The 288,358-nt window shown below is 35.1% G+C and overlaps 9 protein-coding genes and 1 long non-coding RNA gene across 25 annotated transcripts; 6 read left to right on the top strand and 4 right to left on the bottom strand.

Annotated features, from left to right (window-relative positions):
- The first annotated feature begins 6,449 nt into the window (after positions 1 to 6,449).
- On the top strand, positions 6,450 to 19,802 carry LOC124355291 (methionine aminopeptidase 1-like). Of its 2 annotated transcripts, none has more exons than XM_046806361.1 (8): positions 6,450 to 6,602; positions 8,807 to 8,858; positions 9,936 to 10,182; positions 11,613 to 11,835; positions 12,049 to 12,180; positions 14,717 to 14,860; positions 16,806 to 16,871; positions 19,572 to 19,802. In XM_046806361.1, exons 2-8 carry the CDS (start codon positions 8,809 to 8,811, stop codon positions 19,736 to 19,738), a joined length of 1,029 nt encoding a protein of 342 aa, XP_046662317.1. In that variant the 5' UTR covers positions 6,450 to 6,602; positions 8,807 to 8,808; the 3' UTR covers positions 19,739 to 19,802. The 2 variants fall into 2 exon arrangements, with proteins under 2 accessions (XP_046662317.1, XP_046662318.1); XM_046806362.1 differs by having other exon boundaries at positions 6,474 to 6,602; positions 8,807 to 8,862; positions 9,945 to 10,182.
- A 2,569-nt stretch (positions 19,803 to 22,371) lies between these two features.
- Positions 22,372 to 28,327, bottom strand: LOC124355290. Its single transcript, XR_006921750.1, has 2 exons — positions 28,148 to 28,327; positions 22,372 to 22,511 (listed from the first exon to the last, which is right to left on the bottom strand). It is a non-coding gene; the product is annotated as an uncharacterized LOC124355290 (long non-coding RNA).
- Positions 28,328 to 69,881: 41,554 nt separating this feature from the next.
- LOC124355289 lies at positions 69,882 to 92,302 on the top strand. 3 transcript variants are annotated; one of them, XM_046806358.1, is made up of 9 exons: positions 69,882 to 69,992; positions 73,781 to 73,948; positions 74,030 to 74,274; positions 76,298 to 76,451; positions 79,016 to 79,225; positions 81,140 to 81,242; positions 82,405 to 82,476; positions 90,232 to 90,364; positions 92,078 to 92,302. In XM_046806358.1, exons 1-9 carry the CDS (start codon positions 69,897 to 69,899, stop codon positions 92,232 to 92,234), a joined length of 1,338 nt encoding a protein of 445 aa, XP_046662314.1. In that variant the 5' UTR covers positions 69,882 to 69,896; the 3' UTR covers positions 92,235 to 92,302. The 3 variants fall into 3 exon arrangements, with proteins under 3 accessions (XP_046662314.1, XP_046662315.1, XP_046662316.1); XM_046806360.1 differs by lacking the exon at positions 69,882 to 69,992 and adding an exon at positions 72,006 to 72,065; XM_046806359.1 differs by lacking the exon at positions 73,781 to 73,948.
- A 9,062-nt stretch (positions 92,303 to 101,364) lies between these two features.
- Positions 101,365 to 152,911, bottom strand: LOC124355288 (myosin-11-like). 8 transcript variants are annotated; one of them, XM_046806351.1, is made up of 15 exons: positions 152,737 to 152,911; positions 151,893 to 151,967; positions 148,514 to 148,593; positions 148,114 to 148,243; positions 146,743 to 146,872; positions 146,118 to 146,242; positions 137,466 to 137,568; positions 131,934 to 132,201; positions 130,852 to 130,976; positions 129,112 to 129,216; positions 125,020 to 125,133; positions 115,274 to 115,318; positions 112,534 to 112,638; positions 111,906 to 111,932; positions 101,365 to 101,478 (listed from the first exon to the last, which is right to left on the bottom strand). In XM_046806351.1, exons 3-15 carry the CDS (start codon positions 148,590 to 148,592, stop codon positions 101,380 to 101,382), a joined length of 1,455 nt encoding a protein of 484 aa, XP_046662307.1. In that variant the 5' UTR covers position 148,593; positions 151,893 to 151,967; positions 152,737 to 152,911; the 3' UTR covers positions 101,365 to 101,379. The 8 variants fall into 8 exon arrangements, with proteins under 8 accessions (XP_046662307.1, XP_046662308.1, XP_046662306.1 ...); XM_046806352.1 differs by lacking the exons at positions 137,466 to 137,568; positions 151,893 to 151,967 and adding exons at positions 137,626 to 137,690; positions 145,733 to 145,770; XM_046806350.1 differs by lacking the exon at positions 151,893 to 151,967.
- LOC124355287 (peroxisomal N(1)-acetyl-spermine/spermidine oxidase-like) lies at positions 120,401 to 123,772 on the top strand. Its single transcript, XM_046806349.1, has 3 exons — positions 120,401 to 120,554; positions 121,660 to 121,929; positions 122,386 to 123,772. The coding sequence occupies exons 1-3, from the start codon at positions 120,466 to 120,468 to the stop codon at positions 123,713 to 123,715; spliced, it is 1,689 nt and encodes a 562-aa protein (XP_046662305.1). The 5' UTR covers positions 120,401 to 120,465; the 3' UTR covers positions 123,716 to 123,772.
- Positions 152,912 to 156,030: 3,119 nt separating the features above from the next.
- On the top strand, positions 156,031 to 187,040 carry LOC124355285 (queuosine salvage protein). Of its 2 annotated transcripts, XM_046806346.1 has the most exons (8): positions 156,031 to 156,275; positions 158,911 to 159,006; positions 161,373 to 161,594; positions 162,147 to 162,306; positions 164,236 to 164,349; positions 182,076 to 182,190; positions 183,000 to 183,070; positions 184,183 to 187,040. In XM_046806346.1, exons 2-8 carry the CDS (start codon positions 158,911 to 158,913, stop codon positions 184,407 to 184,409), a joined length of 1,005 nt encoding a protein of 334 aa, XP_046662302.1. In that variant the 5' UTR covers positions 156,031 to 156,275; the 3' UTR covers positions 184,410 to 187,040. The 2 variants fall into 2 exon arrangements, with proteins under 2 accessions (XP_046662302.1, XP_046662303.1); XM_046806347.1 differs by lacking the exon at positions 158,911 to 159,006.
- LOC124355286 lies at positions 165,771 to 168,866 on the top strand. Its single transcript, XM_046806348.1, has 2 exons — positions 165,771 to 166,928; positions 168,040 to 168,866. The coding sequence occupies exons 1-2, from the start codon at positions 166,781 to 166,783 to the stop codon at positions 168,789 to 168,791; spliced, it is 900 nt and encodes a 299-aa protein (XP_046662304.1). The 5' UTR covers positions 165,771 to 166,780; the 3' UTR covers positions 168,792 to 168,866.
- On the bottom strand, positions 166,954 to 169,452 carry LOC124355284 (protein ANTAGONIST OF LIKE HETEROCHROMATIN PROTEIN 1-like). Its single transcript, XM_046806345.1, has 2 exons — positions 168,868 to 169,452; positions 166,954 to 167,942 (listed from the first exon to the last, which is right to left on the bottom strand). Exons 1-2 carry the CDS (start codon positions 169,155 to 169,157, stop codon positions 167,063 to 167,065), a joined length of 1,170 nt encoding a protein of 389 aa, XP_046662301.1. The 5' UTR covers positions 169,158 to 169,452; the 3' UTR covers positions 166,954 to 167,062.
- Positions 187,041 to 213,127: 26,087 nt separating the features above from the next.
- LOC124355282 lies at positions 213,128 to 243,659 on the top strand. 5 transcript variants are annotated; one of them, XM_046806339.1, is made up of 7 exons: positions 213,128 to 213,422; positions 222,450 to 222,603; positions 225,897 to 226,097; positions 226,559 to 226,664; positions 230,888 to 230,971; positions 236,080 to 236,212; positions 243,221 to 243,659. In XM_046806339.1, exons 1-7 carry the CDS (start codon positions 213,310 to 213,312, stop codon positions 243,387 to 243,389), a joined length of 960 nt encoding a protein of 319 aa, XP_046662295.1. In that variant the 5' UTR covers positions 213,128 to 213,309; the 3' UTR covers positions 243,390 to 243,659. The 5 variants fall into 5 exon arrangements, with proteins under 5 accessions (XP_046662295.1, XP_046662297.1, XP_046662296.1 ...); XM_046806341.1 differs by having other exon boundaries at positions 222,438 to 222,603; XM_046806340.1 differs by having other exon boundaries at positions 230,900 to 230,971; positions 243,221 to 243,499.
- A 392-nt stretch (positions 243,660 to 244,051) lies between these two features.
- On the bottom strand, positions 244,052 to 287,209 carry LOC124355283. Its single transcript, XM_046806344.1, is given in 7 exon segments — positions 244,052 to 245,184; positions 246,023 to 246,460; positions 246,462 to 251,525; positions 251,527 to 252,268; positions 269,961 to 270,020; positions 278,137 to 278,183; positions 287,113 to 287,209. Coding segments are annotated over 4 exon segments (7,008 nt in total). The 5' UTR covers positions 252,256 to 252,268; positions 269,961 to 270,020; positions 278,137 to 278,183; positions 287,113 to 287,209; the 3' UTR covers positions 244,052 to 244,407.
- Between the last annotated feature and the right edge of the window lie 1,149 nt (positions 287,210 to 288,358).

Here is a 288,358-nt window from a genome sequence, read left to right as displayed (position 1 = left end):
AAGGGTAATAAATTGAATGACTACTTGATGCGTACAACTATTAATATATCTGCTCCTGTAGAACCAACATTTTAATCCGTGGCAGAGAAACCAGCAACCTGACATATTAGATATTGTTTTGTTTAATAATTTCAATGAACCGATAGTACAGCAAACCTTATGCGAGTTAACGTCTGACCACTTACCAGTAATTGTAACTTTTTCAATTAAACCCGATTTTACCAATCCTCCATTGAAACTAATAAATGGTAAAGTTGACTGGGCTGTATTTCATAACGAATTAGAAACTAATATTATCTTGCCGAATTGTTTACAGTCTTTCGAAGATATTGACAACTGTGTACTACAATTCACTGAGCTGATTAAAAATTCGGTTAAAAAAGCAGTCGCAAAACAATCACAAACCATGTTTTGTCCTAATCGCCCTCCGCAAAGAATTCTTAATTTAATTAAAGAAAAACATGTTTTTAGGAGACGGTGGCAGAGACACAGGCATCCAGAAGATCGCATGCAGCTTAACAGGCTCATCAGGAAAATAAAATCAGAATTAGATATTTTCAAAATTAATGACTATCAGAAATATTTGAGTGAAATAAACCCAGGCGATAGTTCAATGTGGCTGGCAACCAAAAGAATTCTCAGAACGCCTTCTACGATCCCTCCCCTTCAACAAGGCCAGGAGACGTACCAGAGTGACTCTGAAAAATGTGAGGTTTTTGCGAATTATTTTGAAAATGCTTTTTTCCCCCTAACCCTACTGTTAATTTGCAAACTGAAGATGAAGTCAACAGGTTTTTAAATAGCACAATCTTATCTGCTGAGCTTCCCACTCAGTATATCTCAACATCTGAAATTAGAAATGTTATCCAATACCTACCGTTGAGGAAAGCTCCTGGGTATGACTTGATAACAAACTTAATATTAAAGGAACTCCCCGCCAACAGCCCATCAGCTATTAAAAACTTTATTTAATGCATGCCTACACGTTGGTTACTTTCCTAAATCCTGGAAACATGCTGAAGTTATTGTTATCCACAAGCCCCGGTAAGCCTGTTAGAAATCCCTCTAGTTACAGACCCATCAGCCTACTACCCACTCTGGCAAAAGTATTTGAAAAGCTAATACAGAAGAGACTATGCAGATTCATTGAAGATGCTCAATGTATTCCTCCCCACCAATTCGGTTTTAGGGCAAAACATTCTACTACGCAGCAACTTGCGAGGTTAACACAAACAATAGTGCAAGGGTTTGAAAATAAAAGACACTCTGCTGCTTTGTTTCTGGATGTTGCTCAGGCCTTTGACAAAGTATGGCACAAAGGCCTTCTGTATAAGCTATTTCAAACTGGACTTCCAAATTACTTGCAAAACATCATCGAATCATTTTTAGAAAACCGGACTTTTTCAGTAAAAATAAATTCTACTCATTCCACTGTTCGACAGATCCGGGCTGGTGTGCCACAAGGCTCAATTTTAGGACCTATCCTGTTTAATATGTTCATGCATGACCTACCCATTCCAGCTCATTCTACGCTTGCTCTTTTCGCTGATGACACTGCCTTGATTTCCCAACATCAAGACATTGACACAGCAGTTGACATGCTTCAGACTGATACAGACCTACTGTTGGATTGGTTCGTTAATTGGAAAATCGCACTTAACCCTCTAAAATGTGAAGCGAAAATATTTTCGCTAAGAAAATTCAATCCCTTAAGGAATATAGAAATTCAAGATAACATCATACCATGGAATGAAAATGACAGAACTGTTAAATATTTGGGTGTCTTATTAGACTCTAAACTTACTTATAAACAGCACATAAATTCAAAATTAAATCAAGCAAACACAAGATTGGCACAAATGTACCCAATTATCAATAGAAGATCATCTCTTAAACTTAAATGCGCTCTTTTAATCTACCAAGGAATATTCAGACCCCTCTTAACTTATGCTTGTCCAGTTTGGGGTCCTTGCCTCCATAAATCAAAAATGAACAAACTTCAAGTATTCCAAAACAAGTTTTTGAGAATAGCAACAAATTCTCCATGGTTTGTTAGAAACCGACAGATTCATAATGAATTAGAAATTCCGACCATCTGTGACTTACATCCGAAAACTAAGTGCTACATTTCTAGAAACTCTGGACCAATCAACAGGTGCTGTCCATTTTAACATTGGCCAAAGAACTGTCAACAGAAGACTGAAAGCACGTCTTGTTCAAGACATTTTATTATAATTTGAAACTTACATTGTTTTGTCAAAGTACTAATTTTATTGTTTATTTTCTGTTAACTGTATTATGTTATAGGGTGTCTCCATTGGAGCAAACCCACTAATGTTAATATTTCTATGTTCTTCTGTTCTCTATGATTCAAACTTCTGTGTATAATTATTTACTTGTAGTAATTGAACCAGAAATAAAGCTTTTGAAAAAAAAAAAAAAAGATTAGCTTTCAATGAGATCTTCATAAAAGGAAAGGGGTTATTTTTGACATATGTTTAACTGGTATTAATGCTTCTGTTTAATTCCTAGCTACATTTCTTTGAAATTTCTGATGAAACATCAGCCGTGAATAAATTTTGTACTGTTTATTTTAGAATGAAAGTAAACCTTCCTTGTCAATTTAGTATTTTTATGCATGTACATATGTATAGACTTTTGTTTGAGAAAAGTATACTTAGATATACGAAAATTCATAAAAACACTAAGCAAACGTTCATTTATACACATAAGCGCGCGCGCGCGGCATTTCACCACCAGGCTAACACTGTAATATTGTTATTAGAAATCATAAATTCTTTATTGTCAGACAGTATATCACTGCAAAATAGCGTCAACAATAATATGTAATAGTTAATTACATTAAGTGATTTTCAGAATAGCCTAATTAAATTAAATATAAAAAACGTCATATTAATTCAAATAGAATTAAAGTATTTGTCAATAAAAATAAAATAAACTAAAGCTTACATAGGTGGTTAGTCTTAACATAAAGCTCAATATAAGCTAGTCTGACCAGAGAACTCGACAAAGTCCCTGACACTGTAATAAGCCCGCTGTACCAAATGCCGCTTGACCTCCCTCTCAAAAGAAGGACTTGTTTTTGTTTTCATAGAGTCTGTGAGTGCGTTATATAGTTTAATGCCGCTGATTAATAAATGTCTTTTAAAAAAACTTGTTCTATGGGCAGGAATGGTAATTATACTGGAGTGGCGTAGATTGTGACGATGTTGGGGATTGTGAGAGTTGAAAAGGTGGAGGTTTTTTGTGAACAAATGTCACACAGTATAAGATATATATCGATGAGAATGTTAGAACTTTTGCCTCCCTAAAAAGCGACCTACAAGAAGTTCTACACGGTTTCCCAAAAACCGCCCTTAACGCCCCTTTTCTGGAGTTTAAAAACGAATTTTGTAAGTACACTTTCACATCACCAAATGACTACCGCATACGTGAGAAATGGGTAGATAAGCCCATAGTAAGCAGCCAAGGTCACTCTGGTATTAGAAAACTTTGATAGGTTTTATTTTACGGACGGATTTATTTTAAGTGGAAAAGAAGAAGACAAATTAATGTCAAATAACCTAAAAAAAGGCTATGACCTTAAGCTTAGGTCACTGAGACGTGAAGCTACTGCCAGCTACATTTCCAAGTCCTTGATAAAATCCAAGGCGATCTGGAATGTGATCAATAGCGAAAAGGAAGTCCAAACAACAAGAACCTGAGGACGTAACATACCTGATGGTAAGAGACATACTCAGAGTTGAAGATCCTATGGAGCTTGCTAATTGTTTCAATGTCCACTTCTCATCTGTAGCTGAGGAGATTCTTAAGATCATTCAAGACCGGAAACCCCGTAGTGAACAGCATACAGAACTTGATGTGGCAACCCCAATGACAGCGTTGATTCCTACCTTTCAGCAAGAATTGCTCAACACTATTAGCAGTCTAAATAGCAAGACTTCATCGGACCTAGATGATTTCTCTCCTCTATTATGGTCAAGCACTGCCAAGAAGAATTGTTGACACCTCTGCTGTATATAGTCAATTTAAGTTTGTCTCAGGGCATCTTTCCGAGCAAGATGAAAACGTCAAAAGTGATTCCATTACATAAGAAAGGTAGTAGACATGAGTTGGGGAATTACAGACCTACCTCCTTAGTGTCTACCTTTTCTAAACTTATCGAGAAGATTGTCCTGATTAGAATCGCAAATCACCTGGAAAGCAACAGGATCAGTCTAAATAGCCAACATGGCTTGCAAAAGTATAAGTCCACTGTCACAGCTCTAGTCGAGATGGTTGAATAGGTTGTGGATAAGCTCGAAGATGGGAGAGAACATTACCAGTATATACCTTGATCTAAGTAAGGCTTTCGATTGCCTTAGCCACAGTCTTGTCTTGACAAAGCGTGAAGAACTTGGCTTTCAGAGTGTCGCCTTAGAATGGTTCCAGAGCTATTTGACAGGCCGAACCCAACTTGTTGAACTGAAGAAGAAAGTGAATGGGAGAATTACTACATGCAGGTCACAACTGCTACCTGTTACAAGGGGCGTACCCCAGGGGTCTGTTTTGGGGCCAGTAATATTCACTCTGTTTACATATGACCTTCCATCATACACTGTTCCATTCATCAAATCAATCATGTACGCCGATGATACTGTGCTCGTTGCCTCAAGCAAACCCATAGAAGATATAGAAGTGAAATCCTACGTTTGCACTTAAACTTGGCCATTGAATATTGCTCCATGAATGACCTCGTCTTCAATGAAGGAAAAACCAAGCAAATGAATATGGGCAACAAGAGAGACGAGATCAGAGGGTGTCAAGGTCTTCAGGTCGTCGAAGCTACAAAACATCTTGGCTTAATTATAGACAACAGACTGTCATGGGTTGATCACGTGGACGAGCTGTGCAGAAGACTAAGCAGTGCTATATTCGCTCTGAGACGCATTAAATCTATTAGTACAGTAGAAGCCCTTAAAATCCCTTACCACTCCCTCTTCGAAAGTCACCTCAGGTATGGGATCCAGCTTTGAGGAAGCACCTCTCTCCATAACATCCAACGTGTGCTAGTCCTGCAAAAGAGAGCACTAAGAGTAATGGCTGGCCTGAACTGGAAGGAGAGCTGTCGAGAGCCTTTCAGAAAGTGGCGCATACTTACTGTGGTGAACATTTACCTATTGGAGGTGATCTCGCTAAATAAGACTGTTTTACTGAATGTATTAATTTTTGACACAATTTCAATCTTTAAGATTGTAAATAAAGAATCTCTCTCTCTCTCTCTCTCTCTCTCTCTCTCTCTCTCTCTCTCTCTCTCTCGCCTAGAAACATCCCCCAAACGGAATGTAATTTCCTCCAAATCCTGAGAACTTCTGATGCAAAAATTAATCATTTGAGTTTTCACGTTATTTACTACGAGTTGGTTATGCTGAAACCACAGAGATATTTTTTGTGTTTCTTCAGAAGCCAGAGTCATGAGGTCCAAGTGGTTTGGGGCTTTCACTGCGAGGGATGTATCGTCTGCAAAAAGACAAATTTTGGCATTGGGACCAGAGATGCAGTTTGGAAGGTCATTCACAAACAAGAGGAACAGGATTGGTTCTAGTACTGAACCCTGCGGGATTCCTCTTAATAGGCTGTTCTTTTGACAGCTATAGCTGTCCAAAAAAGGAAGCTGAACTGATTGCGTCCTCCCACGTAGGTAAGATGAAATCCAACAGTATGATACACCTCTAATGCCAAGTAGGTGGAGTCTTTCTAGCAAAATGTTGTGATTAACCATATCAAAGGCCTTGGTCAAGTCGAAAAACAATCCCATAGCTGAATTGCCCGAGTCTAGAGCTTGTGTCAAAAATTAAATAACAGAGTCAACTGCGTCAGAGGTTGATTTTCCTTTAATGAAACAAAACTGACTTGCAGAAAGAACTCCATTCCTCGCCAGAAAAGACAACAATATATCCAGAAACATTCTCTCAAATATCTTAGAAAAGGTTGTGACGAGCGAAATAGGTCTGAAATTACTACAAACGTTCCTCGCTCTTCTCTTGTACAGAGGGTGGACTACAGTGTGTTTTTGTGAATTAGGAAATTCACGCACTGAAAATACAATTAACTTTAAAGATATTTAAACAATACATATAGATATACGTGTCTGTGTGTGCGTTCGGTTAAATATATATATATATATATATATGTATGTATATATATATATATATGTATGTATATATATATATATATATATATATATATATATATATATATATATATATATATATATATATATATATATATATATATATATATACATAAAACCTAACGAAACATTAAAGTCTAAGATGTCGAGCTGCATTTTCGTTGAGTGGGTATTTGTGTTTATATCTTCTATGTTCCATAGAAGTATTAAAGACGTTACAATATGTTAAAAAAAGAATCAGAGAATTTACTTTTAACTTTTAGAAGTGAAGAGGTAGAGCCGTAGAGGTACTAAAATGGCTTCGGCTGCATCTAGAGTATGTGAATCACCCGGGTGCAATGAAATTGCGAAATTACAGTGTCCAACTTGTGTTAAACTAGGAATTCAAGGTTCATATTTTTGTTCACAGGTAATTTTTTAGTTTTCATAACATACACTTTCTTTATAACACTAGGTATTTTGCCTTAACCTGCTTTATTTACAGAACCTAGGCTTAGTTCTATTTTTAGTACACCTAAGCAAGGATTATGAACTTTCTGAGATAAGCCTATGTTCTATAAACAGATCAATGTAATATTTACTGAACAGATTTTAGAATAAAAATAAACCCATTTTTGACAATACCATAAGGTTTTGTTAATGATAGCATTGCAAAAAGGTTGCCTCTATTCAGTAGCCATAATATATTGATAAAATATTAAAAAATGTTTTAATAATATAAAGGTTAAGCATTTCTTAACTTAAGTATTTGTGAAGTTAACTGTCAGTGTCTGTAACTATTATTTTGATGTTTTACCTTATGCTATTCATCCTCCCGAATATTAATAGTAGTCTACAGATATGACTTGAGAGTGATTTCAAACAGGCTTTGGTAATGGGTACTCCAAAATAATGAAGTAGCTTAGACTGAGGACACTAACAAACATTTTGTTTTGTCTAAAAAAAAGATTAAGGCCATTAGTCTTAACCCTCTGGCTCTGGTAGTTAGCCCATTTCCCATGTCTCCTTTATTATTGAGGCCTATATGTATGTTTCTTCTAGGCCCTACGGTTAGTATATGACATGCATTTTTACTCCCTTTTCAACTCCTTAGGAGGATTAAACAATCCAATTTTGTAAACTTTTTCACAATGCAGTTAATAGGTACTTGTGGAGGAATCAGTATTTTTGTAACTAGCCTATTTCCATGTAAAATCATCGCTGAACATGAATCAGAAAAGTTCTTGTCTTATCGGAAAAGTCTTTAAATCTCTTTAATGCTAATGCTCTATAAAGTACAGTGTTCATGTCTCTAACCTGTTGTAATGGATCAGTCCATTATCTGCAGGTCCTTTGTGCCTGGAGGGGTGTTCTTTGAATTTTCCAAATCCAACAACGACAGCTGTTAATAGCAGAGCCATAGAGAGTTAAATTTGAGGTTTCATAATCAGCCTTGCAGTGGCATAATTAGTTATACAAATGTTGAGTTGGCAGCATTTTAACCTTCCACTATTGCAGTGTCTGAAATCTGATGCTGTCATTCCTGAAACGTGGAATCAATGTCCATCTAAGCAAATTTCAGACTGCATTAAATGGAAGGTGAAATTAAGCTGAACTCAAAATCTGTATTAAATCAACCCTTCCCATCATAGCTACATTATAGTTATAAATAAATATGTTTAACTATTACAGTGGTGAGCAATACATTATTTTTAATAGAAAAACATTATTGCATTATTATGTTACATTATTTATCTATAGAAAATTTTAAGAAACAAATTAATGTATTTTCTTATACCATAGGCCTAGTCTTTATTGTTTTTCATCATTAAAATACAGTAAAGCATTATCGTCGTAGTTCCAGAATATTAATTTCCAAATAAGCTAAGGAAAAATACTTTTTTACAAGTATTGTATCAACTTCAGGTTTTTTTCAATTTGAATTTATTACAATTACTAAACTGTTTTTATTAACATTTATGATAATCATGTGTTGAAACGACCTAATAAACTAAAAATGTTAAATTCAGGTGTCGAATGAAGCTAACATAGTAATCCTCTATGGAGGTTTAGCATGGTTACCGCAGCCTGCACTGATTGTTGCGGAAATTTTATTTTACCCTTCTACAGATCTTTGCAAAAAACATTTTTATTATTATACAACAAATTTTAAGATTTTAATTTCTATTTAGCACGAAATATGCTTGATTATAATAGTTGTGGGAAATATTTATGCAATAAAATATTCACAATACCTAAAGGGTCAGTTCATATGAACTGATCCAATAATGGTTGCTTGACCATTTTAAAATATTTGGATTTTTTATATGTTTTTACTATAGTCATAAGAGGTTCAAAAATTATTATTAAATAATTTGATCTTACACTGTTTTATGCGTGGCGGCCTCATTTTATTTTCATGAGAATCTAGCGATTTTATGCTTCGCTGACATTAGGGTTAAATTGAGTCTTCACACAAACACCATTCTTTTCAAAAAGATATCTTCTACAATATTTGTTATTATCTTTATAATTATAAGTACAAAATTCTATTCCCAAATAGCCTTGATTGGTGATTAAATTTTAAAAATCAATAAATTGTTGGACTAATACCATTATTATGACTTTTTACAGGAATGCTTCAAAGGAAATTGGAAAGATCACAAAGTGTTACACAAAATTGCAAGTAAGTTTATTTTATGAATAGAGCCAAAACTTCTGTTCATTTCAGTTAAAGTTCTTTATTACCAGCTAGTTAATTAGAGTTTATTATATATTTTAAAATGTTGTAGCATTAACAGTAGTAAGAGATTAATCCTCTATTTAAAAAAATGCTTACCACCAAAGGAAAGTTTATTAAAGTTGTAAATACAACTGTTTTGATTTTTTTTTAGGGGTTAAGCATGCATCTAACATAATAAATCCAGTATCATAATCCTGAACATGCCGTAACAACAGAAAAGTTGTATGTGAACATGTTACCTGAATACATAGTTATGGTCAGTGTCTGTAATTCTGCTATTCCTTGAATCATCTCAATAAAACACTTAACAAAATGTGATTATATTTTAATTAATTTTAAGTAGATTTTGTGTACCAGAGCCCAAACTACCCTCTTTCTAAAGTTTGTAGATATAAGCACTATATTAAGTGGTTTGTAGATTGATATCTGTCCCCCAAAAACCCAAAAATACTTCTTCTTTCAACTGAGTTGGAAGAACTATTTCAGATTTTAATTACTTGCTCAAGTTATTTAATGTCAAATTTAATATATCTGTCAAATATTCCACTAGTTGCTATATATAATATACTAGGGGAGCTACACAGTTTTGGGTTATTTGGCACACCTTTTAAGCAATGATACATGTATCCACTTTATCCCTCTATCAAATCAAAATTACACCACTTTTTTTAAATTTATTTAAAATGCAAATTTTTAAAATATGAATGTTAGTTGAGTATTTACAAAACTTTGTAATGCTTTATGCTTGCAACAGAGAACTCATTGTTGAACAAAAAAAATAAACTTTGTTCTAAAATGACTTCTGACATTCAATCAGGTCCTGTTCTAAAATGACTTCTGACATTCAATCAGGTCCCTTCTTAGAACACCACAAGTATGGCCGTTTACTTTTATCTGGGTTTGCAATTAATGAATAAATACGATTATAAACTTACTTTAATTTTCATTACTAATCTAATTTGTCACCATCCCACTTTTTCTTTTCCTATGGAAGGAAGTCAGTACTCGCCCGTGTTACAGAAGGTGGAGGGGTGTAGAAGGTCCAGGATATCCGGACCAGTACGACCCATGGCCACATCAAAAATTTACGGGAAAACTGCGGCCATTCCCCCAGACGCCTGCACGGTGTGTGCCATCCCACATCCCCCGCCCTGACTACGCCACTCATCCCACAGGGCTACCCGTATCGGAACAGCAGGTCAAACAAGTTGCTCAAATAAAAACACTGTCAGATGAAGAGATTGAGGGCATGAGAGTCGCTTGTAAGGTAAGAGATATTAGGTTGTTATAATACAGTTATAAACTTCAGATCTCAAAATGTTTCAAGTGCTTGTAGGTTTATTAAATATTGAAATGAATGTAATTTGTTATATTGTATTTTGTAACTGAATAAACTCATTGTTTTTATTTCAATTTAGATACAGTATACTCTTCATTATTCAGAGAGAGTTTGTATGTTGTGGGGATTAACCATGGCATCTGTGGTAATAGAAATTACATATGAAGCCTAAGTAAATTTAAACTTTGAATTAAGTCAATTTAGTAAGTTTTCTAATTACTGCAACTTATTAAAAGTAATTAGATATGTTATGCAACAATGTACTGCAATACTGAACAGTACAGTTATATAGGCATTGGACTGTTTTTTTATTGTTAACACGCTAGAGTCGCACCTGCAGCAGTTTTGTAGCAATTTTCAAAATTCTGTAGTATTATTGTGATTAACAATATCAGTGTTTAGGAACTCGTCTGATCTCTTTTCATATATTTCTTCACAACATCTTCATATCTGTTCTGTAACTATCTTTTCAAAGTTATTAACATTTTGTTGTCCCCTTCACACAATTCCATTATACAAACATTTATATTTATAAATACAATCACTCACTTATAAACTGAATTTACATTTTGCTAGTTGTTCTTTGATTAGACATATTTTTCTTTGAAGTACAAACAAATCTTTTTATTTCCATGCTTAAAAAAGCACCTGCAATTAGCTATCACTTGACCTCCTGCGTTGCCTAAATTTTACAGCAAATTTCACGATACTTGCAATCTATGTTTTATTGACACAGTTTTGTTTGCAGTTAAATTAAAGTACTATATTTTGAGACACGGTTAGTCAAACTAATCACAAGATATTTTGAGATTTCCTACTGAAGTAAAACCAAAAAATATGATGAAAAGTGAGCATGATAAAATTACCCTCTTGCAACCTTTTACGTGTTAACCTCAATATAGGTTTTCTATTGATCTTTCAAATGTACTAATAAATTGACTATAAAGTAAATGTTTTTATTTTCAGTAAGTAAGTAATTAAAGTTTTTTTGGATTTCTTAATATGTATGACAAATTAAATCTACACAATTAAAATACATTGTTGTGTTCTATGTTTATTTTTGTAATATATTATCTTATTTGTGTAGGATATTTTCTGTATGGTTGTATGTATTTGTTAACAATCCTGCAAGTTTATTTAATTTGAACTACAATTTTATAAATTTCTTTTATTTAACTTTGAAATATAAATTATAAAATCAACTCAACACAGTATTATTTAAGAAATAAACAAATATAATATGAAATAACTTGCAATCAGTCTGTTGTATCTACAATATTAAAATAGGTTTAAGTCTGAGGCAAGACAACCTCTCCCTTTCACAGAAATCTATAAGCCATCCAGCAATTTATTTTTAGTTGGGCAGAGAGGTGCTAGACGAAGCGGCCAAGGTGGTCGATGTCGGTGTGACAACAGATGAGATAGACAGAGTCGTCCATGAAGCTTGTATCGAACGGGACTGTTATCCGTCACCACTCAACTACTATCAGTTCCCCAGATCGTGTTGTACCTCTGTTAACGAAGTAATTTGCCACGGCATTCCGGACCTGAGGCCTCTTGCCAACGGTGATATCTGTAATGGTTAGTCAATAATAATATTATATTTTGCTAGTGGAAAATTGTTGTATTTGCCAAATTTTCTCTTTATCAATAAAACATGTAGTTAACGTCTAGTTTATATAATGTCAAATTATGTGTAGTAAAAAAACTTACAGAAGTATTAAGAAAATATTGTGTTACTATATATTTTCAAGTATAGAGGAGAGTCAGTAATTTGAGTATTTTATATTGCAGTGGACGTGACAGTGTATCATCGTAACTTCCATGGAGACCTCAACGAGACGTTCTTGGTGGGAGATGTGAGTCCAGCAGCCAAGAAACTGGTCCAGGTCACGTGGGAGTGTCTGGACAAAGCGATTAACATTGGTAACTTTGTGTACATGCTTCCCCAGTTTTAGAGGATCTATACACAAAATTGTAATGTAGTAATGGTAATAAGTTTTTTTAACTTCAAACGTCTTTAAGTATAATGAGAAAGGTATGTAGGCTTCACAATTTTGTATAAAAACAATTATTTTATTATGTTTTTTAAAATTTTTCCCTATGTACTCAAAGGGTTACAATTAATTTACCTTAAAATTAAGCTATCGTGCACCCAACGGGGTACACAATAGTCTGAGGTATTTATTAAGTGTGGGATCAAATTTAATAAACCCACCAAGATAGGCAAACAATAAAAACGCAATAATGAAATGCATAGCAACGCGTACCCCATTGGGTGCACAACGCACTTTACAGATGCCGAACGGGTACACTACGGCAGTTGTGAAAGTTCGCATGTACCCGATGAGGTACACGTCGTCGTGAATATGTTAAGAAAACTTATTCCAGTAGTTAATGATACTGAGAACATAATAGAATTTTTAATACAAAAATAGGAAAGGATGTACATGTGTAGAGATTGGAAAAACCCACAAAATCTCGACATAATTTTGTTATTAGTCTCAGCGCTTATGATTCCAGTTTAAAATTATGTATTAGTTATGGGTATATATAGTCAGGATTACTTTTAGAATAATTTCTCTAATTACTTAAAAATTTGTTTATTAAAAAGCAGTTAATTAAAACTTCATGATTAAAATTGGCATTTAATAAAATAATCTTTATATGAGATGTTAAATATTTAATTTCCAATTGCTTAAATAAAGCGAAGCTATGTAAGCAATTGGAAACTGAACTAAAAAAAGGATTAAAAGTTACTGAAGACTTCCTCGTGTCACTTTCTGTTACTATTGGCACAGACTAAAAGTGAAAACTGTAAGTAAACTATTTTCTGTTAAATATTAAATTTCTATTGAAAGTAGTCTTTAACTAATATTAAAGTAACTTGTACTCTCTTGCAATGTTGCATTATTAACCTGTTGACGAGTGCCGCAAAACATACCCAAATGAGTGTGCACAGCATTTGCCGTTTGGTCCCATATGAGGGAGCACGGCATTTTCCGTTCAGACTAATGACTGTCAGTTCGTTTTCACTGACTTCCTGTGACGTCTAGCAGATTTTTGGAACTTTTAAGTTGTTCCTAATAGTGTCTCTGTACAGTGTTGCTAGTCCTGTATTGTGATGCCACCTGGTGATAACTTTTAAAAACTATTTTACGGTGACGGGACACAAGACCCGCTACGCCTCCAAGGTCGCCATTTTATAAGGCCACTCCCCCAGAATGACACAAAGAGGCGTAAACTACTCAGGCAGTGCTGTGTGCAAACACACCACTCGAACTGGACAAAGAAGAATAGAAACCAGCTATGAATGTTCAACATGTGATGTCGCCCTTTGTATATATCCTTGTTTTGAGCAGTATCACACACTAGTAAAGTTTTTAAAACGAGATTACTGCTTTTAACAATCTACAATGTATTTTTATATGCATTTAAACTATAATAAACAAGTTTATTAACATTTAAAAGATTTTGTTTATTTTACTCCATAAAAGTCTGTCACTGGTCAGTGAGGTACTCAGTATGGACCGTCATAGCAGCACGGCAAATGCCGTGCGCACTCGTCAACAGGTTAATTCAGTACATTCCGATTTCGTCTGAGTTTTTTGTATCAATATAGTACAATAATCCCTGTAAAAGAGAGCTAACATTAGTGGACAACAAATTTCCCTTATAAAAATTGTAATTCGACTATAAAATTTCTACTTACTTACGAAATCCCTTGTAGAATGGATTTCGAAAAAAGAAAGACCGGGTACACCACTAAAATAATCCGCTGAACACTGAAAAAAGACTAAAAACCTAAATCGCCTAATCTGACCTATTCTAACCATTAGTAGTTGTTGTGTAACTGCTCACCCCAAAGTTGCTAAATCCCGTTTATTATCGGTGGCCTCTGTTTAATCGTAAAGTACCTTCAATTCTTTACTTGTATAAACATCTTTTTGATACAAAAATGTAATGCCATGTTTAAAATTGTCAAAACCGTAACCATATATTATTAGGTGGGGAAAGAGTGGAGTGATTAAAGAAATTACATTATTTTTACACCCTAATATGTAAGAACAATTATAATAACACAATATGTAATAATAAGAAAGAAACTCATATTGTTGTATTATCTATGGAGTCTGTTATAATACTTACTATTATTTAAATAATCTTACCACATAGGTCCTCCCTACATAACATCACTCCCACACTCCATTAGACCTTTAAACTACCTCTGTGTCTTGTACTCTCTTCATTCTATTTGTAACCTTATCTTAATTTTTTCTATCTTGCATGGTTTTTTTATTTTCTATTCACTCCTCTTTGCCTTATTACCTTTAACAATCTTATACATTTTTTGTTATTTGTATTCTTTATGTATTATAGGTGTTTATATACATATGTTCACAAATTCTAGCCTAAGCTGAACTGCTTTGTGAAGTAGGCATTAATGAAATTTTGGTTTCAGTGAGGCCGGGAGAGAAGTACCGTGAGATTGGCAACGTGATTCAGAAACACGCTCAAGCTCATGGGTTCTCTGTGGTGAGGAGTTACTGCGGCCATGGCATCCATCAGTTGTTTCATACAGCGCCTAGTATACCGCACTACGCCAGTCAGTATCATATACCATCACTTTTTTTATACTATATATTGTTTATAATATAATTTTAATCTGTTTATTGTTCAACAGTCTATTTCAGAATTATTAAAATAGGTTTAACCCTTTGAGTCCGTTAGCATATCATGGCATAAGCAATCTGTAAAAACCATTATTTGTTATCATAAATAATATGGCATTTTTGGTTTTGTATACACTTTTTTACATATTGATGTTAAAAACACAATACCAAAATATATTCAATTTTTATTCCTTATATTGTAATTTACCACTAGTTACACACAACTTTGTACACAATTTCCTGTTAAATAACAGGGATGCCACAGGTGTATCCTTTTTGAATGACATCAAACACACCTGAGATAAGTTATGATTACTAGAAGATATTCCAATCTCCTGATCCATTTGAGATTAAATAGACATTAGGTTTTATAGAGCAGTTTTTTGGGTTACTGAAGTTGGAAAATGAAACCGTTTTTAAATTACCAATGAAATAACTTGAATTGATTTCTAAATATGAATGCTACTAAAGTTGAAGTCTGCAGTTTTTTAATTATGTATATAATAAGATAATTTTGAAACAGTAGTTACATACATATTATTCTTTCAGTATGCATGGTTTAAGAGCTTCAGAGGCCTTTTTAAAACCTGGCTCTTATTTCAGGTTTTGCACTTATAGGGGCACTATTAGTTCTGAATTATATTGAATATAATGAATTACATTTCCAACACCATAATTGAGTTTGTTTTGTTGCTCTGGTAAAGAAAATATACAATACGTAAGTCTAAAAAGCCTATTTCAGCACAAAAGTGTCTATTACTTCCTGTTTAAGGTATTTCTGGTGCCATAGTTTATTTTTGCCTTGTTGTCCAAATTAAGAATACTTATTACATATGTAGAATTTGGTCAAAAAGTGTCTTCTAGCTATTGTAATCTACTTCCAGTCCTAAGATATCCTGTTGGCATGGTTGATTTGACATAGGCTTGAGGAGCCTCTTTCAGTCAAAGAATTACCTCCAGTGCTTATAATCTACTTCTAGTATAAGGGGAAAAGAACTAAATCCTCATTAAGTTCATGCAACATACAAAATAGTTGTTTATAACAGTTTTTGTGTGTGTTAGAAGTCATGTTGTTTTTGGACTGTTATGTCGGAAAGAATGGCTCGTTAAGGAATATTAGTGTCTATTACTCTGTTTTTCCTTAGGCTACTGTAAAAATGATAACAATATCAAAGAGGTCAACCAGTTTGGAGTACGTTATGTGCAAACATTCACAGTTTTGTTTATAAAAGCAGGTTTTATAATAGTGTTTAAGAGTATTTTCAATGTAATAAATTGTTTGTTTGTTACTGGCGCAATCTGGAGTAAAAGTGATGTAGTAACTTTGTCTTTGCTATCCGCATTACTACTACTGATTAAGTGTTACATCAAAGTATACTTAATATTTTCTAAAACTTACAGTTAGAAGAATGTCTTCACTGAAATTTTTTTCTATATTGATAAACTCTGTGTTCAACAGTGATTATAGAAAAGGTTTAAAATAGAAGTGTTGTTACATTTTCAAGATTATATATTGTAAACATGTTTCAGTCTCTTTCACAAACTTCAGCGGACAGTGTCAGCAGGTGTTAAGTTTCTGTTGAATTAGAATTATGTTTGAGGAAGTTGGTCCAGCGATTCTCGAGTTTTGCTCTTTACTAATACATTTACCAATAATTTTTATTTATGAAAGATAATTTTCACCAAAAATTAAATTAGAATAAAACTGATAGTTATAATATCATAATAGTAAAAATAACTATTTTGTGGCTTAGCACTCAGACCAGGAGAGTATCACTGCGAAATAAACTTGGGATTCAAAACATTCATCATGACTAAAGAAAAATACTTGTTCTTCTGTTCTCATTCCAGTGTTTGAAGTGTTTATTTATTTTTCAGAAAATAAAGCAGTGGGTGTCATGAAAGCAGGTCATTGTTTCACCATCGAGCCAATGATATCACAGGGTATGTCAGAAGTATGAGTTATTTTATCTATTATAAGGTGTTAATTATTTTATTTATTATTTTACTTTATATTTTATTCAAGCATTTGTTCAGACGAAATTCAAAAATAATATTAAATCTGTCTTTGTTATAAAACATTGTAAATTCAAACATACAATTTAAACATTTTTTGTAAGTTGTATATTACTCATTTTTTTTATACAAACACCTCATAAAAGTGGTGTTCGTATAACAATTTTTGAACACTGGTTATTGGTTGAGCATATTTTACTCATAATTTTGCTCAACCTAATTGTGTTCTCTTTCTTTAATTCCACCTCCAACAGTCCTGTGCTTATTTCAGGACCCTTAGTGTTCATAGGCATATCTTGATTGGCAAATGTCCATGTCCTTTACTAACTTTACTACTTTTGTTATAAGTGATTTTAGGATAGAACAACAATAGAATAGGCTTGACATGATTTTGGTTATTTACAAATATTTAAAGGATAACAGAAATATAAGTTAAAAAGTTGTCATCCTCCTACAACTCTACTATTCCTCCTGGTACTATTCCTTCACTATTCTTGTAAGAGTATTTGCACTCAGTGGGGACCTCGAACGATTTATAATATTTCATTACACGCCTAAATTACACACACACACAATTTGGTTCTAACAGAGCACTCGCCAAAACAGAAGACTAACAACTATGAAAACAAAGCGTCTTAGCTAAGACGTCATTGACAACCTGATCGTAAACTTTCATTATCGTTTCTAATTGGATCAGCTGTATCTGTGCACTATATAATACTTAACAGAAAGTATTTTTATTTTTTAATACGGATTGATATGAAATACACATAAAAATATTATGTATTATATATTTTCTTAAAAACGTCTGTTAAACAGGATGTTGGCAATTTATTTTATTGCATATTTCTAAAACATCTGGTTACCTGGACGTTAACACTGAAAGGGTAAAATAACAGGATACAAGGTCTGAACATAAATCTCCGATCTGACACTGGTTGTAGTGTCGTTAATAAGGGTCTACTATTTATACAAATTTCGTATTTATTGGACATTTTGAGTGTGGATCACCGCACTTCTGAAGAATGTGGGTTAACATAATTTTATTGAATCGATGATTTCTATTTCAACTGTATTAGGTAGAACATTATTTTCCACTAGAATGCTTATGCTGTACTATATCAGCTTATTAATAAATCAATGGCTAGTGACTTGCATTGTGTATATATTTTGTACTGTGTTCTTAATGAATTACAATACACATTCATTTAAATTTGGATCAATTGTAAGTTTAATTGCTGGATATCGAATCAAGTCACTTTAACTTTGCATTTATTATCGTTCATGACCTTTTTTTTCCAAAAATACAGGTTTTTTACAGTATATCTTGTTTTGAATATAAAATTCACTCACACACAAAAAACTAAATAAAAAACCTGGCTATCTTCCAAAATAAAAATTTCTTGTAATAAAAATTCTTCACAAAATCAATCTCAATCTTCTTTACAAATATTGATCAATGACTAATTACTATTTAACATTACTTTAAAAAGATTGAAAATTAAAATTTTTTAACATTAAATACTTGTTAAAATTGTAATAAATATTTAAATATATCAAAGCTATACAATATTAAAAGTTCAAAACTCCAAAAGGTTATAAATCCAAAAGTTTAAAATTACTCTGAAAGTCTCCTGAAGCTAAACAGTTGTGTTACACATTGATCAACATTAAACAGGAAACTTGTCATTTTAATATCTAACATTTTCAAGATTATCAAGTTACCAGGAAAATTATTATTTTTTTACAATTTAAATATTAAAATAAAATTTTGGAATCAGGCAGCGACTTGCAATTGATGACTATTGGAGATTTGCACAGGCACGCTAATTACTTTAATCTGGATGCTTCAGAGATCTTCGTAAACTGAACAAATTAATCAGCTTGAGCCTGAAGCTAGCAGAGGGTGGTGTAGGTAGGGATAGGTGAGATGGTCAGGCCCCAATGATTAAACATAAAACGAAAGTATCAACCCGGTCCGCTAACTGCATTTGGCCATGGTTCTGATCCAGCTGACGGTCCACTGACAAATACTAGAGACAAGTACTTGTCTGATTCCAACAAAGGGGCTTAGTCATGGACCAATTGTCGCTAAAAACTGTACTGTATGGTACAGATTTCATCCTCCAAGACTGACGTCCATGGATGCACCAACAAATTTTCAACTTTAATAAAATTCTACTTATGTTACTATACTGTTTGTGTGCAAATAAATCATTGTAAAAAGAAATTATTTTCTTTCTGTGCATAAAAATTACCTGCAATTTTACCTTAACTGAAAGTCGCTTATATTTCTATTTCCCAGTGTGTTACATCATAACTTTTTTATGTTAAAACCTACTTAAACAAACACGTAGTTTGTTCAAAATAAAATGGTATATCATATGTATTAATTTTCCATTGTAAAATTATTTTTTCCATCCTAAAAAACTTGTTTATATAACAATTGTGTGAATATATGTATTTCGATGTATGCCTACTAATATTTTTCGTTTTTTAAACGCGCTAAATACAATGTGATGAAACTAATGATAAAGATAATATCCTCTTTAAGAGATATAAAAATATATAAATGTTGTATTTTATTATATGATTACTCCCATACCTTACACCCGGATGATGATTTAGGGACTTGGCGCGATGAGCTGTGGCCCGACAAGTGGACAGCAGTGACAGCTGATGGAATGTTGTCAGCCCAATTCGAACATACACTGCTCGTGACTGACACTGGTGTGGAGATACTCACTGCGCGAGCCCAGCGCAATGGCCAGCCGTACTTCCTGGATAAGTTATAGTGCCTCTTATCTGTCTGCCAGCAGACTGCCAATGTGTATTTAATAAAATTCTTTGCATTGTTTTCATCCTGGTTTCATTTTCCTAATTTATTTAACAATTACTGTATTCAATGTGTTACATACTTAAGTATCCGCATCATCCCACCTTTGACGTAATTTTAACAATAGTTTCAATTTCTTTATTTATCATTGTGTTTTGAATAGTCACTTAATTAAGTTTAAAAAAACTTTGTCCTATCACTTAATCCATTTCTTCAATATTAGTTTAATATTTTATTTGTGCCACCTTATGATTTATACAATTCCATTTAATTAATGCACAGTAAACCTAACACAGTTAGTACTTGATGCATGCTGAATTATCAAATATGCTGGATTATTGGATATATATATATATATATATATATATATATATATATATATATATGAAATTAAAACATTTATTTTCTCTTCACAATCAATGAATTTTAACAAAACAATAATATTATTTTCCTATACCTAGTTTTTGGCCAAATAAAGTGTTAATTGCAATATATGTTTATATTCTTAAAAAAAAAATGATACAATAGAATTCATAAAATGAACCAGAAATATAAGCTGTTGCAGAACTGTTGAGAGAATAAATTGCACATGCAAGAGAAGATAAGTTCTTCTGTTTTTGTGCGGGAGTCATCAATATTTTATATTTTCAATTTTGATTTTTACTGGTGTCTCCTGTTAGCGTAGCCACAGAAATACACACACATACAACACACACCCGCGCACAGTTACTATTACAGACACCCATGAAGCCTCAACCACACATACGATATGAAAACATGCTATCACATATAAAGCATGTGTATACTATTATCACACGTAATATTATTGCATGTAACATCTCTGATCACCTCCGTCTCCCTCACACTATCCTTTTTTTAGCCATAACTATTTGGTTGTGTCTCTCTAACTACTTTTGAGGCAAAAATAATTTACGCAAAAGTAAATTTACTTATACAAATTTGTTTTACAATAGATTTTCTTTAGAGGAACATATTATTTTACTTGTTATTATTATTATTTTTTTCATAAAATGTAGGTAGTAACTAGAGTAACACAGTAAACAATTGTTCTAATTGATTAATATCATGATTCAAGAGCCAAACCTTGACATGGTTTTTTAAGGTTCTCATTGTATGTGAACTTTTAATGTAAACGAGTGAACTATTGAAAAACTTGGGTCCAAGGGATATAAAAGACTTCTGCAACACAAAGCTATTCACTTTAGTTGGTCTGATGGTATCCATTTGTCTGATAATATATTCTCCACGTCTTGTTTACAGAGCAACAGTGACTCTTGGATTACCACTAATTTGGAAAAATGAACATAACACTTTAAAGACAAAAATGCCGCAGTGGAAATATTTTTAGCTTAAATATTTTTCAGAAAAATAATTCTGATAAATGATTTCTGAATAGTTGTCATTTTGTTTAAATGTGATAAAATGCACTGCCCCAGCATGACAGTCCATAGTTTAATTTAGAGTGAACAAATGCATGATACATTTTTATTAATACATCGTCATGACAAAGTTGTCTAATAAAATAAAATTTTCTAAGAACTGCCAGTAGATATGTTCTAATTATTTTTAACTGTACTTTCCACATAATTGAAAGTTTGAGTTAATGAAAAATGTATATATGATTTCTGAGCATTTAATGCAAGTCCATTGTTACTTAACCATAATCGAAGATCGTATAGATCTTGTATGTATAAGTCGTTTAGTTGGGGCGCTATAAGATAAAGCTGTATTATCAGCAAACCCAGTTACTTTACCATATAAGAGAAATAATGTTGACTTTATAAATAAACAAATAATCAGAGTAAAGTATGTTTTTATTATTCAGATATAACCTTCAGGTAGTCATTAATATGGATCTATAAGAACTATTTTTAACGGTCTATATTTACGATGCATAGTCTATTATCACAATTGGGTGGAACAAGGTCAAGGGTATGTTCATCTCGTATAATATGTACCGTACTGCCATGCCACTACCATCTTTTGCTTGTCTACCACCAAGATAGATGAAGGCGAGTCAAAATCCAGTCTGTGGAGTTTGCCCTAAAAGAGTGACAAATAGCTCTCGGGGATTTAAGTAAGAGGGAAACTGTGCGAAATGGTATTATTTTGAATGTGGTGGAAAGTCAAAAAGTGAATACTCCTTTTCAAAAGGCGAAAAGCCAAATTTTTTGTGTAATAATAGTTATGAACTACAGGAGCAACTTAACAGTACAGTGAGTAACCTTCGTTTCAGAAACTGTTTCTGAAAATTTTCACGTAAATTGTGAATGTTTTGATAGATCAGATATTTGATCTAAGAATCAACGTGAACTTCAGTTGGGTGTAATGAGGGCTGAAAATGCTAAACTTGTTTCTATCTTGAACAGTCATATGGCCATTGGTGACATTTTAACAAATTATTCTAACCATTTGACTTATGCTAGTGTTTTAAGGTCTAGCTCTGATAATTTAAGTTCTTTGACTGTGATAGACAAGTTTAATGAGGACAGTAATGTTAAAATTGATGGTACAGTTCGTAAACAAAACTTTACTATGGCAGGGAATAAACCTGATTTCTTTTTTTTTTTCTTTTTCTTTTGCCACCTTTTTGTGGCGGCCTGGATTAAAAATCCATGAGGCCCCGATGTTCACTTTTGTGGTTGTCCGTCGTTTGTAGGTAGTTCTTACAAGAACTTTAAAAATTTTACATCAGTCTTCGGTTTGGTAATCTGAAAAAAAAAAAACATTTAGATTCGTTAGTTACAACAATAATGTACAGTGGTAATATGTTTTGTAGTATTTATGTTAGTTACAATAAAGCTAGGATATTCTAAGGATTTTGTAAGTAGATGGGTATCAGGAAGGGAAGGTGTAGGAATCTCTTCTCTGCCAGGGGCCGATCAGGCAATGTCCTATCCCGAAAAAAGGTAGGCCAAGGAAAGAAGAGCCCAGGATTGGAATGACATCTATGTATTGTGTCTGTGTATAGATGGACTTTGTTTTTATATTTAAAGTTTTCGTTTGATTGCTTTTAAAAAATTGTTGATTTCATTATACATTTCATACTTTTCTGTGCTGATTACATAGTTTAGATTCTTGGAAAATGTCTCACTAATGATTTTTGTTTTTTGGAGATAGTTATTTCTTTCATGCGTATATTTTGGACACTGAAAGATTAGATGCTCCAATGTTTCATCCACTCCCATTGTGCAATTTAGACATAATGGTGTAAAATAACATTTAATTCTGTGAAGACATGCGTTAACATTAGCGTGACCAAGCCTAATCCTACAGATATTAACTATTTCACCTCTCGACATTTTAGAGGCTGTGAACCAAGGTGTCTTTGTGAAACATTGCTTGATATTTTTTGTACCAATTTGCCTTTAAGGATGATGTTAATATACCAGTCATTTCAGTCCCAATCTTTTTGTTTTGGTGCGATTTGAAATCAGCATTTGTTACATAGAATTCGTAGCTGGTGAAAGTTAGACCTGTTGATTCTTTTGCCAATTTATCTACGGCTTCGTTTTCTTTAATCCCACTATGGCCAGGTATCCATTGTAAAGTGTAATTATTTGTGTTGTTTCTCATCATTTCCGCTATTATGTTCAAAGTCAGGTCCTTACTGTTATTATTCCCCAATAATGCCTGATCAACTGCTTCGATGACAGATTTACAGTCAGAGCAGATAACTATTTCACTATTTGTGATCTTTCTAGTATACTCAACGGCTTTCAGTATTGCATACATTTCGGCTGTATAGCTCGAAACGATATGGTTGAGTTTGAAAATATGTCTTTCGTCATAGCACGGAATATAGAAGGCTGCGCCAGAGCCCGAGTCAATTTTTGATCCGTCAGTGTAGATCATAATATTATCCTTATAGGTTATGTTTACCATATTATACCATTCTTGTTGCAATATTTGATTGCTGACTTTTTGTCAAGCAATCTACCATTAATTAGTGTATTGCAGCTTACATTTACGTCAGTAATTTCAATAGGTTTGGTTAAATCGTGGGGTACAGCAAATAATTTTAAGTTGTTTTCTATGGGGTTAATTGTTTGTACTAGGCTTAATGCTTGTATATATACAGGAGTTTTCTTTTTGTTCCAGAAAGGGTTATTATTAGTTAGCATGTATAGATACATGACACTGTGATAGGCTGGGTGAGTTGTATCTGTTATTATTTTATAAATTAGTCGCTCAGTAAGAGATAATCTTCTCAGGGATAGTGTAGGTATAGCACATTCAAATTGCATGCCAATGATAGGGGTAGTTTTAAAGGCCCCAATCGCTAATCGGAGTGCTTGGTTTTGTACTTTTTCAAGTCTGTCAAGTATATAGTTAGGAGCATGACCATAAATAAAAGAGCATTAATCAATCTTGGATCTAATTAGACTTTTGTATATACTCAGCACAAAATCGGGGTTGGCACCGTTTCTGCCACATGATACCATTTTTAAAATATTTAAGTCCTTCTGACATTGCAATATAAGTTGTTCTAAGTATGGTTTAAATTTTAATTTATTATCTATAGTAATACCTAGGAGTTTTAATTTATCTTCAACTCTTATTGTTTGACCATCAATATAAAATTGTGTATTGAGGTTTGTAATTGACCTTTTCCTAGTAAAAATGGTTATGACACTCTTATTAGGATTTAGGCTTAGATTTAAATCCTCTAATACTTTATTCATATTGTCTAATGCAAATTGTATATTATATTGTACGTTGTCATAACTTTTACCAGATGAATATAAGGTGACATCGTCAGCATACTGTAATGATTTTACCTGAGTAGGTAGACATTTATTTATGTCTGATATATATATCTCAAATAATAAAGGACTCAGGACACTACCTTGCGGGATCCCTCGACAAGTGGTCCTTGTAATCTGATAGTCGGGGAAGGTGATTGTCAGCTGCCTATCAACCAGCCATTTGTGACAGTGCACAATAAATTTCCTAGGTATACCTTTAATGAACATTTTTGTCCATAAAGTAGGCAAATGTACATTGTCATACGCACAGGAAATATCTAAAGCCGCCAAAATAGTGGATTCGTTGTGTGTAAAAGCAGTTTGTATATTTGAAATTAATTGCACCAAATAATCAGCACATCCGAGGTGTTTTCTAAAAGCGTGTTGTGCATCAGGGATTATCTTTAAATAGTCTACAAGCCATACAAGCCTATTTTTGATCATTGTGTTCATGATTTTAATAAAACATGGTATTAAGGAAATTGGTCGATACGATGTTTCATTATCCTTATCTTTACCAGGTTTAAGGAGTGCAACAACCTTGAATTTTTTCCAGCTGTCAGGGAAATCCATTATACCATTCCAAATATTATTATATAAGTTTAGTAATATATCTAGTGCCTCAGGTGGTAGTTTTTTAATCAGGGAGTAGGTAATACCATCTGCTCCAGGTGAGGTGTCTTTTGTCTTAGATTTAAGGGCCTTGTATAATTCTTTGATGTTAAAATTAGTTTCAAGTATATGTGATTTTTCAGAAAATAATGGGGGTTGAATTTCAGTTTTGTGTGGTACATATTGTGGCAAAATGTGTTGCATAAATTTTTGTCCAAGTTCAAAATTATCTATCATTTCAGATTTTGATTTCATATCATGTGGATTTTTTTAGTTTTTTAACAATATTCCAAGCATATTTTGATGAGGGTTTATTGCCTATTTTTTGGCACAAGTTTTCCCAACCTACTTTCTTTGCTGCATTAATTACATCTTTTGTTTTTAATTGAGTTACTTGATAAATATGATATGTTGTTGGGGTCATATTAATTCTAAAATTTTTAAAGGCCAATCTCCTTTGTGCAACAAATTGTGAACATTTCTCCGTCCACCAATGTTTTTGTATAAAAATTTGGCTTATTTATCGGAGCTTTAATATTTGGAATGGCCTTTTCCGTGGCAAAATGTATTAATTCAAGCAGCTTATTAAACTGTATTTCAGAAGGTAAGTTTTCAATTAATTGTATTTGGTTTTGTATAGTTCTTGTATAAAGATCCCAATTAGCTAATTTAAAATTTTTTTCTTATACAGTTGTTTACAGGTGTTTCATTTGTAGGCCTACTATAGAATTCAATTTGCATAGAGATAGGGAAGTGATTGCTTCCCATCGGATCATTTAAGACATTCCAGTTTGTGATATGAGCATGTAGGTTTGGGGTAGCAAAAGTTAAATCAATAGTAGATTGTCTATTATACAAATTGGGGATGGTGGTAAATGCATTTTTATTAATCATAATATAGCGGGATTGAGAGTATTCCCGGAAAATGTCCTTACCTCGGGGGTTTGCCTTAAAGCAGAACCAATAGGGGTGGTGGGCATTCATGTCACCACCGCATATTAATGAATATTTATTGCCATTTATAAATAGTTTGTTACTCCAAAAGGTGGGGTCAATTTTACTATCAGCACAATAGATGTTGTATATATGGATACATTTATTATATAGTTTTATTTTAATTTCCAGAAGTTGAACTTTATTATCATTGTATTCGGACATTTTTTCAAATGATATAGATTTATGTATAAGGAAGGCAGTACCGCCGCCATATCCATCGAGCCTATTTACACTAATTATGTTGTAATTGCTATCAGATAGTTTTTCATTATCAGTTAACCATGTTTCTTGAAATGCTCCAATATGAAATTGATTTTTAGTCAAAAATTGAGTGATCTCAGGCCACTTGGGTTTAAGTGACCTGCAATTCCATTGGAGTATGTTTAGCTTTTCTGTTGTCATACTTTATCAGGGGGGGAGAGTGCTATTATTTTTATTAGTACTTGAATAAGTTTTTTTTGGAGTAGTATTAGCAGAGTTTTTAGTGTCAGTGTTTGAAATTATAAATGTTGCTAGTAGCTCATCTATTTGTTTTTTTGTTGTAATATTAGAAGTTTTAACCTTATTTCTGTAATTTTAGTGTTCAAAAGAGCCTGTAAGTGTTCTCTGTCAACTGTCTTTGTTTCTGTTAGGTTAGGTTTAGGTTTAGGGTTAGCATATATAGGTTTGGTTGAGTTAGGTTTATAGTTAGTAGTGAAAGTTTTGTTTGAGGTGTGGTTTGTGTTTGAGGTAGGTTTTCGATAAACTGTGTTTGAAGGTAACCCGGAAGTGGTGGGCGTATCTAGTACAGTGCTAAGGGATGAGTATCTATTAGAGATGGAAATTAGGCTATTACTTGGAGATATTTGTGGAAGATTCGGATAATGATTAGTGTCTGAAGAGTCAAGGGACTTGGTTGCCTCGGCAAAAGTTTGAGGTCTTTTGGGTCCCCTAATATTCTTATAAGTGACAGGGTAGAATTGACTAGATGTAAAGTAGTCTTCTTTTCTTAGGCTCATCCTTTCTTTGATCTGTTTTTGTCTGATGAATTCAGGGCAGTATTTAGAGTTGCTGCTGTGGGGGCCTAGACAGTGAATACATTTAAGAGGGAGTTGGAATGGTGAAGAATGAAATTTATCGCCACAGTCTCTGCAAATTCTCTCGTTTTTGCATGGGGAATTTGCCACGTGCCCGTATGCAAAGCAGCGGTAGCACTGTTTCACAGGGATTATATAGGGGGTTACTTGAACCCTGACATAGTTTAAATGAATGTAATTAGGGAGAGTATCGGAATCAAAAGTTAACTTGACATAATGTGTGTCACAAAGTTCGCTATTGATTCTACGCTTAATACGTCTGGCCTCAATAATGGTACAGTCTGATTCAGTTTCTTTAATTATTTCATCCTCACTGATACTAGGGTCTATATTCACTACACCATTGGAGTGTATTCTAATTGAGGGTACAAAAACATTGTATTGGGATAAATGACGGGAATCGACAATATTGTTTGCTGTTTGCGCATTTTTGCAAAAAATTGTTACATTGCGGCCGGATGGTTTAACATACTCAATGTCTGTGTGGTGTAGCTTTATAATCTTTCCTATATGAAAAGCATTGAGTTTAGTTTTATTTTTGTCCTGAACAATAATCTCAAAGGGGCCTTTATTTTCAGGTTTATAGTATCTGATTGTGAAAGGTTTTTTTTTTTGGTTTAGGGGGAGCAATTTCACTTTTTTGATTATGTTCTAAGTCAGAAATGTCATCGTTTTCATGTTTTCGTTTTATTGTGGAATTTTCATTAGTTAAAATAGACTCTATTGCCTTAGAGGTTTCATCGTCCATCACGTTGCCGGCCAGACCTGACGACATGTCAGGACCAGCCGAAAGGAATATTACTTAAAATTTAAATTGGTTATACCAACAAAGAACAGTAAAATAGAATGAAGGAAATTAAATAAACAAATATGAGGAAAAGGAAAATTATAGGTTAAATTACATGTTATAGTTACCCAATCTCCAAGGTTGGATGATATAGGATTACAACACAGAACACACAGGAATCTACTTGCGGACAACCACTTAAACAACAGTGCCGTAGTTACGTCTGTTTCACAGCGATGCCGAAGTCGAACTGAAAAGTGAAAACCTGATTTCTTGTCTGCTAGGAAAGTCACACAATAAAATGCATTGCTACCACCTGCTTCGGTAAGAAAGAAAATAACTTCTGAAAATGTAAAACACAAGTTTATCAAGTCGGCAGTGGTTGGCACTGGCTGTGAATCTGGAAAAGGGCAGGCTGAGCTACATGGAAATAACTCTATGCCCCAGGATCGATTAATTCTTTAGCTTTGAGTTCGGTTTCGACGGTCCGTGGTGGTGAGGAACCGTCTGATTATGATGCAAGGGAGCCCGAGTCTTCTGAAACAAGAAAGGAGAATGCAAATAACCTGTTTGTTGAGGTTAATTACAAAATGTCGGGTCAGAGTAGGCCCCAGGATAGGTAAAATATGTCTGTTTTACACTGGTAGTGCTACTGTTAACAGTAAGAAATTAAAAATTGTTGAAAAAAACAGACGTTTTCGTTTCAAGATTTTATGAAGATATGGAGTGTGAAGATCTAAGGCAATACCTGAAAGACAGTTCTGATGGTGGTAATTTTGTCATAACAAAATTAAAAACCAGGTACCCTGGCCGCAGTTCCCTTTCAAATCGGGGTTCCTCTCTTTGGGACAAGGTTTATGACCCGGACTTTTGGCAAATGGGAACCTATTTGAGTCGATTTATGTACCCACATAAAAGTGATTCAGTACCTTCTTTTTTGGATCCCAGTCAAGGGACAAATAGAGGGAAATAGATCTTTCACTTTTAGGTGATGTTCTGGAGCAAAAGTCTAGTAGCTAACAATTTAATAGTAACTGAACTTTGTGTTCATAGGCCTAACCTGAAAGTTACCTCCTGTGATGCAGATACAATAATTGGGTGTAATTTTAATTTTAAATGGACTTTTTGGAATGTTTGTAGTTTAACGAATAAACTTAGTAGCATTGAACTATTGAACAACCAACTTAATTCTGATGTCTTGTGCATTGCGGAGAATTGGCTAGCTTCCTCTGAAGTCCAGCATTTGGTAATTCCAGAGTATAGTGTTGCAAGCTATTTTGAAAGGGAACATCACTTGCACGGTGGAGTGCTTATTTGTGTCAAGCAAGGTATTGAGTTCTCCATTTTGGACCAAGTTCTTGGCTACTCGGAGGAGATGACTTGTGAGTTGGCAGCTGTTGTGCTACCAGTGTTAAGACGGTTGTTGTTGCGATTTATAGATCTTCTGCAGGTAGTCTAGCCTCTTTTTATGAAAATTAGCATGATGTTTTTTGCTTTTTTATATGACATCAAAATGAACATTATTGTAGTTGGGGACTTCAATATAAACTTTATGGCAGACAATGAAGAGACCCATGAACTATTAAACTTAATTGACAGTTTTGGATTGAATGTGACTGTGTCGGATATCACGCGGCCAAATACCAACTCTTGTTGAACTGTGGGTAGCTGCATTGACAACCTACTAACTTTCTCACGTCCTGATAGAGGACAATCGTCAGTGCTCCATAATCCCGATTCTGGTCACAACATCTTCTTTGTTGCAGATATCGAGACTGATGGATCTACGGGAAGTGGTCTCATCTTAAAACACTTAACTAGATCTTTGAGCTTGTCTGGGGTATCCTTTTGTGCATTATCTTAGCCAAATTAACTGGTTAGATGTATATAGGCTAAATTTAAGTATCAATATCAAGTTTAAAATGTTTCTTGACCTTCTTTTATGAGCCTTAAATTGTGATGCTCTAATTAAAAAAATTGAAATTAAAAGCTAAAAGTTCATGTACTAAATGGTATCATGATGGTCTTGTTAAAATTAAGTCTGAGCTGGATAGGTTACATTTTATTACTCAAAATACCAATGATAATAAGGATGTGAAGGCAAAATATAGAAGTCTCAAAGCAGTTTACAAGAGTGAGATTAATAGAGCTAAACTTAGTCATAACAATAATATAATAGACAGATCCCAAAATAAAAGCAAAGCTGCTTGGGGCATAGTAAAAAAGTCAGCCAAAGTCAACAGCAGGCCAGTTCCTAAGTCTTATTTCCTTCAACCTGACACTTTTAATGATTTTTTGTCTCTTCTGTGGAAGAAACATTGGTAATAGTACCTATGATTATTTGTATTATCTTGAGAAGTCCTGTAACTCAGGGACTATAAATTTTAACTTTAATTTTAAGGAAATTAAGATGAAGGAAACCTATGGAGCTATTCTTAGTCTAAGCAATAGCACATGTTTTGATGATTTTGGTATCAATCCACAAATGTATTAAAAGCTGCTGCCGAACATATTTGTGAGGTCTTGATTTACTTGTATAATGAATGTATTAATAGTGGAACTTTTCCTGATATATTTAAGATTAGTAAGGTTATTCCTGTTCATAAGAAAGGTCCTATGAGCAAGCATTGCTTCTATAGACCTATTTCTATTATTCCGGCAGTGTCGAAGGTCTTTGAACGGTTGGTACACATAAACAAACTGAAGATTATTTAGAGTCAAATAAGTTGTTTAGTGACTCAGTTTGGTTTCCGTTCTAATTGCAGTACCATAAAAGCGGTACAGGCTCTTGTAGGTGCTTGTTTTGATGGCCTTGAACAAAAAAGATTTTGTTAACTTTAGAAGTTACGACCTTTCAAAGGCTTTTGATACTGTTGAACATAGTATTCTAGTCAATAAACTGAAATTTTATGGTTTTAATTAATCAATTAGCTTTAGATCTTTTGAACTCTTATCTGACAAATAGGTCACGGCTCATATTCTGTAACTAAACTTTGGAGTGCCGCAAGGCTCAATACTGGGGCCAACATTATTTATTCTTTATATAAATTACTTCCCAGGAAATCTAAATAACAGCTGTGTAAATATACTTATCTCTTTGCAGATGACTTGGGGCTATTTGTTAGTGCTAAATCAGCCTTGGACAGTGAAATAAACTTAGCGATAAGAATTCTACTGTCTTGGACTGGTGTCTTGGACAAATACACTTTGTATAAACATTGAAAAAGTTTCTTACACTTATTATAATATTATAAGTAGTGATGTCACCATTCATTTCAGCCTTAAAGCTAATATATTTTTTATCTCGAATTTAAAATCATAATTATAAAAAAAAATTGGTCTTAATCGGATCACAGGCTTCTGAGTAAACGTTCAGTTTGGCTTAAAAGCGCCAAAAAACTGTTAACTTTATCTGTTGTTATAAAAATAAAAGTAGAAGTTATTGTTGCTTTATATGTCTAAACTTTTTGATCTGAGAGTATTGGACTTCGGAATCCCTCTATAATAATATCACATACAAATATGTGTATGTTACAGTGCGTTGCACCCATTCAGACTTCCTTATAATCGTAGGACTCATGAGAAATATAAGAAAGACATAACTACTCTTATACTTTGCAAATAATATGAAAAATCTAATTTTTAATTTTGCCGGGCCTCCTTATATATTGCTACTCTGTGCATGAGCACAGCACAGCACGTGTCTGACCTCAGCATCTGGATTACAACAGCGTGTAAGAGGGCATATAAATGCATAATGTTGTATAAAAGAGTATTTTTGTACTCGACATAAAAATCCCAGATGACAATGTTTTTGTAACTTTTTAATAAGAGAAGAAAACATTCAAATTTTCGTTAAGATTTTACCATATCTACCTTGTTGCGATATTCAGCAACATCAACATTTAATAGGAAAGAAATACTATTGTTTGATCTAAAGCACATGAATAAATGTATCTAATTCTCTCTCTCGCTCTCGCTATGCCTTCCTTGGTTGAAAGTGCCATGTATTGCTAAAAAAACAGTGTGCTTGTGTAAAACGAAAATATGGACAAGAAGAACCGGCTTGTGGCAACAAACTCAAGGATGGCGCAATTCTCGCCATATAGACATGAAATGGCCCTGACACCATGTGTCCCTTTGTGTGTGTCCGTGGTGCGTATTTCGGCTAACCTATTTGCCACGAGTTATATCATGTGCATATGAAAATACAACAGCTAACATCTAGGGCGCGCTAGCCTCGGTAATGTGTATAAAAATAACTACTAACAGTAATATTTGTGTCAAGTGCTGTCTATATGACACAAATTGTCTAGAAGACTTTAGAGGGATTGATCCAAAGCTACTTGCAAACCGTCGCTAGAATACTTATTGTCCGACACTAACGACACCTAGGTTCTTCGAGACGAACTTAATCATATAGAGCTGAAACAGTAGTTTTAATTCAGGCTGTTAAAATAATGTCTTCTCTATGCAGGCGTGTTTATATATTCTCTAAGACGCTACTGACTACTGAGTAAAGAGCACAACGGACGGTATCGTCTATCGACCCACTTTGTCCATGACGTTGTTATGATCGTGTGCATCCTACACTATAATTTGAAAATGCATATGGCAACTATCTCAGCAAAAGCAATTTACATTGGTAAAAATACCCAAAATGAGATAATCAACTGCTGTGGTCAATATATTATCAAAACAATCATTAAAAAGATTCATCAAGCAGGATATTATTCAATTTTATTCAACAAGAACACTGTTATTTCCAATGTTGAACAACTATCCTTCAGCGTTCGGTATATTTTTTATGGAGTTATACGAGAAAACTTTTGTTTGTAGATGTGTATGCGGACCCATATATGACTAAACCTGATGGTGACCCACTAAACGAGCGCAAGCTCTCTGGGAAAGCACTGGGAACGATCGTTTTGAATATGATGAAGAAACTAAATCTTGACCTCAATTTATGTGTCGGCATAGGGACAGACAAAAAATTATAGCGTAATGTCCTGTGAAGCTGTAGGGGCTGTAAAGAAATAAATGGTCAAGCAACTAATTCATATTGGGTACCGTGTTATAACCAAGGCCTGAACAATTCTCCGTAAAAATCTAGTACAGTAGTGAATGTCAGAAACGCAGTTCACATTATGAAATCCGTTACTTCATTTTTTTATGTGTCTGCAAATTGAAACTTTGTTATCAAGAATATACTAGAACAACAGTTATCTGGACTTTGTCAGACAAGGTGGTTAGAGAGACATGATGGTGTTTTGCAAATCAAAACGTACTTCACAGAAATCTTAGTAGCTCTTACCCATATTTCAACTTGGAAAGACACACAGACATCCTTCAAACCTACAACACTACTCCATTATATGTGTTCACAAGAATTTATCATATCAACTTTGAGTTTAGTGGATACATTCCAAGTGACTCTTCCTATTAGCAGATTGCTACAGTTACCTGATTTAGACCTCAATAGGACATCCAGTGCAATTCACAGCACTCTTTCTACATTGGGAGATAAGAGGAGTGATTGCGATGAAGTGTTCGCAGATGCTAGTGGTGTAGCTGATATAGTTCAAGTAAAAAATAAAATTATTCCTAATTGTTGGAAGGCAAACTAATAGGGAAAACTATGCATGCAAAGTAATTGGCATGACTGCAAATAATTTTACATAAATTCGTCATAATATTTATTTGTACTAAATTATTATAAAACCGATATATACGTAAAATAAGTCCCAGTATATGTGTTTTTTTTATATTAGAAATATATGTTTATATAAAATTTGCTATCACTTTGGGAGCTACGAGGCTTCGGAAGTGTTTTGAGGTTAAACATTTAGTAATGTAAAACAGCTGACCTATATTAATAGTAGACTAAATATCGCTAAAAGCCTATATCTGAAGGTCTACAACCACCTCTATCATTTAAACATATAATAGCACAGATAAAATAAAATAGATATGTATTGACATTTTTACATGGTTACAACTTCATATAGTAATTGTTTATTTATTGATATATTAATCTGAAATATATTTACTAAAGGTTGGATTATCTCTTTTGACAAAATTTCGGTAAAAAATTAATAACTAGTCAAATTAAAAAATTTTTCTGGGAGAGACTCTTGGATCCCACTTGGGTTGGTCAAAACAGTGCCCTCCCCATCGAAAGGAGATCCTGGCGCCGCCCTTGATTGAGAATTGTTTGAGGGATGCGGTCGCGTGATAGCTGTAAACAGCGTTTTCGGACGAATTGTGTCCTGACCCTACATTCACTATTAATATACCATGCAGTAATTTTTATATTTAAGTACTCTAATTATTTTATAAATCTCATAAATTTAACACGAGATACAAACATAATTATTTCCTGGCTATTTTAAACGTTCTTTTTCTATAAACTTATTTTTTTATCTAGAAAGTTGTACGATATTATTCCACATGAAATAAAAAATAATTAATATATTAATTAAAAAAGGTTACTGCCTGTACGAAAGAGCTTTCTTATATATTATTATTAAGTTTATTGCCAGTTATTGCACTAAGCGGTATTGTCTATGCTATATCATGGACTATACGAGTTGTAAGAGTTTTGTACGAATATTATGCATCAATATATGTTTATTTATGATACTGCACTAGTCAAAATCAAAATATTTCTTACACAGTTGAATATGTGTTTGGCTAACGCTAAAACAATGGTAAGTATCATCAATAAACATATATTAATGTATAATATTCGTACAAAAACTCGTACAATTCACATTCTCAAATTTAAGACGGAAGATTATTTATATAAAGGATGAAAAGGAAGCGCCCTCTTCACTTAGTCGGGAACCTTATGGCACACTGATCGTAACTACACTTTCGTCAGAATTGATGAACTTCAAAATATAGCGATCTTGGCAGACACCTTTCACTACCTCTTGACTTTCTATAAAATAAGAGACAACTCTTCGGACACCCAAAGTATCAGTGGCATATTTAGAAAACTATTTAGGATGAGGCTGATACACTATAAAATACCCTCAAAAAATGGGGCGCGGAGATCTTCCATGAAATTGTTGAAATTCAAGATCGCATAGAAGTGTTGTAGCTTAAAACAAATTACTGGATGCAATTTTAATTGTGTCTTTTCAAAATGTTGAGCCCCTCTATATACGCATGTTCAACATATTCATGAGAAGTAACTCGTAACTGATCATATTGAAAGCCTTCTTCGGATAAACTCATTGATAAAGTTGATAATGGTTTTGGTAAAGTTCTTTTAAAAATTTTGAACATAGCGTCAACAATTCCTATGTTTTTAACAAAACCGAACTTACGAGAGAATTAAAATCCAGTTTTGTTCATACATGGAAAAAGAAAATTGAAAACACGGCATTTTCAAAACTTGTCAAATGTGTGTGTAATGGCTATTACGGTCTATAGTTGTTCAGCTGATTAGCTCTTCCTTTTTATATAGAGTAGAGTAGTCCTTACACGTAGAGTAGACAATATGCGATTTAAGAGACACCAATGAACGCATAGCACGGTCTCAAGGTCAGGACTTGGTTAACGGTTATATGATTTGGTAATAAATTGACTGAATGGCTACATCAGCAATAAATTAAAACAGTACTTCTTCTGTATTCTATTAACGCCCTAGTGAATAGATTTTAACTTAATTCACATGAGATTTATTTATATCACCGCTGTCCCTCCCTTAAAATCTATCTAAAACTCTTACGTCCGTCGGTTAGCAATATCCACTCTGCCCATTTATAAAAAGGATTATGGTTTTTTTTTGTATTATTCTTCTTGACGCAGGCTCATCCTGCTCTAGACAGGTCGAAGTTTCTAATCTGGAACTTTATAATTTGTTTATTTAATTTTGTTAGTTATGGAGGTGTAATGTTTTTTTCTTATAATCTAGGTGATTGAATGTTTCCAATTTATCTCACGGTTGATATTTATATTATAAAATTCTAACCTAACTGTAGAACATTCCTCCTCCGTAGACTAATGGTTATAGTCTCGGCTCTCTAACTGAGAGATCACGGGTTCAAATCCCGGGAGCTCCAATTATGTATAGACACGAAACAGTGTGTGTACTTTGAAAATAAACCTGTGTACATCGAAGCCTACATAGCTGAAGCTGAGGCAAAGAGGAAAAAGGACTGTAGAAAACGTTTTTAAATTGAATTTTATAAATGCTTTAAACAGCTGAGACACACGTGTTTTTGTTTTCGGCTGAAACGTTTTTTAACTTTAATTATCTGCATAAAGGAGTAATGATTTCTCAAACATTAGAAGAATAAACGTCCTAATAGGGAAAGAAAAATCTATTTCAATATTTATATTTTAAATTAAAATTCTTAATGTCAATAATTTTTAATCATTTTTTGAACTTTGATATATTACCTGATACCAATACCGTACAGTTGAAGCTGATCACGGGGATCCTTTTCGTTCATGGCCATCAGTGCGGGCTGTTGATATCCAGAATTTTTGTTACGTTATCTTATAGGTACTGGTATTACCGCAATATAGCAGAGCAGGGCAGCACGCAAGGTGTGTTTGCACCGCACTGATGGCTAAAGGCAACCACTAGAGACCCTCTAAACGTTTGGTATTTCACCGTTCGCTGTTAGCAGTGTGGACCGTAGCAGGGGTAGAGCTGGCATAATCAAACCAAACATAATCGAATGCTAACACTCAGGATTGTAGTTTAAGAGGTGAAGATTAAAGTCATTCTTCACGAGTTTGGACGTTCATTCTTCCCATATTAAGGTGACAAAAAGTGTGAATTGGTTTGCATAAAATATATAGAAATAATTTGTTTTTAATTATTGACAATAGAATCCATTCCTCTTATTATTTCGGCTGATCGGCGATAAAACATTAGGACGCGCATTATTAATGTAATGAAAGGTAATAATTGTAACGTTCTTGTTTAATCAATATTATGCTTGAGCCGTTATCTAATTATCATTCTACATAACAAATAGGTCAAACAAGATTTACATTTTGTGTTTGAAGAATTGCTGCTTCTCTTGGAAAATTCTGTTATTAACGTTGATATAATCAACAAATCAGTCATTCATTCCATTCCTCTCGTTCTTTTATCGTTCACTATGTTTTAGGTTTTAGTTTGACGGCCGTCGTATTTGTATGGTAAACAAACTCATGAGCCAAATTTAAAATTACAAGTCTCTATTAAAATGTCGTTACGTTTTAATCAGTGCATCGATTAATAACGGTGAATTTCTACGAAAAGGGGACTTTACTTATATTTGGGTAAATTTATTTATGTAAGTTACTAACTCTAATTCAGACTGTGGTTGTATTGGACCTGAAATTATTTAGGGTTTATATTTCATGTTAATTTCTTCAATTATGTTTTATTAAATCTTACTGATTTGCTATATCCCAAATTTTAAATATTTTTCAACAATTCTGGATATCATACAATGTTGTCATAATATCTTGTGTTAGATCCAAAGATCTTATAATTTTTGGTATTTCTTGCCTCAGTATTGTGAAAAGTAAATAATCTAATTTTAGTAAGTATTAGATAATATATTCTTTGCATAAATAAAAAGTGTGAAAAAACTGGTTTAACAATTATAATTAGGCTAACTTGATCTAAATGTATAACGAATTGGGGTGCTTAACAAAATGACATTTAAATCTTGTTCAAAAGTTATAGCCTTAATTTTAATTTTGGTTTTACCTAAAGTGCAATTAAAAGTATTTAAGCCTAGATCGTCCTAAATGACACCCTAGGCTCTGGGGGTTAGCATATTTGGGCAGAGTACGATATAAGCGGACCTGGGTTTTTATATGGATTAGTATAATCATCGGTGCATAGTAATATTTGTACATTAAATACTAGACTGTTAATCGATATCAAAATATCTGTAGTCATAATAACAATTATTTTGAAATTAAAATAATTAGTTTAATACTTACAAAGAGGCAATCTCATAAATTATAAAGAAATGATAACATCTAAATAGAAAATGAAATAGGAAACACTCATAAATAATAATGAAATTATAACAATATAACTAACATTTAGAAAAAAATAAGAAAATTGCAGAACTATTTACATGTTTTCTTCTGAATAGCAATTATAAACCGTTTTTAAGAATTGGTTGAAAACATCATATAGATAGACCTCTCTTCTATACAACTATTCACGGAGATGGAACTGCAAGCAGGTGGGTTGGTATGCCACTTGACTTAGTTTCAAGACCCTTCACAAGCTTTCAGCAGTCTGAATATTAGCACTAGTTGTTGAGTCAAAAAGTTGTCACTACGGTTGATGATAAAATATAAAAATCCATATTTATCCTGGAATCTAAAATATTTCTTCCACAAGTCTGTGACTACGGTTATGCACATGATGGGGTTTTCGGCACCACACAAACATCTTAAAAGCCAAGAAAAAAATGTTTTACTATGTTTTCAATACATACAATTTTCATTAAGTATTTTAAAATTGAATATCATTTTGAATTCTTTGGTCACTTTTTAAAAAGTAAAATATTATTTTTGTTTTACCTAAAAAAGTTGTATTTTTTAACAGTTTTTTGTTACAGAGAGCCTACCAAAACTACATCATTAGAAAGAACAGACTTTATTTTAAATATTTATTGAGAAAATTGCATGTTATTATGACAATCGGTTCTCGTTTTCTGCCTCTGAAAGGAATCAATGTTGGCGAGAAGTAGGCCACTATGTCCCTATCTACATCTTGTTATTACACAATACAAGCAGGTTTAGATTAGGTTATCATAATGTTACTAGTAGTACGCAAGTTAAGATAACCTTTACGAGCATTCACATGATCTGAGCTTGAATTTCAGTACTATCTTGAGGGATGTTTTTCTTTTTCCGTTATAATTGTGGGAAGCCCGTACTAATGGCCAGGGTCATTTACGATCAGTACTTTCCCCTACTTCAGATCACTTCGCAGATCGTCCAACTTTTTCAAAGATTGATCATGTTGAGCGATCTGGCATGTGATCTTAGGTTGGGTAAGTAACGATCGGAAATGTCCCTATGTATATATGTACAGCCCCTGATTATGAATCCTTCTGAAGATCAAGGTTATACCATTGAATATGAATTCAGAAGAATTTATAGTCAAGGGTATAGCCTACAGTATAACAAATAGTAAGTAGGGACAGAGTGGTTATCATCTTGCTGATATCACTTCCTTTCAGTAGGCAGAAAACAAGAACCGCTTGTTATAATGACATGCAATTTTCTCACTAAATAAAATAGTCTGTTCTTTATAATAATTTAGTTTATGTAGGTCCATCGTAACAAAAACTGTTAATAAAATAGTGGCCTCCGGATAATACCAAAAAGTGTTTACAGTTGATACAGATGATATATACGCTACCCTTATGTTCATATAAACATAAGACATCGGACTTACACACACTCTCTACAGCCATAGTACAATTAAGATCTTGGAAATAAATAATATGAAAGTGTCATTGATTACTATAAAATTATATTAAGAAATAACAGCGAACCTTCTTGGGAGCTATTTTGATCGCTACGCAGTGTAATAAGAATTGTGTCCAGGAGAGTCAAAGATGTACTGACCCAAGCACCTAGAACACATTTTGAAAACTTATAGATATTCATATATATATATATATATGTTAAAAACATTCAAAATAGTTAGTGCCTTGTTCAATTTTTATAACCTATATTAAACAGGTGATGCCTATCAAAAAGCAAAATGTATGTTATGCTCACTTATTCATTGATGAATTTTGTTGAAACAAGTACCGTTGGAATTTTAATGAAATTGTTCAAATAGTTGGTGTTTAGGAAAGTTTTTATAACTATACTGGTTTTTTTTGTTATTTGACTTTGAAGTTTCAACAGACACCATTTTGTTTATATTAAAGTTATAAGTTATATATTGTATTTTTCATTTTCCTCTTATATTATATTCCAATGTTTGTGCCAAATTTGGTTTCTTTAGTTTAACTTGTTTTAGATATAATAATTTTTTTATAAAATATACAAATGGCGGCTAGCGGCTAAATGAGGCATTTCTTGACTTATGTTAATGTTTATATGAAATTTTTTGTTTGAAATGTTTGAGCCAGAGAAATTCGTGACACCCTTTGTAAACATCCTTATATATATATAATATATATATATATATATATATATATATATACTATAACAACTAAAGAAATATGTTTATTAATGACCTTTGGGACTTTGTCCCTTTTTCCAAAATAGGGAGTTTAACCCCAAAATTTAATATGGCACACCCCATTACACGATACCTCATTAGAAAGGTCTTGTTAATAGAAGACAATTGGTGAAAACTAGAGGTGTCTTTCTTGTCTCATAACAAAAAGACGCTTATTTGAATATAAAAAAAACAAATCATATTTGTATCAGTACAAAACAAGGATAAGGTAATAAAGCATCTAGGGATTACCTGATAATTAAAGTAGATGCTCAAACTGCTCTCCTTGGACTGTCTGGCAGTGTCCTAGCCTTACGTAGAAATGTGAAACAGCGAGTGCAATAGATTCCTGGGAAACACTTTAAACCACTTGTACAATTTTTTTCTCTCATTTCCTCAATATTCCTGAGGTTTGGTTTTGTAGACATTTTCTTTAATGTGACCCCAAGCGAAAAAATCAAGAGGTGACAAGTCAGGGAATCTTGCGGGCCACTCGATTTCACCCCTTCTACCAATCTATCGATTTGGAAATATTTCATTCAAATAAACACGGACATTTAATCCATAATGTAGAGGTGTCCCATCTTGCTGAAACCAAACTTGATTGAGATTGTCAAAAACTTGTTGAATCGCTGGAACAATCTGTTCTTCAAGCCTCCTTTGATAAACATCAGCATTAAAATTTCCATTAATGAAAAATGGTCCTAAGAACTGATCTTCTACAATCTCAAGCCATACTTTTCTGGATGTTGTGTATGTTGTTCCCTCATCCGGTGAGGATTGATATTACACCAATAACGACAATTGTGCCGGTTGAAGTTATCGTTTAACATAAAGTGGTTTCATCAGAGATAAACAATATGCTAAACTCTAAGGACCGATCTTTTAGATATAACAACAGTTTGAGAGATCGAAGTTGTTGAAACATGAGGATCTTCCACTACAGATTGTTAAACATCCAATGAAAGATCCTCGTTTAAAGCTGATCTTGGCCTTCCAGGTATGGGACGGTTATTAACACTGCCAGTTTCTTCAAAATATTGAACGGTTTTATAAACAACAGATTTTAATACAGGGTTGCGATCTGAGAAGATGTTAAACAAATTTTTTTAAGTTGTTATAGTGTGCTGAATTTAGTATCTTTAGAGAATGCCGTTCCAGGGATTTTGTGGGACAGCCGTTTCCACAATTTTGCCCAACCCTGTATGTATATAAAGTTAAAATCAAACTAGACATACTTTAAAATTATTTTTTAAGAAGTGACAACAAAAATTTAGGCTACCATGTTAATCCTGTAATAATTGTTGTTTACGTACTTAAACCCTAAATAAATTCATTTTCATTGTTTTAGTGGTTACTTAAAAGAAGAATAACTATATAACCACTCTTTATTTATATTTTGCATATGATCCTTAAATGGTCTTGTGTTTTAAACACAGATTAAAACACATATACTTTTGATATATGATGAAAACTAACTGATGGAATTAGTAATAAAATTAATGTTAATTATCTTTTTATAGCCTGAAGATTGAAAGATAAGATAATACCAAATGACAGGTGACGAAGAAGGTATTCCGGAAGAACCGGATGTCTCAATTTTGGAACAGCAACAGGATTTGACTTTGGTATCCACTTTTCAAGTCAAACCAACGCTAGAAGATAAGTAAGTTGTCTCTGCTCAGGCAGTTATTTTCAATCCATTAATCAAGTTAATATTGTTTGGTTGTAAACATTACTAGTATTACATTATTACCAATTAATTTTAATCTTAATGTTTTATTGTTCATTATAAAACATTTCATAAAAAATGTATTTTTAAAAATTACTCCATTTTCAAAATTAGAGAAAACTAAAAAACGCTACTACAAAGTATGCTCAAATACAACACGGAGTGAGCATTAAAAAAAGAAACTGCTTATGAGTGCACTAAATGTGAAATAGCACTTTGCATATACCTGTGTTTAAAAAATTATCATACTTTGTCAAAATTCTAAAAAAAAAAAACAAATGTACAGTTTTAATGCCTATAAGGTGCAAGTAATGCATTATTTTGATCTTTTATAATGTTCTAATACATTTTGAATAAATAGAACTAAAAAAATGTTCTATACTCCCTGGAGTCCATTTATGATAATTTTGCTTACTCAACTATACCCAAGGTAGGTTGATGATTGTAATCATCAGTACTCTCAACAGGTAAAACAGTTTGTTAATGAAGACTCAACCACATTAAGTATAATTATTTTAGAAGTTTAAAGATATTTGAAAATTTTATGTCATAAGCAATTTGTTTCAAATTTTAACTACATGTATCGATGTTTTACTAGTAATCATTCTGATTTTTGAAGATTAAAGTATAATATTTTTCAGATTTAAACCTCAGGCAGCGAGAGAGTTGATATACTCTGTTCTTCAAGAGACATTGAGTGATAAGACATACCCTGCAGAACCCAGTGAGGTCAAGGAGCTTGTAAAATCCCTTGCCATAAAAATAAAGCAGAGATGTAGAGGTTAGTGTTTTTAAATATATATTTATGATTAAGTTTATTTTTAAGTGGTCTTAGACTGTGATGAGAGATTTGAAATATGTATATTGTATGGTGTATTACTTGTTAGGCACCATACGTTTATCACCACCATGCATGCTACAGTACAAAGTACTTGCATAAAAAAGAGCAAACTAACAAAGAAATTAATTAATTTTCCTGACACAGATAAAATTCAAACCACAAAACCAATCCTTCTAAGGTCCCTCTACGCTGTGAAAACCAGCTTAATCTCCCCAAAAATAACGCAAGGAGCAATCATTCTCAGTTTGCTCTATTGTATGAAAATCCACTCCACAATCACATAACAAATTGAGAGTGGAGTTCTCTATCTGGATTTCCATGCATTGCATCTGCCCACTCAAGTTCGAAATCTATTCAAAAGGATCTACTCCTTACGAGGTAGGTTCATATCACCCAATCTGGTCATTATATCGGAAATCAGAAACTTGTTCCAACCATGAAACAAATTAAAGGAGAGAACCCAGTTAACTTTGATGAAAATCTTCTGAGATTAACTGGAAAGCTGCAAGAGTCACACTCAAACCCCCTCTCCCACGATAGCGGCTTGTCAGCTAAAATTTCTCTTTTTCCAACATTACCATATGGCAACTTGTGCTGGACAGATTGTGCCTGATTATATATTAAGTATATTATATTATATTTTATTTGTATATAATATATGTATTTTATTTATATGTGTATATATATATATATATATATATATATATATATATATATATATATATATATTTATGGAAACAAGGCACTTGATGGTCCTGTGTTATACAGCGACCCATGCAGGTCCATCAAGCCCCCTATTTAAACCTTCATATAACCGTGTTATGAATTTGTTCTCAGCATACATTTATGTTTTATAACTTGCTTGATAAATGTATGCTAATATTTTTTAATATATAAAAACTTTTGTCCACATGCTGGTCCGCGTGTAATGAGCGGTCAATGTTGGTCCTTTTATACACCGTACAATTAAGCGGTACATGTTGATCCACGGGCCGTGTGGTTGGTGGTGGGAGAAAGAGGGGAAGGGACCTGCATCTGCCTTTTGATTGTAATATATTGAAAAGACCTGTACTTGCCTTTCGTTTGTAAAACTCCAAGTTGTAAAGCATTCATTTCACATATTTTACTTCATTTTAAGGTAATCAATAATATTACCTTAGGTGAAAGTAACAGAATATCTTGGATAATCATTAATATTAAAACATAAATTGCTGTTGCATCTGATCTGTGGCCTCCTTATTACCCACAGACATTTATTGTATTTCAAAATATTAAACATATATTTCAATAGAATGACATTTTCTAAATCATACGCATTAAAAATATTTTCAGTTTAAACTATTTCTATATTTACAATTATAAATAGATATGGTAATGCGCATGTTTTAATGTAAGTAATATTTATCTATGCTGTGCATTTTTGTCATAATACTGTTTTTTAATTTGTTAATGGGTCGTGTTTCTGTAGTGAATTTAACATAAAAGTTAATTGACAGTGGCTGGTTTACACACGGAGAATATTATGCCTCAAGCGTCTCAATTATTGCTGGGTAGTTGTGTGGCCAGCAAATCAGCGAAAGGATTGCATTGAAATAGATAAAATAACAGCTTTATTTTGCCAGAACATTATAAACTTTAAAGCACTCTTCAAAGTATTTTTTATTTAAAAATTTTTAACATCTACATCACATATATCACCCTAACACACTAAAAGAATGTAAAAATTCTACATTAATATCATTTTAAAAATAATACACCAATCATCAATGATGAACTTAAATCTAAGAATTGTTTTTTAATTAAACTAATTTTCGAATATGATCAGGGACCAGGAATGTATACACGTATAGGCCTACTAATTCCATACTAACTGCTGAATTACATCTACCCATTTATACTATAAGATAACCAGCAAAATATTTTTATCCTAAAATTATAAATACGGAATGAAATGAAAAATAAAAGTTGTTACATTTTATAATAAATCTGCCATGAAAAATTTAATTATAACTATGTGATATTGAAGGGAGTTGAATTCACTAAAAGCTAAAAAATAAACATTATACCAAGTTTATACAAATAATGTCTTAACATGTCAATTTATTGTGGACAAAATCTTGAGCTCATCTTGTAAAATATTATTAGTTCTCAGGTACTGCAAATTGTAAAGTTTTAAAATTTATTCCTTTTTCCTAAATGTTTTATAAATATAAGTGGGCACCTTTAACAATTTTAAGAATACAGAGGGCCAATGCGCAATACTGTTTCTTATGTTACCCCTTTTTATTGGCCCTTTAATTTGTAAAATATCGAATGTAACATGTGATGTTAGTCTTTCACTACTTTAGCCTATATTGGTTATGGTTGTATTTTATTTAACAATCATACAAGAATTTACTTCCTCAAATTACATATTAAATGTTTCTTTGCAAGAAACCACTGAGCACTAATTTGCACTAATTTAAAGTTACTGAATTTGGGAAGAAATATTTTGGTATTACACAATGAGATATTACACAAGCATATCTCCATATAGCATAATATAAAACCATAAAATATAGCTAAGGTCTGTTCACACTCTACATTCACAGATGGTAAAACCAACTCTTCGTTATACTCTGCTTTAAAAGATGGTACATAAAAGCAACATAGATCTTTTCACATTCTAATTCTGTATTAAAACATATCGGAGTTAGTTAATAGTTTACGAGGGTGGTCTGAAAAGTTTGCTTTCTGAACGTGAAGATGGAAGGTTCGTTAACAAAAGCTACTGATTTTCGTCTGTTGACAGTTACTAAAAAAAGTTTTAGCTATTTCGACGTGCCGTTTTTATGTAACAGTCGAGTCACTTGATGGGAGTGTGTTTTGTGATATGGACACGATTATCGTGCTGCCATTAACTATTTGTGTTTGAAATTCAATACGCCTTATTAAATCAAAAATGAGTTGGATTCTGTGTATGGAAACTCTGCACAATCATTCAACTCAGTGAAATTTTGGGCTGCTTCATTTAAAAATAGCCATAAGATCTTGAGAGACGATGAACGTTCGGGACGTCCAAAAAACTGCAACTACCCATGAAATCATCGACAGAGTTAACCAAATGGTGCTAGACGACCACCGAATTAAAGTGAAAAATATATCAACATTTAGGCATGAGAAAGGTGTCCGCGCGTTTAATGTCGCGTTTTGCTCACGTTAGACCATAAAGGTTCGAGGATGAACATTTCCAACGCTCTTCTGGCGCAGTTTAGGTAAAATAATCCAAATGCGCTGATTAATTACTGTATATAAAAACTTGACTACACCATTATACACCCGAAAAAAAATTACAAAAGGGAAAACAGAGTCAAAAAAAGAAAAAATGCTGCTTCTTTGGTTAGGAAAGACATGACGACTGTTTATGCGATATTAATAGAATGAATTTAATAGATTAGCTTCAAAAAGGAAAACCATTACAGGAGCATACTATCCACCATTACTTGACAAGGTAAAGGTAGACATTTTTTAAAGAAACGCCCACATTTGTAGAAAAAGAATATAATGTTTCGCTAAGGCTACGAACCTTCTCGTCCCTTAGCGGTTATGATGGCGAAAAATCCATGAATTACGGGTTTAACTGCTTAACCATCCGTCTTACCAGATCCAGTCCCAAGCGAATTCTTTTCGTTCCTTCTCTCAAAATTGCGCTCAGAGGACAATGTAATCGTCAAATGAAGAGGCAATCACCTTCGTGAACAATTATTTTTCAGAGAAATATTCCGAGTACAATTTTTTACGGGTTACAGAGATGGTATCACTGATAGAAGTGTGTAGAGTGACAAGGAGACTATGTTGATTTTTTTATTTCACAAATTATGTCATGTTTGTTAGGTCGGAAACTTTTCAGACCACTCTCGTAGATATAAAGCATTATTATTGGCTTTTAAGACCTACATACATTGAAATGTAGAAAATATTTGTCAAGTTCATAAATTAGGACCAAAAAAACGGATGGATATCAAAATTTTATTTTTTGTACGTAATTTAGAACTTTAGGAAAGCAAAAATATATTTTCATAAATAATTATTTATTTAAAGTTTACACATATCTTAAAAAATGTCTATATTTAAATCAAATATAATTCAAGAATTTTATTATGAATAAAATAAAAATATTCCCACAAGCCACTTTTTTAGCACGTACGGTAAAATGTATTATCCTTATTATCAATGATTTTTAGGCCTAGATATAACATGAAGGTATTAATAATATTATAAATGGAAAATTGCTTATGTTTGTTTGTTTTGCTTTCACGCTTTAACTTTAACTACCCATTGTACTGCAATTTTACGTAGACATTCTTAGGGTTCCTTGGATGAATATATGCATATTCGTATTTCGGAAATCTCTTCGGGCTACGCCCTACTGGTCTATAAAATAGCTAAAAATTCCATTTTCCGTCTCTACAGTTACAAAAATTAGTTAATTAAAAGAGCCTCTTAAATGTCAACTGTGGTAAAAATATTATAGGTGCGAATTTTGCACATTGATTATTTTATGATTATCATTATAAATTTCTTTGTGTTAGGGAACCGCCCCAAATAGAGAATGGCGTGAAAGTACCTAAAAAAGGTTTAAAAATATTTTTTTTTTTTTAATACATATCAACGTTTTTTACACACCTAATGCTTAAGCCGAATAAGGCTGCTTTACTCATATGTGCATTGCACTTGATTAGGGGGTCTAGCCTAATAAGCCCTTCCCCCCAATTCTTTCACATTCATGAAAACGAATTCAAGATATTTTTATCGATTTAAAACACTACACGACAAAGTAATAACAGCTAAATATACTCTTATGAGATAAATATAGAAGAGGTTTCCAATGTTGCTTGATTTTGAAACTTCAACGCCACGCCTTAGTTTTCCGTATATAGTTGTTTCAATTAAATCAAAATTTTCCTGAAAAACAATAACACTTACAAAGTAATATATTTTTTGTTATGGTTAATGTTAGCAAAACAATACGAATATTGTCCTATTTGTGTTATTTTTACTTAATAAGTAAGGTTAATAACATGATGTTAACAAAAATTAAAAAAAATTTTAACGTATTTAAAATGAGAAATGAAAATAATAAAATCGTTTCAGCTTTAAAGAATTTCCTTAAGATGTGAACCTGGCAATCAGCGATAAGATAGATGGTCGCTTAACATTGCTTTGCGGATACCAATCCAAGAATAAATGGCAGATTTTCCAAATAAACCTATATAGAGCACATATAGTAAATATTGTAACAGTTATGAACGAATGAAGATTACTCCATATAAGAAAAATATCATACGGGAAATCCACCGCTCCTTCCCAGGAAAGGAAGCATCGCTATCAAATGCTCCTAATCTCTGTTATGTATATACGATGGATAAACACTCAGTGAATCGCGTTAAAGTACTGATTCCGTCCTAGAGTTTAAAATATTTGTTTGCACTAATTCTGGTGCATAAATCTTAAAGCAAGGCGTTCTTAAAAGTGTGTCACAACGTTCTGTGTCTGATAGTACTTATGATCCCTAACGAAATATGTCCTATAAGGAACTGAGACCTATTTGATTGGATTTAAACTCTGTCAACATTTAAACGCTACGGGACCCCAATGCACAATACTGTTTCTTATTTACCATTAAATGTTAAATACATACTGTAACTTTTGATGTTAACCTTTCACTGAACCCATTTCGTTTATAAATTAACTGCATGTTATCCAACGATCATACTTGAATTCCTTTCTCCAAATAACATATACATGTTTCCGTCTTATTGCAAGAAACCACTATATACTAATTTAAAGTTACTAAACACGGGAGGAAGTATTTCCTCAATAAATAATGAGTTACGTCAAATCATAGATACGAGCTTTTCACATATTACCTCAATATAAGTCGTAAGGGAATAAGTTAATAATATAGGAATACAGCAATATTACAGGATTTTTACGATTAATATATGTGTAAATGAGAAAATGTTTGTGATGAAGTCCACATTAAACGGCCGATGCCGATGATAAAAAAGTGAATTTTGTACTGTACGTAGATAAATAGTAACTTCAGGACGTGAAATTTCTTAATTTTAATGATTTGAGAAAATTAAATTTGTTAAGATTAAATATAGCTTTAAAAATGTTTTTACAAAATATACAGGGTGAGGCAGACCACCCGTACAGTACGTATAGCGGCCAAACCAAACGAGGTAGATTATTCGTAACAACTTAAACCCCCCTATTTCCACCCCAAAGAATTTGGAGAAATTATTTTGAAATCTCTAAAAATCCCCAAAAGGGTAGTTTTTGGGGGGTAGGGGTGGTTTTTTGGAAAGTTTTCAAATGTAAAGGTATGTTGAGTTATACCTCATTTTAAAGGTATTTCTTCACTGATTATTTTGATGCAAAAATTTTGAACCTATCTTGCCGCTTATGTACAGGGTACATCAAAACGTTAAAAAATCAGGGGTTTGTGGGTAAATTTATTGCAACTACCTGCACAAATGTAGAGAGACGATATTTTTATTTAAAACTAATGATGAGACGGCTTATCGAAAAATATCATCAAATGCCACCCTACCCCAAAATTTACACATTTTAAAAATACATAGAATTTTGAAATACTTAACAGCCCCAATCTAAAAAAACTCAAATAGTAACCTAGGTTGTGTTGTACATCGTTAGAAAGGTCTTTAAAAAATAAACATTTTCTACATTTAAAGTTTGTCTCTATCTCGAATGGTTTCAAAACTGTAGTACAAAAATAGATTTTTTCATAATTTTACTCAATGTATTTATTATTAAAGTCAGTGCAATGTGCAAGTAAAAAAAAGTTCCAACAGTAAACTGGTCTCTTATGTTTATGATTGAAATAAATACTGTACCCAAGTTTTAAAAGTCTTTTAAAATTTAAAAAAGGTATTGGAACACTGTAAACTACGATGTCTTACGATAAGTGCTGAGTTCTCTCATGAAACAGGAAAATTACCCAGTTATTAAATTAGTACATTTTGAAATATAAAAAGTTTTACACTTAAATTACACAAAATGTGTAGGAGAAAACCTGTTGTTATTTAATCATTGATGTGAGTGCCATGGGAGGAAGGAGTATCCTGTCATTATTAAAAAAGATAAACACTTCAAACTGGTTTTGAAAACAATTCTACAATGTTACAGCAGCATCATGGTAAATTATCAATATAACTCAACGTACCTTTACATTTGAAAATTTTCCAAAAACCACCCCTACCCCCCAAAAACTACCCTTTTGGGGACTTTAGAGATTTAAAAATAATTTTCTCCAAATTCTTTGGGGTGGAAATAGGGGGGTTTAAGTTGTTACGAATAATCTACCTCGTTTGGTCTGGCCGCTATACGTACTGTACGGGTGGTCTGCCTCACCCTGTATAAATAGTTAAAAAATGTTTTATAAATAAATTCCTGACATTTTCTTCAGCCAGACTACTTGCACCTACTTTAAAAAATTCATATCTTTATCATTAACAGTTTTTAGTTCTGGTTATGAGATGAATCTAAATAATTTTTTTAATACCCAAAATTGCAGTCATTAGGAATAATCAAAAAGTGAACCTTAAAGATCGGCTGCCAACACAGAGTTAAGTGGGCGCGAGCGTTAGTTATTGAAGTGTTTTAGAAAAACTCATGAATGAATCCCTGACCAAGTGCAGGAGGTGGTGACCACGGTCACGGCACGCAGGACAAGAGTACTATTGTCGCGTCGTAGTGGTAGTAAGAGTACTATATTGGTCAGCGGGGCGGATGTTCATTCTTTGTCATTCGACTGCTCGCTCTCTCTCGCCCACTCGCCCCGTTCTTGACAGAAGACTGGAAGCGAGTTTCCTCGGTGTCCTGCACCTGCACTGAATGCACTGTTTGCTCTGATCGCAGAGCTGAAAACTGTGCACTGAGCACCGAAGTATAGAACCTGATCTGTCATGCAGTGATGAATATACCGAGCCAGCACCGCAGTGGTCATCTATGCATTAGGTTCAAGATGCAACCTAACCTATACTTCAGATTGAGAGCAAGCAAAGTAATTTCCTTCCTCTTTTCAATCAGCTTTCATTGCGCCCTCTCATGAATGACGTGGTAGGTAAAGTCAATCAATACATTAGAACAGCGTTACATAAAATTATCGCATGAGTATTGAATTTTTTTACGATGTAAATGACACTGTAGACAGGAAAAAGTGCGTTAGCTGAATGATGAAGTAGTTTAATATCTACGCATTTCTATATTTTAACTGTAACTAGGATTTTAGTCCAATGTAAATTTTCATGATAGGCAGGAGTTTGGAAAATGATTGCTTTATGACAGATTTTTGATTATATTGCTATCTAATTAGCCAATTGGAATGGAACATCATGTAAGTTGATATTATGTTAGGCCAACGGTTTCAATGGTTGAGTGTTCTGAGTGGCACGTTTATTATCTAGAAAGCGATAGCCTGGAGTTATAAATGTCAGGGAACCGCTCCAGAGAGAACAGCTAAATAAGACAATACTCTTGAATTTAAGTCGATAACGCAATTATAATATCTTAACAGTGCATATTATTAAAAAGAGTATTATAAAATGTTTTATAACTGTGTGGTATTTGTTAAAACCTTTCGAGCAAAATAAAGAGTTTTACAAATAAATGCTAATTTTCCACAATATAAAATTCCTTTGATACATAAAAAAATCATTGTAGTGTGTAGATGATTTAAAGTAAATTTAGACATACTAGTATGCACATGGGGGCAATTTGTCAGGCCAAAATATTATTTTTGAAAACGTTGAATTTATTGTTAATTAAATAAATTTACCCCTTTCCTAAAAATATCACAGCTAACAGCTAAGCATTCACGAAACCAATATTTACTTTGTGTATGTTGATAACTTCTTCTTTAGTTATTATTTATTTTATGAATATCCTGCACAAAATTACTCAATAGAAAAAATGAGGTATTATTAATCTATAGTGTACAATTTTGTATACAAGTTTTGTGCGCAATACGAAACAAAGATATTAGTGTTATTACCACTCTCTGGCTAGTGCCTAACCAAACTCTATAGAGTACACATACCATCATGAAACTCGGTGATCCTCAAATAGATATGAAGCTTCATGCACAATTTCAAGTCAATAGCACATTTAGTTATCGGAATGTCGTTCGGAAAGACAGACAGAGAATCATAAATTAAGTTTTTTTTTCAGCCCCTCGAGTTACAGGCTTCACTAATTTTTGAACCAATAGCACCAACACTATTCATTAATTTAATAAATTTCTAAGGTATTAAATTTGTTTGAACTAAATTTTTGAATTGTACATAAACAATGTTACATTAAATAAAATCTATCACTAAATCTAAAGCAGAAATGTGTGTCTTTCCGTTTGTATCTCGGGGAGATTTATAGAACGGTAAATTAAAAATGTGGGAGGTTTATACAATCATATTTAGTATTATTGCCAGATTTAGGAACTACATTGGCTTTTTGTATCAATAAAAAAGGTCATGGATGTATTTAAATATAAAACTATAGACTTTAATAGATGATTCTACGAGTTTTTCACTCCGGAAGCAAACCGATATGAACCTCTGGAAATTCGTCTGAGTCGTCCCGAATCTGCTTTGCCGGCCGAGTCTCGGTAAACAATATAATAATATTTCATATTACTCTATATTTAATTCTTATAAAACATTTATCAAAGGTTTTAACTTCAATCCCATCCTTCCCCATCAAAAACAATACCATACTTTGCTGCTTTTTTATTAAGGACATTTTAATAAATCATTATTACCAGTTTTCCTTAAACAAATTTCTCAATAAATATTATACATCTCGTCACTTTACAGGAAAAGTTAAATTTTTCCTTTGGCGCCCAGTGCAGGACACTGTCAATATTAGCACTATCAACAAAAAAATTTACTGTATTCTAGATTTAATGGAACTTTACAGTATAAAACATGTAAAAAATTAAAACTCAAACCACGAAATTCCTTTAGGCCTATATGTAGCTAGATCGGGGTTTGACTTGGGATAATCACATCGACCACGCTTGTGCAGAAATTGCATCAGAAATTTTTGCTCTTCGCAACTTGGCACAGTATTTGCTCCATCGGAGTCTTGAAAACGGCATATTTTTGCATAATCTATCCTCATCTATGGTATGGAATTAAACTCTGGGTAGCTGTACAAAACACAAGTTGGAACGGGTCTTCATTCTCCAAAAAAGAACTGTGAGAATGATTTTTGGTTTGAGAGCCAGAGAGTCATGCAGAGAGATGCTTTTAGGGAATTTGGGTTACTGACTCTGTCCTGTTTCTATTCTCAATGTGATCCTTTACTCCAGATCAAAGTGCGCTTTGTTGGAAAGGGGGGTTTCAACCATCATGGCAGTAGAGGTAACTTGATAACACAGAAGAAATGCTTTCAGAAATTTGCCTTCTAAAGTTGGTGTCGGACTAATAACAGTCTCCCTGAAGGTATTAAACAACTAAATTTAAAGATCAGTTCAAAACTATTTTGGTGCCAGAGGCATTTTACTCTGTTGACGAGTTTATGATGAATCGCTGAGACAATTAAGAGCACAAAAATTCACAAAATCGTTTTGTCACACCTGTAAACGTTAATAAAAATAATAATAATAATCTTTTTATTGCATTATTTTAACAATTTTTTACATCGTATCGCAATAGCCAATAGTTAAAGTAAATTTACACGATTTTATCTACACATTAACGCAACCTCATATTCACAATTCACACAATCATTCAAGACACAATCGCATTGACCTCAGATCCAGCACTCTCAAATATCCCAGTGGCTTATCATGAATTTATCAACAGAGCAGAAAGCCTTGGACACCAAAAGGAGATTGAGACGCGTTTTAAATCTATATTGATTATTGGAAATTTTGATTTCTTCAGAGAGCCTGTTGATTAATCTGACACCAACTTCTTGCGGTAGATGTCAATCTGCGTTGATGAGTTCGAAAGTTATCCCTGCCTCTAGTGTCATATTGATGACCGTTCCTGCCACGAATCAAGATGCACCTTGATCTGCAGTACATGATCACCTCAAAAATATAGAGACAGGGCAAAGCCAGCAATCTCAACTCTCTGAAATATTCCCTACAACGACTCGCTGTAATTCAAATTTTCAATGATTCTGACAGCTTTTTTTTGAAGTCTAAAGACGCGCTCCATTTTGTTTTTTGCACAACTTCCTCAAAGTCTTATTCCATACGCAAAATGAAGATGGTTTAGGCCATAGTAGACCATTCTTAAAACTTCTGGGGGGAAAAATTTGGCTAGATTGCGCCGAGCATAAATAGTTGCCCCTCGGTTCGGGCCGGCATAGGACGATTCAGAAGCCTGGTTCCTGGAAGGACTGCAATTGGTTTAAGTTTATCTTCTGTGTGAACAGAGCCCTTTCATAGTCCCGGGAGTTTAATATGGAAGTGAGGTCATTAGATACCGTCAGTATCTTTGTAGTTATAACAAGAGAATAGCTACTGAGTGGTTGGTAGGTGTTCACATTATGTTCGATTGATTTCGGTTTATTGAAAAAACTTATCTGACAATTCTTTCACCGTTCTTTATTTTAGAGGAATTAGTGATTTTAGTTCATCCTGCACAGTTTGTGTGAATTGCCAAACTAGGAAGGATGCGTTAGATTTAAAAAAAAGATTGCATTTACGTGTTAAGAAAATAATTCTGTTTTATCAAGATCCATTTTTGCACATATTTAATGTAATCGAGATTTGTAGTAGTATTTGGATAATATATAACTAAAAATGTAGTTATCTCAAATAAATATTTTTCCCCGTGAAAACGATTGCTTTTAACACTAAATATTAAACTTTGAATAAATCACTATTTACAAATAGTTTAAAAGATTTTACCAATGTGTGAATTCCTATATTTTAAAAATTATTAGAATAAAAGTACCAACTATGCCTACCCTCGAATAGCAATGAATTTTCTACAATTTGCGAGCGGATGTGACAAGTCTATCATTAAAAAATGTGACATTTGAGTCAAACAGCAAGAAGAAGTAAATCAATTCTTAATTTGCTCATCATTTTTAATTCTTTATGCTCAGTTCATGATTCTTAAACCTTTTATCGCCGGGTAAAAAATATACATGATTATTAAGCATACATTCAGTATAACTACGTACCTGACTGAGCAAGTACAAAAAAACGAGGGGATCACCATACGTAATTACTGCAGCTGCCGTCTTATTGTCGTCTGGTAGATCCAAAGATCCCAGTCGGCAAGACAAATTTTAAATTGCTCAGTTATCTATCTAGTAGTTGTATACATAAATGATCGGAAGATGCGGCTTTGCTATCATCTGTTCAGTAAAGAATGACCATCAGTGCACTTTGCTATATCAGTTTGGTCGGCCATAAACTTACCGTCATTAAAATTCAGACTACCGCCGCAAATTATATAAACACCATGGTTTCGATATGAAAAGGGGTTTTTTGGTTATAGTTTAAGGGGAATTTATTTTTCATAAGGTTTCAATGTGATATCAATGCAGCAGAGTACGGTAGCCCGACCTAGTTGTAGTGTTAGCGCATTCGTTGCCGGACCTAAAACTTTGAAGTAATAATAGCGCAAAATCAATTCTCCTCTGTGACCGCTACATCGTTTACTAATACAATCGTTCTTCTCTGTACCAAATTTCCTCCTTATTCTGTTTCATAAGATCCTTGTATTGATTGGTCACCTATGTGGACGGACAGGATACGACTAGTAAGGGTCTCGAAATACAATTGGTATGCAAGGCAAAATCTGCAAGGCCCCATGGCAAAATCTGACTCAGATGCGTGGCCGGAAGCCAACTAGCATTACTTCTTAAAGCAATGAAGTTATCTAGATGCAAATATAAATTAATGACAAAACTGAAGGCTCTTTAATATATTTTTTCTAAAAGAGGGATTGGTACCCGATGAAAGCGACCTTTAAAGAAAGTAGCCGCGTTAAGTTTGCCAGCTATTTTATTTCAATAAGACAGTAGATATGTTAAAATTAGCCTCCATATGAGATGCATTACAGTCTATTGAACATATTAACGAAAAGAGGAAGGCTTTTTCCAGTTTGGAATGCCTATTCTATTAAATTTGCGTTCTTGAAATACTGATCTGGAACAACCATCATACGATAAACAAACTATAAAGCTAAACGTGGCAGCAGTAGTTTCAAACTGAGGCAATCGCCGGGTTGATCTCATTTCGTGGAAATGTAGACTAACAACGTGGCTGATTGTGCATTTACTTTTTATATCAATGGTTTGAATTTTAATGAGAGTGCGTTTGTGGTTATATCAACCAAAATGCCAAAGCGCTGATGGTCAGTTACAACAGGCCGACGACGAAACCGGCCCTTCTGAACCGGGCGGTGTGGCTCGCCTGGGTTGACCATTGTGAGTCCTATTTTAAATCGATACTCCGAGCGCCGAGGGGAATACCTGCCCGGACTAACGTGAGTTGCAAAGAGTCCCAAGTATCAGGAAGTCCTTATAGAGAGAAAGACACAACTAAGGTAACTATTTTTGAATTAAGGGCAAATCTGCAATTTCAAATATCACAGCAGGACAGGTTATAAAGTATAATTAAATTACATTCTAACTAATATAGGTTAAAATTTCTCCGATATACTGTTAATACGAAGGCATTATAAAGGATATATTTACTGTAAATACAACTGCACAAATTTTTAGACAAATAATCACTAATTGTATGTGTTTCCGCCGCCTTGTATGTGAGTGGTTGACCTCCATTGTCTAAATTTAGGGTCCACACACTAAGTGTGACACAAAAATATTATAGCGATAGGGAAATAACCACCATAAAAGTTAATGCTGGTATACCAATATAAATGGACAAAAAAATCTATTTAGTTTGTTGACAATTTTAATTTCAATATTCTAATTATGCCACAGACTCTAATGTCATATTAGATACTCTTTGTATTTACAGTTTTAGACAAACTATTAGTCTTCAAACTGAGATCTGACAATAAGATAGATCTGAGATGATAGTGTATTTCCTCCCCAGGCACGGAATATACAACATTTTCGTAAATCTGTTTCGTAGCAAATTAGGCATTTTATTTTTTCAGTTTCTTAGAACGTTTGATACGCCGAAAAAGTAAAGGTGATAGTTTTTAGTAAGAAAACTAACGGAAAATAATGCATAATAAAAATTGGAGTAGAGTGTTCTCGATATATTGCTGTTAGATCGTTAGAGAAATTGTTAATATGTCTTCGAAACTATTAAAGACTATTTAAACAAAGCTCACTTATCACTTTGTAAGAAGCTAATTTTGTTTAATAATTGTTTTTAATATTAATAGACAAAAAAAACTTCAAGATACTTTATATCTTACAATTCAATGGCCCAATAGAACTAATAGTTATTCACAGTTAAAGAAGTTTTAACTAACATAGAGTAGATTTTGACAGGTGGGAACCCTTTTGAATGCAACTTGGAAAATTGTTACTAATCTTCGTGATATAAAACGTGAGATGTAAGAATTTAAAACTCAACAATTTTATCTCGCACGATCTAAAAGAAATTTCTACAGTAAAACTATAATACTAACTTTATGGACTGCTCGGCTACATATAATTCGAATTACCTTTATTCCAGTAAACATTTCATTTTATTTCATTTATTTGTTTCGAAACAATACATACATACATTTGACTTACAGAAATTGCAAAAAAGATAAATGTACTGGAATAATTCCTGCAGAGGACTCCACGTCGTTGTTCTTAACTCCAGTAATTCCAGTTTTCTAATGAGATTTCTTCTATTAACGGAATCAAAAAACCTTATCTTGGTCTAGGAATGTCACTATAACGCGTTTTTTTTATGTATGTGAAATTAACTTAGTAACATCAATTAAAGCATCGGATGTACTTTTTCTTCTCTAAAACCATAATTTTCGTTAGCTACAATGTGAAATAGCTTTAGGTAACTCGGTAACTGAATTCTTACACATTTGTCGAGAATCTTATGTATTTATGTCAAAAGTGACATTAGTTTTAAAGTTACTGTGTTGTGATTTTAGACCAGACTTATAGATAAACTGGTCAGTCTTATAGGATTCAATCTAGATCTGTTAACTGTTATATTATAATACGAGTATATTTAGTTAATTTTATTTCTACAAAATCGAATTGTTTGAATCCAGCTTTCTTCTTGTCTTCTTCTAGTCAAAACAACATGTATTTGTTTAATCCTTAACTCGACTTTTTTTTACTATCCTCAAACATGTAAGGTGTTTTCTCAACTGATTTTAAAATTAGCAAGGCCTTTTCAAATCCTAAAAAAATTAAATTTTAACCTTGATATCTCGATAACATAGGATCTTTTTAATATTGAGAACATAGTACATTTCTGAATAACGTAAAATCTACTGTACGTTACTGGACTAGAATACATTACTCAAAATCCATTACCATAAAACACTATTTTATTAAAAGCAATAATACATTTTGTTCATCCAAATCCTAATCCTCATAATGCCTCGACAATTTTTGCTTTTCTTTATTTGTTCGAAAAGCAGTTACCGCCGTTGAGTGAAATGAGCATAATATTTCTCTCTGTTCTGTTTAATTACGGTTTTGACGTTACCGACCATGATACTCTCAGGGGGACTTACGGTAGTATATTTCAGTCTATAGGCTGATATATGTTTTTATAAAAATTAAATACTTAAATATTTTTCGTGATATAGCATCTCAATTCTCTGTTATTAATTAATTTATTATTGCAGTTATATTGTTTTCCACAACTAACACATGTTTGAAAGTCCAGAACAAAGCTTCTTAAATAGAAACTAGAATTATATAAAAATTAAAAAATTGAACTTACAAATTTATAAACATTTAATTGTTTACTTAAGTCCTACATTATTTATGCCTCAAAACTCAAAAGTTATCTGATCGGAAAGACTTTTTACTGTTTGCATAAAGTTCTCGAGTTCATTTTGATATCATTAAGAGTTTCACATTTACTTTATGATAATATTTTGTTAATATTATTCTATTATTTATATATTGTTTGTGGAATTTGATGTAAATAAAATATGTTCTTTTATTTAAGTAAAAACTTAAGTAAATAAAAATATACGAACTTTAAGTCAGATATTATGATAACAATAATATTATGATTAACATGATATTTCTTTACGTTGTTTGTGGAATAATGGTTTTTGTAAATATTTGATTAAAAGATGGTATAAAATAAATTACATGGGTTTATTACGTAACTTTTTGTGTGTTTTAAGTCACTACCAAAGGGTTGAAGTTCATTATTTGATTTTTAAATGTTGGTCAACTATAAAACACCTTTTGATAAGCGACAGTGTCTTATTATATCTGTCAACCCCTAGAGGTAGCAGACGGACTTATCATTCCGAGAAAAATTATAAAGCACAAGTCCTGTGTTTTTACTATATGTCAGCTGTTATAGTTAAAATATAGAAACAAATAAAAAACAAAAACTGAACTACGAGTTTGATTCATTGTTTGACAAACGAGTATAAATTCTGTTTAACGTAAGTTAAAATATAAGCCTAGTTTGAATGTTTGTATCAATAAGGGGAGGGGGGTTACCCCAAAAGCCTCCTGGATACTCCTTTGGATACGAATGGTCATATAGTCATATAGGAAAGTTTGTACGTTTCGCTTAACATATATTTTATCTAAAACAAATTATGTTGACTGAGAAATGCAATACATCACTTTCGTTAACATAAGTAAGTATTAAATAAAAACATAATGGCGTTCTATGTGCTGTGCATGTAGTGAGGATGTTTTTATATCTTAAATAGATATATTTATTGTAACGCCCATGTGTTGTTTGTTTTCTACAGTCTACTCATTCAACACTCCGTAAATTATTTATACAAAACATTGTTTGCATGAATGTAAAGATCAAATGAGTATATGGCCATTTCACAAACCTTCCATGAACACAAATCTCCCCGTAAGGGAATCGTTCATAGGAAATAACTGCGACTTTGGGTTTATTTAATATGGTTACTGCACCGTAATGCCTCTCACCCATAACAAAAACACATCCGCTGGTCTAGTGAAAAATATAGCGGACATACATTGGAATGACCATTTTGGAAATCCCCATTGCTTCATTATTATCAACTTCTGTAAACTGCGGTTCATTGATGTATAACTGCTAATTTGCTCAAGTCACCCTACAGCCGTCTTTCTAAGAAAGTAATTATAAAAGTTCTTTGAACAAATTTTGACCGTGAACGTGTTACCCCTATGATACCCTTAAATCTTTTACGGATATTGGTTTTATTAAGTACTTGATTCTTGAGTGCTATTATCGTGTTTGTTTCGTCCTTTAACTATATAAATGCGTTTGAACAAAACAATCTAAAATTAAAATATATTGAAATATTTGTATAGAAATCGGATAAACTTAACTTTGATTTCATATAACTTGATTTCCCTTAATTTATTGAATGCACAAAAATACACATTATACTTATAAGGAGCATAACGCTAAATTATATCGAAATATAGTTCATCTCCAAGTTTTGTATTGTTTGGTAATAAATCCACCTGTCATTAAAATATATTTAGGGGTTAAAATAAAAAAGTTTAACATACAAATATATTATTGTCTGAAAAATGCTTGGTTTAGGAAAATGTGTTTTTCTAAATTATCTTGTTCTCCTAAATATTAATAATATCCTACTATGGCCATTATAGTGATTTATCCTCATTTAAACTAGGAAATTCAGATATGAAGGAAATATTTTCATTCTCAAGGTACTATAAAGCAATACGGATATTTTTTCACGAAATATTATAGGTCTTCTTGCAAACCACTGTTTAGATAAAGCAGTATTTGTAACTAAATCCTATGATTTGTTTTATTAGCCCATAGGAACCTTAGTTTTTTTATAGTTGTGGCAGCGAACATTTCCTTTTGCCCAATGGCACAGTGTAACGGTTCGGGATCAAGCAACGCCGAGCGTGGCAGCTGCTTGGATGGGTAACCGCCGTTTTTAAAATTGGTCATAGCAAAAATTTAAAAATATGATTGTGCTCTTATACCATAATTCAATAGTTAAAAACCGTAAAAAAACAAGCAATATAATTATTTGGGTAAATTTTGGATTGCCGCTGAAAGAAATGTAAACAGTCAATACGTTACAACTTAGTAGTTTCAGAGGCGTTAAAGAATAAACATATATACAAAAACGGCCAATAAGAAGATATATTTTATATGTTATCATTCAATCACATTCATTAAATCTAGATAAATTTAATGAATATTTACTGTTAATAATGAACGTACTTGGAAAGTCCGCCCAAAATCATGATCATTACTTTTATCCTTTATAAAACGGGATTACTTTTCCAAGTTTGAAAGTGATTGGGAAAATGCCCTCATTCTGATTTATTATATGAAGCAAGGGAAAAATTAAATAGGCCAAATAAATTTGAAAGGAATTAAGATAGAATGTTATCACTGCCGGGAGCCGAGCCGCCCTTCATATCCGTGAATACGTGCTGGAGTTCGGGGCCCGTTATAGATTCTACCCGGAAGTAAGCGTCCACCAGGTACTCAGTATCTTTCGTGACGACCCAGGTTACAGGAAAAACTGGACTAGGCGGTCCCCGACGTTCGCGTAATATTTCTGGAATAAATCTGCTTCATCTTTTACATCGTAGAGTTTTAACCTTTCGTTGACCCTTGATTTGAAATGATCAATTAATTGGAATCCTTTCTTTATCTTTGTTTATATCCATGGTTTTTGAAATATTTTCCCCACATATTTTCAATTTTTCGAGTAATTGATTTTTATTACAGTTAATTAACTAAATTTTTGAGGAACTAATTTTTTTTTTTTTAAACGTCAGGACCATTTGATATTGGGTTTTTCAACGCAGTGTCGAAAGGTTGTCTTTACAAACGGTTAGCTCATCTAATTTCTGGTCTAGATTGATCTGAGAAACCGGTAATTATCTAAGGTATTTCATATGGTTAATAAACTGCCTATTTATCATCAGAAATAAAAATTTTTAACATGTACATATTTATGATAAAAGGTTGTAACATATATTAAGAAATACATATATGAACATAACAATAGGTGTATAGAATAAGGAAACTGAAATAAAATAAGTTTTCAGGTATATATTTAGTAATTCCGCACTCAAAATTGATGCGAATAGAGTGAATGTTAGAAATTAAAATCAGGACGATCAGCATACCTGATTTAATGTACCTGAACTCGTTTTATATACATGAAGAATGAAAAGTGAAATAACAAACTTTGAAAAATAATTTTTTGAAAGCAAAACTAACTTTTAGGGCTCTATAAAATGAAAACATTAGTGTCTTCGAATCTGTACGTATTAATATCCTACTGGATAATCAAACTATACTGTCAAGAAAGTACACACGAGCGCGGCACTGGCATAGACGAAATTTTGCAAGGTTTTACGTCACACGTTTTGTTAGAATTAGTCACTGAAGAACACTTTTAAGTTACCGATAAATAAACGCCTTACAGTGAGCCCTAAGGCGTTTTTAGCCCTAAACCTAGTCGCAAAAATAGCAAGGTTAGACTTGCAATAAAACTGTGCAACTCCATTTTTGACACAACCACAGAGCGACGAGCCGTATGAACAAGAAGTAACTACCACATCTTGTCTACCTGCGTGGCAGCATCAGTAGGGGTCACGGCACAGCATCTCAGTACACATTGGTTCGATTCCCACGACAGAAGCACCTTTTTGCTGTAGAGAAACTGTTTTTATTGTTAATCTAATAAGTTTTATTTCTTATAAATTTATTACTTAGTTTCTTTTAATAATCGTGACTTTTCATTTTATCTATTTATTTATTTATTCATTAATTTATTATTGACAAAAATATGCAATTTACAATAGAAAAAACAAAAACCGGGGTAACCCTGTATTCTGGCGATGTCTAGGAAAAAATTTGCAGTGCATCGTTAAAAACTGATCCAAATATAAACGGCACTGACTGTTTGCAATAAAAAAAAACACAGCGGCGAACACCCAGGTCACCATGCGTTCGCTTTTGTCACCGATGTCCAGGACTCGGTTCTGCGACCGACGCTGCTTCACCTACTCCGCCTGCATCTGACTCGCCGCCTGCCTGCTCCACGCCTGGCCCCGGACCCCTTGCGCTGAGCGCCACTCCATCCAGATCCTCCACATCGATCAGTTCACCGGCGGGCGAGGACTACTGCGTTCCACGCATCTACGGGAGAGAAACCGACCCCTGTCGCTGCAAACAAAACCTGACCTGCTCGCTACTACAAAACTCACTCGAAGTGCCTACGCCTGTCGCCTCGTCGGGAGCCCTCTGATGCTGACGAACTTGCGTCAAAAAAAACTGCAGATTAAAGGAGCAGATAAGGGCAGCTCAATGTCGATCTGATGAGGGTTGTCAATCATTCCATTGAATCGCACACAAGGCTTCTTCGGCATACAAATGACATTTTTGTTGCGAGATCTTCGCTGTCCGGAGTATCAGCGGGAGCTTCTGTAAGAGACTGCGCTGTGCAGTGCGAGCCACCGGTGACCACCTGCTGTCAGGTCTCACAGTGCTCCGAGACTCGTGACCTCGTCACCAATCTGAGGACAACTATTCAGGTACTCGAGGCAGAGATTGAATGTCTACGGGCCGAGAGGGAGGTCCAGGGTGTGTTCCTGTGGCTACTCTCAGGCGACGGGTGATTGGAATTGTCTGTTAAAATAAAAAATATGTTCCTATTACGACCAGCAATAGATTTGAACCTCTAGAAAATACAAACGAAAAAACCACCCATTCTCAAAACCATCGCAACCACTAATGCAGCTCAAACAAAAATATCCCCGTACAATAACCTGCAACAATAGTAAACCATCCGGCCAACACCCTCCTCCAAAGTCTTCTCCTGATAGAAGGCCAAAATTGAAAGGCAAAATTAAAAGAGAGTTGCTTTCCTTCAGGAATGTTGTGATCGAGGGTGACAGTAATACCCGTTTCCTGGCCTGCATTGTGCAGCGCCGCGTCTCATCGGCTGCCAAAGTGACTGGCATATGTAAGCCTGGGGCCAAACTCCTGAATGTAACGTCCAGCAGCCCCCTCGCCTCCCTCTAGCTGCTTCATCCTGCTCGCCAGAACCAAACGACATCGCTGCCGGTGAGTCCACACCAACATCTATAATCGCCTGGAAGAAAGAGTCACCGTTCGACTGAGTTCGGCCGATGTCATCTTGGCAATGATCCCTTATCTTCACGATCTGCTCGTTAGCTATCCTGTGAACCCAACGGACCATTCTCGCCAACTACTACATAGAGGAGCTATGCGTGAGACACTCAAACCTCAATGCTCCTCGATATCAAATGATATCGGAAGAAACTGTTCACACGGATCTGCAATTGCGGGGTAAAGAGCTGCTGGTCGAAATGATAGTGGAGGGCTTGGTTTCTGCTGTCCGGACCGCCTGCTGCACCTGAGTTGTCTCTAACACTGCCTAGTGCCCGCTGCCTCACCTGCTGCTGCCTGACAACCTGTGAGTCGCTCGCCAGTCCTGCCCAGAACCGTCTCATGCAGCATAACACTTCATCAAAGCTACTTCGCCCATAAAACCTGACGAAAACAATATTACGCTTTCCTGTCAAAAAAAACGAAGAGGCCTATAACGAATGTAAAACGAGAGAGGGGTATCAGATCCCGTTATTTATTCAGAAACACGTTTTCAGAAACCACTCAAAATTTTCATAAAATTTCGAAATTCAAAATTATTCACCTAAATGCTCAATCCGCTACCAATAAGTTAGAAGAGTTGGACCTCAATGTGCGATGAGCGAAAAACCTGATATTATTGTAATATCGGAACACTGTTTTACAACCAATCAGCATTTAAAAAAATGCAAAATCATGAATTGGCACATATTTTCCTTCGTTCCAATTTTAAGGGAGGTGGTGTGGCAATCTTTGTAAAAATCCCCTTGAAATTTGAAAAAAATTAAGTAATTCATACTCTAGAATTTGATTTTTGAGGTCAATAATATAATATCTGCTGGTAATAATATAAATTTAAATTCATCCGAAAAAGTTAATATTGTTGAAATATACCGTCCAAACAACAACCGAAGTTTTATTTCATCCTTTTTTGGAAAACCAGAGAGCCTGCTAACCAATTTTTGTTTTCTCTTAATCCAATCCAATCAACTATTTCTCTTAATTGGCGATTTAAATATAAACGCACTGGACCACCCCGACCCCCACACTCGGCGGCTGGCTGCGTGATATTCTTCAAGCTTTTGGTCTAAATTGGTCAGTGAACTCTCCTACACGAGTATGTGCCACGACGAGTTACAACCATCGACAACGTTATCACCAACATCCCGAAAGTTGACGTTGTCGTGTTCAATCCTGCCATCTCTGATCACTTCGCTCAGGAGATTGATTAATGGACTTGATCCGGTGACTAGGCTTGCAGAATATACGGTCCAAAGAGCTCTAAACCCTCAAAATATTAACTTGTTAATTTATTCACCTTAAGCGAGAAAGTTGGAAATTTTTTAAATAACATTCAGTGTCCAAATAAAGTTTACACTGCTTTTAATGAACGCTTTCTCTATTATTTAAAATATTTCATGTCCTTACAGAAAATTTGGAAGTACGCAGTAAGTGACATAAGAATACTTGGGTTACACAAGGTATTCTCACATCTCGTGAAAAACTCAAATTTTACCACTCAATTTTTATTAATACAAACAAATAAAAATTTTCAAAGATTTTTCAAAAATTATAGAAGAATATATAAGAAAGTTATAAAAGCTGCTAAAGCCTATGAATTAAAACAAACTATTAAAGAATACCGAGAACTTTTCAAAAACAGCATGGAAAATTAATTCGTAAAACGAGAACATCCAATACAAAAAATCAAAACAATGTTTACTGCTCGTTGAAAACCAACTTATAGATGATCCTCAAAAAATTGCTGACAAATTTAACTAGTATTTTGCCTCAGTTGGTTTCGTGTGATGAGTGCTTCACTGAAACCCTCTCCCGCAACCTTGGTAGAGAAACCGGTATCGTCTATGATCTTGACCCCTGTCGATAAGGCTGAGATGGCTGGTATTGTGCAAAAAATAAATTAAAAGAAATCTTGTAAACAACAGTGGTATGTCCATGTGGCTAGTCAAAAAAAATGCTCCCAAGCGTATCTTGACTCCACTAAAAAAGTGGTAAACTCCTCATTTCTATCTGGAGTTTTGACATACATAGGAGAAAGATTTGATATACTGTGTCCTGAAAAAATTCGGCTTCCATAAAAACAAATCAACAATTGATGCGGTTTCAAGTCTTGTGGATATTGTTGTCGATGGTTTTGAGAGACGGGATAAGGTGCTCAGCATATTTCTCGATCTTTCTAAGGCTTTTGACACTGATGCATCAGTTAGCGACATGAAGAATACGGGGTCTACCACACAGGTGGATCTCGTCCTACTACATAAGGATAGAGACCAGTGCGTGCAGATCTCAAATGCCATGTCAGGAAAATTGAAAAATGGCAAATGGTCCCTCATGGATCGATCCATGGGCCAGTGCTTTTTACTATTTACGTTAACAATTTAAACTCATCGGTTCAGAATGGAAAGGTGATTCAATATGCTGACGATACGACTCTCTGCGTTACTGCAAATTCTTTGCAGAAGCTTGAAATTAATTTATTTGTCACAGTGAATTCATGCATCCAATTTTTTCGGAAATCAATTTAAAAACAAACAGCTCAAAATCAAACACAATTGATTTTTGTCTGAGACAGCGTGAAGGTAGTGCACGACCTGCTGTCCTGGTAGATGACAAACTCTTAGAGGAATCTGACTCCATCAAATTCCACCCTAGATCGAGGTCTGAACCTGGGGACAATTCATGTTGAAAGTGTTTGTTCCAGAGTAACTTCAGGTTTGTATGCCTTTGCGGAATCTGGCAAAACACTGTTCTCACGACATTCTGAGAATGGCTTATTTTGCCCTTGTTTTATCCGCACCTTGCATATGGAGTAAGACTCTGGGGTAAACTGTGCAAACAACAAAACTGTGTACGAATCATTTCAAAATTAAAGAGAAGAGAGTCGTGCAGGGATGCCTTCAGGGAGCTTGGTTTACTGACCTTGCCCTGCCTCTACATCTTCGAGGTGGCTGTGTTCTGTAAATCAAAGAGCACATTGGCTCAGGGAAGGAACATTCACCAGTATGAGACAAGAGGCAGGGACAACTATCGCAGTCAACCACATCGAACGGTGGCGTCTCATAAATTTGCCATCGCAGGCTGGTGTTAGGTTGATTAATAGGCTCTCTGAGGATTTTAAAACATTGGCAGTAACCAAAGAATTTGAATCTCGTCTTTCAATGCCTATTGGTGTCAGGTGCTTTTGACACGGTATGTGAGTTCATGGAAAGAAAGCCGCCCGTAAATAGACAATTAAAATGGAAACACGTTTTAACAGGATCCGATTAGCCATTGCATGTTTGTCTGGATGAGGGACTTTTTGTATGTTATAATTGTGTGTGAATGAGTAGATAGGCTAATACATTTGGCTAATACAGACTGCTTCTATACAATATTGTATGCGCTGTTAAAAGGCAATAAAGACTGATTTGATTTGATTTGAAAAAGCACTTTATTCAATGTTCGACAGTATGCCCTGTACAGAAACCCGGCAAATCTTGGTCCGAGAATGGTGGGGGATTTCCCCTCATTCGAGTATTTAGTTCGTTATACTCACGCTAGGCGAGCTACTGTACAATCAAATGAACTTTACAGGCAAGGTAGCACTTCTTGGTCCAGGATGTTACACGCTCTATACAGAGCCTCGTAACTTGCGGGTCCGGACCAACACGTTCAAGGCCCGGACCAGCATGAGGCGCGATGACCAACAAGGTACGCACGATTTACGCTCCTGGACCAGCAAGTGCTGAGGTTCCAAACATATATATATATATATATATATATATAGGCTACAATGTAATGGTTACTTAAGAATGGCACCACCGATAAATATAAATTCAAATGTGTCCTCATATATTTTTATGTTGCCAATAAATAAGGCTTAATATATGCATGAAATATTAAATTCAAAATCATGATTTTTTTTAAATTTAAGGGTAATATTGTAGATTTTGTTACAAAATAAAAATTTGTCTCAAAGAATACTTTAAGGAGAAAAATTACTGAGGACCACAATGACAGAGAATTATTTCAGAGAACTATGATTGTTTTGTCGTTATATGAACTAAACAGTCTGTCCTCTGTAACAGCACAATGCAAGCAGGCCTGCTGTTTATAGAACTACTGGTATTCATGAGAGAAGAGGAACGTGCTCCAGAGTTTAATGACGTAAATAAGTGACGGTTGTTTAAATATGCGGTGTTTAGTGGTTGATGCTTGCTCGGGTAACACTGGACCCTCAGATGTAAATTTGAGGCTCTTGACTTACGAGTATTTAAGTTGGTAACCACGACTTCTGTGAGTGCATCGCCACATGCGTAATAGATGTAATACAGTTTTGGTGTAAGCTTAATCTTATACATTGAGGCTTTTTGACGTATGATGGAGAGGATAGAGTCCAATCCTCGAAATACAGAGGTCTATATTTGTAACATATAACAATGGCAAATGTCCATAATACTATTATCCTTTCCAGCCATTATGAAACATTATGACTAAAATAACTCCAAAGAAGTAAGATAAACCTATATCCTCGCTAAAACAAAATGATATCATACTACGCAAGACAAACTGAATCCAAGACGCCATTTCAAGGTTAAGGATAACCAGATGCTACAAGTGGCGGCGATCCCATTTACTACTATCAACTGACTTGTTTTATCAGTGAAAACCACAACAGTCTGGACAAGTAGTCTTTCTACCAATAAATCCGTGTTATCTAAACGTGTTACATAATATTCTTCTACTTACACTTTAAATGCAATAAAATTTTAAAACGAAACGAGAGTTTAATATTTGTGACAAATGGAAGAGCTGAACGCTGTCAAGTCCTTCTCCACAATAACAATTCATCGCACTGAATACTCGTTACTCAACTGACTGGTTTTATCGGTGAAAACCACAACAGTCTGGACAAGTAGTCTTTCTACCAATAAATCCGTGTTATCTAAACGTGTTACATAATATTCTTCTACTTACACTTTAAATGCAATAAAATTTTAAAACGAAACGAGAGTTTAATATGGGGGGGGGGGGGGGTGGGGGGGGAATCTTCAAAAATTATTCTGCTAGGTCACATAGAATGACACTAATCCTTTCTGATGGCATTATAATCTAAGGACATGTTCTTTAGGGTGACAATCCACAGACAATATTATTTTGTAGAAAATGTGACTAATAATATTTGCTAGTTGGTGGAGTACTTTCTGACTAAACATAGGCCACCAGTTCAGAGCACACTGGAATTGTTATCAGTTTTAAAAGGCTTTAAAAATTAAAAAGAAAACTTCATAAAAGGAACTAGTAGTTGAATGAACTGACAGTAATGCCTTGTGCTGATAGTGGCAAATGGAATACATCCCTCAATTTGTTCAACTATAACAGCCTCAGCATGCTCTGAATGGTGGCCTTCGTTTAATCATAAAGTAGCATCGGTTGTATAGAGTTGAGTTTACAATTTTAAGGAGGGCCTAATTGGATATCTTCTTCATTTGTTTTGTAAAACCCCTGGATGCTAGAGAGACCTTTGAAGCCTAAGTGCTGAGGCAATGTGCCTCCACACAGGAGCAGAAGAACTATGGTTGTCCTTTTTCTTGTCTATTGCTCTAATTCAGAAAATATAAACTTAGTTGTCAAAGTGGAATTTTTCAAAAATAAAAAGCAGTAAATTTAGAACCATAACATAGTATTTTTTACTTGTACTTGATGTAAGTTTTTGTAATTATGGTTTTTACTAGATTATGAATTAATATAGTATTAAAAGTTACAATTTATTAATATTTATTACTCTTTTTAGGATGCCAATGAAAATTCATTCACCATTTGATAAGGAAAAAGCTATCACTTCTAGTTCACCTGCTTCAGAAATAACAAAGCAAAATGTAGAAGAGGAGGTTTGTAAGACTATCAGAGCCCCTTTCTTACTGGTGACTTGAGGTCTGTGATATTAAACTGTATCCACCCAGTTATACAAATGATCTTAAATCAACAAGAATACAAAAATACGAAAACTATGTGTTTTCTGCTTTAGGCAGAGAAAATATATAAATCATTTAAACAAAATTTGTGATCTTGAAGTTGGAGCTTGTATTGGTTATTCAATTTGTCAATAAAAACCCAATAATTATACTTTTATTTTTTGACGTGTTTCAACAGCAAGTCTATTTTCATCATAACAGACAAAAAAAAATTAGGATGTAAAATCTATACAAACGGTCTAAATTAATTCAATTAAATGAATGTTTTGCTCTTTTTTTACTTATTATGACATTTTTAATATTACATACGCATACTAATTTGAATTTTAGACTCTCTAAAAGAGTGTTCTTGTGTGAAATATTTTTGTTCTTTTATAAGGAGAGTGTTGTACTTCTCTACAGTGACTAAACAAATACAAAATACAGACGAACTTTATGAATCTCTGTGGAATAAGTATAATATTACTAGCTGTACGTATTTCTATATCAGAATGGTTACTAGGTGCTCATATAATATATAATATAATTCAACAAATAGGCATACTATAAATAGTGGAAATTAGATTTAATAAACCACAATAAGGATTTACAGTTTAAAATACAGTAAATGAGATAAAAATTTTACGTTGGCCAATCTGGTTGAAATTTGAAATCAATATTTAGCACAAAATTATTTATTAACTGTGAATTTGTGATGAATATTAAATAGTAATTTTTTATTTAAAGCTGATTACACAGACCTTTAGCCAGACCTTTTGTCACCAGTCCAAGATTATTTGTTTAATAAGTTCTTACAGCAAATAACTTATCTTTGTGTAAAATTTGTTATTGATGACAGTTAATTTAAAACTTGGTAACAACATATCTGACATTTGCCATTGCTAAATTGATAGAACAGTTTGTTTTGAGGATTGAAATCCACCCCCTTCTTCAAGTGTTTAAAGGTTTTAATGCATAGGGTTAAGAAACAGCAAGTCAATATATCACAACAAAGTCAAGAAATATTACAACAGAACAAGTTTTATGTCAAAAACATCCATGCATGTACCTATGTATTAAGTTCTTTAATTCCTGAAGAAGAGGATCCAATCCCGGAACTTGGTGTTCTATTCTTGTAACATGTAACGATGGCAAATATCCAAAATCCTGTTATCCTTTGTCCTTTTTGTTTTACATCAGTCCTGTTCAAATATTTATGTTATCGTGGCAAGACATTGTTTAGTTCTTATTGATAAATACAAAAGATTTCTAATAATTATTGTATAAATATTTTGAAATAAAGTAAATTTAAGAAGATTGATGATGTTAATTTTTCTTGAACATTCTAGATTAATTTTATCTTTATTAAAACTGTTCCTACTTATAAAGGTTACGTATTATCCTTTAATTTAGCTATTACTGTCATATTATTTTGTCTTTAGATGTACAAGATTTAATGTTTTTACATCTCAAATAAAATCAAAACTACCATATAGATAATGTACACTTTCGTAATGTATTTTAAAATCACACAGATCTGAGGATTAGACTTGTCAGTGTCCAGGTCCAGGACTAGTGGTGTAATGCTTGTTCTGGCTTGCAGCTCACCTCACAGACCATTGGGTAGTGGTGTGACAGTTTTTTTTAAGCTATTGGTCTCGAAATAGCCATACTATAGTAGATGTATTGGTCTTCCTAGCTATAAATTTATGCAGTAAAATAAATACTGGAATACATTAATATACTGCTTTGTTGATCATTTCACGTATTGCTGTAGAATTATAATAACATTTTTTAACAAAAATACTTATAGAGCTATAAACCATTATGTGAAATGTTACCATTTTTATTACACTTAGATTAATTGTTAAAAGTAATTTTTTGTGTTCAAATGTTTTGGGCAATTCATCTAATAATGTGGAAATTTACAGGAGGAATTTTAAAAACAAGACAAGCAGAAATGTAGATTAATCATTGCTTCACATTCTAACTTAGTACACAGTAAAACAGGTAAACAATGTACATCCTGCATGATAGCAATTGCATGCCTCTAAATTATAGAAGACTAGGAGGATTGTAGAAAACTAAGACATACTTCTATCCTGCATGATAGCAATTGCATGCCTGTAAATGGAACAAGACTAGCAGAAATGTAGATTAATCATTGCTTCACTTTCTAACTGTACATAGTAAAACAGGTAAATTAGGTACATCCTGCATGATAGCAATTGCATGCCTCTAAATTATAGAAGACTAGGAGGATTGTAGAAAATTAAGACATACTTCCATCCTGCATGATAGCAATTGCACAGTTGTAAAATTTAATTTTGCAAGTTCATTGTCCGTACATTGATTAGTTTTCACTGTTTGTCCATACTTAAGTTTTTTATTACATCTGAAGAAGACAATGTATTACAGTCATTCATTCCTTCATTATATCAGGAGGAGAGTCACAGGATTATCCTGTTTTTATTATTAAATTCAGGGCTTAGCGACCTGTCAGGTTTTACTACTTTGTCAAGGACTGGTTATTATATGACTATAATAAATAATGAAATCGATCTTAAGACAAATTAGCTGTTCAAAGAGATGATCGATAGGTGTAAATTACCATCACTCACTGTCTCTCTCACTAGAAGTGTGGAAAGCAACAGTGGCTGGCCGTGTTGTATCATCAACCCCTGCAGGTTGCAAATGGACTTGTCGTCCTGTATCTTTTGTTGTAATGTTTTTCAGCTGTTGTAGTTTAAAAATTTAAACATACTATAAGAACAAAGATGAAGTATTAGACATGGTTCTAATTTTAGTTTAACACAAGTTAAAATATTGAATATTTGCATCAATTGGAGTGGGGGTAACAACCCCCACAGTAACCACCCCAGCAGCAACACTGAAGGGATATGATTTTCGATTTCTCAAATGGCCAACCATAGAATTACTAATGCAAACGTCTCTTCTTAATAAATATACAGAAATTTTAGTTTGTGAAACTAGAAAAATTATAAAATGTTTAAAGGTCCATAGGCCCATTTCATGCTAATTACAATTATAATAATTATAATCCCCTTGTCAAAGGAATGTATTATTTTTCAAACAATTTCAGACAAAAGCCTTTTAAAAATTGTAAAGTGCAACCCATGTTCATAGTGATATATTTTAATGTTTCTTTCAACACCCTTCCCTTAACGGTGGGTGCCCCATGCATTGGCACAGATTGCTTGAGCCTAGAGCCGCTCCTGTGTTTACACTCTACAGGCTCTTAGAAGCCAGTTGGTTCAGTGCTCATGAGTTTCAAAGTCAAGTATTGTGAACTCAATCACAATTACCTGTATTTTTTGGTTAGTTTGTCAAAAGATCTACATTTTTATTTAGTTTATAATATTGTAGATTACATTTAGCACTCAATGCATATTTGAATTCTGAGGAATAGATCTTTCAAAGATATGATTATAGATTGATTCGTGAATAAGTCAGAGGTTGAGGTGATGTCTGTAATTTACATTAAATAAATACTGTTACAAGTTAAATAATGTCAGAATGTACTAGTATAATTTTTCCAACCGAATGAAAATTTCCATGATACTAACTAATTGTGTTCTATATAAAAAATTATGTAATAAACAGACACCATTTGTACTGATAACATAGATCGACTATTTGTTTGTTTTTATTTAAATTTTACAGTTTCACAGAAGCAGCAATTCTGATTATTTGAATCTGTTCAGTCGTACGGTCACCAGTTATCAGCACGCAAGGAAGAACTGAACCTGGCGAAACACGTTACACCGTGCGGCTTCCTGCACACGAGGATCTCGGACAGGGGAGTGAACAAGTGTTCGTTGGAAGTCCAGGCTATAGACTACACTGAGCTCACCAAGGACATGACCACTGAGGTCCGAATCTCTAATTTGGACAGGAAGGTTGTTGCTGTGTACCGGCGAAAGGAAGATGTTCTAATTTGTTTGTTTCTCCAGGAGACTCGGCTGCCGCCTGCGCCTTCAGAGCACGAAGTTGAACAGATCCCGGCTGAGCCTCCTACCAAGCCTGTGCTCGTCATCGTTTCAAAACACGAGTTTGATGCTGTTCTCCTGCAGAAGAAGAAGATCTACTCCCAGACAGAAGTGATGGTCCCGACTCGTGGCCAGCGGGCGTACAATTGCAAAATGGAGATTTGCGTCTATGACCTGGAAGTGGACAACAGAATGGTGGATCACATTTTGTGAGTGTTAAAATGTTTTAGGGGTGTGCAATCCAATACAATATGATAATTATATGAGGTATAGCAGCTGCAGGTAATTATATTGTACCATTCTCCAAAATTACATCATCACAGTTTTTGACTTAGCCAAAAGTTTTGATTTAGCCCAGTTACAGAATCTTCATGTCAAAGTATGATACACTGTCATAGTAAGTGTGATAAAAATTTCAGTTTGATTCTGTCATTTCTAAAAAATCTAACTCCTAAGTTAAAAAAACAAAGTTTTTGGACCATTGCAATTAAAGTCAGCCCTACCTAAGATATAGGAAATTAACTATAACAGTAATGCTCACATATTCTTTTTAAACATCCAGGTCCATCGGATAGTTGGTTTACGTCCTCTTCTAATTTCTCCAACCTGCTCTTTGCTTACTCTTTTCATCTATCTGGTTTTCCTTTAGTTCTGCAACAGCAAGTAAAGAGTTCTGTAGAGCCTTTGTAGTTTTAATGGTATTGTTGCCTTCAGTTATAGCTAGACGTTTCAGAACCTTGCAACTGGAGATTGGACATATGCTAAATGAGAGCACAGTCTCACTTAAACTGCAGTGTTTTGGTTCCCAAAAATTCAGATTTTTGCAGCCGAGCTCAATTGAAATTGATTTGACTTTGATTTAGATTTTAAGTTTGTTTATGTAAACTTTTAAACCTCACTATCAGACGAACATTTGAAGACTGTCTTTATAAAACTCCACAACAACAACAGGAATACAGTTTGGATATTGGTAGACTCCACATGTAGTTACTGTTCTTTAATACTTGCTCCAGTTTTCGTTACCTTTTGGACAAAGTAGATGACTCTGGTGTCCACCTAAAATATCTACTCTCATTGATATGTGGTAGTTTAGAATAGATTAAGGCCTACATAACCTGTTGCTACACATGCACATATAATGTATTTTTAACTTTGGAGAGCCCTAGCTCTGGGAAGTGTGTTTTTAGAAAAATAAAAAATGCCAAGAAAAGTTGTCACGTCAGATTCAGACACAACTGCATAAAATGTAGGCCCAAAAAAATCCTAAAGGCTTTGATATCAATCCCTTGACGTTTACACACTGTAGGCTTGACTTGAGATGGGATTGCAAGAGGAATGTGTGTACAACCAACTCTATAGATTAGTCCACTAACTCAAGGATTAATGTTGCAGTGAAATAAAGCATAAAGCTGAGGTTGTGTTGTCATGAAAGCTGAACAGAAGAGGCAGACATGGAATCCAGTTCCAGTCTGTGACATTGTCGGATTTCAGCAATAGGTGAAATAGAGTTAAACTGAACATTTACATTGAATCAACCCTTCCTACCTTAGCTGTGTTATGTGTACAAACTTGGTTGCTTTGCCGTGCTTTGGGGATCGTGTCTGAAATATCATAGTTCAATGAAATGTGCACCTGTTGAGACAATGAGAACACCTCATCATGTAGCAGCTAGGTCAATCAGACAGAGCTCTTTTGTGTAGCCTTTGTGTCTCTAATGTTGAAACGATGCATCACAAAAACAACTTAAGAATTCATCGTTGCCGAGAGTAAGTTGAACGTCTCAGTTATCGACTGGCAAGGATGGTTGTCAACCAAGTAGGAGGTGATTGTGGTGCATTCTAGGGTACTGAAATCATGGTATGTACTGAGTACTGAGTAGTATTGCCAGGTACTCTACTGTTTTAGTCTTGCTGGATCCCTTCAGACAGATGTAGAAGTCAAGTCTGTGACAGTGTCGGATATCAGTGCTGTACTAAACACGACATTCACGTTTATCAAGAAATCATAACATTTTTGACTAAAACTGAAAACTGTCCAAAGGGACTGATATTTTAGAAGTATAATGTGGGTATGCAAGCAGGAAGGTGACTTTTGGCATAGTAACTAAATAGGTTTGAGAAACATACTGAATCATTGTACATTTATTAATATTGTCTAACATTAATATAATGTTTTATAATTTCAGAAGGAAACGATAAGTACTTACCTGAAATAAGTGATTTAATGTTCCAGGAAGTCGGAGAAGAATCCTCAGGTGTTTGTGACGTGGAACTTCCTCGGCCTCGAGCAGTCGACTCTGACCATGCCCCTGACCCAAGCCCACTTCCACACCAACGTTGTCTACTCCGGTCCACTATCTGAGGAGATGTCTCGCCACGTTAATCAAGTCTGTTTGACAAAGTGATGTTTAAGTTTAATCAGTATTAAGAACTGTTGCCTTTTAGCAAATGTCAAAAATTTATAATAAAATTGGAAAATGTTAAAAAGCCATTTATACACACTAAACTACCATGCCCAATTGTGAATGTTCAACTTTTCATTTGTTACATTTTTATACTTAAAAAATTAGATTTTTTGTTTCAGTTTTCTGTGTTACAAACTATAATTAAATAAAAACTTCAAATCACTTATAGATTGTTGAGTTAAACCAGGAGATTGGGAAATAGTTTTTTAGATACTAGATGTAGGTATAATATTAAAGTTTTTGCTTCACATTTTTGTATACTCAAATTTAAATGTGATACTCTAATTAGCATCTCATAAATTTCAAGGTAGAAAACAGATTTTGGCACTATTAGCCAAATAGACAGTTTGAAGTAGCTGACCGATTGATGGATTGGTTTCCTAACCTTTTGAGTTCAGCACATTTTATTAAGAAATGTTCTGTCACGTTAGGTAGCCAGCACTACTGGTCATTTCAGTTTCATTATTACATTTATCTAACAACAACTTAAAGTATTCAAAAACTGCTTTTTAGTGGCCAACTGTTGTAGACATATGGGAAAAAGAAAAAACAATTAGTGGGCAGTTGTGCTGGACATTCATCCAATTTCAGGAGACAAAGCAAATGACCAAATATTAGCTGACCCGGCCACGCTTTGCTATAAATAAGTAATATCAAAATTCTTTACTGCTTATTATGTATGAATTAAATGTTATCAATCAGGTTTGAAAAGGTGATCCTTACTCTAAACAACTATGTTATTCTAAATTTTAACTATTAATTAAAATTAAATTAAGCTCTATTTGGTGCACAATATTTTTTGTTAATCTGTTTTTTGCTAGAATAAATAAATTATTGGTTTAACAACATGTGAGCATGCAACATATCTTTTAAATCAACAGATCTTTTAAGTTAAAAGGTTCAATGTTAAAACTCTGTACGTCTAACAATAGTCATAAAACTGAAAAGTTTGACACTTTCCCTCTGATCTTTTTACTTATAAACTGAAATAAAGAATCAACAGAATTAGTAGTTTTATTATATAACTGATAGTAGTGTAATGTATAACAAATTAAATCTGTCCTTGCTGTCTAGTTATTTTAACAAAACTAATTTTCTTAACTTGGAACCCATTAAAAATATGAGTTGTACTTTCATAAACTGTGTTTACATAGAACAATAGATTGCATTTATCAGACTCTAGAAGTGAATTCAACCAAGTTCGCAATAAAAAAATGTATTAATCGTGATAAAACAATCCTATCATTTACGTTGGACCAAACAGTACACATTTATAAAATTGTATTGAAATCGGTTCATTGATTTTGGAGATTAACGTAAATGAACATTGTAACACAAGATTTTTATATATAAAGATGACCGAGATGGTAAAGGAATAGTAGCAACTAGTAGTGCTGGCCATATGAACATAAAGGTTTAAATGTATTGTTTTCTTAATGATATGAAACACTAGACTGAATCTGTACATCAGACTCAGTTAAGATGGCTGTATGTAAACAGTATTTTTGATTTTGTTCATTTAAAATGACAAGAGATTATTTGAAGTAAATGTTGAAGCACTGTTACAGAGTGAGATGCCAATATACATGATGCTGGTGAAGTCCGATGGTAGTGTGGAGAGGGTGGGGGAGGGCAGTCTGAACCTGACTCGTGCAATAACACTGTTACAGAGTGAGATGCCAATTTACATGATGCTGGTGAAGTCTGATGGTAGTGCGGAGAGGGTGGGGGAGGGCAGTCTGAACCTGACTCGTGCAATAACACTGTTACAGAGTGAGATGCCAATTTACATGATGCTGGTGAAGTCTGATGGTAGTGCGGAGAGGGTGGGGGAGGGCAGTCTGAACCTGACTCGTGCAATAACACTGTTACAGAGTGAGATGCCAATTTACATGATGCTGGTGAAGTCCGGTGGTAGTGTGGAGAGGGTGGGGGAGGGCAGTCTGAACCTGACTTGTGCAATAACACTGTTACAGAGTGAGATGCCAATTTACATGATGCTGGTGAAGTCTGATGGTAGTGTGGAGAGGGTGGGGGAGGGCAGTCTGAACCTGACTCGTGCAATAACACTGTTACAGAGTGAGATGCCAATTTACATGATGCTGGTGAAGTCCGGTGGTAGTGTGGAGAGGGTGGGGGAGGGCAGTCTGAACCTGACTTGTGCAATAACACTGTTACAGAGTGAGATGCCAATTTACATGATGCTGGTGAAGTCTGATGGTAGTGCGGAGAGGGTGGGGGAGGGCAGTCTGAACCTGACTCGTGCAATAACACTGTTACAGAGTGAGATGCCAATTTACATGATGCTGGTGAAGTCTGATGGTAGTGTGGAGAGGGTGGGGGAGGGCAGTCTGAACCTGACTCGTGCAATAACACTGTTACAGAGTGAGATGCCAATTTACATGATGCTGGTGAAGTCCGGTGGTAGTGTGGAGAGGGTGGGGGAGGGCAGTCTGAACCTGACTTGTGCAATAACACTGTTACAGAGTGAGATGCCAATTTACATGATGCTGGTGAAGTCTGATGGTAGTGCGGAGAGGGTGGGGGAGGGCAGTCTGAACCTGACTCCTGCAATAGACCAGCCCGACCGAGGGTTCCTGCGCTGTGTCAATCTGTCTGGTAGTCACGGCTCTGCAAGTGTCTACTGCTCCTTCAAACTGCACGAGTGTTGTCCAGGAGCTGAAGCTGCTACTCCGGTGAGTCACCTGGTTACTGTACAACTGTGTACTCAGTTTATAAACATTAACTTGTTGCAAACTGACCAATTTCTTTAAAAACTTTTCAGGGATTTGATTTGCACATTCTTTGGAGGTTACTCTACGAGCTGGTATCAGAAAGTTCCCGGACTGTCTGGTAATTTTTTTTTTTTTCTGGGCTATTATTGGCTGATATCCCCTTCAAAATAAGCTCCATTTGAGTTGATACAACACACCCATTGTTTTTCCATGACTGGAAAGTGTCAAGCTTTTCCTGAAAGCTGTCGAGAACTTCCTGCATTTTTCGTACATCTTCAACATTGTCAAAACGGTGACCTTTCGTGTGCTTTTTCATTTTTGAGAAGTAATAAGGGGCTAAGTATGGTGAATATGCAAGATTTGGAATGGTAGCTATATTGTTTTTGGCCAATAACTGTGCTGTTTCATGGAAGCGTGAGCTGGAGCGTTGTTGTTATACAACAGCCAGTTTTTGTCTTTCCATAAATCAGGCCTTTTCGGCACACTTTTCCCTCAAACACCTCAAACCGCTACTATAAATGTGTTAAATACTATTAATCCTCAGGTCCAGGATAGCCTGGGAATTGTGACTGCGTTTAGTTTTAAGATTTAGAATAAGATAACTTGGCAATGTCACTAGTTTGTTATTTTTGCAATAAATGTAACACAGAAATGTGATAATGAAGTATTCAATGTTTTGTCCTGCTGTAGGCAAGAGATGCATCACTTTTGTTGTTTTGTCTTGAAATTGTTGTAAATGACTAATAGATAGGAAAACCCAGGTGAAACACATCCAACACTATGGACTGCTAAAAAAGATAAAAACGGGTATAAAACGAACCGTTATCCACTATAATGAGAGGCATGAATATGTTTTTATAATGATCTGTATATGAAGGAAATTTATTTGAGTATTGTATTTGGTGCCTTTTATTGACCAAGCATTAGCGAAGCATGTCACATGAGGGCTGTACAAATTTCATTTCTGTCTATCCAAAAGACACCTTGAGAACCAAGTGACATATGCACTTGAAGTTTTGCATTTAGCTTCATTTTTACATCGGAAACATAGAGTTCAGTGATGGAACATACCACCATGGGATTTGATTAAGCGTCAACGAACATTTTTACATTGAACTTACGAGTAACGATAATTGCTCTGAAAAATGTATAATAAATAAATTTGTAAAAAAACTGAGTAAAATTACATGGCATTTTAATATGTGACTTAGTGACACACGTAGCATAACTATCTGTAAGATACCGTGAGAAAGGTTTAATCTGTAGACCTTAAATTCTGTATGAAACTTTATTTCAAAATAGACCAGAATGAATTCCATGATGTTGCATGTCTGTCCGTGGGATTTGGGTGAGCATCATTTAACACATTTACTGTGGCAGACTCACATCACCACTACTCCCACTGTCCTAGAGTCTGGGCGCAATGAAGGTGTTATGTCTGTCACTCAATTTGAAGGCTGTAAAAATTACACTTTTATCTGCTGGAGAGATGTAAAAATATATTTAATGCATATAATTGTCTGTCTGTGTATCATTCTGTCCACAGGACATCTCAAGAATGAAATGAACTATAGAACTATAGACTTGAAATTCCACATGCAACTCAGCAAAGCCTGTTGGGTGGCGTCTGCCAAACACATACCTTATGGACAGAGTAAACAAAAGTTCAGCCCCTTATAACTTCACTAAAGTAATAAAATAATGTCATGTAATTGCTTGTATATGAAATCTAATGGCCACAGTTACACTAAGCGATTATTTAATTGTAATCCAAAAGAACATAATAAACAATACTATTAAAGTGGAATTTGCTTGCAGCCTTCTTAAAATGAAACTTGTCAGTAATAAAATTAGAGGTTATTAAATGTTGTGTAGCCAGCGGAGACTCTGGAAGTTGGCATTGGACACCTGAAACTGAACGACCACGAGCACACAAGTCCAGATGCAAACCACCTTTATGTTGAGTACTCTCTCTTAGGTGATTCATATTTTTATTGTTCTGCAGTAGATAAATGAACTTGTTAGTAATAAGAATATTTTTATAGGCGCTGCTTTCTCTACCCTTGTATAACTAGAGTTTGTTTGATAAAAACACAAATTATTGTAGTTTGTTAAAGTAAAACATTAGATTTCATTTTCTTTTCATCATTTACTCCATTGTTGTGTAGTAGTATAATTTTAAACCGTCCCCTGAAATATTGTATTACCAGAAAACACAATTTCTGTGTCTTCTTGCGTCACTTAATTAAAAGGAACAAAAATTGTTCCAAACTGTGTTTGAAAATGAGGGAGGGAAGCAAAATGTTATCTCACATAAAATTGTACTCTGGGATGAATCGCTGCAGTGCATATTAAAAATCAGGTGGCACTCTGTATCTGATTGTCACCCAACCAGTCACTCTTTCTTGCTTCCTAGATACAGTGAAAAGTGATAGTGTTGTTTTAAAGTTAATAGTGGAAGTGTTCCTGGTTTACTGTTACGGACTTGGAACAGCTCCTTTAACACTTTTATCAGAGTTTAATTTTTCGAACGTACTTTTATTGTTTCCTGGATGTGTAGAAGTATATTGCGATGTCGAGAATTTTCCTGCAATAAAGTAGTTAGTTGGTTGTGTATTTAACCTTTTATTACCACACTGATGTTAAGACTCAAACAATATAATCGAACCCTGGATCATCACTGATATATTACAAACTATTTTTGTAATAACAGTGCTGAAATATAGCACTGTCTTCATGTTGTACTTTCTAATCTGTTCCGTGGTTCATTTTAACTAAATATCTGTTACTGCTGCTCCAGTATTACAGGGAGCCTATATAAAACAACTCAACATTACATGCTATATTTAATATATACCATGTAAGTTCATTGTCCTTTAGAGTTCATTGGAAAGGTCATACCTGTTATTTTTGTATTATAGTAACATTGACTGATTCAATAATTACACAACCTTTAAAAACAAAACATAGTCCTAAGGCCCTTACTTACTTTTGATGAATTTAGAAGAACTTTATTTGCCTTTACTTTCTTAAAATCTCTTGTTTTAATTCATATTGTTAATATTGAATAGAGTAATGAGATTACAACTGCAGGAATGTTTAGCACACGTTTGTTACACAATTGGAATGTTTGTTGTTAGGATATTGTGGACCAGAACTGGAGACAGATAGTGTGCCCAAGTCAGATGTGATGCGATTCAACCATACAAAGCGTGAGTAAATATAGAGTATTATTAGTTATTCTGTACAGTTGTGGTCGTGTTATACTTAATGATTTATGTAAGTGACAGAAAAATATTTTGAATTGTCTTAAAATATGGGTTGTACTGACAAGGTCTTAGGTTCAAATATAAAAGTATTTCATGTAAATTTGGACCTTGTTATACATTATTATAACTCTAGGTTACATACTACAACTTTAGCTACCAATTTTTAGTTAAGAGTGTGTCCTTATTTGTATAAGTATGTACGCAAAATTTTCAATCAGATAATTAATTATTTTAAGATCGTTTCTTTGCCAAAATGTTGTATTTTATTAAAAAGTTATTTTAATCTTTTTTCACTGCTGAAATATTGACCGCTGCTGAAGTCCGACTCAAGATATGAATCAGTGCTCGTTACCAGTGTGTGTCCCGCTATTGTGTATCGCGTGCATGAGTTTGGCCTAAGTAAGTTTCAGCCAGCCTATTGAGTCAACGATATTACCATTATATTGTTGATTGATTTATTTTTATTTTGAAATGTCTAGTTTTGGTGTGTGTTTGGAGTCTATTGCAGGTAATAAGCCTAAAGTAATGTGCAACGACTGCAAAGCTGATGTTCTGATGCATGTGCTTGAAGTTCAGTAAAGCGGGCGAAGACTGCATTACCCAGGATGGTATGGTGTGGAGATGTAAGAACTGAGCAACAGAGAGGCAGAAAAGTATGTGGCTTGAGTCAGAGGTGGGCGAGGGCGGGTTATCTCTTGAAGATGTTATGAACGTCGTCACAGAAATAAGGGACAGTCAAAAAGAGTATGAAAAAGTTTTAATACTGCCATCAAAGCTGTGAATTTACAACTTGCAGAAAATACAGATGCAGTGAATGCTCAGAACAACGAGTGTGTAGTAAAATGAGTAAACTCATAGAGGCCCTCCTCGCAACTGAAAATGGCGAATTAAAAAAAATATTTAGGAGTTGGAAACTCATCTAGAAGACATTGAGCAATACTGAAAAGAAGCAACTGCACTGAGATTCAAGAAATTGCTCTGGAGCCTGCAGAAGATGTGTTGGGCATTGTTAAAGGCGTCAGAAGGGCCTTGGACTTTGATATTTCTGACACCACTTCTGTGTTGGGTGTACAGAAAACTGGAGACAAGCCACCAGGGATAATAGTGAAGTTTGTGTGTCACATGAACAAAGGTGTGTTCATTCAGTGAATACTTACTTGAATACTTGAATACTTGTGATCTACGTCGCTGACCGACACTTGTCAGATAGACTGCGTCATTAATACACACAGTGTAACAATAAATAGATAATTAAAACATGTAAAAATACATTACAAAATATTTACAAGATGGCGTACGACGTGAAAGTTAAAAAAGTGGCTCATGATTTAGTTCTTCCAGGGAGTACAGAGGCCTCTCAAGCAAACGATCCTTTAACACCCCTTTAAAATCTCTCATTTCCAGTACTCGCACATTCTGCGGCAAAGTGTTAAAATCTTGATTGCAGACTGTGGGTAGGCCTTTTGAGTGCCACTGAGACGACAGCGGGGCATGTCGAGGTCCTGAGCTCGGCGGGTGTTATATTTATGCACGTTGTCTCTGGTCACAAAATCAGCCAAGTTCTCCCTAAGAAGCACCAGGGTGTTGAGGATGTACTGGCTGTATACGGTTGAGAACGCCGAGTTCCATAAAAAGGGGCCGGCAGTGTTCGCGCAGGGGGCCGATGATGTTAAGATTCTTAAGGCCTTTTTCTGCAGCAGCAATACATCCCGAACAGCCGGGGAATGTCCCCACAGCACAATGCCATACATCAGGTGACTATGAAAAAGGGCATGATACACAGTCAAAAGATAAGGTCTGGTTATCAAAGCCCTTAGCTTCCTCAGGAGGTAAATGACTCGAGAGAGTTTTGGTACATACCTTTGATAAGTGGTCGTTCCAACTTAACTTAGAGTCCAGCCAGAAACCCCAACAGCTTTACCGCCTCCTGGAAGGGGAAACCCCAGTCTTCAGAGTGCAAAGGCAGCGTCTGGGTTTTTTCTTCATTTATCTTAAGTCTATTACAGTTGAACCAATCTTTAGCCTCCTCTAGTAGGTAACTGGCTTCCAAACGTAGTTGGGTGATGTCGCTCCCTCTGCTCATCAGGGTCGTGTCGTCTGCAAATAAACAAAGTTTGGTCGTTTCATATGCAGGTCATTGATCATGATGGTGAACAAAAACGGCCCGAGAACGAGAACAGATCCCTGTGGAACACCATGCAGGATACTTTTAGTGTTTGAAGAAGCCCCCATAAGTGACACTAGCTGTTTACGATTGGACAAGTAATTGCAGACGCTGCTTAGCACTGTGCCCCCTATCCCGTATTTTCGTAACTTTGCTGACAAAAATTTCGTGGGAAACTACGTCAAACGCTTTACTTAGATCACATAGACCAAGTAAAACGGAATCTCTGTCCTCAAAAGCTTCAGTAATCCTATCAACTAGGCTAAGCATGGCTGTTGTTGTTGAGCGTCCCCTTCTAAACCCATGTTGAGCGTCAAGTAGCAATTTGTTCTGCTCAAAGTACTCCATAAGTTGGGTTTTCATTATGGTTTCAAACACCTTGGAAAAGATAGGCACCAAGGAGATCGGACGAAAGTTAGATGGCAGCATGGGATCGCCCTTTTTAAAAGACTGGTACTGTTCGAGAGGTTTTCAGAATCTCTGGAAATATCCCATTTCTGAGGCATGCATTAACAGTTAAAGTAAGAGGCCCTACAATCTCATTTATTACAGATTTCAAAATAAATGTAGACAACCCCATGAACATCCTGGCTCCTTGAGTCCTTAAATCCCTAACCATGCTTAGTACTTCAATGGTACTCACCTCCTTTCCACTTAATAAGCCTCAGTCCTGGTATAGGGTCCATCATTGTTGCAACAGGGTCTGTCCTGCACATCAGGCAAGCTTGAAATGATGTTATCAGCTACATTGGCAAAATAATTATTGAACTCATCAGGAGTCGCCATAGTCATGGGGACAGGACCAGATTTTCCTGTGACTGTTTTACTATTTCCCAAGCAGACTTGCATGGATTGGAAGATTGTAAGATGTGGTTAGTATTACTGTTCTTTTTAGCCTCCTTGACCATCCAACTGTACTCCCCTTTTCCTTTCACAGTACATTTTGTAATAAACATCCTTAAGAGCCAGGTTACCAGCACTCTTATGATAGTCATGAAGAAGCAAAACAGATGCACGCATTTTAGCAAGTTCAGGGGTGTACCATTGTTAACCTTGGGTCCTCTGTTGGAGTAAGATGGTTTTAGGCTCATTATGCTTATGCTTGAAAAACTTTACAGGAAACAAAGAGTCGAATTTGTCCTTAAATGTCAGAAAAAAAAAGATTCAAAATTAGCAGCAGGGTCAATAGGTGTTTTGCTTAATTTCCACTGGGCATTCATTAATTCCCTACGTAGCAAGGACAGGTTATTTGAATTTATAACTCTCTTTTCAATCCTGTAATTAGCAAGCCAAGAATTGGTGCAGGGTCTTACCATGTCTGTTGAAATCGTCAGCAACACAGCTCCATGGTCAGCTACGAGGGGATTGACCACTTCAGTTTCTGTGTTCCACGAGTCAGCGTTAGTGGCCGCAGCGTCCAAACAAAGCAGCCCCACGGGTGGGCACACGAGATGTTATATAGAGACCGTTAGCTACGCAGAAGGTTTGAGAATGCGGCCTCTTCTCTAGAGGGTATCTCCAAGTGTATATTGAAGTCGCCACAGAGAACTATATTCTTAACTTTAAGTTTGGACAAGTAGTTTAAGCACAAATCAAGCAGGTCCAATAAAATGCTCAAAGTCCCCAGATGGAGATCTGTACACTGATACAAGAATGGTGGACACATTAGACATCTCTACAGCTGTCAATTCCAAACCATTTTCAACACAATAAGCATCAAGATTAATTTGTTTGCAGTTTAATTTACTAGAGGAAAAAATGGCTACACCTCCGTTTTTATGATTACTACGGCAGTAGATGTTGGTAAGGCCTAGGTTACCCAAGGTCTGGTAACAACAACTTTCCTCATAAGTTAACCAATGTTCGGATAAACATAGTACTTCACAATTTACTTCTTGAATAAACAGAGTTATTAGATCACACTTATTTTTAATACACTGAACATTTAGGCTGGCAATTTTTTAGTTTACTAGTAGGCCTACATTGTCTATTTACATCAGAAACTAGGCCTAGGCCCTAAAAGTTTGTTAACATGTCTTGGGTCGTTAATTGTAAGATTTAAGTCCTTAAGCGGCTCCTCTGCCATGGGCCTAATCCTAAAAAATTTTCACCAGAGGCTGGGAGTGTACTATCAAGCCTATTTCGAGTTGGCCTACCTCTACGAAAAACTGTAGTTACAAACCAAAAGACCCTCGGGCCAGATGTCAGGTTTCAACAGTTTGTCCTTGTCTTCAAATGGGATACTTATTTTGTATGACCTGTATCCCGGGAACTTCGTTTTCACCTCTTCACAATCAACTTCACCAGTACAATATTGTTTGACGTGTTCAGTAATTTCACTCGATGTAACTTTTCATTCCTAGACGGGACACAAACAAAACGGCTTTCTTGCCGGCCGGTGTGTAATGGTGGCGGAGTGATTTTTGGACGTACCAACAATGACCTCACTTGATGATTTTATTCTTTCAGGTTTCATTTTATTTTCATTCCTGACTACAGTTCGAGTTATATTTCGTTGGTTGCGCCTTGTCTGTACAGTTTTCCATTTATTTACATTTTCGGACGACATGTTAGATTTGGAACTACTTTCCATGACCGTTTCGTCCTCAATAGGTTTGACATAGCCACCGGTTTGATCCATGATTTCATGTTCGTCCATTACATCAATGACGTCACTGCTACTACAATTCGGTGATAACGCAGAAGACAATGTCCCTAGGCCTATTTGAAACATTTTCAATTTTAGAAACTCTGGCATTTAATTTTAACAAATTTTCACTTATAGTTGTCAATTCATCGAGTACAATAGATAGACTTGCCTTCCCATCCTCTTCGCTATTTGCAACAGGTTGATCAGACTTGTTCTCTATCATCTTCTTAACCTCAATACGGCATGGTTCGCAGTACCACGATATTTTTTTATGGATACTTCTAAGATTTGCAAAATCCTTTGCTGATAATCCGACACACGCTGTATGATACCACTTTTTGCAAAAAGCATAGCACCCCACTGAGTTTTTGCCGGTCCGTAACGGTTTATCACACACAGTACAAATTTGAGCCACTTTTGTCGTCGGCGCCATCTTGATCCACTTGTGAGGATCCACTTGATCCAGTGGAGGCATGTGAAGACGACCCTGTCGACCCGTCACATTGGCAGGAAGGACGATCGCCCGATCTATGTCAATGAGTCACTGTCACCAGCTCGGAAGAGGTTACATGCATTGACAAGGAAGTTTCATCTTGAAAACTACAAATTTTTCTGGAACAGCAAAATCTCCATGGGAAAAGAAGTACCAGTCAAGGTCATCAAAAACGAGGAGGACTTACAACAGTATATGTAATTATGTACATATTTTCATTTAATATTCATTTTTACACAATTGTAAACGTTTCTGGTATTTTTATTTTTGTTACATTTCTACAAAATAATATTATTTTATAATTTCTCTTTAAACCAATGACGTACCTGCTAAGCACTGTAATGTCAGTGAATATAAGTTAGAATATTATAACTATTAACAAGTTGATCCTTTAGAGTTCATTGGAAAGGTCATACCTGTTATTTTTGTATTATAGTAACATTGACTGATTCAATAATTACACAACCTTTAAAAACAAAACATAGTCCTAAGGCCCTTAATACTTCCTTTATATCAATGCAAAGTTCCCAAATAAAATACCTCCCTTTAACTTGACTCCACTGCATGCTGATGATCACGTGAGCTGATAACCTCGAAATGTCGACCCCAAAATGTTTTCTGTCACAAAATGCTGACCACGAATTAAGCTAAGAATTTAAGCTTTTTATTTTAATTAATAAAATAAAAACCGCTTCACCAGAAGGGTTCCTTTTGCGCTTCACCAGTAAGCACATGCAACTTCGTTACTGGATTCAATTATAAAACAAATTAAGACTTAATAACTTGTGTATTATTCACTAAGATTAATTAACACAAAAGTAATAATTACAGACTCAGCTCACTGGATTTAGCATTGTGACTGATACAGGCATTGTTTAATCCAGGAAATCTATATACCGAAAGTGGGTTTTTAACATAAAAAAAGAAAGAAGTGCTTCTTATGATGATTGTTTTACTGTATTATCAAATATATAACATATGGTATACATTAATTATACAGTATTTTGTGCAAATACTGAAAAAAAATATTTTTACTGACTTTTAAAATATTTTTATAGTCACAAAGGCATATAATTTGCAAATTAAGGTCTATTCACACACATCAGTTGAGTCACAGTTCCGTCACAGTTCAGTCTCAGTTCAGTCACAGTTCCGTCCGGAATTTGTCAGTCAACTGTCCGTCAGTTGGCTTCAGTCAGTCGTCAGTCACTTTATACAGTGATTTTACAGTTAAGCTTATTTTGTCATGAGTGAATTAAATTGGATAATATATAATTACCTCAATGGCTGATTTTACTACAGTAGAGTTAGCTGCAATAGCGATAGCCTTAGATAACGAAGAGATTGAAAATAAGAGAAAAAAGCGAAGGATATGGGTTCATGATTTATGGAAGAAGAGGAAAAGTCAGGGAGAGTTCATCACGTTATTTAAGGGACTAATGGACGATGAAACTAAGTTCTTTAAATATTTTAGGATGACCATTTGATGATCGTTATGATCATAACAAACAGTCTTTAAAATATAAACTCAACACAGAAATACAACTTTTATATAAAAACGCAATCCTAATAGCAAACACATCCGTCATGCGACCGTCAGGCGTCCGAACAATCCAAAAATATCGGTGGGAAGAAATCTGAAAATGACTGACGGACGCCGGCAGAGCAACTGACGTACCTGCGCCGGAACTGAGCCGGATGAGTGTAGATAGCGCAACAGAAAATCCATTAAAGAACAAATTTCTTGACTGTGACGTGACTGACCTGTGACGCGCCGGAACTGATGTGTGTGAATAGACTCTTTATCATGTTAAAAGAGATTTATAGATTGTGTTTTAAGAAAGAAAGGAAGGAAAACTCTCATACAAGTTTCCTTTCAATTCCTTAAAAATTCTTATGAGTGTTTAAGGCACTGCTCATAATTTACACTTTCCTATTATAATTTGAAGGATTAATAGGTTTTTATTAACTGGTGGCTATCTTGATTTTAGCCTCATAAGAACAATGTTAAACTTTAAACACTTTTACAGCGTTATATGTAGTTATAGAATTATGGAATTTAAAAGATAAAATAAATTGCATCAAAACAATGTTAGTATTTTTAAATTTATTTATTGGTTTTTAAAAATCTTAAGTTTTTTTATACTTCATTAATTGAATACTCAAAAGTATACACTTCACAACATAAACTAAAAAGTGTTTAGATTCCTATTAATCATATCTTTAAAATAAAATTCCTCTCATAATTAATTGTACAACCAATAATAAGGATTAAGGTGTTTGAAGTTTTATAGGATAAAATTAAAGGCTGATCTTGTTTGGTGAGCAATGTTATGAAAGTAATTTCGACAGTCCGACAATCTAACTGAGCCCTTTGAAACTGTTGTGCAGGACTGAAAGTGAGCAAGTCCAACGCCAAACACCTGGAGCCTATGTTGAAGACTAAACATGCAAAAACACTGAGGTTTATTATACTGGCAGAACCCTGCAGCCTTACCCAGGAAACTGAAATTGAGGAAATCGGGTATGTTCACTTTACATTAAACATTGGTATTAATACCATGAAATTTGAATCCATAGGTGTTAAATTTGGTTTTATAAAAATCTAAGGCACACCTTGTGGTTTTAATTACTCGTTACTTGTAATTAAATGTGTGCAAATTTTAATTATTGTGTGACAAAAGTTTTATACTCATAAATGTTGTAATATTTTCATTAAACATCCATCAAACCTTTAGGCTCTTTTAAACTTTTTATTTATAAAAAAAACAGAATATTTATTTGATTATTTGTTTGAAGTTTATTTTTGACAATGGAAGGATTGTGAAGGAAACAGGATTTTTCCGGACATTTGCCATCGCTCAGTGTAACAAAAAAATCAGCAACACAAGGTTTCGAGATCTGCAATCTGATCTCTTTTTCAGTAAATAACCAACCGAACACATAATTACAAACTAACTCTAAAACATGCACATAATAAATTCCAGGGATTTTGACTTCTATACAAAATCCCTGAAGTTGACTGAAACTGACAAACTAGTAAGTTTTGACGTTGAAAGTCTATTCACAAATGTACCAGTTCCAGAAACTCTCGGAATCATTGAATCACGTCTCAAAGAAGACCAAACATTAAAGGATAGAACTAAACTTCCTGTGTCAGTAGTTATGGAACTGTTAGAATTATGCACTCAATGCAATTATTTTGAGTTTGACAATGGAAGGATTGTGAAGGAAGCAGGATTTTTCTGGACATTTGCCATCGTTCAGTGAAACAATAAATCAGTAACACTTGGAAGAGTAGGTAGAAAGTACACAACATTAGAACACAAATACTCTTAGACAAAATCTCGTAAAAACAAAACCAAAAAATGGCACCCAGGATTCCAAAAACTGTGTTTACAGTATAAAATGTGAATGCAATAGGGAATACATAGGCGAGACAAAAAGATCATTAAACGTAAGGATAAAAGAACACAAAGAAAACACATGAAAGGGTTTCACAGAAAAGTAAAAAATTACACACCATTGTTGGTCCGAAGACCATCATATGAATTGGGATGAAGCCAACATAATACATCAGGAACCACACTTCTTTAAAAAGAAATTAATAGTGGCAGACCAACCAATCAGTCAACCGTCCAGATTAGGCCGCTTTGGTTGCTAATTCTAAAAAATGAACTAAAAAGAAAACCAAAAGTATCAAACAGATTAGATATTTGTTACAAACCAATGTGGAACCACAGTAGGGTTTTAAATAGTTCATCTAGTATGAACCAATAATAAAAAAGGGCCCATTCCTATCCCCCTTCCTTTTTATTACAGCCATCTTGTTTTTTCCGTGATGATTGGCCAGTTATAGGTAGTTGGTCGGAGAATGTAGACCTATTGTGACCTGTACTCTGTAGTTCAGTTTGAATAATTAGTACTGTGTTTAGATTTTTATTACGTGCATGTTTTAGAGTTAGTGTAATTGACACACAAGATAATGGTTGTGATTCCTGACTTAGGCATTTCACAACACTATGGTTTGATTTGTTTATTTTAACCTAGTTTGTAATTATGTATTAGGTTAGTTATTTACCTGAAAAAGAGATCAGATTGCTGATCTCAAAGCGTAGTGTTACTGATTTTTTGTTTCACTGGACGATGGCAAATGTCTGGAAAAAAACCTGTTTATTTGAGCTATTTGAAGAAATAGGATCATAACAGCCTGTGCTATATTTATGTATTTGTGCAGACATGCTGACCTGAACCTGATGGAGGAGATAGTGCTGAAAGATCAAGATCTGATCAGCACGGAGATACCAGTGTATGACAATCGGGGCCAGTTGTTGGGTAGTCTCAGTGTCACAGTCATCGGCAACTCCACTCTACAGAACTATGTGAAGAAATAGGATCATAACAGCCTGTGATACACTATGTAATACATTATTAAGATGCTAATAAATGTAAATAACTAGGATTCAAGTTTTTAACTGTTTTTGAAATATCCCAGTTTTTACATAAAAATAAATTTTTGTTCACCTACAGTGTTATACGGCTTCACTTTTATGTAATAAAATTGCTTTGTAACTGAATTCAGGATGTATATAGACACATATTTTAGTGGGTTTAAAACTGTAAAATGTATTATAAAGGTATGCTTGTATAATAAATAGAATGTATAGACTTGACTCTTAACTAAAGACATAAACATGAATGGGTATTGTCTCCCCAGGGCTCACCCCTGCTTTGGCAGAAAGAGCTTGAAACGTAAACATTGCTACCCTTCCGTTCTTCCAAAGTGAGATGTTAGTCCTAACCTTACCCATCCTGAATATCCTGCCACTCCAGAAGTAGCAAAAAGGTCCTTTTAGGACTAAGGGCAATGAGGAATTTCCTCAAATTTTTGTTCTAAATGTACAACAAAAGAAACATTCAAAAGATATAACATAAATGTTGGTATCAGAAACACACAACACAGACACCAGTGGTGTCATATATTTGTCAACACCAGAGTGGTCTCGTCTAGTTGTAGAACTTGAGCCCCTATTATATGTGTATATTATTGTATATAAATTATATATACAGAGTGTCCCACAAAGAGGTTTAATTAAACGTTTGATTTTATATTACTTGCCCATGTATGCACCGAACATTTTTAAACTCTATACAATTCGTTAAATTGGTTTTTAAAATATTCTGTAAAAATTTCACGTCTCTAGCAATTGTTAAAACAAAATGGTGGCATTTTGAAAAATTATACTTTAAAAAACAGTATTTTTGGTTTTGTAAAATTGTTTATTGTCATATTCTAGAGAAATAAAGCATTTCAATCAGAAAATTAAAACATAGCCTATTAAAAAATCTACAATTACAGTCCACTATTATTCAAACTGTAATCCACAGCAGCACATTGATAACAGCAATTAACAAATGAATCTTGAGTTCCTACAAAGAAATTCTACGGTATCCGGAGAAGTTGATCCTCAATTGATTGTTTAATTTCCTCATCATTATTGAAGCTATGAGTATTAACTTATTCTTTTAAGTAACCCCATAGGAAGAAATCACACACAGTTAAATCTGGGGATCTTGGTGGCCAATCTAAAAAATCACTTCCACAACCAATCCAACGGCCATGAAGGTTGTGATTTAGTAATCGCTTGAGAGAGTTTAAAAAATGAGGAGGAGCACCATCTTGTTGGAAGATTGCTTGATCCATTTCTGGAACCGTAAAATGAGGCAAGACTTGTCCAACAATGTGCATTATTGAGCAGCTGTTCTCTAAAACTGCAATGCAGTAATCAAATTAGGTAATTCAAGAAATTAATTTTTATAAGAAGTAAAATGGTAACATTTTCTACATGTTACCATTTTGTTGAAGATGGAACTTGTATTGAGTAATTGTTAACTTATTTACATTTAAACACATAAACCAATATTTAAAACTTTTATTTTTGTGAGGCCTTACGATAGCAAGGCTATCTTCGTCAGACACATCACAAAAGTAAATAAAAAAACTTGTATTTATATATATATATATATATATATAGTTGGAAGAAAAGAAGTAAGTACATTTTGTGACAACTGAAAACTGAAACATTGTTTTTATTATCATTGGATCTATATGTACTCAATAACTTGAAAACTGTTTGAGATAAAAAATGTTCTATAAAATGAAGTTTTAAATTATTATTAAGAGTTATCACACATGCAATCAGACAGACTGTCCTTTTCACTCCAAAACCAATATGGTTCTTTCTTGGACCACAAGGACCCCATGGCGACTTTGTCATAATTAAAAATGCAAATTAATAATAATTGCATTGTTCTGATGGAATTGCAATAAATATCTATAAAGATTAAATCATTATTCTATTCACTTGTGAAATTAAAAACATTTAATACCTTACCCTTACAGGTGCAGGACTGGTGTTCCGGGCCATGATATTACCTCTTCTAATGAAGGACATACTGTTATGATACAATAGTGTTAATTGTGTAAACAGCCAAACATGGTTTGTATCCAAAGACCATGGTATGATTCAGTGGTGTAATTATGGGTGGAGGGGATGTGGGGTATAATACTAAAAGTAAATATTCACATAGCTTCTATCCAACTTGTCTGGAATTGCAGCAGTTAACAGTTTTACCTTGAATTATACCTCTGTAATTAATACTAATTTATAAGTATTCAGATTTATTCTTTACTACCCGATGTGATGATCCCTACACAAAACCAAGCAAGTTATACCACTCATATGACATTAAATTGGTCTTAATTCAAGGCACTGGCCAACATGCCAATGGCATAGTGCAGCGGGTACGACGGTTATCGCAAGATAACCGCATCAAGCTATGTTGAGCGTGGCTGCTGCTTGGATGGGTGACGGCTGAACGATCCTGTCCATGCAAGCTGTCCGCTTGTCCAACCATTGGTTCGTAAGTCACCTTTAAGATGTTGGTCCTCAGGTTAAGTGTTAGAGAAAGCTTCTTGGCCCCAATTTTGCCTGGTAAAATAAGACACCTTTACTTTACTTTACTATATTATAACTCAGTAAAATAAGGCAAAATAAGGATGCAACCTCGGAATGAAAGATAATAAGCTAAAAATTTGGCATACGTCTTTATTTTGATGGTATAAAACTTACCTCAAAAGTCTCATATAATCACGTTGTACGCGTCTTTAGATATTTAAGGTCAAAGTTCACGAAAATCAGTTTTTTGCAAATATCTCGTTTCCCTTACGCTAAATGACTTTGAAGATGGTTAGAGAAATTGTAGAACGGCAAATTCTCTTCAACTTTTATCTGAACTAATTTTATGTACGTTCAACCCTTTTTGAGATACAGCGCAAAGAGTAGGGGACCGCTTACGTGTATATGTGATAATGCGAGGTCAGCCAGTAGAATACAATAAATAAATGAGTTATATTGTTAATTATTATTCACTTACTATTATTATTATTACTTAATACTATTATTATTGTTATTATTATTATCATTATTATTACATTTTATTATTTATTATTTAAATATACCATATTTATAGATATTAATTATAAATTATATATTCTCTAAAATAATACTTATTTTATATTTACCAAACATACAATATTAAAAGAAATACCTTCCGTCCATATTACTTATATTACTGTGAATATTATATTTCGAAATACAAATCCCTTGTACGACGTTTGGCTGTTTCTGCGAAGCTGTAGCAGATGCCCCATTGTTATATATTGACAGGATTTTTTACTTTCTACACACCGTAACGTATGAGTTTGGAATTTATATGTATAAAGTCAGTAGTGGTGGTGAGATATTTTACTTGATGATGGTAATGGTAGGGTATTTCTCTGTGTTAGTATTTCTATACCGATAAAAAATTTATGTCATCCGTTAGTTGAAAACTACATCTTAGCATTAAAAGACGTACGATTTTTGAGTGTATCTTTTAATTGCAATGGCTGATTGTTGTTTTATTTTGTAATAAATTAATATCAGAAAGTGCTTCTGTGAGTGTTGTGCGTGGCTTAAAACATTAAAAACTGCACCATAACAAGAAAAGTATAAACGCACCATCAGTAAAAGTAAAATACTCTTGATTTTAAAAATAACGTTTTGACGAAAGCTGAAGAAAGAGGCGACTTGTTAGGAAAATTAGTCAAAAATCGTTATACTTTTTGAACATGACTTGGTAGCTGCTAAGGCTAAATATCATGCTATTTGCTACACTCATTTTTTTAAATCGAATACCTATTGATAAAAAGCATCACAAAGATGATAACATCACACAGGTCATGAAAGAGATTTTGTTATATAGAAAATAATAATGATTTCACAATTTACATTTAAAAGAGTTGAAAGATATTCCTACCGAGTACGTACCGGATGATAAGACTATCATTTCAAAATTGAGGGATAAGTATTCTCAATTCTCAATTCTCAATTCTCAATTCTTTATTCAGTTTGTACATACATACAAGAATAGTGTCATATATGTAGAATAGTACATAAATTATGTATTTAAACCTAAACTACAATTTAGTTAGCCTATTTTAAATCAAAATAAATAAAAAATGACATTTCTGAGTTAAGATTATTACTAAGTCCTATTATTTTACCAAAAAGCATCTCAAATATAAATATTTTATTGGGATTTAGGAAAAAAACTCTTCCAATGAGTAGCAGGGGCGTTGCAGCAAATATTTCTTTAAAAAACACCGGAAGCCCTTTTCATAGATTTTGCTCTTTATATTTGTCGGCAGGTGATTTAAAAATTTAATGCCCATATAAGTGGCTTTCTTTTTGTAGAAACTAAGTTTGTGTTGGGGTAAATCTAGGTTGTTTCGGTGTCTAGTGTGATAAGAATGAAATATTTACTACGCGTATCTAGTTTGTCAAGATTACTTCCTACACACATTAATGCACTCTAAAATGTATTGATCATATATTGTTGGGATTTCTAAAGTGGAAAATTTTTCTTTTACCGAGATTCTCTCTTCTAAATTTTAGAATTGTTCTTAGTGCTTTTTTTTGAAGTATCAAAATTGTGTCTAGATTTTTTTTAGATGTTCCACCATAAATGGCCAACCCGTAAGCTAAATGAGAAATGCACGTGTGCATAGTAGATTGACTTTAATGTCTCAGTGCTACACAGTAAAGACATGCGCCTCAAGATGTAGAGCCCTGATGAAATTTTGCTCGCTAAATATTTTATGTGACCATCCCAGCTAAGATTATTGTCCACATTAAGTCCTAAGAATTTGATACTATTAATTTTTTCGATTTTAGTTTTGTTTAACTGAACAATTGGTATTTCTAAAATATCTTTACTTTGTACAGTGGAAAATATCATTTGATTAGTCTTGCAGCCATTTAAAAATAGACTATTTTCTTTGAAAATAAGTTTGAATGGTTTTTAATTGTTCTTTACAGGCTATTTCCAGATTTTCATAAGTTTTAGCAGTCACAATTAAGTTAGAATCATCAGCATATAAGATCAAATTACTTTTTGTACCATTAATGTTGTTTAAGATTGAGGGCATTCCTTGGATGTAGCATAAAAACAGCAATGGTCCCAAAATAGAACCCTGAGGTACTCCATGCTTGATTTTTAGTGTGCTAGATTTATGTTTTACTACTAGAGTATTTTGTTTTGACGTAATCTCAACATACTGGGATCTGTCCGAGAGGTATGATCTAAACCAGTTTAGAGAAAGGTTTGATAAACCCATGACTTTAAGTTTGTCAAGAAGGACTTGGTGAGAAATACTGTCAAATGCTTTTGACAGGTCCATGAAAACCCCTATGGACTTGTCCCCCTTGTCTATAGAATCTATTATAGTTTCCGTAAATTCTAGCAGAGCTGAAGTAATGGATTTACCTTTACGGAATCCATGCTGCTGCCTATCAAATATAAATCATTGTTTTTTAGATGATCTACTAATCGACTGTACATAACTCGCTCATAAATTTTTGACAAAGAAGGTAAAAAAACCGATACCGGACGATAATTATTCATTTTAAATTTTTCTCCCTTCTTAAAAATTGGTATTACTCTAGACACTTTTAAAACTTCAGGGAAATTTCCAGTTATAAGCGACGAGTTAATTAAATGAACTAAAGGCTTCAACAAGGACTTACCAACATACTTAATTAGTTTCAGCGGAACTTCGTCATGGCCCGACGATGATTTATTTTTTAATGATGAAAATAATTTTATCTAATTCCTTTTCATTCTACCGGATTACACCGAAAAGGGTTTTGTATAAGATTTTGATCTAGAACATTTGCACCTTGAAATGACTTGCGGACTGTGGTTCCTTAGCTGTATTTTGGATTAAATCTCCTATTTACATCTATGAAATAGTTATTGAAAACAATTTGAGATGCTTAAAGGGTCTGATATTATTACATCATTATCATTTTTTATACAATTTATAGAACCCTTTAGGACATTAGAACTTTTTCCAATCTCTTTATTTATAATTTGCCATGTTTTCTTACTGATATTATCTGAGTTTCTAATTTGTCTGTCATAAAAGGTTTTTTTTTGCATTAACTAGCTTAGTTTTGTAATCTTTGGTTTTCAATTTACAATATTTCATGAAATCTTCACTACCACTACGTTTTAGCTTGTTTTGTAAGCTCAACAATATCCTTCTGTTCCATAATCAATTTGTCACTAATCCAGCTGCATTTACTTTTACCAAGATATTTTTTTACTTTTTTTTTAGGAAAAATTAAGTTAAAGTTGTATTGAAAAATACTGTTTGGGGGGGGGTGGGGGGGGGGGGGGGTGGGGGGGGGGGGGGGTGGGGGGGGGGGGGGGTGGGGGGGGGGGGGGGTGGGGGGGGGGGGGGGTGGGGGGGGGAATTTTTGAAGATTCCATTTTGCAGGTTCTTAGGCCTGACAACGATCTTCGTTTTCTTGTATTCTCAAATTGCATCAAATTTAAGATGTCTTTGGAAACTACAACCATCGAAATTTCTAAGAGTTGAAAATGTACATTATTTTATGATAGAATGTTTACACAACTGGTATTGTGCCTAATTTTCAAGTTCACATCAAATCTAAACATTTCTAGCACAAAAAACAATCTTGATATATTTCAATACAAGGGTTGCTATTTATATTTCTAGACTAACAATAAAAAAACAATTATTTATAATTGAGTCTATTTATTTTATTTATTGTTTAAAAAAAACTCCATTAAGATTAATACACTTTTCCATACCTTAGAATGAATTTTCGAAGCACTTTTTCCATCTGGACAGAGGTCAAAATATATGTTTTTAAACACAAAAACACCTTCTTCTTGTGTTGAAAATCGTTGACTATGCAGTTTGTTTTTTATGTATAGGACCAAATGAAGTAATTGGGTGACAAATAGTGGACAGCCCATCCTGGCACTTTAAAAATTCAATTGGTTGAGAAGCAGTGTGAGAGCTTGCATTGTCACAATGAAGAATGATTCACCTCTTCTTTGAAATTTTCTCAATTTCTCCAATGACTTCTGGCAAACAAATAGCTGAGTACCATTCAGAGTTTGACCATCTTATGTTGCTCTAATGCCACTATTGCCACATGACAAATAATTCCAAAGAAACAGACAATCATTTACTTTGATGTGCTTCTTCTGGAAACAACTTTTGCTGGATTTTACTTGTCTAGAAAGACCCATACAGTTATCGATTTTTGTTTTGGGGTCATATACGAAAATCCATGATTCTTTACCTATGCAGATATTATACACAGCCTTTAATGCACCTTTGGTAAATTGTTTCAACATTCACGGACTTTGTCCTGGTGTGAACATCGGCCACATTTGAACTCATTATACCAGTTTTTTAGAGCACTGTAAGATGGGGCTTCATCGCTATATAAAATAGTAAGTTTGAAATTATGAAAAATAATTACATGAAAGTGCTCATGGGTCAGTTCAAATTTTTACTAGGGACTGCACATTATTAAATGAAAATGACAAATTGTTGTGGTTGAGGTTACGTTCTGCAATGTATAGTTTTACACCGAAAATGTTAGCTGATAGCTAGAAACAATCAGTGTTGCAAGGGCTAAAAATATAAATAGCAAACCTTGTATTTAACATCTCTAAGATGAAAAAGGCTCTCCACAGTCACTGGAAATATGGCTGGAAAATCTCCATATTGTCAATTTGTTTTGTTATGGTGTGAACAGGTGGGCTTACAATTAATACATTAAATTTGACACAGATACCAAGTTTATCTATGTTTTTCTCTCCCGTATTCCATCATGCCCTTTGTTTTTTTATGAACTTCATAAAATATATACCTCTCACAACCAAAACTAAAAAGGACAAACTTTATTAGACATATACAGTGAGTATGTCTATTAGTGAATCATAATATAGAGCTGTATATATTAACTCATCAAATAAATTTCTAATGATTTTAATAGTCAAACGAAAACTTTTCCGTTCTATATATTTATATTAAGACCAAAAATACACCCACATATGGAGAGTTTTTCAAAGTTTAAAAATAACAGAGCTATTTGTTATAACAGCAGCAGATACGCAAATTTTACAAATCTTCACAATCACTTTTGGTCATAACATTTGGTTACAGACATAAAAAGACATTTTGGGGGAAATCTTTTCTTAAAATAAGACAGTTTTTTAATGTTTCTTGATCTATTATATTGAATTTATAATGGAGCAAGTTAGATACCTTACATTTTGGCAGTTAGAAGTACAGAGCAAGAAATTTGAGTTCAAGGCAAGGTTAGGGTCTCCCCAAGGAATGGAGATATGTAACAAATATAACATTTTTCAGCCTTTGGAGAACTAAAATAGTGCACTAAATATATAAAGCACAGAATGTTTATTTTAGTCTCTCAAATATTGTTCCATTTGTTCTATAACCAACTCACAGGACAACTGAACTTTGCACACCAGTTACATAAAAAATAATATATTGAAACTTGAATTTTGATTTATTTAAAGCTTCAATATAAAACTCCATTTTTCTTATGAAATGTCTGAGAAATCCACAATGATGACATTTGTCTTGGAATCAGCTTCTGATCTTTATGTCAGGAATACTACTAACATTTCTGGGAAATAAAGTTTTTGACATTTCCTTACAAAAAATAAATAATGTTGAAATATTGAACAATAATAAATAGTAGAACTTGCATACAATGGAACCACTTTTGAGATAAGCCACCAAGATTTCTGAGAATTTATTGTTTGGGACTCCATGTGATGATTTCTAAAAAGAAATTAATCTCCAAAGTAACTTTCTACTAGTCAATGTTTGTAAAAGAACAGAAAAATATGATAAAAAATCCGGAATTACCTTTTTCCTACGTGACCTCATTAATCTTCTAATTGTCTATTTAAAATTATTTAATAGCACCTTCTACTCACTAAAAAGTTATTTGAGCAAACAAATACAGCCATAACTTTATATTATATATGTAATTAGTAATATGATTCGTACGTTGCTCAGTTATTGCGTACTGAAATTAGGTAACAACTTATTTGCTATATAAGAGAAGACATGAGTACTTACATCCTAGAGGATTCCTTTGAGGGAATATCTTTATTTCCAAACGTAACCACTAATTTCGGATCCGGCCATTCCCTTTTTGGTCTTTGCTGCACAACCTCTCAGAAAAAACAACCAAATTACTGCAAATGCGAAACTAGTTTCCAATAAAAGACTGTTCCAAGGGAAGCAAATCAATGTGCATAATAAGAACCATATTCCTAAGTTATCACTGTGTGGTTGAGCGTTATATTGACAATAATATAACAATACTGAAATAAGAACAATTAAAATACATTAATATTAATAACGTTAAATGTTTAAAATTTTGTTCTAAATTTATAAATAACACATTGATTAGACAAACATATTTTTTGCTCAACATAATGCATTTATTGTCTGCTTAATAAAGAAGGGATCATTCAAGACGTCGCCACATATGAGGCTGAGAGAAATATAAAACTCAATTTAATTTCTACATGTATTGTACAAGGTTTAAGTGCATAGTTAAAAGTATTAGATAAGGACAAAATGCTCTCTTGTCCCCTTCACATTAATCTGTTTGACAGTATAGCCTTGGTACTCTCAAGCTACACAGATTGCGCTATCCTGTCTCCTTGAAATTAATTTGTTTGACAATATAGCCTTGGTACTTTCAAGCTACACAGATTGCGCTATCCTGTCTCCTTGACATTAATCTGTTTGACAGTATAGCCTTGGTACTCTCAAGCTACAGGGATTGCGCTATCCTGTCTCCTTGAAATTAATCTGTTTGACAGTATAGCCTTGGTACTCTCAAGCTACAGGGATTGCACTATCCTGTCTCCTTGAAATTAATTTGTTTGACAGTATAGCCTTGGTACTTTCAAGTTACACAGATTGCGCTATCCTGTCTCCTTGAAATTAATCTGTTTGACAGTATAGCCTTGGTACTCTCAAGCTACAGGGATTGCGCTATCCTGTCTCCTTGAAATTAATCTGTTTGACAGTATAGCCTTGGTACTCTCAAGCTACAGGGATTGCGCTATCCTGCCTCCTTGAAATTAATCTGTTTGACAGTATAGCCTTGGTACTCTCAAGCTACAGAGACTTCAGCTAAGGGACATCTGTAAAACAAAATTTGTGGAACTTCTAAATTCTTAGTGTGATATCCATTTACATGTATGAAGCTCCAACACAAGTAAATAAGAAAAAGATTTAACCCTTCCAGGGTCAACTTACTGTAGCCTTAGATTGCCTATTATTGTGTTGGGGTAAAAAAAGTTTTTTGACCAAAACTGCTCAATTTGATTTTAAATTGCTTACCTGTCATGGAAAAATTGAAATTTATCCATAAATAATTTTTTCCCACCTTTTTTTGTGTGATAGACCAGTATGCGTATATAAGCGTCATTAACCCTTCCACGAATTGACATGCGTATATAAATATAATTGATGTTTAGGTTTAGCGTAATAAAAACATTTTATGATTAAAAATAAGTATGTATTACATGATTAGGGTTAACATACAAAACAAATAAAGTAAAAACTAATCATATAACTAAGAAGATTGATCACTGTTCATTCACATAGTCCTCCATGTTATGATAAGCTTCGAAACAGCTATCTGGGTGAAGGAACGGTTTGTTGACACACGTTTTACAAAAATAGATCGTTCCTTTTCTCAGATATTTTTTGTAGCAGACATGGCATCGATGACCCTTTGTGTCTCTTCCCATGAGATGAAGTTTTCCGTCTAGTCGTGGTACGCGGGGTGCAGAGCGACTGAGAAAGAAAGAGGCAGGCAGCTGACAATGACCTTGACTTGCCGCTAAAACCCCTCCCCCCACCAAGCAGCCAGAGCCATTCCGGCACAACCCTTCCCCCACCTTACTGCCACCAAACTACTTCACTCAATAACTACAGAACTGATTGCAAATTTACTTTTTAGAGTACAACTGGGTGGGATGTATGAATAAAATATTCATTACTTATTCTAAGGCAACGTACATTATAAATTTCATCTACATCAATTCAATAGGTATGATCGAGTATGAAACAACCTAACAACTTCAGTTCAGTACGCCAAGTGGAGAGCGACTCAGTAAACAAAGAGGCAACCGACAATTACCTTCATTCAGTTGCCGCTAAAGCCCCTCCCACCCCCCAAGCAGCTCAAGCCACTCCGGCACCCCCCCAACCATACTGCCGCCAAATTACTTATATTATGTTCCCGATTAGCTGGAATAGCTGACAACTGCAAACAATAAGGATATTCATAAACATGATTATGCATATATACACACATTTGACGCTTGGCCAAAATAAGTGTATGCGTAAGTATACGCATATGACCTCCGGGAAATGTTAAGTTAGGCGTATATAACCGTCATTGACCCGGGAAGGGTTAACAATAGATGACCTATACCAATACAATGTCTAGTCAATGTCTGATACGAGGTGTGATCAAAAAGTTCCAGAACTGAATTTTTATACATTTATTCATACAACATACAGGTTATTCGAATTTGTCTAGTCGAAATCCAATCCAACATGGCGGACACCCATCATTCTACATGAAAGTGGTCCAGTTTTAAAGTGTGATTTAAGTGGGAAATTCAACAAAATGCCTACTTTTCTTCACATCAAACACAACCTTTAAACTGTAAGTCCATTTATTTACAAAAAAATTACACTTACAAGAACTTGAGAATACTTTATTCAAGGAACAAAAATTTCAAGCTACTTAAATTAATCAATCTTAAGCATAAACGTTCACTACAAAACAATTATTTATCATTATTAATGATATCTGCAAAATATTTAATTTATACCATGAATGCACAAGTCTATAAAAATTAGACATACCATATGGAACAGTACACGCATCATACGGTGACCTACTTTGAAACTGTGTGGTAAATTCAAATTTAAATTCAAAACATCCTTTATTCATTAATAATGTACATTATGATACATTGAATAGTGTCAGAAGTTTTATAATTAAAATACAATTATTAAATGGTCAAAAAACAAATTACAATATGGACCATCATTGGTAGTAAAAAAGACTATTATTGCTTAAAATGCTCAGATTGATGTGTTAATTACAAAAAATGTCTTTAAAGTTAAAAATAAAATCTAAATTAGTTGTCCCTGTTACAACATGCTAACAATATATCAATATATATCAATGTATGAACTACACAGACAAGTAGTCGCGAGGTGCTAACAACAACATCGCTGACTGTACAAACATCAGCAAACTCCTCACTTGACCTACCATACTGTAATATAATATATCAATGTATGAAACTACACATAGTCGCGAGGTGCTAACAACAACATCGCTGACTGTGCAAACATCAGCAAACTCCTCACTTGACCTACCATACTGTAATATAATATATCAATGTATGAACTACACAGACAAGTAGTTAACAACAACATCGCTGACTGTGCAAACATCAGCATCCTCACTTGACACCATACTGTACAATGTATGAACTACACAGACAAGTAGTCGCGAGGTGCTAACAACAACATCGCTGACTGTACAAACATCAGCAAACTCCTCACTTGACCTACCATACTGTAATATAATATATCAATGTATGAACTACACAGACAAGTAGTCGCGAGGTGCTAACAACAACATCGCTGACTGTGCAAACATCAGCAAACTCCTCACTTGACCTACCATACTGCTGCTGACTGTGCAACTGACAACGGCACCAACACTCGGCTGTTATTTATCTACATCTGACTTCCATCACCTATCTAGTTTAGGCTGTCTGGATCTTTCTACTTGACAAGGAACTAGATTACTCCTCAAAATCAAACAAAATTGTACACTTCTTTTTATTAATTAAGTATTAATACAATATTTTATTCATCATGACAACAGCAATCAGTCAAAGCTAGAATAAAAATCTGTACACCATTTTATTCATAAGGACAACAGCAATCAGCCAAAGCTAGAATAAAAAACTGTTTATCATTTTATTCATCAGGACAACAGCAATCAGCCAAAGCTAGAATAAAAAACTGTTTTATCCTCATTTTCAATATTTACTTTAAAATCTGTTATACTACTACACATCTGCCAACATAAATATAAATATACAGACCAATCTTAGAATTTTAATACATTCCATTTTCTCTAACATGGCAGTAAAATTCAATAAAGGCGACAAGGTGTTTGCTAAGGTAAGAGGCTTTCCTTACTGGCCTGCCATAATTGACAATGTATCTTTCACAGAAAAACAACAAGCAAAATACGAAGTAATTTTCTTTGGGACCCAAGAGACAGCCACTGTAAATGATAAAGATGCTTGTTTGTATTCTGAATACAAACACATACATGGAAGACCAAAGCTTGACAATTTTAGAAATAAAAAACTCAATCAAGCCCTGAAGGAAGCAGAGACAAATGAATCAGCTGAAGCAAATGACATGAAAGAACAAGATGAAGATATTGTCTTAAATAAAATTGATGCACTAAACACATCTGTAAAACGTCTTGAAGAAAGCTTAACAGAAGAAAATCTATTAAAAGGCTCAGAAAATGATGAAGAAAAACTAAAATTGGCTGCCAAAATTGGAACAGCATTATTGGAGGAAAACAATTTACTGAAGAGACAAAAATTTGAACTAGAAACGAAACTAACGTTTGCTGAGGAAAAGGCAGAGGGACTTGAAAGAGAAAAAGAAATATGTGCTCTAAAAATTGAAGAACTTTTATACCAGCTACAAGAAATACATAATAATTCGGAGAAGGAAAAACAGATACGTACAGAAATGCAACAGATATTTGAGGAAAATGACAGAAAACAAAATTAAATAATCAATGAATATATACATGAAATTGACACCTTGGAGAAAAGCATCAATGTTTTGCAAAGAAACCTAAAAGAACATATAACAACAGACAACAAATCTACAAGCTATACAAACTCGGGAACTCAAACTGACCAAAACATGAGTACTCCTACTCATATGCCTGAAAACACAACAGTTTTTATTGAGCTAGCGGAAGTGAAGTCAAAACAACATCTTCTGGAGGAAGACATTAAAACCTTAAAAGCTGAAGTAGTAAAAGGTAAGTTATTCTGTGAAGAAGCTCCAATGACCCCATTGGCAAAAAAACAAACTGCCTCAAAAAAACCATCCTCACAAACCCATGCTCAGACCCAACTACAGACACATAATACACCCTTATCCCAAAAAGTAAATATATCCCCAATCAGAACACACAGGAAAAACAAATTTACTGTTTCTCTACAAGTGGCTAAAAGTAAATACAAACAAAATTTAAAGAAAAGCCTAAATACTCCTCTTGTAGAAATCAGTGAAACAATTAAAGAGTTTGGCACTTTCCGAGTTCAAAACAGCCCACCATTTACAGCAAAATTACTCAAAAAGAATCAAACATATGAAGATCTTTTAAATAAACACTTGGAAGAAGTTACTGGAAGAGGATCTAGTGGTTTTTCTCCTGAAAATGACCACTCTTTTTTAGGAGTAAAACTAAAGAAAATAAAACACCTATAGTAAGAGCTACAAGGATCTTCCACCAGAATGTAGATCGGATAGGTAAGAAAGTGGACCGACTTAATCATCTTTTAAACATGACTCACCCTGATATTCTAGTCTTAACTGAGCATGGGCTTGATCCAACAACAATAAAAAGTACTAAACTACAACCTTGTAACGGCATATGGGAGGGATTACCACCAAAAGGGCGGAGTTGCAATTTACAAGAGTGAGAAACTTGATAACCATGTAGAAAGTCTTGACATAGAAGGACACAGTGAAGAACTTATGTGTGAGATGGCTGGGATAAAACTTCTTTCCGATAAAGATTTACCTCTTCTTATTCTTGGAATTTATCGTCCGCCCAGCACTCCTATACTTGATGCTCTGGCACTGATCGGGAATGCACTTGACACAATTCTTTGTGGTGATAATAGTGTTGTAGTTATTGTTGGTGACCTAAATGCTAACAGCTTGTTGGGTCCAAGCTAACAGCTTGGACCCAACAAATAACGATACAATAAGGTTGCAAGAATTTTTAACATCATTTGACATCCATAGGGTTAAACTGCCACCCACAAGAGTGACCCCAACCTCAATTTCTTCCATTGATGTAGTCTGCATCAATACTAATATGGACAGAGTCAAAGTTGATGTGGTGAATACCTGCATATCTGACCATACTGGGCAGCTAACTACCATTTCAATTCCTTCCAAAATTAAAAAGCCGTCAACTTCAATTCGCAGACACTTAAATACAAGAAATCTGACAAACCTCAAACAAATACTGGATGCTCAAACTTGGGAAATTGTATTTCAAGCTGTTCATGCCCAAACTGCATATAAATACTTTAGCGAAATATTAGCAGATGCTTTAAATATAGCCTGTCCTCCTGTATCATCACGCAACAGACCTTTAAGAACTCCTAAACCAGAGAGGCACAATCTTGAAGCTGAAGAATTAAGAAAACAGTTTATTGAAGCTCAAGAACTGTATGTTTTAAATGGGAATGAGGCTGATCGGCTTGAGATGATACAACGAAAGAAGACCTATGACTTGAAACTTCACAGCTTAAGAAGGCAAGCTAATGAGTATTTTGTAGCACAATCAACGAACAAAACCAAAGCTATATGGAAAGTTGTGAACAGTGAGAGAGTGTCAAGAAAAGATATTGGTGAAATGAAGTGGAAGATAAATACTGAAGGAGGGACAACTGAATAGCCTAGAAAAGTGGCTGAGCTCTTTAATGAATATTTTACAAGTATAGCTGAAGAGACCTTAAAAGTGAATTGTCTTCATCAGTCTTCCTCTTATGCTCTACATCTAGCTCAACCTGACCACCCTCTTTCAACGTTTCAGCCTACTACTGGGGAAGAAATTCTCAAGATAATCAACTCAATGAAGACCTCATCTGCAGCTGGAATTGATGACATCACTTCACAACTTTTCAAATTCTGTGCTTCTGAATTAACTCATCCTCTAACAGACGTTGTAAATAAATCTCTATCTCAAGGAATTTTCCCAGACGAGCTCAAAATTTCCAAAACATATCCACTACACAAACAAGGAAAGAAACATGAAATGAAAAACTTCAGGCCAATTTCCTTATTACCTACAGCCTCAAAAGTTATTGAGAAAGTTGTATTAATACGACTTTTTCATCACCTACAACTGAATAATCTTTTACCTGCTGGACAGCATGGCTTTTTACCAGAAAAATCAACATTGACTGCTCTTACAGAACTTGTAGAAAAAATTATTGACTGCATCGAAGCTGGAAACACGGTTAATAGCACATTTTTGGATCTTAGCAAAGCATTTGATTGCCTTGACCACAGTTTAATTTTAACAAAACTTGACAGGCTAGGAATCAAAGACACTGCACTTCAATGGTTTCATAGCTATCTAAGTGAACGAAGACAAATAGCAGAACTGAAACAGACTATTAATGGAAGAACAGTAAATATAAAATCTGCTTCACGAGAAGTAAAAAGAGGAGTCCCCCAAGGGTCTGTGTTGGGACCAGTCTTGTTCGTTCTGTTCACTTGCGACCTCTCCACATTCATGGAACCTTACAGTCAGACAATCATGTATGCTGATGACACTGTGCTGCTGTCCAACAACAAATCAGCTGAGGCTTTAGAAATAGCCTCATACATATCTGTCAGCATGGCTCATGATTACTGTATAGCAAACGACTTGGTCTTCAACGAAGAGAAGACAACACAGATGATTTTGGGTAAGCACAAGAACAAAGTCTCTGGAACACCCAAGATCGCAACTGTTGAACAAACAAAGCACCTTGGAATGATTCTTGATGACAAACTTTCATGGGACAGCCACATTGATTCTCTTTGCTTAAAACTCAACACCGCTTTGTATGTACTGAGAAGAACCACGGCAGTGAGTACAGAATTGACTACAAAGACAGTCTATCACTCGCTCTTTGAGTCTCATGTTAGATATGGAGTGATTCTATGGGGCAGCTCGTCCTCAAAGAACCTTCAGCGGATCCTACTCATTCAAAAGCGAGCAGTAAGAATCATGGCTTCCCTCCAACATCAAGATAGTTGTAGAGAGGTATTTAAAACACTAAGAATATTGACAGTTGTGGCTATTTATATAATTGAAGTCATTGTACATGCCTCCAAACAAGGACTTACTAGAAATGGTGATCTTCATGGCCTGCAAACAAGACATGCTCAAGACTTCAGCCTGGCAATACACAGGACATCTCTATTTTCCAAAAAACCATCATATGCAGGAGCGAAACTCTATAATCTACTCCCACCTAAGCTGAAAGAAGACAATCCTGAAATTCTAAAACGAAGCCTGAAGACCTGGTTGCTGAGAGAATCAATCTAAAGCCTGGAAGAATTTGTGACATGCTGTAGAACATCCCAAGGAGAGACATGACCTTATGTATTATTTAGATTTAATTTTTTTATTTGTTTTATCGATTGTTGACCCTTATTCTGTACTTGATGTTCACGAATAAAGCCTACTGATTGATTGATTGATTGATTGTCTCCTTCAAAGTACTCCCCTTGGGAAGCTACACACTTTTCCCACTGATCAAAGGCCCCAGAAAAATCTTCTTTTGTAAAGGTGTTTAGCAGCTCCGTCGTTTTTTCTTTAATTTCGTCAACTGTTTGAAATCTTCGTCCTTTCAGGGGTCTCTTGAGCTTTGGGAAGAGAAAAAAGTCTGCTGGAGCCAGGTCAGGTGAGTAGGGGGGCTGAGGAATGACAGTCATTGCGTTTTTTACACAAAAGTCATGGATAACTAATGCAGAGTGAACAGGAGCATTGTCATGGTGAAGAACCCAATCACCACTTTGCCACAGCTCAGGTCTCTTTCTTCTCACAGCATTACGCAATTTTCGGAGGGTTTCAAGATAAACAAAACGATTAATTGTTTGACCTTGTGGAAGGAATTCATAGTAGACGACACTGTTACAGTCAAAGAAAACCGTAAACATGACCTTCACATTTGATTTGACTTTACGTGCTTTCTTGGGTCTTGGATAGCCTTTTGATGTCCATTGTGATGATTGGGCTTTTGTTTCCACATCGTAACCAAAAACCCATGTCTCGTCTCCCGTAATGACATGATCCAAGAAGCTTTCGTCGTCATTTGCATTTTGAAGTTCCTCAGAAACATGAATTCGGTGTTGTTTTTGGTCTTCAGTCAACAGTTTTGGCACAAACTTTGCTGCAACACGACGCATTTGAAATGTTTCAGTTAAAATTTCCTGACATGACCCAAATGAAATGTTACAATCTTCTGCCATTTCACGGATTGTTAGTCGACGGTCTGATCGTACGAGAGCGTTCACTTTAGCAACATTGTCATCATTGATTGACGTTGAAGGGCGTCTGGAACAAGCATCGTCGTCTGTGGATGTTCGGCCATCTTTAAACCTCTTGAACCACTGATGGCAGCATGATCGGCTTAGACATTCTTCACCAAAAGCCTCTTGTAACATCAAAAAGGTTTCAGAAAACGTTTTGTTCAGTTTCACACAAACACGTTGCTATTCTTTCACATTCATTTCCATTAAACAAAAAATAGCCAAACTCTATATAACTAATCTCAAACAAACTGTGCTAATGTTACTTTCAGTGATGTTATGATTGATCTGCAAACACAGCTGTGTTACTGTTTAGTCAGGGAATACAATGCTGCCAACCGCATCGCTGTGAGACATTGTATTCCCATAGTATATCAAAAGTCCTGGAAGTACATCATACAGCCCAGTAAAAAAAAAAAAAAAAAAAAACAATCCTACATGGGAAATTACTAAAATTTCTGCCTACTACATTATGACATATGCAAACCTGAAAATAAGCCTAATGAGAGGGTTACAACATCCGTTCCATTCAATTCTTGAATTTCTGAACTGCTAAATCATAACCTAATTTGAACTAACTACACAAGTTGCTGTAACATTTGTGGAAATTGTATATTTCTCTAAGAAATCAGTAAATACAGTTTATTTTCTATTGTGATTGAATACTATAACCACAAGTATTTTTGCAATTACTAGAGGAAAAATACAAATACATAATAAATTGTCTGCTCTTAGAAAGAGAAAACTATAACTCTTAGAAAACAAAATACTGTAAAAATATTACAGTAATTTGTAAATAATTGTATTGTTACATTTTCAAGGAGTAAAGTTTGAATCTGTATCAAAAAAATGTGTATCAAGAAGGTAGGTCACTATCACTACTAGTGGTTCAAATTCACCTCAATGACAACAAATGTATCTCCCAAAATGCGAATAGATAAAAACCAAAACTTTGTACAAAATTTACAGCTTGACTTTTGCAAGCAGGAAAGTAAGTCTTAGTGCCTGCTACTCAAAATGTTCATAAATTAGAAAACTATCAAAAAAGTTATAGTAACAAACATTGTACTAAACATTACAGCATTACAGTAAAATAGCTGCATAAAAACCTACGCTAATCCAACTAATGTTGAAAGCAAAAATTACTGTTACTGCTAAAAATTATAAATATTAGACTTACAATCTCAGGAGTTTGAATCTTTAAGCACTGAAAAAATAAAATTGTTCATTAGATTTCAAAAAGATTTGGCTAAATAACTTTTTCTAATTATTTTTTAGTTTATCACTGAGCAGTCGTTGTGTAATGATAATACACCTACTTCATAAGGTAGGTAGTTCAGGGATTAGAAGACACTGTGTTCGACCAGCCGTTCTGATGTGTTTCTAATCAACACAAAGAAGACCAGATCCAAGTCACAGTCGTTCACTTGCAGAACTTCATTCATTCGTGAACAAGTATGAGGTCTAATATCAGCACAAATGGTTAGTCAAAACACTCGGACCAACATTTAGTCCAGATTAAACTGCAGACTCCTCAGTCTCTTATTATTAGTCCTTTCCAAGGATTAGTCTCCTCTGACAGGAACAAACTGCACAGGACACTATGACCATACAACAGAATACGCTAGTGTTGTGATAGGTAATAATGGTACTACTTAGCTGCTGAATTATGCTGTAAGGATTGTTCATGTAGTGTCTGCCCTAATGTGACTTCCAGGTATTACACATAAATATTTTATTAAATACCAAAATACTTTTAAAACAACAAACTTACTATAGCTGAAACTATGTAAGACGAGAATCCTTACATTCTTTCTATGGTCATCTGCAATTGCCCTAAGCTCTTCCAGCTCATCTTGAACCTCGGCCAGTAATTTCTTCAGCTGTTCAACTTTTTCTCCATCATCTCGATTCTGTGGGCAAACGCCTAGCATTTGATTTTCTGGAATATTCAAACTGTGAATTACATTTTTTGGAATATTCAAACTATGAATGAAATTATTTTTTTTAAGTGCACTGTTTGGATATATTTGTTGGAGAAACCATGTATTCCCAATCCTACCATGCATTTGTCATGATAGGGTTGTTGGTAAAGTTGTGTATTTTAAATTTTACCATAATTGATGCAAGAGAGAGTGCGCTGCTCAATACAATGTTACAATGAAAGTAGTGCGAATTGGCTGCTGGTAAAACTATCAAATTTCCAAAGCAACAGCAAGAATGGTGAGATAGACCTGCTGGTGAAGATGATGTATTTCAAATGCTACCACGGGAGTAGTAGAGAAACACAGCTTATGAAGCTACATGTATTTAAAATGCTAGATGAGAGTGGTGAAGTTAGGGATGTTGGTGAAGCTGATGTTGCTAATGCCATCATGAGAGTGGTAAGATAATGCTGCTGGTAACGTTGATGTTTTCCAATGTTAACATGAGAATGTCAAAACAAGTCTTGTGGTGAATTTGATATATTTCTAATGCTACTGGCAATGTGTAGAAAATTACAAAGTCAAGTTTGGGCAATTGTTCTGATTCACTTCTCAACATTGTCTTAGTTTTACCTTGACAGATCTTCTACTTTACAAAATGAACTAATAACATATCTTCCTAAGCAAATACAGAGGACACTTTTTTGTCAAATAATCTTTACTCATGTCATCTCACATTCAGTTGGGTGGAGGGCATCCATCGCTTGTCTTCACACCAAGTATTCAAGGTGTCAATGAGTGCGTAACCAGGCTCTTCAGGTGTGACACCGACTTCAGTCTACCTATGTGTCTAATATAGTGCGTGTTTTAACCATTCAAATTTGTCGGGTTTCAAACATTGCACCATCATGTGGTAAAACCTGGCAGCAGTTTGTAAAATTATTTCTCATATGATATATGTTCTCAATCAGATGGTTTACCATTGAAATGTGTGCATCGAGACAGACATAATGTTTAAAAAAGTGAGCATTTTTGACCTTGACTCAATTCATTCATAATTCACTACTGTGTTGTTACGCTATACATTATGCTATTGTTTTATAATATTATTGTACTTTTGATAGCATGTTTTTGTGTACAAATCTACTTAATTATGATGTATTTTTAAGAATGTTTCAATACAATGAAACATGTTAAATCATGTATAAATACTTTTCAGAGTCAAGTTCATAACTGTATTGTCTAGTTTGAGTTTGTATTTGCATAGTAAAGAATACATTATAACCTACCTTATAATGTATGTTTGAGGTCAGTACGTTGAGAATTGTTGATACAACAATACGTTTCATGAAAAATTTCAATCCCTCCAAGTGCAAAATATGCGGTTTCATCTGTTATTTTGTTTGGAAGGAAAAAAGTCTGAGTGAGGTTTATAGTGAGGTAATAAGTGCATCATTCCAAACGATGGAGTGGATAAATTTATCTTTATGGAGTTTGTAGCGTCTCAAAAACTCTTGTCCAGCCTGCACTCGATGTCAACTGTTTTGGAACCCACCTCGTGGATATTTTCCAATATCTGAGGGCTTTTGTCATGGTTTCGTGTAGCAGAGATTTGAAGATTTGCGGAAATATTGCAGAAAGTTCATCCACAGTCAATCTGAGATCTTCAAAGAGAATTTCAGTCACATTTGAAAGACTTTCGTTCCTCTGATCAATGAAATTACAATGATGTACACATGTATGACCGTTTTTAAACTCGTGACACCACTTGAATATATTCGTAAGATTCTTAACTTTATTATCATATGCAGTTTTTACCTCATTATAAACTTCAACTGATGTTTTTCCTTTTCAAACGACATAACAAATGAAACTACGTATTTCGCACTTGGAGGGAGATTGGATTGATATTTTTCACGAAATGCTGCATTGACAGTTCTCGATATATTGACCTCGAACCAGTCTCATTGCAGATGGGAGGTATCAGGCTGCACAGCAATGTAGCCAACATGTTGGAAGAAAATCCTCCCAGCCGTTTGAGTCTCAGTACACTTACTTTCTGGATATTCTTCATTCATCACTGTGATTGTAAAATTTGCAAGCTGTTGAATGTTTTATGCAGTGTAGTTATTTCTGAACAAAAGAATTATGTTGATGGTGTAGCTAGAACTAGAGAAAGAGAAGTTTTTGTATCTGCTACTCTATGCAGTCATACGAGGGCTATTCAGTCAGTGCCCAGATGGGAAGGTTTTCCTCATCCCCCCTACAGTCCTGACCTTGCTCCAAGTGATTTTCACTTTGCTGGTGAAAATAAGACTTGGCTAGCAACATAGCATTTTGACAATGATGAGGAGCCCCAGGTACGTGTCACTGAGTGGCTGAGACTACAGGTGGCAGAACTTTATGGCACAAGAACTTAAAAGCTTGTCTAGTGCTATCATAAGTGCCTGAATTTGTATGGTGATTATATAGAAAATTATTATTTTAGTCCCTCTTTTATATGTATATAATAAAATGTTTTTCTTGAACTAGATTTTTTCAAAATTCCTAAACATCCCTTACTTTTTGAATAGCCCTCGTAGTAGGCGTATTAACTAAGATTTTTGTTTTAATGTTCTCTTACCTTATCTGACTCTTTCTGTGCAGGAGATGTTGCTTTAGAGGCCACCTGTTATTCATAACAACATTAAATTCTTTCTAGCAAGCACATTATACTTGAGACACGAGTTATAATAACTGGAATTAAATATAACTTACACTGAACAAGTTTTGATACATTTACATATTGTGTTTGTTATCGATGGTTGCACTGTGAAACATGTAGTTTAAGGTATGAGATACAACTTGATAGTCAGACATGACACAAGGATGTACACAGAAGTAAAACTAATACACTTCTTTTAGAACAAAATTCAATAAAAATACCTATAGTTTTCTTAAAGTGCTTGATAGGCCGACTAGTAACAGGAACTGTTTTATATTGTTCTTATCTTCTTTTAAATACCATCATCACAGAAGTTTGCCGCTGATTTAACAACGACCACAACACAACACTTGTTCTTGAACCAAAATGTGTTACAATTGCTTCTACCCGTTTGTCATCCATTTGAGGGACATAAATTGAGAATTGGTTGGAACATCATAAACCAGACACAACATTCCACCTCAAATAATCTTCAGCAGCTGTGAGTGTGTGCACTGATCTGAAGCTTGCACTTAGTGATTGAACCAAAATGTGTTACAATTGCTTCTACCAATTTGTCATCAACTTGAGGGATATAAATTGAGAATTGGTTGGAACATCATAAACCAGACACAACATTCCACCTCAAATAATCTTCAGCAGCTGTGAGTGTGTGCACTGATCTGAAGCTTGCACTTTTAGTGATTGAACTAAAATGTGTTACAATTGCTTCTACCAGTTTTTCATCCACTTGAGGGATATAAATTGAGAATTGGTTGGAACATCATAAACCAGACACAACATTCCACCTCAAATAATCTTCAGCAGCTGTGAGTGTGTGCACTGATCTGAAGCTTGCACTTTTAGTGATTGAACCAAAATGTGTTACAATTGCTTCTAACAGTTTTTCATCAACTTGAGGGATATAAATTGAGAATTGGTTGGAAAATCATAAACCAGACACAACATTCCACCTCAAATAATCTTCAGCAGCTGTGAGTGTGTGCACTGATCTGAAGCTTGCACTTAGTGATTGAACCAAAATGTGTTACAATTGCTTCTACCAATTTGTCATCAACTTGAGGGATATAAATTGAGAATTGGTTGGAACATCATAAACCAGACACAACATTCCACCTCAAATAATCTTCAGCAGCTGTGAGTGTGTGCACTGATCTGAAGCTTGCACTTTTAGTGATTGAACCAAAATGTGTTACAATTGCTTCTACCAGTTTTTCATCCACTTGAGGGATATAAATTGAGAATTGGTTGGAACATCATAAACCAGACACAACATTCCACCTCAAATAATCTTCAGCAGCTGTGAGTGTGTGCACTGATCTGAAGCTTGCACTTTTAGTGATTGAACTAAAATGTGTTACAATTGCTTCTACCAGTTTTTCATCCACTTGAGGGATATAAATTGAGAATTGGTTGGAAAATCATAAACCAGACACAACATTCCACCTCAAATAATCTTCAGCAGCTGTGAGTGTGTGCACTGATCTGAAGCTTGCACTTAGTGATTGAACCAAAATGTGTTACAATTGCTTCTACCAATTTGTCATCAACTTGAGGGATATAAATTGAGAATTGGTTGGAACATCATAAACCAGACACAACATTCCACCTCAAATAATCTTCAGCAGCTGTGAGTGTGTGCACTGATCTGAAGCTTGCACTTTTAGTGATTGAACCAAAATGTGTTACAATTGCTTCTACCAGTTTGTCATCAACTTGAGGGATATAAATTGAGAATTGGTTGGAACATCATAAACCAGACACAATATATCATATTTGTATAAAATTCATTAACACTGGGTTTTGACTGACAGTACACAACAAGTTCTACTTTGTGTAACAAATTATCATCATTTTATATATATTCACAAAAGTTAAGGTTGCCAGTGAGCACAGATCTTAATGAATTTGTATTGTTGGACATTTATAACATCATAAAAACAATATTGTATTCTCTGGCTATTTTATACATTTAAATGGATCGTTCTCATACAAGTGTATGTAGATTTGTTTAAACAAAAACTGTAGGTACTAAAGAAGTTATTTTATCCTATTTAAATACTTCTTTAGTTGTAACTATTAATTGCAGTATTTTGATTAACTACTTATATCAGGGCTGCCCAACCTACGGCCCGCGGGCCCAATCGTGCCCGCGAGTCACTTTTATGTGGCCCGCCTTGTTGCCAAAACAACCAAATTTGTTTACAAGCATTTGAAATATTAAATAAATAAAATTTTGAGAACCAAGCAGTCCAGCCGATTTCACGTAGAACGAGCCTTATTCATTTGGTGGAGTAGAGTGTTGAAAGAAGTAAAGTAGTTGCAGACAGATTTCACTGACTACGGTGGTGGCTGCCGGCTGGCGAATAGAGCGCGCGTAAAGCACGGCACAGGGGCGCGGTGCGGCGACGTAACCGTACCCAATTCAAGGTCATCACTCGCCACGTGACTTGTTTATTTCCACTACCTCCCCACCCCACCCCTGCAATCCTAGTGCTAGTGCTACTGCCCGTGTGTCTCTATGCAGACAAGAGTGTTTGTGGTGTCAGTCTTTACGTGTTGAATACTGCAGCAGTTGAATTTTAATAATAGTGCGAATTATTTAAAAACAGTATATCGCAATGTGTAGTACCAAAAAGAGGAAGATTGACAATGAGTGTCGTATTTTTAATGAGAAGTGGAGTGAGCAATATTTTGTTGTGAATAACAGAAACAGTGCCTTGTGCCTTATTTGTAACGAATCAATAGCGGTGTTAAAGGAGTACAACATCAGAAGGCATTTTGACACGAAACACGGGCAAAGTAAATATGCTCAGCTTTCAGGTAAACTTAGAATAGAAAAAGTAGATGCTATGAAAAGCATCTTTGTCATCACAGAGAAATATATTTACTAAATGTAATGATGAAAATGAGTCTGTTGTAAGAGCAAGCTACAAAATTGCTCACATTTTTAGCTAAGGAAGGTAAACCTTTTAGTGATGGTGAAATAGTCAAAAGTTGTCTTTTTAAAGCTGTTGAAGAGCTTTGTCCTGACAAACTTTCTTTGGTAGGCTCTATTAGCCTGTCTCGTAACACCATGACTCGCCGAACCGAAGATATCGGCAAAGACGTCTACAATCAATTAATGTTAGCCTGTGAAAAGTTTGAATGTTTTTCAATTGCTTTGGATGAGTCCCACGGATAAACTCTGATGCAGCTCAGATTCTACTGTTTGTAAGAGGTGTAGATAGTGAATTTCAAATTACCGAAGAACTGGCTGGAGTTCATTCAATGAAAAACTACTGTAAACTGGTGTGGAAATATTTTCTAAAATTAAGGAAACTATTTTAGGTCTCGGACTTGATTTTACAAAATTAATGGAGTGACTACAGATGGAGGTAAAAAAACATGAGTGGTACCAAAACAGGTGTAGTTGGAAACGTATACAAAGCAGTGGAATGCACTAGTGGAGAGAAACCCATCATACTACATTGTATCATCCATCAGCAGGCTTTGTGTGGAAAAAAATTTGGAAATATCAGAAGTGATGGAAAATTGTTGTGAAAACAGTAAACTACATAGGGTCGCCCTCCCAAAAAACACCGCCAGTTCAAGGCATTTTTGTCAGAAATAGACAGTAACTACCCAGACGTGCCCTACCATTGTGAGGTCCGATGGCTTATTAGGGGTAAAAGTTTTACAACGTTTTTTTGAACTTCATGAAGCAATAGATATTTTTATGATTAGAACAAGGTCGTCAAGAGCCAGTACTTTCTAATCCGGTGCGGTTGTGGAAGTTAGCATTTTTAGTTGACATCACAGTGCATATCATCGGTTTAAAACTTAAAAACTACAGGGACCTAATTCTCTTGTTACCGATGCATACCATCACGTAAATGCTTTTAGAAAAAAAACTGGCCCTCTTTGAGAAGCAGCTAAGTAATAAGAATTTAGACCACTTTGAAACATGTCAAAAATTTGTATCTGAAGCTAGTGTGCCGTTCCCTTCTGAGTTCGCTGCTAAGGTCGTCAGCCAATTGAGTCAGCAGTTTAACAAAAGATTTGAAGATTTTTGACAAATAGTGTGGTAGAATCAACATGTTTCAAAATCCATTCAAGTGTGATATTGATACTGTGCCTCCATCCCTTCAACTTGAAATTATTGACCTAACAACAAATGAAAACGCACAAGGAAAATTATCAAGAATGCCTTAAAAGAAGCGATGTGTTGTCTTTCTATAGTGCTTTGCCGGAAGAAGATTTTCAAGAACATAAAGAAGTTTGCTCGAACCATGGTTCGTTGTTCGGTTTCGGACTTATGTATGTGAGCAGGCATTTTCCAAGATGAACTTTATCAAATCAAAATTTCGGTCATCCCTTACAGATGAACATTTAAAATCTTTATTAATGATTGGGACCACTAAGTTTTGAGCCTAAGTGGAAAGATTATTCCTCAGCACTAAGCAATTCAAAGGATCTCATTGAACTTTTCTCAATACTGGTATTTTGATTTTAAAATATGTAAAACAAAACAACCTCACTTTTTGTCATTTATGGGTGGTAATTTGTATGTCCTAGTATCCTAGTAGGATTAATTAAAATCAATGTATTCAATTTATAGGTGTATTTTTTATTGTTCCATCAGAATTAGAGCAAACATCCAAAAGTTTGGGTTTATATTTATTTCTACTAAAAGAACCTAAAGACATAATATATTATAAACCTTTACCTAACAACTAATAAATAATAAGAAATTACAATAATCAGGAAACAAGGACCAAATAACCTTAAAACACATATTTTGCACAAGATTTCTGGAACAAACCCCGGGCAATACGTTTTGTTTGGGGTTCCAAATCCCCTGGGATGTTGGCCCGCCTGGCCATAAAGGCTTTACAATGTGGCCCTTGGGTAAAAAAGGTTGGGCACCCCTGACTTATATTATCTGTCAACCAAATGCATTTTATAAATGTTCATTTTCATATACAGTACCCTCAATTTATTTACATTAACTACAAAAATAGTGCACTTTAAATTTATTGGTAAAAGATTAGTGCAACAATAAGTTTGATATATTTCCATGACAGTTACAAGTCAAAATTCACACATGTACAAGAAATTTTTGTTGAAATATGTTTTCAAAGGGGATAATTCTTAAACCAAACTACCTAAATCCTAATGCCCATCAAATTGCAGTGCTAAATGTTTGGAGTCCTACCAGGTAAAACAAATATTACAGTTAAGCGCTAGGAGTTATGAAATTCTTAAAAACCAATTACTATCATTTAATCAAAAATCTTGCTACACTAATGACTAAATGGGCACTTCAACTTTGAGACGCATCACTGTATAAATCACCCTAATTAATTCAGTAAACAAAAATTTTACAAATCCACTAGAGTTAAATTCTTTTTCCTTCCAAACTAAATATATTAAATTATAAATAAAATTAAAGTAGCACTCAGTCTGGCATAACACTTACAAAGACTGTTTTCAAATCACTTCTCACTTGAAAACTCATTTGTTACACATTTTTTGGACGTTGCCTTTTGCATATGAATATTTAATGCACTTCTTCACACTTTACTATTTATCAGTACAATTAAAATCTCTATCAATTAGGTTTAAAGTTGAGCTATACATAAACTTAATTTACATGTTCATATACTTTTCCAAATCCCATCTTGCAGAAAATACTTAAAAGATATTCTGAATAATGTTATGCAAACCACAATAATTTTGTTAATCGTGTAACTAAATAATTTACTCCAGTTACAGAAATCATTCATTTAAAAATGTTACAAGTTGCATTTACAATATCACACTCGAATATTAAACACGAGTTGTCCTGTCTTCTGCCAGCCTTGATCTATTATGTTTAATATTCGTGTGTGATAGGCCTATCAAATGTTGTTGTGGTCCTTGTACTATTTATTTATTTATTTGTTGTGTTTGTTCTGTGTCCACGAATTTTAAAGTATGACAACTCCAGACAGATAATCCTCGCTTATTGTAAGTCAGAACTACATTAGTGTATGACTACAGTTTGAACTGTTTAACGATTTTTTTTATATTAGTGGAGTATCTACCAAGACACCCATGAAACAGCTTCCATAGTGGGGGAGAAGGGGGGGGTAGTTATAGTGGGTACTCTTTGCCTTAATGAGACCACCATGTAGTTCCCCACTAACAGACTATGATGATTCACCCCTACCATCATTGATCCAACGATAACTATCCTTGATGCCTTATCTACACTGAATATTTAGCAATAAGTAACGTTTGAACTTGAATGGACATACATTGAACATTTTCTACTTGTGCAGAAATATAAATTTGCTTCAAAAGTGCAAGGACTGCTTGAACGCTCTGCTGAGGAGTCCGCACCAGAAGGAGAAAGTGTGTAATGTGAGCGAAAGCTGCTGTACGGCGCGAGCCAGTGAGGAGCCGAGCCCCCACCTCGGCGTTACAGAGGTCACTACTCAGTACAGTGCCAATGTTGTCATCATCGGAGCTGGCCTGGCGGGACTTTCAGCTGCTAATCACCTCCAGGAAAATGGGGTTGACAACATCACAGTCATAGAAGCTTGCCCACGGTGAGTCCAATATTCAGATCGTTAGCCCGACTATGACTTCAAAAAATTCAAAATAACATTTTATCACCAACCTTTCCCAGTTTTACCTGTAAATAAAAAACATTCTTTTCAACCTCACCACATTACTTCATTCAACTTATTAAACTTTACAGTCAACTTCTTTTCATGAATAACAACACCCACTCTACCTTGCATTTCTTTTATAGAAACCCAATATGGTTCTTTTTAGTTTCAACTTATTTTAAGCGAACTAAAACCTTTAACACACATAATTTGAAATGTTAATGTTTAACAATAGATAATCAAAATAGTTGTATATTCAATTATAACTTACGAGATCAAGTACATTTTAAAGTAGACATAAACCAACATGTCTAGCATTTGAAATGAATGTGTTCATGATGTTCTCTTATTTTTGTCACATTTATTCTAATGAATAAATATAATTGTTTTTAGCCCTGGAGGTCGAATACTTTCCTCTTGGTTTGGAGATTCTGTGATTGAACTGGGTTCAACAATATGCAGACCTCATACTACCAATCCCATTGTAAATGACATATTCCACGATAGACTTACAAAACCTCTCGTCAACAACGCCGATCGAAGTAGGGGTCTGCTGCTACGGAGTGATGGTAGTGTTATTCCTTACCCACTTACATTTGAAGTGTACCAGATATTCAAACAAATTTGGGCGCTTGCCCATGAAGTAGAGGCAGAGGAAAGTGGCCGATCCAAGCACAGTGTGGTGAAATTTCTGGGCGGCAGAATTGAGCAAGAAGTGAGGAATTTCCCCTCAAGCCATCAAGTAGACGCCGAGAGAGTGTTCCACGGATTGGCCAGCATGATAACTGCCAAGAGCAACCACGACAGTAGTCTTATTACTTCTACCAACTTTGGGGATTTTATCCAGTTGCCTGGCAGTCGAATAAAGGTTCCTCTCGGGCATTTTGGTGAAATCAACACACTGTACGAAGCTCTCCCACCAAATAAAGTTCACTTTTGCAAATCAGTAGTTAAAATTAGATGGGGAGGTGTATCAGACGTCTTTCCACGTGGGGTGGTAATCTGTGAGAATGGAGAAAGTTTCCCGGCAGACTACATAATAATCACTATTCCACTCGGGGTACTAAAAGCTCTCTCTGACACTCTGTTCTGCCCCGGACTTCCGGCATCGAAACTCGATGCGATCCTGAAGATTCCTGTGGGCTTCAACAGTAAGATATTCCTGGAATACTCGCAGCCCTTCTGGACGTGGAACAAAGACTTTGAGAAGGCGACTTTCGACGCCAAGTCCATGGTGTGTAAAAAGGGCTGGCTGAAGGGGGTCGATAGCGTTCAACTGGTGAAGGGTAGCAACCACATCGTCCGCGTGACTGTAGCAGGACCACAAGCGCAGTGTATGGAATGTCTCAGCGACAAAGAGATCATCTGCGACCTCTCAGACTTCCTGAAGGAAGTCTTCTGCAAAAAGGACATTCCAGAACCGGTGAAGATAAAGAGGTCTGGCTGGTCGTGTGATCCTTGCTTCTACGGCTCCTACACGTACCTGGGCTGCGGTGTATCTTCCAAAGATTTCTACAATCTAGCGTCTCCACTTCCGGAGCAGACTGAGCTCTGTGACCCTGTCCTACTATTTGCTGGGGAGGCCACCTGTCCCGTCAACTTCGGGACTATCAGAGGAGCCAAGGCCAGTGGTATCCGAGAGGCTGAGAGACTGCTGCAGCTCATCAGGCTTCAGCAGGAGAAAGAGCCACCGTGCCCTCAACTTATGGAATGTAGTATTTAAAATTTTTGTCAAGACAAAAACTGTCAAAAGTTATTGTATTAAACATATCTATCTACATATGTCTGTCACTTGTTATTAGAGTCTAATAATTTCAAGCAATTACAACTCCAATCCTTGTGGATCTCAATCAAAGGTTTAAAAATGACATGCTGCTTTTGTAATTTTTAACATTTACAGTGCCAGAAATACTAGCTAAAAGTGCCAAGGATACTTTTACAGATGTTATCTAACATATTATGCCGTTTTTAGCAATTTGCATATAGTTATATGAATATATCATATAACTTTGTTCTTCATTGATCAATTTTTATAAATTGTGTTTTTTTTATGGAAAAATGTGTTTAAAAATTCAAAAATAAAATTTGACCTTGTTCTTTGAATTCTTAGGTTTGAAAGTCAAAGAAGTACTCAAATTTATTCCACGCTCAATGAAACCACACTAAAAGAATACTTTATTATCAACATATCCACTTTTTTATAAAATTATCATCTAAAATAAAAATATTTTTTTTACTTTTTAAATGACCAGCCATTTTGCACATTACACAGCTATGGTGGGTAGGGTTGATTCAATGTGAATGATATAAAGTATAGGTGTGTAACACAACAATTTTCTCTTCTGTTATATTTCTGGCATAAATTAAGCATTTTCAAAATATTGTCTCCATTTTACACATATCGACTTCTTAGAACTATATAAGATGTTGACATTATATTCGTAAATAACTACACATACAAAAGTTAATGATATCTATGTAAATGATGTTGAAATGACGGTAAAATGTATGTAGATTTTGCATAAATTCTTCTATTCAATCAATAATAAATTTATTAATTTCTTTACTAAACAATACTTTCTTAAAATTACAGTACAACCTATTTTACTGAAAGACAAATATATAATTATAATTTACAATATAAATAATAATTAAATATAATAATAAATAATTATAATAATATAAATAATTAATAATTAAAAAAATAATTATATAATTAACATTTTATGTTAATTATTACATTGAGTTTTGACAGTGCAACCATTTATTTCAAAACTTAGAATTGTACTATTTCAGTAGTATTCAGTTTTTGAGTTTTTTATTTATAATTTCCAACAATACTTTTTGTAAAATCTAATATTAATAGTGATACATTATAAAGTATATTTAAATATATTTCATTTAGCACTAGTAAAAAGAAAAAAAAATAATCCAAATTTACATTGAAAAAATATGAATAACATAGATAATCTTACAGCTGTTTTTTATGTTTAAGAGAAGAAACAGAAAAACCAAATTAGTATTTACCGACTTTGGAGTGTTGTCTGAACCTTTTACAAGTGCTTCCAGCCGAGCTACCTCCCGTTTCATATCCTCCAGTTCTTTGGATTTTTCTCTCAATTTCAGCTCCAGTGTAGATACCTAAAGAAGTTATAAATGAATTCTGACATTTGTTTCATTAACAGAATTGAAATTTTGGAAACAAAAAAAAACTATGTGTGTTATGGATATAAACGATGTAAATTAAGTTTGGAATATGAGTAATAATTAACAGTTCAACTATAAATATACAGTCCTGTACATTAATTAAGGCTTCAATCTTTACTTTTAAAGCTAGTATTAACTTATTCATTCCCTGAAAGTGCATGAAAAAATGATTAATATCGGCACAGGTCTATGTGGTGGTACATCACTTTAAGACCTTGAAAACATCAATGATACAGGAAAAATAAAATTGAAAGCAACCTCTCCTAAAAACAAAATCTTTTAACACTTTGCCTGTGGTTCTACACTGAACACTAATATAACACACTAATGCGTTTGTCACATTCGACAGGTTAAATTTGTGAAATGCCTGATAATAAATAAGCCACCCTGATTCAGTACATTACAACTTACTCTATAAGGTTGACTGACGACCGACCACTGGAGTGACAGGATATTCAGAGTGAAGGACTTAGCTCTACTCTTACCGATATTCCACGGTACAGTCACCACGTCACTATTTCATAGCCACCTTGGAAGGAAGGTAACCTCTATCGTTTCTGCCTCTACCAAAGAGAGCAGGGTATGGTTTTTCCATCATGTTTAAGCTTGCAAACATCTTCAACACTAAAGGAGCCCCATTCACTTCAACAACCATTCTCCTTACACATAATCTAATTGTTCTTTTGCTCTAACAACACAACTTGCGGATAGTGATGTGCCACTTTCGATATCCATTAGATTGCCCAGACTTAAATAACAATATCGGTTTAAACAACAAACCCATGACAGGTATAAACCAACCAGTATTGAACATTGGGCTAAAATATTTATTGGTTACAACAAAAACTTTAATTTACAAAACTATTATGAGACCTATATGGGTTAGTGCTCCTATATGGATCTGAAAATTGGATCTTAAATAACAAAATAGAAAAAATATAATAGTTCTTGATAACAAAACATTGAGAAAAATGTTTGGACCGACCTTTGGCGATAGAGAATGGCAGATCAAACACAATCAGGACTTGAGAGAACTAACTGTATATAGAACAAGATATTGTAGCTGAAGTACAAAGTAGAAAGATCATGTGGGCAGGGCACATCTTGAGGAAAGTGGACAGCACCATGACAAAAACAATTCTTGAGTACAACCAGGAAGGTAGGAGGTAATGCCTTGGACAACAAAAGCTATGGCAATGACAGATGCAGAGACATCTGAAGTGTGTAGTGGCATTAGCTTTCTGCTGCCCTTGTTTGTTTCATAGCCAAAGTTGTATTAAAAACGTATTAAGTATAAACAACATTATAAGTTTAAACCAATTGAACCTTGTTATCTTTTATCAATGATATTAACGAATTTTAGTTTCCCAACACTGTAATGTGATTAGCTTGGAAGAAATAAGAACATTTTACAATAATAAACAAACTAATATATTCAGTCGTAAGTATGCAAGCTGGCATGTAAAATGTACATGTTTATTCAGGATTAAATAAAACAGAATTTTGTATAATTCACATCTCTATGATGATTAAATCAACTTTATTATTAATTTAGAGTCTGAGAATGAATTAATAACATCATCGAAATTTAATGTGTTGGTCATCTCAGACTTGATGGTTAAAACAGCCACATCCCCCAAATGGGCTACACTCATCGTCGATCTCATGTAGGTTTTTATCTGAAAATCATCTCTCTGCTGAGCAGTTTGATACAAGGATTATCAATGCTATGTCAACATAGGGTATATACATCTTGAACTCCGTAGACACGTAACATTTTATAAAGATTAAAAATACTATTTGGACATTCTATTTAAGTTACTTTGAGAAACAAAGTAAATGTAAACATTCTATAGCAAAATCTTCAGGTGAATGGATATCTTTGTTATTAAAACTTCACAATTTTGTACAGTAGACACTTAGTGTCTCTTTGTCCGTTCTTCTTTTTTGTTAAAGATGAGAAATCCAAAAATTGAGCTCAGATTATCGTAAACAGCTTTTCCCTTCTTCATTTTATTAGATAGGGTGTCTAATATTACATAAAATGTGTTTATTTTAAAGTTCTATATGCCTAGAAGTTTTATTTCACATTCTCCAGTCTCATCAGGTTGGAGCTTTCATGGCCTTTCTTGACTTCATCTTAATATATACATATTTCTGACTAATATACTCTGCTAATGATCCATACATTAGTGCTGCTGTTGACAAGTCTATTTCAGACGATGACAGCTTTTTACTAGTAATATTAAAGTAGATCTCCTACAGAACTGACAAAAATACAGTTTCCAATCTTTAAAGCTTGCAAAGGTAGCTACCGGCTTCATTTCGTTTGGTTGCCTTTTGTTTCACCATTGAAAATCATTTTGAGTGCTTCTATTACTTCTTTCCAATCTTCATTCAATGCCTTACAATCATCATCTCTCGCTGACCAATGTGTGTTTGACAGACTTTTTAGGTTTAAGTTTGTTTTTCGTAATCACGTATCAACAGAAACTATACTACTTCTGCCGCCCTATACAGTACAAGCTACAGTTGACAGTCTAACTTCTTAATATTTTGTATAGAACAGTGCATGCTTATAACCTTGACATACACACCCTTAATTTTCAAACATTCTAAATTAAATTGTTTTTATATATTTATTAAAATCTTTGCTGCCCCTATAATAGCCCCCCTCTAAATACGCCACTGTGTGTTGGTGAGGTAAAGTAGCACCTGGGGTACAATGGCTACAGCAGTGATTAAGCATTGGCTAATTAGTTTAGTAAATGAGAAATAAATTCAGCAGCTGCATCTGTTTGTTCAGCTCTCTGACATTAGTATCTTGCCTGTATGCTTATACACATCTCTGAGACAGCAATTTTGTTTAATCTTAATAAATAACTAGATATAAGATAAGATACTACATAGATAACACATACATGTATACAAAGGTATGATGCTTTGATGAGAGCATAATGCAGCTCCATAAAAAGTACTGTGGAAAATATATAACAAGAATCCATTCTCTACACTGCAATGTGTATGGAGAGTTAACATGCAGAATGATTTTGCTTTCCTAGAAGATTTAGTTTAGAGTAATACTATTATAGGAGTCTAACTCTAAGAAGCATTCACATATTTTGCCATCTGTACAGAGAGAAATACAATTTATAATCATGTATCTCTATTATCATGAAAGACTAGAATATTAGTAGTGCAATTTGAGAAATAAAATTAAAATAAAAAAGTTGATTAGGATATATCATAATTTTCGAAATATTAGAATTTCTAAAAATAGAAGATAGTATCACTTTTTGGATTAAATAATTAATTACTAAATGAATCACAGTGTAGAGTTTACAATCAGTGTGACACCCACCTTTCTGACCTTATGATTTGACCCCTATAATTATTATGTTTTCTAATGCATGAGAAGTTATTGTAGCATATTATCAACAATAACTTTTATTCATGTTAAACCGATTTTCTCTATTAATTACAGTCAAAAATCAATCTTAATTTCAACACTATAAATAATACGACCATTACAAAAATAAGCTAATGCAAAGAGCATGTTTTATTCTTTAACCAAATAACTCTTTCAATCCCTTTCCTTCCCTTCAAATTGTAATGGCTCAGTCTGCAAGGACCTTCCTCTGTTTTAGATTTTATATTTATAATGAATTTTTGAAATATGTCATTAGTTCATTTTGTATATTAAATATACAGCTATGTGTATGAATAGTTCAATACAACTTTTTCTGGTATCATTTTTAATTTATTCTTGGTTTGGCTAATTATAAAATATAATTAATTGTCTGTATAGTTGACCATACATATACTTTGATTACAAATGTACTTTTTCAGAAATGTTATGAAACTACAGTGAAGCTCATAAATAGACTATTATAGTCAGTGTTACATTTTTACCTGTTGTTTCAATTTGGACTCTGACCCGCTCCTATCACTCTTGGGTGGAGTGGTTGTTAAAAGAAGCAGTTGTTCATTTGCTTCTTTCAGCTCTTTCCTTTCATTCTATGACAAACACAACATTTATATGATAAACTTTATGTTTTGACCTGAGTTCCAAACATAATTGACATAAATATTTTGTATGGGAATAGGCACTATTTACCTAATAAACAAGATCACAATCAGAAATCTTTAACTCTTAAAAACTTACAAGTTTGTAATATGTGGAACAAGAATGCACTACGTATGCATCCCTGATTGAACCATGCAATTTCCCGTTAAAGTTTTTCACTTATAGTGAGAAAATATAACATATTACTCGAACAGCACTAGCTGCACAACTCTATCCAAGTTCCGTGCAGACAATCGTATTGCATAACAAGGTTGTTTTGCTAGCAATAAATGTTTGTATGACAGCAGTTTTTTTTTTTCTCCTCGTTTGTTTTGGTAAGGGAATACCGAAGATTTGGATGAATAACAAATAAAGTAAAGATGTCTTATTTTACCAGGCAAAGTTAGGGCTAAGAAGCCCTCTGGGGACCTGGCTTAAAGTTGACTTCAGAACCACCACCAAAGGCAGGGCAGGCGGGCTGCTTGCAAGGACAGAATCGCTCAGTGGTCACCCATCCAAGCAGCAGCCATGCTCGACGTTGCTTGATCATTGATTATCTTGCGATAAACGTTGTACCCGCTACACTACATCATTGGCATATGATGAAGGGAGATAAAACAAAGCTATTCAAAGAAGGAAATCAAATGTAATGGCTTTAATATTACCAAAAGATAAATTATACTTTTTATAGAAAAGTTAACTCTACATGAACCTCTCCAAAAACATCTTAGGAGCCGAGGAATGAAGGACTCAAAAAGGTTTTTTTGTGAAGAAAGTAGAAAGGTTAGCGAAACAAGTATTGATGCGAATGTTGAGTTTAGTTACATTGCATCTTCCTCTCACATGCAGCATCTGATGCTGTTGCAGACTTGACTCCTGAAATCTGAAGTAAGGTTCGTCTGAAGGGATCCAAAAATAGTTGGTGACAAAGAACAAAGAAGTTTAAAACAAACACATCCCCCCATAACTCCAGATTTCAGAGTCAAGGAGTCAGGAGTAAAGTCTGCAACAGCATTAGATTTCAGATGCTGCATATAAGAGGATTGTGAACTGGAGCTAAACTCAATATTCGCATAAATCAGCCCTTCCCACCATAGCTGCTTTATATGTAGAAACAACTATTGTTGGATAGTTCTGCCATCTCAAAGTAATGTATAGGAAAACCTTCCTTTTGAACTTCAGAGAGACATCTCTTAAATTTGCAGTATTTCATTAGTCTGCAACCTATTAAAAACAAACAAATAAGGATCCTTAGGTAATAGTGCCAAGGGCTACATGTTGTTTGTTTTCTGGCAATACAAGAGAGTCACCTAGTTTTTGGTTAAAAACAAGTCCAACAAGATGGCACATTAACAAATGCATTGTCATGTTGCGAATTCACATAAATTTCTCAGTTGCATGTCAACTCCACATTAACTAATAGCATTCGCCAAATCTACTTGAAAGTCAATTTAGAAATAAACTTAAATGGCTCTCATTGATAATAAAGCTAAATTTCATAAATACAGTAATATTCTAGGAATTTAGCTCTCCACCCCAACTTCTAAAAACTAAAGACAGTTATAGTATAAGTGATGACAGGCTACCTTAAGGTCTCTAATCTCTTCTTGAAGTGCTCTTATTGTTTCTGTGTTAGACATACTCTTTGATAAGTTACTCTCAGCATCTCTTGCTTTCTCTCTCTCTCTTTCTAGTATTCTTTCCAGCTCCGCTGTAAACATATTTGTTAACTTTATAGCATTGAAGCACTAATAAGGTGAACTCCTTCAGGTTTTAATTTGTGAAAGAAATTCAATTCCATTAGTGGATTCTCTTCTTCTAAATCTATTATGCTTCTGTCACTTAGATACCTGACTTTAAAAAATTCTTTAAAGAGATTGTTAGTGAATGTTTTCCCCAATATAATTAAGTTTACAACGCATATAACCAACTTATCCAACTAAGAATATTCCTTTTAATGGCATTCTAAACATTCCTAAACTAAGTGACAGTCACTGAAAGTTAACCAATCTCCTGATACATTCTAGATATAAGTTTAAAGAGCAGTGTTTAAGGCTGTGAAGTCGGAGAGTGAAAAAGTTTTTGTAAGTACTTTTAAAACAATTAGAATTTCTCTCTAATACCCATGATTATTGATTTAATAGCTACAGCGATTTCAATAACAATTGAGCTATTTTAGGCCACTGTAGAGGAATCTTACAGTGGCCAGCAAGCTACAGCGAACGAAAGATTTCATCTAATTTTCTAGGAAAGGACGGAAAGAAAGCGAAACTGATGTTTTTATGGCGTAAACATAATTTTTAAATTTATTGGATTTTATGTAAAATGAATTGAAAAATTGAATAAAATATGCCCCAGACCTATAAGACCACCCATTTTTGAGATATCAGACAAAGCATGCAAAATTTGGTCTCGAAAAATATGCTTTCTTTAGATTCAAAGTACATTAACTTCATTAAATGTGTAATAAACAGGCAAACTTTTTAACCATAACTTTTAGAGAATTTAATTCTGAATAGAAGAGGTAAATAGTCTAAAAATAAACAAACAAAAATTTGTTAAAATTAATGTTAAATAAACAAAATAAATAACATATATAAAAAAAATTATTAAAAAATGTAGTGAAAACTAGATAACTTTAAATGAAAATATTAAGAGGTGAACTTACCAACACTTTCATTAGCCTTTTTCAATGCTACTTTCAGTTCCTCCAATTCCTTTCGAAGTGCATCATTCTGATCGTTTAAAATATCAATATCTTTTGACAGTTTCTTGCCATCTCTTCGCAGCTTGATTATTTCCACATTATCGCTCACCTTACGCGAATGCTCATTCAGTTCCTCATTCAAGTTATTACCACTCTTGCCCATAGCAGCCACCTCCTTTTCTAACTGAGCGATGCGGGTCTTGTACTTATCCTTTTGTGTCTCTAGCATCTGCAATTGGAAGATATAATCTTCGTAACACAAAACAAAGCTACTTCCTAATGTTATTCTTTTTAACAGAATACAATTCATAAGATTTTCATAAAGGTAATTATCTCAAATACAAGTTTTCCATGCATCCTGATAAGCACTCATTTAATTTCATTCATTAATCCTTACAGAACAGACATTAAATAAATATTCAATATGCAAACATTTGTTTTTGAGTTTTTTATATGGCAATATACTCTGAGAAACTACAATGTATTATAAAAGGTTACTAATTACTGTAAAATCTATTCCCACATTCTCTTCCAAGTCTTTTCAATACATCATTTTAACATCATATTCAGAATAAAGTTTTAGTATAATGCAGTAATAAATACTACACAAGCTTATGTTATTTATTGAAGAATGGCAGATATACCTCACCCTTTCCTCCCATTCAACACTTTACAACCTTTAAATATCACCAAATGCCAGTAAAATTATCATAGTAGTGTCTCAATAACTTTGCAACAAATGCCAATTTAATTTTAATAGTTACATCTCTGTAATCAAAACCTATGGCACTGCAAGATTTTATACAGATACAAAATAAAGTATATGTCTTCGTAATAGATGTACAAAGGTTTTTAATAGGTTTATTACTCTATGAATATTGGTTAGTAGTGACATAGTCATATTCAGATGGCACTGTAACAACTGTGTTTACTTGTCCTTGTAGTCTTGGGAGTGAAAGGTTTGGCTATGAAGTGGTTTGAGAGCTACCTTGTAGGGTGATCACAGATTGTTGAGCTGCAGCGATCTGTGGCAAGCCAGTTGTCCACATACCGATCAACACCTCAACCTATGACAAGAGGAGTACCTCAAGGCTCGGTCCTGGGCTCAGTTCTATTTACTTTGATGACAAACGACTTCCCCAATCATATGCAGAGTCAAGACGTAAAAACAGTAATGTTCGCTGATGACACTACTCTCGTAGTCAGTGACCAAACAGTTCGTCTGTATAAAGCTAGCCTTGAATACAGCCATACAATATTGTAAAAATAACGATGGCAATTAACCCAAACAAGACCACCCAAATACATTTCACGACAAGAAAAGAAGAAGTACCAAATGCAGTAGACATTAATGAAGCAAGCCAAACCAAATTTCTTGGCATAACCCTTGATGATAAATTCTCCTGGACCGAACACATCAATCAATCATGCAAAAAAATCAGCACTGGTATATATGTTGTTCAACGAGTTAATTGGACTGCAGGTCTTGCTGCAGCTACGATGGCATACTTCTCTTTGGTGGAGTCTTACATACGTTATGGTCTTCTGGTATGGGGAGGAACCAGCTCTCAAAATTTAAACCAAATTCTCCTCCAACAGAAGAAGGCTGTCAGAGCTCTGGCTAACCTCGAGCCACGCCAAACCTGCAGACAGGCTTTCCAAGATCTGGAGATAATGACAGTTGTATTGCTGTATATACAGGATAGCATCATGTACGTTGACAAACTCCAACCACCAAGAAGCAGAGACTTCCACACATACAGCACTTGTCATGGCTCAAGGTTTAACTTACCCATCCACCGCACCACTCTAGCGGAGAAAAAACCATCATACGCCGGTTGCAAGCTGTGGAACCATCTGCCTGCATCTATGAAGGAGCTCACATGAAACCAACTGAGAAAGGAGCTGAAGACATGATTATTGAGAAGACCCTTCTACACGCTGAGTGAATTCCTCAACAGTGAAGAACTCAATTAATCAGAAAATGTAATTTGACGTAATTACAATTCGAATGTACAGTAAAGAGATTTTGAATTTTGAATAGTTTATTATTGATAATGAATGGTTTTAACACGTTCACAATGTCAGTGTTTTTCTGAACCTTCTTATTTGCTGTAGAATTTTTAAATAATAATGGAAAAAAACTGTTTTTTATGTTAAACGTCTAAGTATAACGAGAAAGGTATGTAGACTTTGCAATTGTGCACAAAAACAATGATTTCATTATGTTTTTCAATTTTTCACCATGTACCCCAAGGGATATCTAAACAAATTAATTAGCCTTAAAAATTAAGCAATTGTGCATCTGATGGGGTACACAATAGTCTGAGGTATTTATTTAAGCGTGGGATCAAATTTAACTGTCCACCAAGACAACGAACAATAAAACGCAATAATAAAATGCATAGCAACGTGTAACCCCATCGGCGCGCAAGCACTCTATAAAAGCCTGGTGTGTGCATGATTGGATACATGACGGCAGTTGTGAAATATCGCGTGTATCTGATGGAGGACAGGTCGTCTTGAGTGTTAAAAGACAACAACATTGTAGACATTTTGCAATCATTATATGTTACAAAAAAACGTAAAGAGAACATTTCGAGCATCAACGATAACATAAAGTTAAAAATACACAAAAGTTTACAGATCAAGAAATATGGTGATGAATATATCAAACCAAATATTCACATTCAATCAACGCTTCCTACCATAGCTGTGAATATTTTAAGTATATTATTATTAAGAATATTTAAAAAACTTTACTTAAAACTCATTAGAAGAAAACTATAAAACCATGATACGGAAAAGAAAAATCTGTGTGTAACTAGGTTTACACGGATAATAGCTGTATAAAAAAGTTCTAGTCTAATTTTTTAACAACACATTTCTGTTAATAAGTCTGACTTTGACTTACACAGCACTATTTTGTTAGCTTACAGTAGACGGCCGCTTAACCAGCACGTACAGGACCGAAGCATGATCGGATGAGGGAAAAGTCGATCAAAATGAAATCCAGCATCATAACATGTCAAAACTATAAAGTATCATACTAATACTAATGTTATTTATAGCCATTATGGTATATTTTATAGTTAGTTTAGTTTAATACTAGCTTATTAACGTTTCATTCCGCTCATTGTGTGAATTAACAAACTATACAAACTACACTTAAGTTCACAACAAACTAAAATTAATACTGCACAAGAGATAAATCGGAATTATTAGAGTAGAAACATCAAACACTTTTACTGACTTGTTAATTGTTTTTGCACTGAGTATGGCTCAAAATAAATGTAACTCTCTTCTTGGAACAGAGACAGTTAAGCCAATGGGTGGTTAAGAGAGAACCTACTGTATTAACTATTTTGCATGACTAGCTTTATGTTTTACTTTTAAATGGCACAATCTTGTGTTTACTAGTTAATTTTAGCTTTTTTTAATTTTTTTGTAACAAAACTATTACAATTTTTAATTCAATTGTGAATTACAGTCTTGTATATTAAGATATTTGGAAATAGACAGAGTACTGTGATAACATTTATAAACATTTTTTATTTTCGTTAATTTCTCTTAATAAAAAATTAAAAAAGAATGATACATAATAGCTAGGTTATATTGTTTAAACATAATACAAATAAATACATCAGCACATAATACCATATGTATGAACCTGTTATATTATAACCCTAAGGTTCCTCCAAAAAAATTTGTTGGAAATAACTATAAACCCATTGTGTGTATTTAATTATCTATACGTTTTCATCTAAATTTCAAGATGTACTAGCAATTAAAAACAAATTATACATTATGGTAATTATCACAATACCAGTAAACATTTTTTAGTTATAAAATGTATATGAATCAAAATAGTATGAAAAACAAATATTTTCTTTCTACAGCATCTTGGCAAATGTTTTTGATGAGATTCATTTAATCAAACTGAAAGTTAATTTTATTATAAATAGAAGGAGGTCAAGCCAAATCTAATAAAGTGCTATACTAAAGCTATCACTTTTATTTTCTTAGAAAAAGTATAAACAGCGGTTTTGTTAGTGTCGGTACCAAATGACAAAATCCTGGTGCTTACACAACAAATTAGTAGTATCTTGTGTCGCTTCACTGAAGTTGAATGCAAAATTTCAAGTGGATAGCTTAAATCATTCTCGAGATATTGTACCGTAGTTGTAATTATTTATGCTGAATCGCGGTAGGAAGTAGGCTCTTTTGTTAACTAGACGCGGTGCGTGGACATTGTTTGTTGGTTAGACCGGTACATCAGCTGATCGAGATATCTACGGTGATACGTTCCCGAGCCGGTTCCCGGAGAGAGGGGGACCAGTCTTGAAGTGACAACGACAGCGTAGAGACGTCCAGCTGAGAAGCAGTAGTTCTTCCTCTAATCCTATAGTTTGGGATCTACAGTAATTCTTTTAATCAGGTGTAAATTCAAATCAAGTTATTATTTTCTTTAGTGCGTTTTTAGTTTCCTATCAGCCTCCATAGTCTTCAAAGTAGTAAGTCCCGTACCAGCGTTTAGTTAATATCTTTTATTTTTATACTGTTGTGATTAAATTTGTAAAATTTCCCATATTACAGAGTCTGAGAATTAATTCAATTTTTGAAGTATTGTGAATTAAATTTTGGTCCTAAAGTTAATATCAAGTTTTGTGTTATATTGATTTTTGAATATTTTGAGAAGAGAAACTTTTATTTTATTTTGTTAATTTAAACCATTTTGGAGAAATATACATTTTTAGTTTCATTTAAATTTTAATTCTTTTGATCAGACTCTTAATTAGATTTGATCGATTGTGAGAAGTTTCGGAGAAAATCAAATCTAAAGTTTGTAAACTTTGTTAAAATTTTGGGTGAACTTTAATTCGGAATAAATCAAGTATTTCCGAAAAGTTGTTTTGATTTATAAAGTATTAGCTCCAAAGTAATATAACATATGTACTATAATAATGGTACAATATTACATGAGTTATAGGCTTTCCTAATTCTGTTCGGAGATGCTCAGCATAATCCCATGGAGGGATATGCACCATCATAAAATTCTATCTTGTCTCTACACAAATAAACTGATACAATGGATTGCTGAATGGTCCAAACAAATGTAACAAGAGTATCACCAAATATCACATGTAAAAATGTCATATGAGTGTATTCAAGTCTTTTGAAAAATTTGGTAATCCTATGGTTTTTCTCTTTGCCATCATGGTTAACTATAAGACCAATGAAACAATATTCACTAACGCTCAGCCAAATCTCATGGAGTGACACGCACCATCATTGAACTTGTGTTGTCTATATAAAATTGAAGCTTCATGTAAATTTTCAAGCCTATAGGTCACTTTGTTTTTTGAGATATCGTGTAGACAGACAGACAGAAATGAATTTTTTTCAGCCTTTTGAGTTATAGCCTTTGCTGACGCTCAGCCAACGGCTAGCTGAAACTCATAATCCAATTATTGATTTTGCACCAATACTTACATTCTCCAACATAGCTATTCGCTCTTTCAGAGCGGAAACATTGTTCAAGTCACGAGCGGATGGTGAAGGGGAATTGTAGCGATGCTTGGAGTCACGGGCCGACCTGTTACAACAAGACTTACAGTCATACACATATTTAATAATAAATCAAAATACTAACATTCTCCAACATAGCTATTTGCTCTTTCAGAGCGGAAACATTGTTCAAGTCACGAGCAGATGGTGTTCACCAAGATGGCGGATGTGTAGTGTGTCAGTGCATTTCACTCCCTAAAAAAGTTAACTTTTAGTGTGTAAAATGGGTTCTTACCTGGACTTTGGCCAATCCAAGTGAGATTACTATCCACAAGTAAGTAATTAAAAAAAAAGATATCACGACAATCCAACCCGTTTTAACATTAAGCACACTAACATTATAGAGCCGTATGTATACTGTGACCTCATTAACACAGTATGTTAGTGATGAGCACATCTATCATCACACCTCAAATATGCAGACATGACAAAGCTGGGCAGTGACCTCGCTGCAGACTGCTGAACTCGTTGCAACTGTCTGTCTGTCTGTCACATCCTCAGACTCAATAATTCAAAGAAACTGTGATTCCATACAAATTTTTAAGTATAAGACAGCATGTTCCAGCTTAATGAAACTGTAGTTGTTAAAATAAGGGGCCACTCGCCCTGGCCTGCTTATATCGAAAGAATTGAAAATCTTAAAACTAGGACTAGGTATCATGTTATATTTTATGGCACCAAACAGACTGCTACATGCTCTGAAAAAGATATTTCTCAATTTAAACTCGACTCAGACAATGAATTATACAAAAATAACAGTTCAAACCCTGATTTACACAAGGCACTGATTGAAGCTTATGAAGCTCTCTCTTCAAACAAATCTGTGCAACTTTCTCTTTCTCAAATCAATGAAAATAACCTAAGAGAAAAAATATCAAATTTATCTGGAAATGAAGAACAAGACTTAGAAACCTCCCTCACTATAGCTGCTGAGGCTGGCAATTTCCTCCTCAATGAAAATCATATCTTAAAAAATGACAACTTCAACCTAAAGGTAAAGTTTAATAAGCTTCAGCTAGAGTTTGAAGACAAGTTAAAAGCTGCAGATGATCAGATACAAAACCTCTTGCATGCGATAGAAGAACTAAAAACTAACCATAGTTTGGAAAAGTCATTTCTTGAAAATAAACTTAGGATAGGGACTGAAACTATGGAAGACATGGAAGAACAAATAAATAAAGAAAATAGGTTTTATGTCAATAAAATCAAGGCATTAGAGGAGATAGTCTCCAAAAATAAGCTTAATCAAAACCAGACACTAAACCCTGAGACTCCTATCACCCAGAAAACTATGAGTAACAATACAACTAAGCCACTTCCTCATAAAAGCTGTACTAGCGTACACAACTCCTCAGAAAATGAACTGAATGAAAAAATAAAATCTCTGGATACCATAATAACAAATAGTAAAAAAGATGCTGAGGTTAAAAGCGCTTTCTACTTGAAAGAAATTGATAGTTTAAAACAGCAAATTAAAACTTTGGTTAAAAGTAATAACTGTCTAATGGAAACTATTATACCTTATCCACCTTCCAACGATGAATTGCTGCAGGAGCTGCAATGCCTTTCAAGCCAAGTTGAGTCTTTAAAAAAGGAACTTACAAAATCAGAGAATACAATTCAGTTACTAAGGCAGACTTTATACGAATTTGAAATTGAGTATGACACATTACTATGTAAGACTGAAGAATATAGAGACAACAAGACAGTACCATGCCCTGTAAATATCACTGAGAAGTTGGACTGCTTGGTAATCACTGACATGCCTATTGGGAAACTAAAAATTTTAAATATTGAAACTAAAGTCCTTGAAATTAAAACTATAAATGATTTCCCAAAAATTATAAGCTTACCAGACACTTGGAATCCAAAATTTGTGGTACTTCAGGAGGGTGCAGACATACCGTACTTGTCAAAATCACCGGATGATGCCATGGGCTATCTTTATACTCTTATAAATGTGACAAAAAACAAATTTCCCAACTCCACCATAATAGTAAATAGCATCATGAAAGATGGGAAAATTCCCCCTAAACTTCTAAATAACGCAAATTCAAATATCAAGTGGTTGTGTAAAGAAAAACAAGTGGTTTTCTGTAATACACAAAAAAGACTGACAACTAAATGCCTAACTGTCCATGGAAAACTTACCACCAAAGGTTATAAAACCTTTGTGAACATAATAACCTGCTTAAATAAGCTATGCTCTAGAAAGAAGACCACACCACAGCCAAACAGTGAATATACTATATCTAATTTGACTACTCCCCAATCAAAAGAACAGCATACAAGACAAATAACTTCATCTAGCAATGAAACTACACAGATTTGCAATGTAATTGCAGGATCTGCAGAACAGATAGTCAGGGAAAATGAACAAACAGAGAGGCTTCCTAGTCTAAGGAATAATCAACAGTCAATACTAATCGAGGGTATAAATATAGACTCTCCTGCCTATCTCAGTGATGAAGATGAAAATGTTACAGCAGAGACCAGACCTGTGATGAAAAGAGTAATACGCAGTGTTGCTGTTAATTCAAATACCGGTAAATTGTCATCACTACACTCACTTGATAAAAATTCTCTGGAAAATCTAAAAATATTTTCCTTTCATCCGGAAGAAACACCACTTGTGACAACACAACTTGACATGGATGACAACTGGAGAGAAAGCTGTGGTCTGTGTTTTTATGACAAAGATACAGGAGAATGCTCAATTTCACTTACCCCAGAGTCCTTAAAAGCACTGCAAAGAAGACTTGAGCTAAATCAACTCTCGTGCAACATTTTTGCCACTACCTCGACCTCTGGTAAACCATATATAATCATTTGTCAATCCATGAAAACAGGAAACTGGAAGCGACGTCTTTATAAATTTTTGGAACTAGCAAATGACTGTTTTAAATTCCCTGTACTGTTTTCTATTGACCTAGAAAGAACTTTTTTAATTTTTTTTTTTTTTAAAGAACTGTTGGATTTCTAAAACAACATTTCTTAAATGAAAGAGACCTTCTACAAGTGTTGTTGCAATTCTCAAGCAATGCCTACTTGCATCGTATGAGACTTTATTCAAGTGACAAAAAATTGAAAAAATCAGTTGATAAAATCCTGGACAAACAGCAGCTAAATCAACGAAAAATTTCTCAAATTACATGCAGCAGCAACAACTCAGGAAGCTACAACACTTGGAGAACAAAGATCCCACATGCACCGACTACAAACAACACTCCTCTGGCTCAAAATGACTCTAAATCTAACTTTGTCAGAACTGCTATGGTGGAACAAAGGGACCTATGGAGGATAAAAGAAGAATTACTTCTGAAAAGATTTTCAAAAATGTACCAGGAGTACAACCTAAGCAAAAGAGAAAAAATTACGCAAGATATAAGAGACACATTATTAAAATACAGAGACAACTTTGCTCTCATTGATTTGAAAAGTGGCAACTTTCTTATTGGGGACCCTAGCAAGAATTACCAGTGCGGCTTTGACGGAGCACATTTTGTAGATCTAACAAAGGATGAACAATCAAAATTTTCCGCTGCCTCTAACGCTAGTGTAATTAATGACCTAATATTGGTATCTGATGACACACTACTAATGAATGACCTTAAACTATACAATAGTACAAAAACTACCAAGATCGATAACACATACTCTTCCAAGGCTAGGTTTAACTTAGTGCAAGGTGTGCCAGGATGTGGGAAAACATCCTTCATCTTGAAGAACTTCAAAATAGGAGACTTGGTCTTGTATCCCACAAAAGAAGGAGCTACTGAATTCTCAAACCGGCTAAAGACAAGCCATCCTGAACTTCAAGATGATGTGAAGAACTACTGTAGAACTGTACACTCATTTTTAATAAACTCGACAAACCACTTGAAAAATGGAGGAACTTAAAACCGCTTGATAGTAGACGAAGCACTCATGGTGCATGCTGGCGAAATCTTATACGCAGTCGAACTTTCACAAGCAAAAGAGGTCATGATGGTGGGCGACATGAACCAAATCCCCTATATTAATCTGGTCACAGGCCACTCAACTCAGTTCCATGACATTACAAAAATCACTGAGATATCACAGTATTTAAGTCACTCCTACAGATGTACGATGACAGTTGCCTGCATTCTTTCCAAATATTATTCAGAAGGTATGACAACAAGCAGCAATGTAAAAAGAGAGCTTGTAAAACATGTTTTTGACAACATCAATACTATACCAGTCATTGAAAAAGACACCAAAATGCTGGTTTTTAAACAAACTGAAAAAGCACAACTTTTGAAATTAGGCCATAACGTCTCTACCATTCACGAATATCAAGGTAAGCAGGCTCCACACATTGTAGTAGTGAGGACATCATCCAACAACGAAGACATCTACAACTCAGTACCACACTGTCTTGTCGCCATATCTCGTCACACTCAGTCTTTCACGTACATTGCTCCAACTCAAGAGGATATCCTGACTAAATGGATACGTTATGGTCAGCAGTGTTCTGAAGTAGATCTTGCAAAACATCACAAAGAAATGGAAACAACCTGTAAAGAAAACAATTCTGTAGGAAAGTATCCATTCCTACCTCACAGAAGCATGGAAAGGAAAGATGCTACGAAACTACCAAATAATAGTGACATAGGTGGAGCCAGCCAAACCACCTCAACAAAAAAACTGAATTCTAATTTCATGACAGGTGGAGACAGTCAAACCACCTCAACAAAAAAACTGAATTACAATTTCATGACAGGTGGAGACAGTCAAACCACCTCAACAAAAAAACTGAATTACAATTTCATGACAGGTGGAGACAGTCAAACCACCTCAACAAAAAAACTGAATATTAACGCCATGACAGGTGGAGACAGTCAAACCACCTCAACAAAAAAACTGAATACTAACGCCATGACAGGTGGAGGCAGCCAAACCACCTCAACAAAAAAACTGAATACTAATGACATGACAGGTGGAGACAACTATTTTTTAGGGTTGAGAGAGAAGCGAAGGCCCAAAACCTAAACTGCTGTTGCAAAACAATGGACAGGAAGGGAACAAAACCCGGCAAACAAAATAAACCCCCCTCTACAACTTTCCACCACAATACAGACAGAGCACCTAATGAAAACAAAACCATAGCAAAACACAGCTCCACTAATCAAGGACACCGACTGAAGATTTTTCATCAAAACATTGACTGCCTAGGAGGGAAAATAAACAGACTAACACATGTCCTAGAGCTCCATTTACCTGACTTGGTTATCTTAACTGAGCATGGGCTGAAAGAGTCACAGCTATCAAGTACTAGACTTCCAGGCTTCAACTTAATAGGAGATTTCTGTCGTCAAAATTGCAGAAAAGGAGGAGTAGCAATTTTTGCTAGTGAAGGGCTGAGAAATGAAATATACAATTTTACAACTGACCTTGCGAGTGAACTTACGTGTGAAACTCACGTAGTAAACATGAAAATTGGCAAAACGACAATCTACATAATTGGTGTCTACAGACCACCAAGTGGAAATCTTGACAATGCCCTTGAAATCCTGTCTAGCACGTTAGACCTCATCCCTACCTGGAAGTGCCCCACAATTATCATGGGTGATATCAACGTTGATGGGCTAAATCATGACTACAAAAACAGAAAGTTAAAAGACATGTTGGCCAGTCACAACATCAATAGGATAGATCTTCCACCAACTAGAGTCACTCCACACACCAAATCATCAATTGACTTTGTTTGTTCGAACCTTGACGAGCGTAAAATTGACACTGACTTAATTGTCACTGGCCTATCAGACCACATAGCTCAGCTCTGTACTGTACTTACTACAAATAAAAAAATACCTCTGCCCATTTTATCTAATAGACACTTCTCAAGGGAAAACATGGATTATTTTAAATACCTACTTAATTTAGAGACATGGGAAAATGTCTACGATACCCCTTCCGCAGAAGAATCGTATGACCAATTTCATGAAATCCTTTTACAAATCCTCAATCTAACATGCCCTCATAAAAAATCCCGTCTAAAAAGAAACTCAAGATTTAAGGCAACCAATGAAGAATCTGAGAGATTAAGAAAATGCTTCCTCAGAGCTCTGGAAAGGGAAAGGAAAACTGGTTTTGAAGAACATAAAATAGAAACTGCTGCCAGAAAGAGGGACTATGACCTCTATCTGAAAAAATTAAGAAAAAAGTATACTTCAGATTTCATTGACAACTCGAACAACAAACAAAGGGCTATTTGGCAGGTCATTAACTATGAAAGATGCAAAGATATTAGAAAGGACGAATCATTAAAACTTGAAATCAATGGAAAACAAACTGACAAAATCCCAACAAAATAGCAGAGCATTTCAACCATTATTTTACAAAAATAGCTGACATAACTCTCTACAATGCTGGCCAAGCCATAAACAATCACTTACCATCATGCAAAGACTATGGCGAAATACCTGACTTCATCCTTCATCCAACCACACCAGAAGAAGTATCCCACACACTCACATCTCTGAAATCAAAACCGTCAGCAGGAGTCGATGAACTCAACTCCACACTACTGAAACACTGCAAGGATGAAATAGCGAGTCCTTTATGTCACATAATCAACCTCTCGTTTTCACAAGGCATTTTTCCAACGAAACTCAAACTTGCAAAAGTTTTTCCTAAACACAAAAAAGGTAGCGTAACATCAGTGGAAAACTATAGACCAATATCAATTCTCCCAACATTATCCAAAGTATTGGAAAAGATTGTACTAAGCCAACTTATAACACACCTGACTACTCACAACATCTTGACGACCCAGCAGCATGGCTTCCTCCGTAGTAAATCCACAACTACGGCAATAGTACAACTGTCAGAATTCATCATTGACCAACTTGAAGAAGGTGCGACTGTGACTGCCATGCTGTTGGATTTTAGTAAGGCCTTTGATTGCCTAAACCACTCTCTACTTCTCCAAAAAGTAGAGAACATGGGCATTAGGGGAGCATCACAAAACTGGCTTGCTAGCTACCTGAAGGATCGACAACAACTAGTTGAAGTGCCTTATACGACCAACAACAACACATCCCATAAAGCAAATTCGACCCTACTCCCAATCACTAGAGGTGTCCCTCAGGGATCGATATTGGGACCAGTGCTTTTTATTCTAATGACAAATGATCTTCCAAGCTATCTTCTTGACTGGGCCCAAGCAATGCTTTATGCAGATGACACAGCCCTTCTTATTGCAAAAAAAGACACAATATCCCTCGAACTGGACTCTTTTATAGCTCTAAATATGACAAAACAATATTGCCAACACAATAATCTTGTCCTTAATGAGAACAAAACTCAGCAACTTATATGGAAAGGCCGAAGAACAAATGACTACTATGGACTACCAGAAATAACTCAAGATAATGAAGCAAAGTATCTTGGTATTACAATAGACGACAAGCTATCTTGGAATCCACATATTGACAATCTCTGTAGTAAGCTTAACTCTAGTATTTATGCTCTTAAAAGAGTAAAAAGTTCTTGTAACCATGAAACTACAAGAACAGCTTACTTCTCTCTAGTTGAGTCCCATCTCAGGTATGGATTACTAGCATGGGGCAACTCCTCAGCAAGAAACAGGGACCATGTTCTAGTTCTACAAAAAAAAGCTATCCGAATACTAGCAGGACTGACTTTTCTCGAGTCATGCCGTCAAGCTTTTGGAGAACTTAAAATCTTGACAGTGGTCTCACTCTACATCTGCGAGGCCATCTGCTACACAATAGCTCAGAAACCTGAACACCTAGGTAACAATCACAACTATAACACTAGGAACGCCTATGACTATGCCCTACCTACACATCACCTGACCCTGTTTGAAAAGAAACCTACCTACATGGGAAGCAAATTTTTCAACCAACTCCCGGAAGAACTGAAGAGAAATAGAGAAGACAAGAACTTTAAGAGATCACTCAAGACCTGGCTGCTACAGAAATCATTTTATACTCTAGAGGAATTTTTCAATGCTTGACCTTTCTGACTACATCAAATATCCAATGTAACTTAACTATTTTATCTCATTGACTCTGTATCTTTTTGTAACCTTTTGATTGTATAATGTTTAATTAATTAAGTGTATGATATTTTGACGCCAAAACTGTACTCAATGTATATGTTAATAAAGAATTTTTGACTTTGACTTTGACTTTGAGATGGTGAAGGGGAATTGTAGCGATGCTTGTAGTCACGGGCCGACCTGTTACAGTCATACACATATTATTATAATTATAAATTACAATACTAACATTCTCCAACATAGCTATTCGCTCTTTCAGAGCGCAAACATTGTTCAAGTAACGAGCAGATTGTGAAGGGGAATTGTAGCAATGCTTGTAGTCACGGGTCGACATATGCCTTACATCAGCATACTCTCCTCTTCTGGTAAAGACAATTTTAAGAGGCAGATTAAAAAGAAATTCAGTGTGATTTATCTGCAAAGATTAAGGAAATCAGTAATGCTATTGAAGAAACTCTCTTCTCATTCACTTGGACTTCACCTATGAGCTAGCAGTAATTTAACCATTTTAAAAACATACAACTCACTGTGTCTGTCCAACATCTCGAAAATATTCCGGATTCTTATAATTTTTCTCTTTGTTTTCTGCAATTTTGTTTTCTTTGGTGTGGATGAAACTATGGTTCATCAGCTGCTGTTTCAACACTTTTACCTACAACAGTTACATCACCGATATCAGAAAAATATATTTAAAAAAACTTCCAGGCTATGGCCAGCTAAAAGTTCAATTAGTTGTAAATTAATATATAAAAGCAAACACATTAATTCAACACTAATTCCTAAACTTTCCATGAAACTACAGGTGACATTTTGTACTCAGGTACTTTGAGACCTCATTACATTGTAATACTTTGTCATTAGTGGTTATTGTTATTTTAAGAGGTAAAAGAATCCAAATTAACATTGAACACTATTAGGGCCATATTTAAGGAGCAGTTTAATGGAAGTGTCTAGGAGACGTCAAAAAGAGTTACACATAGTTTGTCTACTCCTCTTCACGCACGTCTCTTTCTCTAATCTTCCGTTCAAGCCTTAGATATTTTAATACCACCTGAACATTGTCACCAATATTTTCATATTAATATCTGAGAACTAGTGTGAGAGGAATTTAGAATTAGCCTCTATAAGACACAAAAAATAAATATTCCAAACCTTTGCTTGGAGATTTTTGTTTTGCATCTCCAAATTTTCAACACGAGCATTTTCCAGCTGCATTGACGGTGGCAATTTTGCTCCACCTTTCTTTTCTAAATTGTCTTGTCTTGCCATGGCGGTCTGTAGTCTGAAAAGCATTATATTTTCAAAATCTAGTTTGATTTAGATTTTTATTCATAATATAACTAATTTATATCTAACATACATTATTTACAGTGTTTCTTTTTGTTACTTTACGATTAGAATTCAGACACGCATAATCACAATTTTTAATTGGACAGCAGCTGCAGTCAGAGAAATGGCAACAAAAAGTAAAATTATTTCACATTAACAATATATATTTAATGAACCGGCATAAATTTTACCAATATTTAACTTTTACCCAGATTTAAGCATTCACTTGAATCTTGTATATTAATCAATTTATTGTAGAATTATTCCAAACAATCTTGTGATGCACATCAAGGATATTTTGCACCTATTTCTGTGGGACACAGGATTTGGATAAAATATACGTGTATGTGTATACATTATAGACCTACAAACTAAAAACAGCTCAAACAATTGAATGTAAAAAAAGAATGTGTACTGAAATTGGAGGCTGTTTCTCCAATCCGAGTTGTTAAGGTGACTGATTTTTGGCATAATATCCTTTGAGTGTTCAAAAAGAACAGACAATTATTGTACATATCAATAACTTACTTTTGAATTGATTGAAAAAGAGTTGCAAGAAAAATGTCCAAAACTTTCTCACAGTAAATTACATTTCCATCACATCTTCTCATTACCCTGGTGTTACAGCTGAAAAACTGAAAGAGATGAGGTTTTGATAATACATATCAGTTTTCAATTTTCAGTGGTTGGTCAGTCAAACAGACCTATTGTGATATGTGTTCTCTAGTTTGGTTCCAATATAGGGTTTTGTTTTTATTAAGCACACGTTTTAGAAAATATGTGCAGTTGTTTGTTAAAATTCCTGACTTACTTGTGTCACAACACTCTGGTACGATTTGTTACTGGTATGTAGTGTTACTGATTACTTGTATCATTTAACATGTAGACCAAAGACATTTTTATTTTGAATTTAATCTAAATGTAGGATCATTATTGTAATATAGGATTTTTTCATGTAATTGTAAATTATTTTGAAGAAGCTTATTGTAACAAAGCGCTCTATCTATCTCCATTAATACTTGCACACCAAAATGAAAAAAATTTAAACGCCTACCTCTTCCAACTATGACCAATAGTTAAAAGTCAAATGTATTCCAGCACAACTGGATTAGTATGCAAAATAAGTAAATATTTTGAATAAAAGAGCTAATCTACAATCATTAATGAGATGGGTCTGTTATGGGTGATATTTACCTTTGTATTTGTCGCTCATGCTCTCGTATTCTTTTCTTAAGATTGAGATTTTCATCTGCATATACAATGTATTTGTCTTCAAGTTCCTTCCGGTTCATTTTTGACACTACTTGCTTGTCCAGTTGTCCAGCTAGAGAACAAGAAAATCTTTAAATGTATTGGGAACTTGCATCAATGGCTGTGATTAATTGAGTTAAAGTAGCATCATAATCCACAATTTTACCATTCTCCTGTTTTGTTTTCGTTTTCCAATTGTTATATGTCAAAGACAAGAGAAACAAGTACCGGTAGTTATAAACAAATGTATTAAGACTAAGTTGTGAATGAGTCGTTTCAAATTCTGCAATAAGGAGAATTTTTTTATCAGTAAATTAATTGTCACTTCCTAAAAAACACTTACCATTATCACAATACGGCGGAAAACATTTCTCGTGATAAGGAGACGTGGGTCGGAGAGAATCTTGATCTTCTTCTGTCATTCTGAGAGAACAGAATTTATTACTCTTTTAACATTCATAAATTTGTAATGCATACAAACTATGTACTACAGTAAAAAGTGATAATGAAAACTCAGGAAGAGTGCATTTACAATACTTATCCAGTCTCTGGGTTGTGTAGTTAACATATAAAATTAATGTAACTTATTCACCTGAACAATCCTATAATGTGGTTTGTCTCCACACATACAAGTATAGGATCGTTAAGGTGAGCAAATCTGGTCTCAGTATGGGTCTGGTGACTGTTGAAAGTTTTTAAGCAAAGTTCAATTGGAAAGCCAAATCGTAATTTGTTCTAGGCCATTAAATGTGTCAACAAAAATAGAAAACAAGTATCCCATTAAAACAAATTATTTACTGTGTTTCTGATAATATTGCACCATTGATGAAGGATGCCATGCACAGACCTTTGCATAAGGATGGAAACGGCAAGGATTGCAACACTGTTAAATTCTTGTCTGTCAACATTACCCAAAACAATGGGGAGTCCCTCAGAACTCAACACTGAGCTTCATCTTTTTCTTATTCTTCATTACCTTAATGACCTCCTGAAAAGTATCTCTAGTACGATTCTGCCACGATCTGGTTGTTTGGTGTCATAAACTGTCAATTAGGAACCATTTGGATCTTGAAACTTTGACTTAAAGGAGGGTTCTTTAAAACATGTCAGATAACAAATTAATTAAGCAGTTAAAGAAAATCATCTCCACAACATAGAAAGTATCCGAATATTTCATGAATTGTTAGTAACCACCTTAATTGTTTCTAGCAGTAAGCTATAATGTTAATTACTCTCATGTACAAAGGTACATTTAATTTATCAATGGTTACGTAATTGTTTTAAATGAAGTATATCAAATCATATAACAATAATAAGTTAAACAAAATAACAATAAATATTTAAGAAGAGCAATAAATATATAAAATTATACAGTATAACTTAAAAACATAAGCCTATTGAGTTGACACACACCGAACAATTGAAAAAAACTATAAGTGGTTATAGTTTTCTCAGCTTGAGAACATTATAATTTTCTTGGTGTCTGTTGTCATTATCAGTACCAATGTCCAATTTACTGACATTAAACAAAAATATGAAAAATGTAAACCTTTGATTTGAGTGAGATTAACGGCCAGAGAAGCCAATTAAACAATGTTCAATGTTATTGACATATTCCGCTCATCCTCCTGAACAAAAATATACCGGGTGCCTTAAAAGTCACCCGGAGGGAAAGTCCTAATAACTTTCTTTCGAATAGAGATGGAGTGATTTACTTCGGGAGATATTTATATGACCAACTGAGAGGTTTTTTAATATATGACAATTTTTGAAACCCCCTCCTCACAAATGGGGTATTTTGGGGTAAGTCTCCCATTTTCAAATGGCAACCTCTAGCAAGTAACACCTCATTTTAAAGATATTATAAAAAGAAGAAGAATGCCATAAACTAGAGGTCTCTATCAAATTTGGTATCCAGTTAAAGTTTGAACAGTTTTGTAAAATCTCCACAATTTAAGTTATATTTAAAGTTATTGTAATGCAGATAAAACACTCACTAGTTATTTTGAGAACTGACCACACCAAATAATAAAACAAGTTATTACAAGAATCAACAACCATGAATAACATAGGATTTATTAGGTTTTGTTTTGTCTGACCTCAGCTCATTAGGAAGTCCTAGGAATACCAATGACTGATTTTTCCGTCATCTCTTACTGGTTACCAGTTAGAATGTGAACACAGTTAGTTAGGGAGACACAATACCTGGACTGAATATGTCTCACATACTAACTGGTAACCAATAAGAGAGAACATGGTAAAATTACAAATAACTTTGTTTTTTTTTAATAACTAATGTAAATATCAATTTTTGGTTGTATTTGTGTACTGTCCTTCTTGTTATCTATGATTTTCAGTGTTGTCTGCTCCCGATAGCTTATCTGAGTGTTCTGTGGTCAGAACTGCTTAGTTAAGCACCATCAACCGTCCTGTGCAGTACTCTTCACTGCTATTACCCAATCACAGCACATTCAATATAACACTGTTAATTGGTTTTGAAAGTTTTTTATTGCAGATTATGTGATCAGTTAAAATATTAGGACATCAATTTATTTATACCCGTGTAATTGGTCATTGTGTTTTTTTAAAGTGAGAGTATGACATAAAAAAGCTATTTTATGTGATTGGAAGTTACCATGTGTTATGTAACTACATACAAAGTTATGATTATGTTAGTTTTCTTTATTTATTAAACTTGTGTTTTTTACACTATTTATTAGTTTGTTGAAAGTTTGATTCAATTTGTATGCATTATTTTTAATCACAAAGGGAAATAGAATTCGCGTTATTAACGTATTATCGTCCTACTGAACAGAACAATGCAACATTTTAGGGTACCATATAAAAATAACAAATAATGAATTTTAGAACATTATAAGTGGAACTATATTTCTTGCAAGATAATGAGAAGTTATGGTTTGGTGAATTTAAAATATTTGTTTGTTTTTTTCAAATTGCATTTCCTATAAAGCAGTAATGGCAAGAGGCATTTGTGATCAGACCATCTAGAATTTGATTTGTTAGTGAAAGGTACTATCTCGAGGGATGTTTTTCATATGTTGCCATCAGCGTGGGGCACCAGTGCTATCGTAGGTCACGCTGATGGCCAGAGGCACAGTGTCAGGCTGATTTGGATGTTTATTCTTAGAAGGTCTAAATTAACAAAAACCGTCTATTATTTAGGTAAAATGTCCCTGATTTGAGCATTATTATTATTTTACATATCCAAAGATGGTGTAACGGCTGATGGCAGCAGCAACCAATATGAGGTTGACTTATGATCATAACAAGACTATACACACCCGTAGAACAATAAAATAGTATTCCGCATGAGAAAATTAGTTCACTTTTAATGTTCTATAACTTTGTCATTTGTAATATCTACACATTGAAACCTTATATTATTTTGTTCAGGACAATAGCAATAGGTCAATAACACGAAACTTGTATTTTTCAACTTCGACGGTTAAGTTCATAATTACCAAAATGTTATATCTTTAAGCAAATTTTATATAAATTCGCATAATAAAGTTCTTTCTATCAAACTTTTTATATACTGCATAAACGCAGCTAATCAATAAAATTATGATGGCAGTAATGACAGTTAACAATCAATAGGGCCAGACATCAACTACTGAAACAAAAATCGTTCTATAGTAATATCTTTATTTTTGGAGGTAATCAAGTTTGATAGATATGTTGAAAATGAAGTTAGTACTTACCTTCTTTATGTATAGCTTGGTTTCAATGTGTGGGATTTTTTTTAATAGCCTAATTTACTTCTTTACAAAATGGCCCTAAAAATAAAAAAATATCACTGTGAATGAATTCCTAAAAATGGCTAAGTTTTTTTGGAAAACAACACTAAAACATCCCTAGACATTATTAACAAGTATAAGTAGTACAATAGGTACACAAACAGAGTGTAGTGTACGATAAGCGGACCAGGTGTTTTATATTGATATTGACAAACTATATAACTTAATTATAACTCATTCATTTATTTTTTTTAAGATTATATTAATTATTTTAATTTAAAATATGATTGTCATTATGACTATAGATAATCGTAACTTTTGAATGTTGATATGACTTATAAGCGCATTCGATAAATTAATATTAAGTATCAATGATTGTATTAATTGATATAAAAAACTGGTTCCGCTTATCGTACTCTATCCCAAAAAGATGTTTACTACTCTAAGGGTTAGCATAGATAGAAAATCTTGTTATCCCCGGCTCTCGCCAAGCCAAAATTTAAAAATTTTTAAGATGTACTGTATTTTTTACAATCTATATCCTCCTGCATTTCTTCTAAGAACCCTATTCTCCAAAAATAATTCTTGTTTACATTAATAGCATAAATTAGCCATTCCCTTTTATTAGACATAGTATACAAAAGTTATAGAAATTTTATATAATCTGTACTCATAGACTATTTATTTGTAATTCAATCTTAAATAATTAATGCATTTTGAATTGGCCCAAACTAGTTAAATTATTTTAAAGTTTTTGGGCTAAAATATTATGTACATAATATACATGTTTTAAATTTACATGTCTTACTTTAAGATGTAGATAACAGCCTACAGGAAGTTTTAAAATGCTGCACTAAAATAGAGTCGTAACACATTAGAATAGGTTAAATTTAGAAAACGTTACTCCAATCTTTCAAGATAATAAAATAAATTTTGATTTTGACTTCTTTATTTTTCAGACAAATACATTTCGGTTGCTACAACAAACATTGGTTGCTATGAATAGTACAAAGATAAATAATATTAAAACTAACGCCCTCCATGGAGGTATGACCTTTACAGTTAAAACAACTTTACTATGATCAACTGAGGGACTTTTATTTCATTTTAGTATGACAATTATATATTGGTATTAGGTTAAAAATGTATAATAAACTGCAAGAACATAATTAAAAAAGAGGAATGTATATAGTTTTAAAATAATTAAACATAATATAAGTTAGGAGCATGAATATAGTGAGGAGTTTCGGTATAGAACTGAGAAACGAAGCAAGATACTAACGTTCTGTTTTTGTTATGAACTAACTTTTGAAAATCTAACGTTCTTTTAAATCTTTTTGCACACATAAAACAGTAAGTCCAATCAAACTAGTATAAACGAGTATTCAAGTCTAATACATAATTATTGTTGTCAAGGAGGTTTACAACAAAATGATTGCGATTGTTGTTCAATTTCAAAATATATTTTTGTTATATACAATGAAACGACTTCAACAACGTAAACGATTATTGTATCGTCCTTGATTGTCCAAATAACTCAGAGGTATCGTGAAAAGATCGCATAATTTTCACAAAGGGCCTGAAGAATTTATCTTAGCAGGTATAAGGTGAGCCGCTGTATTATTTTGATGCAGTATTAACTGAAAGCTCTCTGTGGCGTTGACCACACTTAATTTATTTAATTATTTATTTCTCGGGTTCGATCTCAGACGCGATGATGGACTGTAACCCAATTTAATTAGGAGTTTATAATAAAAACGCTCCCTTGGTTGATCGATTAAAGCAATATACTTGATTTGTTTTCTGGAAGTTAACTGTGCAGCTGATCTACATATGAAAAGTTTCCAGGCTTACCGGTGATAGACCTCAATTAATATGCAAAATTAAATATATCATCTCCACCTGCATTGCTTCCTAATATGACTGACTGCATTACATTTATAGTTCATCATTACAATTAAATAATTTATTGTTATGTTGAATAAAAATAAAATATGTTAATGATAATTTAATATTTAAATTGGTTGATTGAGACCGTATAAGACTGGTAACATCGGCTTATACGATCTCTTACAACTATATGCTGAGGGATATCACACCTCCGTATGCTGTTAACCATATGACCAATTATTATGAAACTTGCTTGACAGACTTGTTATCTTTTGAAAATTCCGAGTGTTTTCATAGAAACTATAATATTTTTCTTGTGTATTAATTAGACTGAATAAATTCTTCAAAATATGAAATTGCTACAGATGTATTCTACCTATACTGAATTAACAGCTGGAACGGCGACAGGTAGGTGCGGCCGCTCTTACAAAATCTGGTGAATCCAGTATAGTGTACGTCAATGGCTATGTTGTTCATTAGGATATGAGAGACATTGTCATTTTAAGTGTAAATGTTCCATGAGTAAACTTGCCTTAATGTACGTTTATAATATTTTCAACCATTAAATATATTGTTTAGAATCATTTGTAGAAAATGTGAAAAAGTTTTAGCATTGTGATGACATGGAAACATTGGTGAACCATCACTACAATTAATGAAGTTATGGTAAATTTTAAATTTCGAGACAACAACTCTCATTTCATTTTGTAAATTATTTCTAAGAACAATTTTATAAGATTCAAATTATTTTTCTTCTTGGTTAAAATGTATTTTTCTATTTTGTAATCGTTTTAATATTGGAAGAAAGATTGCCTAAATACAGGAAGACTGGCCGACCAAATACAAATTCTGAATGTAGAGTTTAGCTCCAGTCCACCTCCTCTTAATGCATCATCTGGAATCTGATATAATGTTCGTCCAAAGAGATCGAAAAAATCTATGAAGGAGGATCTCAAAATCAACAATTGACATAGTTTTGACATCTCAGACACCTAAATTACAAAATATGAATTAGTGTAATCCAGGTGAATTTCCATTCTCATGGTCTCATCTGGTGTGCATTTGAGTGCACTACGATGTTACTGTCGCGATCTCTAAGCACGGTGTTTTCAGAGCAACTGAGTTTTTTTACACAACGTAGATTTGATTTAATATGAATGTTGAGGTTAACTTCAATTCACTTTCCTTTTTATGCAGCATCGGGAATCTGAGATTGTTTCTAACGACTCCTGGAATCTGGAGCAATGTTCGTCTCTGAAGGGATCGAAAAAGTCGACGACGAAGAAGCTCAAAATGAACAACTACCAATTCACCTGGATTACACTAATTTATATTTCGTAATATAGGTGTCTCTGATGCCGACACGATGTAACTTGTTCGTTTTGAACTTGTTTCCATAATATCTACATGTTTAAACTATAGGATTTAAATGTTTTATTTTGAATTAGGCCTATATAATTTATTTACATTTCGATTTATCCCATATTCCTAGGACGGGTGAGGTAGAGTTGTAGTGTGCTTTTCAATCAGATTCATCTCTCCAAAAAACAACTCCTAGGCACGAAACTGTCAAAGAAGGTACGGTAACACATTTATAGACTTATGTATAAATACTGCATTTGCTTATTATCTTTCAACAGTTAATCAAGAACCTATGCATTGTTCAAAGTAGTTTCAAATTATATTTTTAGTTGTTGGCCTCTCATAAGATCAAAGTACAGTACTTTAGCAAGAGAGCTCTACTAGCGGCTATTTTAATTTTGGCCCTATAAGAACAAATAGAACAATCACAAACAACTTGATCCCCTCATGTTTGGCCGTAAAATTATGAATATATCTCATTTTAAGGTTTATAATTAATATATAACGCTCTTTTAGGCTTTTTACATACCGTATTTATTTGGGTTTTGAGAAAACAGTTTTCAAAATATTTAAAATTTACCATTTACATAGTTATAATAGAAAATAGTTTCTTTACAAGAAACTCAAAATAACTTTAACAAGTGGAAAGTCTAATTTTAGAAATGATAAAATAGGATATTAACAATAATCATTCTATGACCAACAGGGGCGTAGGGATGTTTGAGGTTTAACATTGATCTTATGGGATCATTTCTCTATAAGTACAAAAACGCATTATTTTATGAGGAGCAGATCGCAGGAATAGCCAAACGCAAAACCGAACTTGACCTTGACATGGGGTGCTGCCGGTGTTATTGTCTGTCTGGGTTTTTTCCTTCATGTTAATGTTTTTCGTCTGGGTTTTTTTCTTCATGTTAATGTTTTATTCCATAGACGAATGAAGTATGACACGTGTGAACTGTGAACACCATAAACTATCAAGTTAGGTTAGATAACAAATTATTCCCATTAAACATTTTCAAGCACGAAAATATCAAGTTTTTTTAAATTCGAGTTATGTCATTAGTCCGCTTATGTTATTGCTAATACAGAAATGTAAGTTTTCAAATAATTATGATGCAAATCCTTCTGTTTAGTCAAAATGTAAATATTTAGTTTTGTGGTTAATAACTAAGAAAGATTAATCAGACAGTTGTAACCAAAAAAGAAAATTATTTTAAAACTAGACTTGGCGCACTAACTCTAGTAGCAAGTGGCACAACGTTTTAGGCAAAACACTACTGGTTTTTCCTTTTAAATATATTTTCATCCATATCTAATGCTTCTTAACCATTTTAGCGCCAAGAGCTTATATATAGGCTCAACCTGTTGTCATAAACCGCCAAGAGCCTTCATTTAGGCTCAAGTTAGGTTGGTGGTGAAACACCAAGAGCCTATAGGCTTGGTCAAGTTTGGATGTTAAGCGTCAAGAGCCTTTATTTAGGCTTTCAACATTTTCATGTAGTACACAACCATTTATTGACTAATATAAATAAAATTAGTACTGATTTAGGGTAGGGTACGATAAGCAGACCCTGTTTTTTATATCGAAGAATATAGTCATCGATACCTAATATTGGCATCTCAAATCCTAGACTATCAATCGATATAAAAGTACCTATAGTCCTCAATAATAATCATATGTTTTAAATTAAAATATGAATTTAATATTTACAGTGATCAAACAAATTATTTATTATAACCAAAATTAGGAAAACTGAAGACTACCATATTTACTCCTCTCACACTTACAGTTGTTTCTTTCCCATAAATTTCACATAATGGGTTTTTCGGTACGAGTCCAACATGTTGAAGCCAGGAAAAAGTAACGTCATGTAGTTTTATAAAATTGATTGCCATTTTTAATCAGAAATTTTTAAGCCAGAATTACTTGGCTAAAATTGAAATATTATCCTATGTGTATTATTCTAGAGTGTTTACAGCTGTTGATATAGATTATTTAAGTTAATAGTTCAAAATAATTAACCAGTATCGATTGATTATATTGATGATTATGATTAAGTAATATTGTTTGCCAATTTCAATATAAAAAAACCAGCTTATTGTACCCTACCCTTGATTTATTACATTTTATGTAAAATGTACTATAGCAAGTAGCACTGTATTGACATTCACATAATATTCAAACAAAAAACAATACACACTAAAATGTTTTATATAAGGAGACGAGCGTTTCTATGGTAAAAGTCAGTTTTGTACTTTGTTTACTAATAAATATATAAATTGTTAGTATTATTTTACAAAATTTTCACAGGTCTTTCTCAATTACATATACTAGGTACACTATAATATAGAGGTTTGTTGAGTAAATATTTTTTTCAGGCATCTATTGAGCTCTTAATTTACACACAAAAATTGGAAAAAGTACCTAGCAAAATGAGAATGATTTATATCTATGTGTGTCATAATTCGTAAAATTGGCCTGGCACTACTGTGGAGTAGGGTACGATAAGCGGACCCGGTTTTTTATATCGAAATTGGCAAAAGATATTACTTAATCATAACCATCGACATAATCAATCGATACTAATTAATTATTTTGAACAATTAACTTAAATAATCTATATCATCAGCTGTAGATATAGATTATTTAAGTAAACACTTTCAAATAATACATGTAGGGGTAATATTTCAACTTTACATAAGTAACATTTGATTATTAAAAATGGCAGTCAATTTTAGTAAACTACACGACATTGCTTTGAAAGATGATAAGAAATATTTTTTGTGGCTTCAACATGTAGGGCTCGTACCAAAAAAACCCATTATGTGAAATTTGTGGGAAAGAAACAAATCTAACTGTGAGAGGAGCAAATATGGTCGTCTTCGGTTTTCCTAATTTTGGTTATAATAATTTGTTTGATCACCATTAATATTAAACTCACATTTTCATTTAAAACATATGTTTGTTATTGCGGACTAAAGATACTTTTATATCGATTGATAGTCTAGGATTTGAGATGTGAATATTTGGTATCGATGATTACATTCTTCGATATAAAAAAACCAAGTCTGCTTATCGTACCTTACCCGAGAAAACTAACTGACAGTACCTATTTATTATCAAAATATGGGAAAAAGTTACCTGTTAAATGTTTCCCTTGGAAATTACAATTCCTAGTTGCTTTTGAAAAGAATCTCTAGACTTTATAAATACATTGCCTGGTAGGTAAGCCTACTATCTTGAGAAATGTTTGTTCATTGCCAACATTATGGTCAGCTCCAAAGATACTGTAACATCCCACCCTGATGGTTGGTGACTTTTGTAATGAGCTGTATACTTTATAAATACATTGCCTGGTAGGTAAGCCTACTCTTGAGAAATGTTTGTTCATTGCCAACATTACGATCAGTTCCAAAGATACTTTAACATCCCACCTTGATGGTTGGTGGGTTTTGTAATCAGCTCTAGAATTTTGATACTGCTATATTTTGATTATAAATCCAAGATTGAATTTAAACTTCTAAAGTGGAAAATTTTATGGTCAATATTATTGTCCACAACTAGGTGATTAAATTTTAGGGAAGTTAGCGAAAGACGGTATAAGTTAATTAAAGTTCTAGATTCAATAAACTTTTTTACTTAAATATAGTGGTATTAGTGTAATAAATTTGATAATTAAAACAGGTTATTAATAAAGTACCTAAATGTATTAGTCTTCTTTTGTAGATGGCAATATTACCAAGAGAATCAGGGCAGTTCATTGAAAAACTCAGCAAGAATGTCAAAATTTGTGATGAAAAGATCACAAATCTATCTGAAAAGGTTTGTTTTTAACTCCATATATTTTCCAACTAGATCAAGATCAGTAAGATTTTTTTCTTTACTCCAACATTTAACAATTTTTAATTTTAATAAATACTACAGTCAAAATTGAAGGATAAACACATTACTTGGTTTTATTCAGGTTTTAACACCTCAAATCTTTATGAGGTATCAGGATCTAGTATTGGATGTACTTAAGTGGATAATGTAAAGAATATTTGGTTTGTTCTACATCTATGTTAATTACATTTCAACTGGTAAGATTAAGTTCTAAATAAATTATCTATCAAACCAGAAAAATATTTTTATAGTAAATTTATTTTTTTGATTGTGTTAGCTGACTGAATTTTATATATTAAAAAAAGACTGAAATACCTGCATTTTGTCTTTCTGTTGTGGAACTTCAGGGCATGTAGTTCTTAACTCTTTAATGGTTTATTAGAAGTACTTAAAACCATATTGCCGAATTTTTTAAAGTTTTGTTTATGTAAAATACTTATATGTGTAACATTTTGTTATTTTCGTAATTTGGTTGTTGCCTTAAAACTGTATTAATGATATTACTAATAACAAAATTAAATGTTATGTTTTAATTCAATAATTAAACAAAGTAAATTTGCAGAGAATGCTTAATAATTTCTGTAACATTTCCAATGGTTGTATTTTTTACAATTGTTTAGCAATGCATGGAATTATTTTGATCTATTTTCCTCTGACCAGTTCAGGCATTCTAATGACAAACTCAGGGTAAAATTAGAATTGTATTCTGGTTTTCTGTATATGTTCTATGTATAACTGAAAAACCAAACAAATATAATGCCTCTGTATGCTTAGCAATATGTCATCTTAGACCATATGTATTACTTCTGACGATGTATTTACAATTAAAATAAAAACCTAACCAAAAAATGCCCCTGTTTTTGTTTATAACTTATGTCTAACTTTTCTTTATAAACTAACTATAATAATTCACGCTTCCTTGTGCATGGATGAGGTCCGCCACAATCTCGTCCATTGAGTTAGTGAATAGTACACTGTAAGTCGGACTCATCATTACAAACCCCATAACCAATCATTATTAAGTAATTACATTTTTTTTTAACCTGTAGAACTTAGCCTACCATATTAAGGTTTATAACTACACCCTTATTTATGGATACTTGTCTCAATGAGTCTCTCTGATAATATGTCTTTAATTAAAAATTTGGATAGCTATGAGAACTTTACATAACACAATGGTTGTAGAAAATCCATTAATTACAGATGTGATGTCTAGGTAATGGATTTAATGATGTGTTAGTACTGGATAACATGACACACACACAAAAATGGCATAAGCAGTTTTATTGTGATGATGATCAAGTGACTTTTCCAACAACATGATAATAGTATAACTATGACTCAACAAGTTGACTTCAGCAGACACTTTACTGCATAGAAGCATATTGAGAATAGTCAGTGTCACTCAGTATAGACTTGCAATGAAGGTTTTTAAATTTTGTGATTAGTCCTATACATAGAAGTAATAATAAATCATTCTGTTGTTTAGGTGTATGTATATTTTAGATTAACACATCCACAATTGTTGTTATTATGATGTGAGTCACCAGTGACTCAAAAAGATGATGGACTTTAGTGTAGTGCAGGTCAGCATTACAGTACTGTAGGGGAAATTGGAGGATCTACCACATTGTTTTCTATTAAGGAGGGCCGCTGTAGGCCTATATGGGTTTAGTTTTTAAATGTCATTAGTCACTTTTTATATTCAATTAGATCAATATTAAATTATTGGATAAAGCTCCAAAACATGACAAAATACATAGATCTACCTTGTGTCTGGGAGGTTGATGCAATAATGTAGCAGACAGTAACAGGAGCTGAAATCGGCACAAACAAGGAAAATAACTGTGCACATAAGAGTCATGGGTGACGCATGACATACACAAGAAATAAATGTATAAACAAAATAGTTTGTGTGTGACATGAGCCATCCGTGTCTCTAGTGTAATAATTATAAAACACATTTCTCACTACTTCAATTCCCATTTAAATCAGTAAAAAACTATTAAAAATATATGTTTTGCAGAATGGTGTAGCTTTGGTGAAGTCCAGTAGGGTTCTGAACTAAAAGTGTACTATGAGTGACTTATGCTACAGTGAATGTGTTAAAATAGTATAAAGTTGTCATCATAATTAATTATACATTTACTTTTATGTTTTGTAGGAATATAGATTATTAGAACTGATTTGATAGTATCAGGCATTAAGAATAAGAAAGGGTTGAATTGTTCTTGAGAATTTTGAAATGTGCTTGTAAATTAAATGTGTCATTATTGAGAAATATAAATTTTGTTTTTTTTTATTAGCTTTTCGATGAGCTTCAGAAAGGTAACATCTCTCCAGCTGGGTTCTCTGAGCACCCGTGTCACCCAGTCGCAAACGATGCAGCTTTCAACTGGATTTTTTTTGTGGATACCATCAACTTCTGTTTCTGGAGTGCTGATGGGGCCCATTGGGAGGTGAACTGGATGGGCAATTCTTACACTGGCTACTTTGCTCTCTGCGCAGCAGTCAACAGAGCTATGGAGGTGAAATATTTGCTTAATTCAAACCTATTCATTCAATTTTTGAAATACACTTTTATATTTGAAACTGATTCAACATTTTTCTTAGCTTGTACTTTTATCTCTGTTCTTTTACCATTTTCAAAGTTTTTGTTGACAAATGTATGGGTGATACTTAGAAAAATGGAGTGGTTAGGTTATTTAAAGATTCAACAGAGAGTGAAACATGATTTGGTAGTTAAGTAACAGCCAGAAATCCTACAAATATTGAACGTGTTGGTACAGTGATCAACGAAAACCATTAATTTACTGTACGGGCGATGGAAAAAGATCATGGCATTTTTCATACATATTTTAAAATGAATTGTTTTTCTGAAACATTAGGTCATCAACTGATGACAGACCATTAGAATACTTGCCTCGTCAAATTAAAACATGACAATAAAGTCATGTAAAATAATGTCTAGAATAAAATATGTTCGAAAGTTGCCAGGGCTTAATGTTCTGTCATTAAAGTGGATACAGTTATGTTTGCTTGTATCTCTCTTGATGAAGCTAATCTACTCCCTGTATCAGGAAGGTGTGAACGTGACAGATCCTCGCGTGTACTCTCAGTGGCAGTTGGCTGACCTTGAATATGTCCTGAGGGGGGACAATGGGGTCCAACTGCTGTTGCTTCCAGAACGACTGGACTGCCTGAGACAAGTGGGTAAAAGATTGCTGGAGAAATACCAAGGCGAGTTTTCTGTGTTGTTAATATTATAACATTTGTTTTAGAAATATTAAAAAAATTTGCCTGGATTTGGAAATGGTGGAAGAATTTTCTTTGCCTTTTGAATTGCCTTTTGACTTGTCTTTCATTCATGGTTTCACCTTAAGGTGTTGTTGTTCTGATGTACAAACAGTGAAGGCGGGAGTCCCCCAGGGTTCCATTGTCGGATCTCTTTTGTTCATTTTATATATCAATATCAGGGGTTGTTTTGCAGATGCCCATTTGTGTTTGTTTGCAGAAAAACAAGTAAATTATTTTAGATATTCAATGTCGTGAGGCCTTGGAGGTTTAAACGTGTGTGGAATCTAATATGATTATTGAGTGATTTATAGAAAATGGTTTGACTACAAACACTGGTGAGACCAAACTAATAGATTTCACAATCGCAGGAAAGCGCTATGGTAGTCTCAGTGTTTGGGTTGATGATGTGGTAGTTGATTCTGAACACAATCTTAAGTTCTTGGGTCTGTCTATTGAAAGGAATTTGATTTTTCCTCACATATAAGCAATGTAGCACAGAAGATTTGTTCTGGAATTTTTGTACTTTGTAGACTTACACACTTCACAAACACCTCTGTTTTTCTTACAGCATACTATGCTTTGATTTTCAATACTTGACACGCTTTTGCAATCTGGGATCAGAAAGAACTAATTCTAAGTGTATTTTTGTCTTACAATAGAAGGCATTGTGGATTATTTCTGGAATTCATTAGTCTTGCAAACCTATTTTTAAGAAGTTTAAAATCCTAACTTTCCCTTGCATTTACATATTTTATGGATTAATTTTTTTAACAGAACCGTAGCATTTCTTAGTCTCTTATCCCATAATCTAAAAACAGAAATAAATATAAATTAAACATCCCTTTCCTCACCACGTCATTTTTAAATATCCTACTTATTATAATGCCTTAGTATTATTCAATGCCCTACCTGACTTTTTAAGAATAGAGTTAGATCTATATAGTTTCTAAAGAAAAGGAAACTAAAGGTATTTTTACTATAAAAATGTTTTTATTCTGTACAGAACTATGTCATGTACCATGTTATTTAGTTATTAATAGATTATATATTATGTTTGAATGGTTATTTTGAAACAAGCCAATGTATATATTTATGTTTCATGGCAATAACAGTTATTTGACTTTGAATTTAATGTAGTTTTATAACTTATCGGACAATAAAACGTAATGTTGGCAAAATAAAATGACTTTGTTAATATTTCATTTTTTTTCCCTATTAATTTGAATTGACGGTTCAAGTAACTGACTCTTCTTTGTTTAAAGTTTTATTATTGACAATGGAAGGTTTTTGATAGGATACCAGGATTTCTGACATTTGAAATCATTATATGTTACAAAAGGTATAACACAACGTTTGGAGGATTGGAATCTATCCTCTTCGTCAGGTGGGGGAGGTATTAATACATACAAAAATAAACAAAAGAAAGGGAAAAACGGGTTCAAACATACCGCAAAGCTGCTTGGAGTCCAGTCATGCATTGTCAATGCACAGAATGCAAGTCCCGAGCACGAGTCATGAGTACGAGTATCACAATCACACATCACACCAGTACAGGCAAAAGTCGAATACCAATCCTTGAAACATTGTGTTACACATTTTAACATTTAATAATGGCAAATGCCAAAATCCTGTTATGCTTTCAAACTGACTCTGTCATTGGTTCTGAGAATCAAGAACAGCAACCTAATTATTTCTGTTTATGTGAGATTTGAGATGTTCATTTTCATTTTATACAAATTGTACATTAGGAATTGTCATATGAAAAAACTTGTTATTACTGTTATCACTTTATTATTATGTTATCAAATATATAGAGGATACAAGCTGTAAGGTTTTAACTAAAATATTTTTACAGTTGATGATTTTTTTCAGGCAATTTTGCTAACTGCGTGAAAGAGAATCAGCATTCTGCTCAGAAACTGTTGAAGCTCATTGTTTCTGAATTTCCATGCTATTGTGATGAAGCTGATTACAATGGTGAAAGAGGTAATGCCGAGTCTAGTTAAGAATGATTTTAATTGTTCATTCTTAAGATATGAAAAAATGGAATCATTCAATATTAGTCATTTTGAATGTGTTAGAACAACTGTTGATGTTTCTGATGGAGTGCTATGCCATTAACACCTGTAGTTATTGCAACATAAAGTGTTTATGGTACTTTGGTTTTGTCTCTAGGCCCCTATATCACTATCTACTACTTTTTTCATGGGCTATAAGTAGGATTTGGATCCTTATAAATATATCATCACTATGGGACGGTTATGAACAGCTATTGTACCCATTTTTATGTGTTTTGGATACCCACCACCTGAGTCGCAATCATCACCTCACCCATTAGCCCCTCCCTCCCCTAACCCTCGCCTACCCAAAAAATTCACGACCCTGTAAAAAAGGCTAGCAGATGTTCGGGGTTTGTCGGTGTTAGTTGGGACTGCTCGGCTCTGTCTACCTGCTCTTTCGCTACGAGCCGTTGCCCATTTCAGGCCTCTGGAACAATTTCTGAGGCGCTCGTGCAAAATTCTTGTGAATAGAATAGCTCACCCAGTCTTTGAGCGGCAATCCCCAGTCTGCACCTGTAAAGTGTAAGCCGAATTGTGCAATACCACAATTATTGCACTGTTGCCGTATTGCAATTAATGTATGGATTAAGTACATTAATTTGAACTATTATGGATTTGGATAAACATGTACACAATTATATTATTATATAATTATAGTATTATATAATTATATTATTATACAATTATATAATTATAACTATAAACTATGTTTATTTTTTGGGAAAGAAACTAATCACTTAATCCAAATAAAAAGATGTACATATATTTTCAAATATTAGTAATTTGCAGGCAGTACTCAATTTGTTGACGTATATATATATATATATATATATATATATATATATATATATATATTTTATAACTACATTAATTTATGAAAATCTTATAGAATTAGTCAAAATGTTTTAAACTATTAATACATAAAAAAAAACATAATTTAATGCAAATAAATATTACTACAATGACTTAACATTTTAAACGTTAAATTCGTTAATTTTATACATTTAGCAAACTAAAAGACAAATTTCGTAGAAGGAGCATCCATTGCTTTCTTTTGGTTCATATGCTCAATGGCCTGTAATACCTCTCACCCTCAATACAATGCCAATGTTTCTAAGTGAAGGGTGTGAGTTCTGTTATAGTGGGGTGGCTACTTTCATCTTAAGTTTACCCTTCCTCCTCTTTCCAGCAAAAGAGATTATAACAAGTGGCTATTATTTTATGTTTTGTGTTGTAGGAGCACTTCTGGTTCAAATTAATTATATTTCCATTGCCAAATTTGACTTTGCTTTTTAACCCAAATATATATATATATATATATATTGTTTACTTGCAGTGTATGCATACTTTTGCAGTGAGATTAAATTCAATACAACAGAGAAAAGTTGGTGAACATGTTTTATATTTCGAGTATCCAAAACCCATAAGCAAACAAATTTCCATAAGTTTTTAAATAGAATAGTAGCAATTATCCGCAGCTTCGCATGCAATTTTCAAGGGCATAGTCTTCTTAGTTAAAGCAAGCATTCATGATGTAATATGATGACGCTCTATGATTTTTGCAAACAGAATAAGGTACATATCTAATGACTATAATTCAGTCTGTTTAAGAGACTATAAAGTTAATATAATGTTTATTGGTTATAATTTCAGGACTTGCACATGTAAGATCATGCATTGCTAGTTTGAATAAATGACAATTCGGATCCGACTGTTGGGTTTTCTGGCCTGATGTCCCGATCAAGAAAATATATACATATAAATAAATATATATATATATATATACATACATACATATAAAGGTCTTGGAAAACTACTTTGGTCAAAAACTGTCAACTTTCGGCTGTTAACATTCACTTTCAGGCTCAGGTATTTTCAGTGACATAATTGAGTCGGCCTTGTTACCCCCAAGATGAAGAAAATATATTCAAACTGACGCCTACTTTGGTCAAAGAGCATCACTTCCAGCCCTAGTGATCTATTTCCTGTATCTCCAGTACCATAAGTTGAGTTTGCCTCAACAAATTGTATTTGTACATACATATGCAGTTCTAAGAAACCTACTTCAGCAAAAAAAGATTGGTTTTATAATGGTCTTAACATCTGCTATCCAAAAGGCCGGGTACATACCGAAAGCAACCGGTGATAGCAACGCAATGTCAACGCAACGGCAACTTGAGTTCCCAATGAATGACACACGCAGTTTAATGGGACTGTGTATACCAAAGTGACTGTGACGTGACGGTGATTCAACGGTCACCTGACTGAGCAACGCAGGCAACTCAAGTCACGACATGCTGTAAACTCGAGTCGCCAGTTGCGCAGTTGCTCTTGTGGAGTGCAGACCGTACTTAACTATGGCTGCTGAACAACAAGAAAATATTAAATTTGCACAGTTTATTGAACAGTTTGTTTGTTTGTATGACCATAACAACAAATCATACAGTAACAGAGTGGTGACAGACAAAGCTTGGCAAGCTGTGGCAGATGAGTTTAAACTCACAGGTAAGAAAAAAATGTAAGCAATTTGTTAATTTCTATGAATATTTTAATACAGTTTTTGTAATTCTTGATAAGCATATAAAATACATTATTTTGCCTAAAACTGTTATTTACATGTTCACTGGAGCTTTGATGGCTTAGTCCCACTGGGACGGTATTGGGTTACATTCAACGAAATAACGTGCGATTTTGTCCCTTATTAAGTAGTTCCGCTTTCTTGAGCGGCGGAAGTCATCGATACATGTGAGGCGTGGCCTAGTGTACTCAAATTGTTCAGGAAAGCTTGCTGTTCCGTCTCTTGCTTTGATAAAGTTGTGCAGCACACATACAGCTTGAACAATTTTTTTTAAGTTACCAGGTTTGCACTGTATTGGTTTTTCCAACACTCTAAACTTCATGCTCATCATACCAAACGCACACTCTACACTTTTACGTCCTCGTGAGAGTCTGTAATTGAACACTCTTTTTGTATCGTTTAAAACACGTCGCGGATAAGGTCGCATGAGATTTTCGAGTGGAAATGCTTCATCACCACAGAAAAAGAATGGTACAGGTTCATTACTGACATTATTTGGAAGTGCTCTTGGAAGAGGGAAGTCTAGGCTATTTTGTTTTACCCATTTACCCAATGTCGACGAGTGGAAAACTCCTGCATCATTATTTCTTCCGGGGTATCCTACATCAATACTTATAAATGTCCCATCAGCGTCTGCGCAAGCCATCAACACAGTTGAAAAAAAATGCTTATAATTGTAGTAATTTGAACCAGAATGATCAAAGGATCTAATACGAATGTGCTTGCCGTCTATTGACCCTAGGCAGTTAGGCAGGTTCCATAATTCTTCATATCTTTCAGCTATAGTTTCCCATTGATTTCTGTCGGGTACTGGCATGAAAAGAGGTTGTAATACAGACCAGATAGCTTCACATGTTTCAGGAACGATAGCTGCTATTGTAGATACACCTCTAAAGAAGTCGTAAGCTAGTTGATGGTAGCTGCATCCCTCACCCAAAAACCTGAAACATTTACAAACATTTGCAGGGCCGTTACAATTACCAAAAATTTTTTTTCGTTTACATTACATAAAGTTACAGGCTGTTTTTCTTTTTTCAGTGAAGCAATGCAAGGAAAAATGGAAAAATATAAGGACTGTATTTAGAAGACATATTTTCACAAAACCAGTGTCGGGAGCCGGAGGTTCTTCAAAAAAGGAATACTACTTGGCTGATGTGCTGCAATATCTTGTGCCTATTTTAAAAGGTAACCCTAAAAACATTGGAAGCAACCTACCACCACCTCCTGAAACTGATGACCATCAACAACAAACTCTTCAAGAAGAAGAACCAGCTGATTATAGCATTAACGAAATTGCTGATGATGTGGATGATGACGCGACTGAATTACCCCAAGAAGCAGTGCCGAACGTACCTGAACCCGCTAATAACAGCATATCACAGTTCCGGAAGAAACAGTTGGGCAAAAGGAAGCCGACTACATCATCGTTGGATGAAGCTATGACCAATTATTTTAAAGCAAAATCAATGAAGCCTGCTGAAGATAAATTGGTTCCAGTTGCTGACAATGAAGATAAGTCAGACGAACTTTTTCTGTTGAGTCTTAAAAAAGATATGAAGGAAATGAATTCACGGCAGAAGCGAACTTTTAAAAGAAGAATTTTTAGTTTGATCGATGAAGTTCTAGATGATAGTCCTGGTAAGCAAACGCACGATATGTATTCAAGCTCATCACTACAGTCCTCACGATCACCCAGTGTGCTGACTAATATCATTTCTCCGGGAAATCCTGGCCAGGAGAACGAAGAGTACGTTTTCAACACCTTGACCAATGCATTCGGCATACATTAAGTGACATCATAGTCTTTTAGTGAAATATTTTATAACTTTCAAATAACAATAAATAAATTCATTTAATCAAACTTACCTTAATGTGATTGTTAATCTTTCGCCCACACCAATTGCGGTTCTGTAGTTAGTATCTTGTTTCAACAGTAGAGGGGTAACTAAATCCAGCAAAAAATCAAAGCTAGCCTTGCTCATCCTGTAGTAGTTGAAAAACTTTTCGGGATATTTTCCCAATTTTTGCAAGGAATGCCACTGACTGCTGTGTAAATTGCTAGAATTGTATGGATGAACACTAAAACGTCTATGCAACTTTTTTTTCTGTTTTTTAAGCACATAGAGAAGTACTGCCTCCTCCTCGGACAAAGACATCGGAACAAGTGACTGGAAAACTTGTCAACTTGGGTTTCTTGTTTATGTACACGTGGTGTAAACCTTGAAGAAACTCCAGTTGACTGAGTTGCGTTGACATTGCGTTGCTATCACCGGTTGCTTTCGGTATGTACCCGGCCAAAATGAACAGTAACTTTGTCTCTGATCATTTCACTATTTATAAAATAATGAATACTAAAATTTCCAATGTTTTCATCTGAAGAAAAGGTTGATTAATAATAATTCTTCCTTTTAACATTATTCTATGGCTTGGAGACTATAAATTGACATACATTTTAAAAATTTGAATTAAGTTAAATAAACATATGATAGTTTTGTTAGTTAATGTTGATATAGAACAGTTGATTACATTTAGCAGGCTCTTTCAATTAATATTTCAAAACTCTAGAGATCAAGATGGGATTTTTCCAATACTTCAGAGACCGGAAGGATTTTCAAAATAATAATTCATACTAGGGACGCTAAGAATATCCATGTTAAGATTCAGTAGAATCGGTTGAATAGTTTGTGTAAAAACAAAACAAACAAACAAACAAAGCCACTTTCAAATTAGTAATATTATTAGGATTTTTAAAGTTTGTGTATATTATATTATAAGTAAAAAAACTGTTTAATGAAGTAATTAAGTTTTATCTTAGATTTCAGAAATTTAGGTAGCTTAAATTTAAAAGGAGCTGATATCGATTTCAATATTCTTAAATTTATAGATATAAATCAGGTTAGTATTTGTCTCATGTCGCTCTTTGTTCATATTTTGATGTGTGATTTGAAAGAAATAAAAATTCTGATTCCTGAAATGAGCAAAATGAGGTCCAGGGTTTGTTTCTAAATGATAAATTGTTTTGAAGTTGATTTTTGAAATGATTTTGGTTGTGTTGAATCGCATGTGCAGATATTAGTCTCATGTTTGTTATGCCAACTTTACACACATGCTCATAATTAAGACAGGTAGCCGGCCGTAGGGGCCTGGCGAGCAGCTATGGCAAGTGTGCACATGGGTGTAATAACATCGCTCCACCATTTCAATATTACTCAACACCGCGATATCTGACCATTATGGCCAACAAGCCATTATCAATGGTCATGAACCAGTAGGGATCCAATAAACAATAAAACAATCAGGGATACAAGTCCCATAAATGTCCTACTCCTAAACTCTCTTCTTTCAAGTGAAAGTTTGAGCCTTCTAAATTTTCTAGATCCCTTTAACCTCAATTTCAGAATTTCGAAACAACTTTCAACTACCATCTGTACGGGAGCTGCCCCTTAAAACAAATTTCACGAGACCCGAGGATAAAGAAGTGTACATGGATAACAAAAGGCATCCTAATTTCTATAATTAGGAAATTAAAAACCATTCATCAAATCAAGAATTTAAAGATTTCTTCCAAAACTAAAAACGAATCTATAGAAAAGTAATCAAAGTCGCAAAAGCTTATGATGTAAACAAAGCTCTGCTCATGTCCAAAAATATTTCAAAAACCGCTTGGGCCATAATCAACATTAAGAAGACACAAACTAACGAAGAAATAAAACTCAACGTCAACAAAAAACTTACCAATGACCCTTCGAGGGTCGCAGATGAATTCAAAACATTTTTTTCCTCGATAGGAACTGACCAAGGGCTCCACCCAGCCACTCAGAGTCAGCCACCCCCTTCATTAGTACCAAGCTCCATAGCTTTCATAGCTTTGGCTCCGGTCTCAGAGAGGGAGATTGCTAGAGTGATAAGAGAGCTCCCTGAAAAACGATCAAACGGCTCTTAATCACGTTTTAACATGGCTCCTCAAGCAATTCTCAAGGCATTTGCTTAGACCACTAGAGCATCTAATTAATCCCTCTTTTTTCTCTGGATCATTCCCTTCCTCTCTCAAAATTGCATAGATCACACCAATTTTCAAGAAGGGCAACCCCTCCTCAACCCAAAATTACCGCCCCATCTCAATGCTGCCAGCCTTCAGCAAAATATTTGAAAAAGTCTTCCTTACACTTCCTTAAACGATATGTATATTTTTTGGAAGGCCATAATTTACTCTCAGTAAACCAATTCGGCTTCCGAAGTGGAAAATCGACCGTAGACTCAGTTGTGTGTCTCGTGGATTGGATAGTAGAGGGAATTGAAGGTCACAGAGATAATTTTAAGTGTATTTTTGGACCTTTCTAAGGCTTTTGACTGTGTTGACCACCGTATCCTCATTTCCAAATTAGAGCTTTTTTTTTTTTTTTTTTTTTTTTTTTTTTCCTTCTGAGGGAAGAGAACACTTTGTCCCCGCACTTAGTCCTAAAAGGACCTTTGCGCCTCCCTTACTTTTATTTGTGCCCTCAAAAACCGAGGCTTTTGCAAAAACCAATCAGATTTAAGGGCTCCTGTTCTCTGATGTCCTTGGGGCTGAGGAGATATGCTCCCAAATATCTTTTCCTAGTCTCTACGATGGCAGGACAATCCAACCAAATGTGCTCTGCTGACTCCTCCTCCTCTCCACAGAGTCTACATTCGCTGCTCCTACTAAGGCCTACCTTCACAAGGTGCTTCCTCAGAGGGCCATGTCCTGTCAACATTCCTAATATCAGTCTTATATCCTCCTTATTCTGGTCTAGGAGAGCTGTCCACCCTTTTGCATAAGGAGAGATAAACATTTTGGATATTCTTAAACCCGAGGCTCTGCTCCAATTCTTGTATCTTGTCCTCTTTTCCCAATCTTTAACCAGAGCTTTAATGCTGGAGAAGGATATTCCACAACCTGGCTCAGGCCCCACCAATATGGATTCTGCTCCCTTTTTGGCGAGGATGTCCGCTTTTTCGTTTCCATGAATTCCTTCATGACCCGGCACCCATCCGAGTGTTACTCTGTTATTTGTTGCTAGCTCTGCTAGGGCCTTCCTGCATTCCCAGACCGCTTTCGAATTAATCGAACAGGTATCCAGTGCCTTCAGTGCAGCCTGACTATCAGAGAGTATAAGGTATGATAATCCTTTTGTCCCCAACTGTGTGAGTCTTCTAGAACATGAATCTATTGCCATGACCTCCGCCTGAAAAACTGAGGCATGTCTTCCTAGGGGCACAGCCATGTCAACTCCAGGTCCATGTATTCCATATCCTGCCCTTGAGTCTAGGAGTGAACCATCGGTGTAAAACTTCAGGACTCCTTTTTTAGGGTAGGCCTCCCTTTTAATCCATTCCTCCCTACTTCCGATAGAGACCGTGTATGGTTTTTCAAAGGAGTATTTCTTAACCATAGTATCAGATACTTTAGTTAGCATTTCAGCCTCAGGAAAATTTTCCAATATCTTCATGTGGCCTTCTAGGGAGGTAGCATTTATTACCTTTGTTCCTAGAAGCTTCATTGCGCTCATCGCAGCTGTTCTCATCACTTCCTGGCCAAGAGGAGTATAACCCAGAACCGCTTCCATTGCTAGTGTTGGGCAGGAGCTCATTGCTCCCGTGATGCTTAAGCAAGCTAACCTCTGAAGACTCTGTAGCCTTTTTGCAGCTGTTGTTTGTTCGACCTTCGGCCACCACACTAAAGCAGCATATGTGACCATTGGTTTTATTATGGTTTCGTAAATCCAATATATCATTTTGGGTTTAAGTCCCCATTTAAATCCAAAGAGTCTCTTACAGGCCCCAAGGGCCATTATTGCTTTGGATGTCTTGTTTCTAATATGGGAGTTCCAAGTGAGCTTCTCATCCAGGATTAAACCCAGATATTTCACTTCTTTTGTTTGGTTAATGCTGATTCCCTCCAGGACCGGTTTAGCTAGCTGGAATTTCCTTTTCCTGGTAAAGGTAATCATATTAGTTTTTGATGGGTTGATCCGCAGACCTTCCCCATGATACCAGTTGCTTATGAAGTTCAGTTCTGTTTGTATTGGGCGTTCCAGCCTGCCAATGTTTTTCCCTTTAATCATAAGCACTAGGTCATCCGCATAACATAGTAGCCTTATCCCCCTCTTCTCTGCTTTTCTTAGGAGATCATCCACTACCATCGCCCACAGGAGAGGAGACAAGACTCCCCCCTGGGGGCAGCCTCTTTGGGCCGTGATCGCAGCCGATTCGTCCCCGTACTTGGCTTTCACCTGTCTACTTTTTAGGAGGGCTACTATCCATTTGACTACGTCTGGGGAAACTCCAAAACGTTCCATCGCAGTCTTCATGGATTGATATGCTACTCGGTCGAAAGCTCCTTCAATGTCCATGAAGACGCTGACTAGGGCTTCCTTTTTTTCGAAGGTATTCTCCACCTCTCTCACTAAACTGTGGAGAGCAGTGGTGGTTGATTTTCCTTCTATGTATGCGTGTTGTGTGGGACTAAGTGGGTGTACCAGTAATATTACGTCCCTTATGTGTCTATTTATTATTTTTTCCATAGTTTTCACCATGAAGGAGGTTAGGCTTATGGGTCTGTACGAACTGGCTTTTGTTGGATCCCTGTCATTTTTCCGCAAGAACACCACTAGTGCTATCCTCCAGTTCTTTGGTATATATCCTAGGGCGAAACTGCTTCTAAATAGAATGCTAAGGGTATTTAATAGAATGTCCAGCCCCTCTTGAAGAAGGGCTGGAAAAACTCCATCCGCCCCAGGAGATTTAAATGGCTTGAACGATCTTATCGCCCATTTAATTCTTTCGTGTGTGAATAGTCTGTTAGACACCTGTCTGGCTTTTGCCACCTCCCGACTGGATCCCCCCCCATATAGAGAATAAGTATCCTCATTACGAGTTAGCTGACCCCCCGGGAAGTGTGTCTCCAGAAGTAGTTCTAAGGTCTCCTTCCTGTTCATTGTTAGGTCACCATTGTCCTTTACTAGAGTCCCCATAGGATTTGTATGCTCCGTTTGGAGAGTTTTTTGAAGCCTGGATGCCTCGGGAAGACTGTTAATATTTTTACAGAAATTCCTCCAGGTTCTTCTTTTATTTGTTCTAAGTTCTTTCTTATATTCATTTTGGGCCTGTAGATAAGGGAGCCAGTCGTCTGTCCTTTTTGCCCATTTTAATAATTTCCTCGTTTTGTTTCTCAATGTTTCCAACCTCCCAGTCCACCACGGCACATCCCTCTTCAACCGGTTTTGCCTGGGAGGACAGTTTTTCTCGTAGGCCTTTATTATAGCTTGCTCTACTATTTGTGCAGACCTTTCTAATTCAAATTCATTTTTCTGAAAGGGTCCTATTTCTTCCAACTCTTCTGCCAGGGACTCTCTGTAACCTCTCCAGTTGGTCGATTTAGGAACCCTGTGGGTCACGTATCTTTCCCCTATCTCCTCTATGTCGAACCTAATTGGACAGTGGTCCGATAGTGAGGCCTCCTTGGAGACGTGCCACCTTACTATATTTATGTTTTTGAGTCCTGTAGATAGGGTTATGTCCAGGACTTCTTTCCTTTTTCTAGTTATAAAGGTTGGGCTTGACCCTCTATTCTCTAACACTAGATCATTGCTGAACATAAACTGTAGAAGTTCCTCACCTCTCTTGTTTGTGTTCGTACTTCCCCAATACGTGTGGTGAGCATTGCAGTCGCAGCTGAGAATGAGGGCCGAGCCTCTCTCTGCAGCTCTGCAATAGTCTTTCTAGTTCTTTTGGTGGACAGCTTGTTGACGGGTTGGGGAAGTAGGCTGAGGCTATAGTAACCTCTCTGTCCCCTTGCAGTGAAGCCACCTTCACTGTAGTCGCCACCAGATCCCTTGTTATTAGATCTGTAATCGGAAAGACTGTTATTAGTTTTGAAGTTAGAATACAAGTTCTTGGGTTTTCAATTGTTCGATCATAAATGAGATTACCTACCTGAGTTGTCAGTCCTCTGATGCAACCTCTATTTATCCAAGGCTCCTGGATTAGGGCGATATCCAGGCCTGTTGAGATAAACCTTCTTCCCAAGATGTCAGTTGCGCCCTTTGCATGGTGTAGGTTTATCTGTATTAGGCGCATACTTACGCCTTTTTCCCACCTCCCCCAGGTGGTCCATCCCCGTCTCTTCTTCTGGATTGCTTGGAGACTTTATCCCCTTAGAAATTAGAGCATTACAGGATACGAGGAATCCCCCCCAGGTGGCTCAAATCGTTTCTCAGTAATCGAGTTCAATTTGTAAGAATATCAGACGTTCAATCAAAACAGGAAATACTGAAGTATGGCGTTCCGCAGGCATCTATTCTTAGTCCTTTACTCTTTCTCATCTACATTACTGATGCCAGTTCATCTCTTCAACAAGGACGAATCGTTGTATGCAGATGACACGAATCTCTGTCTCAACGCAAATTTAATCAAAGAACTCGAAAAAGTAACATTCATTAATGTGAATAACACAGTTCAACACTTTAATGAGCTTAATCTCAAAACAAATTCAATAAAGTCAAGTTTCATCCAATTCTGTTTGCGAAACACAAACGCAGACAAAAGTCCGACAGTAATGCTCAAAACTATCCTCAGGAATATATGTCTTGAGAAAACTATTCAAGTATTGCCCGACCCAGATATTGATGACTGCATACTATGGAGTACTCTACCCACACCTATCCTACGGATTAACTTTGTGGGGAGGTTGCGTAAACTCAAATTTCTCAAGAATCTTCATTCTTAAAAAAAACGACCCTAATAATTGTCAAATCACGTAGTAGAGAGTCGTGTAGGCAAGCTTTCAAAGAACTAAAACTTTTGAAATTGCCCTGGCTATATATTTTATAGGCCTGTCTTTTTTAAAAATCTAAATGTAATGCCATAAGAGGTAGTGACATACACTCTTATGTAACTAAAGGCAGGAACAACTACCGAACTGGAGCACACAGGACGGTACTGTTTGAACGTTTGCCTTCACAGGCAGGAGTTCTCTTTCTCAACAGCTGATGACCAAATTCACTAAAAATTGCCTCAATGCCGAAGGCCTTTAAAGCTCGTCTGAAATAAACTTTTTAGTCGCAAATGCTTTTTACAACACGGACGAGTTTATGGTATTTAATTGGGAGACCCTCGATTGGCAGACTAACTAGGGACTAGAGTTGGACAATTCGAATGAGTGAGAGTGTGACGTCAAACAATGTATGTATGAAAGAGACTTTTGTGGTAGTGTATGGAAAATTTTAGCTCTCTAAATTTGACGATTCCGATACATTTCTTGTAAAAATGTCTTATGGAATAAAATATTTATTATTATTATTTATTTACCAGTTCTACGACACTTCGCTTAGTGCTGCTTGCCGGTCACTAATAGCATTTGTTTCTAGCGTTAGTTGCTAGGTGGCACATACGTCGAGGGATTTCAAACGGACACAACTTTTAGCATTGAAAAATGTATCCACTCAGAGGATCCATAATCCAGGGTTTAAATTAAGTTATCTTAAATATGTTACTAGTAGTACCAAAGTTAAAATTAACCTTGGTACATACACTACCACGTTGGACGATCTGGTACGTGATCTGAGGTCGGGAAAATATCGATTGGAAATTTCCCTGGCCATCAGTGCGGGCTTTAGTGACACTACTCCACACTTCTGGCGATAAAAGAAAAATATATCTTGAGAAAATACCCAAATTCAAGCTCAGATAACGTGATCTCTCATAAATGGTAGCCTTAACTTTTTCTATTTATAATATGTACGTATGTACTTAACTACTTATATAGCTTAGTGATAAACAGGAGATAAGGACAGAGTGTACAGAGGATAATACCTGGATAAGTACTGTTTTTAACACTAATGTTTCTTGTGGGTCTGAGGGTTGCTTATGATACAAACCAGGACCACCGGGTTATGATACCTTGGTACTTGGTTTCTAGTGAGCTAGAGAGAGTACTTGGTTTCCAGTGAACTACAGAAGATACTTGGTTTCCAGTGAACTAGAGAGGGTACTTGGTTTCCAGTGAACTAGAGAGGATACTTGGTTTTCACTGAGCTAGAGAGGTTACTAAGTCAAAGTCAAAATCTCTTTATTTACGTAGTCTTCAAGACTAGTAGTGGCGTCAACATGATATAATACACAGTAATACAGTAAAACAATGTAGTAGAACTAAAGTAAAAATACCACATTTAATCTTTTGTCTTTATAAACATAGTTGTCTCCAATTGTAAAATTCGTTCAAGGAATAAAACGGTCGTTCTTGCAGCCAGGTTTTTAGATGTCTTTTAAAATGAAGGTGGCTGATTGTCTTTATTTCCTCTGGCAGTATGTTCCATATTTTTGCTCCAGTGTAACTCGGTTTCTTCTCAATGGATGTTAGTCTGTGTACTGGAAGGCAGAAGTTTCTTGAATTTCTGGTGTTGTATTGACGATATTGTACTCCGCTGTGTGCATTTTCAGGTGCATTAATGTAGACATAGGTAGCAGTTTCCAGAATATAAAGGTTGATGACTGTAAGAATCTTCAGTTCATGGACAGCTCCTCTACAGGTTTGTCAAGGTGGTAATGTCCCCAGTATTCTGATGGTTTTTTTTTTGTAGCGTTGACACGTTGAATGTTTAACATGGTGGTTCCACCCAAAACAAAAATACCACACCGCAGGTGGGTTTCAAAGAGAGCGTGATATGCAGTCTTGGCTGTAGTTAAGTCGCTTATGGTCATTATTCTACGCATCACAAATAATCCTGAACTTAGTTTACTGCAAAGGGAGTTAATATGGGGTGTCCATGATAAACTTTCATCTATTATAATGCCAAGATATTTGGTTTAGGTAACTTACCAAGGTAAGACCAGGGAGTCGCCCTACAGTTTTCTGTCTCTCCCAAATATTAGTTGTTGACTTTTACTTTCGTTAGCTATCAAGTTGTTGCCATGACAATACTGCATTGCCATTCTTAATGCTATAAAGCTGTCTATCTCTAGATTTTTTGGGTCAGTCTGACTTAGCAATAGTGCAGTGTCGTCAGCATATACTCGTATGGTCAATTTACTAAAATCCTGCATGAAATGAGGTAGGTCATTCGTGAAGAGAATAAAGAGAACAGGACTCAAGATTGATCCCTGCGGCACTCCTCTAGTGATTGGGTTTGATTTGGAGCGTGTTATATCAGCTTTCCCATTTTTATTATGTTTAATCTCAACCAGTTGACTATTAGATAGATAGCTAGAAAACCATTTATTTATGTTATTTTGTATTCTAATGGTTTTTAATTTCTCTAAAAGGTGGTTGTGATCAAGACAGTCAAAGGCTTTGCTGTAATTGAGAAGTACAGTAGTGGCAGTCTTGCCTTCCTCAAGCTGATCCAGAAGGAACTCCATTAAGCTGATCAAAGCAGTTGTTGTAGATTTATCCTTTAGAAATCCATGTTGGTCTGTGGTTATAAGTTATGTTGGTTAAGATGATTGAAAAGTCTTTTTAGTACTAGTTTTTCAATAATTTTGGAGAATGTTGGTATGTTGGTTGGAATATTGGTCGATAATTTGCTGGTTCAGTTGTAGGGCCTTTTTTGTATTTAGGATAAACTTTAGCTACCTTTAGTGGCAATGGGAAGACTACTGATGCAAATGACTTGTTCGTAATGTCAACCAAGGGGTCCCTGAGTTCTTCTGCACATAGCTTGACCGGTTTGGCAGATATGTCATCATATCCTGTTGATGTCTTTGTTGCAACGATTGAATAATGTCTGACATCTCCTCGCTGCAGGTGGCTTCTAAGACAAGGATTGGAATATCTTGGGCTTCTGGAAGAAAACGTTTTGTTCTTTTTTGTGGATTATTTTTGTTAAGTGTTACTGTAACCATATCTCTAATGGTTCAGGAGCTACGTGGACTGCAAGTTTTTATCATCAGTCCGAAAAAATCCGAAAACTTGCAGTCCACGTAGCTCCTGAACCATTAGAGATATAGAAAAACTCTAAAATGCAAAAATGTCTTATTTTGTAGTGTAGAATATAAAAGCAACATAAAATACAGGGTGTTCCATAAAATATTTTAAAGTTGGCCGCCATATTGGCAAAAATTATGAAAACTTCCAGTCCACGTAGCTCCTGAACCATTAGAGATATTGAAAAACTCTCAGAAGCAAAAATGTATTATTTTGTTGTGTAGAATCTAAAAACAACATAAAATACAGGGTGTTCCATAAGAGATTTTAAAGTTGACCGCCATATTGGAAAATGGCGGCCATCTTCCAAAAATTTGAAAGTGTATCCCTGAGTGAAACTTAAAATTGAGCAAGTTCCAAATTTAAAGTGTGGTGCTAAGTCGTGTAATTAAAAAGTTAGCTATTGGATCACTTTAAAAAACTCACCCTGTATATATATATTGTGTTAAAATAGTGCAGTTAAAATTAGCACAAGTAAACTGTGTATGTGGAGCAGACGACTGCCTATGGGTCAAAGGTAATGAAGATCTAATTGTTCTGTTGTAGATTGCTGTGAAAGGAAATCCACTTTCTACTGCTTATACTACACCCCTTTCACACTTTCCAATTTCTTTATACAGGGTGTCCCATGAAGAAATGGAGAAACTGTCAGGACTTGTTCTTACGGTGAAAATAATGAAAAAAGTTCATATAGACTTAGGTCCAGAAACGCTTAGTTAGCGAGCTATACAGGGTGAAAGATTTCTCCCAGATTTCAGTGCCACCGTTAAAAGGGAGCACTATTAAATTTTTGGGCATTACCCAGGACGTAAAATGTAATGTATATTATGCAAATTGAACTGAAAAATGGAATAAAATTGGTACCAGACCTCTAGCTGCAGTAATTTTTAAGATATATGAAGAAATACGCAAAATTCGGTGTCCAAAAACAAGTTTCATTTAGGTTTCAAGTAGATTAACTTTGATAATGTGTAACAAACACGTAAAATTCTTTAACAAAACTTGTAAAGAATTAATTTCTTAAGATAATGATGTAAAATAAACCAATACAAATTATACGTAAACTTTAAGAAAATCAATTTTTAATTAAATAAATAACGTACGAAGAATAGATAAAATCAGTTACACTTTTTTTCTTACTGAATGTACATCCTAATAATTGGAGAAAACATGTTAATTATTGAAAATATTATTGAAAATAATTAAGTATAGATTTTATTTATAGAAACATTCTTCTATTTTTTCTAATGAATTATATACTAGTAAAAAAACTTTTGTGTCATAAAATCTGAAACTTAACAATAATTGCGAATTAATTTACGTTATTCTACAACTTTTGTAACAAAAATATTATTTTCATACGTTGGCAGTACTAACAGCTGTTCAACAATCACAATTACGAACTTTTTTTTGAATATTTTTTATTGAAGTGTCATACAGATAAGTTAAGTGTAAATATTGATACAGTATAAAAGTTAATACGCCGTTTCAATTTTCTAATGAAGAATATGCCGACATAATGTTCTGTTACAGATATGCTAATGGAAATGCGGAAGCTGCTCGACGTGAATATCAGGAAAGATTTCCTGCAAGGCGGATTCCAAATGCGAAAACCTTTTCTTCCGTGTTTCAGTTTTTAAGAACGAATGGATCATTTCCAACAATTTCGTTTTCGGTTGATCGGCAGGCACATCATCGCGTTAACGATTAACTTCAAGTGATTCGACATATTCATCGTAGCCCGGGTACTAGTACGAGGCGAATTGCGTATCCCACTGGTTTATTGAGAAACAAAGTGTGGCGCATCTTGCGTAAAGAGAGACTTCATCCTTTTCACCTGCAAAAGGTACAACATTTGCTGCCGACAGATTACCCTTTACGGTTAAACTTTTCTCATTGGCTTCTAGACAATGCTGATAGGGTGAATTCAATTTTATTTACTGATGAAGCAACTTTCACAAGAAACGGGTCCTTCAATTGTAGAAATAGTCATTTATGGAGCGAAAAAAATCCACATGGTACCGTAGAAACCTTTTTCCAACACCATTTCACATTAATGTTTGGTGTGCCGTTATTGATGACAAAATTCTAGGACCATTCGTTTTTTAAAGAAACCTTACAGGAAATATGTATGAACAATTACTAAAAAATGATTTACCGGCTCTTTTGGAAGATACCCCTTTACAAAAAAGATTAAAAATGATTTTCCAACACGATGGTGCAACTCCTCATTTTTCTTTAGTAGCTAGAAATCATTTGAATGCTAATTTCTTGAACTGGATTGGGCGTGGTGGACCAATCAACTGGCCACCACGATCGCCTGACATCGCCTCTTGACTACTTCTTATGGGGACATATCAAAGCTATGGTGTATAAACGTAAAGTTGATACCAACCACCACAAATATTTTACGTCGAGCAGAGTGCTGTGTGCATTGTGAAGGAGGGAATTTCGAACAGTTACTAAACTAAGGTTAGTTATTTTGTTAGCATTTATTTTTTTTGCAATAGTAAGTGAAAATAAAAGGTTATAAAAACATATACGTTCAGCAAGAAAAAAAGTGTAACCGATTTTGTCTATTCTTCGTACGTTATTTATTTAATTAAAAATTGATTTTCTTAAAGTTTACGTATAATTTTTATTAGCTTATTTTACATCATTATCTTAAGAAATTAATTCTTTACAAGTTTTGTTAAAGAATTTTATGTGTTTGTTACACATTTAACAAAGTTAATCTACTTGAAACCTAAATGAAACTTGTTTTTGGACACCGAATTTTGCGTATTTCTTCATATATCTTAAAAATTACTGCAGCTAGAGGTCTGGTACCAATTTTATTCCATTTTTCAGTTCAATTTGCATAATATACATTACATTTTACGTCCTGGGTAATGCCCAAAATAATTTAATAGTGCTCCCTTTTAACGGTGGCACTGAAATCTGGGAGAAATCTTTCACCCTGTATAGCTCGCTAACTAAGCGTTTCTGGACCTATGTGTATATGAACTTTTTTCATTATTTTCACCGTAAGAACAAATCCTGACAGTTTCTCCGTTTCTTCATGGGACACCCTGTATAACTGAAAAATACGCAACGGTCTTCATTTCGGTATGTTCCCTTATTGTTGCAGTGTCGTTTTATAAACGAGCCCAAATACTGATCGGAGATGTTTGGTCCTGCTTTGAGGGCAAAGGATTGGGTGCCTTTGAAGATATAGACACTATAACCATGTTTGCTGATTATAGGTATGTGCTATGTTTAGCTAGACAAACAATTAATTATAATTTCTGATATGATCAATCTTTCATCTTTATTTGTTGTAAGACCTCATACCAGTTTTTAACAAGGTCAAAGTTCAGTCCATTAAGACTACATTAAATCAATAATTAAAGAAAACACTGGGTTATAATATGAATTATAACTTATTTTAAGTTAAAGTTATTCAAAGTTATAAGTTATAATTTACAGAAAGTCATCATATAGATTCCAATTTTAATTAACCTATATATGAGATATAAGATGCAATACATGGTACAAACTAAACTTTACAAATTACCAAACGGAAATTAATTTTCTTTGTGAAATCACTCTTAGAAAACAATTATAAAGAGGATCAAACATAAAAGCGTATATGATTATATATCCAGTAATGAAAAAAATTAATTTATCCTAAGGTATTGCAAAGTTTTTTTACCCTCCCAGGATTGATAGCTGTGCTTTCTTGTCTCCTAATTGTCATACTTTTAGAAGCCCACAGACTGTTGATTTGCAAACACCTTATTTTTGTTGAGGATGAGCTCTTCTTATTGGAAAAAACTATTTTCTTTTATAAAATAATAGAAAATACCTTATTTTTAGTTTCTTATTGCTCAACTATTACAATTTGATTTCTTTGTAATATAACTAAATATTTCTTCAGCTTTAAACATTTTTATTAAATCACGAATAAAAGAAGATGTGTAATTGAGGCCACTTATTTGGTTTAGCATAGATTTAGTATTTGATTGTTATTCACCAATCAATTTATAATAATGGCTTTGTTTTTTTGTTTCAGAGTTCCTCAAGTTTTAGTGCACTTTGGGGTGTTACAATACAGTAAAGAGCTTTATAAGAAACTCGAAATGGGTGAGTCACTTATTTCTTCAGAAATGTTTGCTAAAAGAGAAGAAGGCCAGATAGATTTAACATTTAACTTTGTTATCAACAGTAAGATACACTAAAACCAAAATTAAAAAGAAATAAATTGAAACAACACTGTTTACAAGATGATAAAGTCATGTTAGTGAAATGTGTGGCAAGCAATTTTGTGTCATCAGTTTCACCATTCTAATTGGAATGTAAATGGGTATGTAAATCAATAGTTTTAAATGTATGTTTTCATTGTTTGTTAACTCTTAGCTGTATATACATTTTTTTAATTTCTCTCTTACGTATAATGACAACAAAAATTAGTGTTAATTTGTTTAAACTTCTGATTTAATCAAGATTTCTGAAGTTATAGGAAGTAAAAAAAAAAACATTTTAAAGATATATTTATCACAAATAAACATGTACGATATAAGAAAACAAAACGTAGAATTTGCCAATTCATTGAAAACAGATAAAGCAATCTTAATAAAATAAAATTAGTTGGATTGTCAGATGTAATCAATGTTTAGATAGTACGCAATTAAAGATAGGAACAAAGTTTGTACGCAGGTCTCAAGAATTGCAATGTCATTCTCCACACATTGTTCCACACATTCTCCACACAAGGAAAAAGCCATCAAACGCACATGCATACAGCGCACAATGGTGTTTGGTTATTATAACAACCAGTTTCTGATCATTAACAGGCGGCAGAGAACAATGAACAACAAAGAGCGCAGCTTTGTGTGATGTTCAGTTAACATTCTCAAACATTGTTCACCAGTTTTATGAACTACAGTTTGTGTTCGAGGAAAAAACTTTGATTGTGACATTTGTCGTACACATGTGGAGTAGTTATTTTACCTCACAGGATTTCCCGTAATACACGTGAGAAGGGTTTAATTATTGTTATATTTTTCTGTTTATTATCCATATTTATTAGCATTTAAATTGTGTGTGTTTATATAATATATATATATATATATATATATATATATATATATATATATATATATATATATATATATATATATATATATATATATATATATAATGTGCTGATCCATATAACTAAAGGAATTGAATTGATCTGTATTTTCTGTAATTAGGAGAACTGCTCCCCAATGGTTCACCTGATGAGGTAGAGATTCGAGGATGTTCTATAGAAGCTGTAGAGAGGCTAAGGAACAGGGTACAACAGTTAACACATGGGTCTGGGAAGTCACTCTCTTGCAATTCTATCCTGATTGATCACTTCCTGTGGACTTACCGCCGACAGTGTAGGGAAGAACTTGATGCTGTCCCCTTCCACAAGACCATTTGCATATTTTATTAAAGGTTTCAATTGGAAAAAAATAGAATTTTTCCTTCATGGATTTGTTCCTAATGTGTGATACTTTTTAAAGAATTCCAAAAATTGTTGTTAGTGGTATAAGTGCCTTTTCCCTTCTTCATGTTTTAATGAAGTTTAGTAGTATGCAATTAGAAAGAATTATTCCTATAATATTTTAAACATTTTCTTTTAATTGATTAAAGAGTTGCTAAGGTTCGGGACACATAATTTTAATATAGTATTAGTGGAGTTGTCTATTCTCTAATGTGCTAATTACAGATTTACTTTATTTATATACAAACTATTCTATTCTTTTATTGTCACATTATAATTATGTAGGAAAACATATTACTACAATTTGTTGTGTATATTTTATAGTGATAAGTTAAAGCTTAACAATACAAAAATAGGTCATAACAGTCCTTTTATGGTGTAGTAAAAATATTTAATTAGTAGTTAGATTTTAGATTGGTAAAACTAGTTCAAAATTTTATTCTGTATTCTTTTCTCCATCAACTGAAACTGTAATCCTACAGAAAACCAGAATGCCTACTGGTTTGAAAATCAGAGTGCCTACTGGTTAATAATCAAAGAGCCTACTGGTCTAAAAATCAGATTGCCTACTGGTCTGAAAATCACATTGCCTATTGGTCTGAAAATCAGATTGCCTACTGGTCTGAGAATCATATTGCTTACTGGTCTGAAAATCAGATTGCCTACTGGTGTGAAAATCAGATTGCCTACTGGTTTAAAATCAAAGGCCCTACTGGTCTGTAAATCAGAGTGCCTACTGGTCTAAAAATCACAGTGCCTACTGGTTTAAAATCAAAGGCCCTACTGGTCTGTAAATCAGAGTGCCTACTGGTCTAAAAATCACAGTACCTACTGGTTTAAAATCAAAGGGCCTACTGGTCTGAAAATCAGATTACTCCTACTGATCTGAAAATCAGATTATTCCTACTGATCTGATAATCAGTAACGTAAATAATTGAGAAACATTGTGTTACAAATAAATAACATCATACAAATATTGAAAATGTTCTAATAAAATAGATAATTAGCTCATTTTGCTTCAGTACACAATTTATAAGGTATAAAAGCATTTAAAAGGGTTTTTCCCTAAAAATATGTAGGTTTGTTCCATCTTTGACTCTGTGTTCTACATTGTTATAAATTGTACTGTTCTAATGAAGATGCCCTTACAAACATATTGTTATTAAGTTTTTTGCATTTCCTCTATTTAATATAAAAATACTTGCCTATCAGCAACTCTGATTAAATAAAACCACTATTCTGAATAATTATATACGTATACAGAGTGCTGATGCTTGTATGTATTTGATATTGTGAACAGTGTACTATACTATCTTGTTCAAGCCCAGAATAATTATTCCTAGGGACAACCATTGGCCCAACAACAGAAATATTGTGGCATATGTGTAAACCACAATGTTAATAAATCTGCTATTGTTAGATGAATACGAATATTGTATTAAGAGAGTATGATCTCACATTAAGCATAATGGCCAAATCTATATTTTCCAGTTAAAAATTACATTTTCTATCAGGTAATTTAAATGTATGATGATTTTTGATATTAATTTGTGTTGACTTAAAAATCCTCAAATTAGTAGGCAATAGTTATTTAAACTACTATATTGAACTGAGTCAGCTTTTTAAAAATTACGATTGTATTTATATGAGGCTATTTTCGTACTTAGGAACAATTAGGATTCCTTTAACATTTAGCTTGTATTTCCAAATCCAATTGGACTGTGAAGGTTTGATTTTGGGTAGAGTACATTCTGTGTATGCAGAAATTCTACTGTAGGCAGGAATGTAGCCATTTCCCTGGACTTAGTTGAGTGGGTATGCCTCAATGAAACAATGATAGCCCAAGTTTTGACCAGTAGATTGTTCTGGTCACACCAACTATAACAGTTTACCATTAACTCCCCTTTGATGGCGTTACAGTCCATTAGTCAATCTGTGTTTCATCAATAATGGTGCTGTTATTGATGACCATTAATGTGTAGTTTGGTATTGATGACAAACTAAACATGTTTCATAGGCAGATTGCTTGTAGAGGATTATGTAAATATTCTTTATTATTTATAAAAAGTTTGTAAAAGAATGCAACATATTATTAATAATGTATCCAGAAACAATTGGGCATATTATTGATACATGTCACCATCTGTGTACTTATCTACTTATCTCATATTAACCTCATAGCCAGAACTAGTATTTCTAGGTCAGAAGCCTCTTCATGGACACTTAATATTGGTGTAAGTTTGGTCACATAAGGTGTAATGTTAAATCATACCTCAAATACAAACTAAAATTGATTGCTTATGTTACAATTTTTATTTTATAATACGTGGGTTAATAAGTTTTAAATAAAAAAATGAAAGTACTTTCTTATGTTGGAACATCAAATTACTGATGCTTATATCCAAGTTAATTCATTCTAAATAAAATGGAAAAATATTGATTCAAATTGAATAGTGTTATTTAGTGTTGACTATATAAGCTAAACAATGATAATCTGTGTTATGAAATGTGATGTATGTTTGTGGATATGATGCTAGTTATGTCTTGTTTTCGTTAATAAAAAATTGTTTTATCATCTTTCCTAACTGTACATGTTTTTATAAATTCATAAGATCCCAAATTTTCAGCTAAAGCATTAATAGATCCTTAAAATCAAACGCCTTAAAATCAAGAACCAAGGTGATAAATTCCAAGCTTAGGAGTCCAATCAATTAAATGGTACAGACAATTAATAGATTAAAAAGCCAAATTTATTGGAACTTTCAGAGAAGCTATTTTGAGATTTTTGGGTAAGAGGAAAGGCTGATCTCCTTTTAGCCTTATTCTGCCATTCTTCATGGCCCATTAGCCTGTTTGAGGTCTTGCAAACAGAATAAGGAAGAGAGTCAGTACAGTACAAACTCGAGTGGTAATAGATAAAAAGTGAATGATCACACAGGATTTTAACCTGCTCTATCTCTAAGTTAGACTTTAATGTCCAGCCCCTCATATGACTTGCCCAACGGCTCTTCCAGATACTGTGATTTATGTAAAATGATTTAGAAATATTTATAAACTGCTAAGAAACATCCATTTCAATTGATGACCACTAATGCATAACAAATAGTTTACAACCAATGCCGAATGAGGTGTTACTAAATTTTTACTAGTATTATTAGTATGCAATTCCTAGTAGACTTGATGGTCTGCAAAGTTTTAAGTGATTGATGCAAAGGTATAAGAGAAGAAAAATAAGCAGTCTTAGAGACTAAAAGATCATTTTACCAAAGGAATTTGTCTTGTACTTAAAGCATATCAAGGAATTTTGGTTACATACTTTGAGAAGCGACTTTGAATTAGGCTTTGACTCCTTAGTAAAGAGTCATGTATAGATAGAGAGAACTGAGTAAGTGGACTCACTCTCTACAAGATGAGTAAAACTAAGCATAATAAAGCACATTTGTGCAGCTGCACGTCTCTCACTGAAGAGGTTTTTTACTTGGAGATGACAGGCTGTCTTGTGACATGGTTATATACTTCAAGAAGTGACTTTGACCCTTAGTAGAGAGTCATGTGTAGATAGATTTGAGAACAGAGTAAGTGGACTCACTTACTACGAGGAGTAAAACTAAGCATAACAAAGAACATTTGTGCAGCTGCACTTCTCTCACTGAAAAGGTTTTTTACTCTGAGGTAACAGGTTGTCTTGTGACATGGTTATATACTTCAAGAAGTGACTTTCACCGTTAGAGAGTCATGTATAGATAGATTTGAGAACCGAGTAAGTGGACTCACTTGCTACAAGAGGAGTAAAACTAAGCATAATAAAGCACATTTGTGCAGCTGCATTCTCTCACTGAAAAGGCTTTTTACTTGGAGGTAACAGGTTGTCTTGTGAAATATGGTTATATACTTCAAGGAGTGAATTTTTTAGAAGAAGAATTACTTCGAAGCTGGAGGCCCATGAAGGGGAATCAATTCATAGCAATCAGAGAGGGATAATGAGCAGCCTTGAACAGAGACACTTGCATACATGTGCAGTTACACATCTCTCACTGGCTAGATCTTCATAGTAACAGGTGGGAGGCTATCGCAAGAGCAACATGAAAAATGTGCGTCAACATAAAAATTAAAAACAAATGTGCAATAGCACTAATGAAAGTCAACTTCATTGACTAAAAATACAATTCAGAACGATTACATAACCTCTTTATGGTAAATAAAGCTACTAAACACCAAATAAAGTTATGGAAGTGTAAGTACAACGTGTTACAGATTGTGGGTGACTGTGACTGAAGTTCTGTTGTGGAGAGGTTAGTGTTACAAACTTTGTTGGGTTTTGTAACCCCAAACCATCGGTCAGCCCTTGTTCTGGTCACTGTTATGCCTCCACCTTTCTCTCTTCCACATAATATAACTGACTGCTTCGTGGAAATGTCAGTATATGTGTGCTATATCAATACCCCCATAATATCCCAATTTGAGAGGGAAAGAATTAGTTTCTAGATGAACAATCATTATAAGCAATATTTTCAATCCTTTTCCTAATCTCCGTTTCTGGCAGTGCAATATTCATAACAGTAATGTGAATATTTTATGGAAATTCCAATATCTTTATGTCTTATAAATACCACAATATGTTAAAATTAGAGAGGAAAAGAATTAGTTTCAAGAAGGAATATCCAATCTAAGGGATATTTTCAGTAATTTCCTTGATATTATTTCTCCGTCTCTTGCAGTGCCTAGTTCGTTACACACTTAAAGACTAGTTTTTTAATTTTAATTTTCATAAACATCATAAAACTTTTAAAAGTTTGTTATTGTTTTCAATTTCTCCTATCAGAAGCTTTAAAATGTTACGTAACTTGACCTGGCAGCAGGCTGTCGTTTTCTTGAGGTGACAAGATAAGCTGGTAACCTAATAGTGGGGTTTTTAGGTTAGGAAGGTTTGAATTTGTTGATAACAAACCTTTATGTAATATTATAACGAGTGTCTGTCGTCAGTGCCACTCAAAGTTCGAACAAACAAAAAATGTAATTGAGCAAATCGGGAGTAGCTTAAACAGGGAAAGATATATTTCCATAGGAAAAGCGATGTTTGTGAGAGAGAATCATCTGATTTACCCTCGAGGGAAACGATAACTTTCGCAGATCTCAGCTGTATTGGAAAGTAGGCCATTGCCATACCGAATGATAGAAATTGTTTTGCACCATTTAAAGCGGATTCTTTTGTTCACCATATAATATTAAGAGGAATATCCTAGTGTATTGTCACAGTAAAGGTGTTAAGAATTCTCTTAACATTCCAATATTTCATATATTTACATGTAAAACAGTTTTGTATTTTGAATATTAATTTGAATAGATTTTTTCTGAACAAAATTAAATGAAAGTAAAAATAATTTGCAAACATAAACAATGTTCCCAAACAAAATTCTATACTATGTACTCACAGCTCGAGCAATCCAATTTATCTTAAGTCTGACGCATTGCGCTTGATCACGGCATTGTCTAACGCACACTCAAATAAGTAAAAACACAGTGTAGGCCACCCACAGTGTTTGACAATGTAACTTTTCTGTTATCTAGTGGACTATGAGTATACTGATTACATTAGCAAGCAGAATATTGTGGCAGTAGAGTTTAGGCTTTATAAATGAAAAAGTTTTAAAGAAAAACTCACTCAAATCAGTCTAGATACGTAAAACAAGGTAACAGTCTTTCTAAACTTAAATATGGAATTTTGAAGATGCAGTATAATTACTACATCGGAACCAAGTTCTGAGCAATGTTCATGATTTCAACGTCAAGTCTCTCCCCCCTTCTCTCTTCCCTCCCTCTACCTCCCTCAGGTTAAGTTGCAGAAGTCAATGTACTATATGCATATTGTATACGCAATGTAGTTGTTGGAATATAGAAGTAAGTATTAATCGTAAAGCACCTTAACAAGCTCTCAATTGTGTGGGACAGCTTATTCCACTTGAGCTATATTTAATGGCCTGTGGCTGTGCCGCTAATTAAGCACTCTGCCCTGTCAGTTTGCTGCAACAAAATCAACAATTAAAATCCTCAATAGTGGCAGACACCTCTGTAAGAGCCCCATTCAATCGAAAATCTTATTATTTAATTAAAAATTATAGTGAAATAAAAATATATTTATTTATCTTAATATTTCATTGTCAATACATAATTCTTTAGTCAAACATTTCATTGAATTCTTTAGTTACAAGCACTATTTTAAGTTGTAAAATGCAGTAGAAATAAAAAACAGAGCGTGAGGTACAAAAGTTTTAATGAGGTTTTATAAACTATAAGAGATGAATAATGAGGAGTTCTTTTCTCTCTGGCTCAAATTTGATTGCTTTGATAAATTCAAATTAAAATACTGATTAAATCCGTCCCAGTTTAACGCAATCATATTTAATGATTATATGGGTGAGTTTAGTAAATAAATGTATTATTAAAATAATTATACTTATTTGATACAAATATAGGTATACTGGAGGGTGTCGACCAATCGTGTTTTCATAACTCGCAAAGAGGAAATTACAGATACAAGGCATACAAGTAACATGTGTAAATTAAACGTTTCAACGGTTGTTTCCTTGATACTTGTCCAACAGCTGCTGACAAGTCTCAACACGTAATTACAGATATAATGCATACAAGTACACGTGTAAATTAAACGTTGAAACGGTTGTTACCTTGATACTTGTCCAACAGCTGCTGACAAGTCTCAACACGTAATTACAGATACAAGGCATACAAGTAACACGTGTAAATTAAACGTTTCAACTGTTGTTTCCTTGATACTTGACCAACAGCTGCTGACAAGTCTCAACACGTAATTACAGATACAAGGCACACAAGTAACACGTGTAAATTAAACTTTTCAACTGTTGTTTCCTTGATACTTGTCTAACAGCTGCTGACAAGTCTCAACACGTAATTACATATACAAGGCATACAAGTAACACGTGTAAATTAAACGTTTCAACGATTGTTTCCTTGATACTTGTCCAACAGCTGCTGACAAGTCTCAACACGTAATTTAAGATCATTGTCTCTGCTGATTTTTTTAAATTAGGGTGCAAACGTTCAATTTCAAGATCTAGTTTGCGCAAAAAATCCTTTACTTCATTCAGGAGCTCCATAGAAGCTTTTCTTTGCCTTGAAGTTTAAGTTTAAGATCATTAATGTGTTTAAAAATATCTGATAATAATGAAATGGAAGTTACATTTTCTTTCTAGTTACGAAAACTTAAGTAGGTGTTGGCTGATGTATGTTCGATGCTGAAAAGAAATGTCTTCAAGTCTTGTAAAAGGTGAAGAATTGTTGTTCGAAACGCAGCTTTCTATTATTATGATGTGACAACAGATCAGTATATTAAGCGCCCACTCCGTCAAGAAATATTTTCAATTCAACATGTTTCAGTGCAGATTTAGCGCGAAGAAAGTTTATTATTTTCATATTTTCTTATATTGTTCTCTCAACATTAGGATTGAGTGGTGGGAAATAAAATTTTAATTTAATTTTGCATTGGTTCTCAATAGGTGAACTAGTTCTTTTGTAGACACAACCATCGCTGGTGCAGTTTTTAAAATCCCACTCACATATTATAACAAAATAGTCCATCACCGCTTCGATCATATCTTTCCCCGGATTCTTCATAATAACGGCAAAATAACATTTGATCAAGAAACCTACAATTGTTACCAATTTTGCTTTATCGCTTGTACTGTTATTTAGTTTTACTTTTTATAATAAATATTTTCGAACCCTGTTACTCGTTCCTGGTTAATCTAAGTTACATCTGATGTTCTTGAAACTAAATTCTTGGTGGATTAATAACCTAATTAGCACGCGTATTATATTAATTTTTTCTCTCGTGAACTTACTAGCTGCCGTTTCTGCTGCCGAGCAACATCTCGCGCGCCTTGTCCGTAAGTAAAATTTATATTTTCGTACTATATGCGAGACATCTCATTTTGATTTTTAATAGTAAAGCAACTTACCTTGGTGGATGTTTTATTTGGCAAATTAATATGTATAATAGTATATGGCTATGTCCTGACGAGACCACTTTGTCATGAATCTAAAGTTGTGTCGATAAATAGCAATGGCTAATACCTTCGTGATTCTGTTTTAGGCGAGTCTCTGAGTTTGATTTTAACTATGAGTACAGCTTCCAGTGCTTCCAACATTCATGTTTTAAGGCGCGTTCACACCGCAGTCTGCTTTGCCTACTAGACTTCTTGCCTACTAATCTTCACTTTTTTCGACTACAGCTGCAATGTCGAGCCAAGATGCTGACGTCCGCACTTGTGAGTCGATATCAACTTAAAGGGAAGTCAATTTTAAAGTTTTAGTAATTTAAGTTCGTATGCAAAATTCCCATAGAGCATTGGAACCATTAGGCCCACCCTCATGATATTATTTAATTTAATTCATTATCAGTATATTTGGCAGCAACGTGGCAATACATTATTTTATTTTTATCATCTAGAGGCGGTGCTTTTATGTTTATTTGCCACAATTAAACATATAAGTAAATTTTGAAAATCGAGTATTCATTACTACGACCTCAGCGGTATCCAACCCCATACGTTTCGTCCATTCGGTACACGGTAATGTCACATGATTCATTCATAGCCAAGGAATAATAGTCGGAATTATTTAACTGCCCTTTCACACTGCAATGATTTTATTCTGCCAAAATGTGAGTGTTTCCTGAGTGAGAACCAGCAGATCACCGAATCCGTCGAATAGTTTCAAAGATTTGTCTGTTATAAAAAAATAAAACATTGCCCGCCTCCAGCATGCTTTCCTCTCCTATGTCAGCATCGGTGAATGATTTCATATGCTTAGCAAGAGTCAAATAAATACGCAAAGAAGCCTCTCCACATTTCTCCTGCTCAGTCATTGAACAACTAGTTATTTGAGTCGAAGACACGTAGCTTGATGATTAATCTTAATGTTAGATTTACGCAGGTAACTACCAGGTGGAAAATTATCGGCAAATGATTTGTGTTTGGTCTCATAGTGTCGTTTTCTATTGCACTCCCCAACACACAGCGACGACTGGCCCAACACACCGCGACGACTGGCCCAACACACCGCGACGACTGGCGATCTTGCGCTCTGCGCCGATCCGTTGGCGAATCGACGGCAGTAGGAAAGACGAGAGCCTTTCAAACAATTAGCGGGAAAATAAAAAAAGTGCTCAAGTTACATGTTAAATATTTTGAATTGGTAACACAAGGCCACACAACATATGTTTGCGGCCCGGATCCGGACCACAGTCCGCCATTTGGTGACCTCTGAACTATTCACTTGTAACTTCCGTACTTACATCTGTTACCATGAACAGGGTAACATTATAACAGGACTATGGCAACTATTTTATTTAAACAATTTAAAAGACTTTCCTTAGTACTTAGCGTTCAATCTAACACTCTGAGCCTCTAACCTTTTTTAAAGTTTACTTATGAATGACCAAGTTTATATGTAGGCCGTTTGAAAAAGTGACCTGATTTCACTTTAAAAAGTAAATTAAGTATACTTATGTTCTGAAAAAAAAACGCCGATGAAAAAATATACAGCGCCGATGAAAAGAAATCAATTTAAGATATCAGAGGAAACAACAAAGTGAACTGATAATTTACAGTGGTAAGTTTTTAAGTACTTGAGAAAGATATAAAGAAATTTTAAGCTCAAACTAAGTTTTAGTTAAACTTTGGTCTTATCCAAGTTCACTAAACTCCTTTGATCCGGTTAGAAACTTTGGCCAAAAAGTTTTAATTAACCTTTCTTTTACTTAAATATCAAAGTTTTCCCTTGGAATCAACATGGTGAAGGGATAGGCTACGTTGGATGTTACTAACTGTATAATGAACAAATAATAAATTAATAAATATCATAATTTGGTTATTGTACACCTACAAGGGACTAAAAAATATGTATGACCAGGATTTATTTGGTTCATTAGGAGGAAATTCCCTCTTCCCCGTAAGAGGAAGTAGAATTCTTTTTCGAAATTTTAATGAATTAGATGACTGAATACATGTTATTTTTCACATTTAAAATAATACGAGAAATATTAATCCTAACATTAGTATTTTTCTATGAAACTTAATTAGTTTAAATACCATGTTTGCTGTTCTAATGTCTTCAAATTTTCGGGAGATCTTAAGTTTTGCATTTTTAGTGAGCTGAATTACTGTATAGTGTAAGTGCTTACAACCGCTTTCTGAAGTCCTAAATTTACAATAATTTCAAAGGTAGTAATTGAGTATTTTTACTTTACTAGCAGTTACCCGCTCCTTCGCACGCAATTTTCTGTTAAAAACAGAACACTATATTCACGTAGTCTTTTTCTATGACGTTCTAAACACTCCTGAGATAATTGATAGTCACTCAAAACTATTACAGTCTCTTGATCCATTTTAAATTTAAAGGTTTTGGGACCCTGAAGTCATAAAGTGAAATAGTTTTTATAAGATTAGAATTTTCTTCCAACGATAATTTATTGAATTGCTCCGATGATTTCAGTAACAATTGGACTATTTTAGGCCAGTGTGTCTTAGGCCGAAGAGAATAACAATTAATGATATAATGCATGGTGGGGTTATATTCTGTGCAGTTTATGAATGGAAGTAAGCTTATCTTAGATATTTATATATATATGATGTTGGTGTCCATAGTTAACAGCTTCAAATCATAAGCAAAATTGCTAATGGTTTTTACTTTATGCCCTACGTTTAGGCGAGTACTTATGATTTAAAAGAATTATATTTTTTACACCATGGTTGAGTTGCCATTCTGTCATGATCAAGAAAATATGTAAAAAAGTGTATATTATTAGCCATTGTTTAATCCGGTCTAATGTACTTCTAGTGCCATAGTTGGGTTTGTACTGTTTCTCCGAAAAAACACGCACGCACACACACATATATGTGTATATATATATATATATATATATATATATATATATATATATATATATATATATATATATATATACCGTATACATACAGGGTGATTCGGTTAGTGTTACCGGCACTTTCTGAGCTGATTTTACTATAAAAAATAAAGAAAAAAGTTCATATAAACATGGGTCCGGAAATGCTTCCTTACTGGGTTATGGCCAATTGAAGATTTCACCAAAAATTGTGTGCAGGAGGTCAAATGATGATTTGCCGCGTGTTTATGAAGATATATTTATAGGCGAATGCAACTTTTTCTAACGGATTTTTAGATGAGAAATTGAATAAAGTTCATCTCATAGTTGTATCTCATTTAGTTTTTTTGTTATACTACAAAAAACAGAAATAAAATAATTTTGAAAACACTTTTTTAAGGTTTAACGGACAATTATTTTGTCAAATAGGCATTGAAGACCCACATTTTTACAAAGAAACTTGCAGAAAATGTAATTCTGAATAAAATTATGTGCCACACGGCTATTAACAGCGAAGTATTAGTTTCTGGAATTTAATTTTACAACAAACATTCTACCAAGCAAGAAATTCCAAAGCAAAGGAAAACCACATTTTAATGACATAGAGTAGCCTACACATAAGATTTATTAGGATGCAATTTAAATTAAGTTTTAAATAAATTATTGTTTTTCATCTAAAGCTTATAATACTACGTACCACTTTCATAACAGGTGTCCAAAAATCAGTCCTTGTACTTCAATACACTTAGCAGCTCGCTTTCTGATTGATCGAGTTATCCTCCGCAACGCTGCACGATTGTTTTTGATTTGTGCGGCGGCATCTTCAATTCGATTTATTAACTCTTCACGTGTATTTACTTTTTCCTGGTACACCAGGTTCTTCATCCAACCCCATATACAGAAATCTAATGGAGTTAGATCTGGTGATCTTGGTGGCCAAGTGTGTGGTCCACCGCGACCAATCCATCGCCCGGGAAACTGCTCGTTTAAGTGCATTGTTACATTATGGGAAAAGTGGGCAGGGGCACCATCATGTTGATAAATAATATTGCACCTTGCTGCTAATGGAACATCTTCTTATAATAGTGGTAGTTGTTCTGTAAGGAATTCTAGGTACATGCGGGAATTTAGATGTCCTCGGAGAATGAATGGTCCTATTAATCGATCATGAATGAGTCCACACCATACATTTACACTAAATCTGTGTTGAAAGTTGCGCACGATTGTACTATGTGGATTTCCCTCTGCCCAAGTGTGTTCATTGTGAAGGTTGTTGACGCCATCTCGGGTAAATTGAGCTTCATCAGTGAATAAAATGGTTCTATGATGTTGACGGTTTCTAATTAACCAGTTGCAAAATTCCAATCGAAGAGGAGGATCTGTTGGTTGAATACTTTGAACTTGTTGTTTATGGTAAGGGAACATGCTATTTTTGCGCAAAGTTCTCCATACTTCAGACTGAGACACTGCGAATCGCCTAGAAAGACGCCGTGTACTGACACCAGGACTGCGTTCAGTAGCCATGATTATAGCCTCTTCCATATCTACATTATTCTGGGCAGGGCGATCCCGATAATTATTAATACTAGGAAGTTTACCTGTTACTCTTAGGGTACGAAATGATCCACTGATCGTTTTTGGGTTTGGAACTCTGCGATTAGGAAATCGTCTTCGGTATTCTGCAGTAGCAGCGGTTGCATTTCCGTCACAAACGCCTAAGACAAATACCATGTCGGCATATTCTTCCGTTGTAAATAACAAAGGCATTGCAATTGTGATAGTAAGTTACTTTAAAATACACTTCACTAACAAACGAGTAGTAAATTAATTGTATTAAATTGCACTCATTAAACTAGTACAGAATTGGTAACAAATAATTTGGATTCCTCAATAAATTGCAGTGTATTGTTGAACAGCTGATTTGTGATACCAACTTATAAAAACATAATTTACCTTCTGTAAAGCTAACGTGACAAAGATATGTAGGTACATGATGTAACCATTTGGATAGTCCTAAAAAGTAATAGTATTATTGTTTTTTAGTTGAGCATTAATCTATTAAAATCGTATTTACAATTGTATGCTAATCAATTATTTGTGTACCTTATATCATTACATTACGGTGTTTATTTACTAAATACGTATTTCTTGCTTGGTAGAATGTTTGTTGTAAAATTAAATTCCAGAAACTAATACTTCGCTGTTAATAGCCGTGTGGCACATAATTTTATTCAGAATTAAATTTTCTGCAAGTTTCTTTGTAAAAATGTGGGTCTTCAATGCCTATTTAACAAAATAATTATCCGTTAAACCTTAAAAAAGTGTTTTTAAAATTATTTTATTTCTGTTTTTTGTAGTATAACAAAAAAACTAAATGAGATACAGCTATGAGATGAACTTTATTCAATTTCTCATCTAAAAATCCGTTAGAAAAAGTTGCATTTGCCTATAAATATATCTTCATAAACACGCGGCAAATCATCATTTGACCTCCTGCACACAATTTTTGGTGAAATCTTCAATTGGCCATAACCCAGTAAGGAAGCATTTCCGGACCCATGTTTATATGAACTTTTTTCTTTATTTTTTATAGTAAAATCAGCTCAGAAAGTGCCGGTAACACTAACCGAATCACCCTGTATATATACACCGGTCCGAGAAGCGTATTTATTAAAAAAAAACACATCTAAGTTAGGTTTTATGAAATCTGCAGTAAAAGCTAGATAGTGTATACTTACATACATTATATAGATAGTTATTAAAAATAAATTATCATTAACTCCTGTATTACACTACTGATCAAGTGCTGCATACTTAATATTTAGCTTACTAAGAATTTCACTTAAATGTATATTTTACTAAAACTTCCAATTTCATTATATGGATATCTGGATAACCTCTGTGCTCTAAAAGTGTTATAAAATCTATAATCATATATATTATATATAATTGAATGTTTGTCTTTACGTTATTTATAGACTCAGAAACTATACGACCGATCATTATGAAAATTTGTATGTATATTTATTTTTCCACGTAGAAGGTTTATGTGCAGTATCCATTGATGTAACTCACCACCAAGCTGAACTGCAATATCTGGAATTTATTAAAGTGCCTGCACATTATAAACTGCAATTAAGAGATAGTTACGTATATTAAATGCCCAAATGTTATTTGAAGGCGCTAGGTTTTATGTACATTTGTCTTTAAAATAAATTTCTGGTTGAACTTGAAGCTTGATTGTTAGACCACTTTATAATAAAGTGCATTTACGCGTAAAATGGATATAAACATACACTTTTGAAAGATTTTATTGTCGTGACAACAAGGTAAACTCTACATCGGCGTTGGAAATATAATTATTTATATGGACCAGAAATGCAAATACACGGGCAAAGCTTACGAAAACCGTGCTAAGCCATGGGATACAGCTAGTATTGAAATAAGAAATAATGTTATTTTTATAGTTACTCTATGCTTTCAACACTATAAATAATAATACATTTAAAATGGTACTTAAATTAATTTAACATATGACTGTATTGTAATATTATAATACTTAATAGAACAATTGATTGACAGGTTCTTGTAATAAATAAAATGTCTTTTCTGCGATTTATTTACTATGGAATTATTCACAACTTTATCGCCAGCCCTGATGTCGTAGAGAACAGTCCTTTATGGGCCACTAGGGTGCAATATAAAAGTATGTACCAAATTTCTTGTTTTTATCTTTCATGGTTTTTTTCTAGGCGTTGATAAGTAATGCGGGACCCTTAATTTATAAAGATAAGTCTTGATAAACTATTTTGGTCATAAAGAATGAAATTCCGTCTGTTTAAATTTACTTTTTGTCTAAGACATTTCCAGTGCCATTGTAAAGTTTGCCTTGTGCCCCGATGAAGAAAACATATACTAACGAAACCCAACTTCGATAATAAAGCGTCTTCTTTCGGCTCTAATTACTTTTGATCTAACCAGAGTGTAAACATTCACACCTTTGTACAATAAGGTAGTTGTAATAACGGTGTATAAATAGTATTTCCATTGCATTATATGGTTTATTGATCATTGGTGCAATCTAAAAGTAAAATTAAATAATAACTTTATGTTTCCAATCTGCATTACACTACTGACAGCTTTACATTAATTTCGTATGTTTAACATTTTAAGTGTAAACAGATGTTTCTTCCCCTTTGATGAACTTCAGCTTCAATTGTTAACAGCTGTTAAGTATCGGGTCACTTTACATTACGTGCCGTAGCGCAGTCTGCCGGATCCAACGTAAAACATTCCAAAATTAACAGCAATTTATAAATAATAAATTTATTAAATAAAAAATAAAATTGGACTGAATTATAAGTCTAAACTCGAATCCACCAAAACACACACACACACACACACACACACACACACACACACACACACACACACACACACACACACGCACGCACGCACACACACACACACACGCACGCACGCACGCACGCACGCACGCACGCACGCACGCACGCACGCACGCACGCACGCACGCACACGCACGCACGCACGCACACATTTATTTAAACCCAGTCCAGCCGTTTAGGAAGAATTCAGTGACATACATACGCACAAAAGAATGATGTCTAAAAATATTATATTTCAACGAGACCAAAAACTCATTTCCAGAAAATACTTCAAATCTTAAAATATTTCTTAGTCATTTATGTGTTTTATGTCAAAAACTCTGTCTTACAAATGCAATATGAAGTTTACTAAAGTTAGGCAAAGCAGTTTTAGTACATTTTAGTTTGACGTGGAGGATTTTTACAGACATCTAATCGTAAGTATAGCAAAACGTTTCTATCAGTTTATACACGTCATTTCAATGTTGAAGATTGCAATATTATAAACTAGTGTTTTGCGAGTTTGTTATATTAAACATTGTTTTCACTTAAGGGGTGTCTGACGTCCCATTCAACCTAATGTTAAATGTCATATTTCGGTACCATTTTCTTCAAAACTACTACAGTAAGGTAAACCAAATTTCATAACTTGTTGTTATCACTCTTCAACTGACTATTAAACCTAAAATTAAATTTATATATGATCAGAATTTTGTACAAAAATATTATATATATTTTGTAAAAAAATAACACTAAAAATCTTGTAAGATTTTAAATATTTATATGTTTGGTTGTTATTATACAGTAAAGTTAGGTTTACGTTGAGTTACAGTTTCTAATACGTTGAGAAATGTTGGAAAAAAGTGAACCTGAAGTTGAAAATTTGAAGTTTTCGGGAAACGAAGCGAAAATAAAATATTGTCTTTTTTCATACAACAGCATCAATACCAAGTCCATACAGCTCCTCTTCTTCTTCCATGTCTTCCAGCTTCCTCTTTTTAATTCTTGCTGCTACTCTGGTCGCCTTGTTCACTTCCTAAGCTTTTTTATCGGCTTTTATTTGTTGCAGTTGGTCAGGTGCCTTTAGCCCCAGAGCACAATTTGCACCAGCCTGACCAAAGAGTTCTTGCAAAACCTTTACCCTACCTAAATAACCTGAGTTGTAAGTTATTACAGAATCCCAAACTCCAATTTTAAGTGTTTCAAGCCCAACGAACACACGTCTTGGGACCCGTGACCATACAATATAATTGAACGACCAGATTTTGAGTCTTTCCGTGTAGGCATTTCTCCAGTAGAGTTTTGTTAGACAAATCTCTGTAGATAGGTAACCAAAACAAACAGACAGCTGTTAAAATCAAGCAGGTGATGTAAGTAAAGGGAGAAGTGTAGCCAACATAAAATATAAAACAAAAATATCAATATTTCAAAAGTTACAGAACGAGTACAGTATGAAAGTCGAGAATGTAAAAATAAAAAAAACATGTGTTATAACTTTGTAAAATTTATTTATGTGGCTTAGTAAAGTGAAATATTTAAGTATTAGCCTATATATCAAAATGATCATAAAACAAGAAAAAAGTATAAAAATAAAATCTAAAATTTTTCCAAAAATTGACATCAGACTCCCCTTAACAGTGTGACAGTGTTTAAATAATAATGATAATGTTCTACTGTTATCCTCTGTATCTTTCTATCATATTGAGCGGTCAGAATGTCTGAATATTTGTTATACATTAAATGTTAACATCCTCAATTGCATGCAAATGTTCAAATCTAGAGCTCGTTTCAGTCACGAGATGTCATATCAACAGATAGAAAGACAGACAATCATACAAAAAAGAAGTAGACACGAAAAAGACGAAACATGTAACTTATCCTTGTAGAAATATATATTAAATGAACTAAACTTACTCATCTATAATAATTAAATCCACAGATAGCAGCAGCTATATTTATACGATTTATTGCGATAATGGTCGATCAGTTTAAAGGACAAAATGAAGGTTTATACACATTACACATCTATATTTTCGTTTAACTTTGTTACATACAAGTATTTAAATAATATAATTCTTCACAGAAATACATACAATACAATAAAATTATGTTATATGTGAATGTTGAGTTGAATTCCTGTTCACATTCCTCTTAAATAGTGCAGCGTCTGCAATCTGATGCTGTCATAGGTTTGACATCTGGAGTCATGTTCGTCTAAAAGGGTCCAAAAATAGTCGGCGACGAAGAACGAAGAAGGTCAAAAGAAACTCCTTGCATCGTTTCGACATCAGAGACACACAGATTAGAAAATATAGTGTAATCTAATTGAAGAGGTATTCTCTTTGTCTCATCTGATGTACAACTTGCACAGTCATTACATTCTTGGTACCTATATAATTAATGCTTAATTTCAAGTCTATACGTCACATAGTTTTCGAGATATCTTGGGGACAGGCAGACAGAAATGAAAATTTTCCAGCCCAGCGAGTTGCTAAAGCTCAGCCAATAAATTATGAAAACCCTCTCATCATGACAAAATCCGTACACTTAAATATTGTCTTTTAGATGTTAGGAATACAGAATTCTCAATCCTCTTTCTCATGTCCATACCTGTAGTCATTTACAGCTTTTGTTGTGTGAGTAACTGCATTTTACAGTTTTTTTAATGAGAATAATTTATGTGAGATCAAGATTGATCAGTATGCGGATATAAATTGTAATAGGTAAATGATATACCTGTCCATTTACTTACCCTATTTACAGTACACTCCGTGGAGATTTATTATTTGGTTTAAAATCACTTCAGTCTGTTATGGAAATTAATGCTTCATTGAATGCAACATAGAAATAGAAACCACTTCCGAACGTTGCACTGGAAATTAAAGAATTCTTATTCCAGACTCTCAGATTTGTAAAACAATATTTAAAACGTTTAACGATTTTAAATTAGAGGTTATACAACATTGTTTGGTTTAAGGATTATGGATGACATAAACAACGTACTGAATCTATCAAATCAGGCTCTACAGTCTTTTTAGCCAATAAAAATTAAAACATAAAAACTATTTGTGCTGAGTCCAATTTGGGTCATAGAGGGGGAGGCAACAGGTCGTAAAAACTTTAAATAGCGTAACTAACCCACATTAACAGATTATGTAGTACACATTGTTTTACAAAAAAGGACTAGGTTTTAAACTCAGTAAATAACAATGAATAACTTATATAAAAACATACCATTCTGAAAAGAGCGGTTAGTGGTGTTGTTACAGATTAGCCTATTAGTGGAAAGCTGTGAAATTGCTTGAAATTTGTCAAGTAAATGGGATCGCCGCCACTTGTAGCATCTGGTTATCCTTAACCTTAAAATGACGTCTTGAATTCAGTTTGTCTTGCGTAGTATAATATCATTTTGTTTTAGCGAGGATTTACTTTTATCTTACTTCTTTGGAGTTATTTTAGTCATGATGGCTGGAAAGGATAATAGTATTATGGACATTTGCCATTGTTATATGTTACACATATAGACCACTGTATTTCGAGGATTGGACTCTATCCTCTCCATCATGCGTCAAAAAGCCTCAATGTATAAGATTAAGCTTATACCAAAAATGTATTACATCTAGTACGCATGTGACGATGCACTCACAGAACTCGTGATTACCAACTTAAATACTCGTACGTCAAGAGCCTCAAATCTGAGGGTCCAGTGTTACCCGAGCAAGCATCAACCACTAAACACCGCATATTTAAACAACCGTCACTTATTTACGTCATTAAACTCTGGAGCACGTTCCTCTTCTCTCATGAATATAGTTCTATAAACAGCAGGACTGCTTGCATTGTGCTGTTACAGAGGACAGACTGTTTAGTTCATACCAGTATAACGACAAAACAATCATAGTTCTCTGAAATAATTCCCTGTCATTGTGGTCCTCAGTTATTTTTCTCCTTAAAGTATTCTTTGAGGCAAATTTTTATTTTGTAACAAAATCTACAATATTACCCTTAAATTTAAAAAAAAATCATGATTTTGAATTTAATATTTCATGCATATATTAAGCCTTATTTATTGGCAACATAAAAATATATGAGGACACATTTGAATTTATATTTATCGGTGGTGCCATTCTTAAGTAACCATTACATTGTAGCCTATATATATATATGCTTTCCATATATACAGTTCGCTATTTTCCGTATACAACTACCAGATGATGTAGGCCTACACAACGCGAATGCTACCCCGCTAAGATGATCCGATGATCTAAACCGCGACATTTTTGGTTTTTTTAGAATTCTTGCATTTTGATCAGTCAACTATACCTTAAAAAAATAGTTTACTATACTTCCAAACACATTTTTAAATTTTTGTCCTCCCCAGGAATCGAATCTGTTCCTACGGTTAGACGTTAGATGTCATCGTGTATCAAAAGGTGGCAGTATCGCAAAGTATGAGGTTTTGTTTCATAAAACGGTATTACCCAGTCGCATTCACTTACTGCGCCTCAGCACCGGATAGAGACAACCATAGACTACCATATGGACATCGATGTTATCGTGTATCAAAAGGTGGCAGTATGGCAAAGTATGAGGTTTGTTTTCATAAAACGGTATTACCTAGTCGCATTCACTTACTGCGCCTCAGCACCGGGTAGAGACAACCATAGACTACCGTATGGACATCGATGTTATCGTGTATCAAAAGGCAAACTCTAGAATACATCTGATCAACTGGGAATCCATTATTGATTCTATATAAAGTAACAATTTTGACATGGTTAGGAACTACTGTATATAGTATACAGTATAATTATTTATAACTTTGTGTTCGTTCTAACCTCAAGAGCTTTTGTGTACTCTGGTGTGCATTCAGTCTTTTTAATGAACAAATTGTTAACCAAGGATACCCGGAATTCTTCCCTTTTAGTAGAAAAGAAATTAATGACAAACTTAAATTTACTTGGCAAAAATGTTTAAAACTCTTCAAGACACAAATTACGGAACTAACTTTGCACTTCCGGAGGGAAAATGACAAGAACTGCGAGCCAAGGTTGCCGCAAGACGGGAACAAGATTGTTCTCTTCATTGATCTATATTGCGTAATATTAAAATAATGGAAGATTAAATAAATCAGGAAATAATAGGTTCTGTGTCAATCGTACATTGCAAATTGCCAATTAGCAACAAATTAATATTAATGTATTAAAATCGGTTTCATCAATTGTATTGTTAACATGTTATTAGTCTATCACTGTTACAAATGATGACCAATATAATCATTTAATATTACAAAATTGTAAAAACATATAACTATTGTTTTCTATATGTTATTTATAATTAATGATTGGAAATAAAATTCTCGTTATTTACTATTTATGTTAATAAAACATGTGACTTTAGCAGTGCTCAATCTAGTAATTGAATATTTTTTAAGTAAAGAAGGTTATTTCTTTTAAACTGTAAATCTGGTGCATTTCCCACCAAAACCCAATGAAACTGAATATACATGAGACATAAAATCAATAACAAAGGTGTTTTCACACGACATTTTTATATGTTGAAGACCTTTACATCCATAATGTATGAAATCGACATTGAATAAATATAAAATACCTTTTGTTGTACAGCTATCCGTGTTCTTAAGAGTATGTCATTCGATAATAAATTCGTACCTCTCTCCACCAGATACAGGTAAGAATGGAGAACAGGTCTGGAATATTCCCTGATTGCCGTAATAGGGCAAAAATGGAGCACATAACCTTCTCTTCTCTGGGTCTTTATTTGTTTAAGAGGAGCGAAGATGTAAAAAAAAACAAAAAACAAAGCGGAGGACATAGTGTCACCTGGGAAATTTCCACGACGAGCTCTCTCCGACTCTCACGTAAAATCACCAACGTCTGGGCTACCCAATGGAGCGAGAAGAGCCGCCAGAAGGCCAAAAACGCTTAGTGTCTGATGTAGCAGAGGCAGGAATGGCATCAATTCCACCGTCATCGTCAATGCGAAAGGGTGTCTAAGGCGCGTACGGAGGCGCTCCTCATCAAGCCTATAGAAGGCGACCTTCGCTTAGGTGCTTGGAGACATTTGAGCAAAACCTAAATCTGAGAATATGGAAATTGAGATCCGATCCATGACAAAAACGGGGTCAGGAGACCTAGGATCAAATTCATAAGGAAAATCATAGTTTTGTGATGCGCTAAAGGGTGTGCTCGATTCACATGTATTTGTCCGTAGGGTTGAGCCTCGAGTTGCTCTTGAAATGCGTGACAATGATTGTTGCACTGAAGCCGAGGACGGTAAGGCTGCAATTGAGAAGAAAGGTCCAGATAACATACCTGGGAAGTGCTGAACGTGCTCATGGAGGTGTTTCCGGAAGTGCTAATTAGGATGTACAAACGCTGCTTGGAGAAGAGCGCTTGTCACAAATCTGGAAGAGGCGGCTTCTATTTTTGATCATCAAATGTAAGGTGATCCAAGCTCCCCAACGGCGTATAGGCCTCTCTGTATGGTCGATGTTGTAGGGAAGCTAGGCTATTAGAGAAATTTCTCCCACCACGTCTGACAAGGCGATTCAGGAAGCTGGCGTCCTCTCCGCACCGCAGTATGGCTTCAGGCAGAGAAAATCAACCATTGGTGCCATCAAAGAAGTGGTGAGTATATTTCAGCAGAGCAACCACTACTCCAGGGAGATAGTACTGGTGGTCACTCTGGACATCAAGAGTGCTTTTAATTTCAGCAAAATGGATTTAAATGTTGGAGGTCTTGGAAAGAAATTTCAGGATCTCCCAAAACCTGCCCCTGCTGCTGGATCCTGGATTTTTTGGATCTCTCATTTTGGGGATCTCGAAGTATCTGCTCAGGATGGTTTAAAACTACCTGCCAGACCATCGTATCTGGTTAGGATGGGGAAACGGGAGTTGCTCGCTTGCGTTTTGGATTCAGCTTGGGATGATGTGGCTTGGGGGGGGGGGGGGGTGGGGGGGGGGGGGGGTGGGGGGGGGGGGGGGTGGGGGGGGGGGGGGGTGGGGGGGGGGGGGGGTGGGGGGGGGGGGGGGTGGATCTTCGTCAGACACATCACAAAAGTAAATAAAAAAAACTTGTATTTAATATATATATATATATATATATATATATATATATATATATATTACAGGGTGATTCAAAACTAAACGGCAATCTCTCGAGAGCTTATTCTATAGCTAAAAACAAGTAAAAAAGTTCATATAACCATATGCCCGGAAACGCTTCGTTAGCGAGTTACGCCTAGCGAAAGATTTCCGCCCGGATTTCAGTACCCTTGGTGAAGTCAGGCCGTATAAAAATGGTAAAGGTAGTTACAAAGATACAAATACGATTGTTTTTTTTATGTTTTTTATATCTGACAAATTTATTAAAATTCGTCCTAGAGCTGTAAATGCAATACTTTCAGAGATATCATTACGTAAAACACAAGAATTGGTGCAAAGAAATAACACATTTTTGTGTTTAACGTAAGATTACTTCCATAAATGTTAAATAAAGGTCATTTTTTTCTTAAACAGATTTGTAGAACATTTAATTCTGAAAAAGATTCATGTGAATTACTTAAGAAAAAAATTAATAATAGGTATTGAAATTTAGCTTTATTTAAAAATAAAACAGACGCACAAAAATGCATATTCTTATCTGCATAAAATATTAACTAATGTTTAGGTTGTGAGTAACAGCTGATCATTTATTCAACACTTTTTATCGTCATATTTTCTTTGCAAAGGTTGGCAATATCAGCTGATCAACAATTAAGTTCATGAAGTAATATTTGAATAACCTTTATGGAGGTTTTTGTATTGTGGCGTGTGAAGATTGTATTTTGTGAGATCCTGTGATTATTTGGAAATATTTTATACAAGTGTATAAAAATACTTTATTAAATATTTATTTTTAAAATATTTTTATTAAATATTTTTATAAAAGTGTATGTAATTATCTTAGTAAATAATGGCAGATAATGTAAATGGTATGTATTCGTTTGAAGAGTATACGGACATGATACTGATTTAACGGCAAAGTTAACAAGAATTGTTTAGCTGCAGTTCAGGAATATCGTGATACTTTTCCACATCGAAGAACACCTGATCCGCAAAACATTTGAAGCTGTGGAGAGACGACTTAAAGAAACTGGTAGTTTTAAACCGAAGCGAATAGATACTGGTCGTCAACGTAGCGCAAGGAACTATAATAATGAACAAGCAATAATAAATGCTGTAGAATTATCACCAACCACAAGCACCAGACGATTATCACGTCAGTTAAATATTTGCCAGTCAAGCGTATGGCGGGACACTTCATGAAGCACAGTTGTACCCATTCCATATAACACGTGTTCAAGACTTATTACCGCAAGATCTTAATAAACGGAAGATGTTCTGCCGCTGGTTAAGAAGAAATTGTTTACGACATCAGTATTTTCTTCGGCGTATTCTCGTTACTGGATGAATCCTGTTTTTACTAGAAATGGAATTGTAAATTTTCGTAATACCCATACTTGGGCGTACGACAACCCACATGAAACTGCGACGAGGCATTTTCAACGTACAACATTTTCAGTCAATGTATGGCTTGGTGTTCTGGGTGATAATTTGATTGGTCCATTTTTCCTCCCTAATCGACTTAATGGAGTAGCGTACTTAAATTTTTTAAGAACAAACGTGCCTACCTTCTTGGAAGATATTCCTGTTCAAAACAGAATAAATGCATGGTTTATGCACACGACGGAGCACCTCCACATTTTTCTAATGATGTGAAAAACTATTTAAATGATACATACGGTAGAACAATGGATTGGTCGAAATGGACCAGTAAAATGGCCACCCACGTTCTCCTGACCTCACGCCAGCAGACTTTTTCTTATGGGGTTGGATGAAGTCAATTGTTTATTCAAAACGGATTAACACCATAGAGGAGTTACGTAATCGCATTACAGAGGCGGCAGAAACTATCAAGAATGCTCCAAACGTTATGAAACGCGCTAGAAAAGAGTGGATTCGTCGTGCGAAAACGTGCATTGCTAACAACGGAGGACACTTTGAGCAACTATTATAGGTGATTATTACAGTTTTTATAAAGGTAAATACATTTTATGTTAATGTTCAGTCTAGAATAAATGATCAGCTGTTACTCACAACCTAAACATTAGTTTAATATTTTATGCAGATAAGAATATGCATTTTTGTGCGTCTGTTTTATTTTTAAATAAAGCTAAATTTTTCAATACCTATTATTAATTTTTTTCCTAAGTAATTCACATGAATCTTTTCAGAATTAAATGTTTCTACAAAATCTGTTTAAGAAAAAAATGACCGTTATTTAACATTTATGGAAGTAATCTTACGTTAAACACAAAAATGTGTTATTTCTTTGCACCAATTCTTGTGTTTTACGTAAGATATCTCTGAAAGTATTGCATTTACAGCTCTGGGGACGAATTTTAATAAATTTGTCAGATATAAAAACATAAAAAAACCAATCGTATTTGTATCTTTGTAACTACCTTTATTACCATTTTTATACGCCTAACTTCACCAAGGGTTTCTGAAATCCGGGCGAAATCTTTCGCTAGGCGTAACTCGCTAACGAAGCGTTTCCGGGCATATGGTTATATGAACTTTTTTACCTTGTTTTTAGCTATAGAATAAGCTCCCGAGAGATTTGCCGTTTAGTTTTGAATCACCCTGTATAATAGTTGAAAAAGAAAGTAAGTACATTTTGTGGACAACTGAAAACTGAAACATTGTTTTTTATTATCATTGGATCTATATGTACTCAATAACTTGAAAACTGAGATAAAAAATGTTCTATAAAATGAAGTTTTAAGTCTAGGATCTTATTATTAAGAGTTATCACACATGCAATCAGACAGACTGTCCTTTTCACTCCAAAACCAATATGGTTTCTTTCTTGGACTACGAGGACCTCATGGCGACTTTGTGGTAATTAAAAATGCAAATTAATAATAATTGCATTGTTTTGATGGAATTGCAATAAAATTCTATAAAGATTAAACTATTATTCTATTCACTTGTGAAACTAAAAAACATTATTTTAATACCTTACCCTTACAGGTTCAGGACTGGTGTTCCGGGCCATGATATTACCTCTTCTAATGAAGGACATACTGTTATGATACAATAGTGTTAATTGTGTAAACAGCCAAACATGGTTTGTATCCAAAGACCATGGTATGATTCAGTGGTGTAATTATGGGTGGAGGGGATGTGGGGGATAACACTAAAAGTAAATATTCACATAGCACCCAACTTCCAACCAACATATCCAACTTGTCTGAAATTGCATCAGTTAACAGTTTTACCTTGAATTATACCTCTCTAATTAATACTAATTTATAAGTATTCAGATTTATTCTTTACTACCAGATATGACGATCCCTACACAAAACCCAAGCAAGTTATATCACTCATATGACTTTAAATTGGTCTTAATTCAAGGCACTGGCTAACATGCCAATGACATAGTGCAGCGGGCACGACGGTTATTGCAAGATAACCGGATCAAGCTGTGTCGAGCGTGGCTGCTGCTTGGATGGGTGACGGCTGAACGATCCTGTCCATGCAAGCTGTCCGCTTGTCCAACCATTGGTTCGTAGGTCACCTTTTAAGATGTTGGTCCTCAGGTTAAGTGTTGGAAAAAGCTTCTTGGCCCCAACTTTGCCTGGTAAAATAAGACATCTTTACTTTACTTTACTATATTAAGATTACTTTTAACATGACTATAAGTGAGGGTAGTAATGTGACATATTCAGAATACGTTATCTCTATACACTAAAGATGTGACACTCTATTATTTAATCTTAAGATTTTGCTGGAACAAAAGATGAAAAGATGTTGGATACCGCAACATCCATGCATTAGAATGTGTTTTGCAAACCTTATGCAAAGACAGAGAAGGATTAATAAATAAACTAGTACAGTCCTTTTCTCAAGATAAGTTTTTAATATTTTCTGTAAATACCTATATGCTCATAAGTGGATTTATGAGGGTGCGAGGAGTTGCACTCCACCCCCCAACAACACATGAGAGTGAGACATGTATGTAACCAGTACTAAGGTAACTGTAAGACTGTACTGTACTTGCACTCCACTCTCCAATAACACATGAGAGTGAGTCATATATTTCAACCAGTGCTAAGGTAACTGTAAGACTGTACTGTACTTGCACTCCACTCTCCAATAACACATGAGAGTGAGACATGTATGTAACCAGTACTAAGGTAACTGTAAGACTGTACTGTACTTGCACTCCACTCTCCAATAACACATGAGAGTGAGACATGTATGTAACCAGTACTAAGGTAACTGTAAGACTGTACTGTACTAATAATACTGTTTGAGTGTGGAGCACATTCCTGTGAAAGATAAGAATTAGTTATGAAAGATGAACAAAGTTATTGACAACAGTCGATTAGTGATGAAACGACATCCCTGATATTAGTTTTCTTGTAACACCTGACATAACAGCTGCTGTATTTGTGATAAATCTTAAAATACAAATAACTCTGATAATCTCAATAAATAAAGTGTGTTCCCACCTCCCAGCGTATAGTCTAGCCTATCATAATCCTTGAAAAAGCTATCAAATAAATTGCATTGCCATTAGAAATGATAGGTCAGATACTACACAACAGTTTTGCTATTCTTCTTATGTAAGTGAACCGGAGATTGTAATATTTAATCATTAAATATTCTTAATATTACATGGTTTATAAATACCAACAATACATGGTTTACTCATTTTATAATCTCAACGGTTTCTTAATAATAATATGAACATATTTAACATTGAACCTTAAAAGCTCTATTTACTAAATATTTTACCTATATTTTATTGTATTGTGACTACACTACAATATATAATAATATTCTAGCAATTACCCACAGTTTTGTACGCAATTTCATAGACTTTGCTAGTGTATGAGGACTTCTGGTTCAAGTGAATTTGCCTTTTTGCGAAGATCAAGAAAATATGTAAAAAGTTTTCTATTATTTTTTCACAAAAGAAAAAACTCACAATTATCCAATAATTAGTGTATTTTTTCACGAGGCCTTTCGACATCGAAGATGCCATCATCAGGTGATGATGGCATCTTCGATGTCGGAAAGGCCTCGTGAAAAATACACTAATTATTGGATAATTGTGAGTTTTCTTTTGTGAAATAATAGAAAATTTATATTCCAATAAGAAGAGCTCCTCCTCCTTCATTGCAATATGTAAAAAGTGTTTATTTATAGCCATTGTAATTTACTGCTGTCTTAGTATTTTTGTTTCATAGTTGATTTTAACTTCTTTCCAGACCAGGAAAATATATATATATATAGATACACAGATCTGAGAAGCCTCCTTCTATCAAAAGACAACTAAGATAGGTTTTATAACAGAAAGTATATTTTTCCTAAAACTTTTAATTCTCTTATTTAGATATTTTCTTACTCTGTGCTGTTGTTACTATCAAGCTTACTCTTTGGTTTCAAACTATAAATGTAAACCAATTGAAAATACTGGTTAAATTAATTAAACTTTAGGTTGTGCTATCATAAAACAATTTTTACACAGAACAGTTGATTACGTTAACAGGTTCTTTCAATTAATAACATTTGTTTGCTATAATGAAACTTTAGTGACCAAGATAGGATTTTTCACAGCTTTAGAGACCAGAGAGGCATAGCCTGGAGGGATTTGCAAAATAGGTATAGGACTACATGTTTACCAGGAATCCTAAGAATATCCATGTAAAATTTCATTACAATCGGTTGAATAGTTTACGCCTGAAAGCATAACAAACTTATTTTCACATTTATAACATTAGTTAGGGTGATGACTAACCACTGGGTTTAGTTATGTAACAGTCTATGAGAAGATATTGCATCCAATGCTAAAACTTCTCACCACTTTAAATATTGATGCATACTATTTAGTGGTAAAGAAAAGAAAGAGCAAGATAAAATGCACTGTAGAAAAGTATTAAACATGCTGTATTATGTAAACTCGGACAATAATAAAAACCACCCAATGTTTCAAGTTGAATTCATAAAAATGAGGTAATTACAAGATGAATCAAATGAAGTACAAATCTATACCACACAATCCCCAAATGAATGTGAGATCTATTCTTTGGAAATTCAAAACTATGGGTTCTAATCTCTGTAAAATACAGGTCTTCATTAAATTAGGTCTATTACAGCATTATCTATAAAAGGTTATACACTGATAAATCAAGTAAGTGTAATTTATTTTCATATGTTTTAAAATTATACATTTATTTGACAACAACTGCAGTCAACACAATAGAATATAAACAAAAACAGATAAATTACAGTGGTATAACCAAAATCCAAAATGTTGATGTGTTCAAGAGGTCTCGTAAAGAATCATGTGCTGGTGAATGTTATGAAATTATATCAATGAAATAAGAAATCAAAATTTAATAAATGTGACATAAAAATATAAAAGAAATCATCTCAGAAATATTAATATGGCAGAAATAAAAGAACTTATTCCTATGAATGGACAACACCAGTATACTTGCCAATTTGAGATATCCATTTACGAAGTTGAGTTGGATAATAATCTCATAAATTATCTGAAGTAAGTAAAACACAGAAGCAAAAAAAGGGTGAAAAATGAAAGTCATATTTTAAATAAAAATAAGATTTGAACACTCACATCTCCAGTAAATCTCCCTTTTCTAGTTAGATCTGTAGTAAGAAACTGGGTTTATTAGAGGTAGGTCTGCTATTTCTAATTCAGTATCACAATATTGGTTGTGCTTGAGAAAACTACATTTTGAGAAGATCTGTAGTAAGAAACTGGGTTTAATAGGGCTAGGTCTGTTGTTTCTAATTTAGTAGATCACAGTACTGTTTGTGCTTGAGAAATATACATTTTGAGATCTGTAGTAAGAAACAGATCACTGCTTCCAGAGGCAAAGCTGGAAGCGCAATGAATAAACCTTCACTCAACTTTTTCTAGATATTGTACAATAGGTATGGTAAAGTTCCTTATTTGTCTCTAATTCCTGCAGATATGTAGAGTCAAGCTGTACAGTTGGAGGAATTTAGCTGTGCTCGTGCAGCCCTAATACTACCCTTTCAACAAACAAACGCTATCTGTAAGGCGGGTTGCATTTACGTGCTAGCCGCTGAGATGAAAGCGCAACAATCTCTTTAACGACTTTAAACTGACGATTTCGATTTGCCGATTAGTATTGACAAATACGTTATTTTCAAAAACATGTTAAACAACAACAATATAACAACTGAAAAGCAAGGATAAGTCCTATTATTGCTATTATTTGGTATTCTCTTATTATTTAATTTACAATCACTTCAATAATATTTAGGTAATTAAAATGCTAGAATATAATTTTCTAATAACAAACGTTACTTAAAATGATTGTTTTTTTTTCATTGGAGTTCTTCAATCCCACTCAAATTGTCCTCCTCTTCTGGGTCACTGTCACTGCTCTCTGTATCCAAACCAACTGATATAATAATGGATTCTATAATATTGTCAATCTGGGGTTCTGCAGCTGCATAGTCCCTTCCGAGTTTCTCCACGTGCTTGCACTTTACTGACCACTCTTCTGGGCCTATACTTGAAATCTTGTCTTCGCATAGAGCTTTAGCTTGAGACATAGTGAAAGATGTATTTCTCATAGCCACATAACTTTTAACTTCGGCCCAAATTAACTCAATAGGATTGAGGTGTGTGTGGTAGGGCGGAAGTCGTAAGATGTCATGACCCTCTAGTTGAACAGTTTCGTCCAAGGCGTACCGGACATGCCTTGGTTTATATAGCTGCACAATTTTGTAGAGTTCAGGTAAAAGCGTAGAGTCGCAGAATGGTTTCCGTTTTTTGACAGCCACACCTTCATATCTTGCTTCCTACTTTTTGAAGTAGGGGCTTTATCAATTTGTATGTTATGGTAGGGCGCGTTATCAACTACCAGTACTGAATTTGGTTCCAAATTCAGTAACACTTTTCCTTTATCCACTTCATAAATATGTCCCAATTCACATTGTCGTGGTAGTCTCCACTATGGATGCTTGCTTTCCAACACATAAAAGCATTGGGCACGAACCCTTTCTCTCCACTCACATGAATAATTATTAGTCACTCGCCCTTGGAAATTGGCTCGTGTAACCCTTCATTTGAGCTATCCGACCAAGTTTGGTTAGATACGTGAGACAATAGTATAAAAGATTCGTCTAAATAAATTATGGGGCGTCCTTGATCCCTGTAATTTTTAACGCTCTCAAGTACGTTATCCTTTTCTCTCGGATTTCTGGCTTTTCAATTAATAATGTCCTATTGTTTGCCGTCCTTCTCCAAGTAAATCCCAGGTCCTTTAATACCCACCTCAAACTATCTATTTTGTCCTTTTTTTTTTTTTTTTTTTTTTTTTTTTCCTTGGGGCGGCCTACTGCCATGCACTTAAGCCTAAAGGGCCTTTTGCGCACCTCGGAAACACCATGAGGCCTACCAGTCTACAACTTCAGCAGTTCAACAAACCGCCGAAAACAACCTATCAAGTCCTCTTGGGAAAACTCGCCACCCCTGTTCAAGCTACCAAAGATGGCATACCGCTCTCTTGCTATTGCAGGGCAATCAAAGAGCAGGTGCTCAGCAGTCTCCTCCTGCTCATTACACCTTCCACAGAGCGGATCCTCCTGAAGGATGCCAACTCTGTGTAGATGCTTCCTCAGGTGACCATGCCCCGTAATGAGACCAATGACCTTAGAAGACATCTGTGTGCATGATCTGTTTAATGAGAGAAGATCCGAGGCCACCTTGGAGGAAGGTGACTGTAATACCATTCTACTCACTCTCAAACCCGGATGCAACCTCCACCTTCTCCCATGCTCCGCGCGAATCCATTTCGAGACAACCCTAGAGGATTCACACTTTGGAACACCGCAGAATGGTTGAGGGCCCGTCATAATTGTTGCTGAGCCCTGGTTGGCCAAGGCATCAGCTCTTTCGTTCCCAGGAATCCCCTCATGACCAGGAACCCAACAAACGGTTACATTGTTGATTCTGGCAAGGGAGGAAACGGTCTGATAGCAATCCCAAACCAGTTTGGATTTGATTGCGCAAAAATCCAGCGCCATCAGCGCCTGACTGTCCGTGAAAATGTTAATCGTCTTGCCCCTATATTGCAGACGAAGATTCTCACAAGCACATTCCATAATGACTGCGACCTCCGCTTGAAAGACTGTCGGATACGGACCCATAGGAACCACCAGCTCCCTACATGGTCTCACTCCCAGAATTCCAGCGCCTGTGCCGCTTTTTGTTTTGGAGCCGTCTGTGTACCATTCGAGCTCCGCTGGTGGAAGAGGTTGCTTCCCCTCTGACCAATCATCCCTTGAGGGTAAAATAATCCTAAAGGGTTTGTCAAAGGAAAACTTTTGTGGCATCTGATCAGAGATCATGTGCAAAACATCCTCCTGTATCAGAGTGCCAATTCTGCAGTGCCCACCGCTGCAGCCCGACCAGAGTCCCGTCTGCTGAAGACAGTAGGCACTCTTCCTGGCCATAGCTCGAATGACAATGTCCAGGGGGCGAGATTAAGACAACAGTCCAGAGCCGCGCCCGGCGCACTAGGAAAAGCCCCTGTGATAGCGAGGCAGGCCATCCTTTGGATACCTGCCAGACGTGCTACCACCGTCTTGGCTTCCGTTTTTGGCCACCATACGACAGCTCCGTACATTAGTGCAGGTCTGACCACGGAAACATAAAGCCAGTACAAGAGCCTCGGCTTCAGTCCCCAGGGCCCACCTATCACACGTCTGCATTACATTAGAGACCACTTACCCCTGGCAATGACCCTTTCTAGATGAGGTCCCCAGTTTAGAACCCTATCTAGGATCACGCCCAGGTACTTGACCTCAGGTTTCAGCTCAACGGGTGAGCCTTTAAATAGAAAGGGACCAATGCTCTCCATCTGTCGCCTCCTGGTAAAGGCAACCACGGCAGCCTTGGTGGGGTTGACGGTGAGGCCAACCTTATCACACCAGTTTCCCACCATGTTCAGAGCAGCATTGGTCAGTTCCGTGATTGTTGTGTTGAACTTGCCACTCACAAGAATCACAATATCATCTGCGTACCCTTGTGCAAAGACACCGCTGCTATTCAAAGAACTTAGCAGGTCATCCACAACCAGGTTCCACAGAAGAGGAGAGAGGACGCCGCCCTGCGGACAGCCCCTCGTAGCCTTCGCACTAAAACTTGCTCCCATGAGGGTTGAAACAACAACCCTGTCCGTGAGCAAGGCCCCCATCCAGTCACACACCTGACCATCAACGCCACGTCCCGAGACCGCATTGATAATCGCCTGAGTGGCTGTATTATCAAAGGCACCTTCAATGTCTAAAAAGACTCCTATAGCTACCTATTTTGCCGCCAGCGTCTTCTCAATCCTGCATACCAATTGATGCAGGGCCGAGTCGCATGACTTTCCTGGAGTGTAGGCATGCTGGTTAGGATGCAAAGGTCGCTCCAGAAGAGCTCCCTCCCAAACAAACCTGGCAACCATTTTCTCCATGGTTTTGAGAAGGAAGGAGGACAGGCATATCGGCCTGAAAGACTTCGGCCGATCCATGCCCGCTCTCCCCTGCTTCGGTATGAACACCACTCTGGACACTATCCAGGATAGTGGGATGTACCTGAGAGCCACGGAGGCTCTGAACAGTCTGCACAGCTGTGGAAGGAGAATGTCCATCCCCGCTGCAAGCAAACCGGTCTCACCCGTCACCCCCAGGAGCCTTGTAAGGACTGAATGAGTTAATAGCCCACTCAATCCTACTGAAGGTAACAATACGGTGCGCCAGACTCCACTGCGAATGGGTGGCGCGACCCGCATGTCTCCCCTCACTTTCGGGTGGCTGTTCACCCTCATGAACAATACAGTCCGGGAAGTGTGTTCCCATCATAACTTTCAGAACTCCTTCCGGCTCAGTAATGTAAACACCTTGATCGTCCTTGAGACTACCAAGCGGCGAGATGGGATTCTTTGCCAATAGCTTTTGCAGCCTTGCACTGCCCTGCACACTGTCAATATCGGTGCAGAGCTTCTTCCAGGCTAACCTCTTAGCCGTACGAACCTTGCGGTTGTACAGTGCAAGAGCCTCATGGTAGGTATCCCAAGTGCCCCAAGTTTTGGCTCTCCTGAATAGAGCCCTGACCCTCTTCCTCAAAGAGGCCAGTTCAGAGCTCCACCAGGCTACCTTTGATCTGTTTTTGTTGATAACCGGGCAGCTGAGATCGAAGGAGCCGATAATCGCAGAAGTTAGACCGTCAGCAGATTCGTCAAGCTGCGCCGCGCTGTGAATCCGTTTCCCATTAGTGGAATCAGAATCCAGCCGTGCCCTGAGGTTTTCCTTGTATGATACCCAGTTTGTGTTCCTCGGATTCCTATACTGAACTTTTTCCAGCATCTGTTCACCGATCTTAAAACAGATGTGAGCATGATCAGAGAGGGAAGGCTCGTCAGACACATGCCAGCCATGCATCCGACCATCCATACCCTCCGACATCATGGTCACATCTAGCACCTCCCTTTTTGTCCTCGTGCGAAACGTGGGCACATTTCCCACATTTGCAATCATTAGGCTACGGGACATTATATATTCTAGAAGTAACTTACCTCTGTTATTGGTGTTGGTGCTGCCCCACGCCTCGTTGTGCGAGTTGGCGTCGCATCCCACCACCAGTTCCGCTCCACTCCTCCCAACATGGTCCACCAAGGCAGCCAGTTCCCTGGAGGGCGTGGACTCCGCATCATCATACGGTAGATATGATGATGCAACTAGCAGGGCTCGTCCAGTACCAGCCACCATCAGCCTGACTGTGGCGAGATCCCTGCAACAAAAATTCCAGAACAGGAATGCTGTCCACCTTGTTGCTTACAACAATACATGTCCTGGCATTTTCAACCTGGGCACTAACTATTTTCACCCCTGTCATTGAAAGCCCTGATATTTTTCCCTTGCTGATCCAAGGTTCCTGTATCAGAGCCACGTGGAAATCTTCCGACAGGAAGCGTCTGCAGAATAAAGCCGAGGCAGCCTTATTGTGCTGCAGGTTGATCTGAAGAACCTTGATCCCCATGATCAACCGCCCCACCCCGCGCCCTCAGCTGGACCTGCTCCAAACCAATGAACACCCTCCAGCCCCTCCCCTTAAGAGTGGTTGAAGATTGTTCATCCATTAAAATTACGAGAGTTCTGGAATCTCCCGTGTGGACATCTCCAACAACCCTCCAGTCCGACACAGAGATCCCAGCATTCTGTTTGTTTATGGCCTTGAGAATGGTCGCAGAGTCCTTCTCGGCCATGGGACCATCAACCCTTAGGAAGACCTTGGTAGATCTTATGAGGTCTTTGTAGTCCCCACAGATCACCCCTATTCCCCCAGGGCCACCGATCCCCAGCCCCGGAGCCAGACACCGCAGCCAATCCCTGGTCTCGTCACTGCCACAGAGCATGACGAGAGCCCCCTTTCCGGGAAACACCTCTTGAACTGCAGGCACACACCCTCTGCTGAGAGTACCTCGTCGAGAATGCGCCCCCGAAGCTCCATAGCCTCCTCCTCTGAGAGGCGCCTCTCAGGAAAGTTCGCAGGGACCAAGACTAGCTTATGTCCCGTCAGAACCTCCCTGAATGTTTCTCCCAATCCCTCCTCCGTTGAGGGATTGGTACTCGTCGCATGCGCTGCTTGCTCAGGAGGTGCGGTCGAGCGCCTCTTCGGCAGGGGTTTTTCCGCCGAAGAACCGCCCGAGCGCCCTCTCTCTTCCCAATAGGAGTAGAGACCGCACCTGCAGTTGCCTCCGGTGCTGCCTCCCTCTGTTTTCTCATCTTTCTTCTTTCATTGGCCGACATCTTGCCCGTTTGCCTCCTCCATTGACTGTCCGGAAGCCAGGTGCCGTCGGTCTTCTTCTGCTCCATCGCCCAACGCTTGCGCAGTTTAAAGGGGAGTTTAAGGTTGTAGTCCATTACACATGCTCCAGTGTCTGTGTCTATGGACTCAACCCTTCCGCTAGCATCATCGAGTACTACATCGTCGTCGTTGGTGGTAGCGCTAGAAGAACAGGCAGATACATCCAAGGCCTGGGTGCCGGATGCAACTGCCCGTTGCAGTTCTTCCAGATCTAAATCTGTTGGTGTTTTTTTGTTTTTATTAAAAGACTCCATAAAAAGGTCCCACGAGTACCGAGGAAATAACGGTCCACCCAGCCAGAGCCCCGCATGACCAGGTAAGGCTATTTACGCTTGGGGGCGCCCAACCCCCAAGGGCTTTGTCCCTTAGCACCTCCCTCATTAGTTTTGCAGTCGGTATTCGATGCTCTTCAATATGGAACAGACTGATGTTAGCGAGTGTGATGAGTTATATGGGCCAATACGATTCCTGAAAGGAGGGTTTTACCCATGAGTCACAGGAAATGTTTTCGGGATGCAGCGCATAATGCTACAACGCCACCCCTCCCGCCTATCACCACACACTCAAGGGCACGCGCACAGCTAAAGTCCTCGAACTGTACTGCACTGGGGACGACATCTGGTGCAGGTGAAATCACTTCAGGATCACAGTTTTGTTGGTTTTTGACATCATTCATGAGTTGCATCTTTGGAAATAGGCCTTTCTAGCACACATAGTTCAGTGACAGTTTTTGAAGAACATGGTTTTGATTCCGTGATAGTATGTAACGAACCAGGCTTTTGAGATTCGTTTTTTTTTTTTTTTGGAATTCCTTTCACACTCGAAACAGTGTGAAAAACTGGTGGTTCATTATTTTTCAAAACATCTTACTCTATATCAAGGAATTTCTCTAGCATTTCCTCTCCTACAATGCTTTTGAACTGATTTAGTGTAATGACATATTTACAACTTAACTGTAAAGCTCTGGCTTGGTTTTTACCAAGACACTTTGTGTAATCAATTGAGTAACAATTCCAAGGAAACAAGCCACAAGCTTTAAATCCATTGATAAGTGTTTGAGGGTTGACCTCATACAGTACATGTTTCAGGATTGGTGCAACATTCTCTTTGTAAGTGACTGTCAGGTGGTTACTTAGCCAATTAATAACTGCCTTTCTCTAGCCTGACTTTATTCGCCTAACTGCAGCAACACCTGCAGGCTGTATTATTTCTGGTAGTGTTGGGATATAGAACAATCAATATAATCTGCAGTTCAGAACAAAACTGTCTTAGTTGATAAGAGAGATGACTCTTATGCTCATCTACGAAAAGGATAAGTGGCCGGGTGATACTGTTCTTCAAGGTGTTCATTAAAACGTTACCAATGTACTCAAAGTCGACCGGATTTCATCCAACCAGTGTCCGAATGACCAATGCCCCATGAGTCTGGAACAGAGTTCATAATTATTGATGGTAATCTCTGCTACGGATAAATTACCATCAGTGAAACGATTCGCCCACAAGCAGAAAAAGAAAACATCACAGTAGGCTTAGTTACAGCTTTTGAGTTTCCTTTGTCAATTTTATATACAATTTTTTTATTCTATGAGAGCCAAAACTTTAGAACCCTTTGGACATAGCAAGTTTGTCTCATCACCATTAAAAGCACGAATTATGTCTTTCAAAACATTCAGTGCATTTCCGTTTTTCAAAATATCTTCTACAGTTTTAATCCAATTTTTAATATTGTTTTCACTTATGCACGAGCTTGCAGACATTACTCCTTCAGGAGACCTTAAAGCTAGGTTACAGTGCCTTAAAAAAAAAAAAAAAAAAACGCTTGATTCCAACAAAGGCCAGGAAGATTGTTTTTAAAAGATTGAATCTTTCATTTTGTTTTAAGAATTCCTGAACGCTCAGGTACAAATCTTCTTTCCATCATGGGAAGCCTTTCCGATAACAATCAGTAATCCACTTTTCAAGTGTATCCTCTTCTTCCTTTGTTCATACGGGTGGAGCTACAAGTTGGGTTTTTGAAAACGTCACTAAACCGAAATTGATTTGTCGACTGAGGAACACCATGCTTTTATGCTGCAGCTTTTTGGACATTCCATTCCTCACGCTTTGTAAAGTTGCGTCAAGAGGAGTATTTAGGGATAATCTTGAGGTTCACTGGTAATCTTAAAAGATAAAAACTATTTATTGGCATTGACATGCTGAAAACACCACCAGCATAAAACAATACACAGGCATTGGCACTCCCTGCCCATGACTGTATTTCATCACTTTTAATATATAGTTATTGGCACCCACTTGAGGTTATATAACCTTAACTTATCATAGAATGGGTTGTATTACATCTACATAAAGAGTATTTTTCTCTTAATTGCAGTTTTTATAATTCCTAAGGGAAAGTAACACAATCTAAAGAAACAACCCAAAACAAATTTACCAGCAAATCAGTAAAAAAAGATTATCTTTATTTAAATATTTCTCCCAGAGAAGACATGTTATTTGTCTGCAACAAACATCGAATACAAACTGGGGGGAACTCTAGGACTTAGTTAATGAAATATATTCAGCGTTAGTGTTGCCAACCTAAATCTTGTTATAAACAAAATACTCATGTAGTGCCATTGCTAATGACTATAGTTTACCTAAAATACTTATGTGTTATGCCAGCTGATGTTTCAGACAAATAGAACAGTCTCCGGAGGTGTTTGTGGAATGGAGTTTCCTTGGCATGGAACAAAGGACAATACCTATGCCTGCCAATAAAGCATTTTTTCAAACAAGGGTTTGCTTTTTTGGCCCATTCTCAGAGAAAATGGCTGACTATGTGAAGAAAGTTTGTATTTTCTTTGTTTTTTGTTGAATTAACACAATCTACATACCTTAGGTATTAAAAGAGTAGGCCTATTGACTTTTAAAAATTACCAGCAAAAGAATAAACAGGAAAATCAATAATAATAGGCAGAAAAGATTAATAGTAAAGATGTTAGTACACACAATACCAATCCCTTCCAACCAACCGCATTTGTAATGGGTTAATGAATTACCTTGCCATGAAAGCTTCCAGAAATCTGGTGGTTATCTTTTTTTCCTATATAGTAAAGTTCATAGTTTTTTCAGAGAACCCTTGATTATGGCAGTTGCCTCTGCACTCTGGACATCCAAATGTTATCTCCCTCTTGGTTATTAAATACAAATTTTTGATTCAAGGAATCATTTAGACAGGTCCTTTTATACTATTTAGACAAGATGTGAGTCTGTGTTAAATGAATCTTGATATGAGCTGATTATGATTTTGGTTTTAAGAACAGTGAAGATAAATAGAAATAAATAAGACAAGTAAAGCTGAACTTGTATGAATATTGTTATATAGATATCCAAATAGTTTATAATATTTAAGGACTAAATATCGTTATTATTTACCAAAATTATCTCAAGAAGTACTATAATTCTAGTAAGGTGCTCAACACCTTCCTCTTCCCTGGATGTCAGATCTAAGATGGTTTACTATCAAATATCTTAAAATGTTGTTATTTTAAGTTCTAATCATAGTTCTGAAAGAGCCTTAGACCAATCTAGCCTTGAAAACACATGGCAAGTAATCCTTTAGGGAACTCGAATGAACAAAGTAGCTCAACAGTAAATTTTAGGGATTTTAATATGAGAGAAAATCTCAACTCTTCCGGGAGCACATCTGAATTGACATCAATTCAACTTTCAGTGATCTCAGTACTGCCTTCAATCCATACAGGATATTTGGGGGGGTTAAGAGTTAGATATTGGGTTTGCCACTTACCTAAATCCCCTGGTGCAACCATCCGCCATAAGAAAGAACACTGGACACTCTGTCGTGCTACCTAGGCTCTGTTAGAGTCTCCATCAGTCAAAGCGGGCAGCAGTGGGTTTTCTCTCATATTTAAGCTTACTGAAACGTTAACAACAAGAAGGTTAAGGTTTCCAAAATATCCACATTTTTGTTAGTAATGTGTTGCTTCAGACATCCATTGGATTGCCTGGATATGTGACAAAATAGGTTTTTGCTGTACCCATTGTAGGTTCTACTGGTAGATATAAACTAGTCGAAACTGCAGAACTCCTGGTACATTTCGCTCTAACATAGTACTAAGGAAATCACTTCTATAAAAGAGCTCATCAAGCCAGCCGTTCATAAAAAGACAGTCTTGTTTAGTGGGAAAGAAAAGATGACACCAGAGTTACGGATGAGGTAAAATGTCCACACATCACAGATGGTACTGTAAATAACTGCATCCCCTGTATAATTACTTTCTTCTTATATTCTCTTCCTTTTTCTCATTTGTTTCTGCTTTCTATAAAAAAAAAATCAAAGAATTTTCTTTTTATTTGCCATTGCAAGAACTCGAACAATAAAATTGTTATAGTATCATTCCTAGTAGCTATTAATTAATCTATAGGACTTACAATATGTAGAATCATTCATTTTGATCATTTCATTTTCTAAAACTTATGTTTGTACAAATTTCATATAAGCATTGATGAAAAACAGATTTATAAGAAGATAAAAAGACAAAGTCAAAAACTTTTTGTTGCACAAACATTTAATATGCGCACAAAAATGTTAATTATATTGGTGAATTGTGAAAATATAAAACACATATTTATCCTTTGAGAGATGAATTGATAAGGACGCGTAATTAAAAATGGTTAGGATCCAATGGTACAAAACTAGAATATGTTTTTACTAAATAATTTTTTTAATAACTAATAGACATCCAAATAACATGTGTATACATATGTATTCTTAGCTCTTGGGAAGGCGGCTAGGGGAAGGTGGAGAACCTTGGCAGGAGAAAGTGAGTGCATCACAAAAGCGTGAGAACAGCCAAGCAAGCAAGACTTCACCCAATATCATGTTATACACTGCGCTATGCTCTCTCAACAAATAGAGTTTGTATGTATATACAGGGTGATTCACGAAGATATTCAGAAACTGTGAGAGCTCATTCTATATGTAAAAATATTCTAAAAAGTTAATAAACAAGAGTCTGGAAATGTTTTGTTACAGAGTTACGGCTACCGAAGATTTCACCCGGAGTTCAGCTCACCATGTAAAACTTTTAAACTTTGTGAAATTTGTATTCTTATCACTAAAAAGTAAAATTAACCAGAAAACATTGATCTAAACCTATTTTTGACTTGATAAATTGAACAAAACATATCCCAGAACTGTAAATGAACTAGTTGTTCATCTATGGAGAACAATAACTTCGTTATTTCACCAAGAAACAGATCAAAATTTTTAGTAAAACTTGCAAACAATTTTACTCTCAACAAAACATTGTAAGTAAAGTATACAGAAAGTGAATAAATGTTTGATGAAATAAACGCCAGCCGTACTTCCAATGTGATGGCGTAAATTTTTCAAATATTGTTTCCATCTACTTGAATCAACATTTCCAAATACATAGTTCAATCATGGTTCTATACATTGGCCACCCAGATCACCAGAGCACACGCCGTTGAATCTTTGTATACAGGGATGGATGAAGGAGAAAGTTTATGAAGTCAAAAAGTTAATTCCCATGATGCGCTACTTAGATGTATTAATGAAGATTTTTTTAACAAATACAAGTAGAAAAATGCATTGAAGTAGGCGGAGATACTTTTGAAAATTTACTCTTAATTTGGTTGAATAGGTTTACAAAAATCTTTTCTGGTTAATTTTACTTTTAACTATAAGGAATAAAAATTTCACAAAGTTGAAAAGTTTTACATAGTGAGTTGAAATCGGTGTGAAAACTTTCGCTAGCTGTAACTCACTAATGAAGAATTTTCGGACCCATGTTTATATAAACTTTTTTCATGTAGAACGAGCTTCCACAGTTTCTCCATATGTTTATGAATCACCCTGTATATACGCTCATCCTACATAAGGAACAGTTTTTTGTGTATATTCCCATCATACAGTACACTCTTAAATGGTTAAAGCTTACAACGATATAACCAAAAGTAACAATCTAATAGAATTATAAATTATTTAAGGAACACATACACTAAGAGAAATGGAATTTTTGCATAACCTCCTTCATCATATCAATGTAAATATTTTGAATTACACAAATGTGTTTATTTATAATGATTGCTGTCTAGAATACCATGTCAATTCATCTGAAGCTGAATAAATCTGATGGAAAAGTTGTTGAGTTGGGCGAAGGTCATTTAGATTTATCTCCAGCCATCCAACAGCCAAATACAGGATTTGTGCGCTGTGTGGCGTTGTCAGTAGACGAAGGGATGGCCATTGCATACTGCTCCTTCAAGCTTTACAACTGCTGTCAGGCTAAAACATTGGTGAGGATACTTCTGTAATTAATTAGTGTCACTTTCACAATCAGGACACCAGGTTAAGAAATAATGAAGATTATTTTAGAACATTAAAGTTGTAAGTCTAAAATATAATATAAAATATTGTACTGCTTAAGGTATAATAAATAATGTAAGAATATACCAAAAACCTTATTTGCATGGTAAACTAGAGAAATATTGTGTATGAAATCCTGCATTTTATTTTAATTCTAGTGGACTTAAATTTTAATTAGAGTAGCTAAGATATGTCAATTTTAGCTGTCACCTTTCACTGATGATATTTCCAGTTTTTATGATGAGTTACACAGTAACAGCAGACATCCAAGTTCTCCAGTTCACACCTCACAGAATCATTGCTCGCATAATTAAATTCTTGAATTTGAAAAATCCTATGTACAAAGTATTGTTTTATAACTTAATTGCTACTGATATATAAATTTGCTTAGGTAGCAGACACTTTGGAGGTGCATATTGGTCATGTGATCTTGAAGAACAGTGATGTCACGTCTGATGTAGAGGGCTGTCACCTCTACGTTGAATATTCTCTCTTGGGTAATTTAGTTTTAAATCAGTCAAACCTATCTTAATAAACATTATATTTTTTGAGTTACAGTGCTAGTTGTTACCCATGGCTTTGCTCACAATATCTCACAAAAATGTGATACCTCTATGTCAGACATGACCCCTTTTTAAAAGAATACTTAAAATTTTCAATACGAGGCCCAAAGTGGGGAATTGGCTGACAAGGTGATTACAGCTCAAGCAGAGAAGGACTATGGCTTTAAAGTGAAGCATTTACGGAAAGAAACCACATCAAATTATATTCAAAATTCAGAAAACAAACAAAAACCGTATTGAATGTAATTTACCATGAGAGATGCAGAGACAGACAGCATTCAACCCCCATAGAGTTGGTAATAGATAAGAGGCTGGTTAAAGATCCTCTCCTGGTAGCACAACATCTAAATGACCATTTCAGTACTGCTGCATATAATACCCAGAGTCACTATACAGTACCTAATTTAGAAACAGAACCAATCGAACTCTAAAATCTGCCTGAATTTATAATTAACCGAACCACAAGATCTGAAACTTCAAATATTTCTCTAGCTTAAAATTAAAACCATATTCAGGGTTAGATGAGATCTCCTCAAAACTACTTCAACATTGCAAAGAGGAGATCACACACCCGTTAACACATCAACTGCACCTGGATGGAATGGGGTTTCGTCAATCCTGATAAAGTCTAATATGCATATTATTTTGCAGCCTTTAACACATCTAATTAATTTAAGCATATCAACTGGCGTATTTCCCCAAAAATTAAAATTGGTAAAAATAATCCCCCTTTATAAATCAAATTGCTTTACCGACAAAAGCAACTACCGCCCTATTTCATTGTTAAGCGTGTTTTCCTAAGTTTTAGAACGTATAGTGAAGAACCAGCTAGTCTCATATTTACAAAACAACAACATATTGAGTATATGCCAATATGGATTTAGATCGGACAAGAATATTAATGATGTATTGTTTGACGTAAAAAAGGAATTGAACGACAATATTTCTAAAAATAATAGGTGTTTACTAATCTTTTTAGATTAAACAAAAACCTTTGACTTAGTTGATCGCACAATCTTTGCTACAAAAAATGGAAATGATAGGAATCCGCGGTACTTCTCTAGTGTGGTTCACTAGCTACTTGAATGACAGAAAGCAAGCAGGTTGTGTCTACATGCGGAGAAAATAGAGATCCACAAAATGTAGACTACAGAGTAATACAAGGCAGTACATTAGGCCCAATTCTTTTTCTAATATATATCAACAATACTGCAAAAATTCAGTTACAAGATAAACTTTTTCTGTTCGCAGATGACAGTTTAATATTTATCTCCGGAAGAAGTTGGCTAAAAGCACAGGCCAAAGCATTGAGGGACTTGATGAATATAAAACAGTGGTCGGATCAAAATATTCTGTCATCAAACATAGCCCTATTAAAAAACAAAATTTATGCCAATCTCTTTAAGCGTTAGCACAGAATGCCCTTTCAATTAATTGAAAATTAATAATTGTGGAACTTACACAAATTTTATATGTGACTGTAAGAGTATAAAGAGTGTAGTGTCCTATAGGTATTTAGGTGTGGTTTTTGATCATTGTTTAAAGTGGACGGAACATGTAGCTTATTTGCAAAAAAAGTCAGAAAATACATTTATTCATTCAGAAGATTAAGTGGTATTTTAAATTACAAAGAAATTAAAACTGCATATTATGATTATGTGCAGTCTTTATTATCATTCGGAAACATTGCATGGGGAGGAGCTCTTTTTGTTATTCAGGAAAGTATTTTAAAAGCAGGGCTTAGGAAAAGTAAAAGATATTCGACTTACAATCTTTTTCATGAAACATCAATAAATTCTTTCCTTACGCCAGTTGTATATAAAAAGTATATTAACAAACATATATAAAAATTGTTCTTCAGTTTTCTCTTTGACATCACTTTCTTATAATACTAGGCACTCTAATAGAGTGGGATCTCTGTTATACCATTAGTTAAGTCATATTCAAATACTAACTCATTTTATATATCTCAGACCTTATTTAGAATTATGTGCAACAAATTTAGTAATTTTTCTTTATTTCGAACCTTATATATACTGAAATATTCAAACATAAAGTTAAAAATTTCTACTGCATATTGGACTTGAGGAGGCGGGGCCTTGTTACTGTCTGAGTGTGGGCGGTCATGACCATTTCTTAATAACTGTTTACTCATGATTATGGTTTACCTACAGCTAACTGCTACAGTAGACATTACTGAATACTACATTTATCTCCTCCTTCACATCCACCTTCGGCGGTAAACTTGAAAAAAAACCCTTTTGATAGGTACTGGAATGCACTGATGGCAATAAACTTTTTTATTTAATAGAGACTACAGTAGCTTTGCTGTAACTTAACTTTAACATAGTTATATCAGTGCTAAATTCCTTGGAGATTAGTTTGTACATACATACTATTTATTAATAATACAACTCTAGCCTATGCACAGGCTGCTTGCCCATGTAGGCTTATTTCCAAAATGCTATGTATATATATATATATATATATTAATTATCAGTTCAGATATTAATATTAATTGTAATAGTATTGTAATTGTAATGGAAATAAACTTTCTTACATTTAATTTCATCAAAAACAAAAGGGGAAAGGAATAACCTATCCTTTAAGGGATGCATTTTTCCAAAAGCCCTGAAATTATCCAAAATAATTCCAAAATTTAAAAAGGAACTCACAACCTCAATAGTAAACTACAGATTCATACCCCTCTTATCTACAATAACCAAAGTAATTGAAAAGACAATGCTTGACAGATTAATGAGTCATGTTATTAATAACAACATTTTCAGTAGTCAACAACATGGTTTCCTAAAGGGAAGGTCAACCATCACAGCAAGAAGCATTCCACAGGAAGAGTCATCTGTTACTGGGTTTCTCTTAGTCAAAGTAAGGCATTTGAAACTTTAGACCACTCTCTACTGCTAAAAAAATTAAGAGTATGGGAATAAAAGGCAAAGCTACAAATTGGTTTTCAAGCTATCTGGCAGAAAGAACACAAATAGTTGAACCAACATACACCGAACACCACATTACCCATATAGCAAGATTACCTTTACTCCCAATCAATAAAGGTGTACTCCATGGGTCAGTATTAGGACCAATCCTTTTAATCCTGCTGACCAATGACCTTACAAGATATCCTCAAGAATTGGGCAAGCAATTATGTACGTGGATGATACTACACTCCTAGTTGCTGACGAACAGAAAAAAAACCATTAGCAATTTCAAACTTTGTTACATACAATATAGCTAAGCGGTATTGTCAAAATAATTTTCTAGTACTTAATGAGGAAAACTCAAAAAATAAATTTCAGAAACAGAGCCACTGACTTACTAGGGCTGTCAGACATTGAACTAGGAAGTGAAGTAACAAATCTTGGAGTTATAATTGACAGCAAACTCACTTGGGCATCAAATGTAGACCTTTGTGGAAAATTAAATACCAGCCTCTATGCACTCAAAAGAACAAAAAACTCTTGTGACCTTCAAACAGCAAAAGTAGCATACCACTCACTATTTGAGTCCCATATTTAGTATGGACTTATAGTGTGGAGAAACTCCTCTACCAGGAATGTAAGCCCAGTCTTGGTACTACAGAAGAAAGCAGTGAGAACTTTAATAAGCCTAAACCAATATAACTCTTGTCGAAGAACAAGAACTTAAAATACTGACTATCACGTCACTTTACATTCTTGAAGTGGTTAAACATGCAGTAGATAGGAATCACGAGAGACTAGGAGATGCTCACCAATACAGCACTAGGAACAACACAAACTTTGCCATGCCGATTAACCACACGTTTACTACAAAAAGAAACCGTGCTACGCAGGAGCCAAGCTGTTTAACCTCCTACCTGAACAGTTAAAAAGTTTAAACAGTTAAAGTTGAAGACAAAACTTTTAACAAGCATCTCATGGAGTGGTTGCTGGAGCACACCTTCTACACCTTGGAAGAATTCATCAACTGGAGGAATAGACTAATTTCACTTGGTTTTAACTTTACATACATTTTAATCAAGACAAATATCTGAACTTTTTTGAACCAAACTTTTTGTTTAATGTAAAAATGTTGACAACAATTACTGTTCTCAAAGAATATCTAAACAAAGAAGTTTGTCTATTGTCTATTGTCTAATAGATTTATAATGTAATGCTTAGTTTTGTTTCTAGGACACTGTGGACCAGAACTAGAAACGGATAGTGTGCCTAAAGCAGAAGTAATGCGATTTAACCATTCACGGCGTAAGTTCCACAACATCTCAATTTATTTCAATTCATTTCCTGTACATTAATATTGATTATTTTGACAATTCACTATACTACATCATTTCCATTCAATATTTATTTACCACCATATTATCCTTTGGGAAAGGAACTCTTCCTTTTTTTTTTTAAATTTCTCTTTAAATTTTAATTATTCCACCTCTTCTTATGTAGACTTGTGGCTCAGTGTTAAAATAGTCTACTTAGTTAGTTGTAGTGACGTTCCATGTTAGATATTTTCCAGTACTAGCTACTTTTACATTAATTATGGAAAAATACTATTATATTTAGAAATATCTAGTATGTTATATTAGATTTCATGACAACTTCAGTTATTATGGGTAAGTTTTTCAGTTAAAACCAAACAAAAATAGTAAAAGAAAGAATCATACCATTCAGCAATCCATAAATTCACTGTAATACCCTCTCAAAGTAACGTGATTCAGCACGCATACAAACCAGCACTTTACTCCTCCACCAGCTCCAGCTATGGAGAACTGAGTCACTTCTCATTTCCTATTCATTTCACAATGAAAATATTCAAGAAGGGTAATTATCATATTAACGGCCGGGGCGGAAAAATACGAGTTTTGCGTTAAAAACTTATTGGAATCGTCATATAGAACAAAAAAGTATAAGGTTTGATGGGGTGGAAATGAGAAATAACGAAGTTCTAGAAAATGAAAAATTAAATAACTTTTCAGTAATATCTCCCTGTTCTACATCCACGTCTAGCGTCACGTGACCTTTTGTGGCCAATGATTGAACTTCGTGATGACGTCACCGGTTGCGCCGCCATCTTTGCAAACGTAAATGAAAAATAATACAGAAATGAGCAGAATTTTTATAAAAATAAATGTTTTTCTTAATTTCGAGAAAAAAATTAATTACGAGTGCCTCCGGCCATCTGATGTCAATAAAAGAAAAACATCCCTCGAGATAGTACCTATCAGTAAAATATAAAATACTAGAGGGGCTGATCAAAAATATAAATTGAAATGTAATGCAAAGGCAATTATTTAAAGTTAAAAAACTAAATAAATCATGAAAAACTCAAATATATAGATGGATCAGAGAACACATACCATTAGTGTGTTGGCGGATACAGCTGAGCAGCAGCAACAAAAAAGTCGTCTATCACAACGAAACGACAAAGTCTCCCGGTTTAAAAACACCGCACGACGAACACATACACTCATTTTTAAAAATTCCATGTTCAATTAAAAAAAGAGATAATTTCGTTTTGGTTAAAACGTAAACTCTTTACGTGCCCTACGAAACACTCCGACACACACAATTCACTAGGGTTGGTTGAAACTAGTGGATGGTTTGATTCATCATTGTAAACGCACTCACTCAATCCGACCTACTGAACACGATATCTTGTGTAGAACTGACCCATGCCCCGGAGAACTCAGATAACAGGTACGTTATCAGGCTGCTATCAGTCCCGACCGCAGATAATATTCAAGTAAACAGATTATCCAGACACAGCACACAAACTGAACATTAAAACATTAGGAACTTAACCACTTATCAATATACCCCCTAAAATCATGTTATTTGTCATTTTCACCCCATAGTACTATATATATTTTTTGTTCAGGAGGGTGAGCAGAATACGTTGGTAACGTCAAATTCGTGATTTGCCGCCCCGGCGTTTAATCTTACTGGTACGGGGATAAGTTTTATCATCTTTAAATTATTTTATCATTATCATAATTATTTATTTCTTAACTAATGTAGAGGTGTTCATGTAAAATAATATGCATGTAAAGTATGTTTATTATAATCAATAAAGTGTTTTGAAGTCAATTGTTCTCCCTAGATTAACAATGCTAGAGGGTTAGATATAGGTATGTGTGTACTGCAATATATTCAATTATTTTCTAAAAATAAATTAATTTTGAATTTGAAAGTTCTGTTTGGCATATTAGTTACTTGGTATAATGGATTTTGTATTGTCTTTTTCATATAAGAAGTCACAGTAGGCCTTCATGTTATCTGACTAATATAGTTTAACACTTCTGCTGTAAAAAATTGTTGTGAAAATAAATATAGATTTAAAAAAAGAATATAATAATACATTAAACATTTATATTTATTGCAATAAACTTGACAGTTTAGACTGATTCTACTTGATTAAGAAAGAAAGTATAAATTTACTAAACTGAAAACAGGAAATCCTCAGTAAAAATATATTAGAATAACAGTTATCCAGTTAAAATTATTAATATTGTTATTGTAAATGACTAGAGGAACATTATAGTAACAAACAATATGTACGGGTCATTAAAACAAATTATTCTAAAAAATATTATAATTACACATTAGTTACTAAATGCATCAGTTAATTTATAATCTAATACGACAAACTAATAGTAATAAATTTAGATATCCCTATTGAGAAGGTAAGGTTTGGAAGTTTCGATCAAACTGGGTTTGACTATATGATCATGGTACTACTACTAGGAAGTCTTTATTGTCAGATTGATCTGGAGATATCAATAACATAGGACCTCCAATAACGTGTAAATTAGGAGTTGCACATATATATGTTTCAAACATTGTAGATCTATACCAATGAAAATTCTATGATGTCCTTAGTTTACTTGTTCATTGTAATTTAGTAATTATCTTCTTTAAACAACTAGACTTGAAAGAGCAACAATATTACACAGGGCATGCTATCTCAATTCATTTTTAAGGAACTAGGCTTGAAACAGCAACAATATTACACAGCGGATACTATCTCAATTCATTTTTAAGGAACTAGACATGATACAGCAACAATATTACACAGCGGATGCTATCTCAATCCATTTTTAAGGAACTAGACTTGAAACAGCAACAATATTACACAGTGGATACTATCTCAATCCATTTTTAAGGAACTAGACTTGAAACAGCAACAATATTACACAGTGGATGCTATCTCAATCCATTTTTAAGGAACTAGACTTGAAACAGCAACAATATTACACAGCAGATACTATCTCAATCCATTTTTAAGGAACTAGACTTGAAATAGAAAAAAATAGTACATAGGAGAATTTTTTCACAAACAATTAGTTTTTTTTATAAATTTTGTATTCTTGGTAGACTTATAGGTTTTATATATATATATATATATATATATATATATATATATATATATATATTATATATATATATATATATATATATATATATATACAGGGTGTCAATTAAGTCTGGAACCTCTTTTTTAGTTTTTGAACCACAATAGAAAGAAATACCAAAGTTCACACATGCTTACTGGTGATAGTAACGCACACATCTGCCCAATTACCGACCGGATAATCCCTTTGGGGGACGGTCCACAAGGAGTCAGACAAAATTCTTAAATAGCAGCATAGGTCAAGTTTGGTATCAAATTAAAGGTCTTATTTAGCAGAGTAAAATGCCGCAAACCGGACTTCAAAAGGTGGATTTATTCAGTAGTTATAGCTATTTGAATTTAAAAAACAATTGAATAATGTAAATTATTAAGTATTACAAGTAAACACCAATTTTTTAAGTACCTGTTACAAAATTTATAAAAAAACTAATTGTTTGTGAAAAAATATAACTGTATATATATATATATATATATATTGTATATGTATATTGTATATATATATATATATATATATATATATATATATATATATATATATATATATATATATACAGTCAAGCTTATAATTCCAACATTTTAATTCCAATTTGTTAATAGAATAAACTAGACTAGAGTCTCTTGACACTCTAGTTTAACCAGGCAGGAGTACACTACACAACATGTCAGGACTCGCTGAGCTTGCATGCAAAAGTCTAAAGCTCCTTTTATTCTCAAGATGTGCTGCACAGACATACAGAAACCAAATTGTTCATCCCTCTGGCAGACAAAAGAGAAATTGTGTCAGCCTAAAAAGTGACAGGCTACAATTTCGCTAGGCAAAATTCCATGGTTGGCCCATGCACCATCATAAAATGCACTCTTATCTAAGTAGTGATGAAGTTTCAACCAAACTTTAGAATTCAAGAAATGACATTTTTCACAAAATATCTTGCTACGTACATGATACATTTACTGTTTTTGTTCATTAAGATAGGTTTCATAGCAGTGTATGATAAGAGTCTGTAGACCTACCAAGTCTGCTCAAGTAGTTTCTCTTACTTTGTTTAAAAGTAAGTCATGAATTAGGCTGTTGAGTAATCCATTTTATCCAGTAGCTGAATTTCTGAACTGTGAAGTAGATGTAATGTTCTGAATTGATTCTACACTGACTTGTTTGATGCTGAGCTCTTATATGATTGTTGCATAATTGTACATTCATATTTTATAACTTTAAACTATTCAATGTATTTTACTATCACGCTTTTCTATTTTCATTTATGATAATGCCTATTTCATGTACCGTAAATATGAACAATGGCAATAAATGACTTGATGTTAAAATGCCAAATAATTGTTTGCAGATCTTTTATTCTGTGATTTTCTCGTTGCCATAATTGTTACCTATAGCATCAACGGATAGGCTGTTAATTTAATTAATTGAGTAATCGTTTTGAATAAAAAAATAATATGCCACGGGATTCAGTTTATATACTAAATTTCATCTTGAACGGTAATGAAATGTGCTTTAATGTTAACAATGTATTTTTGCCCCATAATGACATAAATACACTTATTCATCACCAGACAAGGTGCTTAATACAAGAAATAAGTTTAAGCTCAATATTACTCAACATAGATTAACTAAAATTGGTTCATCTCGCACACACAGAGAGTTTGTAAGCTAGGAGTTGAAATAACATGTGTCTAAACATTTACAAATGGTACCGTATTCATTTATCAAACTTGGTTTATTTGTTTAGTCTTGGTTGATATTAACATATTTTCAAATTGTAATGAAACTATTAAAAAAAATGGTTTCCACCAAAAACCAAACTGAATTTCATGCTGTGTACTACAGGAGACAGTAATGTTAGGAAGAGAAATGATTTGTTATGTCCTCTTGTTTTGATAACAGCTTATCAAACACTCTATCTTGATAACTAAATATAGCCTGTTGTTGACTTTATAGGCCTGAAAGTTATGGAAAAAAACGCCAACCACCTGAAACCAATGTTGGATCCTCAACATCCACAGAATCTGCGGTTCTTCCTGCTCTCGGAACCATGTAACCTCAGTGAAGAAACTGATGTTAAAGTAATTGGGTAAGTTTGAACTCTGATTTAAAGGAAAATTAACTTCAAAACCGTGTTTATTAAATATTAATCTAGTATTTGAAATGACATTACATAAAATGAATTGAAATAATATTTTGAAGAGTAAAGGACAACTTATTTAACCTTTTAAAAGCTTTTGAAGTTCTTTATAATGTAATCTACAAAGCAAAATTTGTAGGTTTTTTTGTAATCTACAGAGAATGTAATTAAAGTCTGCACCCATATAAATAAGATAATAACAAATTAATAACGATTTTCTTATTAAGTTGTTCACTATTAATTGCAAACGATCAGCACTTCTTGAATAAACGCATCTTCTCGTAATGATAAAGTGACTTCAGACATCATGCTTGTAATCATCTGAGACAGATACTGTAGGGGGGTGGGGGAACATTCATGAAAACAAAGACATTTTACTGCAAAAAAGGTCTAAGAAGTATGCATTACCCACCAAAAAGATGGGTAAAAGATCTCCATAAAAAATCCTTAAAAATTCTGAATTAGCAAATTAGTAATTAATTTACATAAAACTATCACACCTGTAAACTTATACCGATTTTAGTAACGTGCTTAAAATCCATAGCTTCATTTGAGTTTTTAATTTTAAAAGTAATTCAAAATTTAGAAATATAGCTGATTAAAGTTTAGGAACTGTACGGTAATTATAAAGTGAATACGTTTAAATTTTGTCAGTTTTGATTGAAGATTACACCTGGATTTTAACCCGTTATATAGAATATAATTTTAAAATGTACCCACTGTAAAATAAATGCTTCATATTATCAATATTGTCACAGAGTTTAAGAATTAAAATTAAAATTACCCCTATCAACTGTGACACATAATGAATGTAATTAATGCACATCAATTCATTTTTTCTGATAAATAAGTGTTCCAATTAAAGTAGTTGCATTTTTGGATCATTACATGTTCTTATGTCACATACTATGATTAACAGGGGTATGGACAGTTTTTCCTTAAAACGTTAAGTACCGTATGATCAATTCAAAATTCCATCAGCATAAAAAGTATATCGTAAAGAAAAAAATGCAAAAACCAAACCCTGTGGATGGCCAACATGAAGTTGTCTAATTCCATTTTCCATAAAAAAATCACAAAAAGCGTTCATTTAATAAACAGATATTGCATTTTCTTGATTATTTTTCATATGTGTTGATTTAATTAAACATTAATTTTCCAAATTTGTGTTTGTTTATTATTGGCCTATTTTACATAATTCTCTTCAAAATTAAATTCTCTATAAATCTTGTTTAAAAAGTTAGCGTGTTTATTACCTATTTAATGAAGTTAATGTACTTCAAATCTAAACAAATAAAGATTTTTAAGACAGAATTTGTCATATTTTGTCTTATATCTCAGATACGGGTGGTCTTACACGTCTGATACATATTTTATTACATTTTTCCAGTTCATTTGACATAAAATCCAATAAATTTAACACCTAACTTTACATTATAAAAACATCAATTTTGCTTTTTTCTGTCCTTTCCCAGAAAATCAGGCAAAATCTTTCGCTAGCTGTTGTTTGCTAACAAAGCGTTTGCAGACACATGTTTATATGAACTTTTTTCATTAATATGATGAGAGAAAACCACCTTGAGAAGTTTGACGGGTTACTTGTGGTAAACCCTGTATAGAATATAAAATGTCAACAAATGACATTAAACTGTTGATATGAAATGTTTTAAAAGATACCAGGATGGTCTGATTTTTTAATGCTAAATTAATTCCATGTAAGTCTAAATTATTAATATTTCCAGAGTAATTTTATTTTAAAAATATTGATTTAGAATAGAATAGAATAGAATAGAATAGAATAATGCTTTATTTCTGAACATCAAGTACAGAGAATGGTGTCAAGTATGTTGAGGTTAGACAATTCAATATTGGATGAATATACAATGTTATCATGTTCTTAAGTTAAGTCCACTGTCTTTGGTCTTGTCAAGAAACTCTTCGATTGAGTAGACTGGATTATCTGTCAACCAGGAGCTCAAATCTGTGTTTCAGCGCTTCGCCTGTCAGTAGCTTGAAGTCAGCAGGGAGATGGTTGTAGAGTTTTAGCCCCGATGAATGATGGTTTTCTTTCATAAAGAGCTGTCCTAATGTCTCGCAACGGGGATTCTTGATGAATGTCTAGTGTCATGAAAATGTAATCTTGTTTCTTTTGGGAGTCCTAATTTTATCATCATGGAGTATGACTGCCTGTATGTAAATTGAGATTACTGTTTTAATTTTGAGGTTTTTAAATTCTTCTCGGCAACTGTCTCGTGCTTTTAGGTTTGCTATGGATCTTATAGCTGACTTCTGGATGGTGAGTATACGATTTAAGTTGGTAGTTGATGTGCCACCCCATACTACTATACCATACCTCAAGTATGTCTCAAATAAAGCAAAGTATGCCATCTTTGCTGCTTCTATGTTGCTGATGCATTTAATTCTTCTTATTACATAGAGAGCAGAGTTGAGTTTCTTGCACAGGATGTCAACATGTGGGCCCCATGTCAAATTTGAGTCTAGAGTGAGACCCAAAAGGTCAGTTTGGTCTGCAAGGTCAATATCAGGAAGGGCCGGGATTTGTTCACCTCTTCTGCTGAAATTGATCTGTTTTTGTTTTAGAAGGGCTTGCTACCAAGTTATTTGTAAGGCAGTAGTCGTATGTCATGTTTAGGGCAATGTATGCACTGATGCTGATGTCCTCTGGCGTGTCTCCTTTCAGTAAAAGGGTTGTGTCATCTGCGTACATCACCACCGAACTGTAGTCCTTGATGTAATCAGGGGAAGTCATTTGTCAAAAGTATAAAAAGTACAGGCCCAAGCACCGATCCTTGTGGTACTCCTCTTTCAATCGAACGTAACTTTGATTTTACTGTTCGAGTAACACCATTTTCCATGTAACTGAGCTCTACCAGTTGACTCCGTCCTCTGAGATAGCTTTCAAACCAGTATTTAGCAGTTTCCTGGACCCCTAGTGCCTCTAACTTATCAAGAATCATATCATGGCTAAGGCAGTCGAATGCTTTTGAGTAGTCAAGGAGAACAGCAGTGGTGTGTATTTGCCTTTGTCAATGTGATCAATAATAAATTCTACTAGGTCTGTTAAGGCTGTGGCTGTAGATCTACCCTTTAAAAAACCATGTTGGCAGTTAGTGAGGAGGTCAAGTTGTGTCAAATGGTCTATGAGTCTCTTCAGGACGATTTTCTCAAAGATTTTGGAAAAGGTGGGAATTATTGAAATGGGGCGATAGTTACTGAGGTTGGTTGAGACTCCTTTCTTCAGTTTTGGGTACACTTTTGATACTTTGAGAGCCGAGGGGAAAAATGCCGCTTTTGAAGGGATTTGTTGATAACATCAACAAGAGGAGCAATGATTGTTTCAGCACATTGTTTTACTAGCTTAGCAGAGATTTCATCTAGACCACTGGAGGTTTTATTCTTCAGGGAGGAGATGATTTCTTCAACTTCCCTCACAGTTGTGTCTGTTAGAATAAGCTTTGTTTGTGTTAGCCTAGGCCTAGGTGTTGTGACTCTAGTAGATGGTTGATTTAGGTTGCTAGCTGCTCTTAATGTGTCCTCTGCGATGTTTTGAGAAATAGGTGTTGAGTTCTTCTACAATGTCTTCAGGTTTTTTCTATGGTTTTCCCTTCAGTAATTAATTTTGATGAGTGGATTGTTCTTCTCCCCTCTTTTTGTAGCCCTCTCAGAGTTCACTATCTCCCAAGCTGCTTTGGGATTTATTGCTGGACTGCTGTATATGGTTTGCTGCACTCTCTTGCCTTAATTTCCTCAGTCTTAGGTCATATTGCTTCTTTTTACTAGCCATGGCAGATCTGTTTCTCTCTAGCCCTGTCAATTCATACATACGAAGCAACTGAAGATAGTCCTGCTTTAGTGGGGTAATTTCTATGTCATTGTAGTTAACATAGGTTTTGCTTTTTCTCTGCCTAAGTTTCTTTAGTGGACATGCAGCATTTATTTCCATAGTCATAGTATTTAGAAGATTGTTATAGGCTTCATCGGCTGATATCGTTGAGTAGACTTCGGTCCACATTTGTTGTGCAAGGCCAAGTTTAAGGTGGTTAAGTGTATTAACATTTATTTGTCTTCTGATTTGGGATGTCTGTCTTGGTTGCTCGGTGGTAATATCTAGCACACAAAGTTGTCCTTTGTGATCTGATAGACCTGTATCAAGTATGTGCACTTTGAGGCTCTCTATGGGGAAGTTTGTACAAACACAATCAATCGAGGAAGCTGAGTGATAAGTAATTCTAGTTGGCGGAAGGTTTAGTCTGTTAAAGTTATAAGCTGCTAGAGTCTCTTCAAATCTGTTTTTTGGATTTGTGTACCTTTAAACAATCAATGTTTATGTCACCTACCAGAACAACGCTACTTTTATGTGGTTCAGTTTGCTCTAAAACTTGTGACAAATTCTGAGTGCATCTTCTAAATTTGCTTGTGGGGGTCTGTACACTCCAATTATAGTAATGTTGGTTATACTGATGTTTAGGGCTGCTACTGCTATTTCACATGTAAGTTCCTCACTAAGATCTCCCACACTCATAGATTCTGCCTCAATCACTGTGTCATCTTTTTGTGAAAATAACTACTCCTCCATATTTATGTTGTGTTTCTGCAGAAATTTGTGACTAGCTTGTATCCAGGAATTATTGTATTCAACAATTCATTCTGCTTTAGTCCATGTTCTGTTAGTACTAATATGTTTGGAGAGGTGTCATGTAATAAGTGGTTGAGTTGCTCTCTTTTGTTCTCTAGGTTCCTTATGTTTTGGTGGAGGATACTAATTTTTGAAGAGTGTCTTTTTTTCCTTTGCTTATTATTGTATTTTTATTTTGCTGTTTGTCTTGTTGCTGTGTAATAAAAAATGATTAGGTTGTTGCACATCAGCTTGCAGTAGTTTCTGACTTTGGGTCTTGGGAAAAGAGTGAATCTGTTTGTGTAGAGAGCTCTTGAGTCAAGGGTGCAGTTGCAGAAGTATTGTCGCCTAGTGGCGGGTTGGTCCTGACTTAGGTATTATCTATTCTCAAAAGGTTTTATAGAACTCTATGTGTTTTAAAAAGAAATCTTCATATTTTTCATCTGCTAGTCTTATTTTTGCATTTGTTTTTTATAAGTAAAATGTAATCAATGATAATTCTCTAAATTACAGAATCACATTATTTTAATTCAAAAAGCAAAGTATTTAAAAAAAGGGTTCTAGTAGTGATGATTAAAACTGCACAATTTTCTGGTGCAAAGTGGTTCAAAATTACTTAAACATCAAAACAAACATCATGTTCTTTGGAGCATAAATCTTATTTGCTCCAGATTTATTTATTTTTATGTTGCAAAAATGCAGTTGATAGAATAGAATAGAAAATATTTATTGTGTTGGCAACATGTATCAGTATTACATTGTATTGCAATAATCAATATCAATACCACTTTTTGACGGTATTTATCTTACAAACTAGGCCCATACTCTCGACTTTCCGTACAAATACATGCAGGCACACATTCATAAATACGAACATTTGTGGGATCAACCACCACTGTCGTAAATATCAATCCTGAGTGTGCTTCAGGAACTCGCCAACTGAGTAAAAAGCACAGGATACCAGGAGGTGTTTTAATTAGGTTTTAATTTTTGGATTGGTTTCTAAATGAAGTGTTTCAGGGAGTGTGTTGATGAGCTTGATCCCAGCTTGAGAAGGGTTCAAATGCTCCTGTTCTAGATTTTGCTGTTGGGTGCAGAAACACTCCCAAGTTCTTGTCTTGTATATCTCTGCACTGTGTCAATACAAGCCCTCTAAAATATACAAGCTGGGCTCCGTGAAGTCACTTTGACGGGACTCTCCTATCGTTCAATTTTGCGATGATTCAAACAGCTTTTTTTGCAGTCTGATACTTGTTCCAAATTGATATGCTAAAACTTCCCCTCAAAGAAATTCCATAGGACAGGTGTGGAAATATTTATCCATTAAGCCATCAATAAAACATCAGAAGTACAAAGCTTCTGTTTATGGCGAAGGACATAGATTTCAAATGTCAATTTATCACAAACATTTTCAGTGTGAATTCTCCAGGTTAACCCTTTATCTAGAAATTGATCAGAATCAGTCCTACTTGATCCTCAGACACAGGGGCCAGGACACAGATGAAGCAAGAGTATGTGTGATGATTGTATCATTGTATCCACTTGCAATTTATAGTCAGCATTAAAAGAGCTAGCTACTGAGGAGAACATTTGTTAAATTTCAAATCCATTGGATTTGAATTAGTTCATTTTATCACATCAGAAACAAACTGGATGAATTATGAAAGTGCTTTATTTGTTGCATTTTTAATAATGTTCTGGGTTATTCTAGAAAAGTTTGATGGCTGTTTTAGTGTATTGTTTAGTTTATTTTGTATGCATTTGCAGCAGTTATTACTTTTGTATAAACTATTTTGTAATTTCTATAGAGCTTTGAAAATAAGTGATGAACATGCTGTCTATAAAATCATTAGTGTTTCATTGCAGAATTTTAATTATTTCTAAAAATCAGAATTCTAGATGTTCTGCAAATTCCTTCTGAACTTGATCTTTTGCGTTTATTTTCTTAAGGGGGCCGCAAACATTTCGCACAAGTCAAATATGAAACAGATGTTGAAGGAGTCAAATATTGTGTCTGCAGAAGTAAAAGAGTCCACAAAATTCCAGTTCTTATTTGCCTTACAATTAATTAAAAGATTTATATTATGGTTATGGAGAGTTCTGTTTAAAACAATTTTGTGAGACTCTTGGCTCGCTGAAAATCCGCTGATCACAGCCTCCTGACACTATGATGACATGTATAGTACCAACATTGACTCTTGAATTATACCTGTTGTATTATGTTAAATAATATATATCTGGAACTTCAAGGGAAGAAGTTTCACCATATTTTGGCACTATATTTAAATAATTTACTAATTTAACTGGAGATATTAATGCAGATTTGCGGATCTGAACCTAATGGATGAGTTGGTGAAAAAGAAGAGAGATGTAATCAGTGAACCCCTTCCTCTTTACAACAACGACGGAAGACTCCTGGGCAGCTTGAGTGTGACAGTCATCGGCAACTCTACTCTTCAGAACTACACAGATAAACAATATCAAGCATGATCTAAAACTGTGTAACATAGTAATCTTTTCCTTCTGTACAGTTTCATCTAAAGTAGACTCAATTTGTATGATTTTTAAACTTTGTATAAATTTTATTTCTATGACGATAACATTGTTTTACATTACTATTTATATTTCAGAACTGAAGTATTAGAAAACATTGACTTCTCCTACTACAATGTGTCCAGATAATATGCTAATCAAAAGACTGAAATATTGTTTCAGCGTGTGGAAAAATACAACAGACATTAAAAGGTTTATAGTTTCCTCTTCTGATGTTCAAGTACTTTTAGTGATCATATACCTCATATGGAATATGTGTCATGATATGTTCTACAATATAATACAGGTGTACTAATAAAATGTTGATAGTTGTAGGATTTTACTTTCTGATATTCTAATTTTAATTTCAGTAGTTTATTTTCATTTAACCAACAAAGCAATAAACATGTTTGAAATAAAAAACATGAACACCTGCTGCTGAAAGGAGTGGAAATAAGAATAAAGGAAATAAAAAGTTCTGAGGACAATACATTTCAAAAATCTGTAGTAATAAGTTTGTGCTGAAAGTTTCATTTTGTTTTATGTTTTAACTATACACAAAGTATTATTTCTTTTCAGCATTTCAAAATAAAAATGGGAACAATAAACTTACTTCAATATGAGTTGCATCATTCATTTTATACAAATCGTTGTCTTTACAAACATTCAATGAATCTATCATTACATTAAATACCTAAAGCTATTTTCTTACAATGTTAAGTATAAATAACATAGATGCTTGAGCTTATAATACAATATCAGTCATATTCAGTAGATAACACAAGATAATTTGTATAATGGTACTGTACACAATGTTCGATTCACTTATATCAGAACAATTCTTAAGAGGAAGACTGATAAATATTCGTGGACAATAAATAATCTTTACAAAATAAACAATCGCACTTCAGTTAGTGTCCTTGTCTTCACTTTTAATAGTTCTGATTTGACTTTCACAAGACTTTATGGCAAAGTTTTACTCTGTCGTTAACAAATCACTCTCACCATCTGCCTTTTTTGTCTTGACACAGCGCCCTCTGTAGCAGATCTCTGTTTCCAGAGAAATCTCTGTTGTTGTTGATGTCCCGAGTACCCTCGAATGCTGTTGGTACACGTGTTCGTTCGGGGAAGTTGTCACGTCCGGTTCTAGAGTCGTTTCAACATTTTCTATGGTTTGGAAAATCGTTGTTGGCTCTTGGGTGAATATTTCTGTTGTCACCTCAGGAAGAACAGTTCTCACTCTTTCTTCTTGTTTCGCATCTTCTTTGGTGGTCTTCTCTTGTTCAGCTTCTCCTAAGGTCGTGACATCGACATTTTGTTTTTCTCCAAGGTTCGTCACCTCCGGTTCCTCTTCCTTCGGTTCCTCTTCCTTTGGTTCCTCCGATGAGGTGGAGACATCAGTTGCCCAGTTCACAGCTGAGTCAGTGTTTCCTTCCGTATCAACTTCCTCCTTATTGTCCTCCTCGGGATTGGTGATGAACTCCTTCAGCATGTCCTTGAGGGCCTCCTCAAAGTTGATGGTTTCTGCAGGCTCGCTGACGGCCTCTGTCGTTGTCTGGGCTTCTGTAGAGGACTGGACCTCTGTTGTAGATTCTGTGCTCCACGACCCTGTCCCCTTATCACTCGTGGCCTTCGTCGCTGCTTGGATTGCGTTCTCCGACAGGCTTGCCAGATTCTGTGATTCCGCTGTCTCAAACATATCTTGTGGCTTACGCACTCTCACTCGTACCCAGCTACCTCGCCTTCTTCCTCCCTGGAACATATTTTACACGTCAGATAAGCTTTGGTTAAATCAAGCTTAGTAAAACATAAAATATTGTTTCCACTTAATTTATACAGAATTTTTAAATATCTACTTATTCTGAGGGTTAAATTATAGATAATAGATAGTTAAGGTTGTGTATATATATATATATATATATATATATATATATATATATATATAATTATCAGATTATCACACAAATTTGTTGATAAAATAGATTTCCTTTTTAAAATATTAAATATGTATTCATAGGTTTATTGTAAATTGTGGCAATTGTATAATAAAATATCTGTTAAATATATATATATATATATATATATATATATATATATATAATATATATATTAATATTATTATTATACAATATATTTTAGATATTTTATTATACAATTGCCACAATTTACAATAAACCTATGAGTACATATTTAATATTTTAAAAAGGAAAATCTATTTTATCAACAAATTTGTGTGATAATCTGATAATTATTCCAGAATTATGCATTGAAATAAGTAGCTCATAGTTGTTCATATGAAAAAGGATGTAGATTGTATCACAAAGTACAGATGATTATCTTACACAACTATGAATCTGTCTTTGTTTTATTTACAAAATGTATAATGAAGCAAAATTTATTATTACTATAAGTCTGGTAATAAGTTAGTATAATGACATTTACTACATACAAATCAAATTTTTTATAGAATGTTTTATTTCTCTAATCCTTCTACTTTTTACTAATAATTTGTGATAATCCAGTTATGAGTGATTTAGTACAAAACAAAGTGTTCTAAATTTTACAAAATAATATGCTCTGAATTATATTACCTTTTTTCCTGTGTTGGTAGCGATAATTTTCCTTTTAAGGGCACCCACCTTGGGCTGCTGACTTTCTCCTTCTACATTAGGTGTTTCCTCATTTTGAATATTTTTTATCTGCTGTTCGGATGACTCATTTATATCTTTTTCATGTAAATATTTTCCTTCTACTCCATATGCATCTACAACAGTTTGGGTGATTTCATCTTGAATGGTTTCAGCTGGTTTTATTATCTCTCTATAAACGGGATATACCCTTTCATTCTGAGGAATATCCTCCTCATCACTGACAGATGGCCTTCTGATCTCATAAGTTTTCTCAGTATATTGGTTTTCTTTGCCAATGGGTCGTCTGCTTTTAATCTCCTTATAGACGACCTTTTGCTGATCTGATGAGAACGGAGTCTGATCATTAATGTTCTTCTCGATTTGCTTTTGATGGAAATACGTCATAGTAGTTTCCATCCTGTAGCTCTATCTGGCCATCCCAAATCGGAGCAAATGTTCCCTGAGCCTCACCGGTATTCGCTTGGAAGGAAGGAGGTGTTACAGCTGAAGGATCCGGTTTGAAATCAAAACTCGTACTCTGCTGGATTGTTACTGCCTGGTTCCAGAATTCATCGTCGTCTGAAGACGCTGGCTGCGGTCTTTGTTTCTGGAGAATAGGGGCTCGTTGAAAACCAAACGATGGTTGCTGCTTGTCTCTAGTTTGATAAAGAGGTTCCAGTATTTCGTTGCTGCCCGCTGAAGGTGCAAAATTGTCTCTTTCGTTCCAACTTGGATTCACTTGAGGATACTCGGTCGTAGAAGTTGTTGTTGTTGTGGTCCCTGGCTTACGAATTCGTGCTCTGCTGCTTGGTAGACGTGTCACTGGAGGCGAAGTTGTAGGTTGTAGAAACTTAGTTGTGCCTGAAGATACAGGAGAATTAGTCGGTCTTGTTCGTCGGAGTTTGTTTCTGTTGAGAATATGCTGATATCTCCTAGAAGGTTTGGTGGATGGTGTTTCAGTTGTGGTTGTTGTGGTGGAAACTTCTGGATACTCTACAAATCCATCTGGAGTCAACTGTTTCTCAGTTATGGCATAATTAGCCTCGGTTACACTCTGGTCTCGGTTAACTTCCCTGTTGAAATTACTGTTTCTGAATGAACCTGATGTGGGCCTAACACCGTAGTTGATTCGTTTCCTTGAGTTGTAATCTTGATTTTCTTCCTTTTCTGGATGATTCCTTTGCCTACTCAGATATGTTGTTGGGTAGTTTGGTGCTTCAGTTGTTGTTGTTTGATAGTTTCTAGTTGATCCTCGCTGTCTATTACGAACCCTTCCTCTCACTCGCACAAGAGATGCTCTGGTTACCGCGGCTTCTGTAGTGCTGACATCAGAACTATCAATGTTTATTTGGTATTGATTCTGTCCTCTTCTTGTGTTCACGGTTTGTTCTTCAGCTGGTGCAAAATTAACATTTTCTGGAGTTTTACCGACAACCCTGTTATATTTCACAAAGTGTTGTTGGTTATATTGCTGTACTCGAGGATCCTCTTCGACTTTGGATTGTGATCCATCTTCTACTTGAACAGCGGTTGCTTGATAAGCAGGAGCCGCTATTTCAGTTACTTGTTCAAAATGACCTGTAGTTGAAACATGTTGTCCTTGTAGGTTGTGATTAATATTGGAAGGTTCCCTAATATTTTCTTGAGAGTGTTGGAATGACTGTTCATGACTAAATTGTTGTTGATTAATGGATGGAACTTGCTCTTGAATAGTAGATTGTCTTTGCTGTTGAATTTGGTCAAAATAGTTTTGTTGCGACTGTACAGGAGATAAGCTAATTGGCCTGTTCTCTTCTGAATTTACCTGCTGGATTTTCGGCTGAGCTTCGTGAAAGTTGTCTGCTTGGTGTGGAGTATCTTTCTGAACATTTATTTGTTGGAATTCGTTTGTTGTATACTGAGTCTGGGTGTTCTGTTGAGGTGTTGACACAAAATCAAAACCATTTTGAGAATAGTTTGCATTAAAGTTAGATTGTTCAGGGTTTGTATCAAACTGTGCCTGTGTAACCTGCTGTTGCTGGAGACCTACTTGTTGAATTGTAGGATCAGAAATTTGTGGTGGTTGTTCAAACCGACTCCCTGTGTTAATCTGAGTACTAAATCTATCTTCATTCACATTTTGTTGAATGTATTGATCTTTTTGTGAAGGAATTAATCTTTCTGTTGTTTGGAAATTTACATCAGCTCTTTCTGTCTGAACGGCAAATTTATTGAGTGGAGCATTAGCTTCAAAGTGTGTATTCTCCACTAGTCTGTGGTGGTTATTGTTTCTAAGAGTTTGTCTACTGGGTAAGTTCTGATAATTCAGTCTATGACCTCCTTGTTGACTAAATTTGTTTTCTATTGGTTGGACTGGTTCTTCGTAAGATTCTGTAGTAGTAGAAGTAGTAGTAATTCTTTGCCTTCCTCTAAACCTCTGGTGTTGTCTTAAAGGGTCCCTTCTAATGTCATTTGTTCTTTGACTTTTGAAAGTGTGTTCCTCTGTTTGTACGTCTGGAACAGATACAGTTGGAAGAACAGTAGTTTGAACGACAGACTCCCCTGTATATCTATTATGGGGTATCTCTGAATGCTGCTGGTATTGTTCAGAACCTTGGAAGTTGTTGATAGTTGGTGTTGGAATATTTTGATTTTGTACTGACTGTGTAACTTGCTGTTGGGAAACTGAGTGGTCTTGATTATAATTGTTGGCAACAAAACGCTCATCAAAGTATTCACCGGTATTAGATTGGAAATTAGATTGGCCATTTCCTGTTTGTAAATTGATAGGTGCCGCAGTATTTTGAATATAATCGTTACTGTTGTATGCTAATTGCTCTGGTTGAGTTGTGAATGGCTGCACAAAAGCTTCAGTAGATGGCTCTTCTGTAGTGGTTGTGGTAGTAGTAGTTGTTATTGGCTGTCTGCGAGAGTAAGGCCGCCCATCATATGGCCTCCTTGTTCGAGAATGTTGCCTTCTTGTTGGTGACGCTGATGTTTGGTAGTTGGAAGTAGCTCTGTGGGAACCTCTGCTGGGTCCTCTTCCTCTGTAGGCCTGAGTCGTGAATACAGCTGCCGGTTCTGTAGTTGTTGACGGCAATGCAGTTGTAGAAGAGCCAGTAAAAACTTCATCTCTGAGTGAGTTGATCAGAGAAGGCAACTGAGGGCTGATCGGCGGGATCTCAGCTGGTAACGTAAACTGATCCAGATATCGTTCTGTTGAAGATATCACTACTTGATCATTTTCATATGGCTTCTCATGAAGTGCAGTCTTTAAAACAGTTACATTCGAGACCACTACAGATCCGATATGAGGAGCTGGAAATGGTATCTTAGAATATCCAGGAGGAGGATTAAAATTCAGAGGGGCAACAAAAAATGGAAGTTTATCAACTTTTCTTTCAACTCTGTTGCTTTCTAATGAATTCAAGTAAGGCAATTCAAATTTAATATAGCCTGCAGGTGCTTTTAAGTTGGATGGTCCTACAAATACTTGTGGGGATTCAGGTCCAACTGTATCTAGTACTTGGATTGTTTTAGCATTTTTAAGTAATCTTAGGACATCATTAACTTTGTTATTTTCTGTTGTTTCCATATAAACTGATAAAGGTGGTTGGTTTGGTGCTGGTGTGGTTTGTAGAGATGGAAGAGTAGATGGTAAGGAGGATACACTCGATATATGGTCGTGTTCGGGATGAAATTGAGTATCCTCTTTCAATACTTGCTGGTTAAGATTTATGTTTTCTTGGAACTGCTGGAGTTGTTGTTGATTGAAGTGTTGTTCTTGGTTGAGTTGGTTCTGGTTTGACCAAGATGGTTGTTGGTTTTGTGTTACACTGTGGGCTGGAACGTTGACATTTTCAGGTGAGGGTGGCTGTGAAGTGGTTACTGCAGATTGATAATCTTGTGGAAATTTTCTTGTAAACTGAGCATTTGAGTTGTGTTGCACATTTCTTGTCACATCTTGTTGTGGATTTCGGTAATTATGACCGGCAATATGTTGAGTAGTTGATGCATCATTTGAATTTAGGTGCACATTTCTTGTCACATCGTGTTGTGAATTCCTGAAGTTCTGACTGGCAGCATGTTGTGTAGTCAATGCACCATTTGAGTTATGTTGCACATTTCTTATTACGTCTTGTTGTGGATTTCTGTAGCTCTGACTGGTAATATGTTGAGTAGTCAAAGCATCATTTGAATTTTGTTGTACATTTCTTGTCACACCTTGTTGTGGATTTCTGTAGTTCTGACTAGCAGTAAGTTGAGTTGTAAATGCGTCATTTGAGTTTTGTTGTACATTTCTTGTCACATCTTGTTGTTGGTTTCTGTAGTTCTGACTGGTAATGTGTTGAGTGGTCAATGCATCAGGCACCCTTGTTTGGGTTACTGGAGCCACAGTTTGATGATTAACTTCAGGTAGGTCGAATTGTTGCTGCAATTGAGTTTGCTGTGTTGAAAAATGCTGCTGGATTTGACCTTGTCCTGTTCCTAAATGTTCATCTAATTTCAAGGGCTGATTAACGTATGGTTGTTCCTTAACAGTCCTCAATGCTTGTTGGTTGACTTGTTGTTGTTGAAATTGATGGTTGCCATGCAAGTGCTGTTGATTTGTCTGTGGTCTCGTGTTAAAGTTTGTTTGTTCCACTTGTGGTTGTTGCTGTTGGATATTAATATTTTGCTGTGCATTTAAGTGATCATTTGCATTAAAATTATTTTGAACACTGAAGCTTGCCTGATCCTGTTGGATTTGATCTTGATTGTGATCGTTTAGTTTTACATTGTGTTGTCTGGTGTTATGGATTTGAGAGTGTGTGTTTGCAATATCCTGACGAATTTGTTGTTGTAGAAAATGATCGTTGTGTTGGTTGTTAAATTGCAAGCTTGGGTTTACTTGGTCTTGCTGAGCTTGTATTTGAAAATGATCATCGGTTTTAAAATTATACTGCTGTTTTATGTTCTGGCCTTCTAGTTTAAAGTTTTGTGCCTGTTGCTGAAATTGGTCACCTTGTGGGTTGATATTAAACTGTTGTCTCACACTATGTGTTTGGGTATTGTACTTTTCTTGGTCTTCCGGAGGAAACTGCTGCTGGTGTTGGAAATTTTGTTTGGATTTGTATTGCTGTTTAGACGTTTGAGTATTGAAGTTTTCGTGATCTTCAAGATGTGGTTTTCTTGTCGTAAAGTCAAAACTTTGCCCTGGGCTAGTGAACCTGTTACTGTCAGCTCCCTGTAGTTGTTGGTTGACTACATTGTGCTGGTTATGTGGCAAAGATTTAGATTTGCCCAGATTTCTCGCTCTGTGGTTCAGTGTTTCCACAGGAACGTACAACAGTTGAATTTCTTCTCCTTCACCCTCGTTATTCTGACTGCTCGTGTTGTTGAGAGTGTACTGTAACTGTGGTGCTGTGGTCTGAGTTACAGCCTGTTGTGGCACACTCGTAGGCTCTTGTGCCGCTGCCGTAATTTGTTGTATGAACGTTGGCCTATCGACTGGAAGTTGGAAGTTCTGCTTGTTGACTGGCAGTGTATTCGGTGTAATGGGAGCTTGAGGCTGAATCTGGATCGGATTTATCGGCTGTATGTTCTGGGGAGGTATGCCTGACTGTGGGGAAGAAAGGTGCCGCTGCTATGATTTGGGGCCCTAAGAATAACGGTTGGTTCAGATACGGTCCACTCTCGGGGATAAATTGTTGTTGGTTGAATTGAAGTAAATGAGATTGCCTAGTGGACTGCTGGTTGTTGGGCTGTTGGGGCTGCTGGGGCGGTTGGAAGTCGGCGCTGGGCTCTTGCAGGAAACTTTGGGAGGGTTTAGTACTTGCAGGAATATTATTCGACTTCAAGAACTGCGCTTGCGGTCGGTTGACGGTCTGCGAAGTGGTCTCTTGTAGAAACTGGTGGTGAGGATTCCTGTGAGCCGATTGCTGTTGTGTGTAGGCCTGCAGGAAACCGGTGGCCGCTTGCTGGAAGAGCGGGTCCGGGGGAGGCGGCGGCGGCAGCAGTCTGGCCTCCTCTACTCGGGGTGGAGGTGTCAACACGCTCGGCAGACTGTTGGACGCTTGCACACTCTGATCTGCTAACGGCCTACAGTTAGCACACGTTAGAGGTACCCAGTCACCCTGTCTGCGCTCAGGGGTGGCCGGCCGGCTCCACCGGTCTTCTCCAGTGACCGCAGCTACGGCCAGTAGTAGGCAGGCGGCGGCCCATCCTCCGCCCATCTTCAATCGTCACCTGCAATATCGAACACTGCTTAGTTTACACTACGATGCTACGTTTAGATAGTCATGAAATACAAGTAATTTAGATACAAAACTGAAAACATTTGTCAGGTAATCCCACTCGCCTAACTGTGACAGCTTGTCACAATACCGCAATAAACGCATATATGCATGAATCAGATAAACACAATTTAAAGCAGCAGTACAGTATGAATTTAATTTGATATGATAACTAGCTGTTTCCCGCGGCTTTGCACGCTTTTCGTAAGCTTTGCCCGTGTATGTGAACTTCTGGTTTAATCGAATTATATTTACAACGCCGATGTAGAGTTTGCCTTGTTGCCACGATCAAGAAAATATGTTTATGTTTATACCCATTGTGCACGTACATGTACTTTATTATAAAGTGGTCTAACACTCAAACTTTAAGTTCAATCAGTAATGTATCTTAAAGACAAATATACATAATAACTTAGCGCCTTCAAATAGTGTTTGGCTATGTAATATACGTAACTGTCTCGTAATTGCAGTTTACAGTGTGCAGGCGCTTTGAAACCTTTTATCTCTTGCAGCGTCGCTTGGTGGTGAGTTACATCTATGGGCATAGCTTATAAACCTTCTCCGTGGAAAAATACGTATACATACAAATTTTTCATAATGGTCTGTCTAATATTTTGCGATTCCATAAAGGACAAAGACACAAATATTCATTTATATATTATAGATTCTGATGGAACTTAAATATCCTAATAATGCCTTGACATATAAAGTGCCTGTACTGGCACAGTACAGTATTCTTTTAGTTTAAGAGAGATCTGTTTTGGCGTGGACAAGTTGATTGTTCAGGACTTTATAATATACTTATCATAGTTACAATTTAGTGGAACGCTTTTAAAATACCGTGTAGATGAAAGTTCGATATATAGTTTGATGGGTCACTGAATGTGTCGCAGTTTTAACAAGTATTGCCGTGTAAACAGTATCGAGGCTGCGACTGACAAAATACTTTGACGTCTGTTGACAAAACGACGCGACGACGTAACAAGAATGTGATATAACATTAACCTTTTACACGGCAGACAAGAGCGTATCACTTCCTGCTAGTTGTCAGGCACGAGCGATCGTCACGGTCAGTTTAGTCACCGGTTAACGCTCGATGGACGTTTCTATTAGCATATCACGGTTGGATGTCTCGCTTTATATCGTTTTCCACATGTAACAGAGCATACCGTCTCCGCCGCTAACGGTTCTGGTTACAGGCCTTGGGGCATTTTCAGTCTTCAAGTTCCAAGGATCAAGATCGCCGATCAACGCGGCAACGTCCCGAAGTTAGTGCCGAAGAGGAATTATCACGCAGGAAATGAGACTTAATAATTCATTAATCTAAAGGTGTTGATAGGACCGAACCACCACCAATTCTTGCTAGATGGCACGTTCAGTTACCACGTTCTATTCCGTGGCAGGACCTGTCCTCCCCGATAAGAACAATTAATAGTAATGATCTAACAAGAATACTTAGAACTAAATTCGGTATTAAGACTAAACCGACTGATAGTCTGTCCACACATCTTGAGATTGTTTTACCTTTAAAAGCAGAAGAACAAACCTCTCTCGGAATCGATATTTAGCCTATGCCAGATGAGAGATCTCTTATCCACGACTCTAGAAAGCAGAGTGGAAGCAGGATCAATATCATCAGAGATGAGGCGTTTCCATCCCGTCTATAACTTCCAGTGGCACAGCTCAAGCTGTTATGAACACTCAAAATCAGCGCAAACTCAATTACCATTAAAATATTAGCTTTTTCTGAGCTAATCAGCCCAGATGAGTTAGCATCTTTTTAGTCCAGAAGGAATTCTACGACTACTTATTGGTTGAATAGTGTGTAGTCTTGTTCCTGGATCGTCTACAACTGAGACTATAAATTGTGTCTAGCCTTCGTATAGTCTATTTTCCATGAACTGGTGCCATCCACGGTTTCCATCTACTAGAACCAACGCACAATAACCGTTCTCCCTAGTGTTACCGTCTGGCACGGACCCACTGATGTCAATTGACAGACAAGGCGATTGTCAACTATTGAGCCTAGGGGATTATCTCAATATACGCTACTTCTCTCCACCTAAAGTGCAGTGTGCAAACTACCACCACAATGAATTCAATCGCACAATGAAACTCCTCAAGCAGCAGGAGAGAGCTCGAAAGTACGATTCCCTCAGAGGTGGCTTTGCTAACTATAAAGCAAATAAATATTGGTTTCTGAATTCTATCTACAGTTCCCCAAAACAGAGGAACGATTCAGACAAGAAAACTTTAGTTTAGGAGGCGTCAAGTATCCCACACGTGACGCCATTTTAGCTCCCGTATGGTAAACACCACCACCGCCCTACATCGGAACCCTACGAGCAGGAAAGAGGGGGAGAGGAAGCTTGGAGTAACGACCAATTATCAGCTGTATTGACACCTGTGTATTAGCAGTAGATTTTATGGCTGGTATATTACGATAAGAAAGCAGTTGTTGTTATCATTGTTCGAAATCAAATTCACTTGTAAGAGTTCTTGGTGCAGCTTTACGTTCGAGTTTAATATAAACTGATGTGTGACAATGGATTCTCTCGGTGAATGATGGACAGGACAAGTGCCAATTCTCGAGATCGAGAATTAAAGAGAATTACCGAAATAACTCACTGCGACTCAGGGTCAAATTTAAAACTTAGATTTTCCCAGTATTAGCCTATAAATTTGTATAGCGTATGAGTGTGTTTATGCAAGATTTTTCAAGGTTTCAGTCATTGGTCTTGTTGTGGTATGAAAAACAGTACTTTCGTAAACTAACTGAATAGATTCGAACATAATAATTTGAAACTTATGTATACAAGAAAATGTTTTATTTTATTCCTTAAAATACGCTCCCGGGAGGTTTCAAGGGGATCTTGAAATATGACAAATCTGAATCAAAATAATTGTGCCAGTGCAAACAGTTTTGTTAATAAGTGTGTTACGATCGAGTTGCCACATATGAAGTCGCAATGCACATTTTATGATCTACGCCGAATATTCAACTGCCGATCGGCGAAGAGACATTCTAGGATGAAATTAGTTGGTTCCACAATACGTTTACAGTCAAACGTCCCTAATAGAGCAGTTTGTGGTTCGTTCAGGTGTTGGCTAGTTGACGGCCTCACGCCCGGGGCCAGGACACGCGAGCGCGGGACATTCGTGACTCAAGTCGCCCACTCGCTCAGTTACGTAACGATGTCCGACTGAATCTGAAAGGTCAGCAGCTAGCGATCAGGTAAACAGTGGTCGCCTCAGGCCAATAGAACTGGGCACCAGAGAATGGCAGCAGTCAGGTTCTTGTTGACCTTACTATTGTTTAGGCGTGGAGGTTTGGTTATACCGTCGCTATTACAGTCACCTCTCCATTAATGTCGTATACAGGTATGTCACTCGCTCAGTTACGTAACGATGTCCGACTGAGACTGAAAGGTCAGCAGCTGGCGATCAGGTAAATGCAGTGGTCGCCTCAGGCCAGTAGAACTGGGCACCAGAGAATGGCAGCAGTCAGGTTCTTGTTGACCTTACCATTGTTTAGGCGTGGAGGTTTGGTTATACCGTCGCTATTACAGTCACCTCTCCATTAATGTCGTATACAGGTATGTCACTCGCTCAGTTACGTAACGATGTCCGACTGAATCTGAAAGGTCAGCAGCTGGCGATCAGGTAAACAGTGGTCGCCTCAGGCCAGTAGAACTGGGCACCAGAGAATGGCAGCAGTCAGGTTCTTGTTGACCTTACCATTGTTTAGGCGTGGAGGTTTGGTTATACCGTCGCTATTACAGTCACCTCTCCATTAATGTCGTATACAGGTATGTCACTCGCTCAGTTACGTAACGATGTCCGACTGAATCTGAAAGGTCAGCAGCTGGCGATCAGGTAAACAGTGGTCGCCTCAGGCCAGTTGAACTGGGCACCAGAGAATGGCAGCAGTCAGGTTCTTGTTGACCTTACTATTGTTACTATATTCAATATCGTGAACTGACAAATTTACTGATTTCAATAGTCAGAGGTAAATCTTACTGTTGCACTGATTAGTTTAGTTCCGGGAAACTTGTTTAAAAGGCAATTTCAATTCCACTTTTAAATTTTGCACCTCATCAATAATCCATTAAAGTAGGTTTCATTTAAGAAATCAATTCCTTAAAAAGTTCACAGCTGGTTTGTACTGAGTGACATGGAACAGAGCACTCAGCCTGTGCCGCAGTCCACTAGGTGAGCCGCGTAATGGTTGTTGCGCTACTATAGATACATTGTTCTACAAGTAATGTACATATATTTCACTATCTAAAAATTAATCAGTACTGGAAAATTGGAACGATTAGCCTAATAATATTCTGTGATTAGTTCATTTTTCAAATCTAGTTAGTTTTTAGCCTCGCGCCGGAAGGAATATTTGTTTATTATTATTAAACACCGTTTAACCTTAAGTGAAATTCGTAAAGTTTATTCAAGACTTTATTTAAAAAGAGTAATTTTCAAAAAAATATTTGCACTGATCCAATAATCAAGGACGTCCATCCAGGATGAGAACGTTGATGTTGTAAAACTGTTGGGGTTCAGGCTGTAAAGTATCGCGCAGTTACATTTTTATATCGAGCCGTTAAAACGTTACTACCCCGTTGTTATACTTTTCGGTAGTCATATACCCGTAGTGATGTTAATTAATGATCTACATTTAACGGTCTCGGTTATCACGTGTCCATTACTAACCGTGAAACTCTCATCGCGTCGGACAATAATTGTGTTCCAAGAAGATCTAACTGGGGTGGCACACGAGGAGAAAACGTGGCGAAGATAGCGAAATTAATGTAACTGTTAATACGGACTATTATCGCGATCGTGCAGCGTTCACTTTCATCTGCAGAAGACCGGCAAGAGATAACTTACGCCCACTGGAGACGTTGGGCGTGCCACCACCAGGCAGCGCCACACGACACCTTGTTCCTGTCCGAGTTTCTGGGGCACAAGTCCACTTTGTTATACGTGAAAGTTTTATTACTGCAATTAAATTTACCAGCGAATGAGTGAGCGAGCTATACATAGCTGGCTAGCGGCTTGTCGGTGTTTCACTCAGCCACCGGAGTCGAACTAATCAAGATGGGCCTGTCCGTCCTACTAACTGAGTTTAATTGACGTAACATTGATGCCGACCGACTCTAATAGACTTTCTCTGTAATCATCGAATTTTGATATTTAGGGTTATTTTAGGCCAGTTTTGCTATAATTGCATTTCAGTTCTGAATAATCTGTGAATTGAAACGTATACTTTTAGCATACTATGATAGCATATTGATATTGCTTCAAAGTTGGGCAAATCTCTATAATTCAAATCTAAATGACTGGCTATGCTCACAAAGTGGTTTCTTGTAGGGTGAATTTTTGCGTGTATCTACCAAGTGATACTTCGGTTGCCAGTCCGAAGCGATGCCAACGAGCATGTTTATGGAAAAGAGAGGTTCTCAGAAAAATAACATGTAAGGAGCAAATGTGTTGTCCTTGTACAAAAACCGCGTTGAACAAGCTAACATTAGCTTTTAGCAGAAACGAGTAGAGTTTATGGAGTAGCTACAGAGCGTCAGGCTGACATTTTTTTTTTCGTAAAGTTACATGGAACTACTATAGTCAATGGCGAATATAGAAAATTATTTCGGAGAGGGCGTCAGCGCCTGGGTGTTACGGAGCAAGAGCTTGGGAATCTTCCCCCGGGAAATTTTGATCTTCAAAACCCCATGAATGTATTCTTGCTTAAAAAAAATTAGGTAGTCTACTGAGTGCAATATTAACGTTTATCTCTAGAAATTTCGGATGGGGGAGGGAGCTTGAGCCCTTTGAGCGTATACGACTATAACTAGAGCAAATATTTACAGGATCTATAACACTTTTCGGCCAGACACATTTATTCTACGGTTGGAACATTCAGTTCTGTACATCATGTCGGCTAATTTACAACACTTCACATTAGATGATGGATATGGCTAATTGGTACTGGATGGATGTGCCGTAAACAGTAACCTATCAGTAGGCCGTGATAAAAGAACAGTTTATGGAAAGTTTTTCAGCACTCTGTCAGCGTGGTTTATAGCTTTGCCGCTATGAAACAGTCACTAAAACTTTGTCAGTTATTATCTAGTTTATAAAGCTCTCATCTAATCGCAGGCCGGATCAATGCTACCTTATATTTGATTAAAGACGCCCTTTATAAAATATTTTCCGTGGTAGAGATAGGATTTAGATAATAGCGATTAGTAGGTTCCTACCAAGTTAGAAAATAGTACAACACCTGACTATAACAGAGAACGATTTATAACACTGTTTCTGGTTCTACAGAAGCCATGACTTTCCATTTTGTAGCATAGAGGGTGATTGAAAAACTATTGGAGAATCTTTTCTAAATAAAAATAGCACATTGATAAGCTGGCATACCAGAAGAGATGGTTAACTGTTTAATTGTTCCTCACTGGCGCTTGTGGAGACATTTGCTAAAAGTTAGACCTCAAGATTCACATTGATCACATTGATAAGCTGGCATACCAGAAGAGAGGGTGGTAACTGTTTTATTGTTCGTCACTGGCGCTTGTGGAGACATTTGCTAAAAGTTAGACCTCAAGATTCACCTAGGTCACATTGATAAGCTGGCATACCAGAAGAAATGATTAACTGTTTAATTGTTCCTCTGGCGCTTGTGGAGGACATTTGCTAAAAGTTAGACCTCAAGATTCACATAGGCTAATAGTGAAGTGGTAAATAGTATTCAAATGACGAATTTTATCTGTAATAATTGTTGTCCTTTTTCGGTAAGAATAATAAAACCAGACTATTAAAAAAAAACACGCAAATAGTTAACACGCAAAAAGATCGAATTGATATTGTTTTAACGAGGATTTTAGTTATTTCTATTACATAAGCGTTTTGTACCTATATCATTGAAGTTACTTATCCAGTACGGCAATATATTACAATATTGTATTTTCCAATGTAAAGAGTGAGTTTTTAATACTTCACTCTTACTTTTTCTACGTCTTTTTATATCAAAACCATCAAATGAGTAATAAACACTTTATTCTGACATGATTGAACATTGTTTGACACATTTTTAAAGATTGGAACGTTAATTCAATGTACAGGTGAGACAAAAGCCTTGCTTCATCCCTCTAAAAGTTTAACGGCGCGAGGAATAAAAATGGTGCCTGATATGGGGTATCTGTAGAGAGGAGCGGCTGCTATCTGTACATCCGCCATCTTGGATTTGGATAAAAATTTTTCAAATGAAAAGTGAGTCAAGTGACACATAATTTTGAACTGCCTTATTATGTGAAATTTGTTTTAAGATCTTTATTCATGAAGGAGTTATGGTTTCTGAAGTCTAAACTCCAAATCCTTATATGCCATAAGCCATAACTCCTACATCAGTAGAGATTTCTTAAAACATATTTCAAAATTATATGATTTAGAATGAGGCAGTACAATATGGTCACATTACTCCCTACACTTTTAAAGAATTTCTACCCAAATCCAACATGGCGGATTTCAAGATGGTCGAGGATGTCTTATGCTTCACTCTGTAGAGTATTTTGAGGGCAAATGAGAGTTGCCTTGTTCATAGATTAACAGTTTTCTTACCAAGTATTTATTATAAACACCGATGGTAGTTCCCACAGAGATTCCGTTCTTTGATTTTATTGGTCCCAAACCAAGTGCAATCCATTCACCACTCAATCATGTTCTGGATATTTAGAAAAAGGTCTTTTTCTAGTTGAAAACAGTTTTCAATACATTCTTTTAATTGTATTGAAACCCATACCCTTTGGACTACTAAAATTTCGATAAACAGCGGAACCGCCGACTGTTTTTCTGGAATACCTCCAAGTTGAAGTTATTTTCACTACTCTACAAATTACCATCTCGTGCCAGGAAGAACCATGACACCAATAAGTACGTTAAACATACGTGTAATGGCATATTGAGTATGGCAATTGACTTTAGCTGGATGGTATGATAGTACTAGTATTAGTGGTAAGATAGTACTAGAAGTAGTGGTATGATGGTGATTTGTTTAGCCGAATAGTTTAGGCTACTTTCACGTAAAAAGTATATTCACGGCATATTTTGAGGGTTAACCCTTTTATGCTTTAAGTTTGAGTGAGTTATATTTTGAATTTCTCTTGTGATTAAGCAATCAAAACAAATGAAATGTTCAAGTAAAATAAAGCTACTACTTATGTTCTGAATTTTGTAAATCAATGACAATTCAAATTTTGAGCTCTCACTAAGTTATTAATTATGACCACAACAGAATTAGCTAGTTTTGCGTTAAGCCCCGTCAATAGTAATACTAGTCCTGGCCATCAGATCGCGCTGTGAACAGTAGTTCCTGTCTATCATCTGTATTTTATCGTTTTTTAATTGTTGCGCATTGATAACAGCATACAATTATGTTTTTTTTTACTATTCATGATACGAAATTATTATATATCTAATATATTTATATTTATATATATATTTACATATATTATTTTTATTAAATATATTTATATTTAATAAAAATAATAAATACAAGTAATCTTATATCACTTTCAAGTAATATATGTATTTATTAGAACGTCAGCCGATAAGAAAATTATATTCTTACGTGCAGTAAGCCTATGTCATGTTATAAATGTTGTCTCTATTAATAAAACAAACTGGAAATTTAATAATTCTATAAATATAAGAGGTGTAAAGGTTTAAAGATCTTAAACTCTTTTCGACTTGCATGTATTTAAAATGTTGATTTTCTTTATTACTTGTAAATTTTTTAACGTTTCTAGGTTTAGCATAATCGTCTTTCAGTTGTCAAGTCTTAATTTTAGTCTGTATTCATATTATATTTCTTGCTATCGTAAGTTCATAGTTAAATCAAATGTAATCAAATCACAGTAAGCAATCTATGTAAAAGTACTTCTTACTCTATAAACTCTCAGTATACTCATATTGTTCGATAGTGCTTGTTAATTTAGTACCATAACATTTTTACGTTTCACTCTATTAGGAATCATACTGTGTGTGTTAGTTTATGTACTGTGTTGTTGTGTGACACTTTTAATTGAGTGACAATTATGTCGAGCAGAGACGTTGACAGTGTTCTGAATATGATCCTAAAAGGGGCAAAATTGATCATTGTCCCGAGAAGTTTGTATTACTGTTGAGTTTGTATTCTTGAATATTAACTAAAGAGGTAAGTCAGTCCCGACTAGATATCGATCAGTTAGTACCAACGAGTTGAGACCTGACTCATATCGATAGCCGGTATCAGCTGTAAAACACGCATTTCCTCGATTTCCACGTCCCCGAGGCGGAACGATTTCTCCTCGTTAACACAAAACTACTTTAATCAGTTTCAGCTTCAGTTTAATTGTTCATCACATAAACCGGACTTGAATATACAAATTAGCAAGTCGGACTTGTTAGGTAATAACACTGTAAAATTGACTTAGTTGGTTAAGGCCAGTTGCTTAATTCAATCTGAAATTAGCTTTTTATAAATTTATATTTTATATTCTATATTTCCACATTATACGACATAAACAGGCTTTGCTGATGGTGCATGCACAATTTCAAGTCTATACCGAATTTCATTCTCAAGATTTCTTGCAGACAGAAGAGAACTTGTGTCAGCCTACTGAGTGATAGGCGTCAATGACGCTCAGCCAAAATCCACAGTTTATATGCACTATTCTGGAACAATGTTTGTAGGTCAGTTCGTTTATGAGACACCGTACGGACTTGCACACGGATATAAGTGATGTTTCCCTCGCGTGGTACGCTTCGCCAACGCTCTGCAAGTAAGTTAGCCAGAGCTACAAAACGAAACACATGCAGTCCCGAACGATAAGCTATTACTTCTTGCAGTAAAATTACAGTTCAAATAACGTTCTTATATACGTATTTTACTTAGTGTAGGATCCCACTGTTGTTAGTGTTAACAACTTTAGCTTTAAACGGCATTTTTATGATCTATTGAATTTAGTTTTAATTGTATATTATACGCCTTATGATATTTTTAAATTCGTCCCTTGTAAAATAATTAATTTTTATATTAAAACTATGATATATTAATGAAATCATAATTTATTAGTATTTTAATAATGTTAATCCTGTTTCCTTTGATGTAAACGTGGTAGGTGAAATGTTGATAGATATGTAGAAGTAAAATTTAAAGCTACAGCCATTACATAAAAGTAACGAATCTGTTACATAAATTGTCTGCTCTAGTAATATATTTATAGAGCGTCGTGTATAAGACTGTATTAAATTCTTATACAAATGTTTTGAGGTTTTTCCCGAGAGAGACCGCTTCTCACACAAGTTTGTGTGTAAGAGGACGGAAAATAAAAACAGTATTGTAAAATTAGATTACTATGACGAAGTTGGTATAGATAGAGGTTACGTAATGCGAGCTGAGGAATAAATAGAAGACAATTTGTTGTAGTCTAGTCTTTGTAACTATTTATTGAAACTTTAGTCCATATGTTTAGAACACTTTACCTGTGATACGTAATATTCAACTATCTTCGATTTCCAACGATAAAATATGAGATTATTGTTTAGGCATCTACAAGGTGAAGTCCTGGATATTTGCTAATTTTCACATTGAATAGAAATGGATACTGTTTTATGAATTTTTAGCCGGAGTTAGAACAGAGTAAAATATCCAAATCAATTTTTCTTCAAGTAGAAGTATTATATCACTGAGGATACCTTATTCCTTGAAAGGAAAAGGAGTAAGGAAACGTAGTCTGCCACTAGCGATACTGGTAGGTACGCGCAGAGCTGCAGTTGCTGAGCAGGTTGCAGAGGCTGTGGCCGCAGTAAAAGTGACAGCGGCCAGACCTGCCTTGGTCACTCATTATTACTTCACATTCCTCACAGTCATGCTCCACTTTCAGCCCGCCGTAGGCTGCAGCCGATCATTCACTTCCTGGTTTTAGTCTAAGACTGCAGCGGTGTATCCATTAGCCAGATAGGAGTTAACTTTATACGTAGCCTACAGTATAACCTTTTCTTATAAGATGGAGGAGGATTCGGAAGAACAATGATACGCAATTCCCACTCATTCCAAACTAAAAATGTTTAATGGAATATCACCTGTTTGCACAAAGGCTTATAGTACTGATCTTTGATATTTAAATATTTTCAAATTGGTGAGTGGAAATAAGTTGAGTGCTTTGATATAGGAGTTTATTCACTTTTCTTGAATCGTTTTAGATGTTTCATTTGGCTGTGTGAAGCCTCATAGAAAATATTTAAAGACTTTTCAATTAAGTAGTCCAGAAGGCGAAAAGATAAGCGGTACATATGAGTAGTGAACGCCTATGAGGAATGACGGTGCAAAGTATGAGGTTTGGTCGAGAAGGCATTTTCTGAAATATCAAAATGAGTCAGTCAGGTAATATAAATTGTAGATGTTAGTAAAGATTACTGATCTGTGTCATGCACAATTTAGTGACATATTCTGAACAGGAACAAACAAGAAATAAGCAAATGATTTAGTGGGTTATAGAAAAAATGTGATCTCTAAAATTATGATTTCTCATTTATGTGACTTAGGGATAACTAGTGTGTTTTTAATTTTTAAAGAATTCCTTCTACGTCAGTCAAAGTTTTATCAGTTATCCGAAAAATTTATAAGAGGAAACGGTGTAAACCCATTTGAAGATTTTTACTGACCTAGGAATCGACCCCGTTACCTGTCGGTTATGGAGCTGTAGCCTTACTCCTATGCCACGGCGTGTTTCCCTGTAGATGTTCGATAATCGCAGTGTAACCGAGTAAGTAGAAAAAAAAACAAAATGATAAATGCCATAAGAATGAGAAATTACCACTCTTGCACATATTTATCGATTTTCTAATTTCTGCTAACAACAGTATCGAGTATCAATTCACAATTCAATTGTGAGTAATATATATATATATATATATATATATATCCTTTTTCTAAGCTTTTAATTAGAATGTATAATGGAGTTTATAAACTCCAATTTAATGGTCTCCGTTTCATCACAGGTTTTGGGACAATTGAAGCAATTTTATTACTAAAAATTTTGCCTTTCTAAAAATCCCAATGTACAAACTTTGTGAAATTTGTATTTCTCTCTAAAGTTTACACCGAACGAACCGTATTATTATTTCGAACAGATTCGTAGTTTATGTTGGTTCTTATAGCAGTTTGATAAGTTATTACTGTTAAACTATGGGAAAAGCAGAAATTTGAATGTTATTTTGAATCTCTTAGAAATTATCATTATTTTTTAAGGATTTTCCACTTATATAATCACACTAAATGTAAATGTCATGTCAAATTTCGATTCGTGCATCTCCGAGAGAAATGGGAGAGCTGAGTGAGCGAGGGCTTTGCCTTTTATATAGTATAACGAACTATTTGCCTTGAGAAATGTACATCTGACAAATCTATGCCTGAAACCTGAAGTTTATAAGATTTAATAGTATTAATGTATTCAATTACCAATATCCAGATCTTTTAAACATTATTGCGATGTTTTAATTTGCTTGGAAGCCTGGAAATGATGACTTACTTTTACGTCTCATTAAGTAAGAGGAACAGCCAATTATCGAGTTCTGATCCTCAGATAAGATAAAATATCATCGTAGTACTAAACAACAACAACAAAACTGAAAAAACCGAATCAAACAGGAGCAAGAGCGGGAAAGTAATTCTTTTTGTATTCAATAAGGAAAGTAGCAGTACGTTTTAGTGGATCAATGGAGCGTTTATTTGCAGTGTTGTTTAAAACTCAGGGAGAAAGAGAGTTTCGCTTAGGGGCTTGTTCACAAGGAAAATCGGTGTTTAGTGAAACCATGATTTGTTTACACGTCGGCAGAAGGTGCTAAGGTACGGAAGCAGCGAGAGTGACACCTGGAGTTGAGAGAGGGTCGGTGCTGAGGGAGAGAGTGAGAGAAAGCGAGATGACCCGGAGGTCAAGGACAAGTTCAAGGCCCTTAGGACACCGGGATGGCTGCTGCTAACACGTCAGGCGGCACCGCCCTCAAGAGAAAGTCACATCATCGTTCCAAACTTAATAATTTCTCAATTAGTGTCCTTGCTCCAAATACTGACAAATTATCAGCCTCAAAGATTATTCAGTGGTTTCTATCTTTCTCTTTCTATTATTCTACAAGGACAGACTCATAAAGACAATTCAACTAGACGTCGCGTCGTACTGTTAGTAACCAGGACAAGTCATCAGAAGTCGCTAAAGCTCCCGTCAAGGTATCACTAGGCCTGTTACAAAGATCGCATTGTGATCATTGGGTCTTTTGTAAGTATTTATGTTTCAACTGTAGCTAATATAACGTAACTGAGGATAGTTAGTTTATGATGAAATTCATGTGAATACAAGGTTATAGAATAAGTTTTTTGAATGAATTTTCAGGGAGGACTTTAAAAAATTAGCAATCATCATGGTCTTCCATAAATTCATCGAGTTGAAATAATTAAAGTTTAATTTTCTTTTACTGTGATAATTGAAGATGACGATAAAATTTAAATTAATGCCATTAAATCATTCTTTGGCGTTTGCTATTGACGATAGATGTTTGAAAGGATCTTAGGATTTCGGACGTTTACCATCGTTATGTTTGTTACAAAAGGTATAACAGAACGTTTCAAAGATGGAAGCTATCCTCTTTGTCAGGTGGGAGGGTACTCTTCGACAATACCTGGACTGGACTCCAAACAACTTTCGTGTATGTTTGAACCCTTTTTGTTCCCTTTTTTCTATTGTTTATTTTTGTATGTATTAATACCCCATCCTCCTACCTGACGAAGAGGATACATTCAAATCCTCGAAACGTAACGTATAACGATAGCACTAAATACTAACAGAAACATAAGATTGTTCTGTTACTTCAAGCATTGAATACTGAACTGTACTCGTTGCAGCGGGGAGTATTTTACTAAACGGAGCTGAGGACACTTGCCCCTTCACTGTGTTTGGAAGAGCGCCGAGGTTCCAGCCCAAGGGGTGATTAGTTATTAGGGAGAAAACAATCGTTGTTTTCAAATTAGTGTGAGAAAGAAAGACATGTTTAGTGGCTTCTTACGGAATGTGAAATTAGAATGTCCGGACTAATAACAGGTGAACTCATTTAAACAGAACACATCTATAATTTAGAAACATCTATTTATGCTGTAACGAGAAAATAGCTCTTGAAAAAGCGACCAGTTACACCAATGTAATAAAATACACAATTTAATTAAATTATTGAGGTTGGATTCAATAAAAATCCTCCAGGAGTTTAGGGATTGTTCGAGGTTTAAATGAATCTCCACACCTGGGATTGATAACCAGTACCGGAAGGTTATGCTTCCTCAATATAACGAGTCCGAAATTCAGGAAGTAGTAGTACTTGCGGGTTATAAACTTCGCTCGATGCTTCTTGACCTTTCTTGGATTTTAATTTCTGAAAGTTAAATAGAAAAACAATGCGTCTTATCTAAAGTTATTTTTGTTATTTGTAAAAAGCAGAGCCTTTGGTACAAACTGACAACATCACAACATTTTGTTTTGCTCAAATCCTGATTGAGAGATTGAGTATAAATCAAGGACAAAATACAGTGGAACAGTTAAGGTATGGCAGTTAACCTCCGCAAAATGCAGGGAACATGTTCTGTCAACAGTCAATACCTCTGTCTAGTGTCGTTATACTGTACAGTTTGGAAGGGGTACACTGTCTCTAATGTTTTTTCAACCATACGTTACTGACAAATTAGTGATATTTTTTTTAAGACGAAGCGTTTTGGACTACCTATATCCTAAGCCGTTCATTCTTACCGACTTCATTTATATTTTCAACTGCTGTTCATAGAAAAGGACAACTCGCTATAAAGTGTGTTTTGTATAAAGTCGAGCGTCTCTCTTTGAACAAATATTACACAACCAATACCTGTTTGATGTGTACACAGTATGCATCCTTGCTTGCTTCTGATCTAAAACTTTTCTACCCCCACAATACCACACTTGGAACACCATTCATATTATAAATATTTTGTAAAGACATGTATGGCCTTTGCTCCTAGCACTGTGTACTCGGACACGCAAAACAATTGTAATCATTATAAATACTCAGAATTCTTTTGTTAGGTTGATAATTTGCAGCAGGATAAAGGGGTTTTGTTATTTATCATGATATTGAATAGTAATGATTTTTTTGCAGGGACATATTAAAAAGAAGAAGGGTTACAGAGGAGTAAAGGTATCACTTGGAGCTATGCAGAATAATATAGTATATTAAAGGTTATTGATTTATAATTGTCTTGAATAGCCTGCGGTTTTTAAGCTAGTCCATCACAAAGACCATTCCACTAAAGTATCCACCAAAAGCTCGTAGAATTAATACTCTATTTCACCCATAGCTGACATCCACGAAGATTATAACTTACTAGTTATATAGATCAATACTTCAATACTTTGTTACCGCTGCTCCAGAATTAAATTATTCACGTCAATATTCCCACAAATCCAATTAACCCCCGTACCGGAACAGTGGACAAAGCTAAACGCAAAGCTAGACCAGCAGTTGTTTCGTCAGTACAAGTTACGCCACTTCACAGTCCTTGGCGCCGCTCACTCATTACAGGCTGATCTATTTACTGCCGTAACCGCGAACAGCGCCATTGTAAGAGGGGCGTGGGCTCCGGCCGAGTCAACCGATAACAACACGCACTGACGCCCGTAGTTTGCGGCTCTGGTCACAACGGGTCACGGGATATCTGGTAGAGGAGCGAGAACAGCGCCATTGTAAGAGGGGCGTGGGCTCCGGCAGAGTCGACCGATAACAACACGCACTGACACCCGTAGTTTGCGGCTCTGGTCACAACGGGTTACGGGATAACTGGGAGAGGAGCGAAACCAGGGAAACCCAACCGTCCGTGTAGACTCAGCAGTATGAAGGCTCCTTCAGTTTACGGCTCCGGTCACAACAGATCACGAGATAACTGGGAGAGGAGCGAGACCAGGGAAACCCAACCGTCCGTGTAGACTCAGCAGTACGAAGGCTCCTTCAGTTTGCGGCTCCGGTCACAACGGGTCACGAGATAACTGGGAGAGGAGCGAGACCAGGGAAACCCAACCGTCCGTGTAGACTCAGCAGTATGAAGGCTCCTTCAGTTTACGGCTCCGGTCACAACAGATCACGAGATAACTGGGAGAGGAGCGAGACCAGGGAAACCCAACCGTCCGTGTAGACTCAGCAGTATGAAGGCTCCTTCAGTTTACGGCTCCGGTCACAACAGATCACGAGATAACTGGGAGAGGAGCGAGACCAGGGAAACCCAACCGTCCGTGTAGACTCAGCAGTACGAAGGCTCCTTCAGTTTGCGGCTCCGGTCACAACGGGTCACGAGATATATATATATATATATATATATATATATATATATATATATATATATATATATATATATATATATATATTGTAAGAGGGGCGTGGGCTCCAGCAGAGTCGACCGATAACAACACGCACTGACACCCGTAGTTTGCGGCTCCGGTCACAACGGATCACGAGATAACTGGGAGAGGAGCGAGACCAGGGAAACCCAACCGTCCGTGTAGACTCAGCAGTATGAAGGCTCCTTCAGTTTACGGCTCCGGTCACAACAGATCACGAGATAACTGGGAGAGGAGCGAGACCAGGGAAACCCAACCGTCCGTGTAGACTCAGCAGTATGAAGGCTCCTTCAGTTTGCGGCTCCGGTCACAACGGGTCACGAGATAACTGGGAGAGGAGCGAGACCAGGGAAACCCAACCGTCCGTGTAGACTCAGCAGTATGAAGGCTCCTTCAGTTTACGGCTCCGGTCACAACAGATCACGAGATAACTGGGAGAGGAGCGAGACCAGGGAAACCCAACCGTCCGTGTAGACTCAGCAGTATGAAGGCTCCTTCAGTTTACGGCTCCGGTCACAACAGATCACGAGATAACTGGGAGAGGAGCGAGACCAGGGAAACCCAACCGTCCGTGTAGACTCAGCAGTACGAAGGCTCCTTCAGTTTGCGGCTCCGGTCACAACGGATCACGAGATAACTGGGAGAGGAGCGAGACCAGGGAAACCCCACCGTCCGTGTAGACTCAGCAGTATCAGGGCCTCTTGTTTGCGGTTACAGATCAGAACGAGAAGTAAGAATGGGATGGAATGATGAAAAATGATTGTTATACGCAATTGGTTTAGGAGCTTGGTGCCTATCAGAAATGTTCGGAAGGTGGAGGAATGTAACCTTCTCCAGCCTTGTTTAGTGCTTTTCAAATTGACTGGAGCAGACCTTCAAGACCAGTCAAACACCATTCACTCTAGTACTAGGTTCGCCTTTACGAAAAGTAATGCATTACTTATATCAGGATAGACACAAATTCCTGTGGCTGTTGTTTGGCAATAGGGTGTCGACTAATTCATTGAGCACATACCCTTGTAAAACTCTCGTTAAATAGAAGCTTATTAGAAGATATTTAAATTAATTGTTCAAACTCAGTACAGAATGTATGGTAATATTACATATTAACACAGGAAACACGACGATCTTTTTACACAAATAAAATATTGATTTTAATAAAATTTTAATAATTTGATCGTTTAACAAAATGTAGCTTACCTTAGATCTGTAGTGAGGTGTTTCCTATCAGCCAGCCTGAGTATGTAAAGAACTCGAAATCTGCAAAAGATAAGATTGTTACTTCATGTAATTCATCAGGAATATCAAAATAATGGTACTTTCATATCGCAAGCTAAAACTGCCACATGCATTATAAAAACTACAGTTACAATATAAAAATCATATAAAACAATTTAACTTTGTTGGATAAAAAAGGCTTGTCCCAAAAGCTGACGGTGAATGCAATGTTATAGACATAAAAAGACTTGTACAATTTCTGTAATGGTCTAAAAGTAAAAATCCTTTTGACTTTTGATAATAATTCGCTTATTGCAATTGAAAGCTGTCTGGCATCAAATCCCTCCTTAACGGCTGCTTCTTCGTTCTGGCGAAAACAAAAATTTTCAACATAAATTGAACTTCTTCTTGGCCATTACTCCAAGCCGGACTGGAAGCCAAAACTAATTTGACCATGAATTGTAACGATATATCGCAAAATTCAACTAGAACCTCTTCAACTAGAACATGCTCTGGGACAGCTAGAGAAGAATTTGTAATAGTTCCTCTCAGATGTCTCCTACGTCAAGGAGATGCTGCAAAACCTGAGTATATACAAAAACACAGGAAGGCCTCCTCGTAATTAGTCCGTGGATACTGCGTATGATATAACCTTTAATAAAACCACGAGGCTTACTCTTTTTGTACTAGCAAAGCAGTTTTTCGCGTGAGATTGTCAATCCGGTTGAATTAGCATTTTAAAACTATACTCTCACTAATGCAGGCTTACAGGCTTACTCTTCCAGGTTGTCATACAGTACCATGAGTGAATGGATGCTTCTAGGTGTCAACAGAGGCAACTCAAACATCACGCTCTGGTTTAGTAGACACATCGAACAAGAATAATGTCTATAGCGAAATAACGGTTTCGTATTAGTGAGAAAAGAAAATGCTTCCTATTGTGAACTGGACACGATTGATGTGATTAGTGTTTACAGAAAGTAAGGAGAAGACATCGAAAAGAACTTCCAGTATTCAACAGGTCCACAACTGGTTTTATAATACCATAATGGACATTACGAGAGGTTATCGACTTGCACGACTGAAGACAACAGCTGCTAGACCTGACTGCTGGCTCCCAGACACACGGTAGGGGCCCCAGCACCAGATGGTCACCTGTCACTAGACACTGACCTAGCCCAACAGATACCTCCCTCTGCAGCCTCAGGTGTTGTCTGTATCACTACAGCGTCTAGATCACAACTTCCGCTTCCGGACATGGCTCGTATGTGTTGTCTCATGTTTTGAACTTTCACGCGTTCTATGTTCTAGAAGCAATGTGTTTTGGAGGTGAGAAAATTATTGGAAAACATGGCACATAAGATTAATCTGTAGGAACAAAATAGTTGTACATGTTAAAATCTCAGCATTCAAGATTTGGGAAGTCCAGTTGCTAGTCCTGTCTCTCTCGGCGATGTTGGTTTACGAGGTGGGCGGAGCAATAAAGCGTATACCAGTTCTTTTCTTTCCTCACGTGCAGTTCGAGAGTACTTTTTCACTAAGCTATTCTTTTCAAAAAATAAATTCGTTTATGTAATTATTGATGGTGTGGGAGGGTAGCTGAAGTGTCTGAGTGAAATGTTATCAAAAGCAATGGCCCATGCACAATACTTAACTTTTTGTTCAACTGTAAACACTATTTTCCGATGAAACCTTACTGTAAACTGCACGCAAAACAGTCACTCGAGTTTCTGTTTTAGTGTTGTCTGGTTTGAAACGAAGAGGTTTGAAAACTTTGAATTTATGAGCGAACGAGAGCTTCACTCAGGTGGTGTTGGGTGAGTAGGTTGTGTAGTAGCAGAGGCGACGGTTCGCTTGCAGGACATGTCATTTGATTGAAGCTTACTAATCAATGTTGATTTGCAAGTTTTATTCACAATGATTCTAGGCATAATACACTTTTATTTGTGATCAGGAGATGTCTGGACTTAATACTGTTTGTTTGTATTTAGCCTTTCTAATTCTCATTGCTAACGCTCTTACATATATATTGTAATTTTTACCTGAAATATTAGTTGAGAAATTCCGTTAGCCCAAACCAAGCCTTTAAAAATCTTTAAGTACTAAACTATGTCACTCTAAACATTATTAATGAGGTTTTGTATACTACGAAGTACAATTTAAGTTTCAGTGAACAAAGGAAGAAGACCCGATTCCGGTCCTAGGAGAAGAGTGCCATCTGGATTGATCCCCGCATATGTTCTGTACGGGGAATGTTACTAGAAGTTCAGAAATTACTGTAATTGTAGTTAATTTTGGAGTGAATAAATATGATTATGTAGATTTGAATATTCTAAGAAGATGGCAAAATGAGTTTCCGAAGTGAGATTTTTAGGAATTTTATGTCTTGTGTCCAAAATACATGTTAAACCTCCTTGCAAGTCAACATCCTGTTGGCGTTTTAAAATAGGCAAGCCTCCCAGCACTTCTGCTTTCCTTTAATTGCGAAAGATTTGTAACACCTTTTTGATCACCCACTTGCCTCAAAAATCAAACCCTGTTTACCTTCCTTTCTCCAATCTGCACTCTCTCTTATTTCGACACCCACGCCAACAGCTTTCAGCATCATCTTAACAATAATGACGGGTGCAGCCGACCAGTTTGCGCTCAAGGTCACCTGTGAAAGTCAGGCAGATCTGCTAGAGATAACACCTGGTCCTGGCACGCGTGGGTGGGCGTGCGTGCGTGTATCTGGCGCTGCCACCGCGCCGATTGACCTTGATTCTCGCATCGCTTCTCTTTCTGGTCCAGTCTTATCAACGTCAGAAGCCGTTAGAAAGCGAACATTCCGGTCGCCGTTTCTTCTAATAGGCCTCTTAACTCATTTCCCCGGTACAGTGCATCTGCCACCGATGATTTAGTTTACTGCCGAGTATAACAGCATCGTACGTGTGAGAGGTATTGCTACGAGTGAGCGGCTTTCCCCCGGATTGTTCGCAAAGGTAAAAAACACATATTGGCCGGGTTTACGAGCAATTAGACTGCTTTCTGTACTCAGTAAACCCTATTTGTAAAATGTATTATAAGAATTATTAGACCCTCACATGTTGTACCAAATCAATAATTTTGAATTTTCCAGCAAAAGAAATGCTAGTTCGCAATGTGGAACAGTTCTTATTAGATTGCAATGATAAAACAAGCTTCGCAGTTCTAGCCAAATATTAAATAATTAATTTGTATGTTAATTATTTCTTAAGAAGGTTATAACTGACTTTCCTTCCCTTCAAGGGCATTATTATATCTGCTATAGACACATATCTTAAGCGAGGCTGTGCCATAAAGTAATATAATAGACGGCATAACAAATCTTGCTCAGTGATATAAAAGCGAACTCTATCACTAATCATAATAGAATATATTCGTGTTTATAATATAGGGATACAGGTTCATCTAATAATATATTAAAAGATACAACTCAAATTGATAAATCGACAGTAAATATACTATAACTGGATTTTATTTGAACAAAAAATACCACATACCACATTTAAGGTAGTCAGTGCCTTTATATATTAGTTTATTATTTACTAGATGTTTTCCAAAACACGCCTTAACACTTAATATGAATGATAAGGACCCAACATGGCGATCCTTACAATCGTGCCGTTGTTTTTGAGCCTGGGCGGTAACTCTTGTCAGAAGCATTCTGGAAATCTGAAACGTGATATACAAGTTCCTCTTAACCAAGGAAGAACTCTGTTGATTTTGGGGACAGAAGGTCAACGCTCATTCCGTCTGTCTCTGCGATAACTCTTGATAGAAACACTCTAGAAATCTGAAACGTGATATACAAGTTCCTCTTAACCAAGGAAGAACTCTGTTGATTTTGGGACAGAAGGTCAACGGGCATTCCGTCCGTCTCTGCGGTAACTCTTGACAGAAACGCTCTAGAAATCTGAAACGTGATATAAAAGTTCCTCTTAACCAAGGAAGAACTCTGTTGATTTTGGGGACAGAAGGTGAACGGCCATTCCGTCCGTCTCTGCAATAACTCCTTCAGTGTAATATTCTGTCGATTGTATGGATTTATTCTTCACACAGATTATTTTCTATGGTTTGAACATTGGTTTATGTCTACTGTAAAATTTCCTTTGTCATTGTTACCAGAACTGTCTGATATTTGTCGTCGATATCGACAATTGACTCCAGATCGAGCGACAGTTGACAAAGTGGCCTTGCGATCCGCCTCGCTCCCAGTCCCGGTAAACATTGCCCAAGATCGGCAGACAAGTACAAACCAGACCGAGTCAGTCACCTCGGTGACCGGTGAAGTAACCGAGCTGGCCAACGCCCAATGCGAGTAGTTGACACATGAAGTAGGTTAATATCTGAATGCATTTGTGCTGTGCTGTATAATTCGTGGTACGCAACCAAGTCGTCGTTGCCAATTCTTTGTCATGGCGAAGCAACTTAAATTGACTCGTTTTTGGACCTAATTTACTTCTTCATTCGCGTCTTAATGTTTGTTTATTGTTCGTAAAAATCAGAAATATTCAACTTTTAAAAATATGTGTTGTTAATTTTTTGAACTTTGGAGTATGCTGTCATCATGATCAACCTGAAAGTGCTTTTATTTTAAGAACGTGTCTTGTAAATCTTGATGAAATGAAGGAAAGTGCTCAAGGTGTCAAGGTAATGAAGCAGGTTTCGACAGACGGATTGGTATGATTATCTGGTGACATTTGCAGACCCCGAAAGCTCAATAATTACTTATGGTAGATTAAATTGTTGCACACCAGCAAATATCTGGTTCCAGCTCGACTCCAGGATCCAGCTCCAGTTGGAGTATCGCTTCCAGCGGCCAATAAACCAGGTGGCCTTGGGAGTGTCAGTGTCCAGCCCAGTCCCTCCCTGACCCTCCTCTCGCCTCTTAGGCGGTGGCCCACAACTCTCTCGCACCACTTGCACCTCTTCTAGGCACTTCTCGCTGTCTGCAAAAATGAAAGTCGTCCGCGAATAGGCCGGAGAGTGAACGGAATTCTTTATGGCTCTGCTTCCTTCTTGTTACCTCTGACAAGAGAAAGTTTTGCTGTTCTGTGTAATTTAAAAGTTTAAAAGAATGAAATGCAGATAATATATGTGGATTTTGATAAAATTTCCATCACACTGCCCCCAGTTTTTCTATTTAATTAAAAATAAGTAAAGTTAGATGTATTATGTAAAACGTAAAGACTCTTTAAAGAAATGCTTTCTTCTAGGATTATTCAAAGTTAAAAAAAAAAAAACGCGTATCATAAAATTACAGTTCATTAGTAAAATTAATAATATGGCTCTGTGTATTTCCAATAATTACCTATCAGGATCTGTGTTCTTGGCTGAGTTCGTTTTGTTTTCGTCTAGTTCTCTTCATAGGAGTGACAAAGAATTATGTACGCTGTCCCAAAGTTATCGTGGGCAAGGTGGATCGTACTCGTACAAACTTGTAACTGGTAAGAAATGATGTTACAATGCGATTGATTGCCTCAAAGTACATGACTTATAAAGTGAGACTAATGCTGGCTACATCTTTTTAATTTTAAATTTGGTGTAATGCAAAATTTTAAAATTATCAAAATACTACCATCATCGGAAAACATAAAAAATAGTTTTTACAAAATGTAAACCACAAATGATAAAATGTGACATAAAGGAACTCTTTAAATCCGCAAACGAGATAATCACAAGCACACACATAAAACGATTATTCACTTAAAGCCTGACAATAAGCTTAAGGATAATAATAAGTTAAGGAAGTTCATCCTTCGTGGCGCTGGAAACATTTCATTTGCGTCTGTCTGTCCGTCTGTCTATCCGCACATCTCTAAAACGAACTGACTTTTTATAGTCTTGAAATTTTGCATGAAGCTTCTTTTATAAGTGAGGAACAGTGAGTTCGATGATGGTGCATGTCACTCCATGGGATTAGGCTAAGCGTCATTGATGCCTGTTACTCAGTAGACTAACGCAATTCTTTTTATCTGCCGGGAGGATGTAAACATTTTTGTTCTGTATATTGTATTATGTCTAGGTATATATGTCCGCTAAAGGATAAAATGAGCGATATAAATGTGTAATGCTGCATGCTATGCGACACGCGGTGTGATATGCTCCTGCCTTTATATAAATAATAAGGATACAAATGCAATATTAAATAAAAAAACTTTTTACTATATAAAACAAACATACATGTAACAAGCAATACCTTATGTTTGAGTGTTTAGTTTAAACCAATTTAAAAATAAAGTTTTGCCAATTGACTGTGCATAGTGGTTAAAGTAAATAATAAATATTCCGAAATCTTCGAAAGTTTTTCGTTTATGACCACCATTCAAACAGTTGATGATTAAAAATTGTGTTCCCTTAAAAGACACAAATGTTTGTAAGTTTTAGAGGGAGATAATACACTTAAGAAGTTTCAACACAAATCACGCGTAATTATAAATGTACGCGATTAGAAAATGATTTTTATGTGACCTCTAAATTAACACATGAAATATTTATATTTTGTTTGCTGTTTGTAACTTGAGTGCGTGAGGAGAAAGATACTTTTTTATTTGAACATTTTAACGCTAAACTATTTTACACATAATTAATTTAACACAGATTGCATAATCGATCATGCATTTTTCTTCTTGGTTACGAATTAAAAAGACTTGCGCAATAGTAACAATGGCGTTTTAATAAATTGGCCTATGACTCGTTTGCCTCAAGAGTTTATGAATGTAAAAAGTTTTAAAAAGTATGACCTTTGTTTTATTTTCTTTGACAAAATAATGGCTTGCAGTAGACAGGAATACCTTATCAAGATCTGCAACGCCCTACTAACATTTTGCCAGTTACCATAGAACATGGAGAGCATTTCAGTTGACGGTTCACCGCACCCGAGATATCATCTGCCAACGAGCATTCTACTGAAAATGCCACAGTCCGCATCTGGTCTGTTTGAAAGTTCACCATTTCATGCTAAATATATAGAATTCATATTTTATACCCTGTATTGTGATAATCAGTATTGAAATAGGTTTATTTAGTCAACAATAAAAAAAAAAAAAAACAGTAAGGCGCTCATTCGATTCGATATTAATTTAAACATTATTATCAAAGCACTCTTCCTATTATTATTATGAGACACAGACACAGACACATACAATAACTGACGGTCACGTAATTGAAGCCTACCGGTACGGTTCGGTTGTTTACGGAACTGAAAATTACAAAACTGGACTCGATCTAGGCCTAATTCTTATTTCTTCGTCGTTATGGCAACCTTGTTATAACAGCTTAAAATTTAAAGTTTTCCGTAACTACTGTTTTAGAATAAAATATGTTTTTCAAGAAATTTTTAGAATTTCATAAATAAAAGTTATTATTTTGTTGTCTTAAGATTTACATTGAGCTTCGTATATCCATACAACTGAACAATTATTTTTCTTTCTCACCTTGGAATTGGTGCGAAATGGCTACTTGTGGACAATTTATTAAGTGCATTATCGAGTTCTTTGGACAAATAAAGATTTGTGACAAATCACTACTAATATTTCAACTGCTGATCTTTCTTCGCCCCTTGTATCCCTTGATCAAGAAATGATATACAGAAAGATACTAGTAAAGGTACCGAGAAAACCGATATAAAAGCAAAACATTGGTTCGTTCGGGTGGGATAGTTCCCACGCCTTCTTTTTTTCACGACTGAGTAAACCCGATCATAGTCGAATTAAGGCACACCCGAAATGTATTTGTGGGTCCTCGATAAGATAAAGAGTGTTACGAAAATGTCCTTCTTACTAAAGAAAACCTCGGGAACTATAGGGTTATTAAAGTAGATAATAGAGTACCAGAGTACAAATGGAACTTGTATGTCGAGAAGCGTGTCAGTACGGGTGGGCGAGGTCTACACAGTTCACGTTGAACCCACGCTCAAAAAGGAATTCCGACTTCCTTGGTTTACTTCTGCACAAGAAAATTTGAAAACTGACTGTGATAGAAGGTAAAGAAGTAATAAAACATGATGTTAAATATAAAAACCTAATGTTGAGAATAATCACATGGTATAAATATGCACTTTAATGTGTATAAGCAAACTTATCATTTTAGAACCACCTAAGAGAGTTACAATGACTGGTGTAGGCTATGGACTCACCGGTGGTCGTGCGTGAAGACTCAGTCAGTGGTACCTCATGCCCGCACCTGGAAAACAGTGACTGTGAGAATCGGACATGGGTCAGAGATTTATTGCGGTCGACCGCAAGTGTCGCTACCGCACTGGACGTGCTGCGGTCTGCGGTCACAGCCAATCAACTATGGAACTAAACACATGCTTAGAAACGATTTACTGTAAATTGTATTTTGGGATAGCTACCGGTGGTCCAGAATTTCTAAATCGACTTTCCCCGGACTTTACGGAATTTCTATTCGTTTGAGTACTTGTTATGGACGCGTGTTTGAAATTGCCAATGCTATATGTGGATACGACCCAATAGTAACATGACATTACAAGCTTTTTTCATCGTTTAATGAAGCAGGATCAAACATTTTTGTTCAGGGACAACGGGAAAAGCGTTTACAAAAACCCCACATTTCGAGGTACGTTTTATTTTATAAAAAAATGTAGGCTACATACAGTTTCTAGCTTTGTGCTATAGCAGTGAAATTTTAGAACATTTTGCAGTTGAAAAGTAAATGAATGTATAAAATATTTTAATTAAAAATCAGTTATAAATAATTTGGCTCATATACTAAGGATAATATAGAAGAAGGTCAAGACGTAATAAAAAAAATGTTACAACATTTAATACAATGTAGTGTATAATGGTTGTAATGTTATGTACTGAAACAGTTATCGCCATAGTATTTCTGAATGGTTTCACAAATGCCCGGCGGTACAAATTTTAAAAGACTTCATTTTAATGAAAACATAAACCGATGTAACGAAGTATCGAGAAGCCCACAGCGTAACGAAAGTCACAATCAACCCAACAACGTATCTTGGTCACGAATGTTACTGTCACATGATAGAATGTCGTGTACTCTGTTGATTTCTCAACTACCCATAAGACCAATTCAAAAAGGCTATAATTTCATTTTTAGCCTTAGTTTTGATTCAAAAATTAATAATAGAATTCTTTCTTGGATCAGACTGCATAATGTGCCAAGTTTAATGACTCTAGGACCTTTAGGATATCAACAGTTATCGCACAGAAAGTAGACAGACAGACGACTACACGATTTCTACAAGGCCAAGTCAGTTTTTAGTAAAAAATTTAAATTCATTTCTCAAAGCCGTAACTATAAAAATAAAGTATACCAACTGCTGTGGGAGGTATAATTTAATTGTCTTTGTGGTAATGTCGAGTAGCCAAAGTAATAATTAGTCGAGGAAGTAAACAAATGATTACCTTCCAACAAGGTAGTATCGTACCGTGGGAAGGCCTGAGACATTAGATAAGGCAGTAACAAGAAAGGCCTGAATGAAAGGTAACCCGTGAAAATGTGTCAGGGTCAAATTAAAGTAGAGAATACCTCTATAGTTTCTGGATACAGAATTTCGGTCTAAGAATTTGAGGAACAGTAAATGACACGTATTTTTCTTTCTCCCCAAAGTTTTAAGATTTAATAAATGTAATAATTCTCAACTTTTACAATTTAGGCCACTCAACCGTGAAAATGTTTCTGGTGTGTCTGTTTTACGGCGGACAGTTCTGAACTGTATTTGAAAGAAATAAAGGTATGTTTATTCTTACCATGAAAAACCACTGTAGGACAGGTCTATGTACTTCTATACACGTTAGTCAGTGTTTCGTTTCTGATGATTTCTGTTCGCATTGCTCATAAGGAATTAAAACATTAAATACAGCTAAAAAAACAAACATAAACCTTGAACAAATACAAATTTAATGTAAATGGTTGGAATGTTCAGCAGTCTTTTAAAACTTTGTTCATCAAGTACTCGTTTAGTTCACTTAAACATGTTGTGATCAGATGACGGGCTTGTTTCATCGTTCTTTACATTATGAAACATTATCTGTTTTCACTTATTCTTATCATCGGATTTAAATTCTGAATTAGACCACGTGTTACTTCAGATTGCTCTTTTTGTGTTCATATATTTATCCATATGGTACTTAAAGTATAACGGACACTGAACTCGGTGTACTTACTGTGTTTTCTGATTCACAAAATAAGTCTAAGTATCCTATCCTGTATATACAAACTTATATCGCTAGAGACTCTAAATGTTTATAATCGTTGATGATTTTACTCATGCAATTATAACGTCACTAAGTTAATTATATAACTTTACTTCTGGGTGTGTATAAGTCATCCTGCAGTATAGAGATCGGGTCAGGGTATCCTCCCGTTCTACATGGGTGTAGGATGACAACTCCCGCCGGAGATACTGGAGCACACAAGGGGGAAAGTTGCCGGTCGTCCGCACATATTTACTCTGAATGGCGTTAAAACTGAAGAGTCTGTTTAAAGGAGTTGTGGGTGTAGGATGACAACTCCCGCCGGAGACACTGGAGCACACAAGGGGGAAAGATGCCGGGTGTCCGCACACATTTACTCTGAATGGCGTTAAAACTGAAGAGTCTGTTAAAAGAAGCTGTGGGTGTAGGATGACAACTCCCGTCGGAGACATTGGAGCACACAAGAGGGGAAAGTTGCCGGTCGTCCGCACATATTTACTCTGAATGGCGTTAAAACTGAAGAGTCTGTTTAAAGGGGTTGTGGGTGTAGGATGACAACTCCCGTCGGAGACATTGGAGCACACAAGAGGGGAAAGTTGCCGGTCGTCCGCACATATTTACTCTGAATGGCGTTAAAACTGAAGAGTCTGTTTAAAGGGGTTGTGGGTGTAGGATGACAACTCCCGCCGGAGACACTGGAGCACACAAGGGGGAAAGATTGCCGGGTGTCCGCACACATTTACTCTGAATGGCGTTAAAACTGAAGAGTCTGTTTAAAGGAGTTGTGGGTGTAGGATGACAACTCCCGCCGGAGACATTGGAGCACACAAGAGGGAAAGTTGCCGGGTGTCCGCACACATTTACTCTGAATGGCGGTAAAACTGAAGAGTCTGTTTAAAGGAGTTGTGGGTGTAGGATGACAACTCCCGCCGGAGACACTGGAGCACACAAGGGGGAAAGTTGCCGGGTGTCCGCACATATTTACTCTGAATGGCGTTAAAACGGAAGAGTCTGTTTAAAGGAGTTGTGGGTGTAGGATGACAACTCCCGCCGGAGACATTGGAGCACACAAGGGGGAAAGTTGCCGGGTGTCCGCACACATTTACTCTGAATGGCGGTAAAACTGAAGAGTCTGTTCAAAGGAATTGGCCGCTCTAGATCCTACGCGACTAGAACAGAAGCGGACGTTCTGCGTCAGCCTCTGTGAGCCGCGTCATTGACCTTCTTCTGCTCCCCGGACATTTTCTCCTTCTCTGGAACTGCTCTCGGGCACTGCATAATCACGACGGGTATAATCCAAGTGGTTAGTTAGCTTAGCGGGTATTGGTGATTATAGGATGTGTTTGATCTTTTTGTTCGGTTCCTTTGGCGTTAAAAAATTAGCAATTCTAAACAGATGAAATTCTTGAGGAAATCAAGTGTGGTTGGATAGAATACACGCAAAAAAGGAGTAGAGGAAATTGGTAACATTAGTAGGGTTTGCTACTTAATGCGAAAATCACAAACAATTTGCATTAAAGTGATCTAATTTGGCAAGAAAATGGACTAACAAGTCTTAAAGGAGAAGTTATTACAAGAAATCGTTATAGGAATAAACGGCTTCGAACAGTTCTTAAAATTTAGGGTACTTACTTTGTAGTAGGATTTTACAGCATGAAATAAAAATGTAACTTTATGTTACTGACGTTTTTTAAGTAGAAATAATTAATCCCAATTCTTTTAGAATGTGTTAAACAAAACTAACTTTTGATATTAAACCATCTGAATCCTTAACATTATCAGAAGTAAAAAATAAAAAAATCAAATTTACGTTTGACGTTGATGAATATAACCTATAAACATTAATCCAACTAAACAATTATTAACTGATTCAAGCCTAGCCCGGCTTGAGTATTTAATACCTGATCTACTGTGTAACACACAATCAGTAAGTTTAAAGTGGCAGTGTGGACATAATTTTACTAATTAAAATATATTCCATCAAATCATACATTATTCACTAAAATTATGGTGTTGTATAAACAGCTACACAATTTTGATCTACGTGATGACCTCAACATAAAACAAAATAAAGATATAGAAACTTTACATTAGTGTTCGAACCCACAAAAGTGCTAGATCATATTATTTAGATGTTTATCGTTACTACGAGTAATAATGCATCTTCAGTTTGATATCGAAACATGAACCTCATATACTCATTTTTCAACTATTGGAACAAACATGTCATTTTCTGTCGCCATCTATATATTTTATTTAACAATGTTGTGAGTCTTTCATAGAATGTTATATTGTATTATTATTATTACGACTTAAAAGTAGTCGGGTACTGTTTATTAAAATACAGTATAAAAATAAGAATAATGTGAAAAGATCGAGAAAAGACTTAATACGTATATTGAATAGTTAACTAATAGTAAATAAATATTTTTATATCGTTGTACTGCTAAAATCATTTTTACCTCATCGTAAATCTATCACCTTCCCAAGATGGTAGACCACAAAGAATCTGTGGAAAACTTTAAATTTAAGCATTTACTCTGGTTAAATTATAGTTTTTTTAAAGATTAAAAGAAACAAAAACAAAGAAGTAATGAAGTTTTGTCATCAATAGTTGAGACTGCTAACATTAAAGTTATTTACAATATCGTAAACCCAACTTTAAGCATTAAATGTCAACTCTATTTTACTTATATAGAGTGTTTAATGCTGCAAGAATCCAAGAAAGTTTCGATTTAAGTAAACATACATTTTACAGTATTACAGTATTACTGTTTGAAAATGGCTCGAGAAGAGAAAAGTAATGTTGAAATGAACTATATTAAGATTGTTCCATTGGGCCCAATTAATATATTTGATCAAAGTTCAAACTTCATATAGAGTTCCAATAAATCTAATATCGTTTTGGCTGCTAATTTTCGTCCCATGCTGATGCTTCAGAGTTCCGCTGAACCTGTTACAGGAAGAATGTATGCATCCCTAGAAAATATACTGGATGGTTTCCGCTAATGAAGATTTAAAGTGAAACCTGTGATAATTTACTCCATAAGATAAACGAGATGCTCTGCGGAAGTCTCACCGGAAGCCAACGTAGGAGAAACGCATCCCAACAGTGACCTGGATCCGAGCAAACCTGACCTAGGTCTCAGATTACCGGTTGGCGAGCAGTTCACTTCCGATGGTCTGCGGAATTAATGGCTATACAGAAGATATACTATCAATATCATAGTAGGATATACTATCAATGCCGTGGTTAGGCACAAGGTGGGGTTACAGCCAAGCCGACACAGTAGTTATTCCGTAAATTTCCGTAATGAGCCTGTACACATATTTAGTAATAAAATATAAATAAAATTGCAGCCAATTCACATAGGAGATTCTTCAACGAAAAAATTTAAATTCACTAAGAATTTCAAAATCAATCCTGAGGTACTTCCTGTATTTGTATTATCATTGTTAGGACTGTAAAGGAAGAAGGAAGTTTACAGTTTAAGTGAGATTTCAGTAAGCCTCATACAAAATGTTCTTTTTTACTGCTATAAAGTCATCTCATCATTGACATTATTATATGTGACCTAAATAATAAATAGTAATTGATAAAAATTTAATACATTAAATAACAACGAAATATCTCATTAGAAAATGTATATATAATTATGTTATGAAGTGTAATTCTGTGGATTGTTAAGAATTCTGTGGTATGCAATGACATTGTGATAAAATTATATACAAATTTATCAATACATTAGCATTGCATTACGTTTACCATTTAAATTTATTCCTTTCATTGAATATGGAAGATAACAAAGAAGTACTTGTTAACAAAAATTCAATATTTATTATGAACTGCTTGAAGCCAAGCGGTTTATAAACCCGGTTTTAAGAGTTTACATTATCAACAGAAGAACATCTGCAAATTTTTAAAAAGTAAAATAATTTCAGACTTTACGAAGATAAAATCGACAATTTTCGTCAATCATTGCAATATCGACAAGAATATGCACTAACGAATGTTTTTCTATCCAGTAGATGCTCGTTACTACAGTAGACGGTGTTCTCGTTGTTCGTTATATTCTAACAAACCCAAACTCGCAAATAATACAAGGATTCTCGATTAGTTATGCTATAGAATATGTCACGAATAACATTTTTAAGGTATGTTTTCCATTTACCTTAACGAAAAATTGTCCTTTTTTGGTATAGATGGGGACAAGAATAAAACTGAGCAACAAAACAAATCTATGGATTTACTGATCTTATCTCGTTCATTTTATTGCCAAATCCTTTTTGCTTCTGTAATGTCTAGATGTTTTTAATTTAAGGGGAAAGTGGTTAATTTTGTGTGTGTAAAAGAAAAAGTTTTCAAAAAACGTACTATACATAAAATCCGAATTTATGAAGATACATAGTACCGTTCTTAAGTATCATTACTTTATGTATGAAAATCATTTGCTTAATCATACATGTGACAAACAACGCCAACAGTTCTATAATGTTTACCTCACTGATCAGTTGTATGAAAAATAGAACAAGGAGTCTCGACATAGTACCAGGTAAATAGAACTGACAAAAATGCTGTGAACGTACCATAATTCGATCTTAATATAATCTATATACAATATCCTCGAGTGCTAATGTTTCATCTCAACCCGTGGAGTTTTCTATTCTGCAGTTCTAATTCTACAATTACTGTCGTAGTCTGTACTGAGTTTTGAGGTTGAGTGGTAGAGAGGGCTTGATAACCCTAACTCCGCCTCTTTTATAAAGACATTTTTAATTTCATTGTTCTGGCACTAAATTTTCTTATTTTGAATAAAATAGTTTAATTCATGTAAAACTACTTAAACATTCTTTCATTTACTAAAATTTCCGAATTTGTTATTGGAAAAATTACCGCGATTGCACTCACAGCATATTGTGTATAATTCATGTACAGTTTTAATCGCTTATTATAATCCCCTACATTGTCACGGTCTACGATTGTAGCCTTGAAGGAAGCTGATGAACCACTCGGCGGTGGTGTTGAAACAATGACACTGCCTATCATCATCGATCCGTAGATTGTATTGTTTCTTCCGAGAACCTCTGTGATATGACTTTCTGCAAGATTTGATTGTTTTCACCGCAATAACTTGTTGTTGAGACAGAGCCTCTGTAGGACGCGGTCAGTCATCTGGAGACTTTAACGCTCGGTTGTTCTCGTGTACAATTACTTACATGATTACCTCCGTGAAAAACAAAATTGGAAATGCAAAAACAAACTAAAATATGCAATCTAAAAATAGTTTGCACTTTCAAGAGGTTTATAAAATCAAAACACTGAGACTATGTAACTAAAAAAATATGTATATACGTTATTAGTTAATAAATTCAATAACTATTACATTCATATCCAATTGAAAGACGACAAAAACTAAAAACTAAATAATTATTTTCAAGCCTTCCGATACAAAAAAAACTGTAAAAAACTACTATGTGAACTTATCCATACTCTAGAGATATAGAAACATTTTCACCTTTTTAAAGTTTTTGTAATTTTTCCGTTTCAAAAAAATACTAAGAACTTTGAATACAATGAAACTATTTTAACTGATCAATCAAATCGTAATATAAAAAACTGTATTCAGCCCATATAACAGTTTATCAATTCAAGTCCTGTATATCCTTCCAAATCAACTTCACTTTAACTTTAACACACCATAAATGTTATTTTACAATAAAAAGGTATATAATTCGTATTTAAATCACAAAAATGCATTTTTTAAATTCAAACAAAAAATGAAAAACTTTGTTTGTGGAAACATTGCATAAAAAATAAATGTAGTACCTATAATAAACGTATGCAGTGTGTATACTGGTCTCGTTAATTAATTTAGATCAATTTATCAGAATTAGGTTAATCTGAAATGGTAAATGAAGTTTAGGAGATAAATAAAAAAGTATTTTTTGTAATAAGTAAGGTACTTGTAATTATGCCATGTTATATGTAGGTAAAACACTCGGGTAAAACAACAATTTAACATTTACTTTTGCCTTATGTTTCTTTCAAAACTTGTTCTACCCGAGGTTACCGAGGCAAGTTTTTGTGACATATAGAACATGAAACGTTGCTTATGGCATTTCAGTCTTATAACGTTGTATTATGAGTATTGTAATAGCTTATGCAATTTTTGTAATTGGATTTTAATAGGAGGGTTTTCAAATTGACATAATTTGTTACGTGTTTTATAATATTCAATTAAATAAGTACTGACAGAAAGACAACAAATTGTTAATGCTTTAGATTTAAAAATATGAACGCCATATCATTAATTTATGTCAAGGATTTCAAAAATACTTTTGAAAGTTTAAACGCCAATAACAAAAGAATCATTTTTAAGAAATAAACGAGACGTCTTATTATAAAATGTTTACTTATAAAATGGATTAAAATATTTTGTTAGATTCTGTAGAAAATTACGAAAAATATATTTTGTTCGTGTTGAACAAAAATAGTCTAAGTAATTATGACTGATGACCGGCATTCTTAAAAAATATTTTTGGCGATTCTGATATATTTTAAGGCTTAATTTATATACTTGAATAAGGTATTTTTTATCAAAAAATCTCAATTCTTGAATTCTAAATTTTTAGGTAAATTTTTGAGGGTAACAATTTTCACGAGGAAACTACAATGTTGTTTTTGAAAATTTGAAAAATATTAGGTATTTTTCATTATTAACATTTTATTTTGTAGTGATATTTTACTCTTTCGCTTGTCACAAATGATTATTGAGTTAATAGCTTGAAACACGACCCTTAAATATTTATTATAAATGTATTGGAATAATTATTTATTAATGCGTAGTGTATTTTACAATAATCATATAAATTTTTATTCTTAAGAATTAAGGTAATTTTGTGAAAATAAGAAACAAGAGAAGACTCACCAATGAGAGATGTCTGGAGTTAAGAGCCGGGGTAATCACTAGGGGCACGCACACACACGACTGACTGAAGGCACGGCACGGGGACTGACTGCTGAGCGAAGCGAGCTGCAGGAGGAAAGTGGTCCAGCCGCGGGCAGCGAGGGGAGGGGGGCCAAGGCCATCCCAGCAGCCGCTCAGCCACTTTCGGTCTTTTTCGAAAGTACGTACGCGCGGTGGTGCTGAGGCCGCCTGAAGAAAGAGAAATGCCGGGCATGTAACCCGTGAGCCATGTGGTAACAGGACAATTAGATGGCCCAAGTAGACGACTGTAATGGGGTCGGGGTTCGGCTGGTCCGGGGAAACAGTGCGAATTAGCCCCTGATGAACCTCGGCGGTCGCGGTCTGCAGGAGCGGGCGCAGCAGACCTGGGCTGCAGGAATGTTAATGGGAGGCCTAGGTAATTGGAGAATGTGCTACGCTTCATCCTAGATATGAACATAGAGAGTGAGCTTCACAATATAGATGAATGGACAAGGACAAATAATGTGGTGGATAGCACATGACTTATACTCGTGTTATATAACATCTGATCTGGTTCTGTGACCCAGTTGTACTTGAAGTCGCCTTCTGACAATTGTGTGGAGGTAGGTTGTGCTCAAATAAACCCACGAGGCGTGCAGCCCGACGTTGAAACTGAATCCCTTGATGACACTTTATCCTCCAGAAATTGACAGGATAGTTCCAAGTCATAGTCAGGACCTCAAATTTATTTTTCTGAGGTATAAAGTAAAAAGTAGAAAAATAGTTACCATCATTGTTATAAAATGCCATGATGCATTCACAACATCTAAAAGTGTATGTCAGCAATATTCGTGTATTTTGCCCATTGACCTTTTGTATATCACAAACAAAGTGACATAATAATGACATTTTTGAATGAGGTATAGATTATATCCGTGTACTGGTAAAAAGTTAAGCAGTAAAAATGCAATGATAAAGAGACATCTATTTTTATCTTATACAATGCTACACCACATTCTTCAGGACATCAGTTGAACTCATGGAATATCAAATTATGGTTCAGATTTATCTTCATGTGATATAATGTTACTTCCAATCTTTTAATATAATAATTAATTAGTTTATGGATTTTCATGAATTTTACAACAATACCTACATGTACCTCAATCATTTCGTATGTATGATTTTGAGTATTAGACAGAGGGTGAGAGTACAGCTGAAGTATTAAATTTTAGTTACTGAAGAC

Source organism: Homalodisca vitripennis, chromosome 2 (assembly GCF_021130785.1).
Source record: "Homalodisca vitripennis isolate AUS2020 chromosome 2, UT_GWSS_2.1, whole genome shotgun sequence".
Taxonomy (NCBI): domain Eukaryota; kingdom Metazoa; phylum Arthropoda; class Insecta; order Hemiptera; family Cicadellidae; genus Homalodisca; species Homalodisca vitripennis.
The sequence above is the reverse complement of the archived record's forward strand: the minus strand, read 5'-3'. Positions and strand labels throughout refer to the sequence as shown.

Coding starts and splice junctions, on each gene's coding strand:
- LOC124355291 (XM_046806362.1), top strand. CDS start 6,489: ATGGCTTCGGCTGCATCTAGAGTATGTGAATCACCCGGGTGCAATGAA. Junction 6,603..8,806: donor GTTCATATTTTTGTTCACAG/GTAATTTTTTAG, acceptor GACTTTTTACAG/GAATGCTTCAAAGGAAATTG. Junction 10,183..11,612: donor GCATGAGAGTCGCTTGTAAG/GTAAGAGATATT, acceptor ATTTATTTTTAG/TTGGGCAGAGAGGTGCTAGA.
- LOC124355288 (XM_046806351.1), bottom strand. CDS start 148,592: ATGACAGAAGAAGATCAAGATTCTCTCCGACCCACGTCTCCTTATCAC. Junction 148,244..148,513: donor TCCGCCGTATTGTGATAATG/GTAAGTGTTTTT, acceptor CTTGTTCTCTAG/CTGGACAACTGGACAAGCAA. Junction 129,217..130,851: donor AAGAGATTAGAGACCTTAAG/GTAGCCTGTCAT, acceptor TGTTTGTCATAG/AATGAAAGGAAAGAGCTGAA.
- LOC124355284 (XM_046806345.1), bottom strand. CDS start 169,157: ATGTCTTTGTCCGAGGAGGAGGCAGTACTTCTCTATGTGCTTAAAAAA. Junction 167,943..168,867: donor AGATTAACAATCACATTAAG/GTAAGTTTGATT, acceptor TAAATGTTTCAG/GTTTTTGGGTGAGGGATGCA.
- LOC124355285 (XM_046806346.1), top strand. CDS start 158,911: ATGGCAATATTACCAAGAGAATCAGGGCAGTTCATTGAAAAACTCAGC. Junction 182,191..182,999: donor ACCATGTTTGCTGATTATAG/GTATGTGCTATG, acceptor TTTTTGTTTCAG/AGTTCCTCAAGTTTTAGTGC. Junction 183,071..184,182: donor TTATAAGAAACTCGAAATGG/GTGAGTCACTTA, acceptor TTCTGTAATTAG/GAGAACTGCTCCCCAATGGT.
- LOC124355282 (XM_046806339.1), top strand. CDS start 213,310: ATGGCAGAAATAAAAGAACTTATTCCTATGAATGGACAACACCAGTAT. Junction 213,423..222,449: donor AATCTCATAAATTATCTGAA/GTAAGTAAAACA, acceptor CTGATGTTTCAG/ACAAATAGAACAGTCTCCGG. Junction 226,098..226,558: donor GCTGTCAGGCTAAAACATTG/GTGAGGATACTT, acceptor AAATTTGCTTAG/GTAGCAGACACTTTGGAGGT.
- LOC124355289 (XM_046806358.1), top strand. CDS start 69,897: ATGCCAATGAAAATTCATTCACCATTTGATAAGGAAAAAGCTATCACT. Junction 79,226..81,139: donor GAGCTGAAGCTGCTACTCCG/GTGAGTCACCTG, acceptor AATGTTGTGTAG/CCAGCGGAGACTCTGGAAGT. Junction 82,477..90,231: donor GCGATTCAACCATACAAAGC/GTGAGTAAATAT, acceptor ACTGTTGTGCAG/GACTGAAAGTGAGCAAGTCC.
- LOC124355286 (XM_046806348.1), top strand. CDS start 166,781: ATGGCTGCTGAACAACAAGAAAATATTAAATTTGCACAGTTTATTGAA. Junction 166,929..168,039: donor AGATGAGTTTAAACTCACAG/GTAAGAAAAAAA, acceptor TTCTTTTTTCAG/TGAAGCAATGCAAGGAAAAA.
- LOC124355287 (XM_046806349.1), top strand. CDS start 120,466: ATGTTTTCAAAGGGGATAATTCTTAAACCAAACTACCTAAATCCTAAT. Junction 120,555..121,659: donor AATGTTTGGAGTCCTACCAG/GTAAAACAAATA, acceptor CTACTTGTGCAG/AAATATAAATTTGCTTCAAA. Junction 121,930..122,385: donor GTCATAGAAGCTTGCCCACG/GTGAGTCCAATA, acceptor AATTGTTTTTAG/CCCTGGAGGTCGAATACTTT.